Source organism: Lepidochelys kempii, chromosome 3 (genome assembly GCF_965140265.1).
Source record: "Lepidochelys kempii isolate rLepKem1 chromosome 3, rLepKem1.hap2, whole genome shotgun sequence".
NCBI classification, from domain to species: Eukaryota; Metazoa; Chordata; order Testudines; family Cheloniidae; genus Lepidochelys; species Lepidochelys kempii.
This window is the reverse complement of record NC_133258.1, coordinates 15,046,135-15,295,811: the sequence shown is the minus strand read 5'-3', so window position 1 is coordinate 15,295,811 and position 249,677 is coordinate 15,046,135. Positions and strand designations below refer to the sequence as shown.

At 43.2% G+C, this 249,677-nt stretch overlaps 4 protein-coding genes across 7 annotated transcripts; 3 read left to right on the top strand and 1 right to left on the bottom strand.

The window, feature by feature from the left end:
* Positions 1 to 22,539: 22,539 nt before the first annotated feature.
* Positions 22,540 to 193,040, top strand: RCAN2 (regulator of calcineurin 2). Of its 3 annotated transcripts, none has more exons than XM_073335794.1 (5): positions 22,540 to 22,652; positions 34,716 to 34,942; positions 148,623 to 148,796; positions 150,791 to 150,962; positions 185,262 to 193,040. In XM_073335794.1, the coding sequence occupies exons 2-5, from the start codon at positions 34,718 to 34,720 to the stop codon at positions 185,420 to 185,422; spliced, it is 732 nt and encodes a 243-aa protein (XP_073191895.1). In that variant the 5' UTR covers positions 22,540 to 22,652; positions 34,716 to 34,717; the 3' UTR covers positions 185,423 to 193,040. The 3 variants fall into 3 exon arrangements, with proteins under 3 accessions (XP_073191895.1, XP_073191893.1, XP_073191894.1); XM_073335792.1 differs by lacking the exons at positions 22,540 to 22,652; positions 34,716 to 34,942 and adding exons at positions 111,821 to 112,101; positions 117,401 to 117,452; XM_073335793.1 differs by lacking the exons at positions 22,540 to 22,652; positions 34,716 to 34,942 and adding an exon at positions 111,822 to 112,101.
* A 4,774-nt stretch (positions 193,041 to 197,814) lies between these two features.
* On the top strand, positions 197,815 to 227,824 carry ENPP5 (ectonucleotide pyrophosphatase/phosphodiesterase family member 5). The gene is made up of 4 exons (XM_073335789.1): positions 197,815 to 197,891; positions 205,006 to 205,874; positions 213,296 to 213,472; positions 217,323 to 227,824. Exons 2-4 carry the CDS (start codon positions 205,046 to 205,048, stop codon positions 217,706 to 217,708), a joined length of 1,392 nt encoding a protein of 463 aa, XP_073191890.1. The 5' UTR covers positions 197,815 to 197,891; positions 205,006 to 205,045; the 3' UTR covers positions 217,709 to 227,824.
* LOC140908118 (electron transfer flavoprotein-ubiquinone oxidoreductase, mitochondrial-like) lies at positions 198,830 to 201,105 on the top strand. Its single transcript, XM_073335085.1, is given in 2 exon segments — positions 198,830 to 199,934; positions 199,936 to 201,105. Coding segments are annotated over 2 exon segments (1,848 nt in total). The 5' UTR covers positions 198,830 to 199,161; the 3' UTR covers positions 201,011 to 201,105.
* ENPP4 (ectonucleotide pyrophosphatase/phosphodiesterase 4) lies at positions 221,256 to 233,384 on the bottom strand. 2 transcript variants are annotated; one of them, XR_012157900.1, is made up of 5 exons: positions 233,246 to 233,384; positions 227,299 to 228,169; positions 225,989 to 226,159; positions 224,677 to 224,778; positions 223,054 to 223,131 (listed from the first exon to the last, which is right to left on the bottom strand). XR_012157900.1 is itself a non-coding variant. In XM_073335790.1 (4 exons), the coding sequence occupies exons 2-4, from the start codon at positions 228,134 to 228,136 to the stop codon at positions 222,770 to 222,772; spliced, it is 1,371 nt and encodes a 456-aa protein (XP_073191891.1). In that variant the 5' UTR covers positions 228,137 to 228,169; positions 233,246 to 233,384; the 3' UTR covers positions 221,256 to 222,769. The 2 variants fall into 2 exon arrangements, 1 of the variants encoding a protein (XP_073191891.1); XM_073335790.1 differs by lacking the exon at positions 224,677 to 224,778 and having other exon boundaries at positions 221,256 to 223,131.
* Positions 233,385 to 249,677: the final 16,293 nt, after the last annotated feature.

Here is a 249,677-nt window from a genome sequence, read left to right as displayed (position 1 = left end):
AAACAAGTCTAATTTTTTCAATGTTTTCTAGACCTTTAGTCATTTGTGTTGCTCTTCTCTGAACTTTCTCCAATTTGTCGACATCTTTCCTGAAATGTGGCACCCAGAACTCAAGACAGTATTCCAGTTGAGGCCTAATCAGTGCAGAGTAGAGTGGAAGAAGTACTTCTCATGTCTTGCTTACAACACTCCTGCTAATACATCCCAGAATGATGTTCACTTTTTTTGCAACAATGTTACACTCTTGACTCATATTTAGCTTGTGGTCCACTATGACCCCCGGATCCCTTTCCGCAGTACTGCTTCCTAGGCAGTCATTTCCCATTTTCTATGTGTACAATTGATTGTTCCTTCCTAAGTGGAGTACTTTACATTTGTCCTTATTGAATTTCATCCTGTTTACTTCAGACCATTTCTCCAGTTTGTCCAGATAATTTTGAATTTTAATCCTATCCTCCAAAGCATTTGCAACCCCTCCCAGCTTGGTATCGTCCGCAAATCTTATAAGTGTACTCTCTATGCCATGATCTAAATCACTGATGAAAATAGTGAACAGAACTGGACCCAGAACTGATCCCTGCGGGACCCCACTCCTTATGCCCTTCCAGCATGACTGTGAACCACTGATAACTACTCTCTGGGAACGGTTTTCAAACCAGTTTTGTAACAACCTTATAGTAGCTCCATCTAGGTTGTATTTCCCTGGGTTGTTTATGAGAAGGTCAGGGACGACAGTATCAAAAGCTTTACTAAAGTCAAGATATACCACATCTACCGCTTCTCCCCTAGCCACAAGGCTTGTTACCCTGTCAAAGAAAGCTATCAGGTTGGTTTGACAGGATTTGTTCTTGACAAATCCATGCTGACTGTTACTTATCACCTTATTACCTTCTAGATGTCTGCAAATTGATTGCTTAATTATTCGCTCCATTTTACAAATGGTTGTGCCATATTCTTCATCATCTAATGATTTTTAAACCAAGATTGGATGGTCTTCTAAAAGCTGTGCTCTAGGAATTATTTTGGGGATGTTCTATGGACTGTGTCATAGAGGTGTCCCTCAATAGTTCCTTCTGGCCTTGGAATCCATGAAAACCAAGGGGCCAATATACATGGACTGATTATCTGCTGCCCAATAGGCCTGAAGGGAAGGCATCTGGGCTTATAAAAGGGGAGAGAAGTGGGTTCCTAAAGGGACCTGAGTTAGGAGTGGAAAGCAGAAGAAACTTAGAATGCTGAAGAGAAAACTGCTCCTTAGGGAGGCAGGACTAGGCCCAGCTGAAACTGGGATGAAGACTTTGTAAGTCTGTGTTTTCTTTTGGAAGTCTGCATGAAAAACAACAAACTGGACCCCAGAAGAGGGAATGTTTTTAATATCTAGCCTGTATGGACTTTGTAAGGAAACTGAGGCAGGCCTCTTCAGACCCACACTTGGCCAGAAAGGGGGGTGCTTTGGGGCAGGCCTCTGCCAGGTTGCTAATTACTATGAAACCTGGCTTCCCCATAGTCATTGCCCCATTTCTCAAAGACAGAGGCTGTTTTGTTTTGTTTTTTAATTTCAGGGCAATGCCTTCCTGTGTGTCCCATTTCCCCACAACTTACTACCCCAGAAGCCTTGCTTTTCCTTCATTCACCCCAGAGACAGAAAGGGAAAGTGGTATGGAGTCTGCCCAATTGTATGCCTGGATTGTGGGAAACAGGGAGACATAATATGACTATTCCATGCTTGTCATGAGTGTTAGGTCTGCTACACTTCACAGGACCCCTTGGAAACAGGGGAAAGCCCAGACTCTTAAAGATACTGTGTTATGGAGGGATGAGCCCTGACTACTAGGGGATTGAGACAAAGGAGTGTAGGAATCCACTTTGGATGAAGCAAAAGTGGGCCCCAGAGCGGTTTGGGGGACACACAGAGGAATTGCCCTGAAAAAAATCTCAAACTTTAGGAAGTAGGATTATCCATGTGGGGAAGCCAGGCTTCAGAGGATCTAGCAACCTTACTCTAGGCCTTATGGCAAAGAGAATACCTGCCCTGTAGTGCCCCCTTCTGCCCAAGTGTGGCTCTGCAGAGGCCTTCCTCAGTTTCCTCTTAAATCAGGCTCCCTTAAAAAGTCCACAAGCCAGATATTCGTAACCTTTCCCCTTGCTGGAGTCCAATTTATTAAGTCCTGAACCAAATCTTTCAAAAGAAAACTCAAACTTACAAAGTCTTCATCCCACTTGCAGCTTGGCCCAGTCCATTTTGCTGGGAATTTGGCCATCTCCACAGGCCTTCCCCCTGCTGACTCAGGAGCCTTCTTGCTCCTTGCAGGTATCTGCTAACAACCTGCAACTGTCTCTCCTCTTTTAAGGCCCAGCTACTTTCCCTTACAGTCTAGGGAGCAGCAAGCACAGTGGGAGCCTGCTCATGAATCTAAAGCTGGTTGGAAAAGAATTCTTGTTCTTGTGAAAAAAATTGGAAAAGTTTCTGCTTTCATTGAAGTTTTGGGATTTTGTTGAAGTAAAAGTGTTTCTGATGAAAACTCAGCCACTGCTGAGAAACCAAAAAACCAAAACAAAAAAAACCATGGAAAACAGATTTCTAGAGGAAATGTCTAACTTTTGATGAAATAGGTCCCTCTCACCCATGCTTGCCAGCCATGCATTCCCAGGGGGCAGAGAATGGGCTCTGTCTTTACTTTAGTCATGTTACTTAATCCCCTTTCTGCCCTTGGGTGGGGCATATACACAGAGTCAAAGAAACCAGAAGATTAGGTTTACCAGGTGGCTCCTGAAAGCAGGCTGCATCTGGGGACAAAAAGACATGTAGAAATGAACTAGTTTAAGCTAACAATGGCCACCTGTAACAGATCAAGCACTCACTGGCACAGCATCTCCTGCTGGTCAGTCTAGGAATTAGCTCTTTCCAGTCTCAGAGTGCCTCCAGCTGGCCAATGTGTCACCTGCCACAGGCCCCATGTCCCTCCCAGACCCCAGTGCCCCTTACCCTTGGGGTGCTGCCCTATACTCTGGGTTTCCCCTCACAGGGGAACCCCCTCCTCTTTTGTCCACCTTGCCTCAGTGGCTACTGCCAGTCATCATCTAGCCCCCTTTCTCTGGGGCAAACTGCAGTCTGTAATGGCCACTCATCACTGGCAAGGGGGTTGGACCAGCTGCCTCTGCCTATCCCCAGGCTGCACCTCTGCAGCCCCAGTACCTCCTTAGGCCTTTAATAAGGCCTCAACCTGGGGAGTTGCCAGGCTGGCACTCGCCAGCTCCTTTTACTCTTCCCCAGCACTGCTCTGCCCAAGGTACCCTGTCTCCTAAGCAGCTAGGTCCTTCCCACTCCCCAGGAGCCCTTCTTATACTACCCAGCCGGGTCCTGATTGGCTGCCTCAAGTCCGCTCATGATTGGTTCCCTGGGGTAGCCGTTTCCCAGGGCTGTTTTTAACCCAGAGTGGGGTGATCACCCTGCTACACTGCCTATAAAAAAAATATTGCCAAGGTCAGTGGTGTTAAGCACTGAGCCAAAGCGAAATGGACTTAGGCACCTATTTTACTTTCAGCACATGTGTTAAGTATCTTGACTCAGGGCCCAATTGCCTTAGAGAGCTAAATACAGGTAGACTTAGTATTTTCTGTATTCAACACATTTGTTATAGCAGTTTTATGGAAATACAAGGGATTGCTTGAGATACACCTCTACCCCGATAGAACGTGACCCGATATAACACAAATTTGGATACAATGCGGTAAAGCAGTGCTCTGGGGGGCGGGGCTGTGCGCTCCAGCGGATCAGCACATCAGGCTCTGACATGCTGCTCTGAGCGGCGTGTTAAGGGTGCCGGGCCGGGTCCGAGGGCTTGGATAAGGGGCAGAGGGTCTTGGGGGGCGGTCAGTGGATAGGGAGCGGGGGGGTTGGATGGTTTGGAGGTTCTGGGGGCAGGGCAGTCAGGGGACGGGGAATGGGGGCGTTGGATAGAGCGTGGGAGTCCCAGGGAGCCTGTCAGGGGTTGGGGGTGTGGATGGGGAGCAGGGGGGTTGGGCAGGGGGTGGGGTCCTGGGGGTGATTAGGGATGCGGGGGGGTCTCTGGAGGGAGCGGTCAGGGGACAAGGAGCAGGATAGGGGGTGGGGTCTTGGGGTGGTTAGGGGCAGGGGGTCTCTGGATGGGGTAGTCAGGGGACAAGGAGCGGGGGGGGTTGGATGGGTCGGGGGTTCTGAGGGGTCAGTCAGGGGACGGGAAGTCACTATTAATAACGGAAATGCTGAAGGCCAAAGCAAGTTCGATATAACGTGGTTTCACCTATAATGCGGTAAGATTTTTTTGGCTCCCGAGGACTGCATTATATTGGGGTAGAGGTGTACTGAAGTAGCTCTGTTGGTCTTTGATGCAGCTGCCCATAAATTACTTAACAGATTAGGGGATGGGCAAGTCCTTAATTCTGCTTGCTTGTTTCGGAGTTACAAACATTGTAAGTGGTGGGTGCAGAGGAGACCCGTGCCTGCAGATAGTGGGGTTGGGGAAGGGGGGGGGGAAACAGCAGTGTTACTGAGCATGCTCAGTACAAGCCAAGCAGCAACCCCACATGCCCGCTCCCCACTTGTCATCTTTGGGAGGATGCATCTTGAAAATCACCAAAAAATGTGTTACATAGTTTATGGGCAATCCCAATGAAACTACCAAAGGTTAAGAGGGCATCACTGGTTTAGCAAAGTAAAATTTTAAACCATCACATTATATTAAAAAAAAAAACATTTGGCTTTCTTGGCAGCAAGCATCTTTCTTGATGATTTGGTGCATTCTAAACATGTGGCTCATCACACGGCCAAAAATATTTCTTCTCCATTGGTATGCAGTGGAAGGGGAATTAGGCACAAGAAAGGCATTCAGGAGATAGCAAGAGTTTAATTGAAACGACCAAGGAGAAGCTTTCATCGTGTATCTATGCTGAACAACATTGGACGTGCCATTGATGGGCAGATAATTATTTATTTCTTCACTTTGATCATAAAATTACCAGGAAAGGCTTAATGGAGTTATAAATATCTTGTTTCCATGAGAGTCGTGGGAAGATAATTATAGTGCTGAAGTCTTTACAAAGATAATACCATTCTGTACATACGCTGCTTGAGAAGGCACAGACCCATGGATTACGTATGGAACTAAGAGTCTGGAAGCCTGGGTTCTGTTCCCAGTTCTGGGGCTGACTTTCTGTGTGCCTTTGGGCAAGTCACTTCATCTTTCTGTGGCTCAGTTTCTCCTCTGCAAAATGGGGATAATGATACTCACTATTGTGAAGCAATAGGCTATAGGTTAGAATTGCTAAGTATTGTCCTTATTTAGCAAGGCACTCAAGCATGTTCTTAACCTCTATTGAAATCTATAAGACTTCAGTATGTCCACATAGCTCGCAGCAGTGAGCCTCCCAGCCCGGGTGGATGGACCCGGGCTTGTGGGCAGAGCCGTCGCTAGGGTACAACGAATCGAGGCGACCGCCCTGGGCCCCGCCCGCGCTTCATGAGGAGGTGGGTGGGGAGGGGCCAGGAGGAGCCCCCCACCAACCTTCCCCTCCGTCCAGCACCTCCTATCCACCAGCAGGCCCCACCAATCAGCGCCTCCCCATCCTTCCCAGCGCCTACCGCTAATCAGCTTTTTCGTCTGGAGGCACTGCGGGGGAGGGAGGAGGAGCGAGAACGCAGCTTGCTCGGGGGAGGGGGCAGAACTGGGTAGGGAAGAGGTGGGGCGGGGGCAGGAAGAGACGGGGTGGGGCCTTGGGGGAAGGAGTGGAGTAAGGGCCTGGGAAGAGCCGGGGGGACCATCCCCCAGCAGATAGAAACGCGGCACCTATGTCCCGGGCCCTGCACCCCACTACGGACGGCCCTGCTTGCGGGGCTCACACTAGTGCTCTAAAACTAGCGGTATAGACATCATTTGAAGTTGCAGGTTGGACTGGAGTTCGGGCTCTGAAGCCTAAGGAGGGGTGGGTGTCAGAGCCCGAAGTGCAACTTCAAAGCATTGTCGACAGAGGTATTTTTAGAGCACTAGCAGGAGCCCTGCACACCAAAATCTGTCAGCCCAAACTGGGAGGTTCTTTGCTGCAGGCTGTGTAGACGTAAGTGCTTTGCAGAACAAGGGCCTATAGTATTTGTGTTACTCATATATTGTGTATAAAGCAACACAAATAGAGCTACAAGCACAAAATATTCACAAGAAAGATTTTAAAACTTTTGGTGCACACTTAAAGGAATGACACTGGTGGAATACACATTTTGCTATTTACAACCCCTTCGAAATATTTTGTGCATAATTTATGAGTTTGTATTGAAAAATGTATAAACAAGTTTAGTTTAGGACAAAACTACAATCCCCTTTTCAAACCAAACACGAGTAAAGAATGTTAGCTTGAAATTGTGCAACCTCTGTCTCTGCATGTTAATTTTGCAAAACAAATTTGGATCATGCTATTTTGCCAGTGTATTATTTCTATTTCACTACAGATTCGGTACAGCACCATTCTCAAGTATCAAACAGTGGCACATAACACAGTAACAAACTACAGAGCATCATGTATGAGTATAATGCAATTGTTATTACTAATTCCTGGGAAGCAGTGACTCTGAAAAGGACTTGGGGGTCATAGTGGATAATTAGTTGAACATGAGCTCTCAGTGTGATGCTGTGGCCAAAAGGACTAATGTGATCCTTGGATATATGAATGGGCATATCGAGTAGGAATAGGGAGGTTATAGTACATTTGTATTTGACACAGGTGTGACTGTTAATGGAACCCTGTGTCCAGTTCTGGTGTCCACAATTCAAGGATGTTTATAAATTGGAGAGGGTTCAGGGAATAGCCACCAGAATAAGTAAAGAAAGCCTTACAGTGAAAGAGTGAATCTATTAATCTTATCAAAGAGAAGATTAAGGGGTGATTTGATCACAGTTTATAAATACCTAAATGGTGAACAGAAATTTGATAATGGCCTCTTCTGTCTAGCAGATAAAGGTTTAACAAGATCTAATGGCTGGAAATAAGGCACAACTTTTCAATAGTGAGGGTAACTAACCATTGGGACAACTTACAAAGATATGTGGTGGATTCTCCATCACTGGAAATTTATAAATCAAGATGGGATGTTGTCCTAAAAGACAAGCTCTAGTTGAAATAGGAATTAATTCAGGGAAGTCCTATGGCCTACGTTATGCGGGAGAGCAGACTCGATGAACACGATGCACCCTTCTGGCCTTATAACTTATTAATACTATAAATCTTTTCTCAGGCCTAGATTCTTACACCCCTACTCATGCTGACGAGTATCTTACTCTGTAAGTAGTTCAACTGAAATCAATGTAATTAAGGGTGGCAGAATCTGTCCTTCAGTTTGTACTGTGCTTTTATACAGGCAAAACTCCCATTGACTTCAATGAACATTTGGCCCAAGTAAATGCTGAGTAAAGACCTTAGGATGTGGTTCATTGTCCCTTGGCACTTCTGTTTGCCTCTTGATATGCACATGGGCTCTTGACCTGGTGCAGTGTGTGCTAAACTGAAGAGATGCCTTCTGTCATCACATCTCATGTCAAAGGTCTGTGTTACAACCGCACTTGAGCCTATTGCATCTTAAGTTAATTAAGCACAAAAGCTTAGTAATAGAATCAACTGGGATTGTGTGTCTGGGGCTGTTTGAGCCTTTGTTCCCTGGATCATTCTTGATCATCTTTGATCAGCCTCAATCAGCCTTCTGATCACCCTCCCGCTGTGTGATTAATGAGGGGGTAGGGCTGACCTAGGAGAGAAGGCCTTAAAAGCCAGAGGCTGAGCGACCAACAGGAGCTAGTGAACAGGGGAGTTTGAGAGGGAGTCATAATATAGTCGCTATGGTTAGGAAGACCCACATCGCCAGTGCCAAGGCTGCTCTTGTCTCCTCCACCTGCGTCTGTATCCAGACAGATAACGTGACCGTGGAGGCCTCTACCCAGATCCCGGTGTGGACTTGCAGAGACTGTGGCCTGCATTTCCATGCACAGAAAGCCAGGATGGGGGGACCATCCAGTGTGAGAGGTGCCTGCTGGTGGAGTCTCTCAGGAAGCAGGTGGGAGAGCTACAGGAGGAGGTGGCTAGGCTGAGGAGCATCCATGCCCATGAGGAATTCCTAGAGAGTATTCACATGGAGACATCCAAGGCTGAAGAGGTTATCCAGCTACAGAGGACTGCTGTCACACCACCAGGGGAGGAGGATATGGCCCTGTCACAGGGAGGACACTGGTTGCTGTTTACTTCTGGCAGCAGGCAGTGCTCCACCCCTTCTCCCAACCCCCACACCAGGGTGATGGAAAACAGATATGCTGCCCTAGCAATGAGTGATGAGGAATCACCCCTAAAGGTGGAAGATGAGAAGCCATGTACCCCCAAGGCTGGGAGGATCACAGCCACCACTCTCAGGAGGAAACGTAGGACAGTGGTGGCCAATGACTCTCTTCTGAGGGGGATGAAGGCACTTATATGATACCCTGACATGGAATTCCGGGAGGTATGTTGTGTGCCAGGGGCCCGTATCTGACAGGTTACAAAGGGATTGTCGAGGGTCATCCAGCCCTCTGACTGCTACCCCATACTACTCATCCATGTGGGCACTAATGATACTGCGAGGTATGACCCTCAGCAGATCAGAAGTGACTACAGGGCTCTGGGAGTACAGGTGAGGGAGTTGGGAGCGCAGGTGGTGTTCTCTTCGATCCTTCTGGTCAAGGGTAGGGGCCCAGACAGGGAGAGATGCATCCTGGAGATGAATGCCTGGCTGCGAGGATGGTGTCACCAGGAGGGATTCGGCTTCCTTGACCACAGTATGCTGTTCCAGGAAGAAGGACTGCTAAGCAGAGATGGGGTCTGTGGTGGGTTCCCCCCCATCTTCAGGATCCCACCTGGGACTGGGGTATCGCTGAGCCTGCCTAACTCACCAGCCAGGGCTCCCTTTATACTGTATTGCTGAGGCAAGCCAGCCAAGCCCTCCCTCAGGCTTAAGACTGCACTTTACCAGCACACATACTCATAGGGACACACCCAGCTGCAGCTTTACACACAGATATTGAGATCAGCTCTGCATGGGAAGGCTCAGCTAAGGAACTGCCCAGTATTCAAGTGCACGCCCCTCCCCCCGAGAGGGTAGACCCAAAATTGTACCATCTTGAGCTGCACAGAAACTTGTACAGTGTAAGTTCATGAAATTTGCCCCCTCCCGCCCCAATGTGGAGAGAGATATGCAACAACTTTTTGCCCCCCAGTTATGAATTCCACACACTGGGTTTTAGACAAAAGATAAATAAGTTTATTAACTACAAAAGATAGATTATAAGTGATTATAAGGGATAGCAAACAGATCAAAGCCGCTTACCCAGCAAATAAACCAAAATGCAATCTAAGATTAATATTCTAAAGAAATTGGTTACAAATAGCAAATTCTTACTCTAAATGATGTTTTAGGCAGATTGCAGAGACTTGCTGGCAGCTTAAAACTCACTACAGATAGTCCTTTCACTGGCCAGACACCCTCTAGCCTGGGCTCAGCCCTCCTGCCCACCAACCTCAGTCTCTTTGTTCCGGAGGTGTTTCCAGCAGCCTTCTTTCTTGGGTGGGGAGTTAATGAAGAACAAACCATGATGCTGTCACTCTCTTGCCTTAAATAGCTTTTGCATATGGTGGGAATCCTTTGTCTCCCGGTTAGTGGGAAAATACTAGTATTATCATGGAATCCAGTACCAGGTGACTTGGTCACATGACCATGCAGCCAAAACTCAGAGGCTGTTTGTAGCATCTCCAGGAAGCATCCTCAAAGACCTATTGTTCTCCCTAATGGCTCTTCCCAGCTAGACATCTACACTGATTGTATTCTGCCAAATGAGCATTCCCCAGGTGTAAACACCTTTGTAATAGATGCATAGACAATATTCCTAACTTCAGATACAAAATGATACATGCATACAAATAGCACAGTCATATCCAATAAATCATAACCTTTTCAATGAACTCACAGGACCTATCTGATATAAAATACATCATAGTTATGCCATAATCATATCATAACAGTATCTCTAAGAAGAATATGGGGGCTTAGTGTCACAGGTTCCACCTATCGAGGAAGGGGAGGAGCATATTTGGATACAGACTGACTAACCTAGTGAAGAGGGCTTTAAACTAGATTCGAAGGGGGCAGGTGACCAAAGCCTACAGGTAAGTCAAAAACATGGAGACCTGGGAGAAGGGTTGGAATTTGGGGGAGGGGGGGGTGGAGGCACGAGGGCTGTTATAGCATGGATAAAGGAGTGACAAGACAGAACTGTGGGGGGAAAATCAAATTGGTATCTTAGATGTCTGTATACTAATGTGAGAAGTATAGGGAATAAGCAGGAAGAATTCTAAATACTAATAAATAAACACAACTATGATATAGTTGGCATCACAGAGATTTGGTGGGATGATACGCATGACTGGAATATTGGTAGAGAAGCATACAGCTTGCTCAGAAAGGACAGGCAGGGAAAAAAGGGAGGAGGTATTGCCTTATATATTAAAATGTATAAGATAATAAGGTGAAAAGTAACAGTCAGCATGGATTTGTCAAGAACAAATCATATCAAACCACCTGATAGCATTCTTTGACAGGTAACAAGACATGTGGATAGGAGGGAAGCGGTAGATATGGTATATCTTGACTTTAGTAAAGCTTTTGATACTGTCGTCCCTGACCTTCTCATAAACAAACTAGGGAAATGCAACCTACATAGAGCTATTATAAGGTGGGTGCATAACTGCTTGGAAAATCGTTCCCATAGAGTAGTTATCAGTGGTTCACAGTCATGCTGGAAGGGCATAAGGAGTGGGGTCCCACAGGGATTAGTTCTGGGTCTGGTTCTATTCAATATCTTCATCAGTGATTTAGATCATGGTATAGAGAGTACACTTCTAAAGTTTGCGGACAATACCAAGCTGGGAGGGGTTGCAAGTGATTTGGAGGATAGGATTAAAATTCAAAATTATCTGGACAAACTGGAGAAATGGTCTGAAGTAAATAGGATGAAATTCAATAAGGACAAATGCAAAGTACTCCACTTAGGAAGGAACAATCAGTTGTACACATACAAAATGGGAAATGACTGCCTAGGAAGCAGTACTGCAGAAAGGGATCTGGGGGTCATAGTGGACCACAAGCTAAATATGAGTCAAGAGTGTAACACTGTTGCAAAAAAAGCGAACATCATTCTGGGATGTATTAGCAGGAGTGTTGTAAGCAAGACATGAGAAGTACTTCTGCTCTACTCTGCACTGATTAGGCCTCAACTGGAATACTGTCTTGAGTTCGGGGCGCCACATTTCAGGAAAGATGTAGACAAATTGGAGAAAGTTCAGAGAAGAGCAACACAAATGACTAAAGGTCTAGAAAACATTGTGTTTGTTTAGTCTGGAAAAGAGAAGACTGAGAGGGGACATGATAACCGTTTTCAAGTACATAAAAGGTTGTTACAAGGAGGAGGGAGAAGAATTGTTCTTCTTAACCACTGAGGATAGGACAAGAACCAATGAGCTTAAATTGCAGGGAAATTTAGTTCGGACATTAGGAAAAACTTCCTAACTGTCAGGGTGGTTAAGTACTGGAATAAATTGCTTAGGGAGGTTGTGGAATCTCCATCACTGGAAATTCTTAAGAGCTGGTTAGACAAACACCTGTCAGGGATGGTCTAGATCAGGAATCAGCAACCTTTGACACGCGGCCCATCAGGTAAAGCCGCTGGCAGGCCACAACAGTTTGTTTACCTGCAGCATCTGTAGGTTTGGCCGATCGCAGCTCCCACTGGCCACAGTTTGCCATTCCAGGCTAATGGGGGCTGTGGGAAGCAGCGACCAGCACATCCCTCAGCCCATGCCGCTTCCCGCAGCCCTCATTGGCCTGGAAATGCAAACCGTGACCAGTGGCAGCTGCAATCGGCTGAACCTGTAGATGCTGTAGGTAAGCAAACGGTCCCTGCCTGACAGCAGATTTCCCTGATGGGCCACGTGCCAAAGGTTGCCAATCCCTGGACTAGATGACCTCTCAAGGTCCCTTCCAGACCTATGAGTCTACGATTCTATTATTCTAAAAAGCAAAAGAAGATTCACCATCACTTACCAAGTGTGAGGCACATGGGATCTGTGTGACGTTGCACTCCATATGTTTTATAGAAATATGCTTATGAGTGTGAATATGATGTAACTGGAATATGCTCTATGCAAAACGTCTCTTGTAAGGTATCATAACAAAGGTTATAAACTACTGAATATATTCATCCTATTTGTATGCATGTATCATTCTTGTAGCTGAAGATAGAAATATGAAGTATAACTCTGAGTTCCTATTGTAATTATGCAAAGTGTGGGCCATTAATGGTGGTTTAGAATCTTGATGGCTCTCATTGACTAGGACAATTGGTTGCAAATGGTTTATTTACCTGCAAGCCTTCCTGTGTACGTGTGGGCCAACCCAGGAAGAATGGAGACTAGGGTTCTTACAGTGACATGTAATCCTTGAACTTTTCCATTTAGGAGGAGGGGTGGGGACCCAGACAGACAAAAGATTCCCGCCTTGTGCCAAAGCTATAAAAGGGGGTGGAGCAGGACAAAAGGGGCCAGTCATGAGAAAACCCCTGCTTACCACCTGAGATGTCTGCTGGATCTAACAAAGACTGTACTAGGGAAAGGATTGGGTCCAGACTAGGAAGGACTCTAGTCTGTGAAAGAAGCTTATTGGAACATCTTTGAGGATAGGATATTACCTGTAATCAGTTTCTTAATGTATTAGGCTTAGACTGGGGTGTTTTGTTTTATTTTGCTTTGTGACTCACTTTGTCCTGGCTGTTACTACTTGAAACCACTTAAATCCTACTTTTTATACTTAATAAAATCACTTTTGTTTATTAATAAACTCAGAGTAAGTGATAAATACCTGGGGGAGCAAACAGCTGTGCATGTCTCTCTATCAGTGATATAGAGGGTGAACAATTTACAAATTTACTGTGTATAAGCTTTATACAGAGTAAAACAGAGTTATTTGGGGTTTGGATCCCATTGGGAGCTGGGTGTTTGGGTACTGGAGACAGGTAACCTGCTGAGCTGCTTTTAGTTAAAGTCTGCAGCGTTGGGGGTGTGGCCCAAACCCTGGGTTCTGGAGTACCAAGCTGGCAGTGAAAAATGGGCTCAGAGGTAATTTCAGCACATCAGGTGACAGTCCCAAGGAGGTCTCTGTGACTGAACTCAACACAACATGTTTTACATTTTCTGTGTTGTAAATATGGGTAGTAGGACGCTGGCTGGTAACTCAAAGATTTTGTATCCCCCAGCCAACTGACTCCTGACGTATTCAGAAGGGTTTGCAGCTCTAGTCTTTGTTACTGCTAATTCAGATCTGGGGTGTATTTAATGTATCTGGCCCAAGTTCAGGAAAGCATCCCAGTTCAGCAAAGCACTAAGCATGCGCTTAATGGACAATTGACTGCTTTCCTGAATTTATTTATATACAGTAGATACATGTGCTTTAAATTGGGACCTATATAGATAATATGACCTCTGCCTAAATGTCACATCCAGCTTAAACTTGATAGCTAGGTAATGCATGATAAAATGTAAAGTCCCATTGAGGCCACTGACCTTTATTCAGTAATACACTGTGGCTTGATATATTACTTATGAGAGCCTCTTCCACTGTCCAAATCTTGGTATTGTCATCTACTATTTTAAGCTTGCTTACAGAACTGGAATAAAACATGGATATAAAAAGGTGATTACAGCAGTGCAAGTCTGAGCTTTTAAGTTCCTTTTCCATGAAAACAAACCAAAGAATGTTTTATCCAAAAGGTAGACAGCTGGTTGTTGCTTGCCATGAACTTGAATCATGTACCACTTATTTAAGAGTCCAGTCTGATTTTCCTCTAAAAGCAAAACAAACCCTCCCCAAGAAGCTGGTCATGCTTTTCCTTCAGGTGTAAGTCCATATATTTAGATAGAGTCTGTGGGCCAAATTTTCAAAATGGCCCCAACCCGGCCTCTAAATTTGCAGCCAAGGTTTTGTGGGTGTGCACATTTTTGCATGTTCAAAAATATGGATTTGTGTGACTAGATCAAGTAGCAATTAACTTATTTGCCAGCACAAATTCAAGTGCCAGGACATGCAAAAATTTGCAGTCACTAAAGCCTCTACATCTCACTTCTTTGGGACATGGGCCCTGACCCTGAAAGGCATTTGGGTGCTTAGCTCCCATTGTAATCAAATACTTTTGAGGATCTGGTGCATAGTGTATGGACGGGCTGACCATCTCTTCTGAAGTTCTCTTGTACATGGCTGGGAGATTCTGTCCTGTGGTTTATGCAAAAAAGGAGAAGCTCCCCTTTTTTTCTTTTTTCACTTCACACTGGCACATCAGAGCAAGAGAGGCCAGGTTTGACCCCATACTGCTTAACAACAATTGTGCACCCATGGCGGGTCCTGCTCCCCCACCTCCACTGTTCACATTTCACTAGGGACTGCAGTCTATGTGCTATGGCGCCACCTCAGGGCCAACTTCAAGTTGATTCATTTATTATAGGTATTTATTCATTTATTATAGGTATTTCTAGTGGGGTTAGCATTGTAGTAATTAGCTTTAATAATTTTTTTCAAATCTAAGAGTTAGAAGCATGGGCTTTGCTAGTAAATTTGTAGCAATAAACCCAGTTTGAAGCAGACTGTATATGAGTCCCCATGTCTCTGTTAACTTCAGGGATACTGGTATAAAATGTGATTTTTGTTACTTGTCCGTTCATGCTGTTTATTTTCTATTGGCTGTACATATTTGTAGTGTCATATAAATGACTAATAAGTTAACCATAATAATTTAACATCCACACTGCTCTGCTTCTGAAAGCATAATTATTTCTATAGCAATCTCTTGGAAACAAAGGCATATTTAGGCTTGACAGAAGCCTGCTGTGGATATTAAGAGTTTCTTCAGATAACATTTAACCGCATAAGCATAAGTAAAACTGTGCGTGTGTAAGAAATTGTAGAGTAGTCATGTTTGTGAGGAAAAGAAAAGATAAAGTAGCTAAAAAGCTAGAAAAGACTGGTTTGAACTAACAATAAGCCTGTACTGACGGGGAAGAGGAATTAGTGGGGAAATGGGAGACTAAGATATAAGAAAAGAGAAAAAAATTATCAATAAGTTTGTGTAACAAAGGGAGGCTGAAGGTGTATTATCCAGTGATGGAGGTGACTGTGATGAGATCGCCCCAATGAGCTTCCCACTTGTGAGTAATTGATCCCTGCTTGCTCAGTGTTTTGCCTTAATAGAGATTTGTTAGACCCATCTGCTGAGTGAGTCTCAGTCCTACGCAACCCTCTGATGGTATCATCCTAATAATGAATGAAGATATCAGGAAAGAAAGAAACAGATACAAACTTAAAAGCACGGATCATCGTTTCACGCAATGAAACAGAGGCAGAGCAATTCAGAAAATGATCTCCCAGTGTAAGCCAAAATGTCTCTTAGGATGTTTTTCCAAAGGCTTCCAGTTCGGGTCAGTAGGTCCTGAAGCACTTTCACTGGCAAAGGCAACCATAAAGATATCCACATCATTCTGAACCAAACCTATCTTGCACAATGGGGTCCTGCTCAATGCCTGGGGCTCCTAAGTGTTATTGCAACACAAATAAGTAATAATAATAATAATTCATTGTAAATTCACACAGACCTTCACTTCTCAGACATGATCTGAACTTTGCAGCTTAGGCCTTTCCCTTGTTGTTGACCTACTAATGGGCATAAATGAAAAAACAATACTTGTACTACAAATGTCTTCTTAGTAGTTTTTATCTTTAATCAGATTGACCAAAAAATTCAAAATTTAGGCAACTAAATCTACACTTAGACACCATAATGATATTCTTTGTACCTGCAGGTTCTAGAGTTGCTTGGCACCTGTGGAAATCAGACATCAATGGGAGCAGAAATGCTTTTTGCTCATTCCTTTTAGACATAGATTACAACTCTGAGAGTCTGAGGTCAGGATCATTGTGCAGATGGTGTCTACATTTAGGGTAGGCACACAAGTCTGAAATGTTTGGATTGAGGTTACATTGCAGTGACCCATTGTGTTTGTAGGGCTTCTGATTTTTAGGTTTTAACCAATAAAACACCCCTGATAAAAAAAAAATGAAATTGGTGTTTATCTAAAAAACACTGGAAAAACACCGGAAATGGTTACTTGTCTCAAAGGGCTTGTCTACAAGGAGCAGTAATGTGGATTACAGGGGTATGATTTCTAAAGTGCACTAATGTGTTGTGCTTTAATTGGTCTGGATAGACCCTGCTGGTGTGCACTAAAGTTTCCCTAGTGCACTTTAATATACTGCTGTTTGAAAGGGTATGTTAAAGTGCGCTAGGGAACATCACAAAGAGATTACTCATTACAGTCTTACATTACTACACTAGGTAATATTTGTAATATACATTACTCATTATAGTATATACAAAAAGAAAGCCCTGAAAACACTGGACTTTTGAATATCTACATAAAATTTAAACATTGCTAAAAATAAATCCCGAAAAATAAAATTCATGGACCTTCCAAAACAGAAGCCCTATTCATATTGTATCTTTTGCTGCAGTTTGGGACATACTGGGCAAGTCACTCGTAATAAATCTCATTGTGAATATAAGAACCAGGAGTGGGCCTGGTTATGTATTAAGAGCTTACAATGTACACAGCACTGTACATGAGATGAAATAAATATAGTTCCTCCCCAAAGGATCTCCAGCCTGAAAGGAGCTGGAAATATGTGTACCAGAAAGGCAGGCAGGATGTTTAGAAACCACATGCTGGACAGACTGTATTCTTAGTTTGGGTTTGATTCAGCTGACATCTTTGATACTCCTCCACAAACTGTATGTGCTGTAGGCAGATATCAGATGGTTCCTTTGAATAACTGGCTGCTATTATATCCCATTCACCAATTTAGGGAGGAGGCAATAGATCAGCCTGGGAGATCATTTTGACAAGCCACTTGCTGTAGCTTCGCAACTAAACATTTGGTTGAGTTCAGCTGAGAACTCAAAGGCTGCTGCTTGTAAACACGCAGCAGCAACCACGGGCCATTCATGAGCAACCTGATCTAATGCCATTAGTGATGCTAGTGAGTGGTGCCTTCTGTTCTCATGAGGATGTGTATGCCATGGGGTGTCTCCACCCTTCCAGGAACACTTTCAGTATATAATGTAGCTCACACAGGACTGAAGGGGAGCACAAACCCCACACTAGACAGGAAGAGGTTAATTAACAGACAGCCTCAAATTGTCCTGCTCTGTAACACCTGTTGGTAGGTGTTAGGTTAAGCCTGGGAGGGGGGATTTAAAAGGAGGGTAGTCATGTAATGGCCTGATAGAGAGGGCACATAGGCTGCTCCTAGGTGGGGGTAAAAAGCCTGTTTGGCTAGGAGCTGTCTGGACACTGCATTATGCCTGAACCTGTCAGTAGAAGGGTAGACCTGAACCATATTGTTGGTGTGATTAAAGCCCAGGAACCTGATCTTAGGCCAAGACGTTGCAGCTGCAGGGGCCTACCTGCCAGGAAGAGGGCTGACAGCTGAGCTGGCTGGGATGAAGCTGTTTTTGTTTGGTGTATCTAGTGGATTTTGACTGAAGGGCTCAATTACCCTGGAAGGGGTGGAGCTTTCTGATGTGATTAGGCTGGAGGACTAAGCCACATCTGTAGTGGAAATGGTCTGACTAGCATGTGGGGAAACTGAGGCAAAGCTACTGCATTATACCATGAGATGGGGGTGCTGGGATGGCACCTCTATTATAAGGACTGTACGAGTTAACCAGTCAAGATAGAAGCAGTAAGAATTTGTTATGCAAGACACTGGGGGGGGGGTGGTGGTGGAGAGAGATTACTGGGAATAGGAACATAAAGCAGAAAAGGAAATACCTTATAGCAACCAGAAAATTGATTTTCTTTTTTTCTTATCCCTGCCTCCCCAGTCAGCAATCCCCCATGTCATACTGTGGGACCCTTTAGGTCTTGGTAAGGGATGCATTCACAGCTAACAATTCAGAGAACTCTTCTTTAATTTGGGCCTGGTGGTGACAGATAAGTTTGGCTAGAAGATGCAACCAGTAGATGGGGGCGGGGGGAAACAATCTTAAACCATAGCAGGAATTCAGACAAAAGAGAACCTCTCCAATTTTTCAACATCCTTTTTATACTATGGTCAACCAGAGCTGGGCACAGTAATCCACAGCCTTTCATTGAGATAATTGTTGTTATGCTTCAGGATGAACTTTGTTGTGGAACAAAGATTCTTTCTTTCCTTGCTAGCAATAGAGATTATTTTAAAAGTTGCTGGAATTCTTTGTTCCTCTTACTTTACCAAGCATCAAGGCTAACAAACATTTTTCTTAGTTAAAATCATTCCTCACTAGATATGCAGACACAGTAGTTCAGTTTTCTTCAAAACTGTGGGTTAACTGTAACACAAGTCTTTATTTTGGGGGGCTCTAAATTGGGTCAGGAATTCGACAATGTCAAAGAGAAAAGGATGTTTGGGGGACTCATGGACAGAACATGTTGACGCTGTGCCTCTTCTGTCAGTTGCCTTAGAACTTATTGTCACTTCTTGTTAGTGGCTTCTGCAGCGATAATCCTAGTGGCTGTGTTACCATATATATTTACTGACACATACTTGTTAAAGGACTGGAATTATACAGCTAATCCAGAGAGACAGACTTTCTGTATCGAAATTTAAATGAAACATTATTAATCGTTCCCACTCCTCCCATCGCGGGCAGGGTGCTTTGCAGACTAATAAAAGACACAGATAGCCCTTGCCTCCCCAGTTTTATTTTGCTGTCTTCATTGCATTCTGCAGAAGCCATCAGTAGATACTACATGCATAAAGAAGTCCCCCTAACCAGCTACAGGGAATATTCATGGGTAAGTTAATGTTGATCCAGTCAGCATTAATTTTACCCATGTTTCCCACTCTGCTCTCTGGACTCTTCCGTTAAGTAAGATTCCTAATTCAGCAGCCCATGAAGGAAGCTGGGGGCATTCAGAGGGGGCGGAGATGGATAAGAGCCAGTATGTAGGACAGGAACTTTGTAGATCTGCTTCATTAGGAGGACAGGGGTACAAACCCCTTTCTTCTTCTGAAAGGAGAAAACTCTGACCCTGAAGTATGTGCTAAGACTGCAGGATTGGGTCCTTGGTTGTATTTTGCTGGTGGTCACGTATTAACATGATGGGCCAAATTCTTTTCTTAGTTATATTGATGCAGCTCTGTTGAAGTCACTCAGATTGCACGAGTGTAACTTGGAGAACAGTTTGGCCCAGCAAATCAAATCCGGAGAGATGAAGTGTATTTGCCTTATCTGCAGTGCAAGTGGCAGGTTCTGAGCAGCTCAGGATTTGGTTCATTGGATCTAATCCTACATCCACTGGAGTCAATAGCAAAACTTTCATTGAGTTCTGGGTGAGCAGCACTGGGTCACTATAGATCTTATAAGGAGCTGCTGTTCTGTGGTTGGTTCAGGGATTCCTCCTCAACACTGAGATTCCCTGATACTCTACAGATACTTGGGCTGTGGGAAGATTCCCTGCAGCACTCTGATATGCACAGCCTGGCTACTCAGAGCAGACATAGTGTTTGAGTTCAAATTAGTAAATGGCAAGATTATCTCCGAAAGGCAGGTTTCATTAGCTACCAGGGAGCTCTTTTTTCTCAGAATTGCTTTTAAATATTTTAAAACATAATTGCCCTTTATTATGGAATTTTCCTAATGAGAATGTTTGAATACATACAGAGGGGGATATTCAGAACCCTGTCATTGTTTCTGCTCTCGTTAGTGCTTAATTTGAAAGACATTTGATAGTTTAAACACTGGAATCCTATGTTGGTCTCCCCAGTTGTCCCGATAATAATGTTGAAATGCTTGCAAAAGCATTTCCAAAGCTCAGGCTTAGATGTTCCCAATTTTCCTAATTATGGGCTAGCTCAGCCCCCTCTGTGGAGGTACCCGGGGGTAAGGGAAAAACCCTGCCTGGTGAACCTTGACTTTCTTCCAAGCATGAACTTCAACTGGAAGAGGCAGTAAAGAATGAATGGAGAAAATCGGGATTATTGACCTCAAAGAGGAGACGTGATACAGGGATATGGCATGTGAATGGTGCAGAGAAAGTAAATTGGGTGCACCCGTCCTCAGAATACAAAAACAAGGGGACATTCAATGAAACGGAAAGGCTATAGGTTTAAAACTGATAGAGAAAGAAAGAAATGCTGAGAGACCTTAGCAGAATTCAAAGAATATTGAACATGTCTATTTAGATTGTAAGCTCTTTAGGATGGGGACTTCTCTGGTTGTACAGTGCCTGGCACAATGGGGTCCTGGTTCATGACTTGGGCTCTGAAGTGCTATTGCAATACAAATAAATCATAATAATTAATCTATGGATTACAAGGATATCCACTCACAATAGTAAGAATTAAAAAATAGAAACAAAGAACCAAAACTTTGAAAGGAATCTAAAACCTCATGCTTCAGGACATATGACAGCATGTCCACATATCTATTCAGGGGAAACCATCATAGGGCCTGATCACATCAGCCACACTATCAGAGGCTCGTTCACCTGCACATCTACCAATGTGATATATGCCATCATGTGCCAGCAATACCCCTCTGCCATGTACATTGGTCAAATTGGACAGTCTCTACATAAAAGAATAAATGGACACAAATCAGATGTCAAAAACTATAACATTCAAAAACCAGTTGGAGAACACTTCAATCTCCCTGGTCACTTGATTACAGACCTAAAAGTCGCAATATTACAACAAAAAAACTTCAAAAACAGACTCCAAGGAGAGACTGCTGAATTGGAATTAACTTGCAAACGGGACACCATTAAATTAGGCTTGAATAAAGACTGGGAGTGGATGTTTCATTACACAAAGTAAAACTATTTCCCTTTGTTTATTTTTGCCCCCTACTGTTCCTCACACTTTCTTGTCAACTGCTGGAAATGACCCATCTTGATTATCACTATAAAAGGGTTTTTTTTTCCCTCTCTCTCTCTCTGCTGGTAATAGCTCACCTTACCTGATCACTCTCGTTATAGTGTGTATGATAACACCCATTGTTTCATGTTCTCTGTGTGTATATATATATATATATCTATATATCTATATATCTTCCTATTGTATTTTCCACTGCATGCATCAGGTGAAGTGGGTTTTAGCCCACGAAGGCTTATGCTCAAATAAGTTTGTTAGTTTCTAAGGTGCCACAAGTACTCTTGTTCTTTTTGTGGATACAGACTAACAGGGCTCCTACACTGAAACCTGTGTGACTGTTATCCTATAACTATCCACTGCAGGATTTCTTGCACCATCTTCTGGCACTGCTACTGGTCACTGTCTGAGATGGGACTCTGGTCTCATTCACCACAGCAAGTCTTAAGGGCCGTTAGTGGAAAGAGCTTGAGTGAATTGTAACCTTTCTATAGGATTTTTTAATATATTTACTTAACAGAGAATCTCGTTTCTGTAGATTTCTGTAGGATGTTTTAAAAAATTCTATGGGAATGATCTCATTCTGTTACATTTTATAGATTTTCACAGCCATTTCTGTAGAACCTTATTGATTTCATCCCCATAAAATTTTATAGGATTAAGGAGATACCACAGAAAACTTTAAGCTTTAGCAGCCTCAGACATGTAGATGGCAGAGAAAGGAGGAAGAGGAACAGTTCTTTTTCCAAGGAAGCAGAAGATCAAAATTCTTAAATGACTTTCTTTTTATAATAAGACCAAGGGTGGTCCTTTTCAGCTATAATGGATAGATATTTTCAGAAGTTTGTGTGTGCTCCCTGAAATTGACATTCACAGATAAAAGTCTAATACTCCCAAGCCTAGTTATTATGACACTGAACTAGGGGAACCCAACGGAGGAGAATGAGAGTTCTGGCATAGCAGAGATCTATATGCAATGCTTAATTTGTGCCAGGGCTTGCCAGGGCTCAGCCCTGGCACCGCTAGACTTGGCAGGTCATAGCCCCGGCACCTCTGGGCTTGCCACCTCATTTATGAAAATAAAATAATCTGTTTGAGCCCTGGCACCCCTTTCATTACAAATTAAGCTCTGTCTACACTCCAGTGCCCAGAGCCAGATGATGCCACAGAAACCTGAACTCGCCTCCACCTGGTGGGCAGAGTTTTCCCCTTGAACCCCCACACCCCTGCCTGTATGGAAGTGATTGGGAAGGGGGAAGAACCCTTGCGCAGGGAGGGGCAGGCAGAAACCTCCACCCACCTGCGGAGCGGCGCTGACCGATTCCCACCCCTCTCGCCCAGCCTGAAGCAGCAGCCGGCGTTGACACGAGCTCGGCGGGCGTGCTGGGGAGGGCGGAGAGCGGATTGGCTCGCGCAGCCTGGGAGGCTGAGCCGCGGGCGGGCTGATTGGGCCCGGCTGCCGCCCGCCCTCTGTGGCCAGCCCGCCTCCCCCGAGCCGCTTTGTCAGGGGGGCGGCAGCTCGGCGGAGCCGCCAGCCGAGCGGAGCAGCAGCCGAGGCGGTGCACGGGGGCTGCGGGGAGGGAAAAACGAGCCGCGGCAGGTAAGTTCAGGCGCAGGCTGCGCGGTGTCCTTGCAGCGTGGGGACCCCCTCCCCGGGGGGTAGCAATTGCCAGGAACCCCCCCCCCCTTCCCCCCGGACGGGCATGTCCCCCGCACCCCCCAGCCCGTTATATAACAGCCCCGAGGGATGCTGTCACGGGGAGGGGGACAGTTTCCTGCTCTTCCCGGGTGTGGGAGGAGAACGCGATCCCGCTTGTGCCCCCAGCGGAGGGGGTGCCGCTGCCTGGGGGAGCAAGACATGGATCGTGCCCAGCGCTTGGTGTCACGGCTTGGGGGGCTCAGCAGTTCTCCGCTCAGGGCTCCGGTAGGGGCTCCCTGCGTGCCCGCGGACCCCGGCCCCTTGCAGGGGCGTTCTGAGCCTTCCAGGCGCCTGGGGGTTTTCCCAGGCGCGTGTGGGGTGGGGGTGTCCTCATCCGGGAGCAGCGACTTTGGCAAGGTAGTAGGGAGCCCCTCGGGGACCCGGCTCAATTTTTTTCATTTTGTTTTGGCTGGGTCTGTGGCCGCCCCCGCGTGATTTCCCCCCTCCCGCTGCACACCCATCAAGCGCTACAGCCCCCACAGGACCAAGCCATGCTGCGCTGTCAGAAACGTGCTGGGGTGGATTGGGGGATCTTTGGGGGGCAGGTATTGTTGGGGGCGTGTGGAGTACTGCGTACAGCCTTGGTATGTTGCAAATAAAGGGAGGGGTGTTTGGATAATTCAGGGCGAAGGGGGCTTGCTGAGGGGTTTGGAGATAAGTTACTTCTTTGGGGTGGAGGGAATTTTGGTTAAATGGGGAATTGACAAATGAAGGAGTGTCTCATGTTGGGGTGTAGAGATGTACACAGGATTTGGATAAAACCAAATATGGGAGATGCTAAAGGGGGTTCTGCTGTGCTGAATTAAACCTTTCGGCTCACATAAAAATCAGTGGAAATTAAGTGACGACAAACCTGTTCTGACCGCTTTGTGTTGCTTCTGAGTGTGGAAGTACAATGAAACCTGTACCCCATGCCCCTCCCAAAGGGACTCTGCGGTTTTGAGAGGCCGCTATAAAGACAGCCCTAGGATTCCAGTACGGTTTTATCAGACCTCTAGTTAACTGTCATCTCAGCAAGCAGTTTTCTCCTGGATCCATGAGTAGTCATTTAAGAAAGTTTTCACTCCCCATCACCTTCTAAGTTTGTGTCCATAAATTCTTCATACATTTATTGTTTTCAGCAACTAGATTAAAAATAAAAGTGGCAGATTCTATAATGTTTGTATGGATTTGTTAGCATGGCTTATATTTCACATTTTAGATTTTCATAGTCTTCTGTAGCTATATATAGAAAAATAACTTGCTCCAGTTTTGTTTGTTCATAGAGGTTGCTCTGTGGAATAATTAAGCATTGTTCTTTTAAAATCATAGCATTACTCCCAAGCAACTCTGTTGCTTCAGTAAACATACAAAACCAGTAAGAATACAAAACCAGTACGCTTTCACAGTGAATACAACATCATCCTCTGAGAGTCTGAGGTCTAAGACCATTGTGTAGATGGGAAATTGTCACAGGAACTACAAACTAACCTTCTGTTTTGCTCAGTGGATGGTTACTAAGTGGGAAATATGTCCATACGTATTGTAAACTTGGCTCTGTGGTTTCTTCAGTGCAGTAAGAACCGAGGACAGGTGACCCCTCCCTTACCCCAGTTTGAGGAGGCTGGGGCCCATCTGTCTGATGTATTTGATTCTATCTTTTGCCAAACAATGTGCTTGGCTGGCTGGTTCTTGCTCACATGCTCATGGTCTAACTAATTGCCATGTGTGGGGTCAGGAAGGAATTTTCCCCCAGGTCAGATTGGCAATGACCTTGGAGGTTTTTTTGCCTTCCACTGCAGTATGGAATGTGAGTCACACCCAAATAATCCTGGCAAGTATCTCATGTAATAATTTCCCTGCTATTGCAGGGGCATTGGTGCATCTCAGTACCTCCTATTCTCTGCCTGTGGCACACAATAGCCTAGGCTCCTGTGGGCTGTAATACCATGGTCTAATTTTGGTTGTTGGGTTTAGTCTACAGGTCCTATTGGGAATCCAGGACGTGGGCGGGCAGAGCTCGTCCACTACAAAAGGATCCCCCCACAGCCTAAGGGGGAGATCCACAGGGCCTGGAGAACCAACTAATTACGGGGGACAACTAATGAAAACCAGGGACGGGAGTGCGGTCAAAGGGTCAAACGAAGGGAACCGGACGGGGACACCGAGCAGAGAACCCCGGACAGCGCCCACCGCTCCGCAAAGGCGTCAAGGGAGTCGGTGGACGCCGCCCAGAGGAACTCCGCTCAGAGGCGTGAACGGACAGAGGAGCGGAAATAGGCCCCGCAGTCGCAGGAGACTCCATCGGCCAACCTCCTCACCCTGGTTTTATAGATGGCCGCTTTAGCCAGGGCCAGGAGGAGGTTGACCAGGAGGTCCCGCGACTTAGTGGGGCCACGGACAGGGAGTGCATAGATGAGAAGGTGAGGAGAAAAGTGCAACCAAAACCGTAACAAAAGATTGGTGAGGAGCCGGAATAGGGGCTGCAACCTGGCGCACTCCAGATAAACGTGCGCCAGGGTTTCCCTCACGCCGCAAAAGGGGCAGGTGTCCGGAATGGAGGTGAACCGCGCCAAATACACGCCCGTGCTCACGGCCCCGTGAAGGAGCCGCCAACTGATATCCCCGGCGGGCCTCGGCACTAAGGTGGAATAGAGGCTGGCCCACCGGGGCTCCTCACCCTCTAGAGGTGGCAGGAGGTCCCGCCACTTTGTGTCAGGGCGGGACGCGAGGGTGAGGACATGAAGGGTGTGGAGCACGAGCGTGTAGAGGTGTCGTTTTGGCGCGGTCTGGAACCGGACCGGCTGCAGCTCACGCAGCCGGCTCACGGTGAAGGGGTGGGGGGGTCGGTCGGGTCCACGGGGCAAGGGCCCAATGAAAAGGTCCGGAGGGCCTGGGGTGGAGGGTGGGTGGGGCGCGCCCTCTCGCAGGACCCGGTCGAGGTAAACCCAAGCAGCGGGCGGCAAGGCGGCCCTCACCTCCTGAAGTACGCGCAGGGCAGTACGAGGTCTGGAGAGCCCCATGCGCTGAGCGAGCGTCAGGGGATCCAGCCAGTCTCCCCGGTCGTAGTCCAGGAGGTCTCCGACTCTGGTGACTTCCGCCAGGACCAACCTCTGGCGCACCGAGGGGGACTCCGCCGCCTGCACACGGAGCTGGGGGTTGTGTAGCAGGGGCTCCGCGAGGAGGTCTTCCCCCAGGGAGGCCGCCACGGACCTGGTCGCTGCGAACAGTTTCCAGGTCCGGAGGAGGTCCTGGTAGAAGACCGGCAGCCCGGAGAGGTCTCGCGGAAGACCCCTTGGGTGGAGATAAAGGAGCTGCCGGTCATATCGGAGCCCTCGGAGGCGGCGCAGGAAGGCGTGCGCCAATGCGCTCCACGCCGGACTACCTGCACCATAAAGGAGCCTCTGCAGGGCCTGGAGGCGGAAGACGTGGACCTGAGTGCGGAGACACTTCAGGCCCTGCCCTCCCTCCTCCAGGGGCAGATGGAGAACCCCTGCAGAGACCCAGTGCAGTCCTGACCAGAAGAACTCCAGAACCAATTTCTGGAGGTTGGCCAGGAAATCCATAGTCTACAGGTGCTGGGTAGTGTTGATGGCTTGTGATATACAGGAATCAGAGTAGATGAGTAGCTTCTGTTCCTAAAATTTATGGCTCTGATGTGGGCTCTGTTTGTATCCTGGGTTTTGGTTTGTCCCCAACTGTATTAAGAACACTGATGGCTACACTGATAACACCCATATGATGGTGCCTGGTTTGTAAACTTCTTCTATGTACCAGCCATGGCATCTATAAAGAGAGTATCTCCAAACTCTTATATTTTGAATGGCTTCAGTTTTTAATTTCCAAATTGTAATGAAAGTGTGATAGAAGACTGCCTGGATGGTTATCATTCTATAAGATTGTCTTGAATTTCTTTTCTTAAAGATATGATTTATTAGCCTTACTTTTTCACCATGTGTGTCCGTATCAATATTTTAAAAAGCAAAGCAAAACTACAGTCGTGATCCCACAATGTGATGTGCAGACCCTCACTTCATCGGATGTGATTTTAGACATTTTTATTGCCACTAGAGGGAGCAGTCATAAACCTGAGTGCAATACAGGCTATATTGCTTCTTTGTCTGCGGCAATCCGTTCCTGTTGTCACTTTGTGTCCAATTCGTCTGTCTCTGCTCTGGTGAAAGTTCCACTGAAGCCAACAGAAGTGTTGCCATGGTAGGGATTGTGGGACTGGGATTTTGGCGTAATAAGGAAACACAAAGGCAACTTCTCTAGTGTTGGTCTAACTCAGCTCCTATTGCAGTCAGTGGGAATTTGATTTAGGCCAGCGCTCACGTGTCTGGTAAAATGACTTTAATGAGAGCAGAGTTAGGCCAACGTTGAATGCATTTAAAATTCTCAGAGAGATTGCTAATGTGTCCAACCTGTCCTGGGACCAACCTGGCTACAACACTGCAAACAACGCTTTGAAAATCTCACACACGCTGCCTGAAGACAAAACTGCCATTGACTTCAGTAGGAGCAGAAATGGGCCCCCTGCTCTTCGCTCATTCCTTTTAGATACAAGACGGCAACTTTTGGTTTATTTTTGGTTTTTCTATTTTTCTCATTTTCTGTGGAATTAGTTTTCCCAGAAGGTTTGTATCTATTTAGTCACTTGCAATTTTGGTTATATTTAAACCTTCTTCATTAGTAGCATTTTGTTCCGTTATTCTATTTTTAGTTATGTAGTTTGTCATGGCTGGCAGCACTGGTCAAAAAAAAGAAAGAAATGCTTCCTAGCAGTTTCAAGAGATCCTTAGTTATAACTTGAATATGTCCCCAAGGGACCTTTTAAAAACTCTTTTAAGACAGAAAAGCAGTTTCTAAGAAAATACATTATTAATTTCCATAAATATAGTGTAGAAATGGATATGTAAATGGTGGTAATTGAGTCCCAATTCAGCAAAACATATACTTAAGTCCATCCAGCAAAGCATATAAGCATGTGCTTAACTTTAAGTGTGTGCTTAACTGCTTTACTTCAGGGTCTAATTTCATAATAATATATACTTAAATGTATTTTCAGTCTTTGACTCGCAAGTCATTCTCTGTTGTCCTGATGTCATAATGCCCTTAGTGGCAATTCCAGTAGAATGAATCAACTGGTATCTATTGATTCCTGCTGGCCTCTACTGATTTTGCTGGAGAGCCATTAGTTCCAGGAACCAGTATACTTTTTGAATGGTTAAATAGATCCACAACCTAGTTGCCAGAAAGAACCAGGAGAGAATTTTCAACTAGAATTTCAACGAGGGGTCAGGAAAGTGAGGATTTTGGGTGATATAATTCATCTTGATGCTGAGGGCCTTCACAAAGTCTCTGAACCCCTTCAGCTATGAGGAATCACTGAGCTAAGAGGGTGATAGGGGCTTTTGCACCACTTGAGCACCCAGATGGTAGGGTCTGGGTTGGCTTAGAATAGGTCAGAATGGAGCAGAGCATTGGGGTGCACACAAACATAGTGGCCAGGAAACTCCATATAAAGGACGTGGAAGGGCAGTGGCCACTTGTGTGGTCCATATGCTAACGGCGTAGTGGCAAGGGGCCTGTACTACCATTCTGTGGGTTAGGAATGTGTTTAACACACACATGGGTTTAATACACACACACACTCCACATAAATGCTCTGTTTATGTATGTTTGCAGTGTTGACCCTTTGAGTATTGTAGTTTAATACCCAGAATTAAAACCAAGGGCCAAACTCAGCAATGATGTTTAGGGGGATACAAATTGCATTGATTTAAAGGAGACTCACTTACATATCAAGAAGCCAGAAGAAGATGAAACTTGTATGAACTTGCACTCAGACTTGCCTCTGAATTTGACCTAACATTTCAGACTCAGATAGGCAAGGGTCCTGCAATGGGATGTGGGCCCTAATGCCCAAGCAAAGGCTCATTGACTTCAGCAAGATTCCAGGCAATAAGATTCAGTGGATTCTCTGATAAGGTCACAGCATGCTTGGATCATTAAATCTGAGGCTGTTTTTCAGAAAATTACTCCTATTGGAATTCTGAATAATTAATCAAGTATAATTTTTGTTATCTTAGGTGTTTCTAAAAGCTTGTTTATATAAAAGCTAAATTTGGGGCCAAATTTGAATTCAATGTTTGTTTGTTTTTTTTTAAATTATAATGGGTCTGATTCCCACTTACAGTAAGGCCCTGTAATAGGGTGGTCTGACCTTTTAAGGGCCGGGGTCCTGGAGTCACACAGTCTAGTTGGATGATCAGATGGCTGGGAAGGGGTCAGGTGTTTTATATAAAGGACTGAAAGAGTTCAGGTAGAAGGTAGCTGCAGGAAGGAGATGGGCTCCAAGCAGGGGAATTGAAAGGAAGAAACACTTTCTATTTGACAGTGAGAGCGGCAAGAGGAAAAGCCCCTGGGAACTGTGGCAGGCTGAAGAACAGCTTTGTTTTGGTGTGTTGCCTAAGTTTGGTGACTAAAGACTAAAAGGCTGGCCCAGAGGAAGATTCTAGGTGAGTCCTTCATGGGTTTGGGGAGACAGGCCAGCAGCCTTACAGGCCTTCTTTACATTTACAGAGCTGTGTGACGTGGTAGTAAATAACTTTTGACAGAAGCAATAGAATGGGGCCTTAGTGTAAATCAGAATGTGGCCCAGTTACTATATTATACCAATATACCTGCTTAAAAATAACCAGTTAGATGGACTTCAGTGATTTATAAGGAATTAATTCTCTTTTTTGTGGGGGGGAAGAGGTTTCTGATGACACCATGAGCTGTACATACTTGTGTGGTATTTATTATTAAATGCTTTGACAGAGTTATTGGCAAGAAATTGTTTCTGGCACAGGTTTGTTTGAGGTGATAAATATATTTAGTGGCTGAGTAAATACTAAAACAAAACAGATGTTTGATAACCACACAATCTTTTTGTTATGAACATAATCCAGCATTATGACATGATTCCTAGGGTTACATGGATGAGAAAATCTCGGCTTGTGAATGGCTGAGAAGTCATTGGAAGGGTTAGCAAATTCTTCTATTGTTTACGCAGAGGTCAAGAAAACTCAGATTTGGAACAAGGGCTGACAAATCAAATCACATATGCACATCTTAAATGGCTACAGCTGAATCCATATGTTAGCCAATCAGATGACATGCAAATCTGTGTTTCCTGAGGACTTTTATTTAGCCCTGATAATGCTTCAGAGACTTCCCAGTTGATATTCCAGAGAAGCCCCGACTTGTAATGCCGATAGACCCCGGTTGGCGGCAGCTGGGATCAAACCTGGGACCTCTTGAGCTTAACGCTTGAGCTGAAATATATTGGTGTGTTAGCCAGGGTTGTAGCACGCATCAGTCTCTAGCTGGCCTAGGCATCACTAGAGGGGGACAGAGTGCCATACCAAGCAGTTCTGGGTTACAGAGTTATCGAGGATATTAGATCGACAAGGTGGGTGAGGTAATTATTGGACCAGCTTCTGGTGTTGAGAAACACAGGCTTTCGAGCAGACACAGAGCTTTACAATAACATTGCATACAATTGTTAAGGGTGTGTGTGTGTGTGTGTGAAGACTGTGTATAGGTGCACTTCCCCGCATCCTGGACAGCGGATACTATTATCCCTCTGCCTAATGGCAGCTGATATCAGAGCCTTGCTGGCTGGTTTCTTAGTGGAGAAGAAATCAGTGGCTTGGAGTCTGGATATATTTTAAGTGTACCTTGTTTTATCTATAGCAGCAGTCCTGGAATGGAGGTGGTTACAAAATATGCAGGACAATCCCTTCTCAGGAATCTCAACTCAACACCGACCCAGAGACCAGCTCTGTCTTAAGAATTTACTCCAATTGGAGGTCAAGGCAGAGAGCAAGTGTAACCCACGCATCTCCTGGGTGTGGTGTTCTGTCCCATCTAGTGGCACAGAGACCACTTAAAGAGAGAGATAAAATGAGTCTGCTCTACAGCCTTAGCTAACAGCCAGTTGTAGCTACAGCCTTTTAGCTCATGCTGTAGAGGTTCATGCACTAAGTTCGAGAAGTCCCAGGTTCGATCCCGCCCACTGACAACCGGGGTCTGTCAGCGGAACACAAGTTCTCCTGCTGCTCATACAGCAACCTCTGGATAGAACCTTGCATAACAGAACCAACAACAGCACACGTCTTTCTAAGACGGATCATTGTCTCACAAACAGAGAAAAAGAACTTGGAAGACTGAGTAACATCATCACCTGGTGGTACCTGATATAACAATAATCCCCTTCAGGGGGTTTGCTTTTATTGCTAACTTAATTAACAAAAAAACCCCAAACATCTGCTTTCTCCCCAAGCTTGCCTGCCCTTTTGATTTCCTGTTCCTTCTGCTTGAGAGACCCTCCTAAATTCAAGCTAATTGGACATACCTGCTCTAACCTTAGCATGACTCAGAAAAAATATCTCTGCACATCCCTATGCACGGTTCAAATACCTGACATCAGGATGACTCAGTACAAGAGTGGCTTAAGATCTGACACCCTATATATCTGACACTGCTACAGTTACATTTGATTTCTTTGCTCCCTTACAGAGGCACCTCCCCTCACATAACATCCCCGTGGAAACCATAGCAATTGCTTGCATGGAACAGTAATACTAGGAAAGTATTTAATCTATTTTTAGCTGCCTTTTAATGTAATTTAGCACCTATAAACAAAGGAGAGCCAAGACCTTGTGACCAGCTAGCTCTCCACAGACTATTGGCAAAGGTTAGGTTGACTACTGGTGGTCAGTACACCAGGTTTTGGTACCACTGGGCACCGCTCCGTACAAACATCACAAAGTATGACTGTCTGACCCCAGTGTTCCTGAGCTGCCTGTGTCAATATCCAGTGGCCTGGTACAGTAATTAGCTTGGGCCCCTACAGTATTACCCTGAAGGTACATCTACACTGTATGCTTCTTTTGTGCATAGAGAACATATAATATCCCCTCCCCCCCCCCCGTAGCATGGGTACAAATAGCAGTATAGATGGTGAGGGACTGCTTAGGTAAGTAAAGACACTCCTGAACCCTGTGGGTATGTACCCTACACGCCTCTCTACTTACCCAAGCAGTGCCTCCCTTTCCACACTGCTATTTTTAGCAGTGTAACATCCTGTTGCTTCCCCACTCCTGGAGCCTCTTTCTGCTGCAGAGAAAGGGCCAGCAGCTCCCTGTGGCAAGAGTCTTTCTTTGAAGGAGGGAAAGTGAGACTTTTGGGGGCGACTTTAGATTCTTCTACATAAAGGCTTTCTCTTAGTCAGATGCGCCCACCAATAACCACTTTTGCTCTCTCTTTGATGTAAGATAATTGTATGTTGTGCAAGCCTGTGAAGCCAGTGGGGTTATACCAGGGGTATAGTCATGGCAGATTGGGCCTGAAGGGTTCATGTTACTTATTGAGATTGTTTTTTTTTATAGATATTAAAGTCAGAAGGGACCATTATGATCATCTAGTCTGACCTCCTGCACCCCGCAGGCCACAGAATCTCACCCACCCACTCCTGTGAAAAACCTCTTACCTATGTCTGAGCTATTGAAGTCCTCAAATCGTGGTTTAAAGACTTCAAGGAGCAGAGAATCCTCCAGCAAGTGACCCGTGCCCCATGCTACAGAGGAAGGCGAAAAACTTCCAGGGCCTCTTCCAATCTGCCCTGGAGAAAAATTCCTTCCTGACCCCAAATATGGCGATCAGCTAAGCCCTGAGCATATGTGCAAGATTCACCAGCCAGATACCCAGGAAAGAATTTTCTGTAGTAACTCAGATCCCACCCCATCTAACATCCCATCATACCATTGGCCATTGGGCCTATTTACCATGAATATTTAAAGATCAATTAATTACCAAAATCATGTTATCCCATCATACCATCTCTTCCATAAACTTATCGAGTTTAATCTTAAAGCCAGATAGGTCTTTTGCCCCCACTGCTTCCCTTGGAAGGCTATTGTTTCTAAATATCACAGTGGAGTTGTACATAGTATAATCCTGGGCAGAATTTAGCCCTAAGAGTTTTAGTTGCATCAGTAGTTACAAATGTTAACAAGGAACAGCAAGTAGTATGCAAGAGAACAAGGCAAATCGGAAACATCTGAACAAACTATGTAAATGTAGCCCTCTAACCACTTCCTTTCAGAAAAGATAATTTCTCCTACACCACTTGCATATAGTTAATTGTTTTAAGTAATCTGGATGTCTCCTCTTGGGTCCTGATCCAAAGCCATATTCTCAAGTCTATTTCCCCCCCCCTCCAATGTTTGTTAAAACTCCTTTAAAGAAAGTGTTAATGAGCTTAGAACAACAGGACATATATTCTACGGCAAACCTTAAATTCGGCTGCAAGTTTATTCTGTATGGAAATAGTAGAATAACAGGGTGTTGTCTTAGCTATATGTACTGCTCCTTTCAGCCTTTCGATAATATCATTTTTTTGAGGCGCTTTACCTTTTTTATTTTGATTTGAAATTTGGAACCATCCTTAAAGAACTTTTTTGCTTTTAAATCAATTTTGAAACTGTTGGTTGCAAACTTCTCTTTTTGAAGGGGGTGTGAGAGAGAGAGAGAGAGAGAGAGTGTGATTGACACACACACACACACACACTGTAATGAATTAGCGCACTGAAGTTTTGCTTCTGTCTAGCTGGAGTCCAGACTACAATGCACCATCATTGGGTTCCCTATCCCTTGACCCTGTGACTAGATCATTTGTTTTTGTGAAGTGGAGGGGGCCTTAACCATGTCTTTACTTTCAAGGCCCTTTGTGGCATAGCCTCACTCCAGTCTCTCATTCTGTATCGAGAGGTTGACTCCCACTTCTGATCCGCTGATGACTAGCTTCTGTCTCCAACTAGTTAAATTTTCAAACGAGCACCTTTGTGCATTCTCCCTTGTTGGCCCTCATGCTTTGGAGGAGTTCCTTGTAAACGTCTAGAAAGCTACATTTGTTCTGTGTTTGTACAATACCTAGCACCATGGGGTCCTGGTCTGTGACTAGGGCTGCCAAGTGCTATGATAATGAATATTATAAATAATATGCCAAACTTATGGATATGTCCTAGAATTTTATCATGTTTAATATACAGTTAGGCCTCTTGTAGGCTGCTAGTCAATATTTTCATTAATGGCTTGGATAATAGAGTGCAGAGTGTCTATAAACTTTGCAGATGACACCAAGCTGGGAGGAGTTGTAAGCTCTTTGGGGGACAGGGTTAGAACTGAAAATGATCTTGATAAATTGGAGAAGTGGGCATCACACTCCAGGAAGGATGTGGACTAATTGGAGAGAATCCAGAGGACGGCAACAAAAATAGCAAGTTTAGAAAACCTGACCTGTGAGTAAAGGTTAAACAGATTGGGCATGTTTAGTCTTGAGAACAGAAGATTGAGAGGGGGAACCTGGTAACAGTCTTCAAATATGTTAAGGACTGTTTATAAAGAGGACAGTGATTGATTGTTCTCCTTGTCCTACCTTCATTGGACATGAAGTAATGGGCTTAATCTGCAGCAAGGCAGATTTAGGTTAGATGTTAGAAAGATTTTCTTAACTACAAGGATTGTTAACCAATTCCAGCACTTAACTAGCGAAGCTGTGGAATCCCTATCAGTGGAGGTATTTAAGAATAGGTTAGACAAACACCTGTCAAAGATGGCCTAGGAATACTTGGTTCTGTCTCAGTGTGTGGGGATGGACTAGATGACCTCTTGAAGTCCCTTCTGGCCCTACACTTCTATGATTTTATAATGCAGACATGGTCCTAAAACTTTGGTTTGAATCTTATTGAAGTTGATGGTGGTGTCCTGGGTTTCCAGCTCAAGCTATTGCATTGCTGTCTAGTGAAAGTGACTTTCAGATTCAGCTTGATTTCAAGTCTCTCTTCTAGGACTAAGAATTAATTCCTGTAGAGACTTGTGTGTATGGTTTAAAAGCCTTATAGACTAACCATCATATTTTCTCCATGCCATTAGGAATGAGGGGAGAATCGTATTTTCTTGGAATGCGAGGCCCTGGTCACTATGGCTGTATTCTGGATGATGGGGGACTTTTCCTGCTCTACTCTATAGACAGAGACAAGGATATAAAGAGATGTTTTGAAGAGGAAGATTTTCATGAAATAACTGATTTCAATGATCTCCCAAACTCTCTCTTCGCTTGCAACGTCCACCAATCTGTGTTTGAAGGCGAGGACAGTAAGGTATGGTGTGACTTTTCCACTTACATGTGAAGTATGGAAAGTATTTGTTAACATTTCAATGGTGCAATGCTTGTTTTACTTATGTGGAAACAGGCAACAGCAGTCAGCCCCAATATTTGACTCCTTAAATAGAACTTGCCTGCTAACTATAGTGCATAAAAAGGTTTTGGGTTTTGTTAACATTTGTGCAAATCTCACCAAACATGTGGGCACATGTATCCTAGCAACTATCACTGCAGACATGGTGGAGGTGGCAAAGCTAAACACATGAAAGAATGTTTCTCCTGCTCACTGGTAACACATTACTGTGATGTCACTGCCTTTCCTGTATTGCTCACAAATGTTTTAAATTCTGATCTGAAGTAACTTCTCACCTGGGAAAGTGGAAAATGGTGGTGTGTATCCCCCCTCCCCCTCCCCCCCCCGGGTTTCATTTTTGCTGAACTTCAACTATGCTAGTTACGTGGAAATTTGAAAATATTTATAGTGCTATAATTATGCTTGTAAAAAACTGAACTGGAACCCTTTAAAATCCTCCAGAATCCTGATGGCTGAGCAGCAGGGTTTGTGGTTGAAAAAGGTTTGTGCAGGAGGTGTGGGATTCTTGTTTCTTAGGAAACACAGATTGGGGTATGGTTAGAGGGAGACTGGTTTTAAAACAAAATTGATATACTTCTATAATTATCTGGGATTAGGCTTGGCTGACTGTTGCAGGGATACCCAGCCTGGTAGTTAAGGTTACTGGGGTGGCGACACATAAATTCTCCCCCCCCCCGCCCCGGATGGAGAATCTCAGACAAGGTGACTCCAGTGAACATGGAAGTCATTTTCATTGGAATTGCCTGAAGGCCAGGAATAAAGTTTATTTAGGATGGAGAACAGAGTGTCCGTGTGGTGGGGGGAAGGTATGGCTTTAGGTTGAAGGACTCCCAGGTCAGAGCACCAACAAGTTGGCCTGTAACCCTTTGTGCTATTAAAGGTACTGGCCAGTGTTCTTGGTTGAGGTTCTGCAAGTGGAGTTAGTTTGTGTGTGTGTGTGTGTGTGTGTGTGTGTGTAGCTTTACTCATTTGTTTGGGGTGTTTTTTTACATCTTTCTTCAAGGTAAAGATGATGTCTTATGTACCCACTGTAAATAACATGGATTGGGGGGAATATTCCAAATCTCTGCGTCATAAAGAAAATGATCTGCTATGGGGTCCCAAACTCTGCTTACTGCTGGCAGCCAGATTGGCACGAAGGTGATCAGCAAACTTCTACAAACTCTTAATAATAATCTTAGAGAATTGTGCAATCATAGGTCCTAATACTGAGGTAACAGCACCACCAGCTACCCTACCATGCTCTGTTGATAGATGTTGCCAGTTGGTCTGCCACTGCTTATTGAATATTTGCAGCTGACCGGCATTGTTAGGGTGTTTCCCTATTTGCTGCCTTGAGATGCAGATGATGGGAGTTAGTTGCTCTTTGATTTAGGAGTGAAAATCCCATAGTGGGATTTTGGCTCCGGATTTCCTAAATCCTTTTTGGAAATGAAATGAAATGCTAAGAGCTGCAATGTCGCCTAAATACCTTAAAGAAATCTGGGTCTTGATTTCAATGGGAGTTAAGGGCACACAGTACATTGCAGGATTGGCATGTTCATTTACCTGGGTCTGGCAGTGTAAAAGGGCATTCATGTGGAAGCAAATGTGGATCTTTGGGTAGAATCTTTTCAGAAAGATTCATAAGTAAAATCTCCTGAAAGTTTCCTTTAGACACACTGTACACTGAGTTGCTCTATTTGAAGCTGGATTATTCCAGTGTTTAGCTGATGGCTTAGTTAATAAAGGAACTGGTGGTCACATAACTGAGAAAGGGACAGCAATCTGTGAAGATGTGCAAGAGTAGAGTTTGTCTTAAGATCAGTGACTCAGCTTTGGAGGTAGATGCTCCGATGCCATGTCCACATTAGTGAGATGGAGTGTGCCTCCATAGATAACAATGGATTATTAAGGAGTTCTGCTTACAGGTAAGTAGTGACTCTCCTTTTATTTCACAGTCTGTATGTTAGACTAGATAAAATTACACTATAGTTTCCAAGTAACACAAATGTGCACCAAGGGACCTGATTTCCCTAGAACGAATACTTGTGTTCCCAGCTGATTTGGTTTCATAATCCTTTCTGTTATTAACTACTACTGCAGGATAAGAACACACATGATTCTAATATAAAATCTTGTACGTTTACTAGGCTAAAGTAACTGTTGGTTGATTTTTGGTATTTTAATAAGTACCAAATAAGTGCTGATAATGGACTCCTATCCTACAATATTGCTTTTTAAATCCAGTCTATAGCAATGGCACAGTGGCGTGTTATGAAAACCACATTGATATAACTTATACCGACAATATATGCATTAAGTTTTACATGTATTATAGGCCGAGAGTAAGAACTTTTGCAGTATGTTTGTGTTTGTTGACTTTGCTCTTTGAAGCACATTTTTGGGGGGTAGGGGGGTCTGGTACAGATGGGTTTTTACAAAAGATAGAGCCAGAGGAGATTGCTAGTGTAAATTATTGTTTGATCTGGTGGGTGAGCTTGAATCCTAAATTTTAAATCTAAGTTCTAGGTGCACATGGCATATAACAATTTTAGCCTATTGGGGGTCACACTGACCATTTTTAAAAAACTTCATTTTTTACAACTGATGTTTTAATCCTGGAGCTGAAAGCACTTGAGACAAACTATACTTATAAGCACATGGTAGTTTGAAAGGTTCTTTGTTTCAAGTAAAACAAACTAAATAGAAGGATTAATTTACTTTCATTTGTCTGGGGATCTCTTTTCTGCAGCTTGTCACGTGGTGGTTGTGGGTGTCTAAATATGATAAGAGTTTCATATCTAAGTTGTGGCTACCAAAAACTCAAATACCTTTTCCCTACCTCAAAATTAAACTTTAATTTCTTATTTGCTTTCTCATATCTACCTCCTTAGATTTCATATGGTTCTTTCCTTTCTTCTGCATTTCTCCCGCCCTCTCTTTCTTAGGGCTGGGTCAATCAGAGAGAAATCCCTTCTGGTTTGGCTAAATGCGACCTAATTTTTTGGGTTATATCATGCTGCGGACTACAGACAAATGCTGCCTGGCTGCGAGAAGGATGGCTAAAGATGAAGCCGTGCTGGAGCCATTGGACTTGATCCCAATATCTGGTTACAGCCCCTTCATAGCAGTGTCTTTTTCTGAATACAGAATCACCGCTGCTTCTCCTGCTTTTGGCCCTCTTCATCTTATGAGGAAACCTTGTGGATGCCAGAGTAGAGGAGATCTTTCTGATCTGGAGGATCCACTTCAAGAAGTGACTGCTTGCTCAGTGGTGGCTAAGGAGAGGAAAATTGAGGCTATAAATGGACAAAGCTCTCCTCCATGATTGGCTGCACCACAGGAACTGAGAAGCCTTTGGCTCAAAACTGATTCCTTAGCCCAGAAAATACAGTTCAGAAAGCAAAGCAACGTTCATACTGGGCAAAAAACATTTGGCTGAGGACCACTTCCTGGTGGGTGGATAGGTGGAAAAGAAGAGCATGCAACATGCACATTCTGAGAATTTCCATGGACAACAACTTACCTGTAGATGTGCCTGGGTTAATGTCAAGGCTTTTCATATGAAATATAGACTAGTTAGTACCCAGTTTGCAATCTGATTAGAAAAGACAGAGTTTCGGAGGAGGAATAAAAGCACAGAGAGGTGAAATGGATTGCCCAAGGTCACCCAGCAGATCAGTTGCAAAGCTAAGAACAGAACCTAGGTCTTCTGACTCCCAGTCTATGCCCTACCCACTCGCCCTTTTTATTTTTAGATTACAAGCTCTTTGTAGCAGAGACTGTCTTTTATTCTGTGATTGTGTGCAATGACCAGCACAAAGAAGCCTTGGTTTTTGGTAGGGGCATAGGGCATTTTGCTACTGGAAAATTAATGAAAACCCTGGGAAACAGCACGCGATCCAAGTAATTGGTTTAAGTCACTACTCACTTGTGAGAAACTGATGGGATTACTTGTGAGTAAGATTTGGCAGAAGTGGGCCTCTTATTTTTGGCTCCTAGAGTAGCTGAATGAGAGGAGCTGCTCCTTGCCTGTCCCTGATAAGGAAGCTGTGTTGTGAAGCCAAAGGGCATGCCTTTGATAACAGTTTAAGGATGTGTGTATGTTGCTTTTAACTTAGCTAATTGCTCAGTGTAACCATAGATTTTTTTTTTCCTCTCTGATCTTTCTATTTTAGTATAACAACATTTCTCTGTACTGCGTGTATTAGTGTTTTCCTTGTAAACCCCTCCTTTGTGGGAGTTCTGTAACTTGACTCTAATTCCCTTCAGGCTGGAAATGGTAAATATACTGTAACTGAAGCACACATTTATTTTCTTTTAAGATGCTTTAGAGTTGTAGTTTAATAAGCTTCAGGATGTATTGATACTTAAATACCAACCTCAGAGGTGCCTAGAAATCAGAGAAGGGACAGACACTTGTCTCTTTGGTCAAGTCAGCTACTTCTTCTCTTGCTTGCTTCTGTGTAAATCAGGAGTAATGCTATCAAAAGAGATGGAGTTACTGATGGAAAAGCTAGTGTGAGAAGAGGATCAGGTTCTGTAGGTTTAGGTCATTATGGTGTAGCTGGTTGCAACACTATAGCGAAGGTCGCATTACAGATTTGCGTTTTCCAGCAATGGTAGCGAGAGAGAAGAGCGTATTTATCCCTGAATCAGTACTGAGATCCATGTAGGAACTAACAGGAGGTGATTTGTTAGTTTGGTGACTTTGGTCTGTGATTGTAGAGTATGTTCTGGGGAGGTAATTATTTAAACTTAAAATAAATCTCCAGAACTGTAATATATGTGCGGGGGGTTGGGGTAGAGAGAAGAGTGCAGCTGAACTGATGAAGCAGGATTGTAGCTTTCAATGGAATGTCTACAATGGGAGTGCAGGGAATAGCTAGTGATTTCATGTTACTTTTCCTGTTTAAGATTCTTCAGCTTTACTAATACGTTGGGCATGATCCTGCTTTCATTAAAGACAATGGAAGCTTGTTGCTGACTTCTATAGCAGCAGGATTGGGGTCATTCTCATCACAGCCTCTTGTCTCAGTCTATAGGATTGGCTGTAAGATCATGCCTTAAGCAAACTCTGTAGCCTGGTCAGGGTATTCACATATGTCCCTGATCCTTCAAAGATTTAAACACATGCTGTATGCACTGTAACTGAGTCCTATTGACTTCAGTGGTGGGTAAAGTTAAGCTTGTGGTTGTTTAGTAATAAATATTATTTTTCCTTGTGTACCTGAATTACTTTTGTTAACAAAATAAACCACTGCATCTACTGGCAACACTTAAGGTGCATTGCAATTCAGTGAACTTTCTACATTGCCTCTGTTTTGTATAAAAATCACAACGTTCATTCTGGAACTGAAATTGGTAGTTGTTTTACTTTTCTAAGCCAGGCAGGGAGGCAATGTGACTGGGCATCATGAGTGGAATGTGTTCCAGCTTCCATGTTCCAAAGGGCTGGTTCAGGAGGCACATGTTGGGATGCAGGTTTTGTTTGTTTGCAGGGAGATCTGCACTTTTTGCATTTTTAAAACAGTCTATGAAAACCCAGAACCTCTCTGGCCATATGACATCACTGGAGCCTCTAGGTGTTGAGTCATCATTATTTTTAGGAAGTGGCACACTTGTTTTGTTCTAATAATAGTATTCAGGCCTGGACTCTGTGGAAAGTCACCCCAGCAAAGATGAAGTCACTGCTCCAAGGCTGGAATGGAATGCAGACTCCATTCCTGGCTTCCTGGTACACTTATTGTTGCTTTATTTTACTTTCAATTTTTCTACCTTTTAAGGTTGTATGTTTATTGGTGTGATAATGCTATCTGAAACTGCCACTTGAAATGGTGGGATGTTTTGTGCTCGGGGATTTTTACCTAGTCTGTATATAGCAGAACATAATATGGTATGAATGTGTTAATCCATCACTTGGTAAAAACAAAACCTTCTGCACAGGATATGTACTATATAGGCAGCTATCTATAAAGAGTCTGAACAAAGGGATAATGGTGAAGCAGAATGGGGTCCTTTACCACGTTATGGCTCATAGCTTCATTATGAAATCTTAGGCTAGCGTCATTCCACCTTCTTCTCCATCTAGGCAAGAGTCTATAGACAACAGTGTACTATCATCCACTGTTATTTAGACCACAGTAGCACTTGTGTGCTAGACACTTAGTAAATACAGAAGACATTTCTTGTTCTGACAGTCATACAGTCCAATGAGAACCTTTATTTCCTATGGCTTTTTTATCCCACCATCATCATAGGCTCAAGTCCTTTTCCCTGCAGTCTATGCCAGTGCAATATTTGAAGTGCACAGCGGCAGAGTGGCCACAATTTTATTCAGCTCCCAGGAATTTTACCCTCTAGGAGTCTGAGTCTCACTTGCAGGTGGGATTTTAGTTCTTGGATCCTCTCATTCCTTCATTTCTACAGATGTCTGCCTTGTGCTTCACAAGTGTCACATTGCGCCCTGTCTATCACAGAGTGCTAGTCCTTGCTAAAGAATCAGCTCAGTACCCACTTTTGGAATTAGGGAATCGGCTGCGATGGGTCAGAAGCTTGCGAGACCATTGCGTCCTTGCTTTCTGCAACAACGGGGCAGCAGTCATGCACATGTAGGGGCTTGCCATTTATTTGAACCCCAACATACCATAGTTCTGGGACTATCAAACTCGAGCTGGTACTGCTATCCCCAGTATGTACAACTGTCTTGACAGCCCTACAACATATGAGTTTTGGGGTTCCCTGGCACATGATACGCTCTGGGATGCCACTACATGCTTAGCCCTAGAATGGAGGCAACAGCAGGGGGGAGAGAGAGGTTGGAAAGGTCAGTATGAGAATGTTAGTGGTGGAAAGATGCCAAACCACAAAAACGCTCCCTTTCTGGTTGAGAGATACGTTTCAGTGTCTACATTTTTGTAGACCCAGTCTGCCCCTTCACAATTGTAATGCATATGCCTGAGGAGGGATGTTAAATTTGTTGTAGGAAGTCTCACTGAGAAGTTCCTGACTTTACATTCCCTCTATTAACAAAGCCATTTGCAGAAGGTATTAACAGTGGATCAGGCCATTGTTCCCAAAGAGAACTAGGTTTTTATAGACCTAGCGCCTGATCCTGCTCTTGTCTGAATCAACTCTAAAATTCCCAGTGAATTCAAGTATCTTGTTGCAACCGGCATCCTATTTGCTAGATGGCCGACAGCCTGCTCTCTGTGTTCTTGTCATTCCTGTTCATAGCCAGGACCATCCAGGAAATGAGATGGGAGAAGGCCACACTAATTCTACTCTCGCTTTCTGGCCAAGTCAAATGACCAGCTTTCTGATCTGATAACCTTGTCAGAAGGCACTCCCATGTTCATCTCCCAAAGAAAAGACTTACTATCCTGGGGCCCACTGCTTACCACAATCTAGGCAGGTTGAATCTGGCTGACTTTTTAATGGCTACCCTCCAGGCATCCAAAAACTAATAAACAAATTTAAAATACTCCTCAATTTGGCAAACATTGTAAATAATTCTTAATTCTGAAAATATTTCTAAAAGTAAGTTTTTAATTCTGCATTTAGCACCTGGTTAGTACAGTGATAGGTGCTTGGTATATGCCTGAGACAATGTCTGAGTTTCAGACTCTGCCGCAGAGATTTATAGTATTTGAGGTTTATTTTCCTATCCACCTACAGTGCATTTAGGTGCATGAGTGCCTTCACGTTGATGGGAGAATGTCCCTGGGTCCAGATCAAGAGGATTAAAGGTAGACTTGCGATTTCTGCAGCTGAAGTTTGGACTGATGCTTCAAAGCATGCAGTTATAAGACAGCCATTGCTAATTTTATAAAGATGAACTTATGAACATTTTTCCCAGAACACATAAGACAACCCTCTTTAAATTTGGAAACTTACTTTTCTCTTATAAGCTTCTGTGGAAGCATTCTTCCTAGCATTGCTTTTGGCGGTCACGTCCTGCTCAGCTGCACGCAGAAAGTGCTCACCATGCCATGAACAAAGCACAAAGGGGATGCTTGCTTGGGAAAGAACCAACTAATCAATATAAATAACCATAATGACAACTAAGACACTCCTATGCATGTGGGTTGTATAAAGAGTATGCACTATTCTAAATAGTGTGGTGTGTTAGTGTAGTTGTTGGTGAGTCCATGCCAAGATTTAGGAAGACGCTATGTGGTGACATTAGCACAACCTTTGCATCCTAATCTATGAGCTAGGGAGAAGACCATATAGTTCTATGTGGCCTCAGTAAAGAATCCCCCTTATATTCATTACAGCCCAGTCCTGTTTCGTCTCTTTATCAGAAAGGACCCTACAGGATAAACAGTGGAGATGGGTCTGATCCAAATACTCCTGAACTTTAGGGAAATTTGTACTAATGTCCCAATTGGCTCCCTTCTATAGGAGGCTGATCCAAATCCCTGGATCTGAACATCCCTGATCTTTGAGGAAGTTGGGATCTGGACTGGAACTTTGAGGCTGGAGCATCCTTTCTATTTAACAGTGGTTGAGAGCAAGCACGTAGGCAGAGTACGGCAAAGAACTTGCTCTGAAAGGGAACATCTTTTGCTGGTTGTCTTGGTCTTCCTCAATAATTCTGCATGAATTTTTTTTTTTGAGAAGTTAGATGCACTTACAATGTCTTCACTGTGCTAGAACACAGCTGAGTCTGTCACAGGATAGTAGTATGATATATACACTTCTGGGAGCATAAAAAGCAAAACAAACCAAAAATACTGCTGTAATCTACCCATATAATTTTATGCCATTTTATTCCTAACCAGCTCAGAGAGTTTTGGATTAGAGTACTTTGTGTCAATATTTAACAGTGAAATATTTTGGTCAAGTTTACTAGCAACTGGTACTATTTACACCTCATGCCCTGCATTGTTTCTGCATTGTTGTCTCTCCAGTCCAGGCATCTGTGGAGTGGCATAGCTTTGCCTGACTTCAGTCAAACCCATGGGGAGGCCTGACCACAGACAGAATAAATAACAGCAATAAACTCAGACTTTCACACACTGATATACTTTTGCATCTAATTTAAATCCTAAAAATTTGGCCCAGTGCAGTGTTAAACTTAGAAGTAAACTCCTCTGAGTTCTGATGAAGGTAACAAGACTGCATCTTCTAAATGGAAAGAGGTTGCATGCGTGTCATTTGTAGCAAGGGTCTTGGTTCATTTCATCAGATGACTTTAATCTCCACTGAGAGCAATAATTTTTTTCTCATTCCTTTTTGCACTGCCTCTTTAGTAAACAAGACTCCAGGGAGTCCAATGGAAAGTCAACAAATATCAGTTTTTCTGGTTGATAATCATCAAAAGTGCAGTAAAGTCCTCCTAATGCAGCAGCTGTTCTCAATCTTAATACCATCATTGATATCAGGACTTGTGGCTGGATTAGGATCTGTTTTCTGGTCCAAGGAAAAGGTTTCCATATGAAGGTCAGCCTTTGCTACAAGTAGATGTGCACCATCTTTATGTAAATGCTACATTCTGGTTGAATAATGTTCAGTGCAATAGGCTTGTAATTATTTCTAAAGCAAATTGCAATTATAAGGGAGTTTTAGAATTAGTACAATACATCTTTTATTTTGCCTAGCATCAGTCAGTCAAACTATATCCATGCAGAATTAAATAGCAGTTACCAAGTGAAAAAATGAATAATAGCAGAGGGAGGAGAGAAATCAAGCAAGGGGGCAAAATTATTTTCAAAAGTTGAAAAGAAAGGAAGACTGTATAAAGCAGAGATACGGGAAGCTGTTCCATGTAGCAGCGGAGGAAAGAGGATGCAGAGGAAAGAAGGCCAACAGTATCAAGACTGGCAGTGACCGAGAAGGAGATGGTGCTAGACAGGCAAAGGAAGATAAGATGTCTAATTTAGAGATGAATCTAGGGGAAGAGAGTTCTCAGTTGGTGAAGTTAGATCATTGTGCATGTTAAAACAAATGACTCATCCTCTAAACTTCAGGTGAAACCCTGCCCCATTGAAGTCTGTGGGAGTTCTGCCATTGACTTCAGCGGGGCAAGGATTTATCCCATGGTTAGACTCCAGGGGCCAGATCTCCAGCTGGAATTAATTGCAATAGCTCTAGTGAGGTTAAACTATGCCATTCATACCTGCTGAGGATCTGGCTCTATCTCCGCATTTGGCCCAATGTCTTTGCTTATGAGCTTTTAGCAAATCTATGGAAGGTTTTAAAAAATGAAGAGCCTGATTCTCTACTGCCCTGCAACTAGTGTAGTCATTTATACATGTGTCAAGTTCGGTAGTGTTTTACATCCCCGTTATCCTCACTTTACACAAGGAGGGCACGTTGGAACTGAATCTTAAAATTAATGTGGAATTAGTGGAGTTGTATGAGAATGTAGATAGATTTCTCAACCATGCAAAGAAGTATAAAAGAATCCTTCAACCTGTGGTGTGCTGGATGGAGTCTAGAGAGCAGGAATTTAAGGAGATGTAGGGAAGAGTTACAGTATTCGAGGTGAGAGATGATCAAGGCATATATGAGGATAGGCAGTGTCCTGCATACTTTGATTGTTTTAATGTTCATTGCAAGTCAGCTGAATATAAAATGCATTAAGAGATTCTGTTCAACACTCACATTCTTAGCCATGTTAAAATTCATCCCTGGATGTTACTGGAACTGGTATTGCCAAGATGTCTGATCTCATTGCATCCTTAGCACTTAGTATGTTGGGTTGCCTTTTCTTCTAAACCACAGTCATATTGGCTGAAATTTTCAAAGAGTCCTATGGAAGTATGGCCCCCAACGCCTATTGCAATTCAGTGGCAGTTGAGAGCTTAGTTCATTTAGGCCTCTTCGAAACTCCCAGCTACTTTCTCCTTGTTGACTCTATGCCTGGTGTTTAATTCCAGTGACCCTTCCCCCTCCCACCCCCACCCCTTTTTTTTGTTCTTGATCACCAGCCACTCAATCACGGTCCAAAAGAACTAGCTGTTTATCAAAATGCCTCAAAGTTAAGAAGCTTTTTATGATTTAAAAAAAAACAAAAACGGCTTGAGCCAGAGATATCCTTGGCTAAAAATGACTGTATTCCAAGCTCAATGCAAAGGCAAGAACTAATTCCCACTGAAGTCAAGGGGGCTCTTTTTATTAGCTAAATTGCATAGCATCAAGCCACAGCCCTGACTGAAGTGATGTGGAGCTGCTCCACAGCTGGGGAGATCAGTGAGGCATGTGTCTTAGTAGGCACAATACTATTCCCTAACTCCCTAGCATAATGAGAGAGTGGACAAGCTGCAGTACCCCTTGGCCTGATGCGGACTGCTCCCTTGGGTGAACCCAGCCAGCTCCACTTATGGGAAAGTCCTACAGAATTAAGTAGAAAGCGGTGACCTCTGTACTATTCTACAGCAGGGATATTATTACATTCTCTAGGATTCTATAGGATGGTACAAAAAAACCCTATAGAATGGAGCTCATCCCCTGTTAAAAGCTAGAGAGTTTTAGAGTCATTCTACAAGCCCTATTATATCACCATAGATCATTACTGGTTCCATACCTATTAAATTCTTTCAGGCTTGTCCATAAAAGTTTGCAGGCTGATGTAGAGGAAGGGGGGGCATGAACCCTCTCCTCTTCACCCTCTCTGGGGGAGCCATCTTTGGGTAAACGAGGGAATGCAGAGGGAGCACTACCTTGTGCTCTTGTGGGTGGGGTTGCAAGGATCCTGGTACTTTTTCTGTTCACCACACACCCATCCTGATCTCCCCTGGCTCTTCTGGCCCATTCATTTGAATGGGGGTTTAATCAGGTAACAGATCCTAACCTTGCTGTCCGGAGCACTAACTCTGCTACGTGCTAGCACTGTAATTACAAAGCATACTAGGTAATTTTAATTATTCATCATGCATCCTGGCGGGAGCGCTCACCAGCCTAGGGAGCTGACCTTTCCAGATGAGCGCACTGTCAGTTTGGTGGATATGATCTAAGTTAAGTCATATGTTGCCTTATTTGACATAATTTTGTTTCTAATTATTTTTGGAGTCCTTTGGGTTGGCCACCTACACGTTAACGTGGATTGTTATTTTAATCTCCATCTCTGGATTTGAAGGGGTGGTTCTCATGTTATCTCAACTCTGTTTGGGAAATTCAGAAACATACGGTGTAATATACTAAGAATTGCTTTCTACAGTCAGTGTTCCTGCCATATGCTCCCTCTTACAGGTTTTTCACACCAACGCCACCAAGAGCCATTCTCTGTTTTGTAATCTGATCTTGTCCTGATTCGTTGTTAATTTACACCTCCTGTTAATTATTTACACCAGACAGATTTCTGTCTGCTAGAGCTTATCTTCCTGATGGATGGTGAGTGGATGCTGCATAGCAGCTCCTGGCTGTTTGTGACTCAAGGGCTTGATCCCGCATGGTGCTGAGCTCCCTCAATTCCCATTAACTTTGGTGAGAAAGAACTGAAGGAATTCAGCATCTTACAGGATGGTGCCTTTTAGTGTAATTTTTTTTTCCTTTCATAAAATCATAGAAGATAAGGGGTAGGAAGAGACCTCGGGAGGTCATCTAGTCCAACCCCCTGCTCAAAGCAGGACCAACCCCAACTAAATCTTCTCGGCTAGGGCTTTGTCAAGCCAGGCCTTAAAAACCCCTAAGGATGGAGATTCCACAACCTCCCTAGGTAACCCATTCCAGTGCTTCACCACCCTTCTAGTGAAATAGATTTTCCTAATCTCCAACCTAGACCTCCCCCACTGCAACTTGAGACCATTGTTCCTTGTTCTGTCTTTCCTCTCTTCTATAAATCAAATTCTCAGCATCTCTTGGCATCCACAGCTCACAAATAGCCCTCCTTGTTGCTGCTGACCGTTTCAAGCAGAGGCGCCGACTTTGTGATTTCCCTGGGGGTGCAGGACCCCCGTTCTGCCCCAGACCCCGCCCCTACTCCACCCCATCCACACCCAAGTTTCCACCCTGTCTCTTCCTGCCCTATTCCTCCTCCCCAGGACCTCCTGCACACCACTGAACAGCTGATGATGTTAGAAGAGCTGATCCTTAGGGCTGTCATTGGGTGCTGAGCACCCACTAGTTTTTTTCCATCTGAGTCGGTGCCTATGGTTGCAAGTATCTCTTTACCCTTTCTGTCCATGTTACGTTACCGAGTGTGTGTTCTTGTAGCCCTTTTAAAGTGAACACACCACCTTTTATCACACTTTCAGAGCAATTAGAGATGGAGAAATCCATCCCCCTGAAGGTGCAGGATTGTTCTTAGAAACAATCTCCAGTGCTTTGTCCATTCCAGTTTCAAATGTCTTAAATAACCGGGCTTATGCTACTTCTCTTGGGAGGCTGAGCCACAGACTTGCAGCTCTTGCCCTGAGGAGTTTTTTCCTAAAGAGCCTAAGTCTCACTTTCTTAATTTCATCCTCTGAGCTTGGATTACACCCATCTGTATTAATTTATGCAGCCCCACTCACACCGTGGTGTTTATGCCCTTCAAATAACTCCTCTGTCCAGTGGTTCTGATGGTGATCATATGTGTACTGCACATTTATTTAAATTTCTAGGAGCCTGCCTGTTTGTAGAGGCAGCTGTCACTTAGCAAGTCAGAGCTAAGGTAGCATGTTCCTGAGGAGATACAAGCAGTGCTCTCTCATGGAGAGTTTACTTCTATTCTCCTCCTTCCCCCACCCCTCTTTATTTTTTAATGAAAGTTGAGATTCTTTCATAATCACTTTATCTCCAGGGTCTGAAGCGATAAGCAAAACTTCAAATGTGAGACTCATGATATCATTGTGAGAAGTGGCAACACTGTGTTGCCAACTCTGGCTGAAGCTATTCCAGGAGATTTTTTTTCCCCCTCCCAACATGATGTAATGTCATTTTCTTAAAATATCCTATTAAAATCTCCCAGATTGCTTTCAATTGATAGTGATTCTGCGAGACTCCAGGCCAATCCCAGAGGGTTGGCAACCCTAGCCTCTAACCGGAGAAATACTTCCCCCCCTCCCCCCGGCCATATATCCCAGTGGAGTTAACATCATATGCCACAGAAGAATTTACTCAGACACTTTATACAGGGTCCTAACTCCTGCTGGCAGAGTAGGTTAACAAGAGAGCCCTGTACTGCTGTGCAGGCTTACAGATCTCTGTGGCAGTGACTATTAGAGGAGACTAGTCAAATGTTTTCAGGTAAGTAGGTGTTACAAGCCTCCAATAAGAAATAATTATGGAGTTAATCTCCCAGGAATCAACTCCCAATACTAGGATTGCTGCTAAGCAGATCCTGAGGCTCAGAATCAGTGAAAATTAGGTCTAGTAGCATCTTCCCTCTGAGATGGCAGTGACTGATCATACCTGTCTCTTAGACAAGTGCTATTGTTCCCCTCTTACAGATGGGGAACTGAGGCGGGCAGCTAAGTTACTTGTCCAAGCTCACAACAGGAAATCTGTGGTGATGCCTAGGACATGGAAAACCCAGGTTCCATTTCCTCCAAGTGCCTTAAGCGCTGAATCATCCTTCCTTTCTCAGTTGGAGAAAGTTCTATCTTCATTATTCAAGGCCCTATGTGAAAGATTATCAGATACAAAGAGAACGCATTAGGAAAAGCCAAGCGGCACCTAAGGGTATGTCTACACTGCAATTAAAAACCCGCAGCTGGCCCATGCCAGCTGACTCAGCCCAAGCCCTGTGAAACCAAGGGGCTGTGTAATTGTGGTATAGACATTCGGGCATGGGTTCTGGGATTCTGTGAAGTGGGAGGGTCCCAGAGATCTCTACGCCACAATCAAACAGCCCCTTAGCCCAAGTCCTACAAGCCAAAGTAAGCGGACATGGGCCAGCTGTGAGTGTCTAACTGCAATATAGACATACCCTAAAAGTTCTGATGGAAAATCCTAACAGATTTATTTGGGCACAAGCTTTCATGGGTAAAAAGCTCACTTCTTCTGAAGTTGGTTTTTACCCATGAAAGGTTATGCTCAAATAAATCTGTTAGCTTTTAAGGTGCCACTGGACTCCTCGTTTTTGTAGATAGTCTAACACGGCTACCCCTCTGATACCAGGAAATCCTAGGAACAGCTGTTTTTTTGGGGAGAAATTTTAAAATGATTTATTGTTGATCAATAAGGCCAAACCCCCGGGAGGAGGGTAATTCTGACTCTGTTTGCTGCCTGCTCAGTCACCCAAATAGGCTCATATACCATACGTACAGCAAGCACTACTTCTCCCCCCCCCCACCGCTCACCCCTGTGATGGTAATTTTAAGCTTCCTGGTGACATGGTCTGATCATGTTCCTCACCATACTAAGCCTCGGTGATATTCACCAGGTCTGGCTCCCCATAAGCAGACGTAGACTGTGACTCCCCATTTCTGATTGCTAACTTGCCAACTGTAACACTGAAATAAGAGAAAATGAAGTCCTTTCTTTTTCAGTCTAAATGACATGGTCATTCTTTCTGGACAATAGCTGACCGGATGGACACCAGACTCACCTTGCCAGTTACTGAAACCTTACATTCGCCCTTTGTCTCTAATACTAATTTACTCTAGTAAAGCCCTCTGGTCTATACATGTTTGATCCTTGTTTAAGTAGTTCTCTCTATATCTTATTGCTAGCACAAAGGGATTTGCTTTGCTCAGATGGAGCTAATCTATAGTGAATACAGTAGAACTTCAGAGTTAAACCACTCGGGAATGGAGGTTGTTTGTAACTTTGAAATGTTCATAATTCTGAACAAAACTTTATGGTGTTTTTTTTTCAAAAGTTTACAGCTGAACATTGACTTAATTCAGCTTTGAAACTTTACTATGCAGAAGAATTGCTTTTAACCATCTTAATTTAAATGAAACAAGCACAGAAACAGTTTCCTTACTTCGTCAAATCTTTTTTTTAAACTTTCCTTTTATTTAGTAGTTTAACACAGTGCTGTACTGTACAGTATTTTCTTTTTTTTAACTCTGTTTCCTGATTGTGAACTTAGAGCTCTAAATGAGATGTGTGGTTGACCGGTTAGTTTGTAATTCTGGTGTTGGTAACTCTGAGGTTCTATTGTAGTTTTCTCTTAATTCAGTAGAGGTCCTTGTTCCCTAAGAAACTAAAATGCTTCTGCCTCTTTTGTGCATTGAGACCTCTGACTAAAGCTTCTGTCGAGAACTGGCTAGCTAACTTCCTCTCTAATGCTAACTGAAAGCAAAAGATACTGGGTTGAATTCTTGTTTATGCTATAGGGGCATAGACAGCTCTTTTTTTTGTGGGGGGAAGGGGGAAGCGAAGAGGAGGAGGAGGAGGAGGAGGAGTAATAATAATTAATAATAAATACTTGTTGACTATCACTTTAAAGAGTAGTTTCGTACCATAACTCTATTTATCCATTTTACTAAAAGTGAGATAAAAGGGCTTCTGTTCCAAACTCAGTGTTCTCTTTAATTATTTATCCAATCCCAGTTTTTTGTAGAAGAGGTATAAAGCCCCTCATCTCCAACCCCCAATTGTGTACGCACGCACAAAGCCCACTCCCAACCACTTTGGCAATGTTTTAAAGGAGTCCTTAGAGTGCATGTAAATTATATTTACACCCACTTCGAGACCCTTTCCACTGCCAGAGTATATTGCTGTAGCTCCTTTGTGCACATAAGAATCAGGCTTGTGGTTAAAAGCAGTCACTAGAATACACTTGATTTGAAAAGTCGTCAGACAGTGAGCAAATGGTAGCAATGGCATACAAAAATCCCTGAAATCTTGTCTCCATTTCAGGATCTTTCCAAGTGATAGTGGTGCCATCTGCTGTCCCTCTCTTGTACAACAATACCATTTCCTTTCTTTTGGAGGAAGGATGAATGGCAACACCCTCATCTCTATTAAAGACTAAATGAAGAATATAGGTTTTAAAAATTACATTCCATGTCACTGGGACTATTACATGTCTCTCACTCTCTCATATATATTGAATTCTTAGTTGATTAGTTTTTATGCAGTTAGAATAACACACTGTTTGTGCTCCAAGTTTGTGTTACGAGAGAATATCTGCCTTGAAGTTTGACAGTTAAGAGTGTTCATGCCTTGCATTGTTCCGGTTGTAATATTTCAGTTGTGATGTTCCCAAGCCACAACTTTCAGATCCAGATTTTGAATACCCTGACATTTCTGGATGATTGGATCTGCAATGTGGAACTGGCCGAATGTCTAACTTGCAAACGTTTTAATGCTAGGCTGCCCTTCCTCATCCCATTTCCCACAATCTAATCTCATTAGTTTCCTGTATTTGGCCAGGGCATGCAACATCAAATAAACCATAGTTGTGTGGAACACCCTAGAAAAGTCTGCCCCAGTGTGAAATACCAGCAGCACTACTAAGTTTGGACACCAGACACTATGATTATAGTGTTACCAATATACGAATACCAGAGCACAGGCTGCAGGTTGTTACTGACTGAAGTTTGATCACACCATCAGCATGCAGTGGGTACTTGATGCAGGGGTAGTGTGGCGAAGTAGGGAAAAATCTCTCCACAGACACCTTTCCAGTGGACGGCACTGTTCTTACAAGGGGGCAAAATCCAAGCAAGCCTGGTTATGCATTCTGCACTGAGTGATATTGGTATAGATGCAGAGTAACTCCAAAAACACCAGTGAGATGCAAGCAGAATTTGTCCCTAGCGCAAGGGGCACCAACCCACAGGCCAAATTCTATGGGGTTATAAATGACAGTGTAAGCTACATGATGGGTATAAGTAAAATAGTGAAACTTGTACCAGTTTGGAACCCACTAACTTCCTAAGATGATAGTGAGGGTGCTCTGTCGGCCTCCAAATCTGCATGTGAGGAGGCAACAGACAGTGGGTTGGGCCAGCAGAGGTGCGGGTGAGTCTGGGTTGATGTCTGTCATTGACCCTCCCCACCAGCCCTTCCAAACTCAGGGTGGAAAACAGTACCACCCTGGAAGTCCAAGGAGCAGTGCTTAACTGCCAGAGCTTTATCAGGGATGTTCCACCAGGGCTGTGCTCTTGTTTGGGGCATTAAGGCACAAGAGTCAAGGAGCTGGTCTTGGCCTTCAACTGATACTTAGGAGCCATGTCTCCCAGCTCTGTCAGACAGTTTGAGAAGAAATCTCTGAAAAGAGATCCACCCCCTCTGCCCATAGATTTTTAAGGCTAGTGATCACCTAGTCTGACCTCCTGCATAACACAGGCCATAGGACTTCCAGGAATTAATTCCTGCTTGAACGAGACCATATCTCTCAGAAAAACAACTGATCTTGACTGAAATTTCCAGTGATGGCACCGCTGCTCAATCACCATGATGCTGAGCACCAGAAATAAGAGTCAGAGATGCAAAATCTTCAGACAGTTTGCAAACCCCTTCCCAAATGTCTGAGTGAACCACTGCTGGCTTTGTAAGTATTGGTTGAACTTGAACCAAAGCTGATCCATGATATGTATTAGGTTTGAATAGGTTTCAGAGTAGCAGCTATGTTAGTCTGTATTCGCAAAAAGAAAAGGAGTACTAGTGGCACCTTAGAGACTTAGTCTTTACTTTACTTTGTAGCTAGTCCAATTGAAGTCAGTGGGATGATTCCTGGAGTCAGGTGCTATTAAGCATGTATCAGGATCCCTGAATCTGCCCCATAGAGGAGACAGAAAACTAAAGTTAATGAACTATTTTTTTTTTAAAGTGGCTCATTTGAGGGACGGAAACAAACTGTAAGCCCTGCATATGATGGAAACCACTTCAAGCCAAGGGGTGCAGCAGCACTCCCAGTTCCACCACCTGTGTCCAGTTCCGATTCCAGATGTTGATAAATTGGAGAGGGTTTAGAGAAGTGCCATGAGAATGATTAAAGGATTAGAAAACATGCCTTTGAGTGATAGACTCAAAGAGCTCAATCTGTTTAGCTTGACAAAGAGAAGATCTACGATTCGAAGATTAAGGGGTAGCTTGATTAGGCTGTAAGCGTAGACCACGGGAACAAATATTTAATGATGCACTCATTCTTAGAGAGAGAGGTTTAACACGCTCAGTGTCTGAAAGTTGAAGCTCGACAAATTTATACTGGAAATAAGGCATACATTTTTAATAGTGAGATTAATTAACCATTAGAACAATTTATCCAGTCGTTGTGGATTCTCCCTCATTGACTGTTTTTAAGATTGGATGTTTTTGTAAAAGGTATGTTCTAGGAATGATTTTGGGGAAGTTCCATGGGCTGTGATATGCAGGTCTTGGGGATCTATGATATCAGTGGAGATATACTGACTTACACCAGCTGAGGATCTGGCCCAGAGTACATATTAGGCTGCATGAGGGTGAAGAACTGAGCAGTCATATTTTTTGTGCGTGAGTGTGTGTGAATACATATAAAATATTCTACAATTATGATCCAATTTATGTAGTTTATATTATGATACTGAAGAATACAGTGTTGTTGTTTTTAAATGAGTGATGGGACAGCAGTTATTTTCTGGTATGTAATGTTTGATGCAATGATGTCCATCACTTCAGCACACTGGGACATTAATCATCCAGACAGTTCAAATTAGTGTTTTTTGTCAAAATTTAATCTCCCTTTTTGCTGTTATCTGCACTTCCAGGGACAAATTCTAAATCAGTCACTTGGCAGAGGGAATGAAACAATACGACAGACAAAGCAGGAAGAGGGCTTACTTCCCCTTTCCCTGCGAAAGCCCTACTAAAACTTGCATAGCATACACCTTTTGTTCCATTTATTTTGCCCACTAACGTTGAAAAATGTAAACCAACTTCAGCAACTGTACAGAGAGGATGCATCCTTGCAATCAGTGATGTAGTAGCAGATATTTTAGCTGTGCATTCATACTGCTTTAGTTGGCTCAGCGAGTACTTCTTTAGAAGTTTTCAGTTCTAACTCAGAAATCAGGTGAAACTCTTTGGTCAGATGAGCAACTTGGCATACAAGTCCAGGAACAGTTTCCTTCTAATTTCTTAAAGGGGAAAAAAAAGAGAGAGAGGTTAAAACAGGGGGACTTTATTCTGTTTTCATGTATACGGGTGTAAATCAGGAGTGACACGACTGGAGTTGCAGCAGCATAAAACTGGTATAAAAGAGGAGGATCAGGTCCTGTGAGCATTGCTCATCTCCCTTTGTGCTGCTCCAAAAACCAACTGTGTTTGCCCAACTGGATGGAGAGTCTGCTGGCATGGCAGAGCCATCAGAAGCATAGAACTGGCATAGCTGACTTCTGCACTGTCCTCCTCACTGCTGCAGCTTTGGCATATGGGGCATGTTGTAGGCAGTGAGGGGACATGGCCACAAACTATTGCACTCCAGCTGTTCCCAGTTGGTAGACAGCCCCTTGGGGACTGTTGGCAGTTGAGTCTTTCCTTCCTCACGTCTCTTTGGGGAGCTGCTAGGGGTGGATCCTAATAGTTCCAAATGAACCTCCCTGTTGTATTTGCCCTTTCACTGGGGGACAGAGTCTGCTGCCCTCACTTGCATTAGTTAATGAGCAGCTCCATTTTCTCCATTGTGGCGTAAGATGCTGCTCAGCATAGAGGAGGGTGGCAGAAACCATCCCTTATTTAGTATCTAGGGTTATGCAATTTGTACAGTCATTTGCCTTCAGCTGGCCCATTGCTGCAGTAGGAGCAAAGTAAGAGCTATCAATATAGTCCTATTTTAACCTTGTGAGTTACTTTTTTAATAATATGGAATCTTTGTATGCGGGACCCAGAGTCCTCCGTGCCAAAATTTCTGGTGCAGCTTCACTGACTCTGTATACCCCTCCTGTGGTGAAAGCAAATGACACAGCATCTCCAGATGGTTGTATCTGAGATTCAGAAATACTTCATAGGCGCAAATGTGCATCTTCCTCCTTTCCCTCTGGTGCTGCTGTATTTTATTTCACTGGGTCACATACTGTGGTGCTACATGGGCATAAATGAGGGCAGAATTTGGACCTTTCATAATTTTTTTTTTTTTTTAACTGAAGGGCCACTGCTTGATACTTCCCCAGTCACCATCAGTGGCTGTTCTGCACGCTAGTGCCTGCTAACAGGTGTCGACACAAAGGGGTGCCCTCTGGTAGCAGTTACAAATATCTGCCAGGTTAACTGGATGGAAAGTAAATTGTAGGTGGCTGTAGCAGCCCTGAATGTTTAGGGGAGACTAGTATGATTAGTTAGCACCTGGGGGGCAGCCACAGAGAAGTTGGAAAAAGTGAAACCACTGTCATCACCTGTACCTGGTAGCACCGCTCGGAGCAAGTTCTGACAGGTGATAGAAATGCTGGTAGAAATTGTAAAAGGTAAATGATCCAGGAAAGAATACAATCAGAAAACCCTCCAGGGACACTTTGGAATCTGTCATGGAGAGGAAGGATAGCTGACTGGTTAGGGTGCTAGCCTGGGGGAGACCCATTTTCAATTCCCTGCTCCAACATAGGCTTCCTGTTTGACTTTGGGCACAGCTCTCTGGCTGTGTGTGTATTATCTGGGTTACTGATACTTCCCCCACAAAGTTGCTGTGAGGCTAAATATATTAAAGATTGTATAGTGCTCAGATACCAGGATAAGGGGGGACCATGTAAGTTTCTTAGATGTCTCCATGGGGACATCTTCCTAACTTTCAAAACATTGATTTTTGTTTGTTTGGACTCTGCAAATAGACTTGCTCACTGGGACCAGGACTCTTCCACCATCCTCTTTAGGCCTAGGCGAAAATGGACAATATTGATAATGCTATATTAAGGGTCAGATTCTGATACCCTTGCTCATATTGGATAGTTCCTTACTCCACAGACAGTCCCACTGAATTCTACGGAACTGCTTTGTAGAACAGGGTAATCCCTACTCTGAGTAGGGGATCAGAATCCGTTTCAGATATAGTAGCCAGGATGGCTTTTAATGTTTTCCATCACTAGCTTTTAGGCATGTTAGACAAAGGGGGAGGTGGTTTGCCTGAGATTACACCAGGCTTTGACTAAAATGGACAGGCCGGGCAGTTCTTCTGTCTGGTACACTGATGTAAGATCACGTCTTCAGTCCCTTGTGTTAGAGGTATTGTACAAACAGCCCCATATAGATCTCTTAACCACAAGACAAAGTGCCTCTGTTGACAGTAAACCTCAGGCCTGCTACATGGCTCTCTTATCCTTGAGCAGGGACAGGTTCTTGAAACATGCTTTTCCACTGATACAACTTGGGTACCAGGGCAAGAAAAATCACACCCCAAAAGTTGCTTTTCACTAAAAAGGTTTTTGTCTATATAATAAAAGTCCAGGATTGCCACTCCATGTGTCCGAATGTCTGTTAAGAACTAAGAATGGCCATACTGGCTCAGATCAGTGGGATCCACCTAGTCCAATATCTTGTCTCAGACGGTGGCTGAGATGCTTCAGAGGAAATGAACAGAACAGGGCAATTTTGAGTTATCCACCCACTATTGTCTAGTCCTAGCTTCTGGCTGTTGGAGATTTAGGGGCACCGAGAGCATGGCATTGCATCCCTGCCAATAGCCATTAATAGACCTATCCTCCAAGAACTTATTTAATTCTTTTTTGAACCCAGTTATATGTTGTAGCTGTTTCCATTACTTCACACTGATTCACACATGGATGGGAGTTCTTTTTGTTTAGACTATCATCCGGGTCAATCATGTCTGGGTTTCGTGGTCTTTCACTGTCCAGTTTTTAAGTTCTCTGCCATTTTGGGGCTTGTTTACACTTTACAAATGATGCCTGCAGCACAGCGTGGGCTTTCACTGAGGGTTGTGTTTTGGTTTTTTTTTATTTTATTTACTTTTACCTCATACCCACTGGTCCAGGATTTGTTGGATGCTTCTTCCCTCCATTTTGTTGACAGGACCAAAGAGTATTTGGAGCTGTACAGCCAGACTTCCAGGGTTTATTTCTTCCCCAGACAAATATATAACATGGACTTCTTCTATAGCACACTTTATCTGTGTATCTTATAAAGCATGAGTAAAATCTTCACATTATCCCTGTGAGGTAGATAACATGTTATAGACATTTTACTGATGGGGACACAGGAGCATTGACAGACTAAGTGGTTACATAGCAAGTCAGTGGGAATAGAACTGCCATCTCCTGTTTCCCAATCCCTACTCTAACCACTGTAACCTACTTTCCCCCAAACTACTTTCATCTTGTAAGTGAAACTCCGTTAACTTTCTGTGGGCCAGGTACTCAGCAGGTGTATATTGGCATAGCTCCATTGGCTTCAACAGAGCTATATTGATTGGCGCCAATTGAGTATGACCTTACAACTTTAATAGCAACTGTCATGCTGATGCTAATTCTGACTAATAAATTCATTTGGGACTATTATGGAAGAGTCATTCAGGATCAGGGATTGGCAGGGGGATAGACAACATAAAAAAACAAACCAAAAACCATTTCTGTGTATAAATGATGCCAGGTCCCCACTCCATTCTAGTTAGAAAAAAAATTAGTAAACGAAGACCTGATATGTTTTTTCTTTTTACCTTTTGAAAAAAGAATAGAACACAAATGTACTTGTAAGGGAAAAGGGTTGCATATTGCGCTCTCCTCCAAATGTGCGTGTGCACACAAATAAATAAATAAATCGTATTTTATCTGTGGGTTTTTTTTTTTTTTTTGCTAAAAGTTTTGCTGCACTTTGTAGTAAAAGCCATTTAGGTAAATTAATGCAATGAGAGGGATACATTTCCTTTGAATTGTTTAGACACATTTATCTAGCCCTCTTACTTTAAAAGTAGAGTAATGATGCCTGTTTCTTTTTGTGAGTGTATCTGCACGTTCAGTAAAGTAAAAGCTGACAGAAATATTGGCTCTAAATTGCCCAGAAATTCATACAGTTATAAGCATCCTGGGTTTCTGCTCAAAACCATTAGTGTCATAATGACCAAGTGATCCATGAGGACAGAGTGAAATGTCTTTTTGCTTTAATAAATACGCTTGAAGGCTAGTAAAAACGTAAATGAAGTAATAACTTAAAGACAGGTCTAACTCTGATGGAATTTTTCTCTTTTTATCCCACACCAATAAACTCAATTGGGAAAAAATTTAAATAAATGTAGGGCCTGTTTATTATTTTAAACCAATTTCCAATTTTGTGCCTGCATTTAATTGCATTGCAGGCACAAAGGATGATGATTAGATTCCTGACTGTCTGATTGTGTCCAGAAATCTGGTCGACAACTGAAGGCCTGGTCTACACTCAGTTGTACCAGCTTAACTAAAGGGGGGTGTGTGTGTGTGTGTGTGTGTGTGTGTGTGTGTGTGTAAAAAATACTGCTGCCTGATCCTTTTTAAAGGTTAATACCGTTTGTACTGATTGCCAATGATCAGGAGGTGATAAGGTTCTTTTCCCTGAAATCAGTCTACTCGGAACTAAAACCACTGAGTTCAGTATTTTGTAGGAACCATTGGGGGGTGTGGCAAGGCCATTCACATTAAGGGCAAAGCAAAGCCTTAGGGACTTCTGGAGCTTCTCTGTTTTTTGCATTGATTTTAATAAGACACATGAACAAATAAGAATAATACAGTATTGGGGATAGCTGTGGTAACATTCTTTGCATAAGCTCTGAGATTTGCATACTTTCACCTCTCCTTGAGGAGCTGGTGGTAAGAGACAAAGGACCAGCCCTGTCTCTGGCATGCCAAATGAGTCCGATGGTCCAGGTTCTTTAACTAAAATCCTGTAACTAACATGACCAACAACAATCCATAAAAGCATTAGCGGAAACTTTGAACTGAAATTAGACAAGTTTAAAAAAATCAAGCTATTGAATGTAGTTCAACCACCCACTCCAAACCTTATCAAAATGTCATTTGACATAAATAATTGTTTCTTGTAATTGAAGTAACATGAAAGACATTATTATTATTAATGGCTGCTTCATTGTGTTTCTTTTTAATACACTGTCTATAAACATAACATCCAGACATCATCTTTAATATTTTAGGCTTCCATATGCATTTATTTTTCTATAGAGTCTGGAAATATTTAAGCCTATTAACGCCTACAATAAAGGTGCACTAAAAGGAGACATTTGCATGTGGTATTTCAAACCCTTTTTAAAGAAGATGTTATGAGAACCAATAAAGTTTGGTCGGGGGAAATCTCAAAACTTATGGCTAATGGCCCTCCCTTCAACTTTTTTCTTTTTTTTCTCTCTTTTGTGTCATAGCGCAGAAAAGGTGAAGAGTAGGTTACAAGCCTAGAAAAGCAGTATTTACTGTACTTTAGAATCCAGCATCTTAATACACAAGGACATCCACCTGTAATGAACTCTGATGTTGCAGAACTGTATTCACAGGGTGGAATACAGAACTAGTACAAGATTTAAATCCTGTAAATAAGATTGCAGTGATGCACAGGGCTTGTGCTGGCCTTCTCCATGGGGGTGAATGTCACCCACAATAAAGTAGGTTGGATATCCCTATGTATGTCCCTACATTACACTGAACAAACTACAGTTCCAGAGATAGCGATCCTCATTATTTGAAAGGAAAAAATCTCTACTGTACAATGTGTGTGTGTCTAAATATATATTTTTAACTGATCTCTGACTAGATTTTGAGCCCCATATTCGTCAAGCTGGGTAGTGTTTTACTCCACAAATAGTCCCAGTGGATAAAATTCTAGGTCCGTTGAAGTCCATTAGAGTTTTGCCATTGATTTCAATGGAGTGAGGGTTTCACCCATTGACTTAGTACACGAATTCAGGTATTGCTCAACATGAGCAAAGGTCTCTGAATCCATTGCAAAGTAAACTAGGTAATAACTTAATATAGGGCAAAATGAGTGGGTTGGCTAGAGTGGTCTGTTTCCCCGCGAAATTAACATAGGGCAACTAGATGTGAAAATAAACCTTCACTAGTGAACCCCAAAGTCTGAGTTTAGTGATATGTTTTTTCCTCCTCCAATTTATCATAATTTAAACATCTAGCAGACACTAGCAAGTGAGAAATTAACTTGGCATCCTTCAAACTATACATGGGTTTTTATTGCTGTATTTGGGGATACATTCAGCTCTCCAAAGGATCAAGTGGGGCAGTAGGGATTGTAATCAAATTCCTTGGTGAACAAAGGAGCCATAATTTCAAATTCTAGGTGTAAGCCCATGGACTAGGGGCTCTGTAAGGCTCTTTGATGCTGAAATTCACTTTCCCATTTTGATCTGTTAGACTTGTCGGCATGCTGCAAAGTGGGAGTGTTATGGATAGTTGACAAAGGTGGGTTATTGTGTGTCTTGCTGGGATGGGGATTTTCTTTGGTGTTTGTTTATGAGAGCTAAGGGCCTGATCCGAATCCCAACAACTGGAAAGACTCCCATTAAAGCTTGAAGCAGAAAAAATGTGGGGGTTTGGGTGTCTATCACAATCTAGGAGTAGCAGCTTTGGTGACATACTAATCATAGAATATCAGGGTTGGAAGGGACCTCAGGAGGTCATCTAGTCCAACCCCCTGCTCAAAGCAGGACCAATCCCTAACTAAATCATCCCAGCCAGGGCTTTGTCAGGCCTGACCTTAAAAACCTCTAAGGAAGGAGATTCCACCACCTCTCTAGGTAACATATTCCAGTGCTTCACCACGCTTCTCGTGAAAGTTTTTCCTAATATCCAACCTAAACTTCCCCCACAGCAACTTGAGACCATTACTCCTCATTCTGTCATCTACTATCATAGAATCATAGAATATCAGGGTTGGAAGGGACCCCAGAAGGTCATCTAGTCCAACCCCCTGCTCAAAGCAGGACCAATTCCCAGTTAAATAATCCCAGCCAGGGCTTTGTCAAGCCTGACCTTAAAAACCTCTAAGGAAGGAGATTCTACCACCTCCCTAGGTAACGCATTCCAGTGTTTCACCACCCTCTTAGTGAAAAAGTTTTTCCTAATATCCAATCTAAACCTCCCCCACTGCAACTTGAGACCATTACTCCTCGTTCTGTCATCTGCTACCATTGAGAACAGTCTAGAGCCATCCTCTTTGGAACCCCCTTTCAGGTAGTTGAAAGCAGCTATCAAATCCCCCCTCATTCTTCTCTTCTGCAGGCTAAACAATCCCAGCTCCCTCAGCCTCTCCTCATAAGTCATGTGTTCCAGTCCCCTAATCATTTTTGTTGCCCTTCGCTGGACTCTCTCCAATTTATCCACATCCTTCTTGAAGTGTGGGGCCCAAAACTGGACACAGTACTCCAGATGAGGCCTCACCAATGTCGAATAGAGGGCGACGATCACGTCCCTCGATCTGCTCGCTATGCCCCTACTTATACATCCCAAAATGCCATTGGCCTTCTTGGCAACAAGGGCACACTGCTGACTCATATCCAGCTTCTCGTCCACTGTCACCCCTAGGTCCTTTTCTGCAGAACTGCTGCCTAGCCATTCGGTCCCTAGTCTGTAGCTGTGCATTGGGTTCTTTCGTCCTAAGTGCAGGACCCTGCACTTATCCTTATTGAACCTCATCAGATTCCTTTTGGCCCAATCTTCCAATTGGTCTAGGTCCTTCTGTATCCTATCCCTCCCCTCCAGCGTATCTACCACTCCTCCCAGTTTAGTATCATCCGCAAATTTGCTGAGAGTGCAATCCACACCATCCTCCAGATCATTTATGAAGATATTGAATAAAACCGGCCCCAGGACCGACCCTTGGGGCACTCCACTTGATACCGGCTGCCAACTAGACATGGAGCCATTGATCACTACCCGTTGAGCCCGACAATCTAGCCAGCTTTCTACCCACCTAGAACTGTCTAGATCCATCCTCTTTGGAACCCCCTTTCAGGTAGTTGAAAGCAGCTATCAAATCCCCCCTCATTCTTCTCTTCTGCAGACTAAACAATCCCAGTTCCCTCAGCCTCTCCTCAGAAGTCATGTGCTCCAGTCCTCTAATGATTTTTTTTATTGTCCTCTGCTGGACACTTTCCAATTTTTCCACATCCTTCTTATAGTGTGGGGCCCAAAACTGGACACAGTACTCCAGATGAGGCCTCACCAGTGTCAAAGAGAGGGGAATGACCATGACCCTCAATCTGCTGGCAGTGCCCCTACTTATACATCCCAAAATGCCGTTTGCCTTCTTGGCAACAAGGGCACACTGACTCATATCCAGCTTCTCGTCCACTGTAACCCCTCGGTCCTTTTCTGCCGAACTGCTGCCTAGCTGCTCAGTCTCTAGTCTTTAGCAGTGCATGGGATTCTTCCATCCTAAGTGCTCTGCACTTGTCCTTGTCGAACCTCATCAGATTTCTTTTGGCCCAATCCTCTAATTTGTCTAGGTCCCTCTGTATCTTATCCCTACCCTCCAGCGTATCTACATCTCTTCCCAGTTTAGTGTCCTCTGCAAACTTGCTGAGGGTGCAGCCCATGCCATCCTCCAGATCATTAATGAAGATATTGAACAAAACCGGCCCAAGGACCGACCCTTGGGGCACTCTGCTTGATACCGGCTGACAACTAGACATGGAGCCATTGATCGCTACCCATTGATCCCGACAATCTAGCCAGCTTTCTATCCACCTTATAGTCCATTCATCCAGCACCTACTTCTTTAACTTGCTGGCAAGAATACTGTGGGAGACTGTGTCAAAAGCTTTGCTAAAGTCAAGGAATAACACGTCCACTGGTTTCCCTTCATCCACAGAACCAGTTATCTCGTCATAAAAGGCAATTAGATTAGTCAGGCATGACTTGCCCTTGGTGAATCCATGCTGACTGTTCCTGATGGCTTTCCTCTCCTCTAAGTGCTTCAGAATTGATTCCTTGAGGACCTGCTCCATGATTTTTCCAGGGACTGAGGTGAGGCTGACTGGCCTGTAGTTCCCAGGATCCTCCTCCTTCCCTTTTCTTAAAGATGGGCACTACATTAGCCTTTTTCCAGTTGTCTGGGACCTCTCACGATTGCCATGAGTATTCAAAGATAAGGGCCAATGGCTCTGCAATCACAATCCGCCGACTCCTTTAGCACTCTCGGATGCAGCGCATCCGGCCCCATGGACTTGTGCTCATCCAGCTTTTCTAAATAGTCCCGAACCTCTTCTTTCTCCACAGAGGGCTGGTCACCTCCTCCCCATGCTGTGCTGCCCAGTGCAGCAGTTGGGAGCTGACCTTGTTCGTGAAGACGGAGGCAAAAAAGCATTGAGTACATTAGCTTTTTCCACATTCTCTGTCACTAGGTTGCCTCCCTCATTCAGTAAGGGGCCCACGCTTTCCTTGACTTTCTTCTTGTTGCTAACATACCTGAAGAAACCTTTCTTGTTCCTCTTAACATCTCTTGCTAGCTGCAACTCCCAAGTGTGATTTTTGGCCTTCCTGATTTCACTCCTGCATGCTCGAACAATATTTTTATATTCCTCCCTGGTCATTTGTCCAATCTTCCACTTCTTGTAAGCTTCTTTTTTGTGCTTAAGATCCACAAGGATGTCACTGTTAAGCCAAGCTGGTTGTGTGCCATATTTACTATTCTTTCTACACATCGGGATGGTTTGTTCCTGTAACCTCAATAAGGATTCTTTTAAAATACAGCCAGCTCTCCTGGACTCCTTTCCCACTCACGTTATTCTCCCAGGGCATCCTACCCATCAGTTCCTGGAGGGAGTCAAAGTCTGCTTTTCTGAAGTCCAGGGTCCATATTCTGCTGCTTTTCCTTTCTTCCTTGTATCAGGATCCTGAACTCGGCCATCTCATGGTCACTGCCTCTCAGGTTCCCATCCACTTTTGCTTCCCCTACTAATTCTTCCCAGTTTGTGAGCAGCAGGTCAAGAAGAGCTCTGCCCCAGTTGGTTCCTCCAGCACTTGCACCAGGAAATTGTCCCCTCACTTCCCAAAATCTTCCTGGATTGTCTGTACACTGCTGTATTGCTCACCCAGCAGATATCAGGGTGATTGAGGTCTCCCATAAGAACCAGGGTCTGCGATCTAGTAACTTCCATTAGTTGCTGGAAGAAAGCCTCGTTCACCTCATCCCCCTGGTCTGGTGGTCTATAGCAGACTCCCACCACGACATCACCCTCGTTGCTCACTCTTCTAAACTTAATCCAGAGATACTTAGATTTTTCTGCAATTTCATACCGGAGCTCTGAGCAGTCATACTGCTCTCTTACATACAATGCAACTCCCTCCCCTTTTCTGCCCTGCCTGTCCTTCCTGAACAGCTTATATCCGTCCATGACCGTACTCCAGTCATGTGATTTTTTCCCACCAAGTCTCAGTTATTCCAATCACATCATAATTCCAAGTGGAGTAATCAGTTGCACACTGCACACATACAAAATGGGAAATGACTGCCTACGAAGGAGTACTGCGGAAAGGGATCCGGGGGTCATAATGGATCAAAAGCTAAATATGAGTCAATAGTGTAACACTTTTTTTTTTTCTCCAGAAAAAGTAATCTTCACTCTGGGATGTATTAGCAGGAGTGTTGTAAGCAAGACAGGAGAAGTAATTCTTCCACTCCCCACTGTGACAAGATCTCAGCCGGAGTATTTTGTCCAGTTCCAGGTGCCACGTTTCAGGAAAGATGTGGACAAATTGGAGACAGTCCAGAGGAGAACAAAAATGATTAAGCAAAGTAAACTGTCATGGGATAAGAGGGAAGGTCCTCTCATGGATTGGTAACTGGTTAAAAGATAGGAAACAAAGGTATGATTAAATGGTCAATTTTCAGAATGGAGAGAGGTAACTAGTGGTGTCCCCCAGGGATCTGTACTGGGACCAGTCCTATTCAAAATATTCATAAATGATCTGAAAAAAGGGGTAAACAGTGAGGTGGCAACATTTGCAGATGATATAAAACTACTCAAGATAGTGAAGTCCCAAGCAGAACGAAGAGCTACAAAAGGATCTCTCAAAACTGGGTGACTGGGCAACAAAATGGAAGATGAAATTCAAAGTTGATAAATGCAAAGTAATGCACATGGGAAAACATCATCCCAACTGTACATATAAAATGATGGGGTCTAAATTAGCTGTTACCACTTAAGAAAGAGATCTTGGAGTCATTGTGGATAGTTCTCTGAAAACATCCACGCAATGTACAGTGGCAGTCAAAAAAGCTAACAGAATGTTGGGAATCATTAAGAAAGGGATAGATAAGACAGAAAATATCATATTGCCCGTATATAAATCCACGGTAGGCCCACATCTTGAACACTGCGTGCAGATGTGGTCGCCCCATCTCAAAAAAGATATATTGGAATTGTAAATGGTTCAGAAAAAGGCAACAAAAATGATTAGGGTTATGGAATGGCTTCTATATGAGGAGAGATTAATAAGACTGGGGCTTTTCAGCTTGGAAGAGAGACAGTTAAGGGGGGGCTATGATAGAGGTCTATAAAATCATGACTGGTGTGGAGAAAGTAAATAAGGAAGTGTTTCCTCCTTCTCATAACACAAGAACTAAGGGTCACCAAATGGAATTAATAGGCAGCAGGTTTAAAACAAACAAAAGGAGGTATTTTTTCATACAACACACAGTCAACCTGTGGAACTTCTTGCCAGAGGATGTTGTGAAGGTGTAGACTATAACAGGGTTCAAAAAAGCACTAGATAAATTCATGGAGGATAGGTCCATCAATGGCTTTTAGCCAGGATGGACAGGGATGATGTCCCTAGCCTCTGTTTGCCAGAAGCTGGGAGTGGGTGCCAGGGGATGGATCACTTGATGATTACCTGTTCTGTTCATTCTCTCTGGGGCACCTGGCATTGGCCATTGTCGGAAGACAGGATACTGGGCTAGATGGACCTTTGGTCTGACCCAGTATGTTCGTTTTTATGTTCTTATTAAAGATCTTGAAAACATAACCTATGAGGGAAGATGGGGGAAAATGGGTTTGTTTAGTCTGGAGGAGAGAAGACTGAGGGGGAGACATAACAGTTTTAAAGTATATAAAAGGTTGTTGCAAGGAAGAGGGGATAAACATTATCCTCTGAGGACAGGACAAGAAGCAATAGGCTTAAATTGCAGCAAGGGAGGTTTAGGTTGGACATTGGGAAAAACTTTCTAACAGTCATGGTTCAGCACTGGAACAAATTGCCAAGGGAGGTTGTGGAATCTTCATCATTGGAGGCTTTTAAGAACAGGTGAGACAAACACCTGTCAGGAATGGTCTAGTTATTATTTAGTCCTGCTTTGAGTGCAGGGGACTGGACTAGATGAGCTATTGAGGTCTTTTAAAGTCCTACACATCTATGATTCTATAATTAAATTTCACAATTTCATAGAAATTCCTGTAAAGCTGACCATATGAGTGATCATTCCAGAGTCTGTTTATAAATTAAAATAAAGACACAGTATGGATGCATTAAAATGCTGCTGTACAGTTCAGGTATCTGATTTTCAATTGCTAATTTCATAGTTTGAAGCAGTTTTTAAAATACTGAAATGGGATATGGACCTAGCCCATTTCTTAAATGAGGAAAGTGTCTTTTTTATAAGCAGCTTGAGGGAGGGCAAAAGAAGCAAAAAGAGGCAGGGAAGCACAGGATTTGAGGGTGCCTTGTTTTGTTGTAACCACCTATTGTCTGTCTGTCTTGCTCCTGTATTCCTTCCCTGTCCTCCTAATATTTCTGTTGACTGCATTGGATGGACTCCTGGACTGGGATGTATATGAATCTGGGAAAAATTCACTATGCTAATGCAAGACTGGCCATGGTGAAATGACATGTAGTTCAAAGTTTGTCTAAATGGAATAAATATTGTTGTCAACAATAATTAAACTGTAGTCAATTGATCATCCAGACAGAGGAGTAGGAGACAGGAGCCCTGGGTTCTCATCTGAACTCTCACAGTGCACTTTGCTTTAGTATTACTAGGTTACTCTGCAGTCTTTTTCTGTATCTTGGCATTTAAGTGGATGCAATTTAGATGCTTGAATCTAAAAGCATATAAGCTTTACTATTATAATTTATGTTGCTTACTAATGTAAGTAATCACCAAAAAGGCACTTTTGGGTGCTTAGGCAAGTCAAAACAATAACCGGGTAAATGATAAAGGGGATCAGCTAATAAACCTCCATGCACCTGACCGAAAAGATAGGGTGCTGTCTGTAGTAGCACTGGGTAGATACTAAGTAGCGCTTCACTACATCTGTTTCTCCACTGAATGTTTTTTCAGTAATGCTTAATTTTCCTGAATTGTGGGCTTCCTGAATTGGCATAATTGTGGTCCCACATTGGGCTCGGTTTCCCTGATTTGGGGAATTCTTAAGGGCATCCTCAGTTGGGGGAAGACTTGCATTGGGCTCCTGAACTGAAGGCACCCTTGTGTGATCATGCTATATTTGGTTCAAACACTTCTCTAAAGCATTTTCTATGTGAAAACTTTACTGGTGCTAGAATTTTTTGGCATAAGTGTCACCTTGCCCAGGACCATTCCAAAGCTGTTTCCTAGCGACAGTGTTAGAATAATAATCTAGCTGAAGAGAAATGTACAACATCATCAATGTGTCTGACACAAAAAGTACGGCTAGAAATATATTTTATAGACAGATACCAAAGATTTGTCTTTGGATGAGTCTTCAAAATCATTACACCTTAAAAAGCATGGGGACAAAGATGAAGTTTGTGTGGCTGCAGGTGGCTTCAAAGTTTCTTCTGAGCAAGGAGAGAGAGGATTTTTTATTGCAATCCAAGGTAATGACTGACCGGATCTCATGACTGCCTCCATATCAGCAGGGCATAGAAACTGGGGTTTTCAAAGGAGTTGAAGGAGTTTGCTACTCAAACTCTACTGAATGTCACTAGACTCCTAACTCCTTTGAAAGTCCCAGCCAAAACCTATTGTGAACTTTACTGCACATTCTATCCCAAAGGAAAGTAGTTAAGCCAAAATGTCCTATCCTTTTCCATATTGAGAGCTGGGTGGTGGGGGGGGGACAGGAATGGAAATAAATTCATGCCTTAAAAAGTATGGGACATGAAACAAAAACCTAATACCAAAATGCTGTGTGGGCATTGGACGTAATGCATGTTGACCTGATTATTCTCTCACCAGTTGTATATCAATATAACTTCACTGACTTCTTGGATTTATTCCTGAAGTACTCCTCCGTTTAAGTGAGAGAGGAACAAAACCCTGTATCGCTATTTAAATGTTACAAAACTAAGGCATTTGATTTAATGTCTGAAACTTTTATTTCAAACTTTAGCCTTAGCCTGGCATTGTGTATGTGTATAGGTTGGCAAACAAATAGTGATTCATGATAACTGATGCACTGTGTCTTCTGGGATGAAAGATTTTCACCAACTTAGCTATCAGATCACTGTGCAGAAAGAGAAAACAGTTTTATTGTTAAATAGCCTTGCTCTCCATGAAATTTCATTGCTGGGCCCCAGGTGATAGAGATTTATGATTCATACACTGATGCCACAGAAATGAAAACTTAACTTTTATCAACAAAATTGTCCTTTTGGAGTGCCAACAATCCAGATGAACGGGTACATCATCATTACACAGGAGATGCCAATCAGGTAGCACCGTTGACTGCCATAAAGCATTTTGTCACCAGTTGTCCCCTCCCTATTATGTCATTTTTCTCTAGTCTTCACTCTGCCTTTCTTTTAGGCAGTCTCTTTCAAGCAGCTTGGATACAGTCTGAAAATGGAAAAAGATACATGAAAGGATTACAGTAATGGGGTAGAGTATGTGGGTACCATAGGAGACAACATGATCTGGTGTGTAGGTACAGACATTGAAGTTGGAGGAGCTGGGTTCTATTCTGCCAGTGACTCACTGATGACCTTAGGCAAGTCACTCAACATCTCCATGCCTTGACTTCCCCATCTATAAGATGGTGTAATGATATTTAATTTCTTTTTGCAAAGCATTTAAGCTCTGCAGATGGAACATGGTATATAAGTGGTATATATTTGTTATACCTCAAATGCTCACTTTCGCAGCCCTTCCCACTCATCTATGCAGAAAAGATGGAAAACAATTAACTCCATACTGGCACGAAGTTGTTCATTTTTTGGGTCCACCAATTCTAATTTACTTTCTTCCATAACAAAGATGAAGTACTGTGCACTCTGCCAGATCTTCAAGTGAAAACGTACTTTACGTGAGATTAGCTGTGGACTAAAGTGCTTAAGTGAAAATCTTCAGGATTCCTCTAAAAGCTTAAAAGTGCTGAATGCAGTGCAGTTGTAGTTGTAGCTGTATCAATCCCAAGTTATTAGAGAGGCAAGGTCAGTGAATCAATATCTTTTATTGGACCAACTTCTCTTGGTGAGAGAGACAAGCCCATACAAAATGATGGGGTCTAACTAAGCTGTTACCACTCAAGAAAGATTTCTGCTGGTTTAGAATAGAATATAGAATGTCATAGAATATCAGGGTTGGAAGGGACCTCAGGAGGTCATCTAGTCCAACCCCCTGCTCAAAGCAGGGCCAATCCCGCAATTTTTGCCCCAGATCCTTAAATGGCCCTCTCAAGGATTGAACTCACAGCCCTGGGTTTAGCAGGCCAATGCTCAAACCACTGAGCTATCCCTCCCCCAACTGAGCTATCTTGGAGTCATTGTGGATAGTTTTCTGAAAACATCCGCTCAGTGTGCAGCAGCAGTCAAAAAAGATAACAATGTTAGGAACCACTAGGAAAGAGAGAAATAAAAAGACAGAAAATATAATGCTCTATATAAATCCATGGTATGCCCATGTCTTGAGTACTGTATGGAGTGCTGGTCACCCGATCTCAAAAAAGATATACTAGAAGTGGAAAAAGTACACAGAAGGGCAACAAAAATGATTAAGGGTATGGAACAGCTTATGTATGAAGAGAGATTAAAAGATTGGGACTTTTCAGCTTGGAAAAAAGATGATTAATAGGGGATATGATAGAGGTCTATAAAATCATAATTGGTATGGAGAATGTGAACTAGGAAGTGTTGTTTTTCTCCTTCATGTAATACATTGGTCACCCAATGAAATAGGCAGCAGGTTTACAACAAACAAAAGGAAGTACTTCTTCACATAGTCAACCTGTGGAATTCAGTGCTAGGGGATGTTGTGAAGGCAGTTGATTTGATATCTGAAAGTTTTTTATTTGAAAATTATAATGGGGTTCAAAAAAGACTGAGATAAATTCATGGAGGTTAGGCTCACCAATCAATGGCTATTAGCCTACGTGGTCAGAGATGCAAGCTGGGAGTGGATGACCAAGGATGGATCACTTGATTCCCTGTTCTGTTCATTCTCTCTGAGGCACCTGGCATTGGCCACTGTCAGAAGACAGTACACTGGGCTGGATCAGTGGTTTTCAACCTTTTTTCATTTGTAGACCCCTACAAAATTTCAAAAGGAGGTGCAAACACCTTTGGAAATCTTAGACATAGTCTGTGGACCACAGGTTGAAAATTACTGGGCTAGATGAACAATTGGTCTGAGCCAGTATGACCATTTTTATGTTCAAGCTGTTGAGCCACGCTGAGTTCTACCTTGAGTGGTCCCTTAGAATATGTGAAAACCACTAATGCTAAACAGTCTGTTCCACCATTCATTTAGCTGTGACACTCAGAGTACCATTCCCAGACCCGAAAGAGAGCTCTCTGTGGTTCAGAAGCGTGTCTCTCTCAAACAGATCTTGGTTGAACAAAAGATACCACCTCTCCCACGTTGTCTCCTAAATGTGCTGAAATCCAGATCTGCTCTTCTGCCTTGAGGATCCCCAAAACAGGATAGGTATAACTAAGACAGCTACAGAGAGAATGCCCAGAGGTATTTGATCAGCCTGATGCCTTAGTTATGCAAATTCTTCTATCCAAACACTGTTTAAGTGAAGTCTATTTTGTTGATGCAAATTACCCCACCCTAGATAATCCACTCAACAGCCTCCTCAGATGTGAAGCCAATAAGCATCTGACTGCCAACATGTTTGTGTAAAGAATGAACACGCTTAGCCTAATTTCAAACCCACTCTTATATAGTGAGTTTGGAAGTTCAACTCAAATATTATTGGATCCACTTCCCACTAGGGAAAGACTGAAAATGAAGCAGAAGAGAGGAAGAAAATCTTTAATGGAAAGCCCAAAGTTAACTCCTCTTTTTTTTTAAATTTTTTTTATTGTGGGATTCTTCTACCCCCTAACATATAGCCAAAACTTGTATTGAACTTTTCTAAGTGCTCAAGTCTGCAAACTCTTATTCATCCAAGGAGTTCTTTTGTCAGTGAGTAAGAGTTCTCAGGGTCAGGTCCTAGCTTCTGAATAAAGGACTGCAGGATTCGTCCAATCACCATGAATGAACAATCCTATGGCAGATGTTCTATGTATCATGACAGGTGTGAAGATTCATGTCATTCACATCATAAGTCCAGTGATGCTGGCAAACCAGGTGCCAGTTCGTGACAAAGCCCCAGGCCAATTTATTTGTGTATTAGTATAGATCAAAGTGATTTGTTAAATTTATAAGAATGTATTTGGTGTTTAAACTTTATGAAAACTGATGGGAAGTTACATGCATTGTTTTCACTTATCTGTATCCTGTTATGAAGTAATAGCAAACATTTACATTGTATATATCCTTGTAACTAGATATACTTCTTTCTCTCTGATGGGTTAATGCAAATGAAGAACTTTATCAGGAAAGTGCTAATTCTTGTGCATTTGAAGGCAAGTGGTCATTGTGTGTGATGAGCAGAGATCAAAGGCTCTAAATCCGAGGTGGGCAAACTACAGCCCGCGGGCCACATCCAGCCTGTGGGACTGTCCTGCCCAGCCCCTGAGCTCCCCGCCAGGGAGGCTAGCCCCCGGCCCCTCCCCTGCTGTCCCCTCTCCCCCGCAGCCTCAGCGTGCCGCCCCACCAGCGCTCTGGCCCACCGCTCCTGCCGGGCAGCGTGCGTGGAGTGGCTGGCTCCGGCTGGGCGGTGGGCTGCAAGCTCCTGCTGCTCTGAGCAGCATGGTAAGCGGGTGGTGATAAGGGGCAGGGGTTCCCGGTGGGCAGTCAGGGGACAGGGAACAGAGGGCGGTTGGATGGGGCGGAGGCAGTCAGGGGACAGGGAGCGGAGGGGTTGGATAGGGGGTGGAGTCCCCGGGGGCAGTTGGCGTGGGGGGTGTGGATAGGGGTCGGTGCAGTGAGGGGACAGGAAGCAGGGGGGGTTGGATGGGGGTGGTGTCCCAGGAGAGTTCTGAGGGGGGCAGTAAGGGGGCGGGAAGTGGGAGGGGGCAGATAGGAGGCGGGGGCCAGGCTGTTTTGGGGAGGCACAGCCTTCCCTACCCACCTGTTGCCGGCACCCAGTGCCGAGAGGCAAAACAACAGCAGGGGTTCGTTACCCGATGTGTTTCACTCAATAATCACAACGGGGTGGAGAAGCAGAAAAGTTTATTTGCAGCTGCAAACAAGGTACAGGGAGAATAGAATCTCAAATCCTGCACATCAGAGCAGGTCATTACACACACTTAATGCTACTGCACTACACATTAGCCAATTAAAACTTTACACAAATACTCTGCCTTCCTTATATGGGTTACAACAATGTTTATTTTCTGCAACCTCTAACAAGCAGTCCTAGCAACTTAACCAGCACATTTTGTCTGGCCTTGTAGTTGTTTCTTTTCTATTATTTTTAACTTGGCGTCAGCAAACCTTACACTATAAGGCATTATCTGCGGCTGCAACATTGTTTTAAAAGCAAAAGCATGTTGCATTCATATCATGAGTCCTCTTTCACTCTTTCTAAAAACTGTCTAGTTAACCTCAACTCATATCTTCAATAAGCTATGGGCATCCTCTTCAGGTTACTAGAGAACATGCAGTCTGGTAACAAAACATCTTATAAACCAAAGTTCTTGAAGCCTAATAAAGGTGGAATTTCACTAAAGGAATTTGATTGCTGTGCAACTAGGTATTAATAGATGACTGATTTATACTCCTCTCCAGAGAAGTGCGTGCCCGGTGCCCAAGACTGATTCATCCTAGCTAGGATTCAGAATTCCAATAAGACATGCACATGTGTTTTCATTTACACTGAGCTGGACTCTTGCGTGCATAGATGCAGAATTCTTTGGTTATTTTTGAACTAGTCCACCAGTGCCACAATATATGTGGAAACGTTCTTCGTTAGGTCAGACACCTTCATTGCACTCATATGGCAAAATATGCTTTTCATTGACATCTTTCCCTTCTGCTTTGCATGATCGTTTCTGTGTCTGTAATGCGAGAACATAAACACAAAGAGCCATGCCTTAAACTGCAAATAGAGAATTCCCAGGCCAGGAAGTCCTCTTGTTTATTAAGCCCCTACTGCAACATATCCTGAGCCTCTCTGGTAACTGTGGAGGACCAGGAACTCTAGAACCACTACTCAGTATCAAATCTATCCTGTGATAACCATACGGGTTTTGGGCCAGGTATGTTGTTCTGACCTATTGTATAGATGGAGAGAACTGGAGCAGTTCTTGTTTGTTCCTGGGATCAGGAGTTGGATTCTGCAACGACAGAAATTCCCTGAAAGCATCTCCCTAAATCTGTCTTTTCCCCCTGAGCTGTAGTCCATGCTGAGAACATCTACCACTCTGACTGCTGTTACTTCCTCTCTTGCTATCTGCTTCTCTCTGAGCTCCCTTCCAGTCCATCATACCGTTCCCCTCTTTTAACCCTTTCTCTGGCTTCTCCTCACCGTCAACACCAAATTCAAGCTTCTTATCCTCAACCACAGGCCCTGGATAACTCTTTACTTCTCTGCTCTCTCATTGCTTCCTACACCCTTATCTGCCCTCATTTTGCTTCTCTAAACTAAGCCTTCCCCCTTTGTACAGTATCTTCTTTCCACTCACCATCTTATCATTGATTTCATTAGATCTAAATAATAATTTAGAAGATGCTGTGGGCACCCTGACATTTAATGTTATAACAACATAATACCCATGTGATTTGCACTCCATATGTTTTATAGAAATATGCTAATGAGTGAATATGATGTAACTGGAATATGCTTCCAAAGGTCTCTTGTAAGGTATCATTACAAATCTTATCTGAGTGTGTTCATCCCATTTGTTGGCATGTATTATTTCTATGTCTGGAGTTAGGAGAATAAGATACAACCTTGCATCACTGATGTAAACATGCTAAGTGGAAGCCATGAAGGGTGCTTCAGAATCAATCACCTGGAACTGGCTCTGTTTACTCGCAAGCCTTCTTGCATTCCTGTGAGTCAGGCCCAGGAAGAATGGAGGCTGGGGTCTCACAGGACATGTGGCCATGTCAGCAGGTACTGGAACCCATCTTAAACCTGGGACTTTTCCATTTAGAAGGAGGGGTGGGGACCCAGAGAGACACAAGAGTCCCGCCTTGTGCCAAAGCTATAAAAAGGGGTGGAACAGAACAAAGGGGGCAGCCAGTCATGAGAAATCTCCGAGTTACCACCTGAGCTGGAGCTAACAAGGACTGTACCAGGGGAAAGGATTTGGCCCAGACTAGGAAGGAGTCCAGTCTGTGAAAGAAGCTTATTGGAACATCTCTGAGGGTGAGATTTACATGTATTCAGTTTCTTAATGTATTAGGCTTAGATTTGCATGTTTTGTTTCATTTTGCTTGGTAACTTACTTTGTTCTGTCTGTTATTACTTGAAACCATTTAAATCCTACTTTTTATACTTAGTAAAATCACTTTTTGTTTATTAATTAACCCAGAGTAAGTGAGTAATCCCTGGGGGAGCAAACAGCTGTGCATATCTCTCTATCCGCTTTATAGAGGGTGGACAATTTGAGTTTACCCTGTATAAGCTTTTATACAGAGTAAAATGGATTTATTTGGGGTTTGGATCCCATTGAGAGCTGGGTGTCTGGGTGCTGGAGACAGGAGTACTTGCTGAGCTGTTTTCAGTTAAGATTGCAGCTTTGGGGGCATGGTTCAGACCCTGGGTCTGTGTTGCAGCCGGCTAGTGTGTCTGGCTCAACAAGACAGGATTCTAGAGTCCCAAGCTGACAAAAGAAAACTGGCTCAGAGGTAGTTTCAGCACATCAGGTCCCAAGGGGGTCTCTGTGACCAAACCCGTCTCAACCTATAATAGCATTAAAACAAGCATTCAGAGGAACAAATAACTCAGCCAGCCAACTACCCATAAAAAGGGCTCCTTTCTGAACTTTGGCATTCCAGGAACACAACTTCAGCCCTATCCAAAACCCCTTCCACATAGATGCCTTTTGCAGCATGCCCAGAGAGTCACATAATCAGGGCTGTCCCTAGGGTACAACGAATAGGGACAACTGCCCCGGGCCCCGCACTTTGGGGGGCCCCACAGGTAGGGAGGTGAGGCGGACAGGCGAGCTGGATGAGGAGACGAATGGGGAGGAGAGTGGCGGGTGGGGGGGGTGACAAGGAGCCCCCCTACCAGAACCTCCCCCAGTCCTCCTGCCCCCTGGCAGGAGCCCAAATCAGCACCTCTCCCTCCCTCCAAGCGCCTACTGCCTGCTGCGGATCAGATCAGTTTTGTGGCGTCAGGAGGCACTGACGGGAGGAGCGAGGGTGCAGCACCCTTGGGAGAGGGGGTGGAACTGGGTGGGTAAGAGGTGGGGTGGGAAGAAACTGGGTGGGGGTGGGGTCTTGGGGGAAGGGGTGGAATGAGGCCGGGGTCGGGGTAGATAGGTGCTGGCAGATAGGTGCTGAGTTTCTAATGTCCTGGGCCCCACACCCACCCTAGGGATGGTCCTGCACATCATTTAGGTTATTTTGGACAAAGGATGTGGAAGTGAGTCCCCTCTTTCATGTTGTCTTCCCAGTTATCCCTTCTGATGCTTAGAAGTTTCTCTTCTCATGTGCGAAACCTCCCTCTCTTCAAATCGCAGAAGTAATTCTTCCATTCTGCTCCATGCTGATAAGGCCTCAGCTGGAGTATTGTGTCCAGTTCAGAGTGCCACAGTTCAGGAAAGATGTTGACAGATTGGAGAAAGTCTAGAGAGCAACGAAAATAATTAAAAGTTTAGAAAACATGACCTATGAGGAAAGATTGAAAAAACTGGGTTTGCTTAGTTTGGAGAAGAAGAGACTGATGGGGGACATAAGTTTTCAAGTTCATAAAAGACCGTTACAAAGAGTGTGAAAAAATTGTTCTCATTAACCTCTGAGGATAGGACAAGAAGCAATGGACTTAAATTGCAGCAAGGGAGGTTTAGATTGTACATTAGGAAAAACTTCCGAACTCTCAGGCTGGTTAAGCACTAGAATAAATTGCCTAGGGAGGTTGTGGAACCTCCATCATTGGAGATTTTTAAAAGCGGGTTAGACAAACACCTGTCAGGGATGGTCTAGTTATTACATAGTCCTGCCTTGAGTGCAGGAGGCTGGACTAGATTATCTATTGAGGTCCTTTCCAGTCCTACACTTCTGATTTTTCTGCACAGCCTCCTGGCCAGATTCTTAAATCACCTCAAGCTCATACTGTACTTGGTATGTCATGTGTATGAACTGTATTGTCTGTACTAGGTTGTAAGCTCCTTGGGGCAGGGACTTTGTACAGCATTGAGCATGAGATCTGAGCTCAACATGTAGTAATATGTTTTCATTTAGGTAGGACATTTAAATCTCTGCTTTAAATCATGAAACAGTTGCCAAAGCAGTATTTTACTTTAACTACAGGCAAGGCAAGGAATCAAATACAGATGTATACTTTTTAAATTTTCCATCAATTTTATGTGCCCTAGTACTTCAAAATGCAGTGTAATTGCAGGCATAAGTGGAAAAAAATAATTAGTGCTTTTCGTGGTTATTCGGTTTGTTTGCTTCAAGCAAATTTTTTTCTTCTAGGTTACAAACACAATACTCCTAGACATCTGTTTCTATGCAACTAGAAGCAACTTCTTGCTCTTTATTTCATTTTTAGCTTTTTAAGATAATTTAATTTCTTTTCCTCCCCAATCAGCTCTGGATCTTGGTGCATGCTGGTAAAAATGCAGCATGTTATCTGTGTGCACTGCCACCTAAAAATAAATAAATTACAAAATAAAAAGCTGCTTTCATCTTGCCTACTCAGCTTGAATAAAAGACTTAATTCCTGTTTTAGAAGTTTGTTTAGTAATAAATAGAAAATTAGCAAGAACAAATTATTCATGCTTACTCTAAGTGAAGGAGAAATTATTTGGTAAGAATATAAAATTTATCACAGTTGAGGAGCGCTTCAAAGAGATTAAAGAAAAAAGTGAAAGGATGGCTTTCATTCTTCGGGGGGGGGATTAATGGGTCACTGTAATTAAACAATCTGTCTAGATCTTGAACTGGCATTTAATTCCTCCTAACCAGTCAAGCCTTTGAAGATTCACCATGGCATTATTTTACACTTGATAAATACTGTGCCTTATAGAGAAGGCTTTGTAAATAGTTAATCTAAGAATATTTTCGAAAGCCCGTGGGGCATTTTCAAAATGCCAAGAGGGGTATTTAGTAGTTTTAGGGGCCAGATTCTGCCTGGACAAAGAGCTTCCTATCACTTCTCGTACCTCCCGCCTCTTTTCTAGCCTACCTGGGGGCCAATCAGAATGCCCATCCCTGGGCCCAGGAGAACTCGACAACGGCTCCCTTTACTCCCTGGGTGCTGCATGGCACAAAACGGGGAGGGGTCAGTGCATGACTCTACCTTCTTTCCCCCCGTCCTCCATGCACTGGCCATTACAGCTGGCTGGCCAAGTAGGGATTTAGTACAATACACCCTGTAAATCTGTTCTTTTGAGGGTTTTTTTTATACAACACCCATCACCAGGGTTGTGGTAGAACCCTGCAATGGTACCTGACTAAACGTTTCGGGTCCGGGCTGGGTGGGAAAGCAACTGGACGCCTTTGTGGTTCAGCTCTCCTCCTCCTTCCCTGCTCCTGTTGTCCTCTGCCGCCGCCTGCGCTGGGTGGTGCAGAGTGAGAGTGCTGAGCAGGAATGGCGCAGGAGCAGGCCACGTCGCCGTGCGAACACCACAAGCAGAAGGCGGTGGTGGTGCTGACTCAGATGCGGGGGCGAGGGGCAGAAAAGGACTTGACCCTGTCAGGGTCGGGTCAGGTCAAGCCAAGCAGCCTTAGATGTTGTTCAGGTCTGGGTTGGATTTAGCAATTAGGCCCAAGCAAACCTCTGGTTGTGGGCATGCTGGGAAGTCTCAGAGTGCTTCCCGCGGGCCAGTGCAACTCTGCATTGCTCCTTACTCTGGGGTGTAGCTTGATACAAAAATAATAGGCACAATTGTACCATTTGAGGGCAGATGTTCATACCTTTTCTTTTTCCTCTATGTCATCCCGTATGTGCCATTTGAAACATTGGAACTTTATCCCTCTACTCATGTAAAATACCAGCTAAATGGCACCCATCTGGAGCAGTGAAAGCTCTCTGTGTAAAAGATAAGTGCATTAGCATTTACCAAAAATTGTCTCCATGAAATAGTTGTCGGCTCAAAGTCCTCAATTAAGTTCTGTATGTCAGATAAATATAAAAGTGTTTGATCAGTGTTTGAACTGACTGATTTATGGTATGGGACTAAATCCTTGGTAGATCTCAGGGTATAGGCCATTTGGTGCCTTCTGAAGTCAGAAATGCTTTTTAGCAGTATCCTTATGAACTAGGAAAAGTCCTCTCCCACCTTTTTGTTTATCTTGTCTACTTAGGGCTTGAATCTGGTCCCATTCAGGTTAATGAAAAAGTCCCATTACACTCTTAAGTGTGGTGTCTTGGGGGGCAGGAATGGTCTCTCACTGGGCATGCATACAATGTTTTGCAAAATAGGGTCTTGCTCGCATTATGAGAGCATTCAAATGACAATATAATAAGATCTGGAGAGGAGGAACTCCAAGGGAAGCAAGAAAATCTTCCTTCCTTAATCTTCATTTGGGGGAATTCCTCACCACTGCACAATGCAGAATTAGTGTAGAATTAATGTTCTGAGCAGAATTTCATTTTTCGCTGCAGAATTGATGCTGCAGAAGCTGCTCACCACCACTAGGGACTGCTGGACCCACAGAGTCTGCCTCTCCAGCTCACAAATACAGGATACTGCCCAGGGGTAGGGGAAGCTGGGGGGTTCTGGCAGCTGCAGTTCCCAGCATGTCCTGAAAGGAGGAGGCAGCATGCAGGAAAATCTCTATAGGCCCAGGACGTAGCATCAGGCTCTTTCTCTCTCTGGATCCGTGGGCTGTGGGTGGTAGAGGGTGTGGGTTTCTGAGCTGTGGGGAGGCACCCCATGGCTGGGCTCTGGGAATGTGGGGGGTGCAGTGGGTGCCATGGGAGGTTGGGGGGTGTGGGCATCTGGGTTGGGGGGTGCCATGAGGCTGGGCTCTGGAAGGAGGAGGTGCGGGTGTCTGGGCTGTTAGGGCGCCCCACGGCTGGGCTCTCAGGGGCAGGGGGTGCTGGCATCTGAATTGGAGGGCATCCTGTGGCTGGGCTCTTGGGAGGAGGGGCTGCAGGTGTCTGGGCCAGGGTGTGTCCTGTGGCTGAGCTCTGGGGGTGAGGGTGTGTGGGTGTCTGAGACCAGAATGGCAGTGTTTTCCCCCAAGTTGTGCCCAGCTGGCACGTGACACACCCAGACTCGGGCACTTAACAAAAGCATAAAAGAGAAACAGGAACTGGGTTGTCAAGGGATTTCTTTAACTTGCTACTCCTGGGGGAAACTTTTTCGTTGTCTGTATTGTTTCAGACATATTTTCTGACAGGTATTTTGAAATAAAGAATTGAAACAGGTATGATTATATTGTATTACTTTGACAAATAAAATATGCAGAATTTTAAAATATTGTATGCAGAATTTTTAATTTTTTGGCATAGAATTCCCCCAGGAGTACAAAATTTAGAACACTGTGACTGAGAATATCCTGGTTTAAAAATGCAGTTTGTCATTACTGAAATTATTTGCAGAACTGATAAATTATATAGAAAACAGATGCACATTTTGATTCTCCTTTCAAGAATCATGAAATTGAATTGCCTTCCTATCAGCACTCAGTCCTGTTCACATTACAGTCACGCACACAGTAACACTGCAACACAAACAATAGCACCCTCTGCTCTAGTAAGATCTCATCTCATTAGCTGTTCATGGAGCATAATCAACGAGAGTAATAAACATCAGCACTGGAACACTGCTATGCAATTGCACGCAGTGGAGAGAGGAATGATTGTTTGAATAAGGCTCCCAGTTGGCTCCACCTCAGCTGTGCATTGTGCTCAAATTAGTGCTGTGGGATTGACTTTAATTTATGGAATTGCTTGACTTTTGAGCATTTTTGAGTGCTGCAGTAACCTAGTTTATGGCATTATTTATATTTTTGCATTCAATTAACCTGTTTTTTTTTTTTAATTAAAAAAAGGAGAGAAATGCAGAGCTACTTGACCCTTGGGGTGCTAATGGTAAAATAAACATCTGAACTTCTTCATTCAGTCTTATTTGGCTTGCAGGCTTTCCTTCCGGTCCTGCACCATGTGCATCCATTTACACCTGCACAAAAGGGGAGTCAAGTGTTACCAGACTTTTCTGAGAGCTTTGATCATAGGTCTAGGCTGGTCAGTGACAAAAGAGCCTTCCCTGTAGCGCTTACGATGATCAATTCAGTCCCCTGCCCTGGCTGCGCCACCACAGAGATGTCCTATTTCAGAGCAGCAGCCGTGTTAGTCTGTATCCGCAAAGAGAAAAGGAGGACTTGTGGCACCTGAGAGACTAACCAATTTATAAAGCTTATGCTCAAATAAATTCGTTAGTCTCTCAGGTGCCACAAGTCCTCCCTTTTTAGAGATGTCCTATGTAAATCTTCAATATTAATGTCTGGATTAAAATTAAATAAAAAGTTCTCTGAGGAAGGAACCCTGTTTTCTTATCAGTACTGAGAGATGCCAAGCATGCTTGTGTGTGCCACAAGATAATAATTGCCTTGTTGTTGTAAGTTTTTCATTTACCTCAAGGGCAAAATTCTAGACATGTCGCAGAGAAGACAATAAATTGTAGATACTGCTTAATCCTCTAGGCATTGTACAGACCTGCTCACCTCTTGAGTGTGTGTTCCCTTCTCCTCATTCTCTGTTTCCTGAACTTTTAGTCACTTTCTTCCTTTAGATAGAATTTTCAAAGCACAAATGGCTGAAGATCAGACTAACTGTATTTCCTTTTGAAGTTAAGAAGAGATTGCATTCATAAGCATATCTATTCCTTAATCACATCAAATGACCATATGATAAATTGATATTGCATTTCAGAAATTTGTGAAGCAAAACCACAGTGCAAATTTTGTAACAAAACACACAAAGGTAAACATTGGAGCTGGTTGAAAATTCATGAAAATGTTTGCAGTTTTCACCAAAATATGAAATGGGGGCAGAGGCCTTTGAAATTTAAAGTTCACTTTTTTTTTCAGTGTATCATAGAACTGGTTAAAAATTGGATGAAATTTTCATGCAAATTTCAGCCATTTTTCTTTGAAATTTGGATGAAAGCATTTGTCTAACTTTAAGAATTTTTTCATCCAGCTCTAGAACATAAGAGTGTCCATACTGGGTCAGACCAGTGGTACACCCAACCCAGTATCATGTCTTTTGACAGTGGCCAGTGCAAAATGCTTCAGAGAGAATGAACAGAACAGAGCAATTTATCAAGTGATCCGTGAACTTATCTAATTCTTTTTTTAACCCAGTTGTACTTTTGGCCTTCACAACATCCCCTGGCAATGAGTTCCACAGGTTGACTGTACATTGTGTGAAGAGGTGGTACTTATATTTGTTTGTTAACTTTGTTGGGTGACCCCTGGTTCTTGTGTCATGGAGTAATAACACTTACTTTCTCCACCTCAGTCATGATTTTATAGCTTCTATCATATCTGCCCCTTTGGGCATCTATTTTCTAAGCTGAACAGTCTGTCTTTCCTTATATGGAAGCTGTTCCACCCACCTAATCATTTTTGTTGCCCTTGACTGTACTTTTTCCAGTTCTAATATAACTTTTTTTTTGAGAGGGGGCGACCAGAACTGCATGTAGTATGCAATGTGTGGACATACCATGGATTTATATAGTGGCATTATGAGATTTTCTGTATCATTATCTATCCCTTTTCTAATGGTTCCTATCATTGTTAAATTTTTTTGATGGCCACTGCACGCTGAGCAGATGTTTTCAGAGAACTATCCACAATGACTTCAGTATCTCTCTCTTGGGTGATGACAGCTAATTTAGATCCCATCATGTTGTATAGCTGGGATTATGTTTTCCAATGTGCATTACTTTGTGTTTATCAACATTGAATTTAATCGGCCAATTTGTTGCCCAGCCACCCAGTTTTGTGAGACCCCTTTTTAACTCTTCACAGTCAACTTTGGACTTAATTATCTTGAGTCATTTGGTATTGTCTGCAAACTTTGCCACCTCACTTGTTACAAATTTTCCCAGATCATTTATGAATATATTGAACAGCACTGATTTTGGTGTCTTTTGATAGTTACCCTTTTTATCCTGCCTAATTATAATTCACTTCCCAGAGTTTGTTCCTTATGATTTTCCTCGATAGGATTTGACTTCCAATTTTTAACATGTCTTTTTGACTCTAGCTGCTTCTTGTACTCTGCTGTTTAGCCCTGGAACCACTTTTTGGTCCTCTGACTGTTTTGTTTATACATACAGTTTGAGTCTCTATTATAGCCAATACTATTATAAACACTACTCAGTGCACAGCATTCAGAACGGTTTTTCTAAGAAGCCTACATCTGAACCAGCAGTGTTATCCACTGAGTAGAAGTCTTAATTTCCAGAGCAGTTGAGAGAGACCTAGTGTGTCCTGAGAATCAAAAACTCATCAGTTCTAATTCAACACTTAACCTCTCTGTACTTCAGTTTCCCCATCTGTAAAGTGCGGATTGTAGCTACTTCACAGGGATGTTGTGAGGATGAATTAGCTAATGTTAGAAAATGAGAAGTGTTGTATATTATTACAGGGCTAATTTAAAGCTCAGTGTTGGTGCTAGCTCAGGGTTGATCTCAGAAAAGCTGGTGTCCCAGGCCATTTGATGCATAGGTTCCAACGGTGTCTATTTCATGGGAAACCTATGCACCCTCTTTCATGCCACGAACTAAGCTTATAAACAAATGGTGTTAAAAGAGATATTAAACACCTCATTGTGCCTGTTCCAGACACTCCTTGTCAAGAGTGGACCTGTTTGTTTCAGCATGATGATGATTTGTATTACAGTGGAGTGTAGAGCCTCCAGGTGAGACTGGGGATCTATTGTGGTGGGCCCTGTACATCTGCACATAAGAGACAATCCCTGCTTCCACTTTAAATAGACATGAGGGACGAAGGAGGTGGTATCCTTATTGCACAGATGGAAACCTGAAACCAAGAGAGAAAGTGACTTGCCCAAGGTCACCGAGAAAGTCTGTGGCAGAGCCAGGGGGTTGAACCTAGATCTCCAAAGTCACATAAGACCACTCTTCCTTTCTAAAGCTGATGTATCAATACATCATCAAAAAACTTTAAAATTCTTTCTGTCCAGCATGCGATTCCTGCACCACAAAGAGAAATCTGTAATAATACAATAATAATAAAGAATTCTTGGGTTCTATTTTTTTTTTTAAAAAGAGGGGAGGGCAGAGACACTGTCATCCTACAGGACAGGTATAATTTTAAGGCTCCAGAATTGTAGTGTATAGACTCGTCCTATGCAAACCCCTTCATTGGATATATTCTGTGTTTCCTGATTGCCAAAATAAAGGGAATGGCCTTGCGGATCCATAACTCAAGCCAAGTATCTCAAGTCTGCATGGGCCAGATTCTGCCCTCGGATAAAATACATGGGAGATGTACTTTCCTAGCTGAGGACAATATTTAGTGCCCAGATGCCACAGTGAAGGGTGTAGTATATTAGTGCATTATCCAGTCCTGTGGTAACATGAATGTATTCTGACATCCAATACACACCTTTAACAAGTAGAAAGTTACAGCATTCAATATGTGATGGGTAAAGCAAAGAGAGGCACGAAAAAGTTTTATAGCAAATTACAGCAGAGTTTCTTTGAAAATAGAAGTAGTAATATTTGTCTCAAAATAAGACCTCGTTATTCAACAGTGATTGTTCACATGCATGTGCATGAGAAGTGGGATCCACTCCAGGCATGCAAGATCAGATTCTTTGGCAGGCAATGTCAGTTGGGACTGTGTCTGTGCCCTGTGTGTCCTCACACCCCAGTCACCTGAAGGCATAAAAGGTGAAATGGGCCCAACCATCCCTTAGTTCCTTCTTATTGCCTGTGGCAGCTAAATGGAATCTTTGCAGTAGCAGCTTATTCTACACACTTTGCGATTACTTAGGCCTGGTCTACACTAGGGGGCGATTGATCTAAGATACGCAACTTCAGCTATGAGAATAGCATAGCTGAAGTAGACATATCTTAGATCGACTTAGAATCACTTACTTCGCGTCCTCGTGCCACGGGATCGACGGCCGCCGCTCCCCTGTTGACTCCGCTTCTGCCTCTCACCGTGGTAGAGTTCTGGAGTTGACGGCAGAGCGATCAGGGATCGATTTATCGCATCTACACTAGACACGATAAATCGATCCCGATAGATCGATCACTACCCGCCGATCCGGTGGGTAGTGTAGACATGGCCTTTGTTATTTATGCTAGTTAGTACAGTTCATTAATAAGTGGAGTTAGGGAATAATTCTTTTTGTTAAGCCCATTGGCCAAAAATAAACAAATGAATAAATTGCAGTGGATGTCTATTAGCAATTTCTTGGTTCCTGGCAAAAATGTGCCATTATTGGAAAGGTGCCAATAAGTGATAGGCCCCCATTTTTAAGTGCACATTATATGTGTACCAGTATGGAACAAGAATAGACTTGTAGTTAAAGAAGCATGGCATTGAAATACATTTGTGTATTAATTTTTGTTTAATACAATGTTAAAAAATTAACATACATACAATAGGTTTCAGAGTAGCAGCCATATTAGTCTGTATCCACAAAAACAACAGGAGTACTTTTGGCACCTTAGAGACTAACAAATTTATTAGAGCATTAGCTTTCGTGGGCTACAGCCAACTTCATTGGATGCATAGAGTGGAACATATAGTAAGAAGATATATACACCCACACACGTACAGAGAAGTTGGAATTGCCATACAAACTGTAAGAGGCTAATTAGTTAAGATGAGCTATTATCAGCAGGAGAAAAAAACTTTTGTAGTGATAATCAAGATGTCCCATTTAGTAAATCTTTTACTGAGTGGCCAGAGAGGTTGAAATGTTCTCTGACCGATTTTTGAATGTTATGATTCCTGATGTCAGATTTGTGTCCATTTATTCTTTTGTGTAGAGACTGTCCGGTTTGGCCAGCATACATGACAGAGGGGCATTGCTGGCACATGATGTCATATATCACATTGGTAGAGGTGCAGGTGAAGGAGCCCCTGATGATGTGGCTAATGTGATTAGATCCTATGATGGTGTCACTTGAATAAATATGTAGACATTTAAGGGTGGCAATTTTGCAACAGAAAAGCTTCAAAAACAGACTCCAACGAAAAACTGCTGAGCTTGAATCAATATGCAAACTAGATACCATTAACTTGGGTTTGAATAGAGACTGGGAGTTTGGCTGGGTCATTACACATATTGAATCTATTTCCATAAGCTAAGTATCCTCACACCTTCCTGTCAACTGTCTAAATGGGCCATCTTGATTATCACTACAAAAGTTTTTTTTTTCCTGCTGATAATAGCTCATCTTAACTAATTAGCCTCTTACAGTTTGTATGGCAACTTCCAACTTCTGTGTGTGTGTGTGTGTGTATATATATTTATATAATCTTCTTACTATATGTTCCATTCTATGCATCCGATGAAGTGGGCTGTAGCCCACGAAAGCTTATGCTCTAATAAATTGGTTAGTCTCTAAGGTGCTACAAGTACTCCTTTTCTTTTTCCAAACACACAATAGTTTCCTTGAATACTGTAAACTTACACTGCATAGGCTGCTGAAATAAAATGGTATTTTCTTCATATTCAGATACTAACATCACTCCCTGCCAGCCATTTACATGACATGTATGTAGAACAAAAAAAGGTGTGTGTGTGTACACGTACACACTATAGTACTACAATTATACAACATCATACTACAATTGTCCTTACAAGAAGTAAATGTAGGTAAAAAAATATTGGTATACTTACAAGCAATTCTCCAGGTGTGTCACACAAAGTAAATGAACACATAATTTTAAAAACACAATTTGTCCAACGTTGTCTGCTTTTTATTATTCACCATCTCCAAATCCCTCTCAATTTTGTGCTCAGCTTCATATCCAAGTTCAAAGCCACGATTCTGGCATATCCTTTGGAAAATGTCCACAGCATGAACTCTTGGGGTTCCTTGTCTGATGCATTAACTTCTTGTAGTTCTTCAATCTGTGGGTGCTTAGAAACTGTGACTGTCTCAAGAAGGTCCTCATCAGTGAGCTCACCTGCCATTTACACACGACTGGCAAACTTGACAGTGACCTCAAATTCATTTGCTGTCAGATTATCAAGAACAGCAATGTTGCCCATCAGTGTCCACCAGCCCAATGTTTTCTGTGATATATACAAACTCTATCTTTCTGTCTGAGAACAGCAGCCCAAGGCTCCTTAGTGAGATGAAGTGCATCAATTAGTGTTGTGGTTTTTTGTAATATCCAGTGCTTGAAGTTTTGGGTCAGTAGTGAGAGAGGCAATGACTCTCACATTCAGATGAGCACAGTAGTGGTGGCCTTTGACATTTTTAATGACACCCATGTCCATCAGCTGTAAGCCTGAGGTTGAGTTGGAAGACAAAGATTTCAGCATAATGTACAACAGACCTACATTGACTGAATGAGCTGGACAATTGTCTATCAACAGGCACTCATGAAGGCTTTGTAGGTGCAGCTCCCTGTTCCAATTCTTCAGCCACTTTTGAAACAATGAACTAGACATCCAAGCATTAGCAGTGTTCCTGCAGATGTCAGAGAGCCTTGAATGATCGTTAGGGATCTTCAGAGAGGGCTTTAGCTCTTTCCAATTACCATAAGTGGCCATTTTCCCATGCTGTCCGTGTTTGTCCACAACAACAATGTAATACAATCCATAGCTTTTTGCCTCCTGCGGTCTCTTTCCACAGCATACCAAGGCCTCTTGTCCAGAAAGCCCTGGTAGAAGCGAGCAGTCTCATCACCACTGAAGATGTCATGTGGCTGGAACTCATCCACAATGCTGGCTGGGGTGCTCACCTTCCATTCAGCAGCTGCCAGGAGGTCAGCATCTTGTCTCTGAGCCATGCGGTGTTGGGTTTTCCAAAAAATACGCCCACCTGTTGAAAGGTTGAACCCCCTTTCCCTGCTCTGCTGCCAGCCGACTCATTTTCTATTTCAGCAATGGCCCAGAGAGTCGAGCACCCTGGTCAAACCTCTGTGGAAATCAGAGCCATTGGGCTTCACCAGTGTCTGCCTTCCAGCCCTCACGGTGACACTGGTGGTCTTGGTTTGTGCTGATCTCATGCTCCTTCAAAATGTCATTGCTATACTTAAGAATGTGCGAAACAGATTTTGAGACACCAAACTTCTCAGCTACTTGCAGTTGCTTAGTGCTGGGCTCACATAGGGCCTCCAGAGTCTGGTGAGAAGCCATGGGACACAACAGAAAGGCACAGCTGCACTGTGCAGTCTTCAATGTGCTATGAATGCTGCATAAAGCATGTGTATAAAGCATGCACAGCTGTAGTTTGTGTACACTGTGGTCCTGGAGACATGCATTTGCTTCCTTCCTCAGACATGAAGCCAGCAAATTCATTACTAAGTGGAAACTATTTGAATAAAGTTGCCCGTGGGTGACATGACTGTTGCCAATATCCGAATTCCGTTAACGTTAAAGTCAATGGGACGAGACTGGTTCTCAGGAAAATGTTGCTAATAACTGAACGTTGCCTTTATCAGGATTGCTACTAAGTGGCATCCACTGTATATATAAAAACATAGATTAGGTTAGTACTGAGTACTGGTATTGAACCGCGATGGCTGAGACGAAATCCCTCGGATTTATAACTTGTCCCTCTTGTGAGGCTGTTGCATCATTCAATGATGGGCACTCCAGGTGCCTCTAGTACCCGGGTGAGCACCATAAGCTTGATAAGTGTTTAGTCTGCTGCTTCTTTCCCAAGAGGGTGCAGAAAGCTGGGGAATCCTGTCTCAAGCTTTTCTTCTAGAGTGCTCAGTGAGGGCCTCTTCAGTGCCTGAGGCTAAAAATCCTGCTAAGCCTTCTCAGTCCCTTTTGACAAGCGGCTTGATGAGCCGTGGCTCCACTCTGAGCTCCTGGGCACAGTCTTCATCTAAGAGATCTGGCAGAGCAGATGAACTCCTCCATCTAGCTGTCATATGAGAGAGGTAGGAAGGAGCCATTACTGCAGGGATGAACACAGGCAGGACTTACTCTACCCAATAAAATGCTATGGCTTGCAGACTCATATAATTACAGTATGCAATGTTGCCTCCCTGAGATATGCAGCCTCTTTCTCCTGCGTCTTCCTCTCCTACAAGCACCTTAGATCTGCTCTACAGGTCAGGTAATGCAGTCCCACAGTCTGCAACAGCCAGAACGTGACCGTGAGGAAGAACAGGAGATGGAAGATCAGTTGTTCTCAACAGCAGTTTTTTCCTTCAGATGAGGCAGTTGCTCCTGCTATTCTTAGCCAGCCAGATGACTTCATGTCCTTGCAAGAACTTGGAAGGTATATGGTGTGATGCTGGCTGACCAGGTCATGCTAGAGTTTTAGTCAGGTAAATTCACTTGTGTATTACATCAAAGCAATTGTAAATGTACAAGTGTTTTGGGATGTTTAAACTTCATAAAACTAATGGGATGTTACTTGTATTGTTTTCACTTATCTATTCCTGTCATAATGCAATCGTGAACTTTTACATGGTAAATACCCTTGCAACTAAGTTACCCATCAAAGAAATCTTGTGAAATGCTAATGAAGACTGAAGAATTGTAACAGATAATGCTAATTTCAAGCAAGTGACCATTTGGAGGTCAAAAGTTTAAGTGCATTCCTCACCCAGTGGGTAGAGAGACAGTTAGTGTGTCTTCTGTGAGAAGATATAAATATGGACACAAGGAAAGATCCTTCATCTCTAAACTGTTTGGATTCTAACAGGGCAGAATAACTGGTTGAGAAGATAGAGATCCCCAGAATTATCTGGAAAAGACTTTTGGGAAACTGGCAGTCTGTTACATCACTGCTGCTATTTGGAGTTATAAGCTGTGATTTAACTGTTATATTTAACCAGCTTTAACCTCTCAATAACTCTCATTCTTTTTGCTTAGCTAATAAACCTATAGTAGTTTACTAAGAATTGGCTGCCAGTGTTGTCTTTGCTGTGAGATCTGGAGTATCAATTGATCTGGGATAAGTGACTGGTCTCTTGGGACTGGGAGATATCTGGTGTGGTGTGATATTTTTTGGTTTTAATAACCTTTTATCACAAAGTTCAGTTTGTCTGGGTGGCAAGGTAGACTGGAGAGGCTTAGAGGGGGACTGTTTGTGACTTCATGGTAAGTGATCCAGGAATTCACATTTGTTACTGGCTTGGTGAAATCTAATTATAGAACATACCACCAGCATGGAATGTCTGCCCTTGTTTTCTGAGAGTCTGGCCCAAGATTGGCACTCATAGTTGTGAGTCACTCCAAACAGCGTGACACATGGTAGATACTCTAGAAATTCCACTGGAGGGGATACAAAAAAAGTCATACAAATTACAAGATACCTCACTTTGGCCTCCCATGTCCATTAATGAAGGCTTGTTAGAACTGGCTAAGGACTTGTGGCAGACTTTAACATTAGTGGCACCTACTTCCAAAGGAGCCAGCTAGCAATATCCAGTTCCCTCTAACATAATTGAATATATTTACACTCATCCATCCCTAGGTCACTAGTGGTGGCAGTTGTACATGAAAGATTTAAACAACAGGGATATCCAAAGCTGACTCATAGAAGCTTGATTTAGTCAGCAGTAAGATCTACTCCTTAACTAATCTCCAGATGTCCCAATTCATTGAGAAGCTTCCACAAGATCAGAAGGAGGAACTAAGATCTCTAGTGTCTGAGGGGCAGTTAGTGGCCCAAACATCCCTGCAGTCTATTCTATATGCACCTGATATGGCCGTGTGTTCAGTGTCCACTTCTATTGCAATGCACAGGGCTTCATGGCTCCAGTCTTCAGGAATACACTGGTCCAAACTATCATTGAGGACCTCCTGTTTGAAAGTTGTGAGCTATTTCATGCTTGGACAGATGAAGTTCTCCATTTATTCTTTAAAGGATTCGGAGCCATGCTCTGCTCTTTGAGCATTTATACACCAGTCGCAAGGAGAAAGCAAACCAGATCCCAGAGCTTCTGCAGAGACGAGACCCTAATGACCTGTTCTTTATATAACCAGTCTATGAAGAGCACGCTTTTCGGAGCCATATTATCCACTGAGAGAGTTGTGGAAATTCAAGCCCTCATGGTGGTTCCACCTTCCATTGTGTTCCATAAAGACTGATTCACCTGCCAGTTTTCTTCCCCAAGCCCTGCTCAAACCAGGGGAAAGCCAAACTGCACATCCTAGATGGAGGGTCAGGGCTCTTTCATGCTATTTGGACTGGACAAGGCCCTTCAGGAGCTCTCCCAGAGTATTTGTAACATTTGCACATAAGACTAAGGGTCAGACCGTATCCATTCAAAGTCTGTCTAAATGGGTATTTAATTAGATTATCTCCATCTATATAGGTTAGAGCTCATTCTAAGAAGTATCCCTATTTTAGAAATTTGCAAGGCGGCTACATGGGAATCAGCCCACATTTTTACCCAGCACTATTCCAAGTTGAGGCTACAAGATCTGGAGTCTGTTTTGGCAGAGCTGTCCTGCAATCCTTGTTTAAATAGGACTCTGAGCATCCACCTCCTGAGTCTGAGGTCCCTACTTGCTAGTCACAAGAAGTGGAATCCATGTGATGATCACACAAAGCAGAATGGTTGCTTTACAGTAACTGTGATTCTTTGAGATGTGTTGTCCATGTGGATTAATTGACCCACCTTCCTTCTCTGCATCTGCAGAGTTATATTGATGAAAGAACTGAGAGATGGTTGGGCCCACTCTGACCTTTATGCCCTTTGGGGTGAGGGGGGAAAGGGGTGTGAAAACACCTGGGAGCACAGGGAAGGCCCAAAAAAATCCAATTTCTCATGCATGGGGCATATGCGCACCATAAGTGAAATCTATATGGACAGCTCATCCCAAAGTTACTGTAGGGTAATTAATTTCTGCTGGGGCTGAAACATCATTGTTCATCACAGTAATTCTTTTCCCTGGCCTTGCTTTCCCTTCTGGGAGCAGGGTTCTGAGTTTTGGCAAAGCCATGTCAAGTCACATAGTGACAAAGCACTATAAAAAGCTAGCATTACATCACTGAAGAGAAGCATCATGTTACAACTGCATACACCAAAGGCAGTGAAAGATGACTAATATTCTGCAAACTGGATTTTCAGCAATGTGAAATTCTTTACCTACTGTGGTGTCCTCATAGACCTGCCTTTGAGCTCAGTTGAATAACTTATCTGAGATTAATGTACCAGCCACAAATCAGATCAGAGGAAAACATTGTTATTTTCTGGTTTGCAGTAAGAAAGGGTGGTCCTCTGTTCTTGTATTTTTCCACACAACTCTGAATGCTGGTAATGAATGTTCTATTTCTTGACCTGAATTGTGTAGTGGTGTTAAGCAGAATACAAAGAATCTATGCTATAGAATAAAGCTGTATTTTTTTCACTTCATTGTACAGTACAAAGGACAATTTCTTTTCTAATCTTAATGTCGCTCAGGTCTATTTTGCCAAAGATCATGGATTAAATTTAAGACTTGCGTTCATGCTCAAAATGCTAATAAAACATTAAGATTGCAGACTTAAAAGTACTCAGAATCAGGAAATGCAGAAGTTAATTTCAGCAGCAATGTTACCATTTCTATACAAATGTGAAGTACGCATCATATTTTCTATTCTTGCTTTGGTTTTGATTAAATGTGGTGTTTAGTGTATGGGGCACACTAAAGGCTGTCAATAAAAGGTAATGATAAATGATAGGGATGACATCATGGATCAAGAGGGGCTAATAGAGCCCCTTTATACAGCTCTGTTGGAGCTGTCTGGAATATTGCATTGAATTGTGGGCACCATATTACCAGACAGAAACTGACAAATTGGAGTTCATTCGGAAAAGATCAACAAAAATGCTCTCAGTGCTGGAGTAATTGACTCCAGGAAAGCTGAAAAGAGCTAAATATGTATAGCTTGAGTAAGAGATGACTAATGTGAGATAAGTTTGTAACACTGAGGATAGAAAATAGTTGTTTAGGGGTGGTACAAGGGAGTATAACAAGGAAATGTTTAAGTGAATACTACAAAAAAGCTTTTCCTGTTAAGATCTATTAGGCCGTAGAATAATCTCGAGAAAGAAGTGGCAGAAGTCCCATCATTTGGGCATTTAAAATTAGTTTGGGCAAAACACCAGAAAAGGTACTATACTTATAAAGAACAATTCTGCACTGACATACTAGTCCTTTGTCATTTCTGACTTGCAGAAGTTTTTGATATGTGATGGACAATGTGACTGAATTAATGATTTTAAGGAATTTTAACTTTGCATTGTCTGACTTTAGTGATTTTTTTCTCCACTGTGCAATCTTAATGTTGCATTAACACACGTTCTTTTTACATTTAATATAACAAGTCCACTAGTTCTTCATACAATCTCCACCTTTACTGCTACAATCTGGCTAGTGATCTGAACAAACGCTCCCCAGGAGTATCAATCTATCATAGGCTCAACTTCAGGCAGTGGCATCACTTATGAGGCTTAGAGGTCTTCAACAATCAAAACTTTTAACTGCTGGCACTCTCCAGAAAACAAACAACTCCGCAGGACAGATCCTGCCAAAAATACAAAGTACCCAAAAGACCAGCATTACCAGATTCATCATTCCCCAAGGCAGAACACATACCAGCAGCTTAGTAAAGCATGTTGTGAACAAGTTGCAAAAATCTTTAAAGACTAAAAACACCTGCAGCTATAATTAAAGAGGCCTCTTACTAAGCTAAAAATAGACTTGTCCATTTAAACTTAACAAAGCTTGAAAGTTAAAGCAACTAAATTAAGAACCGCTGCAGGCCAGCCAGAGCCACAATCATGGCATTTCAGCTATTGCCTTGAAGAAGGTGCTGCCACTCAGCCTTCTTTATGTGATTAATGCGCTGTGCAGAGTAAGATAGCAGGGGATAGAGTGGACGATAGCTAAGGTCTTGTCCACACTGGCGATTTGCTTCGGTTGCCGCCTGGGTTGTACTGTGAACTCCTAAAGGAGACTGGTAAAGCCCCAATTTCAAGCAGGGATAAGTTATACTCCCATAAACAGTGTTCTTACTCTCTAGGGTTACACTGGTGCAGCAGCTACACTGATGCCTGTAATTGGGGCAGATAAGGTCTAAAACAGGGGCAGGGATTGGGAACCTATGGCCCACGGGCCAGATCCGACCCGTTGCTTAATTTCAGCTGACCCGCGACAAACATCAGTGCCCCCGTGGCCCTGGAGCCATGAGTGCCGGCTCACCCTGCCGCGTGGGGGGAAGTCCCAAGCCTCTGCACCCCTGCGGGTGGGTGAGTTGAACATTTTATATTTCTCTCTTTCTTAAAAAAAACAAACCCCTAAATTAAGTTCCTTGTGTGTGGCCTGTGATTGATTTTTTTTCTGTGGGTCAATGGCCAGTGATAGAAAAAATGTTCCCCACCCCTGGTCTAAAACCTTAAAGTTTCTGGGGATCTTGATGACCCAACACAACAATCTTTAGATTTTCTAAAGAGCTTCAAAACCAAAACTGATGCAGGCCTTTCTCAAACTTCTCCCAACCCCGAGCAGTACTTAAATAACAAACAAACAAAAAAAAATTAGGTCAGTTTATCTAAGGTTAACTATACTGCTCTTAGCATAAGGTGCTAACTGATATAGCAGGAAACTCTACAGGCTTATACCCAAGAACTTTTTTTTTAATACTTTAGTCATTTTACCACGAGACAAAACTTCTGATACTGGAATCCCCTTGCTGACAGTTTAAACAAATTGATTTAAAAATCACTGGAAAAAAAAAGAAAAGTTAAGACACTACTTAACATACCAACATGTTCTGGGGGTCTGTGAAAGTGCTCAACACTGGATTAATGCAATTCTGGGATAAGCAGCGATAGGTTTATCTGCAATCTTTTGTGTTTTGTTTTGTTTTTTAAAGTGTCCAGTGACTGGAATTTAACAATCTTGGTCCCATTTTCTTTTTACTTTCTAGAAGTTTACAGCAAACTCCCTGGTAGATGTGCCCCATCTACATTTCTGACTGGTTTGTACTTATAAAAAGTATAACCAAGTTTAAGTAGCCACAGATATGTTGCCTTAGCATGAAGAAACGCATTTGTTCGCTGTTTTTGGACACTTTTCTTGAAGGGGACACTGCTTTTATCAGTCAAAGTCTAAGGCCCACATTCACAAAGGGATGTGAGTGTTGTGATGCTGAGTGCCACAATACTCTGTCACTGCCTGCCTTTTAACTTTGCTGCTTTGGTTCAGTGCTCTGACACCAGTAGCCAGCCTACAAGCATAAGGTCCCACCCTGGCTCCTACCAGCCTAGTTACTACTTGCAGGATGACCTCAACAATCCCTTCTGGTCCTGAGTTGCCCCAAATCTGTGTCCCTAAGTTTTAACAGTCAGACTTTTCCCTTCTGGTTCATCACCCCTGAAGGGATGAAACCTGCTTCCAATTATCAGTTCACTCTGGCATGCACGCTCCATTCACTTTGGACCACAGAGACCTGCCTGAGGTAAAAATAAACAAAAAGTTTATTTAATAAAAATATCATAGATTCAAAGATGAAATCATAAGCAAAAGTAAACACATACGAGTTACACAGAAATTAAGCGCAGAGACGCAATCTCAGGCTTTGCATTTTGATATTTGCTAAATCCCCTTCTCTAACACAAGTTACCTATTGTCGCTGAGCAGTTTCCCGGCAAGCCCTCTGACTAGAGGGGATCCAGTGCTTCACAGACAGCACCTTACTTAGATGCTGGCCCTCAGTTTCTGAATAGCCTGCACTTCAAACTTCTTCCCTTTTAATAGGATTTGCAGGATTTTTTCCTCCATTTTCTCAGACTATGGTAATTCATGATTACACAGAGCAGGATTTTTCCCCCAGATTGAGGTTTTCTTTTCCATTTCAGGGGTTATCTGTACTTGAACCGCTGCAGCATCTATAGCTTCAGTGTAGACATTCCCTACGCCAAGGGGAGGGGTTCTCCTGTCAGTTTAGGTAATCCACTTTCCCAAGAGGCAGTACCTAGGTTGATGGAAGAATTCTTCAATCGATATAGCACTGTCTACACAGGGAGTTAAGTCAGTTTTACTATATTGATCAGGGGTGTGGATTTTTCTGACCTAATTTTCTAATGTAGACTAGCTCTCAAGTTGTTTCAGTGTTTTCCCATTAACTTTAATGGTCCATCATTGTCTCTTCTTTGCTGGGCAATGCTAGGTGCTTGGAGCCAGTTTAGCGTAAACATCTAGCCTTGGAGGTGCCCTCCCTTCCCGGTTGCCTCACCACACTGCTGGGAGGTGATGCTGTAGTTGCACTGTAGTTACAATTGCAATTTTCTACACACATACCCATGCATAATCCATAACCATAATCTCTATACATAGTTCATAATGACCATCAAACTCAGGACATTGTAAATTTTCGTAAAAGACCTTTACTTGACATATTTTTCTACACAATAATATTGTCTACAACCAGTTGATTCAATTGCTTGTTTGTTGGGGTTCAGAGCCTCTGTCCTTCCTTTGGGGTGTCTGGACCCTGATTGTCTCAGGTGCCTAGAAAAATCATTGGAACAACAATAGAATCCATAAAGCCTGAGTTAGGTGACTTGGCTCCCTGTACAATGAATGGGGGGAGAGATGCTTCTTAAGGTCTGTCTACACTGCAATTAAAAAATCACAGCTGGCCCATGCCAGCTGGCTCAGGCTAAGAGGCTGTTTAATGTTGTCTAGATGTTTGGGCTCAGGTTGCAGCCCGAGTTCTGGGACCCTCCCAGCTTGCAGGGTTCTAGATCCTGGGCTCCAGCCCAAGCCTGAATGTCCTACACTGCAATTAAGCAGTCCCGTAGCCTGAGCCCTGTGAGCCTGAATCAGCTGGCACAGACCAGCCACTGGTTTTTAATTGCAATATAGCCATACCCTTCAACTGAGACCCACAAAACCCAGCATAGTAGGCACAGAGCTGCCTGTGCTAGCCAATGGCAGATGCCGATGAGAGGCATGTGTCCAATGCTCTACCCCTCTTACCAAGTTCGGGGAATGTGTCTGGGATGCAGCGAGGCACCTCTCTCTGCCTGTGATCCACACCTGGGAACCACTCTCCTGGAGTCGGGTGGCTTAGATGCCTAAGTCATGTCCGGCAAGAATGCACTAGGCACCTGCCTCACTCCAGACAAAATGACTGGGAGGAGGACAACAACCTCCATCATAGCCTTTAGCCAAGTGGTTAGGGTTCTCATCTGGACTGTGGGAGGCTCCCCGGGGTTCAGATCTGCCCTCTGACTGATGAGAAGTATTTGAACAGGGATCTGTTCCTTCTCAGGTGAGTGCCCTAACCACCGGACTGTGGAATATTCTGATGTGGGTCTCTCTCCATCTCGCCTATTGAAGTTGTTCTGCTTTAACTGTATAACTGAATAATCAAGTATGAACTAGGCCAGAGAGAGCAAGAATCACTGTGCAGTCCAGTGCACTCGGTTGAGAGGTGACAGATCCCTGTTTATATCCCTCCTCCGCAAGCAGACGGGGGACTTGAACTGGGGGTCTCCCATATCCTGAGTACCCTCACCATTGGGCTCAAGGCGCGCTCTCCTCCTCCGTTTTGTGTGGCATTAGTCAACCCCTGAGCATGTCAACTAGACTGAGTTGTACAGGCAATCTAAGTGTTCCTCTGCCTATCTTCCCCAGTTCATGGATCATTCAGGGGGGAAGGAGTGAGATGGGCCTCTGGATGCTTCACACGAGGCAGCAGTGCATATGGCCAGCAGCAGAAACATAAGCTCTGAGGGAACTTTTACTGCAAAAGCTTTGCTGCAGAGTGAGTTTGGGCACCTACCGGGTTAGACAGCAGCTGAGCAGGAGTTTTGTGGATTGTAATGATGCCTAAAACTGGACTTACGTTCCTAAATCCCAGAGTTAGGCACCTAAATACCTTTTTGGATCTGCGCCTACCTCCTTATATGGCCCCCATAGCCATAGTAACTGATTGTTTCATAGATGTTAATCAGTTTATCCTTGCAACACCCCAGTGACATAGAGAAGTCTGGTGTTTGCTACAGGATTGCAAGGGGATAATTTCACCCAGGGGTTACTGGCACAAATTCAGAAAAGGGGACCATCATTTCAGATAGCCCAATTACCAGTACTTAAAGGACACTGCATGTGTTGATTGCCTTGAACTTTTACCTCTGACCAGGCTGAGTTCTTCAGCAGGGCTTAGCACAGGGAGTGGGGAGTCCAGGCAGGAAACTGGAACAAAAACTTTCTGGGGTTGGATGAAAAAATAGTCCTTGAAGACCAGGAAGAGAGAAGCAGAGACTGCTGGGGGGCAGAATGAGGCCAAGTCTACACTATGGATCTATATTGGTATAACCACATTGCTCAGGGGTGTGAAAAATCCTCACTTCTGAACTACACAGTTATACCAACCTAACCCTTGGTGTTGACAGCACAGTGTTGACGAGAGAGCGGCATAGCGACTGCCTCCTGGGGCGGTGGATTAACACCACCCTCGGTATAGGAGCATCTTCACTTAAGCGTTATAGCGGCACAGCTGCACCGGTGCAGCGTTTTAAGTCTTGACCTGCCCTGGCTCTGAGTCTGCAGAGACTGGGGTGTCTGAGATAAAACAGATAAGCGTGCAGATTAGAATCCCTTTTCTTTTGTTATAATTTTTTTTTTCTCTGTTGAGAATAAACAACACTTTGTTTGGCTAAGGCTGTTTTGGGTCAGTGTATTCGCCACCGGTCACTGCTCCTGAAGGGAAGATTTGCAGCTGAGCAATCATGCTTGGCACACAGGGTGTGGTAGCCTCAACCCTAAGAGTGGGAGACGTGCTGTATTCCATCCCAGAACAACTGGAGCCAAGAGGCCGAAAATCTGAGGAGTATGAACTCAGAGATCAGGACAGGAGACACAGGTGCAGCCAGCCTTGCACCTGCTTCGTCCTTGGCCTCTCCTATTAGATCTGTACTTAGGCTTCTGTAAGGCATTTGATTTGGTACCTCACAACACCTTGATTTAAAAAAAAAAAATAGAAAGATATCAAATCAACGTGGCATACCTTAAATGGATTAAAAGTGCCTACCTGCTAGGTCTCAAAATGCAATTGTAGATGGGGAACTGTCACTGAGAGGGTGTGTTTCCAGGGGGCCCATGAGGATTGGTTCTTGGCCCTGTGCTCGTTAACATTCTTATCAATGACCTGGAAGAAAAGACAAAAGCATCACTGATAAAGTTTGCAGATGACAAAAATTGGGGGAGTGGTAAATAATGAAGACAACAGGTCATAGATTCAGAACTATCTGATCACTTGGCAAGCTGGGTGAAAGCTAAATTAATATGGCAAAAAATTTATTAATCTAGGAACAAAGAATGTAGGGCATACTTACGGGGGGGACTTACGTATATGGAGGACTCTGTCCTGGGAAGCAGTAGCACTCAAAACAAATTTGGTGGTTGTGGTGGATAATCAGCTGAACATGAGCTCCCAGAGTGATGCTGTGGTGAAAAGAGCTAATGTGATGCTAGGATGCATAAATAGGGGAATCTTGAGTATTTTACCTCTATATTTGGCAGTGGTGCAACTGCTGCTGGAATATTGTGTCCAGTTGTAGTAACAATTCAAGAAGGATGCTGATAAATTGGAGAAGATTCAGAGAAGATGGGATGTATAAGTAGGGGCATAGTGAGCAGATCGAGGGACGTGATCGTCCCCCTCTATTCGACATTGGTGAGCCCTCATCTGGAGTACTGTGTTCAGTTTTGGGCCCCACACTACAAGAAGGATGTGGATAAATTGGAGAGAGTCCAGCGAAGGGCAACAAAAACGATTAGGGGTCTGGAACACATGACTTATGAGGAGAGGCTGAGGGAACTGGGATTGTTTAGTCTGCAGAAGAGAAGAATGAGGGGGGATTTGATAGCTGCTTTCAACTACCTGAGAGGTGGTTCCAGAAAGGATGGTTCTAGACTATTCTCAGTGGTAGCAGATGACAGAACGAGGAGTAATGGTCTCAAGTTGCAGTGGGGGAGGTTTAGATTGGATATTAGGAAAAACTTTTTCACTAGGAGGGTGGTGAAACACTGGAATGCATTACCTAGGGAGGTGGTAGAATCTCCTTCCTTAGAAGTTTTTAAGGTCAGGCTTGACAAAGCCCTGGCTGGGATGATTTAATTGGGGATTGGTCCTGCTTTGAGCAGGGGGTTGGACTAGATGACCTCCTGAGGTCCCTTCCAACCCTGATATTCTATGATTCTATGATCCACAAGAATGATTAAAGAATTAGAGAATGGCCTTATAGTGATAGATTCAAAGAGCTCAGTCTATTTATTTTAAAAAAGAGAAGGTTAAGGGGTGACTTCATTACAGTCTGTAAGTATCTACAGGGGGAACAAATATTTAATAATGGGCTCTTCAATCCAGCAGAGAAAGGTATAACACTATTCAATGGCTGGAAGTTGAAGCAAGACAAATTCAGACTGGAAAATAAGGCATATGATTTTAATGGTGAATAATTTAACCATTAGAATTTTCCAAGGGTTGTGGTGGATTCTTCATCACTGACCATTTTTAAATCAAGATGGGATGTTTTTCTAAAAGATCTGCTCTGGAAAATGAATTTGGGGAAGTTCTATGGCCTGTGTTGTACAGAAGGTCAGACTAGATGACCACAATGGTCCCTTCTGACCTTGGAATCTTTGAGACTGCCAATAACACTGCTATTTAGTGTCATTCAGGTAGCAGTTTGTGAATAACAAGGGAGACCTTGTATGTGAATACTTCTCCACTTAGAACTGGGGTGAAAGCTCAAACCCCATTTTGGAGCCATTGGGAGAGCTTTATATTCCATTACACATTCCCAAGTCATCTAAAATCCCTTTGTTCTCTGAACACTAATCTAGAACCTCTGCTGTTATATCTGTAAGGGCTTGGCTACACTTACATTTTATAGCGCTCTAACTTGCTGGCTCAGGGGTGTGAAAAATCACCCTCCTGACTGCTACAAGTCAGAGTGCTTTAAAGTGCTATTGTAAACAGGCTCCAAGCGCTGGGAGCTAATCCCCTCTTGGAGGTGGATTACCATGAGCACTGGGAGAGCTCTCGCCCAACAATCATGCGGGACCACACTCACGCTTCAAAGCGCTGCCACGGGAACGCTCCCACAACAGCGCTTTGAAGTTTCCAGTGTAGCCATGCCCTAATCCTCTAACTGGGCAGATATTTCTCTCTGCCTTGAATGGAGGTGAGGGTGGATAGCTGATGGTGCTAAATGTAAAGTGGGAACAATTTGTTTTTCATGAATGCAATGCGAGAAGTGAACATCTGCATTTAAGAATGCTTGAAACTAAATAAATCCCTCATCTCCCCCTTCCCCTTTAAAATATTCGGGCAATGACCGAATGACTGCATGAAGCATCATATTTAATGTTTCACTGATTCATTAGGTGGTGTTTGCTGTCCTGTTTGATAGTTTATCTTTTTCCCTTGAGCTGGCTTGATTTTGCTGGCTTGTCAGTAAGCACTGTTTTCTCTCAGAAGGGCCATTAAATCTCTCACCTGTATATCCTGTGCAGAGCTGCAGTTAGTAGATAAGGTCTCTCACAGCTGAGAGCATTGGTATTCCAACCTCTGTCAAGGGCATTCTACCTTGGGAAAGCATCTCAAATGACAATGAAAATAAAAAGACATGTTAAATAAATATCCTTAATGGGTAGGGCTGACACAAAGCCACAAGTAAATGGAAGTGATTTTAAATTAATATTTTAAAAAAATTAGACCCCCAATCATTAACAGAATTCATCAATACATTTGAATTTGACAAATATATATAAAATTACAGCAACGTCTGCCCCGAAGAGCTTATAATCGAAACAGACAAGACAAAGGATTCAGGAAAGGTGTGCTGACCTCCTGTTGAATATCTTGGCCTGCATAATTTGCCCAAAGGTCATGTAGGATGTTTATGGCATAGCCAAGACTTGAAACCAAGCCTCTTGAGTCCCAGTCCTGTGCCTTAACCAAAACCATCCTCCCAAAGTGAACTGAAGTAATTTTTTACCTACCATGACTCCTAGTTTATATCCTTAGGGTTTTGGACAGCTCCTGTAGCTGTTGATGGTCCTAGTGACATCTCAAGTGCAGTTAAAACCTGCACATCCTGTGCTGTTTCAGTCATTATTTTTAACTGTATTGGGGTAAAACAAAAACTCTGAACTGGAGTACTGGAAGGTAAGAGGCAGAGGGGCTGTTTGTAGGTAGAGATCAGCCTAAGCTGTAACATTCACATCTGGATTTTGAGCACTCAGGGTTCTAGGCATTCACACCCATGGCTTGTAGTAACCGTAGTTTTTAGGAACATAACCAGTTTAATTTCTTTTCATGATTTCACTAAGGGCTGGCTCTAGCCTTGGAGACCATGTGTGTTTTGGGAGACCTTGCTTTTAAACAACCTCTCCCGCCATCAACCCAGAACCTTTCCATTCTGCTGGCCTGCTGCAGACTCCTAGCTCTCCAGCCTTACCAGATTAATTGAAAAGGCTCATTTCCACCACTGTCCCCATTCCTGAAGCCCATTTGACCACCCTTTCACACAAAATCCTTCAAACTCTGTTGCTGTTACAAGCACCTTTATACCTCCCCCACCCCCGATTTGTAAACCATTCTCACAGTCCTCTGACGGTGAGAGCATCTGCCGGAGGTGCTACGTATCGTATGTGGCACAGTTGCCCATAAAACCAAGGTCTAGCCTTGATTTCACTTCATTTTTAGGCAGCCCTCAGTTTTGGTATTGCGGAGTGAACTTGTACATAACACATGCTCAACAGGTTGAGCTAATAACTGCGCTTTGATTTCCTTTCTTTTGAATCGTTGTGTAAAAATGAAAAGAAACAGCCTTCTAATCTACTGGGCTAATATGTACATCTGGGAGGTAGGGAAGTATTATCCTCCCTGTGTTCCAGATGGGGAAACTGAGGCACAGAGCGGCAAAATGACTTGCCCAAAGTCCAGAAGTCAGTGAGATTACTTGTGTGTAAAGATAAATAGGAGTGTAATCTGCAGGATTGGGGCCTTGCAGTATAAGCCATTTTGTATAAAGACTGTGTGTTCTGTAGTTGCAGTCCCTAACACAATGTGACACTGATCCCATGTGCTACTACAGTACAAATAACTAACGAAAATAATTGCACAGCTCTGCCTCAGAGCTGAAAACTAATTGTATTCCTAAATGAGACTGCAGAATCAGTGGTCCTAGGGACATTGCCATTTATTTAAGCACCAAAGTGCTTTTTGACCTTGGCTAGATTGTATTTTCTGATTGTTGCTCATCTGTTTTATGGAGGACCTCTTTTCCGTGTGTGTATGTGTGTGTATAATCTTGGACTACCAGATTCCTTTTTCCCTCTCCTCTTGCTCCCCACTCATCTTAAAAGTAGGTTTGGAGAGCTAGAGATGCTCTCATAAGAGAAATTTCCTGAGCTGCAAAAGAGCTAAACATTTCTTACCGTAAATAAAGGTTCCCTTTCCAAAATTCAATGACAGCCAAGGTACCCTGTAGCTAAGGATTTTGCGAGCTCTAATGTTCCTGCAGCCAAAAGCTTGTCAATTTCAGGAGATCATTTTAGCATTGACTAAGCTTTTTTTTTTCCTAGTCAAAATTCTATAACCTGTTGTGAATCTCAAAACCTAATGATTAGAAATACCAAGTATTTCTAGCTGAAACACTCAAAAAGCCTCATGATTATTTGTTTAAAATGGAGGTGGAGCAGAGAGGGGCTTTTTTCAGTGTTCTCGTCAAGCCACAATTCAATGGAACTTTGGATGGAGGGACAGTTGCAGCTAGCAAAGATTGATGGTATTGTAGGTGCTGGAAACACAGCTGCTGCTTGCTTACCATGAAATTCCAGTTAATATATTCTGGCCTGAGAAGATTTGGATTTGACGTACAATTTATCTAGTTAGCATCATTGAAAAAATTCAAAGATGCTTTATTTGATGTCTTTTTTATTGATGGTCTTCCTTTAAAGTATCTCGCCTCTGGAAATTTGTTCAAGCTTGATAATACTTCAAAACTTAGAGCAAAAGTAGTCCCATACAGATGGTTTTTTCCAGGGCCTAATTTATTATGGTTTTAGCCATTTACTACATTCCTGGAAAATTGACTAATGGGCTTGGATCTGAAGCTTTTTGGCCTAGGAAAAGGTCATATCCCAGCAGAGTTAGAATCCACATGTAGCAATATAAAAAGAGACTTCATTGAATAATTCAGTATGGAACGTTCATTGACCATTGTGCTTGGGAATATGGGTGGGGCAGGGCCTATGGGCTGGTGTTTTAGCCAACAGTGAACCCATCCTTTCAGTATGGGGAGGCTCAAGAGTGGTTCAGAGGTGTGTTTATGGATGCCAAGAAGATACTGTCCCCACATCCTGATCCTAAAGAATGCAGCCGACTTTGAAGAAGAATCAGTTAAATGTCCTTGCCCACAACAAGAAAAGAATTGCGCAAAAAAGAAAAGTAATGAAATTGAGAGCAAAATTCACCATTGCTCACCAATAAACAGTACATCTGTCAAGGCTGATTCCCCACTGTGGCACTTGGAGTGCAGAAGGTGGGGGCCTGCAAGGACTTTAAAAATTAATACTTGCCACTCCAGGCTTGTATTAAACTCCCAAGGTTACAGCTTTTCTCTGACCTTGGATTTGTAGATGCTGCAACCACCCAAGTGCAAAACCCCTTTGAGAACCCAGGAAGGCTCACTTGAGAATTCCTTCTTGTGGGATACCCTCAAGCCCTTTCCACCCCCCACTCCCCCAGGGAAGAGCTGAGAAGAAAAACAAAGGAAACCAGCTGTTGCCACCAGCTAATTAAACAACATGAGCACAAACCTCTTAGGACACAAAAATCCAATCCTGTTCTTAAAAAAAAAAGAAAAAAAGGGTAAATTTTATTTAAAAAAATCAAAAGGAAGATAATACATCTGGTAACTTAGGCTACTGCTAGATTTAAAAAGAGCAACTACAAGAATTAAAAAGAAAAGGAGTACTTGTGGCACCTTAGAGACTAACCAATTTATTTGAGCATGAGCTTTCGTGAGCTACAGCTCACTTCATCCGATGCATTTGTGCTGGACATGGCCCACCTTGATTACCATGTGCGTTGTGGGGAGAGTGGTCACTTTGGATGGGCTATTGCCAGCAGGAGAGTGAGTTTGTGTGTGTATGGGGGTGGGGGGGGTGGGAAGACCTGGATTTGTGCTGGAAATGGCCCACCTTGATTATCATGCACATTGTAGGGAGAGTGGTCACTTTGGATGAGCTATTGCCAGCAGGATAGTGAGTTTGTGTGTGTGGTTTTTGGAGGGGGGTGAGAGAACCTGGATTTGTGCTGGAAATGGCCCAACTTGATGATCACTTTAGATAAGCTATTACCAGCAGGACAGTGGGGTGGGAGGAGGTATTGTTTCATGATCTCTGTGTGTATATAAAGTCTGCTGCAGTTTCCACGGTATGCATCCGATGAAGTGAGCTATAGCTCACGAAAGCTCATGCTCAAATAAATTTGTTAGTCTCTAAGGTGCCACAAGTACTCCTTTTCTTTTTGCGAATACAGACTAACACGGCTGCTACTCTGAAACCTACAAGAATTAAGCATCAGGAATAGTTTTTTGAGGTCCAGCTTAAAGGTTACAAGCAAAACAAAAGCACCTGGGTTTAGCGCAGAGAAGTCCACAAGCCATAAAGAGGAATAAAAGGGATTAAACCTAATCACGTCTTTCTAGATATTTCCTGATTTACTTACTTTTCTGGGGTTTTAGAGGAGTAGTTTCTAGGTATGATACTGATGATTTTTCATACCTGGCCCCAAGCTTCTTACAGTTTAACTGCTCCCTGTCTGCCTCTCCCCGAGAACAACAGACAGACAAAAAGGGAGTCTTGTTTCAATTTTAAAAAGTTCTAGCCTTCCCATTGACTCTTTTGGCCAGGTGCCCACTCAATTCCTTTTACCTATGCATCACAGTAAGACTTTTTAACCCTTTACAAGTAGAGCAATTAGAGAACAGCTACTAAAAGGGATTTTATAGCTACTGGCTGGCTGGGTGTGAATAAAAGGGAGCTATTTCCCCCCCCTTCATTTATCACAACATCAGTAAACAAATTATTACAAGATGGGGCCAGTTCAGTGTTTCGATATTTATAACGCACACAGTGCCTTTTTATATCTACTATCTATTTTATCTAGATAAAGCCGGAGTATTTTTAATATTTATGATGATTGGACTTTTGGGGGGAAAGCAACAGGTCATTTATAAAAGTCTATTCCTATGTGCAGGAAAGCCAGGGAGCTTGATGAACTTCTGCTCTCCCCTCACGTCCCTTGCAATGAGTGAGTGGTAGTCGGAGGGAGAAAAAATCCTTAATTGTGTGCTCTGCCACACACCTGAAAGACTCCATGGTCCATTTGTGCGATTCCGTTCAAAACCCAGATGGACAGCTGGGGCAAGGACCATTTTATTGTTTTGTGTTTGAGGAGTGCCTAGCAAATGGGATCCTGGTCCAGGACTGTGGGCTTCTAGGCATTACCATAGTATTACCACCATTCGTAATAATGTGCACAATTCTCACATCCTGAGAGACACTGTTGCACCTGTTCATGAATGATCAACTGCAGATATTTCCAGTTCCCAGGTATTGTGAATCTGATACTGGTACTGAGAACTGGATATGATAAGATACAGATACCTCCTCAGAGATGCTGAGTGCCTTCTGTTCCCATAGGGACAAATCGGGGCAGTTTGTTTGAGGACCTCAGGATTTGACCCATTTACTTCAATAAGAGTTGCGGGCACTAAACACTTTTCGGTCTCAGGTCTTAAGCTCTCTAGGCACTGCTTAGGTTTATCAACTTATGTTTTAATTGCAACTGTGATCATTTTTTCATATTATTAATTATTTGTATAGCAATAGTGCTTAAGAGCCCCAGTCATGGACAAAGGCCTGAAAGATGGTCTCTGTCCCACAGAGCTGATCTTCCATTGTTTCTTGTTGTCTGAGCTCTTCTGTCTGAAGGCTTGGCCATGATTCTTCTCTCACTCTGGTGTAAATCAGGAATGGCTCCATTAGTGTCAGTGGAATCACACTGGTGTATGTGTGTTGGGGGGGGGGGGGGGAATTGGGCTCCTAGAGTTTTGGTGTTCAGCAATACTGCAAGTTTTAAACCCCATTTGATGATTTCATAAGGGCATTCATAAAAACATAAATCTTTTGACTGCCCTTACCCAGACCAGTTTCATAGGAGGTCTCATTTTCTTTTAATTTCCATCTCTGAAGCATCCACACACGGTGCCCATCTACATCAGTGCACAATTTTTATGATGGGCAAAGCAAGAAATATTTATGGGAAACTTCAAGTGACTAATCAAAATATGTTGGGAAGGAACTAGGAGAAATGACAGAGGGACTCATTCAGCATCTGGTAAGAGGGTGCAACTCCATTGACTTCATTTCATTGGCTGTCTCATGGTTTCCAGATGGAGTTCAAGATGTTGCACTGTAAAGCCTTCAGTGGCGAGGGACAAGCCAACTTGAGAAATGCCTCTATCCCCTTGTGTTACTACCACCATTCCGAACATTAGAAGTGTGATATCTGGAGAGTTTATGGGTTAAATGAGTAGGGGCTGAAATCTTATGATGTCTGTTACCTGGCCATAGTTGGTTGTGGGAGTTTGGCCGTGGAAGTTTTTTATTCTTATACAAACTGAAGTAAATACATTAATGATCTGGCATTAATTATGACCAGACAAGACTGTAAGGAGAATTTCAGAGAGGCCTAACAAAGCTTGGATAAATGCGGGGCATGATGGAAGATGAAAATTAGTTTTAACAGATGCAAGGTGATGCACATTGGAAGAAGTAAGTTGAATTACTCATAAACCCTGCTGGGTTTTATATTAATGTAATCACTTGGCCAAAAAAAAAAGCTGGGTGATGCTGTAGACAGCTCAGTAAAAGCATTTTAATATGTGGTGGTGTTCAAAAAGCATACAAGATGTTTGATTGTGTTAGGAATATGTTGGGAATAGGCAAGAAGAGACAGGAACCTAAAATAGTTAGAGGCACAGAAAGCTGCCCTTGTGTGGAGGACTGTTCAATTTAGAGACAAAATGTATAATAGGGGTATGATAGAAGTACAAAAATAAATAACAGGATAGAGGTGGTCAGTTGGAGCTCCTATTTACTGATTTTTCATAATAGAAGGACAAGGGGACATTCTATGGAATTGAAAGGGAACAAATTTAAAACTTTTAAGAGTAAGTAATTTATTACACAACACATAACCTGTGGAACTCATTTCCATAGGATCTTGCCCCTTCACCTTTCTTGATCACTGTGGCCAATACACTGTCCTTCCTGTCACTCAGGTCCATAACCTGGGCATCATCTTTGACTTGGCCCACTCTCTAGATCCTCACATCCAGGCTAAATCTTGCCTATTTTTTCTGCATAATCTCTCTAGAAGTCTCTCATATATATTTTCTATCCATCCACACATCTGAAACTCTTCTCCAGGCTGTCTCATTTCATATCTCAATTACTGCAACATCCTTTTTCTCTAGCCTTGACAAATCCAATCTTGCCCTGCTCATATCCATTCAATATGCTGCTGTAAAGATCTTATTCATAGCCTGTCGCTTTGACTATGTCACCACTCTTTGCCCCTCTCCACTAGCTCTCCTTTTTCCACCACATCAAACATAAGGTAGTTGTGTTCACTTACAAGGCCCTCCATGGCTTATCCCTATTCTGCCTATCATCTCTCATTTGCTATCAAAATGCTAACTCTCTCCTGGGATCAGCCAATGATGCCAGCCTTCAACGAGCATCTTCGTGCTTTCTGCCATGCTGCCCCTCATACCTGGGAGGAGCTCCCTGTAAACGTCCGGATAGCCACCCTGTTGTCCCTCCATTCTTAAAAATCTCTTTAGTCATGATTCCTACAAAAAAACCTCAACAACAGTTAAACTGCTGGTGTGCTGAGACTGCTGCCAATCATACTAACATTCTCATTCATTTCCTTCAGCTCCCCAATCTGTCTGTCTGTATCTACCCATTTTCTCTTGCCTTATACAGTAGTTGGATTGCAGGTTCTTTGTCATAGGGACAGTCTTTTTGTTCTGTGTTTGTTTGGCATCTAACACAATGGGGTCCTTTTCCATGACTGGGGCTCCCAAGCACTATCACAGTACAAATAAGAAAGGATAATTAATGATGAGGACAATTCAGAAAAGGAGTAGATAACTGTAGTAGTAGGGACATCCTCCTTATATTAGATAGGGTACATTTTTAGAAGGTTATATTAGTTTATGTCCTGATGTAGAAAAATTAACCACAAACTATGGAGGTCAGGAAGAAACTTCATCTATGATCAGGTTGCTCTATAATTAACTACTGTGGGATTTCTTGCACAGTATCTGGTGCTGGTCCTGTAAGGGAGAAGATACTGGACTGGATGGATTTGGTGTGACAGTTTGTTGCAGGTATTCAAATCCAGCATTTTGGTACAGAACTATTTATTTTCCCCAAAATGTGTTTTAATTTGGAATTTCATTGTCTTTCTGTCTGTGAACCTGATTTATCCTGGAATCTTGCCTTTAGGCTTAAAACAAAACTGTTTCAATTGAGCAGATATGCCAGCAGTGGCCGTTATTTATGGATCAACACAGATACGAAATGTTACCTGCCCTTTAATATAAAAACCTCAGGAACAAAAAATCAATTTGAAATATTGCCACAAACTATGGGATTAGTTATCATTTATATTTTACATCAACAAGGTGATAAAAAGAAAAGAAGTACTTGTGGCACCTTAGAGACTAACCAATTTATTTGAGCATAAGCTTTCGTGAGCTACAACTCACTTCACGAAAGCTTATGCTCAAATAAATTGGTTAGTCTCTAAGGTGCCACAAGTACTCCTTTTCTTTTTGCGAATACAGACTAACACGGCTGCTACTCTGAAACCTGTCAAGGTGATAAAGTCTGTTTTTGTTACTGGGTCATCTAGGAGCTCTAATCATGGACCCCATTGAGCTAGATATTCTGCAGGTGTCTGATGGGGCGTATGCTGAGAGTTAGAGAATAACTCTGGGCCCCGAAGGCCCTACCCAGCCACTCCCATTGGCCATGTTCATCCTGGAGGCACAGCTCCAAAAGGTGCAGCTCAGTTCAGTCTGGGCAGACAGAACAGGGGAGCAGCTGTGCACTGCCAGCTCCTGCAAAGAAGCCATCAGGGCTCCACAAAGCTGAGACCAGTCCCCACTGCCAAGCCACCATAGGCCCGTCACCCCACAGACATTGGGAATAACAGGGCATGGTTGATAGAGGAAGTTTCTCTGGAGTGGGATCAGAGAGAACTCCAGGAGGAATCCCGAAACAGATCAGTGTCACTGACTGAGGAACCAAAGCCAGGGTAGGAAGTGGCCCAGGGAACAGGCATAAGGGCACCAGCACCTAGATCACATATTTGAGCTATTATTCACATGGTCCTAGGCTGGAACCTGGAGGAGCAGGGAGGGCCTGGGTTCCCCTACCCCTGGCTGTTAACTCTCACCACGGGGTGTTACAGCCCAGACCACCACCACTAGTGCTGCCAGGTTTGGACTTCAACCCCCCGACAAGGGGTAAATCAGCTTTCCTTCACTGAACTCAAAGCGGTTAAACTGACTTACACCAGGTGACGATCTGCCCCTGTATGTTCATTAAGGAACAACTGTAAGGGTGGGTAAGATAATGGTGGTCCAGTGAAGAGTCCTCGTTTGAAGAGTGTGTTTCTCCTTCCAGTCATTTTTTGAGAAGGGTGCCAAATTCCTGTTTGCCCACAGCCAGCCCTTACAACTACCTGGTTTTAGTTATTGCTATCTGTGTGTACAGATACAGGATCCAGTCTTGCAATGTGCAAATCACCTCTTGCAAGGTGGCTGGACCACCTTCCACTCCAAGGGGTTGTATTCTGTAGCTTTTCCAATACAAAGATGCAGCTGTTAAAAAACAAAACAAAACAAAAATCTACATTAGAATATTAGCATAAGCCGTACAATAACAAACACACACCTTGGCATCCTCATTTCCCTCCTCCGCCCCCTTTTTATTTTTAAGGTAGAATAAATAAAATCTTCCGTCCCCATGTTCAACTGCTTTAAATGCTGAATTAATTTACACCCAGAGTGGAGCTTTCAGTGTCAGGAGATCTTTTTTTGCCAGCATAAGCACTCAGCTGAAACAACAGCTATGACTCAGTTGCCAGCGAATTCTGCCTGAATTGATTCAGTCCGAGTTCAGACTTAACACATAATCATGTTCAATTTGATCCACTGCGCTGCCTGGAGATAAAAGGGTTGAAAAAAAATAGATTTAGCTTGTGTCAGTCTTTGTGGTGATGTCATTGCCAGGAGAGATGGAATAGTGCTGTTACTAGGCTGTGCCTGCTCAGTTGGTGGGTGCACTAGGCAGAAGCAAGGAGCGACTCAGCTCCGTGCAAAGAGTCTGCTTCAGAGGCTTACGGCTGTCGTCAGCCCCGAAAGCAGAATTTCGGACTGTTCAATAGCCGTACTGAATCAGGCTTTCTCATCATTCATAACTCTGAGGCCGCCTAACTCTTTGTGTACAAGAGGGGGGGATGCCAGCCCGTAGCATGGACTGTGATGTCTCCACTCTGGTTGCCTGTGTGGTGGATGTGGAGATTTTTACCAATCAAGAGGTTAAGGTATGCACCTGCAATCTGTTTGTTACAGATCCTTCTTGTGAGAGCCTTGAGAGTAATAGGAGTTGGTGTAGAGCAGTTTAAAAGAAGTAGGCAGATGAAATTCTAGTAAAAACACATGCCGTGCATGGATATCTTAATTACAGCAAATGAGAGAGACTGATGATTGCTTTTCATTAGGTTTTGATACGCTAACTGAACAGCCTTCTGTTTACCATTTAATGATACAGGAAAGATGTTGCATAACTGAAGCCTGCATGTTTCGTCTTGGTAACAAAAATGACTCATTTTTAATTTCTCAGAGGTATTTTTAATCCAGTATCACTTTCCTAGCTCTTAGCTGTCATAAATACCAATTTCTGCTTGACAATTCAGATATGGAAACAGTGCATTGGTTTGTGTCTTAGCTTTAAATGGCTCATTTTTTTTCCACACAATTGAGTAGCAGCAATTTATTGTGGTCTTCATGATTCCTTTTTTAGAGTCCAATCAAGTAGTACCTTTTATTAAAGGGTTAAAATGTGTAGTGAGTCTTTCTGGTGCATCCGCAATGTAGCTATATGTAAAAAGCTGGGCAACACATGTATAATATGAATGACCTGAAACCAATGCTTGATTCTAAGGCTTAATATGCTATACTCGTCATCCTTGATTTTCTGCAGTAGTTGTCAAATAGTCATGGGTAATTGCTCCCTGATTAAACTAATTATCTTTTTCATTTATTCTTATATTACCAAAATAGAATCCCAATAAATTAAGTTTTGAAAGAGGAATTGTAAGTGTGACTTTCACAAATCATCTCACAGAGCTCAGAGGTAAAATGCAGTGAGATGTAGCATCTTATTTAGAGGACACAGGTACAAACAACTGAATACAGTGCACTAGCCTTCCGGTTTTGGAAGGTGAAGGAGGACAAAGGGAGGGTGTGTGCTAATTTAGGGCAAGAATTTGAACCCATTCTTCTAATTACCCACATGAGTAGTCCCACAGAAGTAAATGGGACATACTTGTGTGAGTAACTGCACACCAGTGTGAGTAAAGGATTGAGAATTTGGCCAGTCGTCATTTTCCAGCAGACTGTACTCTTTATTTAACATTGTATTGCTCTGTTACTGTGCGGTCAGGTGGTACTATGAGCACTTTGCACAGCTCCTCATGTGTTACCAGCATGAGGCTGTTTAATTCAAGAGGCTGTCCTCTTTTTTTTTTTTTTTTTTTAAAATGCAATGGCTTTGCTACAGTTAGCGAACAGATTCAGAAAGTCCAGTTGCTGATGCGTATTTCGGAGTGCTTGACAACACTCATGCCAGCGCTGACATGTTTCCTGTAGTTGAAGTGGTGCAGTGCATACGGACATGTTTGATTGTGCTTATGCTTGTTCATCTAAAAACATCATAGATCTGAAGTTTGGAATTTTAAGAAGTATTCACAGGGACTCACAAGAGAGTGAACTGTGCCTTTTAACACCTTATAGAATTTTATGCTGAATACAGATTATGCAATAAAATTATGGTGCTATTTTTAGAGCCTGTTTGTACTACAATAATGACAGCACCCAATCCAGCTCTTATAAAAGTCAACAGAAAGACTACTATTGACTTCAGTAGCAGTTGGATTAGACTCAGCATGAGTAGTATCATGCAGGAAGAATGGTTGAGGAATGTGGGGTGAAAGAGAGCAAACTGGTTAAGGATATGTTGAAGGAATTGGCACATGGATCCACAATTCAGCAATTGAGAGGGGAAGGGATTATGTATCAGACTGTTTAGATGCACGGTTTTTTCTTTGCTTTTGTTGAAAACTTCTTTGACTCAAACATCTGAACAAAATGCAGGGAGAAAAGACTCTTCGTTAAAAAATTAACATTCCTGACACTTAAAAGGTGGAGAAAGCTACTGCTGCTGCTGTTTGGTCCTCCAAGGAAACTTCCAGCAAAAACAGGGGAGACTGGTCTCTGAGTTCTGCTAGGGTCTCCGGTATTGCCTTTGATTTTTACATGGAAGGATCTAAGACACTATGGTGATGGGCATCAGCATAAAACTTGACAGATAGATAGATAGGACTTGACATTGCAGTATTTCTGTGGTTAAAAATCATTTTTGGGGCACATGGGTAGCGTGATTCGGGGGTGGGGAAGCAAACACTGGCACAATACCTTTTTTCCAATGCCATTAATGCCTTAAAGTTGACTTGCAAAGGGGGAAACTGAAATTCTGTGTTCCTGTGGTTTAAGCTATTGCACTGCAAGATTGCCTGCTATTGTATTTGTAGTGCCCCCTCTCCACCTGGTTACCTCCTTTAATGCCAATCCGCTTACAGGTTTTGATGGACAGGTCTGGGTTCTTTTGGATCCCGCCACTCACTCAGCAGGGTGTATCTTCTTTATTTTATTCCTATGAAATTATTTGGCGGTGCCTCCACCCCCCTTGCTCCTTCCTGGCAGGGTCACCAGGGCAGCTTGGGCGGAAAATTCTAACCACAGAGTAATCCCCACTTACTTGCCAGATAGTTGGAGACTTCCAAGAAATAACACAAACACATAAAATATATTCAACACAATAATTATATTAAACAGGAGACAAATACAACATAACAGGGTAAAACACTATTTTTAGGGTCACCGGTGCCCACACTGCAAATACCTGTGACTTGATGTAGCAAATGTAAAATTAGTGTCCTGTTGGTATGCATACTTTGCTGGGCCCTTGATGACCTATGACCACAAAATTCTTCTCTGCAGTGGTTTAGCAGTGTGGCTGACTGGGTTCAGTACAGCCCAAAGGACTCACAAGTGGGAGAAGGTGGTAAATCCATCCACAGGTGTAATATGCAGCAGGTTATAAAATCCTCAAACCCTTAATCCCTGGCTTGAGGACACAGTTCAGGGAGTAGGGGGTCCCCAGAACAAATTCCCTGACTAACAAACTAAACGATGGTGCATTCACAAACTCCATGAATGATCCTCAGGTTCGAAGATGACTCTGGACTCAGACACTGCAGAGGGGCTGCTCTCTGCTGGCAGGGGTCCTCCTCAGGCAGGAATCCGGCTGCGTCGGTCCCAGGATTTCCCCTCACCACAAAGGGGTGCAGGGCTCAAGGTGTAGGTTACACAACTACACTAACATCCAAACGGTAGCCTCCTAGCCCAGCCTCCAGTCACACACTCAGCAGGCAGCTTCCCTGGACTAGCAGACGGAGCAGAGCTGACCATGTGGTGACTGGTCTCACCTAGGGAGCTGGAGGGTGAACTCAACCTGGCTGGGAAGTTTCCCAGCAAATGCTACAAATTGGGAATCATCAGTGGGGAAGGAAAAAACCCAGCTGAGGGATCCGCTGTCAGGTCCCTAGAGGCCTGTTCTCAGGAGGAACCCTACATGCTGGCCTAGGACTCACCAGCTTCCCCACACAGCCAGTCCTGCCCTTTTCCTGGCTGGCTCCAGCCTGACTACCAAATGGCTTCTCCCTGGGAGGGCCTCTCCCTCCCTACTGGTTGCTGAGCGGACTCTGCTGGCTCTCCCTCCCTACCGGGGCAGCGTGCCTCTCCCTGAGTTGCTAGCAGACAGAGTCCCAGGAATCTATATAATCTCCTTGGGAGTTACATATTGCTGTTTACTTGAAACCTGGACTGTAGGGAGCTATCTCTCTCCGAAAAGGCATGTTATCTCAATAATAACTTGAACATATAGTGGATGACACTTTTCTTATAAGGTATGTGGTAGTTCATTAGGTTTTGCAATATGGGCGAGCAGTCATTTAGGAGTCAATCTTCCACAGCCGCGAGGAAAGTTTTAGCAATAAGACTCCTGTTACATTCAATGGACATTGGGTGGTGTCAACTTAGCCCATCTCATTTAATTAAACCCACAGTTATAGAGTTGAATTGAGGCCCAGAGAGCCATGGTGAATAGACTAAGCTGTCCAATCATAGGTTTAAATCCCCTGTCCCCTTTGTTTCGTATAAATTGGCCCTCTGAATAATAAATATGACATTTCAGAGAGCAGATTAGGCTAATGCAGATGTTACCATTTTCCTGATGCAAAATTAATGGTGCTTAGATATCAAAGAGAAACACCCAAGATTGTTTTTTAGACAGATAAAATAGGTAAATACAAATACTAGTGATGGAAACGTCAAATGCATTTCTACTCATGAAGTTACATAGGTCAGTTATATAATGAGAATTCTACTTTATTTTAATGCCTTCAGGTTGTCATTTTATTGTAGAGACATTTTTACAAAAGCAAGAAATACATTTATTAATGAAAATCTTGTTTATTTTTGGAAGAGAGATTTCAGAAATCAGTGAACAAGGAAAAGAGAGAGTAGTATAAAAATGAAGGATTTTTTTTAAAGTTAAAATTGAGAGATTCTTAGACTGACCTCTTCTGGGCTGGGAATCTCTTCATTCCATCTATGTACAGCACCTTGCATAATGGGGCCCGATCCCTGGTTGAAGTCTCTAGGCACCACACAATCCAAATAATAATAAATATTAATGGATTAATATAAAGGATTATGAACCTACTGTGTGCACCACAGCTATGGTACAGTGTGAAATATGGAAGGTATCTCAATGATAGGAGAAAGCTTTGCTGTATATGCAGAACGGCCATTGTTTTGTATTTAACCCATAGTGTGCACTTACAGGAAGCAAAGAGGGACTAGTCTGACTGGCTCTGGGGACTTTGGGCTAATGCACATTGGAGCCAGGTGTGCTATCTGCATTTAGACAGGGTACAGTGTGCATATTCCTATCCCAGCTCATTATTGGATGTAAGCATGGAGGGGTTCTGGCCATAGTTCTGCCCTTCCCTTGCTGCTCTCCCTTTGGAAAGTCTAGCAGTCTGACACCACTTCTAGACTTGGGACATTCAGGGAGTGCAAGGACAGTAATAACAGTTCTCCTCTGAGACTGATCTGTTTGGCAGCCTTGAGCAGGTCACTTCATTTCTCTGTTTCTCACTTTTTCCAGTCATGAAACTGGCTAAGTCATAGAGATGCTGGGAGATTTAATGTTTTTAAAGAGCTTTGAGATAGCCAAGGGAAAGGCATTCTAGAAGGGCAGAGTATTACTGCTCATTTTCATATTGTCAACCCCATGCACTGAAAAAATCATGAGTCAGGCTCTCAAACACTATGAGGTGGTCTTAAAAATCGTGAGATTATTATATAATAATACATTTTGAGTCTTTATTTGTCTTCTGGTTCTTGAGCCTTTAGAGTTCATGTTTTCAGATTTTGCTCCACAATCGTGGGGACTGTGTTTTTGTAAGCATATCTGAGATGTTCACATAATTTCAGGTCTCCAGGAGATGGCGTTTTAAGAAAAATACCAAATAACATGAGAATTGAGGTAATGTTTTATAATTTCTCTTTAGAGTGCTTTTATGTCTGATAGCTGTTTTCTCATTGGCAGAATTGTTAGAAATCAAGCAGAAATATAATTACTACATTGAAACCATCTCTGAATTGAACACAAGTGTAATAGCTCAGCTTGAGGAAACGTGTACATGCGTGTTATCTATTCTTATGTAGTACTTGATTAAGTAGAATAAATAACAAAGGTGTGGGGGGAGGCCTCTCTCTTTTGACCTGGAAAGCAATCTGTGTCAGTATCAGTTCATGTTTGAAAAGCAGGATCACTTTGGTTTTGGGGAGAGAGGATGTGGAGAAGATTACATTTGAACATACAAGCAAGATGCTAGAGTTCAATTTAAAATAAGAGAGTTGTAAAGGTAAATATTTTACATATGTTTCTAGGCTGGGTCATCTGGGCTCTGGTTCTCAGTATAAAATCCCAGTTGCCTGCTGATTATAGGTCATAAACATAAAGAGGCACAAAATCAACACGGATGCTCAACCTCTAAATAATCAGCTGCTTTCTGCGTGTGGGAAAGATCGTGTAAATGAAAAGCGACTGATAGCCCAGAACTTTGTGCATGTTTCTCTGGAGCCACAGGAACAGCAGGGCTACTACCAGTGTTTCGGGCTCTGTTACTTCAGTTCCTGTGGTAAGCCAGACTCTTAGCCAGTGACGTGACCGTATGGGTTGGGGTGCCTGTTGCTAGCGCAGAATGAAGCACTGAGAGGCACCTGTGATGTAGCTTGTTTGGATGCTGCATGTTTCCCTTTCCAGCACTGTCCTTCCCCAGATGACCATTGTGGTGAAGGCTGCAGAACTCCATGGTAAAGAGCCTCCAAAGAAGGAATGGGTTCAGTCACAATGTTAAGTTATTTGGAATAATGATGTAACAAGACTCTCTCTAAGTTTACTTTCAGTAGGTTTTAAGACATACAGAATCACTTGCATGTGTTTACACTGTGCCTGGCTTGGAGGAAATGAGCATTCACTGTAGTAGTTGAAGTCAATGAGAGCTGCAGGTGAACATCAGGTGCATTATGCTTAGCACTGTTAAGCCATTCTATTAGTGTTTCTCAGCTGTGTTATAGAAACTATGGAACAAATGTGAAGTTAAGAACAAGACCTAGAGTTTTATATTCTCCCCCAATCCGCCTTTCCATTAAAGGTCACACAGGAGTATTCTCTTTTAAGAGTGGTAATTAGACAATGGGCAATTTATAGTCAGAGTAAAGAAGATCAATAGGATGCTAGAATGTGTTGCTAGAAAATACAGTGTGAAGGGTTCAGTCACAGAGACCCCCTTGGAACTGCCACCTGATGTGCTGAAATTATCTCTGAGCCCATTTTCCCTGCCACCTTGGGACTCCAGAACCCTGCCTTGTTGAGCCAGACAGGCGAGCTTGCTGCAACACAGACCCAGAGTCTGGGCCATGCCCCCAAAGCTGCAGACTTTAACTAAAAATGGCTCAGCAGGTTACCTGTCTCCAGCATCCAGAAACCCAGTTTCCAATGGGATCCAAACCCCAAATAAATCCATTTTACTCTAAATAAAGCTTATACAGGGTAAATTTATAAATTGTTTGCCCTCTATATCACTGATAGAGAGATACGCAAAGCTGTTTGTTCCCCCAGGTATTAATCACTTACTCTGGGTTTATTAATAAACAAAAGTGATTTTAAGTATAAAAAGTAGGATTTAAGTTGTTTCAAGTAATAACAGACAGAACAAAGTAAATCACCAAGCAAAATAAGCAAAAACACACAAGTCTAAGCCTAATACATTACAAAACTGATTACAGGTAATATCTCACCCTTGGAGATGTTCCAGTAAGCTTCTTTCACAGACTAGAGTCCTTCCTAGTCTGGGCCCAATCCTTTCCCCTGGTACAGTTCTTGTTAGTTCCAGCAGACATCTCAGGTGGTAAGCAGGGGTTTTCTCATGACTGACCCCTTTTGTCCTGCTCCCCCCCTTTTATAGCTTTGGCACAAGGCGGGAATCTTTTGTCTGTCTCGGTCCCCACCCTTCCTCCTAAATGGAAAAGTACCAGATTTAAGATGGATTTCATTATTATGTGACATGGTCACATGTCACTGTAAGACCCCTAGTCTCCATTCTTCCTGAGTTAGCCCACACGTACACAGGAAGTCGTGCAGGTAAATAAACCATTTACAACCAATTGTCCTAGTCAATGGAAGCCATCAAGATTCTAAACCACCATTAATGGCCCACACTGCATAATTACAATAGAAACTCAGAGTTATACTTCATATTTCTAGCTTCAGATACAAGAATGATACATGCATACAAATAGGAGGAATATATTCAGTAGGTTATAACCTTTGTTATGATACCTTACAAGAGACATTTTGCATAAAGCATATTCCAGTTACATCATATTCACACTCATAAGCATATTTCCATAAAACATATGGAGTGCAACATCACACCAAGCAATGAATGTTTTCTTTTTGGGACAGAAATAGGTGGACATAGACATGGAGTACTTTTATCCTTGTCTGTTTGCAGTATTCATACATAAGAATAGAGATATAGTTAGATAGTAAAATCATAGCACAGCTTCTAACTCAGTTGCCCAGCACACAGGTCATGGAGCTCCAAGAACCAACCCTGTTTAAGCGTTCAGTCATTCTCTCTGTGCCCAGCTGCTAGGCAGTGTGCGTTTTCCCTCAACAAAAAAAAAAACCCATTGTCATGACTATGTGCTTGGGCTGTTACTCAAAATTGCCCTCACTCATTTGGTTGACATGTTTGTCAAAACAACGCTTCAGCGAATGGAATTTTCCAAAGGGAGACTTTTGAGACTTTTATAGGGTGTCCGTTCTAATTCCTCTGTAAAAATGTAATACTGTCCGGATTCCCACTCTTGGGTCTCAGCTCCCTGATATGAGACACCATGGACTCCCCCTTTGGCCCTTTGATGCACAGGCAGCTCAGCTGCCTTCTGAGACCAGTTGCCCTACAAAAGATTCTATATTCCACATTTTTTCCTCTGGCTCAGCTAATGAACTTGTCTTCCCTTCCCTGCTCCCTTGCATTAATAATGCAGCTGTGAGGGTGATTTCCAGCTGCTGCTGCTCCTTCAGACTTCAGATTGAGTTTGGTCAGCATTTCTGTGTCCTCTGACCCTGCTCCCCTGGGTTTCCTTGGGCCACAGAGCAACTTCTCATAGCACCAGTGTCATTCTGGTGCATTTAACTGCATATCTGCATTGTCTTTGAGGTGTTGGTGACTCTTGGAAGCACGGAAGGTTTTTCAGCTGCAGCAGTTTGTGGTGATGATTCTGGTTTGCTGAAGATAATTCTATCTATGTAGATATATGTCCCCTTCTCTGTAGTAGCTAAGCACTTTCCAAATATTTATGGATTTATATTCACAACTTCTCTGTGAGGTAGGGAGATATCATTAGTCTTATTGTACAGTTGGGTACTGAAGCATGGAGAAATTGATTGTCTTGCTCCAGGCCACAGAACAGTCTGTGGAAGAGTCATTAGACACCAGATCTTCTGCATCCCAGTCTACTGTCTTAACCACAAGAAAATCTTTCCTTGTTTCCATCTCATTATCCTGGAGACATTATCCCAAGCTCTGTAAGAGAGAGAAGAGTGTCTCAGAACTTAATGAGTTTTCATGAGAATTTTGTGAGTCAAAACCATTCTGGGCTTGGAGTGCTTCAAAGAAGCACTGCCTAGCCCAGCTTTTGAAATAAGTGTGGCCTTGCAACTCTACCAGCAGAGAGACACTTCAGTGCAGGAAACTCCCAAGGTCCTGGATATCAGGGCAGAACTGTCCCTTGAAACTGTAGTTCTCAGGCTGTTACAAAGCAGCTCTTTGATGTGAACATGTTGAGGCCCTGGAGCTTAAGGTAAATGGTATTAGCACAGAATCACACCACAAAGCTGAAGTGCCAATGAGTCCAGTTGGCATGTTATTGCATCAATGCATTTCATATGATAGAGCTGTGATACTTCAGAGGTCAAAAATGGAGGCCTTGGAATACAGTCACGTAGTTCAGAGGAAACATTGATGTGCTATGTCCTCTTTGTAGGAATCAGTGTAGAGCTTATCCTTCAAGCCACCAAATGTTCTGTCATAAGTCTCATTCCACCTAACTTCTCCATTTTTCTCTCCCCCAAATCAGATGTATGAGGGGTGTAGCAAGTTTGGAGTAGGTATGGCTGAAGAACCAATAATACCCCATTTATCTCCCAAATTATTAATCTCCCTTTTGGGGAAGAATGGGCACTTCATTAATTGTCTCTGTCTTAGCCACTTCTGGTTTTACCTTATCTACATAGTCAAAGTACTTAGTTTCTCGTTGGGCTATTATCACACTTGCCTACTCTTATGGTTAATTCAGACTGGGCTATTTTTGTCTCCACTCTTTTTAGCTGAACTAGGTGGCTAGAGTAATCAGGGCTATAAATACTCTCATCTGCCAATTAAGGAGCTCTATACTGCATTTGAATACTCAGTGGGCATGTTTCACTACTGCATTGTTCCTGTTATTGTAACTCTATTGAAACCACCCCCTGGGTGCCAGCTCTTTTAGCTAGTGCTGGTCAAAAAACGGGGAAAAGATTTTGCAATCAGAATTGAAATTTTGACATTTCCATTTTGCAGGGTCTGGAACAGAACTTTAAAAAAATTAAAATTTTCAGATTCTTGAATGTTCAGGCCCCTTCCCTTTTTTCACCTTTCCCCCCCTTTTACTACTCTAACTTTTCATGACTATGGCACTGGCTCCATTTCGGGGGACTATAGATATGATGCAGGACCTGAGTCACCACTCTGCTACTTCAGCTTTATGCTGGTATAACCCAATAGATTTCAGTTACATTGCTTGCAACTTTGTTGGGTACAAGAGAAGTCAATCTATAGCTGAAAGGAGGTGGACATTTTTTGTTTGAAATTTTATTCTATGAAAAATTGCCTCATTCCAGCACTGAAATCTTTCATAAAAACTCCCCCCAAATTTTTGTTTATTTTATTTTATTATTTTGTTTTGCTATAGAAGACAATACAATGAATGATGTAACTTGAAGTCTTTAAATTGTGATTTGAGGACTTCAGTAACTCAGCCAGAAGTTACGGGTCTATTACAGGAGTGGGTGGGTGAGGTTCTGTGGCCTGCAATGTGCAGGAGGTCAGACTAGATGATAATGATTAAGGATACAATTCTGTCATGGAGGTCACAGATTCTGTGACTTTCCGGGACCTCCATGCCTTCTTCAGCTTCAGCCAGACACAGTGGCAGGGCTGGAGCAGCTATAAGCCCCAGGAACAGCAGTGGGACTGGAGCAGAGCAGCAGGCCAGTAGTTAGCCCCCACCGCCGGAACAGCAGCCCTGGGGCTGCGTCAGCCTCTGGGGCTTGAGCAGTGGCTGTCAGGCCCTACCACAGGAGCAGGGGTGGGGCGGGGTGGGATCAGCTGCCAGAGGTCAGCCCCCAGCAGGACTCTGACTGTTCATCCCCCCACAGGGTATTTTTAGTAAAAGTCATGGACGGGTCTCGGGCTTCCATGAATTTTTATTTATGACAAAATCTTAACCCTCATCATGATGGTCCCTTCTGGTCTTAAAGTCTAGGAGTCCAAGTTTGTGTATTTTTTCTCACTTTCAATTTCAGTTTCTTTTTTTAAGTTTTCCAAAAAACTCTGTAACTTTTCAAAACATCCTTAGCTTTGGAACACTTACATAGTGGCAGAAGGAACAATGAAACTCTGTAACTCTGCCACTCTGGACTCCAGTCCTCTTAGCAGGCACAATTGCAGTATGTTCAGCTGAATGTCTGCTATTTCAGCTGCACACTGTCTTCTGTACCCCGCAAGGTCCTTCCATGAGACAAGGAGTCAGCTGTTTTGCTCAAATAGCAGCATCTCAAGAGACATTGCAATCTGCAATGAGCATCACATCACCCTGAAAAATGCTTGAAGTAGCAGAGGATTCATAGTGTGTTTAGTTGAGAGCGGTCAAAACAAGCGATTTTCAGAATCCCACTGCACTAAAGGGTTAGGGGGAGACATGACTCCACAGCTCTCTAATTGACTTGGAGTCTCTATGTGACTGCAGGATTAAGTGTAGCTTCATACCAAAGCTCTTCCACAATTTTTTTTTCAATGTGGGTGCACAATTATCCTGCCAGACCTCGTTTGGCCACAGCGTCGCACTAGGAGCTCATATTCAGCTGATTTTCCATCCTGACCACCAAACCTTTGTCGGAGTCACTGCTTTCCAGGATAGAGATCCCCATCCTGTAAGTATGGCCTACATTCTTCCTAGGTGTATACACTTAGCCATATTAAAATATTCTAGATTGTGAACTCTTAAGGGCAGGAACTTCCCAGATGTATGAACATTGTTTACGACATTTGGGGGCATTACTTTCACACTAATAATAACTTAATCTAGCTATGTCAGTACACTTACTTCTAAATGGAGCGGATAATGTTTTCCTACCAAACCTGGATGCTGTGAGGCCAGTTCAGTTAATATTTGTTTAGTGTGCAGAGTTCCTCTAAGGTGTGCTATGCAAGTGCAAATAATTGATAATAATAATTGATAATAATAATACTTGATAAAATTTCACAACTCGCATGACATAAGTCAATATTATCCCCCTTTTATTGATGTGGAAATTGTGGCACAGAAAAGTTTAGGCCCTGTTTTTCAAAGTGGCGACTGATTTGGGTGACCAACTTGATTTTAGAACTGCTGAGCACCTGCAATTCCCAGGTGAAGACAACGAATTTCTGAACGTTCAACATCTCTGAAAAGCAAGTGTGAGATATCTCAAATTGAATACCAAAAGAGGCACTTCTGAAAATGTGGACCTTAGTGATTTTTCCAAAGTAGCACAGTCAAGTGTTTGGCTGTATTGGGAATAAAATCCAGATCTGATACCTCATCTTAGTTTTTAACCACTAACAAGGAAACCACTAACTTTTTCATAGTATAGACTCCATCTTAAAAGAGTGACTTGCCTGGACCTACCTCCTCCTATCCGCCACTGCAAGGGCCACTTCCCTTCTCATATGGTATCACATAGCAACTCTGTGACAACAACAACACTTACTTCCTTGGAAAAGTGAAATCAGACAAATATTTAGTGTATTTTAGTTGTCTTTTTAAAGCAATTTAAGAACTGAAAACAAGGAGGAAAGCCAGGATAATGTGACCAGTCAGTTTTCTGCAGACCACCACTGGTCATGAATCATAGTCTGAGAATCAGTGGACTAGACCTACTAATAATGAGCACTGGAAATCAAGCCAAATGGTGGTTATCCACAACAGCATTATATCTGCTATTCATAGTAGTGAGACAGAAAAAAGTTACTGATCTCTTTATACAACTCTAGAGAGAGAACATGTTTTCTTAACCTGCATATTAAAGAATTAAAAGTTCAGGTGCATTAAGCAATCTCTCTTGCATTAGCAATAAATAACTAGACTAATACATTTCATCAACGGCAATGATTTAAGCTACATGCACATAGTCTGCTAGTTCCCAAATTACTTGTGTTTCTCAGGAGAAAGATTGTGGCGTCACTGAGCACACTTGAATGAAGATTTCTGCTCAATGTGCAGCATCAGTTATAAAAACAAATAAGAGGCTTGGCTGCATTAGGCATAGGATCGGGAATAATATGGAAAATATTGTAATGCCATTATGGACATTCACAATACATTCTCTACTTAAATGGTGTGTGCACTTTTGGTTCATGGTTCATTCAGTTTCAAAGGCAGAGTAGAAGGGCACAAATGATTATCACAGATAGGAGGATTTAATACAGAGAAGCTTTCGAAAGACTAAGAGTATTTACTCTGGGAACGGGAAGAGCGTTGACTGGTATAGGCATGGAGAATCTAAAGAGGTAGGGGTGTGTGTTTGTATTTTATTTACACATGCACGTACACGCAGATTGTACATGCACGTATACAGTATGTAGCTACTAATGGTTACAGACTGGTACTCATCTGTTGCTTTGAAATCCTAGGAACTACAGATATTTTATCTTGAGCTCAAGAATGAGGTCTTCCTTGTCTGTAAGAAGCATAGCATATGGTGGTCTGGCTTACTTTTCGCTGGAATCTATCATACCTAGTTATGATGTAGTTGTATATATCAGTTTCCTCTTCTGGCTACGCTAAACAAGTTGCATCCAAAAATCTACAATCTGCCCAAATTGTTATTTTTGGCTTGACAGACCATAGGTTACTATATCTTTTACAAATCATTATTGAATACTAAAATGGCACCTGTCTTCTGTTTTTCTGCTAAAATGTTAGTTTTACCGTTGCCCCATCCTCCCACCCCATTTCACCCTATTTGTCTGTTTTTGTCCACCTCTTATGTCCTGTGTGACTTGTAGATTGTGAGTAACCTGGGGCAGAGATATCCTTTTTGGTACTTGTTTGTTTATACAGAGCTTTGATACTGATCCTTGATTGGGGTTCTTACATACTATCATAATATAAATAATACATTTTAATAAAACAATCCGTGGCATGGATGACATTAATGTTAATACCACTGTTCAGATTATAAAATGTTATATGAGCTGACTATCAACATTTAGCAATGGGCATTTAATTGTTTAAAATTACATTATAACCAAAAAGACCAAGATAATTTAGTTGTTATTCCTGCTACCTGACACTGTAATTACAGTTTCTGTGAAAGAGCAAAGAACTTTACAAGCGGTAATTCCAGATGAGTAGCTAGGTATTATCCCTGTTTTACAGATGGGAAAAAGCTGAAGCACAGGGAGCAAATGGCCTGTTTCCGCAAACCCTTAATTTCATGAATAATCCTTAGCATGGTCTGATCCAAAGCCCATTGAAGTAAAAGGAAGTGGTTCCATTCACTTTCATATCACTCTAGTCCTGCAAAATTGTACTCACATGAGTAGTGCCATTGATTTCAGTGGGATTATTCACACGGAGTAAAATGTTGCAGAACTGGACTTTTAAGAGATGTGTTTACAAAGGTGCATAGCTACCTAAAGATGCAAATAGGCACCTACTGGCATTTACAAAAAGTATCTATGCGGATTAAGCACCTAGCTTTTACCATTAGGCAACACTGACTTTCAGTGGTAGTGAGGTGTCTGGTGGGATTTACAAAGGTGCCTAAGTGAGTTAGGAGCCTATCTGCATCTTTGGATGCCTACGTATCTTTGTAAATGTGGCCGTAAGTGACATGAAAGGTCACACAGTGAGTAATTCATGCACAGGAACAAAGCCCAATGTTGTGGTCACCCAATCCCTTCTCCAACAATGAGACATCCCTGCCTCCCTATCAGTGATTTCTCTAGTAGCATTAGATGCAAGCTCTACTAAGGGTGCATTGTACTAAATAGGTCCAATCCAATAACATAATTTTAATTGTGATTTGCTAATGATTGATACTTTTTCCCCGCATTAGTAAATGAAAAAGATGTTGAGAAAAACGGTAAGGTTTTTAGCTATAAAACAGAATTATTGTTCTTTCCCATTCTTGTGTTTCAAAAACAAAATCTTTGCCAAATGGAAATTAGCCATTTGTCTTAGAAATGGCACATGTGTTGTTTATGAACTATAGCTTTCTTCAGAGATGTACCACTGCTTGCCAAATTGAAGAAGAAGAAAAGTTTGGGGATTTCTCCCCCTCCCCTATCTATCTAATCTAGAAATTTTGGAATTGCCAAATTGGATCAGACCCATGGTCCATCTAGTTCAATGTCCTGTTGAGAGGAAGGTGCCAGAATTGCCTTTTATAGGCAACTCTTGGCCTACACAGGCCCTGCTCTCACTCTGCAGGTTAGCAGTCGGGCACGCAGCAACCACCTAGCCCTCCAAGTATCCCCTGAAGTATGTAACCCAGCTCCAGTGGACATTTGCAGTATTCACTGATCCACCACTTCCAAAGAAGCAAGACGCCTAGCTTACCAGTTCCATCTCAGCTCACTGCTCCGCTTACCTCACGGCACTTAGATTTGTTGGTAGTGAAATCAAGTAGAAGTTTATTTAAAAACACACAGAGATTCAAGTAGGAGTACTGGCAATAAATGGTTACATATAAAATCATAACACACAGTGTAGACTTAATTAATGAGATACTCTTGTGTCTAATAAAGTATTGCACATCCAAAATCCTTGCAGCGCTTTACAGCCAGGCAGGCCATGACCCTTCTTTCATGAGACAGGCACACTGTCAGTTTGCCTCCTAGGTGAAAGATTCAGTGTGTCTCTTTGCTATGCTAGACCAGTCCTTTGCCTTTATTCATAAACTGGACACCCACTGCTGTATGTTTCTTCCTCTTGTTGATTTCACAATCTCTCCATTCGCCCCGGCTCAGTATGTAAACAGGCCTGCAGTGTGAGGCAGACAATACGTAAAGGCCTGACAGGGAAATAGGTGGTCTGTTACCTCAGAGATGTTCCCCTCAGGCATGAGGTGTGTCACCTCCTAGTGACCTACCTTAACTCCAAGACCTCAAAAGCATAATTTTCAGTATAGATACAGAGCTCCTTAAATATTCTCCATAAAGACATTTCACAATGATTATGATGACCAGTGGGCTACTGGCTCTCAATAGAGACCTCACACACTGCCCTTTGGTGAACTATTAGGCAAATATCTGACCCAGGAGATCCCTGTGTAACTCTGTGCACCCCCTGTGCCCTCTGCCAGTTGGCACCAAGGACACCTTGAGTCAGACACATCACTTCTGAATGTGACCCACTGAGTACTGGTTTGTTTTGATAGGGAAAGAGGTTGAGGTAAATTAATCCCACCTTAATCTCCACTTCTTTTCTTGTTCTAAACAAACCCTATAAAGGAGTCTGTGTTAGTGTAATTCACACACACAGAGAGCGGAAGAGAGAAGTACAGCAACAAAAGCAACCAACAAGAGGGTTCAGTAATATGTAAGTTAAACTAGGCCACCCCAAACTTTAACTTACATCTGCCTTGCATCTTCTAGCTAGCTTCTTGACATGTAACATACATCACTTTACACTGGCATATCAATAACGGGCAGTCAGTAGGTCTACGGGGGACTTCAGTATAAGGGAGTCTGTTATTTCGCTTCATGTATCACTTCCAGTCTTTGTCTCTTTAGCTATATTTCACACCCACTTTCAAGCTGTTCCTTGAACTTTGCTCTCCTTTTCCATATTCCATTTTTCCCATTTGTAGCACTCTTTTTTAATGTAGAAAAAAAGTGTAGTCTAGAAAAAGCTTAAAACATTTAATAAAACAATGGAAAATTGTGCTTGCTGAACGCATCATGTGTAATTGTCCTCTAAAACGCTATCAAATTACAGAAGTATAAGTTACGTTGTCATGGGTGTAGCTCTCACAAATGGTTGGATCCCAATATCCTTATTAAATCCCTTCTTAGGCAAAACTTCTATTGAATTTAATATGGCATCCATTCAGCAAAGCACTTAAGCATCTGCTTAACTTTAAGCATGAGCAGTTCCATTGACTTCAAATCTTCAACCACTTCCCATATACTTAAATACTTTGTTGGATTAGGGTCTGAATGTAAATTCTGCCAAGGTGAGGAGGAAGATAGGGGAGTGTCACAGGGTACACTCACCGCTAATGGGCCTCCTCCTGGTTGCTCTGGCAATTAGCTCTTTCTAGGTCCAACACCCCCTTCTGCTGGTTGTTGCACACCATGTTGCAGCCTCTCTCACTCTCTGCGATTCTGGGTGCTCTCCCTTCATGGCTTGGTCCTCCAGCCAGGTCACTATGTGCTTTGCCCCTTCCAGGGTATCAAAGTGTTTCTGTACAAACTGTCTCCAGCAGTCTTCCCATTCACTCCCCAGTTGGTGCCACTTCCCTAGTGGCTGGCAGGGGAACCCAAGTCCATCCTCTATTCCAGATTCCAAGAGCTGAGGGACCCTCTGATTAGCAGCCACGGTCTGCACGCTCCTAAACCTTGCTGCCATTCCCTCGAGCCTTTCTCTACAACCTCACTCCTAGATTTCCTTCTTTCCCTCTCTAATGTCTAGCAGCTCCCTCACTGCAGCCCCTTTCTGCTGACAGCTTCCTGGCTTCATCCTAGTCGGGCCTATTCCTTCTCAGCTGGGCTCCATCATTTGGGGGATTACTTAAACCACCTAATTCTGCTTAGCTGTGGCCTATCCAGTTAATTGGTCCCTTCTCAGGTTCATTAACCCCTTCTAGGCTAGTGTGGGATAAACACTCCCTCACAGGGAGCTAATTCTAATCTTGCAGTTGTGTTGCATTGCTATAATCCAATTGATTTGCATGGAGTTATCCAGGATCTACACCTAATTGATGTGAGAGGAGAAACAGGCCCAAGGATGTAAGGAATGGGCCCTAAAAAGAGCTCTGTATCTCATAAGAGTTACCAGCAGAGCAAGAGCAATTGAGCTATTCAATAGCTATTGAGCAATTGAAAAGGATGGAATTCTTTTCTACCCGTCCATTGCCCCTTCCCAGTATGTGTGTTTTGATCAGGGATGCCTTAGCCTAACCATCCCGATGTGTCGAAAGAATAGTAAATATGGCAGGCGACCAGTTTGGCTTAACGGTGAAATCCTAGCGGATCTTAAACATAAAAAAGAAGCTTACAAGAAGTGGAAGGCTGGACAAATGACCAGGGAAGAGTATAAAAATATTGCTTGGGCATGTAGGAATGAAATCAGGAGGGCCAAATCGCACCTGGAGCTGCAGCTAGCGAGAGATTTCAAGAGTAACAAGAAGGGTTTCTTCAGGTATGTTGGCAACAAGAAGAAAGCCAAGGAAAGTGTGGGCCCCTTAATGAATGAGGGAGGCAACCTAGTGACAGAGGATGTGGAAAAAGCTAATGTACTCAATGCTTTTTTTGCCTCTGTCTTCACGAACAAGGTCAGCTCCCAGACTGCTGCGCTGGGCATCACAACGTGGGGAATAGATGGCCAGCCCTCTGTGGAGAAAGAGGTGGTTAGGGACTATTTAGAAAATCTGGACGTGCACAAGTCCATGGAGCTGGACGAGTTGCATCTGAGAGTGCTAAAGGAATTGGCGGCTGTGATTGCGGAGCCATTGGCCATTATCTTTGAAAACTCGTGGCGAACGGGGGAAGTCCCAGATGACTGGAAAAAGGCTAATGTAGTGCCAATCTTTAAAAAAGGGAAGAAGGAGGATCCTGGGAACTACAGGAAATGTCTGAACCACCAAGGACACCCTGAGTCAGACACATCACTTCTGAATGTGTTTTAAAGAGGGAACTGACAGTCACCTCAGTCCCCGGAAAAATCATGGAGCAGGTCCTCAAAGAATCAATCCTGAAGCACTTACATGAGAGGAAAGTGATCAGGAACAGTCAGCATGGATTCACCAAGGGAAGGTCATGCCTGACTAATCTAATCGCCTTCTATGATGAGATTACTGGTTCTGTGGATGAAGGGAAAGCAGTGGATGTATTGTTTCTTGACTTTAGCAAAGCTTTTGACACGGTCTCCCACAGTATTCTTGTCAGCAAGTTAAAGTATGGGCTGGATGAATGCACTATAAGGTGGGTAGAAAGTTGGCTAGATTGTCGGGCTCAACGGGTAGTGATCAATGGCTCCATGTCTAGTTGGCAGCCGGTGTCAAGTGGAGTGCCCCAAGGGTCGGTCCTGGGGCCGGTTTTGTTCAATATCTTCATAAATGATCTGGAGGATGGTGTGGATTGCACTCTCAGCAAATTTGTGGATGATACTAAACTGGGAGGAGTGGTAGATACGCTGGAGGGCAGGGATAGGATACAGAGGGACCTAGACAAATTGGAGGATTGGGCCAAAAGAAATCTGATGAGGTTCAATAAGGATAAGTGCAGGGTCCTGCACTTAGGACGGAAGAACCCAATGCACAGCTACAGACTAGGGACCGAATGGCTAGGCAGCAGTTCTGCAGAAAAGGACCTAGGGGTGACAGTGGACGAGAAGCTGTATATGAGTCAGCAGTGTGCCCTTGTTGCCAAGAAGGCCAATGGCATTTTGGGATGTATAAGTAGGGGCATAGCGAGCAGATCGAGGGACGTGATCGTCCTCCTCTATTCGACATTGGTGAGGCCTCATCTGGAGTACTGTGTCCAGTTTTGCGCCCCACACTACAAGAAGGATGTGGATAAATTGGAGAGAGTCCAGCGAAGGGCAACAAAAATGATTAGGGGTCTGGAACACACGACTTATGAGGAGAGGCTGAGGGAACTGGGATTGTTTAGTCTGCAGAAAAGAAGAATGAGGGGGGATTTGATAGCTGCTTACAACTACCTGAGAGGTGGTTCCAGAGAGGATGGTTCTAGACTATTCTCAGTGGTAGAAGAGGACAGGACAAGGAGTAATGGTCTCAAGTAGCAGTGGGGGAGGTTTAGGTTGGATATTAGGAAAAACTTTTTCACTAGGAGGGTGGTGAAACACTGGAATGGGTTACCTAGGGAGGTGGTAGAGTCTCCTTCCTTAGAAGTTTTTAAGGTCAGGCTTGAGAAAGCCCTGGCTGGGATGATTTAATTGGGGATGGGTCCTGCTTTGAGCAGGGGGTTGGACTAGATGACCTCCTGAGGTCCCTTCCAACCCTGATATTCTATGATATGTGAAATTAGTTTATCCTGTTTCCAGTTTTGTTTAGAATGTACTTGCAATGTTTGACCTTCCTAGGTAGGTATGTTATAATAAATCACATTCACCTACTCACCTTCTCTGGAGAGTTCCACATTATTATTATTAGTGTATTTATTTGATTATGATGATTTATTTATATTGCATCTCGGGGCCCCAATTATAGAACCCATTGTGTTAAGTGTTGTACACACACAGAACAAAAGACAGTCCCTGCCCTGAGGAGCTTGCAATCTAAGCATAAGAGGAGATAACATAAAAAATGGATACAGTCTGGGGAGCATAAAGAAACCATGAGAGAATAATGGTCACAGCACACCAAGTGCCTAACCATTATCTAGCCTTTTGTAGGTATCATGACAAAGGAGAGTTTTAAAGAGGGAACTGACAGTCACCTCAGTGTCCTCTATGTCTGTTTATGAGAAGCTCTTTTGCTGTGATTGAATTGTAAGTGCTGGGGGAAACAAAGTGACACTCTTAGCCTGGGCAGTACTATTTGTACCTCCGCTAATCCGACTGTGGCTCCCAAAGAGTCTGAAACCTTGCTTCTCGTCGGCCTCAGTTCTCTTTGTATTTGAGGCTAGACTTCAGCAGTCTCTCTCTCTCTCTCATCCTAGCATGTCTTGTGAGAACAACAATGACAGGTAAGGTGTTCTCTTTTACCTACCTCAGTGGAGCATTTGTGAGGATTAATTAATGTGTGTAAAGTATTGCAGGATTCAGCTAGTAAAAGAGCTATAATAGTAAATAGTTATCAGTATAACACAGCAGACCAATTCCGTCCACTGTCTGACTTTGCAGAGGGTAACTTTCAGTGTGTTTTGGGTTTGGCCTTTCAAAATTCAGGCAGGTAGGCAGTATCTTTTTTTAATTCTGCTGGTGCAGTTATTTGCAGTTGTACAGTTGAACTTCCCCCATGACTGTGATGGGAAAAACGGCTGAAATGCTACAAATGTTGATCACATCAGGTAGTACAGTAAATCAGGAATGAGCAAGCCAAGCTTTTCTTTTTAAATTGTTCCATGTTTTTTCACAGTTTATCTTTCTTGTCTAAATGGAGTGACAAAGCTTCAAAATGAATAGCATGTATTTATGGTGATTTTATAACATTACAGCTCCTAGTGAGGTTATAAAATAGCAGTGCAGCCACAAAACAACATTCTTCTGCTTGCAGTTTCCTTTTGATCGTGTTTCCTTCTTGTATATATCATTTCATTTGCATGGGCCTGATCCTGAATTACTGACATCAATAAGGACACTGCAAGGGGGGAAGGACCCAGAGCTAGGGCTCCAGCCTGGGCCCAAACATCTACACCACAGTTAAACAGCCCTGTAGCCCAAGTCCAGAAAGCCCGAGTCAGCTGTCACTGGCCAGCCACAGGTGTTTAACTGCAGTGTAGACGCATCCTTATTGTTGAGAGCTCCATTTTGTCAGAGGAGCATAATTGTCGATCATGGTTGTTGTCCCAGAGCTTTAGGTGACCTTTTAGTTATCCTTGGCCCAAGCGATAGAGTGCTTTAAAGATCAGGACCAAGACCTTGAACTTGGTTCACAGGGGAGCTGTGAAGCTAAATTTAAGTTTTGTGAAGCTCGCTGACATGAACAGCACAATAGAAGTACAAAATATTATTGTTCTAGTTCTTCTCCCAGGCTTTAGCATTATGAATCTGAAGATCTTTTATATGGTTTCTCATAATAGATAGGATTGTGTTCAATAACTCTGGTTTCTTACCTAAGGTTGTCTCAGGAATCTTCCTCCACCTATTACTTTTCCTAGCCTTCTTATTCCAGAGGAAGCCAACTATTGCTGTTTTGATCAAGTGAGATCCTGTTGGCTAAGAAGCCAGTTTGTTTGTTTCTTAACTGTTTGTTGATTAGGATAATAGCGGTCTTTCGATTTCTCATCTCAAAACAGGATGTGTACGTGGAGAGCAATACTTCCTTGTGTTACAAGTTGTTTGACAAGCCTTTATTAATTGGATTCACATTCTTCCAGCAGAAGAGCTGGATCCGCAGTCAGTGCTTTAATAGGTATGTTGTTGGATGAGGATAGGGAGATATGTTGAAATGCAACTCAGCGTTTTCTGCACACATTATCTAGCCATTATGGTTTGGACTTACACCAGAATGGATGCTTCTTCCACAAGGGCAGCCCTCGAGCACTTTTTCTCCTGCCTTGATGCTCAGCTTAATTTTTCAAGGTATTACTTCACAATTGTAACCGATGGAGGACTCCCCAAGGCAAAAAACAAGGTTAATAACCTTGAATTCTGAGGGTGCATTAGCTCCACCACAGACTCACACTCACCTTTCCCCTGGTCAGTGTAAGGGATCTTATAGTAGAACCAAGGAATGCAATGCAACACAGTATTCAGGCAGAAAGGCTGATGCAGCTTCCTGGAGAGCCACGAACGCCAGATACACAGAACACTTCATGTTTCCTAGTGCTAGCAGCAGGTCTAACAAGCCTGTTCCAGGTACTATGCGCTTGGCCTGGTAGTTTGCCACTCTTGAAATAATGTTATGAAGGTTCCAGTACTCTGTACAGTGTCTGGAATCTTGGAATGCTTCAGACATGAAAGTTCTTCTGCTTTTCTACTGTATCAGCTCGTACTCTTGTAAAGAAGAAAGCTAAGCCACAATGGGTTTGTTAGGTTGGGGAGGAGGGTTAGTACAATCATAGGGGTGTGAAATTGAATTGAGAACTCTCCAAACTGTATTAAATCACCCCCTTGGCACTGCCACAGGAACAATTTATTTTATCTTGAAGGAGCCTTTAGTTTCCAGATGAGCAGAGCTGAGCAGCAGGAACGTGCGTCATTTTGTGAGGTAAACAGTGATGTGAGCTGGTTAAAAACAGAGAAGGCAATGCAGCAGCGTTCTCTGCCCCTGACACTTGTCGGCCTCTCCTGAAACGCAAATAGGAGTTTCATTACGCACTTGGGCAGATAGTATCTTGGGCCCTTTTGTTGGCCTGCTATATTGGAAGCTGAACACAAAGGCATGCTGGAGCCTAGGCAGTCTGGCATTCTTTTCAGCAGGCTGATTTCAGAGCTATCCTGAAATCATTCCTTGGCGAGCTGCCCTGTGCAAATCGATTGGGGGTTCTGCTGCTTCACCAGGGCACTTCACCCTCACCTCACACTGGTACCTCATTTGTATGTGGCTTTGTCACAACCAAAACCATGTATGTGAGTAGCCACAGCCAGAGCTCATGGGCTGCAGAAGCTGCCAAGGAGCAGCTGCCCTGCACCCACCCCCAGGTGGGAGGGGAGAAGGATTCCATCCTATATCCTATTGCAAATTCCCTTTTACAAAGGGTCTACAGAGTCTTTACTCCAGCAAAACAGCTGGTTATGGGATTGTGACGTGACAATGTGTGCTTTCACCCTAAAGGAATAAGGAGATGGATGCCGAACACGTTATTAATTATTTATATGCATTATCGTAGTGCCTAGGAGCCCCAGTCATGGACCAGAACTGCTTTGTGATAGGTGTGGTACAAACACAAAATGCAAAGACCCCGAGGAGCTTTACAATCTAACTTAAGCAACATGAAGATACCCAGAAGCACCCAAAAAACTATTAAGTACTAGGTCATGAAATAAAACATTAAAATAAAATGAAAAAAAATAAAGGATTATTTTCAACTACCTGCCTTGCTCATTGCTAGTCTGAGCCCTGATATCCCAAATCTGTTGACCTGGGCTTGGATACTCACTCCAAAATGCTGTTTAGACATGCCCACTGCCTCCCTTGATGTGACATCCAGAATTTCTCACACACAAAGGTGATTGTAGACTAAAGTGTATATGTCACTGGTGCAGGAAACATGCTGATGGACATATTTCTCCATTCCAACGCTCACGGCAGCTCTCAACTCTGATATTGACATATGTCTGTAATGTACTATATGAGGACTCCCCTTTTAAGTTAGTGGGAATACTGTGTGCAGAGACCCAGTCTAAGGTCCCTTGAGTTGAGTTCTAGTGACCAGTCAGCATGCTACCCTTCACTATGGATAGGGTGGGCATGGAGCAGACGTGGAGCCGCTCCACAACTGTAGCTGTTAAGCAGGAAGCTTTTGATACAGAGAAAGATCAAACATAAATTCAGAACTCTCAAAGACCCATGCTTAGACCTGATCTCTCTCTCTCTGTAGTTCATAGACTCACTATCCAGGATTCAGAGTAGAAGCCGTGTTAGTCTGTATTCGCAAAAAGAAAAGGAGTACTTGTGGCACCTTAGAGACTAACAAATTTATTTGAGCATAAGCTTTCGTGAGCTACAGCTCACTTCATCCGATGCATTCAGTGGAAAATACAGTGGGGAGTGAGTGACTGTGTACCTCCTTTATGCTTCCTTTTAACTTCACAGCCACCATCCTCCCCTCACCCCCACCTCACATCTTGAAGAATTGAGAGTAAGGTCCTGTGAATCTCTTAAGTACCATCTTAATAAGCTAGTTTAAAATACTGTTACCACACCTAGGGCTTCATGAGGGAGTCAGTAATGGCTCTCCCTCTGTGTATTGTGAAATACGATAGGATACAGCAGTGGTCCTCAGACGTAGGCCGCTGCTTGTTCAAGGAAAGCCCCTGGCGGGCCGAGCCGGTTTGTTTACCTGCCGCATCCACAGGTTCAGCCAATTGCGGCTACCACTGGCCACAGTTCACCGCTCCAGGCCAATGGGGGCTGCGGGAAGCAGCGCAGGCCGAGGGATGTGCTGGACTCCTTTCCTGCAGCCCCCATTGGCCTGGAACCAGTGGGAGCTGCGATCGGCCGATCCTGCAGATGCGGCAGGTAAACAAACTGGTCCGGCCTGCCAGGGGCTTTCCCTGCACAAGCGACGGCCCTAGTTTGAGAACCACTGGGATAGAGGACTTCCTTCTTAGAACCAGAAAGGCTAATGATAGTCAGTTAGACCTTTGTCTACCTTGGCTATTCTCAGAAGCTGCAGTCATTTAAGGCATTTCCACACTTTACTTGAATATATCCCGACTCATTGCTCATCTCCCTGTTTGAAGCTCTTGATATATGCTTAACTTTTGAAACCAGTTATACTGATAGTTAAAAATTATCTGGACTGATAATTAAAAATCCACCTTTTCTTAGGAACTGGCTTGTTGTCATGGGAAAAATTTATACTGAAAGTAAGAGAGAATATTTCAGGGGATAACATATCATCTGACAATAATCATAAATTTTACGTCTTGGCTCGGAACATTCCCTTATGTATGCGTTATTAAAAATCCAAATAACTAATTACATACAAAAATGAAAAATCAAAGCAGACAATAGATGCTTTGAACATTCACTTTGATCGTATTCAAAAGTCTAGGAAAAGGAATAGATTAAAGTTTTAAACGTCAGCTCTTCCATAAGTCACAATGTGAAACAAGGGTGGTAATGGGCGTAAACATGCCAAATAATAAGCTCACTGAAGTCAGTGGATTGATTCCATTGATTTCAATAGGCGTTAGCTCTGCTTCTAAATGAATAAAATACCAGTAAAGCTGTCCATGAAAGAAACAGGGTAGAAATTAATAGTATTTTGGCATGTAGTGTGCTCTTTGGGACAGGGGCTGTTATCTTCTATATATTGTACGATGCCTAGCCATGGTGGTAACAAATGTATAATCTTTGTAAGACCTTTCTTCCTTCCTTCTCTAATATTGCTCTTATTGTCCTCCACTATCACCCTTATCTGTGTGCTGGTAGCTACTTATGCATACAATTATTTGTTCACTATTGTTTGGCTCCCATTGTTAACTGTTGGTTTGGACTAATCTCAGGGTGGTGTAGTGCTTTACTTTGCGGATAATTTAACAGTTGTCAAATTACAATGGAACATTGATAAACCTATGAAATATGCACCCTCAATTGAAATAATTATGGGTGGCCCAAAGCCACAAATTTGCTAAAACTGTCACTCTCCCTCTGAGCAGTAGTAGTTTTCTGGGCCTCCACAGAGCAGTTTCTCACTGAAGAAGAAATTAATATGATGAAGCCAACAAACCTCACGCCGGCACGGAAAGAGTTAGTGTCTATGGGATCCACTAGCCCTGCCAATGCTAGGCCTGGAAGAGGGAGAAGAAAAGGAGAGAACCTAGCTTAGTTCAGGGCTAACTGGCAAAGAGGCAGGAACTAGCTGCCTCCCTATCGGAGTGGAGCATCACGAGGAGCCTGACAGCTGGGACAGCCACTGTGTAAGAAGCACTGTTTCCCTGACTGAGGGAGGCTGCTGAGGAGACCAAGGAGCACCCTTCAGCTGAGTGAATTGCGGTACTGAACTGTAGAGATACTGTGGGTTTAGACCCTGCCAAACTTACAGCTGCCCCATCTGGAGGAACCTGAGGCTGCAGCAGGACACTGCTCCAAGTCCGCAAGGAAGCATTACTTGAGTTAAGCCACTATGAACTGTTTGGACTATAGGAGCATGTCCCAGACTTAAAGGACAACAGTAGGAAGTAGCCCAGGGCAGTGAACTTAGACTGTCTGCTGGGAGGTCCTTGTTTGGTGGTTGCTTCACACTGGGCTCTGGGTTACGACCTGATGGAGCGGGAGGGCCCGGATCCTTCTACCACATTGCCTTAAGGGCTGAGGCACCTCGGCCAGGGAAGCAAGGGGTTGGAAGTCAGGTGTGCCAACCACTAGGCTATTCAGCCCTTCAAGCACCCTATTACAGGATATTTTCTCATAATCACTTGTTTGTTTACATTGTGTACACCAGTCCTTGAACAGAGGCGATAACAAACAGCACACAATCTCCCATTTTTTGGATTCTCAGCCCAAACACCAGTTCCCAGGAAGCAATACTGAACCAAGAATTGAGTCTAGTTAAGAGAGATGGAGGCAGAGAGCAAAACTGTTGCTATTCATCACAGATTCCTCCAAATAAACTGCATCACAAAAAGCTAACTACCACACGGTATTTTTTCCAGTGCTGTACGCAGCTTGCGTGCTCAGAAAAAGAACTTGTAAGACTCTGAGTTACAATGCCATCTGGGACTCCCACCATACCAATACTCTTTTCCTGCCATTTTGGGGGAGAAAGATACAAATGTGGGAATTAGGGTATGGATCTCACAGTTGCAAGTGTTACGAATCTCATGATTCCTTTGAGAGTCCCGTAATTTGGGCTAGTGTCATGATGCCACAAGAAGTTCCAGCCCTGTCTTGAATTTCAGCCCTGGCCTGGGGGAAAACTGCCTTTGACTGGCTGCCTTCTCCACCTGCCCATCTCCTGGGGAAGATCAGCCAATCAGAGCTGCTGCAGGCAGCCAGCAGAGCTCTGCCCCTCTCCGCCTCCACTAAGGAGCCAACATCATTCTCCCAGGAGAGGAGGGAACAGAAAGAGCCTGGTTGCTCAAGGTTGTTCTGCTCTCTCCTCCCTTCCTTTGAACAATGAGTCAGCTCTGCTCTGCTCTTACTCCCCTCCGCTCCCCTCCCCTCTCCATTTCTGCAACACCAGGCCTGAGAAGGAGGACACCACAGCAGTTGTCCCCCAGGCCTGGGAGATGGGTGTGAAAAACCCCCGGAGCTGCAGGCAGGGTGGGGTTGGGGGTGGAGGCAGATCTGATGAGGGAGCTGGGGGACAGAATTAATTGCTGGGCAGGGGATGAATGGACATGTGAGGTTGAGGGGACACACAATTAATTAAAATTTTGGGGATGGGGAGAAGCTGGAAGCTCTGTACCATCTGGCAGTCCATGAGAGTTCCTGCAATAGGCGCCAAAATCACTTTACTCAACAAATCTGGGAGATTTGGCAATGCTAATTAATTTTTTCTCATTCTCTCCTAGGGGTGTGCGGGGGAGGAGAGGATTTCAAAAATCAAGATAGACCAAAACACACAATATAATCTTAAAAAAACAACCAACCCTCAATCTCATAATTTATTGGGGTCTGACTCATGATTCTCAACTTTTGGGATTGGCAATACTGTTAAAATAGAAAGCATCTTCACTGTTGTTTTTGAGCGTATTTTGCAATCCAAAATTTTAAAAATATTATGTACAAAAATTAAAAAGGCAACCCGAGTCGGTTAAAAATCTTGTCTTATTTACCCAAGAAACTTGAAGGGGAACTTGCATCAAAGGGAGCGAGAGAATTTATATATCTCTTCACAATGCATACAATGTACTTTTCATAGATCAGAATGGCCCTAAAGGAGTTTTAATATTCTATTAGTGAAATACGTACATTTGGCATATATTAAAAGTCAGAGACAATAACGATCGAGGCATAAGGCATTTCCTGAAGATTAATGACTAGCTGGGAGGAGTTTGATGGGTCATGATGCAGCTGAGGACTGTTTACTTCCAGGTGATGACTAATGCACTCTGCTGAGGTCATTGTTGTTCTCAGCTGAAAATGAAGAAAACCCTAGATGTATAGATTTTCTTTTTAATAGGTGCTGCAGTTCAGTTGGTACAGTACATACAGGGCACTTGTGCGGAATGAATGCCCTGTATTTACCCAAATAGGGGGTCTGATTCTGCTCTGACTTACACAAGTGTAAATCAGAACTGGCTCCATAAAGCTGACAAGTGTAAAATGCTAAATATTCAGAATAAGGCCCAACGTGTTTTCATGATCTCTCAATATTACATTCAACTTCCAGTATTAATCAATCAGCCTTTTTGTAGCCATTCCAGTCTGTGTCTTTCAATGCCTGATGAGAATGTGTACCACTAGTACACAGAAATGTGTGCAGAATATCTTTACATTTACTGTGCATGTAATCATTGTAACATTTTTATCTTCTCCATTATTTATTTATATTACAGCACCAACCAGTGGCCCTAATCAGGATCAGGATTCCATTACCAACTGTGCTGTATAAACATAAAACAAGACATTTTCTTCTCCATAGCTGAGTAATGGTGATGGAGATTCTACTAGGACAATGGTTTTTAGATTTCCAAAGGGGTCCACCAGCTCCGTATGAGATTTTTTTTAGTGGTCTGCAAATGAAAAAAGGTTGAAATGCACTGTACTAGGAGGTTTAAATTACAGGTTTCTCTTTCTTTGTCATTGCTGGGTTATTGTTGTTACTAGGTCTATGTAAAGGACTGCACGCAAGTAGCCATTTGCAATGCTAAGGAAAAGTTTCACAGGTCCTACAAAACCCAGGAATTATGCTACATATTCTTGAGCACCATACTGTGGCAGCAGAATCTGTGTGTGGTATGACAGGGACACTGAACTGGGCTGCTGCCCATGCCATCTGTTGATGTATTGCTCAAGTCTAGTATCATTGTTCATGGGTCTTCATTATCTCAGTAAGCCTTCTTGGCAATCTTTACAGTTGCTTCTGCTTTGATGTGGAGAAGATGTATGCTCAAATTCTGATAATGCTGCAACCTATGCAAATTCCCAACAGGCAAACTGAGGTCCAGCATCTCTGGAATTCTATGTCGGGCAAGCTGAGCTTGCAGCTTAAAATGAAAGAGGCAACTGTTGTATGTAAGGGATTGATTTCCCAATAATTCACATAGTAATAAACTATCATGAGCAATACTTGATTTCCACTAGACATAATTCTATACTTAACTTGCTCCCTGGTTGATCAGTTATTTCTTGCACCATGAGTGGTTCCCGTTGTTGATTCACAAGAAATTTGTTGCAGACATTGCACTGATTTATGAGGTCTTTTACATCCCTGCTCTTGTTTGTTCATTACAGAACTTCTCTCATAATGTTGTGATCCGGGTGTAGGCAAGGGAGTTTGTTTACTTAAATGTGTATTTTTAAAGCTGTTGATGTGGGAGCCAACAGCCTGGGATGCATGCCTTTTTTGTTGTACAAGTCAATATGAAGAGCTGGACTCAGGAAGCCATTTGCAGTGCATAACAACAATCATATTGAACCTACTAACTTGGGAGTTGTAAATAATGCTCCATATTCTTGAGCCAGTAGATTACACACTTTATATTATCCCTCTCTCTTTGTATATGTGTATGACACACACACAAACTATGTTACAATAACACTATTAAGGTTGCAAAATCAAAATTTAGGCAATCCCAGAATTAAGGTTGCCTGTGTATCTCTTGTTATGCAGTATGATACAATCTTTAATTTTATCATCATATACTGTTTTTTCCACAGGACACCAGCTTCATTCATTGCATATGTGCAAGAGGGTTGCACAGGCAACCTTAATTCTGGCATTTCTTAACTTTAGAGTGTTTGCCTTTGCAGCCTTTGTAATGTTTTTAGCATATTTTGTGTGTGAGTGTGTGTGTGTTTCCAGTTTGCTTTTTTACCAGCCCCATCATGTGGCATCGTATGACACTCCCCTGGGTCACCATAGGTTGAAACCTTCAGATCCACCACAAAGGCCTCTGTCACTTGCGCTAACTCAACAGGTGATAGCAATAGTAGGTTGTGGTTATAGTTACAGGGCTAGCTGCGCCTCTGTCTGGTCTCTCTGAATGCGCCCCTGCAGCCGTCAGACCTCGTGTCTTTACCTATGTCAGGGTGGAATGTCACCATTTTCTCACTGAGATTGTGTATCCACTCTTTACCCTGCTGATCTGACTGAGTTCAGGTACCTGCAGTTCTTCTTTAATAAGGTCTGTGACCCATGATATATAGAGTGATCAGACAGCCTTCTTAAACCAATACATCGTTAGTTTTAACAGTAGGCACAAAACTTTAGAGGAAAAAGGGATTTTAAAACAACAGTCTACAGGCATGTCTATCTTATGATGGTAACATAGGCAGGCCTTGCTTCTTCAGATGCACCTTCAGGGTCTTGTGCCTCAGTCTGGTTCCCCTGAACAACTACTGTTGTCATCGTCTATGTGGACCATCTCTAGGGGGAGATGAGACACTTTGCCAGTGCATTTCACAGAGGTTTGCTGACTGCAGAGGAAAAGTGAGACTCGGGAATCTTGGGTTCCGTTCCAGGTTCTGGAGGGGAGTGTGCTCTTATGGTCACAGACTTTTCTCTCTCCCCCCACTCCAACTTCCAGTCCCTGTTTCCCTCTCTGCACCTCCCCCGCCAGCCTCCAGTCCCAGTTGTCTCTACCCACTCCAGGATCCTGGTGCCAGTCTACTCCCTCCCCCAGATCCTACTCATGTCCCCTCTTCATTCAGATCTGGCAGCTTTCTCTTCCCTGTTGCCTGCATGCCAGCAGCAGGATCAATGAGAGCACAGAAAAAAGAGGCTCCCTACTCTCAGTTCCTGTGCAGGGTCCACAACCATTCAGAGCTGCAATTGCAGGAAAAGTCCTGCTTGGCCGCCTGCAACCTTGGGCGATAGCATGCTCAGTGTGAACAGAATCTGTGGGGAATTTAGCTGCAAAGCTCTAGCAAGTCTGTGGAGTATATGCAAAATGAATTTTTATAGGCTTATAATGTGCACAAATCTGGCCAGATTTTCACAGGGATGGCAAAAGAGACACATGCCACCCCCTTGCCAAATTTCAAGTCTCTGCTCCAAAGCATGGGGTTTTGAGAACTTCCCAAAGAAAAGGTTTCCAGTATTTTGTTAAACAATGTGTTTTTCACTAGCTTCACTCTTGGAAATGGCTGAATTGCTAGAAGGTTTAAAAAAAACCAAAAAACAGCCTGAGACAGACATCTGGTATTGATGATTTCAGCGCAAACAGTTTAAAGTTTTGAGACATTTATAAGCAACTTAAAACAATTGAAAACTTAAGAGGAAGTGATGGGCAACCTTAATAATAGGTGGTGCTACCAGCATCTTTATACAATATTCCCATAAGCCAGCAGGTCTTAGGTCTGTCTCAAACCACACACCCATCTCCTTCCTTCCCGCACACCCTGGAGTATCTCCTATGGGTAAAGGTAGGAACTGGCATTTAGGCAGTGAGGATGTATTAGCAGCTGAGCAGGATGGAGCAAAGAAGCCAATAGTGGAATATAAACGATGGGGAGAAGGGCCACTGAGGTGGAAATGGAGGAAAGAGGCAGGCAGGGATGCAGGTAATTCAAATGCGTGTGTGCCAGGAAGGCCTCATAACCCTCACTGGGACAGTAGTTTTGGGTTTAATAATTAACCCTTTAAGAGGCATATTGTTTTGACAGTGGGGACTCTAGCAATGCTAGCATCTCCTTCTGATGCTTATGTGCTATATCTGTTGTGAAAAAGGTTGTTCTGAAAAGTGCTCCACTCCCCACTCTGCCTGTATTATGAACAGATCAGGATTGGAGTATTGATTAGATTTAGATTACATCCGTTGAATTTTTCATATCTTCTTCTGCAGCCTTTCCCAGTTATCTTCTCTAAGGGGTCAGGAATTGTTTTGCCCCTTTAGAGCTAAAGAAGATGAATCTCAGGACATGAAATAAATTTCTAATTTAAACTGGAGATAATTCAGATGTATCAAGGCCAAAATTGGACTATAGCAATAATAATACATTTTCCACCTGCAATGAGTAGCCCTGGGTTTAAATCAGATATACAGAAATAGAGTGGAAGAATCCAAATGGGCCTGTTTTCTTCTTGGCACCATGACTTTTAGGAGACACAGTAGTCTGGACAGTTACTTCAGTGACCAACCCACCAGATGCAAACGCTCCTGAACTTCAGGGACAACAGGATCCATATGTCTTCACGGCTGGTGTCTGATATCTGAGCTATACCAAAATCCTGATCCAAAAAACTCTCTCAATCTTACTTGGGAGAACCAGATCCAAACTTTACAGCACTGGACCAGCTCTTAACAAAACTGCCTTTATGCACCATCAATGTGCTTTTCCTCTGCACAATGCAATACAATCACTCTGCTCTTACCCCTTTTAGAAGGAGTCACCTTTTAAGTAAGCAGCACTTGGGCAAGGTACATTCTGCTTCTAAGAAAGAGTGGGAAGTTCCTTCTCTCTTCAATGCCTAATGAGAGAGGGTTTTTTGTTTTGTTTTGTTTAAATGACATCCTAAGTGATTCACTTTGCAAACACAAACTACTTTGTGACACCACGAGTTTGCTCTTCTTGTGCAAACTAAATTTGTAGGGTCGGCTTGCCCTCTGCCTACCAAACCAGAACAGTTGTGTTTTTCACTCACTTTGGATAAGTGTAAAAGACTGTACAAGGTGCATCTTATTAGAATCTACTTCTTGTGGGGCTGAAGGATATGTGAGAAGCCTGCATTTGCAAGAGAACCCAGACAACTCTAGTGTTTAGCCGAGGCTGAGAGCTTGGCCTTGAATAGTCTTGTGATGTCGAATAATTTCTGTTTAGCTCTTTGTTTTGGCAAAGACAAAGGGCATGAGAAGTGGTGGTTAGTCTCATGTTATGCCCAGTGTATTGTAAATCTACACCTGGCTACAGTTTCTCTTCACATATCTGGCCAGATCCTCAGCTGGTGTATCTTGGAGCCAGTGGAGCTATGCCAGGTTACACCAGTTGAAGATCTGCCCCATAGAATCTAGCTATAGAAGAAACCTGTTAGGTCACCCAATCCAGTTCCCAACCAATACATCGCTATTCCTCATGGTACAATTTTAGTGTTTCCACTTGCATCTGGAATCCTGTAGAGACTTATTTAGGATTCCATTAAACTATAGTGTTTTGTGAATTGCACTAAATTTCGTGTCTGCAGTGTACTTGTAGCTGTGTTGGTCCCAGGATATTAGAGAGACAAGGTGGGTGAGATATCGTTTTATTGGACCAATTTCTGTTGAGAGAGACAAGCTTTCAAGCCACACAGTGCTCTTCTTCAGATCTGAGAAAGGTACTTTGAGCCTCACCACTAAATGCAAAGTGGAAAGATCATAGAATATCAGGGTTGGAAGGGACCTCAGGAGGTCATCTAGTCCCACCCCCTCCTCAAAGCAGGACCTAATCCCCAACTAAATCATCCCAGCCAGGGCTTTGTCAAACCTGACCTTAAAAACCTCTAAGGAAGGAGATTCTACCACCTCCCTAGGTAACCCAGTCCAGTGCTTCACCACCCTCTTAGTGAAAAAGTTTTTCCTAATATCCAACCTAAACCTCCTCCACTGCAACTTGAGACCATTACTCCTCGTTCTGTCATCTGGTACCACTGAGAACAGTCTAGATCCATCCTCTTTGGAACCCCCTTTCAGGTAGTTGAAAGCAGCTATCAAATCCCCCCTCATTCTTCTCTTCTGCAGACTAAATAAGCCCAGTTCCCTCAGCCTCTCCTCATAAGTCATGTGCTCCAGCCCCCTAATCATTTTTGTTGCCCTCCGCTGGACTCTTTCCAATTTTTCCACATCTTTCCTGTGGTGTGGGGCCCAAAACTGGACCCACTACTCCAGATGAGGCCTCACCAATGCCGAATACAGGGGAATGATCACGTCCCTCAATATGCTGACAATGCTCCTACTTGTACAGCCCAAAATGCCATTAGCCTTCTTGGCAACAAGGGCACACTGTTGACTCATACCCAGCTTCTCATCCACCATAACCCCTAGATCCTTTTCTGCAGAACTGCTGCATAGCCACTTAGTCCCTAGTCTGTAGCAATCCATGGGATTCTTCCTTTCTAAGTGCAGGACTGTCCTTCTTCTTGTTGACAAGATGGTTTAGCATAAGTAGGTAGCACATATTCTAAGGGACCATTCAAGGAAGAGAGTGGCCTGTTAACTTTCTCCCCCCCCCGCCATTTTGTCTTATGACTGCAAAGGTGTTAAGTGGGTTACAGATTGTTGTAATAAGCCATAAATCCAGTGTCTCTGTTCAGTCCATGATTTTTAGTGTCTAGCAGTTATGAATTTAAGCTCCCAGGCTCGTCTTTTGAAAGTGTTGTGCAGGTTTCCTTTGAGAAGGAGGACTGATAGGTCAGACGTAGTGATGGCTTTGTGAAAAGTGTTCACCCACAGGTGACAGGGTGTTTTTATCTTTTATCATTTTCCTCTGAGAGTTCAATCGAGAGCGTAGTGATTGTCTGATTTCACCCACATAGTTGTTGTTGGGGCATTTAGTGCACTGGAAGAGGTACCCTCACATGTTGTGAAGGCATGTGTAGGGTCCTGAACAGAGTGTTGTGGGGGGTGGAGCTTGTTCCTGCCATTGCCTCCATTAATCTCTCTCTCTGTTTCATACCAACTTGTTTTGGGCAATATGGATTGTACTAGCAATAAAATATTAGAGGTGGCAAAATTTGCTCTGACCTGGGCAAAATAAAGGCCCAGCAGAATTACAGACATGATCGTAGCAATCAGTAAATTACTTCCATGTCCAAGACGCTGTAAATGCACCCAATTTTTCTAAAAGTCTACTGTGCATAGCAGGCTAACTTCACCCCTGGCATAACTCTGTTGATTTCACTTTGCTGCACATCATTTTGTGTTATGTTAAAGTGGACTATTCAAAAACCCAACTTTTATATGGAGTTACAGAGAATACATTTCTTTTCTGTTAAATTGGTGATTAATTTAAAGTGTTACCATGAAATTGATGGTTACTGTTCTGATGATCAGTGTGGATGGTTCACTATCTTTTTTGTGTCTGATTTTTTAATTGATTTTATTTGAAAAAGCAAGCAATAAAAAGTACAAAAAGGCAAATAACTTACAGCTTGTATGTTTCCAAATACCACATGTTTCTCGGGCTCTCCAACTAAGTTAGGCAATTATGCAATTTTTACAATTCATCAAAGCTGCAAGACCAGACAATTAAAAAAACAAAACAGGCAATAATACTACATAGACACAACACATTTATAGTAGGATAGGAAGACAAGACATACATAAATAGGGGGGGGTGGAAAAAGGAACGAAAATCAGTGGACTCTATTAACTTTAGGATAGACCCTAAATGCCAATAATAGAGACCATGATTTGCATCTAGGTGGAATAGTTCTTATTTCGTAGCACAATACCCAGGGTTTATCATTTTGGGATTGATGCAGGTGAGTGGCGGAGTGGATATGATGGGTAACAGCGGAACAAATAAAGAGAGCAAGTGGCAAAGTTATGTTCAACACAGAGCTGGGAGGGAAACGAATAGTGGAGCTCAATATCTGCTCCGGACACACACACAGAACCAGGCCACTGGAGTCTGGATCAGAGCTTAGTTCCCTAAGAGGCTGTGAATTTTTCCTTCCCATGATCTGCAGTGAAAAGGACTACAAACACAAACACACAAACATCAACCAACCCACCCTGGGGAGATGTAGTCAGTTGACAAGAGGAGGCATTCTGCATGTTCCAAATTTTCAAAATATCCCGTTCTTGTTAATTGTACAAAAACTGGAGAAACAAAAATCATTTTGTATTCAAAATGATGCCTAGTCTTTTCAATAAAGTTACCGGGGGCCTAATTTACCTCTCTTATACTAGTATGATCCCATTGGAATTACTACTGGTTTACACCTCATGTAAATGAGGTCACAGTCATGTCCTGTATTTGCGTGTCATTTGTTGTTTACACCCTGACTTCTAAGAACGACCGTGACTGTCACATGGGGGCTCGGTGATCATCCATGTAAACAGTTAATCGCACCAGTCTCGGTTTTTGTCATCTGATTTCAGATTTGGCAGGACGGAATGCAAACAAAGTTAGCCCTTAACATGACCAAGGTCTTTTCATTTACAGGAGAAGTTTGAGGGCTTGTTCCGTGCCTATGATGACTGTGTGACATTCCAGTTGTTTAAAAGCTTCAGACGTGTGCGGATAAATTTCAGCAGTCCTAAATCAGCTGCTCGGGCCAGAATAGAGCTGCATGAAACACAGTTCAGAGGGAAGAAATTAAAACTATACTTCGCACAGGTAAGAACCTTTTGACATGAAAGCCTTTCTCTCCTTACTTCTTAATGGGTGACTGCTCTATGATCTTGTGTTACCAAAGAAACGCTGTTTAATAAAATCAGATAAAAATAATAGCTATGTTTGGCTATTTTGAAGTGAATGGGCTAAATGTTGCTCTTAGTTACGACTGTGTAAATCTGGATCAGCGCCTCTAGAGTCTGTAGCATTACTTTGGATTTACACTGGTACACATGAGAGCAGAATTTGACCCTGTGTTTTTTAGCGCTCATAAAAGGCTCTGATAACGTGGTTGAGTTTCGTCAGCTCCAGACTAAAGCTGTGCACTTTTTGTAGAGTTCAAATGTAATTCCCTGGCATTCTGATTTATTAACAAAAAGAGAGTTCCAAAGTAATACTACATGTGCCCTTCCCCCTTCTCCTCAGGACCCACCCGTCCCAGGCCCTCACTCTCTCTTCCAGAAGGTTACCCCGACCTTCCTTGTAATAAATAGTGAGTTTAAGCCACACCTGCCCCAGTGAGTACACAGTAAACCTGAAGTTCCCTGCCGGGTTCTGAAACCTGCTAACAGGATGGGCCCAGAGGAGAACACCCTCCATTCTATTACAGTACCTCCAGGGGGAGAAGATTTCTGGTTGAACAAAGCTGTGTAATCTAGCAGCCAAAGGCATAAAGAGATTTGTCTTCCACTCACTTGAACTAGATGAATTCAGACAAGAAATAAGATACAGATTTTTTTCTTTACAGTGAGGATAATTAGCCATTGGAACACTTTGCCTAGGAACATAGTGGATTCTTCATTACTTGAAGCCTTTCAATCATGATTAGATGTCTTTCTAAAAGATAAACTCTGGCTTAACCCAAAGTTATGGGTTTGATGCAGGAATTATTGGGTTAAATTCTATGGCCTGTGTGATGCAAAAAGTCAGACTAGATCAGAGGTGGTCAAACTACGGCCCGCGGACCACGTCCGGGCCGGCCCTTGAGCTCCCTGGTGGGGGAGGCTAGCCCCTACCCCCTCCCCTGCTGCCACACCACTGTGCGGGCAGCGCTCTGGGTAGTGGGGCTGCGCGCTCCTGCAGGGCAGCGCAGCAGCGTGTTTGGCACCAGCCGGGTGGGAGGCTGCCAGACATGCTGCTTTGAGCGGCATGGTAAGGGAGCGGGGTGGCGGGGGTGGATAAGGGTCAGGGAGTTCCGGGGGGCAGTCAGGGGACAGGGAGCAGGGTGGGGTTGGATAGGCGTGGGAGTCCCTGGGGGCCGGTTAGGGGCAGGAGTGTGGATAGGGGTTGGGGCAGTCAGTGAGCGGGGGGGTTGAATGGGGGTGGGGTCCTGGAGGTCAGTTGGGGCGGGGGGCCCGGAAGGGGACAGTCAGGGGACAAGGAGCAGGGCGAGATTGGATGCGTTGGGGAGTTCTGAGGGGGGGCAGTCAGGGGGCGGGAAGTGGGTGGGGATGGATAGGAGGCGGGCGCCAGACTGTTTGGGGAAGCACAGCCTTCCCTACCGGCCCTCAATACAGTTTTGCAACCCCAGTGTGGCCCTTGGGCCAAAAAATTTGCCCACCCCTGGACTGGATGGTCACAGTAGTTCCTTTCTGGGCTTAAAATCTATTCAGGAACAGCTCTGCGGGTTGAAGCCCTGCATTTATCTGCAGAGTAGGAACATTATGGACAGAGGCACTCCAGACTTGCTCATGCAGCCACACCCAGTGTACCTGCCTTGGAGGAACCATCTCTAGCAGGGATGAGATGATGATTCTGTTTCCAGGCCCATGCAGTCCTTGGCCTCTCTGCCAAGACTGCCAACAAGAGTGCTGGTTGTGGCAGTGGCCTTTGTGATTTGACAACTGTGCACAGGAAAGTTGACTGAGACTCACGAACTCATTTCACAGATGCTACCGAACAGCAGTATCTGCTCTTTGAAGTTTGTGACTGTCTAATCTTTGTTCCATTTGCCTGCCCTACACTAAAATAATCTGTGTTTCTAATACATTTGAAAGGTTCAGACCTCCGAGACAGACGGGGACAAGCTTCATTTGGCTCCACCACAGCCTGCAAAACAGTTTCTCATCTCGCCTCCAGCCTCCCCTCCTGTAGGGTGGCAGCCAATAGATGATGCAACACCCGTCATCAACTACGACCTCCTTTATGCAGTTTCTAAACTAGGACCAGGTAAGCTTTGCGGCCCTCCTGTATGGGAATGGGTCAGCTTAAGCAGATTGGAAACAGAGTGAAGATAAATAACTAAGAATGCAATTCACCTCTGTGCAGAGAGCACCGCAAGGCTTATATACTGCTTAAATTCAAGGGTCCACGTAGGGTTCAAGTAATGCGTAGGCCTGGCACCAGCTTTCTGCTTGGGATGGATTTTACCTATGTGCATAATTATTATTTCTTAACTTGAGTTAGTGCTTGGTGCTGTACAAGACACAGAGATATGGGTCCTGCTCCTAGGAGTTTACTCTAAAATTCAGACTGGCATCAGAGGAGAATGCACTGACAGACCCAGAGGATGATCACACCGAATGTTTCCATTGCACTGGTTTACTTTTAATCTAGGTAGGAGAGTTGGGGTTGTAGAAGGGCAGGAATAAATGCTGTTGAGCGAGTTCTAAGAGTTCCTCACAACAAATACAATCGGGCCCAGTCCTGCAAGATGATGTATGCCTTCTGGGAGGTCCGAGCTCAGTGAGGACCCCAGGGACTAGCCCCAACCAGGATCAGGTCCATTTTGAGATAGCAAAACACATCAGAATTCTGAGTGTGACTCTGTGTGGATTGTTCGTTAAGAGAATTAACCAATGATCAGTTACAGTGGGGAGACTAGCTTCTTCGCACTTATTTCTACTAGGTAAGTGGAGTCAGTTGTGGCCCCCAGGGAAGTGGAAGGCAGATTGACGATCTATAACCTGGTATAATGCAGGCAGGTCACCCCACTTCATGGTTAGGTTTAGAGCTGGTTGGGAATTTTTTCACACATTTTTCATTGGAAAATATCTGGTTTTCTATAAGCTGTTCATGGAGAGAGTCAGTTCAGACTAATTTCTCATTTTGGGGCGGGAATCAAAATTGTCAAAACGGCCCATTTCCACATTTTAGAAATGAAAAAGTTCTGTTTTTTCAGGCCCAAATGACTTTTCGTTTAGAAATACAAGTTAATTGATGGTAAAACAATATATGAGAAAATATAAAAAAGTCTACATCAAAACCAAACATTTAAATCAAACCAATTGTACATTTTTTTTCCAGATTTTTGGTTCAGGAAAATTTTCAAGATTTAGATTTTTCATCCTCTTTGGGATGGGAAATTTTTAAAAAAACTTAAAAATTAGCACAGGACAGGAAAACCATTTCCTGCCCAGCTCTAATGTGGATGCCCCTTTACTGTTCTGGGAACAGCTACCACTTAAAGAAGCCCTGTCAGTGGGACTCCATTGAATCTGCCCTGCCAAACAGGAGTCCATGGGGGTACGGGGCTGTCTCTACCTTTTCCATCTCCCCCAAGGACCATGAGAATTGTGGGACTACCCCACATCTTTTACCAGTGGGGACCCATACACCTAGCCTCCCTTGATGGAACAAAGGAAAGAAATCTGCAGGAGGGGAATCTCCAAGACATTTCCTCCCTCTTAGTCCTCTCATATGCGTTTTTCCTGCACATGGGGATTATCAATCCATATATTACAGTCCATTATTCCCAGCATCAATGCTTTATGCTTCTAAACTGCTGAATAAAAGGAAAACAAAGAATCCTCCTTTCCCCTTGCTGCAGCGACATTATAAATGGAAACATGTAAATGAATCCTCTAGCTAGCTGGGTAATAAATCAATTCCTGTTCTGGAGCAGTGAAATGTGAAATATCACTCATTATTCTGCACTCTGGGACAGTGCTCCACGAAGGTCATATTCACTCTCATTTAAGGAGCCTGCAGGGAGCAATATGAAAAGTCATTGTCTGCTCTTCCCCCTCCCCGCCTGCTTTTCTATTTTTAGCACTCGTTAGGGAGATCAATTTTAGTTAACTGCAGAGGAGATCTTAAAACAGTACTGCAGTCCTCAGTTGTGCTCTTGCTATATTTAGTATTTCATTTTAAAAAACCACACAATCCTCTGCAGCCCATCTCCTTTGAAACATGCTGTGTTGCCATTGCTAGCATCTTATGCTCATTGTATCCAACAGGTCTCAATCCTTTTTAAAAATCTTAATCGTGGTTTATTTATTCCCCAAAGGAAGGAGTATTTAACAGTGTGGTTTTAAATAGCTAACAATGTAAGGGCATGGATCCCACAACCCTTCCTCACCTAAGTATTCTGATTGGGTGCCATTCACACCTGTGTAGAAATTCAGGACAAAGCCCATGCTCCACTTAAGTCGCACTTACAGTTTCATGCTAAGTGTGAAAGTATGAAAGCTTACATGGGAGCTGTCAAGGTTCCTCCCCCACTCTGAACGCTAGGGTACAGATGTGGGGACCTGCATGAAAACCTCCTAAGCTTATCTTTACCAGCTTAGGTCAAAACTTCCCCAAGGTACAAAATATTCCACCCTTTATCCTTGGATTGGCCGCTACCACCACCAAACAAATACTGGTTACTGGGGAAGAGCTGTTTGGAAACGTCTTTCCCCCCAAATACTTCCCAAAACCTTGCACTCCACTTCCTAGACAAGGTTTGGTAAAAAGCCTCACCAATTTGCCTAGGTGACTACAAGCCCAGACCCTTGGATCTTAAGAACAATGAACAATCCTCCCAACACTTGCACCCTCCCTTTCCTGGGAAATGTTGAATAAAAAGCCTCACCAATTTGCATAGGTGACCATAGACCCAAACCCTTGGATCTGAGAACAATGAAAAAGCATTCAGTTTTCTTACAAGAAGACTTTTAATAGAAATAGGAGTAAATAGAAGTAAAGAAATCCCCTCTGTAAAATCAGGATGGTAGATACCTTACAGGGTAATTAGATTCAAAACATAGAGAACCCCTCTAGGCAAAACCTTAAGTTACAAAAAAGATACACAGACAGAAATAGTTATTCTATTCAGCACAATTCTTTTCTCAGCCATTTAAAGAAATCATAATCTAACACGTAGCTAGCTAGATTACTTACTAAAAGTTCTAAGACTCCATTCCTGGTCTATCCCTGACAAAAGCAGCATATAGACAGACAGAGACCCTTTGTTTCTCTCCCTCCTCCCAGCTTTTGAAAGTATCTTGTCTCCTCGTTGGTCATTTTGGTCAGGTGCCAGGGAGGTTACCTTTAGCTTCTTAACCCTTTACAGGTGAGAGGAGTTTTCCTCTGGCCAGGAGGGATTTTAAAGGGGTTTACCCTTCCCTTTATATTTAGGACAGGAGCTTGGTAGAATTTGATTTTTATTTTTATATTTTTGTAGTATAATGTTGACCGATAACATCCATGTTTCTTTTAAAGCATTTTTTAGATTTTTCTCTATTTAAATTTTCACAGTTTACAAGAAATTACGGAGAGTTCGGACAATTATTTAATGACATATGCTGAGATTCAAAAAGCTAAAGCTTTACAAACTATTAAAACACAAATTGTCGACATCGCAGGTCAAAATATACCAAGTAAATGTCCTTAAACCAACAAATCAGACCTATTTTTACTTTCATTCACTAATCATTTGTAACCAGCCGAATTCAAAAGTCTACATCACTGGATTTTGACTCCTAAGTTCTCAAGCAGCATTTTGCTTGCTTTGCCAATTGTAAATTTTGATTATCGCTGGAAATATTTGCCATCAGTTTGTGTGTGCCTAGTGAAATCAATGTTTATGGACATTTACAGATAAAAATCTAATCCTTCCAAGCCTAGATTTCAATGGTGCATAGCGCTTGTGCTGGCCCTCTGTACAGGGGGGGAGTTTCACCCACTGATTTCACTGTTAGTCAAGTCCCAACACTGGACCTAGACAATTTTTAATCCAAATAAAGTGAATAAGCTGCAGAATATCAGTAGTAATTATAGGTATTTAAGGGCAAATTCAGCCCCTGCCTTCACAGAAGCTCCCTTGCAGCAGAACCAGTGAAGTTCCTCTGTGCAATGGGAGGGGCTGGATTCAAGGGGCCACATATGGGATGTTCCCCAACTTTGTGGAAGCTCCATAACTTTGTGGAAGGGGGTAGAGGTGAATCCAAGGATCTGCTACTGTGTGGATCCTCCTATCTTCTTTCCCCTGCCCAGGGATGGAGACAGCTAGGATTGCAGATGAACTGGATTTAGGCCTTAGAACATAAAGGGTTTAAGCAAGGCCCCCTGCAGTGGGGTGAATTTCATCCTTAGCTAGTACCTTCCAACTGGAGATCTCTGAGCGCTTTACAACCTTTAATTAGTTCACCCTCACACACCCTGGAATGATAGGTGAGCAGTATCCCTGTATTACAAATGTCAAGACTGAGCTGCAGTCACTTGAGTAAAGCCATGCAGTAAACCAGTGACAGAGCCAGGAACAGAACCCAGGAATCCTGATTCCCTGTCCCCTCTAACCACTAGACCACAATCCCTCCTATCTGAATGACACTCCCATGTCTGTAACATGTATCTGTATACCAACACCAGTGAAAAACAGACTTTGCTGTAGTTAAAAGTGCCAGAGAAAATATGAAATCCCTGCCCTGAAGTATTATAAAAGGAATGCATTATAACTTGAACACAGTCATTAACATGGGGGTCTGTTTCCTCCATTGGATGCACATGCATATTCCCCACTAATGCCACATTCACTTGGGGTGAAAGTTATCCCTGTGCAAAAGGTCAGCACAAAGGCCTATGTGCTCACTTAAGTCCTACTTCACCCCTGTTTTGAGGATGTGAGTGGGGCCCATAAGGAGTCACCTTAGGAGTAAAAGCTGCTGGCATTAAAAACTATGTCAAAACTCCTATTGCCATCAGTGGTATACCATCAGCACTTTAGATTAGAAGGCTATTGTTTGCCTGGTTTTTTGTGGGTTTTTTAAAATGCTGACACTGTTTGAAGGAAAAAAAATTCCTGTGTGTAACGTGGCTGTCCATGAAAATCTCTACATTTGGTCTGACCCTCTTTGAGCTGTCTATATTTGGGGCTTTCCTACTCCTGTTTAAACACTGTATCACAAAGGGGAAAGCATCACATTTCTGTGGAGTATTGCTGTTGCCCGGCATGTTTATTGATTTAGTCTTCGTTTAGTCCAGTCTTACGAGATTGTCAATGTATGAACCCAGGTACAAACACTATATAGCCACCCCAGCAATGATCATAACAAAGGGAAGATTTACCCACCAAAAAGAAGTGATGATTCGAAAGAATAAGTTGACTTTTGCTAGGCTGATGTAATCCCAGTGACCTGCCACGTGTAACTGGGGTGCCCCAGGATATATTGTGCCACTGAGTCACAATTTCTTCCATGGTTCCTCCAACCACTATTCTGCTACGGTTGAAAATACATAATCTAGCCCTGAGTAAGGGCTGCAGGATCGGGCCCTAAAACCGATGCATGTTTAATATCATTCACATTATAGATAAACAAACCTATTTTTAACTCTTGAATGAAACTGCAGTTATGATTTTTAAGAAAGTAAAAAATGACTGATTTAATAAACATGAAAAGAACTAGAAATGCCAGTGCCTTTCAAACCACAAAACAGTGCAGGAAACTCAGGAGGCATCAGTGGAAAAATTCTGAGCAATGGGCAACTGTGAGCAGAATTCTGCAAGAGTAAATGTTAGCAGGATTTAGTCTCTCAGCCCCTATGCTTCCCGCTAACTGGACAACTTTAGCCCACAGTTTCCAACCTTCTGGGCTGGTCTTCAAGTCCTCCTCTAGTCTCCACATCATTTAAACTATCTGATGGCAAGTTTAATACCTCTCCCTTGTGCACCTTCAAAGCTCTTATTAGAACAATTTCCCCTCCCCTAAACCCTAAAACAAAAATCTTTCCTGGTAAGTCAGAAGAAGGCTTTGTAGGAAATCCCTGGAAATAGGAGATTGAGGGTCATGCCATGGCACTGGAAGAGAAGATCCGTCGGCACCGCTCAATGCAACATGGCGTGGCATTCTTCTAGTACACACTGCAGCCTGGTGATTGTGAGGACCAGATTCACCGTCAATTTAAATACTGCGAGAAGATCCTGAATAATCGGCTGATTATATCCATATTATCCTGGATTATGTAGGCCATGATTACCTACAAAAATAAAGATCTCAGCTCTTCAGCTGAGGTAAATCTGCACGGCTACACTGACTTCGGTAGTGCCAGGCTGGTTTACCGTGACTGAGGATCCAGCTTGTTGCCTTTGAAAGGGAACGCCTTTTGATGCACCTTGAGAAAGGAAGTTGTGGTTTATGTTGGATTCTTACGTATGTTTCAAACGACTATGACTTCACAATAGGCCCCAATGGTGGTGACTAATTTCAGGACAAATCAATAGCCCTGTGGCTAAAATATGTTTTTGGTCATCTACCGTCTTCACTTGAGGATAATGGATACACTGGATTCCTGCCACACCTAAACCATCTGCTGAGACGGGAATCTGACAGCAGAAACAACATTTGTGTACATCTAAATATATCCACAGATCTTTTTTAAAAGGCAAATGGTAATTCTAGTTGGTCAACTGATATCACCGGCATGTTTCAGAAATGGTATCTTACGTGGAGAAAGAGACGTGGTATCTATAACGACAACAAGAAGAGCTACTAGAGTTACTGGTGCAGGAAGTAAAACCAGATATTCTAGGGATAAAAGAAACAGGGTGGAATAGTCGTCATGACTGGACTACAGCTATTGAGGGGTATGTGCTGTTTAGGCAAGACAGAAATAAAGGTAAAGGTGGTGGAGTAGCGTTGTATCTCAATGATGAGGTAGAATGTAAAGAAATAAGAAGCGATGGAATGGATAAGACAGAGTCCGTCTGGGAAAAAAATCACATTTGGGAAGAAAACTACTAGACCTCCCTTGTGATAGTGCTTGGGGTGTGCTATAGACCGCCGGGATCTAATTTGGATATGAATAGAGCCCTCTTTAATGTTTTTAATGAAGTAAATACTAATGGAAACTGTGTGATCATGGGAGACTTTAACTTCCCAGATATAGACTGGAGGAAGAGTGCTAGTAATAATAATAGGGCTCAGATTTTCCTAGATGCGATAGCTGATGGATTCCTTCAGCAAGTAGTTGCTGAACTGACTAGAGAGGATGCCATTTTAGATTTGGTTTTGGTGAGTAGTGAGGACCTCATAGAAGAAGTGGTTGTAGGGGACAATCTTGGTTCAAGTGATCATGAGCTAATTCAGGTCAAACTGACCGGAAGGATTAACAAAAATAAATCTGCAACTAGGGTTTTTGATTTCAAAAGGGCTGACTTTCAAAAATTAAGGAAATTAGTTAGGGAAGTGGATTGGACTGAAGAATTTATGGCTCTAGAGGCAGAGGATGCCTGGGATTACTTTAAGTTAAAGCTGCAGAAGCTATCGGAAGCCTGCATCCCAAGAAAGGGGAAAAAATTCATAGGCAGGAGTTGTAGACCAAGCTGAATGAGCAAGCATCTCAGAGAGGTGATTAAGAAAAAGCAGAAAGCATATAGGGAGTGGAAGATGGGAGCGATCAGCAAGGAAAGCTACCTTATTGAGGTCAGAACATGTAGGGATAAAGTGAGACAGGCTAAAAGTCAAGTAGGGTTGGACCTTGCAAAGGGAATTAAAACCAATAGTAAAAGGTTCTATAGCCATATAAATACGAAGAAAACAAAGAGAGAAGAAGTGGGACCGCTAAACACTGACGATGGAGTGGAGGTTAAGGATAATCTAGGCATGGCCCAATATCTAAACATATACTTTGCCTCAGTCTTTAATAAGGCTAATGAGGATCTTAGGGATAATGGTAGCATGACAAATGGAAATGAGGATATGGAGGTAGATATTACCATATCTGAGGTAGAAGCGAAACTCAAACAGCTTAATGGGACTAAATCAGGGGGGCCAGATAATCTTCATCCAAGAATATTAAAGGAATTGGCACATGAAATTGCAAGCCCATTAGCAAGAATTTTTAATGAATCTGTAAACTCAGGGGTTGTACCGTATGATAGGAGAATTGCTAACATAGTTCCTATCTTTAAGAAAGGGAAAAAAAGTGATCCGGGTAACTACAGGCTTGTTAGTTTGACATCTGTAGTATGCAAGGTCTTGGAAAAAATTTTGAAGGAAAAAGTAGTTAAGGCCATTGAGGTCAATGGTAAATGGGACAAAATACAACATGGTTTTACAAAAGGCAGATCGTGCCAAACCAACCTGTTCTCTTTCTTTGATAAAGTAACAGATTTTTTAGACAAAGGAAACGCAGTGGATCTAATTTACCTGGATTTCAGGAAGGCGTTTGATACAGTGCCACATGGGGAATTATTAGTTAAACTGGAAAAGATGGGGATCAATATGAAAATCGAAAGGTGGATAAGGAATTGGTTAAAAGGGAGACTACAGCGGGTCCTACTGAAAGGTGAACTGTCAGGCTGGAGGGAGGTTACCAGTGGAGTTCCTCAGGGATCGGTTTTGGGACCAATCTTATTTAATCTTTGTTACTGACCTCAGCACAAAAAGTGGGAGTGTGCTAATAAAATTTGCAGATGATACAATGCTGGGAGGTGTTGCCAATTTAGAGAGAGACCAGGATATCATACAGGAAGATCTGGATGACCTTGTAAACTGGAGTAATAGTAATAGGATGAAATTTAATAGTGAGAAGTGTAAGGTCATGCATTTAGGGATTAATAACAAGAATTTTAGTTATAAGCTGGGGCTGCATCAATTAGAAGTAATGGAGGAGGAGAAGGACCTTGGAATAGTGGTTGATCACAGGATGACTATGAGCCACTAATGTGATATGGCCGTGAAAAAAGCTAATGCGGTCTTGGGATGCATCAGGAGAGGTATTTCCAGTAGAGATAAGGAGGTTCTGGTCTCCCATGTTTAAGAAGGATGAATTCAAACTGGAACAGGTACAGAGAAGGGCTACTAGGATGATCTGAGGAATGGAAAACCTGTCTTATGAAAGGATACTCAAGGAACTTAGCTTGTTTAGCCTAACCAAAAGAAGGTTGAGGAGAGATATGATTGCTCTCTATAAATACATCAGAGGGATGAATACCAGAGAGGGAGAGAAATTATTTAAGCTCAGTACCAGTGTGGACACAAGAGCAAACTGGTCTTTGGGAAGTTTAGACTTGAAATTAGATGACGGTTTCTAACCATCAGAGGAGTAAAGTTCCAGAACAGCCTTCCAAGGGAAGCAGTGGGAGCAAAAGACCTATCTGGCTTTAAGATTAAACTCGATAAGTTTATGGAGGAGATGGTATGATGGGATAATATGATTTTGGCAATTAACTGATCTTTAACTATTCATGGTAAATAGGCCCAATGGCCTGTGATGGGGATGTTAGATGGGGTAGGATCTGAGTTACTGCAGAGAATTCTTTCCTGGGTATCTGGCTGGTGAATCTTGCCCATATGCTCAGGGTTCGGCTGATTGCCATATTTGGGGTCGGGAAGGAATTTTCCTCCAGGGCAGATTAGAAGAGGCCCTGGAGGTTTTTCACCTTCCTCTGTAGCATGGGGCATGGGTCACTTGCTGGAGGATTCTCTGCTCCTTGAAGTCTTTAAACCATGATTTGAGGACTTCAATAGCTCAGACATAGGTGAGAGGTTTATCTCAGGAGTGGGTGGGTGAGATTCTGTGGCCTGCATTGTGCAGGAGGTCAGACTAGATGATCATAATGGTCCTTTCTAACCTTAATATCTATGAATGTATGAAAAAAAAAAAACAAGAGGGTCCAAAGCCATGATAAGAAGCTGAGTGGTTCAGATTGCCTCTTGCAGCAGTGTAAATCAGGACTGCTCCACAGAAGTCCAGACTGTGTAAGAGCAGTGTTGGTGAGATGGATTCAGAACAGTGTTCTTACAGACAGCTCTTCATGTCTTCACTTGCTGTCGTGGCAGGAAATGAGACTTCGTCACAGGGTGAGCTGGCCCTTTAAGGGCCTGTTGATGGTGCAGCTGGAAGTGAGCCTGCCAGCCCGGGTAGACAGACTTGTGCTATCAGAGCTTGAGCTAGCATGCTAAAAATAGTAGTGTGGACACTGTGGCTCCAGCAGAGCCTCTGGCTGGCCACCAGTGCTCAGAATCACCCAGCGCGCTAGGTTTGAGCTTGGGTGGCTAGCTGAAGTCTCTGCCAGAGCTGCAGTGCTCCCACTGCTATGTTTAGCATGCGAGCTCAAGTTGCACAGTGCAAGTCCATCTACCCAAGCTGAGAAGCTTGCGCCCAGCTGCAGTGTAGACAGACCCTAAGAGGGCTGGGACTCAGCCTCACCTGTGCCAGGTGTAGCCCGTCTCCTCGGATGAAGGGCATAAATCCATTGGTGACATCATGGGAGCATGTTGCTCAGAAGCAGGCCTGCTGGGAGATATAAAGGATTGCCTGAGGCCAGTGAGGTACAGTTCAGAGACATTCAGAGGAGCCAGGGGGTCTGCTCTGTGCAGCACGGCTCTTCTTAGCTCCCAGGCTTTCACTCTTCAGACCTGTTGTATTGGTGCTTGCACAGAACGACCCAAAGGTGGCTGCATTTCAGTGAGGGGTGAAGTGGTTCCTGCATATATAGGGACAGATCCTGCTGTTAAGATGCAGGCCTAGGCTGGAAGTGGTGCAGGTAGCCCTGCTCTGAGAGGCATTGTGCCTGCTTCACTGTCCATTAGAGGGATGCTTCCTGCTCTGGAAGTGTCTAGCTCTGCTGGCCAACGTGGGTGGTGGAGGCTGTGGCCTGTCTCTTTGGCACGAGCAGGGAGCAATTCCTGCCTCTCACCTGTGGATGCTCTGGTGTTGGAGGTGCAGTACGGGATTAGCTCCATATGCCTCTTCTCCTACCTTCTGCCCCCACGCACAGGCCAGACCCAACCTGACCTGTACAGTTTGTAAAGGCTGTAAATGTAAGATGTTCTTATGATACTAATGACACATTTAACATGGAGCAGACTGCTCTGGACCTATTAACATTTGATTATGATTCAGAACAGAGGACAAGGGAGCTGCAAAATACCACTACTCTGCCTTGAGAACTAATTAATCAACTACATATATTACATCCATTGCCAGACAATAAAAGCTTCATAGTTCAAGAGGAGCCCATCCATGAAAGGCCATGATACTGCCTCATAAAGCAATATAAAACCATGTGCTATTAATTTTTTATGATTTTTTTTAAATTCTCAAACATTACCAGACTGTTCCTGTGCTGCTATTGCTGTGTGTTCAATTATCAAAGGTCACCCATCCTTTCATGTTAATGTTGCTGAAGCAAATGGTCCCTATTCCCATCTAAGTAGTTAGGTTCATTGTGTAACGATTTATTAGGTTCATTGAGATTTAAGTCCCCTCATGCTGTTTTTCTTTTTTGCCAACTAAATACAGTAGAGGAAAATGTAAGGTATTTCTAGAGGGCTAGGAGTTCATTAGAAGCATTTTCTGGTGTTTTAAGGGGACACCACAACTTAATTATTTTGTGCATCCTTCCCCCGAGGCAGATTAGAGCTAACAGAATTTATTTGGCGAATTGGGATATTTTGCTGGATAAGATGGCATGTATTTCCCTAATTCATTCTTTTTAGAAAACTTGCTAGATAATCTATTAATGTAGATAAATGATTGCACAATTTGCAAATCACCTAACACAAGGAAATAAAGAATAAGAGGAGGGCGCCAAGGACATTTAAGGGGAGAAGGACCAACCAAAGGAGATGCTGAAGGAATCACCCAAGAGGCAGGAGGAAGATATGGACAGGGCACAGTCATGGAAGTCAGAGCAAGACACGATATTTAAAAGGAAGTTATGATCGACAGTGTCACAAGCAACTGAAGTCCAAGGGGATGAAGATGGAGGAAAGACCCTGAGATTGACCAGGAAAAGACTGTTGGACACCTCGGTGATTATGGTTCAGTGGAGTGGAGAAGGCAGATCCTGACTGGCGAGGATCCTGAGTGCAGCTGGAGGAAAAGAACTTGAGGTAGCTTTTGTGAACAGCACGTTCAGGGAGTTTGAGAGTGAAAGGAAGAGAAGAAATAGGGCAGTGATCGAAGAGGAAGGTGGAGTTAAGGATTGGCTTTCTCAGGGTGGTAGTGATCAGAGCATGCTTGAATTGTGAGGGGAAGGAGACAGAGGAAAGGTTGAGGAGAAAAGAAAGGGAGGTTGAGGATGGGGATTAGGAGGCAGGAGAGAATGAGATCAATAGGGCAAAAAGACGGGTTTCAGGAGGAATGTGGATAGGAAACCTGGATATCAGTGATGGGGTGAGGGAGACAGCGATGGGGAGTGGGGAGGTTGTAGCATACCTTGTCTGTCTGTACTTAAAAGAGGCCAGCAAGATCCTGTGCAGGGAGGGAGAAGGGTTTATCTAGGGAGTCAAATGTTACAGGTAAATGACCGCTTTAATGTGGGCACCTGATACAATGACACTGTCTCACTGCACAACTGTTTAACAAACACCAGAGCTGTGCAAATAACTGATTTTTTGGTTCCCTGACCATACTGAAAAATTGGGAAGGGGGACTATTTTGGGTCATACAAAACGTTTCATTCAATCCAAAATGAAACATTTAATGAAAAGTTGTTTCAAATTGAAAAATCAAAACATTTTTTGTTAGGGCTGTCAATTAATCGCAGTTAACTCACACGATTAACTCAAAAAAATTAATCGTGATTAATTGCAGTTTTAATTGCACTGTTAAACAATAGAATACTAATTGAAATTTATTAAATATTTTGGATGTTTTTCTACATTTTCAAATATATTATATTCTGTGTTGTAATTGAAATCAAATTGTATATTTTTATTACAAATATTTGCACTGTAAAAATGATAAACTAAAGAAATGGTATTTTTCAATTCACCTCATACAAGTACTGTACTGCAACCTTTGTCGTGAAAGCACAACTTACAAATGTAGATTTTTTTTGTTACATGACTGCACTCAAAAACAAAACAATGTAAAACTTCAGAGCTTACAAGTCTACTCAGTCCTACTTCTTGTTCAGCCAATCGCTAAGACAAACAAGTTTGTTTACATTTACAGAAGACAATGCTGCCCTCCTCTTATTTACAATGTCACCAGAAAGTGAGAACAGGCATTTGCATGGCACTTTTGTAGCAGGTATTGCAAGGTATTTATGTGCCAGATTTGCTAAACATTCGTATGCCCCTTCATGCTTCTGCCACCATTCCAGAGGACATGCTTCCATGCTGCTGATGCTCATTAAAAAAAATAAGTGTTAATTAAATTTCTGACTGAACACCTTGAGGGAGAATTGTATGTGCCCCGCTATTTTACCTGCATTCTGCCATATATTTCATGTTATAGCAGTCTCGGATGATGACCCAGCACATGTTCTTGATTTTAAGAACACTTTCACCAAAGATTTCACAAAACACAAAGAAGGTACCAGTGTGAGATTTCGAAAGATAGCTACAGCACTTGACCCAAGGTTTAAGAATCTGAAGTGCCTTCGAAAATCTGAGAGGGACGAGGTGTGGAGTTTGCTTTCAGAAGTCTTAAAAGAGCAATACTCCGATGCGGAAACCACAGAGTCTGAACCAGCAAAAAATGATGAAAATGAACACGCACTGCTTTGGATTGTTATTGAGCAGAACCCATCATCAGCATGGACGCATGTGCCCTGGAATGGCAGTTGAAGCATGAAGGGACACATGAATCTTTAGCGCATCTGGCTCGTAAATATTTTGCAACGCCAGCTACAACAGTGCCATGAGAACACCTGTTCTCACTTTTAGGTGACATTGTAAACAATAAACAGGCAGCATTATCTCCTGCAAATGTAAACAACTTTGTTTGTCTGAGCAATTGGGTGAACAAGAAGTAGGGTTGAATGGACTTGCAGGCTCTAAAATTTTACATAGTTTTATTTTTGAATGCAGGTTTCTTTGTACATAATTCTACGTTTGTAAATTCAACTTTCCTGATAAAGAGATTGCAGTACTTGTATGAGGTGAATTGAAAAATACTATTTCTTTTCTTTTTTTACAGTGCAAATAGTTGTAATCAAAAATAAATATAAAGTGAGCACTGTACACTTTGTATTCTGTGTTGTAATTGAAATCAATATATTTAAAAATGTAGGAAGCATCCAAAAATATTTAAATAAATGGTATTCTATTGTTTATCAGTGTGATTAATTGTGATAAATTTTTTTAATCGTGCGATTAATTAATTTATTTTAATTGCTTGACAGCCCTACTTTTTGTTTTTAAAATGTCAATATGAATTTTTTTAAATTTTGTGACTGAAACAATTCAGCTAAGTCGATCCAAATCACGAAATGTTTTGGTCGACCCAAATATACATTCTTTGGACAAAAAAATAGTTTTTGCAGAATTTTCCCCCACTCTAATAGATAAATCAGTTAAACTCATCTTTTCACAAAACAACATAAAATTCTATTCAGGAGGGAACATGCTGTGTGCTCTTACCTTTACTTTGGGTGCGTATGAAGTGTTTGTTAAAACTGACAGGTTTGGCTGGAAGAATTCGTAAGTAAATGAATGGCCCTTCCAAAACCACAGGATCTGCAAGCATAGAGGTCTCATTAACTCTTCTAGTGCTTAAGGCTGATTAGACTGGCCTGCCTCCTGTACTATATTTAAAGTATTTGGGCTAGTCTAATTCCTGCCTTCTAAAAATAACTAACTCAGATTAAAGTTGAAACAACAACTCTAATCCAGCCAGGGCTGGATTAAGACCTTTAGAGGCCCTAAGGACTGAAAAGATTATGGTGCTCCCCGATACGTAATTCAAAATAAAAACAATACTATACCGTAAAATAAAATTTTATTTTTCGAAATTACACAAAATTTACATGTATGCTGAAATTAAAATAGGCTCTTTTTAGATTTTCTGATTGCAAAATTCTGGATAAATTCATTGAAGCTGACTCGATGAAGTATGTCCACTTCCATTCAACAATAGGGAAAGTGAATCAAGTCTGTCTGGACACATTCTTGTTCTTGAAGGTTTTTTATTCTTTTCAGCTGAGAAAAAGAGCATTCTGCGGAGCAGTTAGTAATCATCAATGTTAGAAAAATACGTAGTGTGATCTCTACATTTGGAAATACACATTGTATTCTGTCTTTCAATATTTTGTCATGAAGATCAATGTGACTGAATTTCATTTTTCCTATTTCATTAAACGTTGTGCGCATATAACAGTGGAACTGCCATACTTCTCCACAGAGATTCATGTTCAAGTCAACAGGGTATGAGTCAACTAGCTTTTGGGAACCTTGTGAATATTTCCTCTTCATATGAGCTTCAAGTGTATCAATTAGAGCGTAGTAAGTAGATACGCGAAATTTGTCTCTAGGATTCAGTGCGGTTTCTGTTGCACTGCTATCATTTGCTTGTTTTTTCCTGATTCACTTGTGGGACTGGGCTTCTTTGTAGTTCGTATCAGGCAAGATATCTTTTGATATGTCTTCAAGTCTTTCAAAATCATTCCTCAAAGTGTGTAAGTTGTCTGCTAATGATTGACAGAGGTCTGCATATGTTTTCGAATCCAATTCTTTTTCTTGGGGAGCTTGACTTGTGTGGTAAAAGTGTTGTAAAATTTCATTCCACATGGTCAACATGAATACAAACTCCAGTTCTTGCATCTTGTTTTCAGTGTTTCTGCCTCTCGTATAGTTTCTCCCTTTTGTGATTGGTCTTCAGCTATACTTTCTAATGCATCCACAATCTTTGAGTAGGACTCCAGAATTGCACTTGTTGCCACTGCATGTGCCTCCCAGCGAGTATTAGAAAGAGATTTCAACACACGATCATTGCCCAAATATGTTTTAAGAACTGCCCATCGGTGTGTTGAGGCAGAGAAAAATGTATAAAGTAACTGGACTGTTGAGAAAAAACGTACTGCCACCGGACAACAATCAACAGCTCTGCGGCCAACAAGATTGAGAGAGTGCGCAGCACATGGTGCGAATATGGCATATTTGTTCTGTTCTAAAAGCTTCTTCTGCATTCCTTGATAACGCCCTGACATGTTGGCAGCATTGTCATAAAATTGACCTCGGCACTTCGAGAAATCTATTTTGCAAACTTGGCACGGATAATGCAGTACTTGATGTGCCATTTCTTCACCAGTGTGGCTTTTCAAATTGAGGAATGTTATAAATCGTTCAACTGGTTTTCCATCTGTGGGAGATGCATATCTTAGTACAATACTCAATTGATCAAACTGTGAAAGCTCAGGTGAAGAGATGACAGATAAACTGAAGTACCCAGCAGTAATGATTTCATCCACAATAGTTGAACAAACTTTGTCACTCATTAGACCATGACTGATTAAGAGAGCTTTAAACTAGGAATTTGGGGGAGATGGTTGGGAGATGTCCAGGTAATCTCCATGCCGGATTTTAGAATTGAGAGGAAAGAAAACGAAGTAAGAAAGGATACAGCCATGGGTAGGAGGAAGGGCAGTGTAGATACCAGTCTAATAGGTTATACTGGCTGTAGAATGACCATGCCTAATAGGGTACATAATGTGAGTGAGGCCAAACAGCAAAAATTAAGATGTTTGTACACTAATTTGAGGAGCCTAGGTAACAAAATGGAGGAACTAGAGCTACTCGTGCAGGAAGTAAAACCAGATATTATAGGGATAACAGAAACATGGTGGAATAGTAGTCATGACTGGACTACTCATATTAAGGGGTATGTGCTGTTTAGGAAAGTTCAAAATAAAGGTAAAGGTGGTGGAGTAACATTGTATATCAGTGATGAGGTAGAATGTAAAGAAATAAGAAGCAATGAAATGGATATGACTGAGTCCGTCTGGGCAAAAATTACATTGGGGAAGAAAACTATTAGAGCCTCGCCTGGGATAGTGCTTGGGGTGTGCTATAGACTGCTGGGATGTAATTTGGATATGGATAGAGCCCTTTTTAATGTTTTCAGTAAAGTAAATACTAATGGAAACTGTGTGATCATGGGAGACTTTAACTTCCCAGATATAGACTGGAGGAAGAGTGCTAGTAATAATAATAGGGCTCAGATTTTCCTAGATGTGATAGCTGATGGATTCCTTCAGCAAGTAGTTGCTGAACCGACTAGAGAGGATGCCATTTTAGATTTGGTTTTGGTGAGTAGTGAGGACCTCATAGAAGAAATGGTTGTAGGGGATAGTCTTGGCTCAAGTGATCATAAGCTAATTCAGTTCAAACTGACCGGAAGGATTAACAAAAATAAATCTGCAACTAGGGTTTTTGATTTCAAAAGGGCTGACTTTCAAAAATTAAGGAAATTAGTTAGGGAAGTGGATTGGACTGAAGAATTTATAGATCTAAAGATAGAGGAGGCCTGGGATTATTTTAAACCAAAGCTGCAGAAGCTATCGGAAGCCTGCATCCCAAGAAAGGGGAAAAAATTCATAGGCAGGAGTTGTAGACCAAGCTGAATGAGCAAGCATCTCAGAGAGGTGATTAAGAAAAAGCAGAAAGCATACAGGGAGTGGAAGAAGGGAGGGATCAGCAAGGAAAGCTACCTTATTGAGGTCAGAACATGTAGGGATAAAGTGAGACAGGCTAAAAGTCAAGTAGGGTTGGACCTTGCAAAGGGAATTAAAACCAATAGTAAAAGGTTCTATAGTCATATAAATACGAAGAAAACAAAGAAAGAAGAAGTGCGACCGCTAAACACTGAGGATGGAGTGGAGGTCAAGAATAATCTAGGCATGGCCCAATATCTAAACAAATACTTTGAAACTCAAACAGCTTAGTGGGACTAAATCGGGGGGCCCAGATAATCTTCATCCAAGAATATTAAAGGAATTGGCACATGAAATTGCAAGCCCATTAGCAAGAATTTTTAATGAATCTGTAAACTCAGGGGTTGTACCGTATGATTGGAGAATTGCTAACGTAGTTCCTATTTTTAAGAAAGGGAAAAAAAGTGATCAGGGTAATTATAGGCCTGTTAGTTTGACATCTGTAGAATGCAAGGTCTTAGAAAAAATTTTGAAGGAGAAGGTAGTTAAGGACATTGAAATCAATGGTAAATGGGACAAAATACAACATGGTTTTACAAAAGGTAGATCGTGCCAACCAACCTGATCTCCTTCTTTGAGAAAGTAACAGATTTTTTTAGACAAAGGAAATGCACTGGATCTAATTTACCTAGATTTTAGTAAGGCGTTTGATACCGTGCCACATGGGGAATTATTAGTTAAACTGGAAAAGATGGGGATCAATATGAAAATTGAAAGGTGGATAAGGAACTGGTTAAAGGGGAGACTACAGTGGGTCCTACTGAAAGGTGAACTGTCAGGCTGGAGGGAGGTTACCAGTGGAGTTCCTCAAGGATCGGTTTTGGGACAAATCTTATTTGATCTTTTTATTACTGACCTCAGCACAAAAAGTGGGAGTGTGCTAATAAAGTTTGCAGATGATACAAAGCTGGGAGGTATTGCCAATTTAGAGAAGGACAGGGATATCCTATAGGAGGATCTGGATGACCTTGTAAACTGGAGTAATAGTAATAGGATGAAATTTAATAGTGAGAAGTGTAACGTCATGCATTTAGGGATTAATAACAAGAATTTTAGTTATAAGCTAGGGACGCATCAATTAGAAGTAACGGAGGAGGAAAAGGACCTTGGACTATTGGTTGATCGTAGGATGACCATGAGCTGCCAATGTGATATGGCCGTGAAAAAAGCTAATGCGATTTTGGGATGCATCAGGAGAGGTATTTCCAGTAGGGATAAGGAGGTTTTAGTACCGTTATAAAAGGCACTGGTGAGACCTCATCTGGAATACTGTGTGCAGTTCTGGTCTCCCATGTTTAAGAAGGATGAATTCAAACTAGAACAGGTACAGAGAAGGGCTAGTAGGATGATCCGAGGAATGGAAAACCTGTCTTATGAAAGGAGACTCAAGGAGCTTGGCTTCTTTAGCCTAACTAAAAGAAGGTTGAGGGGAGATATGATTGCTCTCTATAAATAGATCAGAGGGATAAATACCGGAGAGGGAGAGGAATTATTTAAGCTCAGTACCAATGTGGACACAAGAACAAATGGATATAAACTGGTCACCAGGAAATTTAGACTAGAAATTAGACGAAGGTTTCTAACCATCAGAGGAGTGAAGTTTTGGAATAGCCTTCCAAGGGAAGCAGTGGGGGCAAAAGGATCTATCTGGCTTTAAGATGAAACTCAATAAGTTTATGGAGGAGATGGTCTGATGGGATAACATGGTTTTGGTAATTAAATATTCATGGTAAATAGGCCCAATGGCCTGTGATGGGATATTAGATGGGGGGGGATCCGAGTTACCCAGGAAAGAATTTTCTGTAGTATCTGGCTGATGAATCTTGCCCATATGCTCAGGGTTTAGCTGATCGCCATATTTGGGGTCGGGAAGGAATTTTCCTCCAGGGCAGATTGGAAGAGGCCCTGGAGGTTTTTCGCCTTCCTCTGTAGCATGGGCCACGGGTCACTTGCTGGAGGATTCTCTGCTCCTTGAAGTCTTTAAACTACGATTTGAGGACTTCAATAGCACAGATATAGGTGTGAGGTTTTTTTGCAGGAGTGGTGGGTGAAATTCTGTGGCCTGCGTTGTGCAGGAGGTCAGACTAGATGATCATAATGGTCCCTTCTGACCTAAATATCTATGAATCTATGAATGAGTTCATCACATATTGTCTTGGAGAAGTATGATGGGTTACCTTTGCCAGCATTCCCATATTTTGAGATATGGCCTGCTAAAAATGTGTCAAACTGAGCCACAAGCTCCAACAATCCCAAGAAATTTCCATTCTGCAATGATCCAAATGTGTCATTTGATCCCCAGAAAGGCAGACCACATTCAGCTAATGTTTGAACAACAGCTATAACTCTGCAAGACATGTTGCCAGTATTCATGCTCCCCTTTAATTTGTTCTTCCAATTTTTGTGTCAATCCAAAGCCCTGCTTCGATTTAAATATGTCAACATTGAATCTCTGTGAATAGTGCTATTTTCATGTTGTTCAATTAAAACAGTATTCCGCCAGTCACTAAATCCATCTACAGCAAACCGGGATGTTGAAGGTTTATATGCAAAAAGTTTGCAAACAAAACAGTACACAGACCCTGCTGATGGTGAATACAGTAGCCATTCTTGAGTGTATTTCTCACCATTCCCTTTCATGCCAAAAAATATTTTTTGTGGACAATATCTTGTTTGTTTGCCATTGGTAAAAGTCCGATGTGATATTGCAAAATACATGACAGGATCTGATTTCCTTGCATTATTTCAATCTACGTGAGTAGGACGCCCCCCTGGTTTAGGTGGGGATAAGTAATAAAAAGAGAACAGAAAAATGGGTGAAGAGTGTGTAGTGGAGTGTAAGGAAGTCTCACAAAGTTCTGATTTTTCCCATTATGACTACTTTGATGCTTTTTTTGAAATATCAAATATCAATTTTTTTAAAAAAAAATATTTTTTTTCGTGCCCCCTGCTTTGCTGGTGCCCTAAGCACATCCGTAGTCTGCCTATTGGGTAATCCATCCCTTGGGTAAGCGGGTGCAGATCTGTTGCAGTCCATGGAGTTGCTCCCACTTGCACTGGGGCTGAATTTAGATTCATAGATTCATAGATATTTAGGTCAGAAGGGACCATTTGGTCCAGTATGTTTTAATAAAGATTTAAAGCATAATCCCCACTTTGAGGATTTAGAAGAGAGTTTTTGAAACTAAAAACACATTTCTTCCAAATGAATCAGGGTCGCAGGCTGTGTTGTTGTCAGTTTCCCCTTACATCTGAGTACTAAGTAATGTACTTAATGGGGCAGATTTATAATAGTCAGCTTTCTTAGTGATTGTTTCAGTCCTTCACTCCAAACATACCTGTTAACTGAATCTCCTTTGGTTAACCTTCAGGTCCTCTTCAGTCCTCTTGCATAGATGCATAGGAAGGCAGGAGGAAAAGGAAAATGCCTTTGGGAAGTTAGACTTCAGCACCTGAAATGAGTGGGTGAACGTCAACCTGGGGAGATTCCTATTTCTCATTCTGATCAGATTAATTTATTTTGTTTCCTTAGAACAAAGGCTAAATATTGAGGTAGAGACCTTGCTGACTGCCATTGTGTTTTTCTGCTGAGTCATCACACTATCTGACAGTGCCTTTATATTTATAATTGTAGATCCTAATTAAAACTTCTCCTCTGTGTTTGGAGAGTGCCTAGCATATTTTGCCACTGCCACAATCTAAATAAATCAGCAAGTGTCAATTGGTGTAGCTCCCATTTCGTTAGGCCTGTATCCTAATTTGGACTCAGATTTTATCACCAAAACACCGATCACTTAAATGGAGACTCATCAGTTTATACCTGTTGGGGATTTGGCCCGTGATTTTTTGCCTTACGGTGTCACTTTAAAAAGTGGGAAGATCTATCTTTTTCATCCTGTCATTATTACCTTGGTATCTGAGCTACTAATAGCACTTTAGTAGTAGTATTTTTAAAGACCTGAACAACCATTAAAATGTAGCACCGGATTCTATTTTTATAAAAACCCTATGGATTGTACATGACTATGTTCTAATACATTAGTAACATTGGCCTCATTTTCAGTCCAGCCTTAACAAGGCTTCCATATTTTGATCCACGATTTCGTAGGCGTTAATAATCGTGAATACAAAATTGTATCCACATTTTTTGGGTGGGTATAACTGAGGTTCTTCTCTGAGTTTGTGTCAGCATGGGTCCCACTCCAGGCGTGCATGAACTACATGCATGCAACACTGGATTTTTCTGGGCTAGCAGTGTCCATCAGGGCTGTGCATGCACTCTGTGCTTCATTTCCCCCTTACTGCCCATGGCCAGGTGTCAGCCCCCTAGTTCTTAACTCAGGCTAAACTCTGAAAACTTATGAATATCTTCAGACCCACTTCTGAGCTTTGATTTTTGACTTCAGTGAACTGAGTAATCATTGGACAATACTGTTCAGAGGTGCTCCGATTGACTCCAGATCAGCAAGAGCTTACCTACCAGAGGACAGGTTCTTATCCCTTCACTCAGTGGTGCTTAACCTACAAGTGAAACCAACAATGACAGTGTGTATATGTCCAGGGCTATTAGGCCATATGTCAGTGTGCATATGTGAGATGCCACTTGCCAGACTTCTCCTATAACCTTTATACTTGTGGCTGAGATCTGTGTATGCCCCATCCAGACATCATATGAGCAAATGCAATAAAGACCCATCTCAAGTATTGCAAAAGCTGGCTTGGTGGCTAGACATGAACATGAGGAGAAAGGTGACATTTTTGGTTCCCCCTCCCCCAGACAATGTTTATCATGGACACACCAGGGACAGGCTGAGGGGCCCACCTGAAACACCTCCAGGCACATGGGCTCAGGACAATTTGAAGCTACACATGAACGTCATGGAATTAAGGATCATCAGGCTAGCCCTTTATAACATTCTTGCCCATTCTGCAGAATTCCAAGGTACAGATTCTAACAGACAACATGTTGGCAATTCGCTATGTAAACAAGTAAGGTGGTGAGTGATTATCCCCTCTGCCTGGAAGCCATTAAGTTTGGTGTCATCAGCATGAGGTGACCCCACAAGCTCTAAATCTTCCAGAGACCAGCAATTACCTAGCAGACTTCCTGAGCAGAATCGTGCTAACCAAACAGAAGCATTTACTACAGAAATCCATCCTAGACCTGATATTCCATTAGTGGTGGACTCCCATCAGATTTGTTCACCACAGAGGATACCACCAAGTGCTCCTGTATGCATTCCCACCGATTCCTCTGATTCCCAGAATAATATCCAAGGTCATATAGGATAAGGCCTGAGTCGTCATGATAATCCCATACTGGCCAAAATAGTTTTGATTATTAGATCTGCTGCAGATGTCTCGGCAGCATCCTATACACCTTCCAACTTGCCTGACATAGTACCCCAGAACCATAATCAGATATTTCACCCAGGCCCACAGTCACTGCATCTGATGGTTGGATGTTGGCTAGCTGAGCAACACTGACAGAGACTGCTCCCTACCAGGTCAGAAAATTCTTATGCAGAGCAACAAATGTTCCACCAGGAAAACTTAATCCTCCAAATGGATAAGATTATCCATGTGCGCAACTCAGAATAATATTGAGCCAGTGGAGTCCCTGATACCAAAGATCTTAGACCATATCCTGCTCCAGAAACACATGGGACAAGTGTTTAACTCTCGTAAAGTCTACCTTTCTACAATATTGGCATGTTAAGCTCCAGTAAGGTCGCACTCAGTCTTCTCACATCCTATGGTATTCAGGGGCTTTCTTCATGCTTGCTCTCCAGTCAGAGACCTAACTCCATTATGGGCCTCAGTGTCATCCTTCTAAAGCTTATGAAGACTTTTATTGAACTGCTATGGGAGTACTCAACATATTTGTCAAGCTGTCAGGAGTGGCTCGAAAGCATGAGTACCAACCTCAGGGCAGACTGTTAAGAAGCAGGGCACACCCACAAATCTGGTTGTGAATTCTAGACTTTGAATTCCCCAACCTAGCATCCAGTGTGACCTCCTCAGCACTGTAACAGCCCAACCATGAAGTCCCATATAGTCATCTTGGGTACTCAAGCTTTTAGGTGGCAAGACAAACTGAACTTTGTGATAGATGGTCTCATACACCAAAAATCACGATAATATTCCAGTTACTCTCAGTCCCAAAGGACCAGTCACTTTCCCAGGTCAGTTGCACTTTAGATCTTACAAAGACAACGCTTGTAGCCAGTCCTATAATAAACTAGCTAAAGGAAATGAGAGTTATTTATAAAGTTAAAGGAGGTAAACATACACATACAAACCTCTGTTCAGTGGCAGCTTTGCAAGCATCAATGATCCCGACATACATTTGATGAAAATACTCTTTGGGGTCACTGTAGGTGTGAGAACGGCTTCCGCGGTCGAGCCATCTCCGTGGCTTGCGTTTTCTTGGGAGTGTAGGATCATCCAAATAAAGATTTCTTGCCTTCTCTACTCTACCACGGTGTCGGTGAGCTGAGCTGAGTGCACTGCACGCTTGCCGTGGTCTGGCATCTGCACGAAGAAAAGGCATGAAACGATTGTCTGCCGTTGCTTGCACGGAGGGAGGGGCGACTGATGACATGTACACAAAACCACCTGCGACAATGTTTTTGCCCCATCAAGCATTGGGAGCTTAACCCAGAATTCCAGTGGGCAGCAGAGACTGCGGGAACTGTGGAATAGCTACCGATAGTGCACCGATCTGTAAGTCGATGCTAACCAGGATAGTGAGGATGCACGCCGCCGACTTAATGTGCTTAGTGTGGACATACGCAATCGACTGTATAAAATCGACTTCTAAAAATCAATTTCTAAAATATCGACCTAATTTCGTAGTGTAGACATACTCTGAGAATGTTTCTCCATCAATTGATATAGAAATTCACGCGCGCTGCACATCAGAAGTTTCACATGATAGAGAAGAAAACTCAATTTTTGTTTTTACCCCTCTAATTGGAAGAAAATAGCTCACGAGAACAGGGAATAGCTTTTGGTCCTTTTGGTTTGATGCATCCATGCTAAGCGTGATAAACGAGCACTTCTCTACATCACACTGCAGTTCTTCTGTTGATAATGGAGCTAATACATTGCAGATTATTCCCTCAGATTTTGTATGCGCAGACGAAAACTTGGGTTGGTAAAGTTTTTTAATCAATTGTGAGATACAATCACTAGATCTGAAACTGTGTCCTTGGTGCACAGAATGGTAAGTAAACAGTCCCTCACTTGCATGTATTTGATCAGCTTCTGTGTTTTGCTTAACAAAAAATTCGGAAACACTTGAGTTGCACTTAGTTCGTTCGGCGCCCGAGTGTTTTTTTGTTTGGAGATGCTGAGTAATGTCATTACGGCTACCGTGAGCAATGGAAAACTCGTCTCCGCATGTCTGACCTATAACCTGACTGTTGTCAGCTACTGAAGTCTTTATTTCAAAGACATGAATTGTTTTTGTAGGTCATCAGTAAAAGAACATACACACTTCTCTGACATTTCTGGAGTAAAGATCGAACTAACTTCCCATGGCTGCAGTCTAGCCCTGTTTCAGGTTGCTCAGAGCAATTGCCACCACCGCTCCCTGTCGTAAATTTGACTGCAGAAGAATGTTCTTGTGAGCACAGTAAGATTTTGTAGTGTACATGGGTTACAAAATCTTAATCTACCCCATGTTTACCTTTAGTTTTGTTTCAGAAAGAGAAGTCATTTGGAGAGGCAGGGGGGCACCGAGGGGCTGTGTGCGGGCAGGGGGTAGCTCAGGGTGCAGGCAGGGGGGCACCGAGGGGCTGTGTGCGGGCAGGGGGTAGCTCAGGGTGCAGGGAGAGGGGTCGCTAGGGGCTGTGTGCCAGGAGGGCTCTCCTGTGGTCCCTGTTCCCTGAGGGCTCTGCCAGCCCTGGAGCCGGGTCCCCCAACCCGGCAGCTCTTACCGGCTGCTTGAGCAAAGGGGCTGGGAGCTAGGAGCACCACGGCTGCCTGCTCCATGGCTCCAGCCAGAGGAGCAGCTACCCTGCATGCACAGCCTGGCACCAGCTTCTTGCCTCTGATCTGGTGGGTGGGGGGAGAGAAGGAGCAGTGTGTGTGTGTGCGGGGGGGTGGAGCTGCCCCCTGGACTTCCCTGCACTTGCAGTGCAGCTTGGGGGGTGAGCAATTCTGCCTGGGGGAGCACCAGGGATCCAAGATTTAGCCCTGGCTCTTGGCTTCAAGTCCCACCGCTCATGGCTTGGGTGGGGGCAAGGATCAGGGTTTCAGCCCCGGAATCTGGGCTTCAGCCGGTGGTGGGGGTGCTAGGGATGGGGATTCAGCCGGGGAGGCAGCTCTGGGCCTTCAACCCTGCAGCAGGCTGCAGGGATGGAGACTTCAACCTGAGGGGGTAGGGTTAGGAAAAACGTTTTCACTAGGAGGGTGGTGAAACACTGGAATGCGTTACCTAGGGAGGTGGTGGAATCTCCTTCCTTAGAAGTTTTTTTAAGGTCAGGCTTGACAAAGCCCTGGCTGGGATGATTTAGTTGGGGATTGGTCCTGCTTCGAGCAGGGGGTTGGACTAGATGACCTCCTGAGGTCCCTTCCAATCCTGATATTCTATGACTCTATGAGTTAATGATCTGGAGGATGGTGTGGACTGCACCCTTAGCAAGTTTTCAGACGACACTAAACTGGGAGGAGTGGTAGATATGCTGGAGGGTGGGGATAGGATACAGAGGGACCTAGACAAATTAGAGGACTCGGCCAAAAGAAATCTGATGAGGTTCAACAAGGACAAGTGCATTTAGGGTGGAAGAATCCCATGCATTGCTACAGACTAGGGACCAAGTGGCTAGGCAGCAGTTCTGCAGAAAAGGACCTAGGGGTTACAGTGGACGAGAAGCTGGATATGAGTCAACAGTGTGCCCTTGTTGCCAAGAAGGCTAACAGCATTTTGGGCTGTATAAGTAGGAGCATTGCCAGCATATCGAGGGATATGATCATTCCCCTGTATTCGGCATTGGTGAGGCCTCATCTGGAGTACTGTGTCCAGTTTTGGGCCCCACACTACAAGAAGGATGTGGAAAAATTGGAAAGAGTCCAGCGGAGGGCATCAAAAATGATTACGGGACTGGAACACATGAGTTATGAGGAGAGGCTGAGGGAACTGGGGATGTTTAGTCTATGGAAGAGAAGAATGAGGGGGGATTTGATAGCTGCTTTCAACTGCCTGAAAGGGGGTTCCAAAGAGGATGGATCTAGACTGTTCTCAGTGGTAGCAGATGACAGAACAAGGAGTAATGGTCTCAAGTTGCAGTGGGGGCGGTTTAGGTTGGATATTAGGAAAAACGTTTTCACTAGGAGGGTGATGAAGCACTGGAATGGGTTACCTAGGGAGGTGGTGGAATCCCCTTCCTTAGATGTTTTTAAGGTCAGGCTTGCAAAAGCCCTGTCTGGGATGATTTAGTTGGGGATTGGTCCTGCTTTGAGCAGGGAGTTGGACTAGATGACCTCCTGAGGTCCCTTCCAACCCTGATATTCTATGAGTTACAGTCTTAGGTTCCAAAAGCTGATAGAAGCTTCTATAATAAGTGTAAGGGGACTGTTGTCCCCTTACTAACCTTCAGTGGGGGTGTTTTAGTTGCTAGCTTGCAGTACTAAAAGGGGGAAGGGTTGATGGGGAGTCAGGACCCTGAGACTGACAGTCCCTAGGTAAAATGGGGAGAGGCCAATGCTCCAAGTCAGCCTGAATGACAGGGCGGGCAGGCTAATCAGGGAGTCAGGAGTCCAGGGAGGTCCTGTTTTCCGTGTGAGCTGGAATTGCCTGGGTCAGACAGAGTGGGGCCCAGCTAAGGAGAAAGCAGGGGCCCAAGCTGAGCTGGGATCAGAGCTGCAGCCCCAAAGCCAGAGGCACAGCCCAGAGAGAGCAGACTTGCCCTGCGAGGACAACTGCGGCAACCAGACCTAGAGGGGCCAGAAAAGCAGCCCCACGAAGCAGGTCAGTGCTGGGAGTAGAGTCGCAGAAGCAGCCTGCAGAGCAGACCTGTCCTGGGAGGAGAGCTGCAGCAACCAGACCTAGAGGGGCCAGAGAAGCAGTGCAGGGAGCTGGAGGCAGAGCAGCAGCCCTGCTGAGGCAGAGTGGAGCTGGGGCTGGAGCAGTCCGGAGCCGGGTGTCGTAAGCAGCTGGGGAGAGTGAGGGGGGACCCTGGGCAGCGGGGCCAGCACAGGGAGACACCTCAGCCAGGAGGCTCTGCAGGCCAGACTCGGAGAGGGATTGGTAACCCTGACAGGGTGGGGGCAACGCTGAGAAGAAGGGTCCTGCCACCTAGAGCCTGAGAGCGTGCACCAAAGAGAGTGTCCAACCCACAGCATCCCTGCAGCACAGCCAGGGCCTGAGAAGGAGGCCTGGGACTTACAAGGAACAGACTGTGAACTGCCCTAACATTCCAGAGACACTGTTTGTGATGTTCCCTGCCACAGAGTGGGGTGATGTTTCCTTTAACTTTTCCCATTTTCCCTTATTCCTTTTAAAATTAATTGTTGATTAAATAACATTCATTTGCTTCAAATTGTATGTAATGATCAGTGGGTCAGAGAAGTGCCCAGTGCAGAGAGAGTACCCTGGAGTGGGGACACCCTAGCCCCGTCCTAGGTGACCACAGCAGGGTTGCGGGTCGAGCCCCCCAGGAATCCTGGGCCCAGCCTTGTTGGGGTTACGAGGACTCTGCCAGACAGGAGAGTGGAAAGGGAGTCCTCAAGGGTAGGGAGGCCACTGGGTAAAGGAAGTGAGAGCGAGTACTCAGATCCTTTCGCTAGCCCACTTCACTGGGGTAGTGCAGAAGCCAGGAAAGTTTCCCACAATAACGGGACTATTCCCCTGCTTACATAATCTTTATATGTCCTTTAGGGCTACCCCATCTTAGCACTGTGGAGCTTTTGCTCATGCTTAGTAATCCTTGCCCCTCAGAGTCCAAGCAGCATAAAGATAGTTTCTTCTTGTCAGGGATTTTTATTCCCTTCCCCCAGAGTTCAAGCTGATGGGAAGAGTCCACCGGCATGTCTCCTCTTCATTGGTGTGGAGGGGTGCAATTAACAAATCTTTTGTCCTCTGATGTTCTGCAATGGTTTGTCTGGGGTCTATGGGTCTTCTTTTATTGGGCAGGAGATACACCTGTGGCAAACCACTATTTCATACTTGTTAATGCTTCTCTCCTCCAGTTTATAGTTTGAGTGAACTCTTAAATATTACCATATACCGTGATACAGATATGATAAATGAGACTGATGCATGCAGCAATTCATAAAAGCATTTCATAAAGTCCAAAACACTAAATACATTTTATAAACCTAATACCTAGTTTAACAATACTCACACACAGGTGAGCCAGACTGGTTTCCAGCTATGCATTTGTCAGTGTTCAGTTGAAGCCTAAGGGCCTTGGCATGAGCTGGTACCTGGTCTGCCAGCATCACAATACCGCCTTATCATCAAGACAGATATTCTCATGGCCATTATGTCAGCATGGACAATCAGCAAGTTCCAAGCTTTTATGTCCGGATTGTTTTACACACCCTTCCAAAGGGACAGGATGGTGGTGAAACTGTACCCCAAAGTCATCCCTAAGGTGGAGTTGGAATTTCGCCTGAACCAATCCATTACCCTATCAGTCATCTTCTTGAAACTGCACTCAATGCCGGGAGAAAAGAAGCTCCATATTCTGTATGACTCCAGAGCCTTTCTATATTACCTCAGCAGGACTAAACAGTTTGGGTTCTCGCCTCACCTCTTCTCGGCTATATCTGGTGCCTTGAAAGGCTATCTTGTCACAGAGAATCCTTGAAGTGGATCATGTAATGTATTTCGACCTGCTTCAGCTGGCTGGCGAGCCTCTCCCTCCAAATGTCAAAGCACTTTCCACCAGGGCACAGGTACCATCTTCCACCCACTTCAGAAACATGCTGATCTCTCAGGTCTACAAGGCAGCAATGCAGTGTCACCTGCTAACTTCTGTTCAGCATTATGTATTTGACCTGGCAGCCAAATCAGAGGCCATGTTCAGGGCAGCAGTACTTTAATCTCCGTTTGATGCAGCTGAACTTCAGGGGTAGGGACACTGATTGATTGCCTGTCCCCTACACTGGGATCCACACTGACAAATACTTGAAGAAGAAAAGTAATCTTCCCTCACTGTTTTTGAGATGGTGTAGGCAGTTTGCATCCCACAACCAGCCCTCCATTCCCGCTTTTCGGAGTCCTCAGCCACATAGGCTTTGAACTGGCAGGGACCTGCGGGAGGACTACAGCAGCCCCCTGCCCTTTATGGCCTTGTGCAAGAGCACAGGAACTGGCAGCCTGAATGGCCCTGATGGACACTGCTAATTAAGAAAACTCCCGTGTCATGTGCATGAGGTGCTTGTGTTCCTACTGTAGGCTCCACGCTGCCTACAGCATCTCAAAGAATCTGTTATTGTCGGGCAAGTAACTGTTCTTCACTTGGCCACCTTCAGGACCGATTTATGGGAGCACTGAATACTGATTCGTTCAAATGACATTAATTGCTGCTGCAGTTGCTTGTGCCAGAGGCTTGGGAATGTTTGTCCCAGTGTCTGTAGTTATTTCAACTTCTCTTTTCCAGTGGAAAGACATCTTTGGGAAAGAATTTGAGCATAAAAACGAATGTGGCATCTGAACTGGGATTATCACCTTTTAAGAGGACAGTGAATGTGAGTTACTGTACGTGGTGTGATAAGAAATGGCCCAGCTTTGTTTGTGCACTGCACCACAGAGCTGTTTGCATCTGACAGTGACCAATGTGCCCCTCAGTGGTGGTTGGCAGCATTGACGTCAGACCATAGCTGAGAAATTAGCTGCAGCCTGCAGGGAAAATAGGCAGTGCAAAACCACATACAGCATGACCAAGAGTGGTTTCTCTTTTTACATTTTAGCTTCTCAGCAAGCCCCATAATGCTTTACTCAATCTGGATCCAGGAAAAAGATTTCCAAAAATAGAGAAGTTTAATGTCAGCATTAATGGGATCACAGCAATAAAATATCTCTTGCAGCAAGAAGCCTAATTTATAATAGTTATTCACTGTCTTGATTGTACAGTTGCCTCCCACCTTCAGATAAAAATGCACCCTGTCCTCTAATCCCAAGCCTTTAAGCCTCACTCAGATGAACAGCAAACCAGCACAAACACCATGCTTGCCTTGTAGCAGGTGCAGAGTTACCTGGAATGACAGGGGCCCGATCCTGCAATCTTTTATTCAAAAAGGTGTGTGTAAAGAATCATGTGAATGAAGATTTTTGGGATCAGGCTCAGTAACTTATAAAACCTGGCAGGGCATCTTTTAGTTCTGTATTTATATAGCCCCTAGTACAAGGAGGTCCTGGTTCATGACTAGGGCTACTAGGCACTACCATACTACAAATAAGTAGTAGTAACAATTTATTCTATGGCAAATAGGATTTTGGGGTTCCATCTTACCTAGTTATATGGTGCCTTGCTCTCCTCCTAGAGTATTTACTGTAAATTTGCATTGGCCGCTCTTAACTCAAAGCAGTCATATAAAGCAGAGATTGTCAAAGACATAGTAGTGTTTGTCAGTAGCTAATCATGGTGTTTGTCAGAGTCTTAATAAGGCAATTTGTCAAACTTAAATAAAGTGTACTGGTGCTTGCCGGCATAAAAGACAGAAACGACCTATTCCAATAGGTCATCTACTCTGCCCCTGCCAGGCCAGGATTGTTCCCCACAACACATTTTCTAGTGCTTTCTCTAGTTGAGTTTTAACCGCCAAGCTATGAGACTTCCCCTGCTTCCTTGGGGAGATCAGGTCAGTGTCTCACAGATCTCACGATCTGAAATTTTTCCTGTTATTTTTCTTAAATTTACTTTTTCTTAATTCCATCCCATTATTCTTAGCTACAGCCCCATGTACCACACTGAACAGAGGCAGCATTGTTTAGGAGATGGTGCACAGGACTTAGAGCTGGGAATTACTGAGTTCTGAGCCTGGCTCTTACTCTGAGAGCGTGCGGCACAAGCTGTCAGCATAGTCTGTGTGGTATGTAGATTGTTATGGATTTTTTACCTTCAGTCCTTTTGGTACGATGTCCATCTGCTTGCATTTGGAAAGGAAGATGATGTCTGTCTGTATCTGTACAAGTTTTTTCATGCAGTTGATAGATTTCCACTCCATACGGCTAAATGCAGTGCCTTGCATAATGACAGGTTTCAGAGTAACAGCCGTGTTAGTCTGTATTCGCAAAAAGAAAAGGAGGACTTGTGGCACCTTAGAGACTAACCAATTTATTTGAGCATGAGCTTTCAAATAAATTGAACTGTAGGTCATGAAAGCTTATGCTCAAATAAATTGGTTAGTCTCTAAGGTGCCACAAGTACTCCTTTTCTTTTTGCGAATACAGACTAACACGGCTGCTACTCTGAAATCTGGCTCTTACGCTGGGGCTGTGGCAAGTCATTTCACTTCCCTGCCCCATTTCCACCTCCACAACACTGACCTACTTCACAGGGAAAATTGGAGGGTTAAGTAATGAATGTGCACAGAGCACTTGGAAAATCCAAAGTGCTGCATAAGTGTGTAACCCATTGCTGAGTGTGTTACAGGTCCCACTCCATGATCTGCAGAGGATATGAGTGTGTTCCATCTACTGCTAAAGAGCACTGGCTCAGGCTATAGCCGCTCATGCTTTTAGCTCTAGAGGTCTCTGGTTCAGTCCCCTGTGTGTCGGCCAAGATGATGATTGTCATAAGTGCTAAGTAGATGCTGTGCCTACTTCAATGGTGAAGGGTATTTAGAGATGTTTATAGCTGGAACTGTTATCAGTGATAAACAAATCCTCTCCCTCACAGCCTACAGCTACAGCAGCTAGAGAAATTAGAGATGGAACCAAGCTGCAGTGTGTTTAACTGGATCTGAATGATCCCAGAGTCTAAGGAAGTTTGGGCCTGGGGTACTGAGGTTTGGCCCATTTTAGATACAAGGGGCAGCCATGAAATTTGAATCCAGTGCTGAACTCCCTGTGGATAGAGGGTTTAGGAGGTGTGGTTTTGAGCTGGGCCCATTTCCATGGCACTCAGCTACCTTATCTCTCCCCTCCTTACATATACATTTAAGCCTTGTCTACTCTGTGATTTCAGTGTGGCTGCATGAGTGGAAAATCCTAGCATAGGCACTAGTGCAGTTTGTTTTTAACTAGTCCAGATTATCCTGGATTCTACCCTTAGGCCTCGTCTACACTTGGGAATAGCCTTTGCATTCAGAAACAGTCGCCAGCTTTCGGTGTAGTTGCAGGGGTGCTGACCCCTGGCGAGTTGTATGGGCCTGTGGTGCCCGGGCTCCAGCAATATTCAGGGCCCGGGGGCCCAGCTCCACCAATGTCTGGGGCTGGGTCTCTCCCCCAGCCCCACCTGCTGCTCCTGCGCGCTTCCCCGAGTGTCCCCCGGCCCCCACTTGCTGCCCCCGTGCGCCTCCCACAGGCCCCAGCTCCGGGCTGCCTCCGCTCTGCTGGCTCCCAGCATCAGCTGCCACGGAGGGTCCTAGTGCCCCCCATCCCCTAGTGCCAGGGCAGGCTGCCCTTACCCTGCCCTTCCACCTCAGACCCTTACATTTTCCAGCAGGACCCTCCACCAGCACAGGGCTGACCCTCCACCCGCAGTCACCGCTCCTTCCCCACGCTGGGCCAGGGGCAGCCCCATCCCTCACTCCCCGTAAGGCTACAGTGAGGGGCAGCAGCAGGGGAGGAGGCACACGTGATAGCAGCACCCCGCCCCCGCCCCCACCACAGGCGAGGCGAGGGGGCTTCCTGGACCTGAGAGGGGCCCTAGGAGTAAGTGCAGTGACAGTGATGGGGGTGAGTGTGCTCCTGGGGAGGAGAGGGCGGGCTCCTCCCCCAGAGCTCACTGCTGCTGGCAGGGAGAGGACTGGATGGGGAGTCCTCTCTGGCCCCAGCCCCGGGGCAGCCTGCCTGCACCCCAAACTCCTCATCCCTAGCCCTGCCCCACCCCAGAGCCCTCACCCGCAGCCAGAGTCCTCTGCCCTAATCCTGAGCCTCTCCAACACCCCAAACCCCTCATCCCCAGCCAGAGCCCTCACCCCCCCGCACCTGTACCCTCTGCCCTAGTCTTGAGCCCCTCCCACACCCCAGAGCCCTTATCCCCCGTCACCCTAACCCTCTGCCTCAGCCCTGAGCCGCCTCCTGCATCATGAACCCCCCCCAGCCCTAGCCCTGAGCCCCCTCACAAACCCCTGATCCCCACCCCACAGCCCTCACCCCTGCACCCCCTCGCTCCGCACACCCTCCAACCGCCAAACTCCCTCCCAGAGCCTACAGCCCCACCCCCAGCCCAGCCTGCACCTAAGCTCGGTCCAAGCCTGCACCCCCACCCCCTTCCCGCACACCCTCTCCTGCCCCCCAAACTCCCTCCCAGAGCCTTCACCCCAGCCCTCTGCACTCCCTCCCAGAGCCTGCACCCCAGACCCCCACACACACCCAAACTTCCTCTCAGAGCCCAACCTCTCACCCCTTTTGCACCCAAACTCCCTCCCGGAGCCTGCACCCCAATCCCCTGCCCCAGCCCAGGGCCTGCACCCCAGAACTCCTCCCCCACCCAAACTGCCTCCCAGAGCCTTAGGCAGGTGGGGGGGGTGGAGTTTTGGGGGGGGCGGGTTCTGGGCACCACCAAAATTTCTACAATGATGCCACCCCTGAAAGCAAACCCCTGTGTGTCTTTGTCTAAGCTTAAGGCTCAGCCATGGTGCAGCTACACTGATTGCTGAATCAGGGCTATTCGTGGAGACAGACAAGGCCAAAGTCAATGTTTGGCGCTCTCATTCTGGTGACCTTTGACCTAACCACTTATGTCTGCTTCCAGGGGAGAAGTACGAGCTGCATGCAGGGACAGAGTCCACCCCGAGCGTGGTGGTGCATGTCTGCGACAGCGACACAGAGGAAGAAGAGGACCCAAAGAATTCTCCAAAGCCAAAAATTATTCAAACCCGGCGCCCTGGCCTGCCTCCTCCTGTGTCTAACTGAGCCTCTCCAGCCGGAGTAGCACTTCTCTCCTCCAGCATGGCTCTTTGTTTTCTGTTTGCTATGTTTTGTTGAAGGGCAGCCATTGCCTGTTGGGTAATGGGACATCTAGCTCATTGAAATCCCTTCTCTGTACTCAAGCCTGTCTAACACAAGGGCTAGGAAAAAGTTCTTTGTACATGTAACCATATCACTTGCCATCGAGTGTAATAGATCTTGTGAAAGGGGCTAGAATAGGGGTGGGGTTCAGTCTGAGGGTTTTTCATAGCATTGCACATTGTAATGGTAGCAAAACCAGAAGCATTGCTTAGTAAACTAGTGATGGGCAAATAGGCTGAGGGTGGGATTAACGTTCAGACAAGCAGAACATCATTCTCTGCTCCCCTTCCCACAGGATCCCACTCCCCACCCTCCACTACTCCCCAGCAGACCTGGGTCTCCCTCTTGTCCCTTATTCTTACCTGGTGTCATCTTGTGAGGTAGCAGCTCAGTGGCCTTTAACCCCTTCGCCTCCACTTACTGAGCATTTATCTTGTGGGGGGGCAACCCAGAGGCCTTTCACTCCCCCTGGCAATGTCATCAGGGGACATGTTCTCTGCATGTTTCAGTTACAGCCAGGGGACTGAAACACTCCTGTCACCTGACTGCTGCTGAATACACTGGCCCTTTAAATCTGGGGCTGACACCCTAGAGTGCATTGGGCTGAAGGGGGAGGCAGGATTTTGTGAAGGGGGAGGTGTCCTTCAATCCTTGGCCCTCCAATGAGAGGGAGCCAGGCTGCTAGCAGTGGGGGAAATCCTCACATTCCCTCCCAGCAGGAGGGCAAGGGTGTTAACTTCTCTTTTCCTGCACCCCTGAGGTTAGGATGGAGAAGCTAACTTCCCATTATGCTGGGATTCATTGCTGTCTCATGGTAGCAGCAAACAGCAGTGATGGGCAGAGGTTTCCAGTGGTATGCTGGATAGCCCTGATACTCCAGCTATTTGCAAATATTTGCTCATCCCTAATAATCAGCACTCCCCCTCCCCCTTTGCTTGATGTGTTTTAAAATCCATATTTAGCTGTATGCAGTGTTCTCCCGCCCCCAGGCCAAATAAAACAGGACCACACTTAAACTTGAACTTAGACTGCATGGAATTTACTCTCCTGTCTCACTCACTCCTACATGTCCCTGCCACTCATAAAATGCACAGGATTACTGACATTTTTGTGCTTTCAGTGTGAGTGGTAGCAGAGAGTACTTAGATATTTGGATTTTCTACCTGGGCAGATCATCTCTGTTAATTATTCTCATGCACGCTCACCGTTTCGAGAAAGTGCTTTCTAGAGCTTTAAGCCTTGCTCTTACAAAGGCACGTGAGCTTAACTTGACACACGTGAGTAGTTCCATTGAAATGAATGTTATGAAACTTAAGCGTATGCATATGGCTTTGCAGGATTGGGGCATAAGCAAATGAGCTGCAGTTCTACCCTTACCCGCTTGAAAAAGACTCTGTAGAGATGGCACTGAGGGGTTCCATGTTTAAAGTCTCAATGCCTTTCCTCTCTAGTTTGCTCCATTTACAAGTAAAAAGAAAGTTTTTCTATTTCTCAACCCTGCAAGATCAACTTGGGATCTGAAAGTCAAGCTAGGTTCTGTAATAAAACCTTGTTGGGAAGTTTCTGAAAATTACAGTGGCAGAATCTTAATTAACCATAAGGATACATATGCTTCAATGGACTCTAGCTCATTTTCCCATTGCTGTATTGACTCAGCAATACCGACAGAAAGAAAAACATGTAATTTCTTCACTAAAATCAGCAGAGAATTCTCAATGCCCACAGGGAGAACAGAGCTGTGGGTGTAAAAATGAGCCATTTTTACAGAGTTCCTTTTCTGACCATCACCATTCTTTAATATTCCCACTGAGAACTAGAGCCTTGCTTATGCATAACCCTTATGGCGATGATTCTCATTGCAGTATGGACACCACCTAGCATACATTCACACTTAGGTTAAACGAGCATGTTCAGTCTAGCAGAGACCTAACCTAAATGAGACTTGACTTTAACAGTTTTATGGGATCTAGACAGATGACCGTCTTTAAAAAAAAAAAAAAAAAAAAGCTTTTCCGCTAATTCACATTATTACTTTTTGGCAATGCTTTCAGAATTGATTTAAAGAATGATATTCTTCTTATTTTAAATCACCTTCCACCCTGGGACTATAATATGACCATTCCTGCTGAAAATGGTACATCAGGCAAGCTATAGTATTTAAGGAGAACAAATCCCCTCCTATTTCATGTGTTACTGCGTAGATAAAATGCTATTTTGATGTCAAGATCCCTTGGCTTTAGACAGTTAATTATGAATAGTATTTTTATGTGAGATTTAAATGTAACATTTCCTGAATAAAACCGTCACTTTGAGATGGCAGAGATTTGGGGGCCAGATCCTCAGCTGCTGTAAATCTGTGTAGCTCCATTTACCTGTTTACACCAGCTGAGGATCTGATCTTTTATGTACAAAAATCAAACAATGAATAAGGAACCCAAACCTAGTCCCCACATTGAAGCAAAATCAGACTTTCGGGGGTTTGGATCCGGGTCCAAACTATGCAACTTGGGCCCAACTCAGATTAAAAAATCTATTGTGACTGAAGCATCAGTTTTAGTTTAATATTCACGTCTGTCTTATTGTCTCAAAGTGCATTATGGGACATGCACACAAGGGATACTTAAAGACAGGCATAGTTAATTGACTATGGTAGGTCCTAAAAGAGTGGAGCTGTAGGGTACTATGCAGGAGGGTGTAGGAAATAGCTTCACTGTCCAAACCACAGAAAGAAAAACACAGCTGAAAGATTGAGATAACCCACGGGAATCCTGATATGGCTGCAATCAGGGTTTATAAATCACTATGTGAAAGAACAATACTTCTGATATTATAGATTAACCTCTCTAGTATGAAAATAACATTTGAGAACCTGGCAAGCCATCTTTGTATCTCACCAGCAGCCTAATCCTGACTAGTAATAGAAAACAGGCTTCCTCAAAAAGGGCTGACCGCTTTGAAAAGCAAATTTTCTACATAAATTCAGTAGTCCAGATCCTGTGGCCCTGCTGACTTCAATGGGAGTTTTGTCTATGTAAGGTCTGCAAACTCAGCTACTATGACTTTCACTTGCAACACCAAAAGTAGATTCTGCTTTATAAGAGCACTGTAAATCAGGACTAGTTTCACTGGAGTTACTCCTGATTCACACCAGTGTAAGTGAGAGCAGAATTTGGCCCTGATTCTTTAAACTTGCTTTCAAATGGGTTCTGAGATACTACTGAAATGGTTTTCTAGAGGTGAAATGGTACCCTCTAGTGGATGTACATTACTCACTCCTCTGGTTAGAAATGGAGTAGAGAAAATGAAGGTTACAATTGCTATTACTGGTGTCCCATCTACCCCACTTGTCCTCCCCCTTCTTCTCTGAACTCAGACTCTTTCATACTCTGCAAACGGTGACTTCTTTTGTAAACGTATTTGTGCATTTAACTTCCCTAAACTCAAAGCAGGGTGCTCAAACATTTCAAAAATAAATAGTAGTCAATGTCAAAAGTCTCAGTGTTGTAATGGGACCCACATGTCCTTGTGGGGACCCACTGTCATCACTAGAACATCATACTAGCTGATCCCATGGCAGAATTGCCACCCCCAAAAAACCTTGCTATAATATCTGAGCTACATGGATCAGTACTTTTTTAAAAAATCTTGAACAGGTTAAAAAGGTGTCCTGTGGGTAAACTACAACCCTACATTTCCACATTTATTTTCTCCCAAATTGGCTAGTTCTCTTTTCATGCAGTGACAGTGAAAAGGGCCTTTCTTGAGACAAAGGGAATGTCTTTTGTATAGAATGATACTCAGCTAAATAGTCTTGTAAGACTTTACAGTGGTACATCCTAGCACTTTGAGAGTTAGTTATGTGTCAGCATTTCCATTATACTGTACACATCTTTTAATTCTATTTAGTTATATTTTATAGGAGTATTAAAAAAGGCTATTGGCTAATGAATCACTTTTGCACTTGTATATCTCAGAGCTTAGTTTTAAAAAATAAATATGGCAAATGATGATTTGTCCATGTGTTCTGCTTGCTTTTAGCATTTTGGAAAGCAATCCTCAAGAAAGGCTAAAACAGTCTAGTGAACTGGCTAGTGTGAATGTGCACTACTGCTCACTACTGGATGGAGTCAGGACTGCTTAAATGTGCGTCACAGGTCACATGCTGCTGACTGGAGATTATCCTTTAGTTCAAGTGGGCCTGTGTTTCTGGAGCAGGAGGATAAAGGAAATATAAGTGTGATATATGCAAGCTTTCACTTCAGTCACTATTGTTCTCTGTACAAATTATGACAATTTGTGGCAAGATATGATGGTAAAAATCAAATCTAATTTAAGTAGTTGCAATTCCACTGACTTTCATAAACTTACACTGCTTATACCGTATCTGAACTTGCTTGGGAGTGTGTAAAAATAGCACACTGCATCACTTCAGAAGAGCAAATATGTGTCTCTACCAACTGAAATGACTCCACAGAGGCTGTTCGATATGGGTAAACATGATACATATGCATATTTAAATAGGTAACTTGGCACTGAGAAAATGCCTAATCTTAAAATGAAAATAACAATACTAATCCTGATTACCACAAAATACCAGTGATGGATTATGGTCTACCATGTCGATTCATATAGGGTATTTTTCCTCTTCTTCTAGGATAGTCCTGAAGGATTATTTTGTGTTTAAGGCAAAGGACTGGAGACAGAAGATTTGGGTTCTCTACCCAGCTCCACCATAGATTTCTTGTGTGTGACCTTGTGCAAGTCCTTTAGATCTAATTTTCATAAGTGACTAATGATTTTGGTGCCCAATACAAGGCATCTTAAAGGGGCCTGATTTTCAGAGATGGTGCTCGGAACTTGGTGAAAATCAGGACCCTTTAATGTCTCAGCTTGCCATCCAAAAATTGAAGCACACAAAAATCATTGGTCTCTTGACAATGTAGACCTTATTCTTTCTGTCTGTAGGGATGGGATCCAGGAGTAAAATGATCTGTATAACTCCTAATTATTCTCTATTGCTAGGCAGCATGTGAGCTTACCCCAGATACAATGAGAAAAGCTTCTTTGGCTGATTTGTACTGAAACGTGAAAATTGTCAAAGTTCTATTTGTGTTTGAATAGGGCATAAAAGGGAAAAACCACATTGCCTGGAAATAAGCCCAATGATTGCCAAAGTGAACATTGCGGGCCATGTTTCTAGACAGGCCTCACCTGGACTCTGCATGGGCAAATGTAATAACTGACGTTATATGCACAAAATCCCATTAAGCACTTAATCTGAACACACAAATGGGCTGTTACACTTCTGTAGTAGGCATTTGCACACAAGTGAGAGTGTGCAATCAGGGCCTGATCCTGCAAGATGCCGAGCATCTCTGGGGAGTCAGAATTGAAGGCATGTCTCACCTCCAGTTGTTCAGCACCTAACTGGTTCATGCTCTGATTACTTGCACAACTGACTGCACGCCAAAGTTGTGCATGTATTTTGTTACCGGTGATGTGCTTAGGGCTGTGCAAGACACAAATTGATAATCACCACCCCAAAGAGTTTACAACCTAAATAGGACATACATTAGAGCAGACAGGATGCACTGGGAATCCCAAAGCAGGCAACAACTAGAATGATCATTGCTGACTCACTTTTTGCACAGAGGCCCTGTTTTCAAAGGGGACTTAACACGTTACAGGATTGGGCTTGTAGTTAGTTACTGCCTGATAATAGACAGTCTGCAAATTATTTGTTAGAATTACTCCTAGACTCATCAGAATGATTTATCGGAGGTGATAACAGTCCTACAGTACTTTGTCATAGATCGGGGGGAGGGGGGACGGGGACGGGGACGGCACTGTTTTTTCCTGGAAGAGGGATGTTGGGCTGGTTATTATGAATAATCCTGATTAGTGCAACTGCTATTCGTTTTGGTTTTGGTTCAGCAATTTCCTGCTAACCATTGAAACTCAAAATCACAGTAGGTTTCCTCCTCCTCCTCCTCCATTCAAGATTCTTTAATAAACTAAATTTGCAAGAAGGTTTTTTTTTTAAGTACTGCAATTACTTATCCACTGTGTTAACATATAAGAAAATAAAGCAATGTCTCATCTTGAAGCTTTTGCGTTCTCCTCAAGGAAGCCACTTTACAATAATAGTTACCAAAATATACAAGGATTGCTGGCTAAAAAAGATTAAGGTACTGGACAGGTCCTGGCCAAGATTAATCCCTGGTGTAACAACACTGAAATTAATAGTTAAGCTGGTGAGGAATATGGCACCTTTTATTCAAGAACCTCATACAGGGCAAAGTTCAGCAACCCACACTGTACCATGTTCACTGGCTTTGCAGTTGGAGTTACGGAGGCTTTGAGCAACACCATATGGGGCAGATTGTGCTGCGCCCCGTGCAGATGTGTAAGGATGGGGGTAGCCCAAGAGATCTGTTACCTCACATGTCTAGGTGAGGGTTGGCCATGGTTCCACTGTTTGTGCTCAGAAGAGTGCAAGGACAGTGAAGAGCAAGTGCCACTACCTACCCCAACGAGGTTGAGGCACCTGCAAACCGGCCAGGGCAGATGCTTTGGCTTGGAGAGGAGTACAGGCAGAACAGCACTTGCTACGCTGCATTCTTACCAGGGGAGTGAAACCCTCTCCTGCCTCTAGAGCAGGGATGTTCAGAAGGCATAATAAGGTTTATCAACCCCTTTAACAGATGCTCACTCCCAGATGGGTAAAGATCACCACCCAGGCACTCTCTGAATACCAGTATTCCAACAGTGCAGTATCTGCAGGCCCTAGCGTCCAGGATTTCTTTGTCTAGGGAACCTTGCTCAAGTAAGCACTAGGAACCTGATGCTGCACCTGAAGGGCTGATCATCCTCTGAGTCAATGGGAATTAAAAGCATTCAGCACCTGAATAAAGACTCCAGGATTTAATCCCCTGTAATTCATATCCATGAAATAGGGGGCTCAATCTTGCTCTTGCTGAAGTTAACAGAGGTTTTCCCATTGACTTCCTGAGAATAGGATCAGGCCAGCAGGAGTAAACTGGTCTATCTTCTGTACATCAGAAAATCAGCCTTGTTTAATAAACCACTGAAAGTGATAGATCATTAATCTAGTACAGGACCGTCATTGTGTCAACATTAGTGTCCTGAAGACATGTTCTCTTCACTATCAATTTAGAAAAAAAAAAGTATAAATGTTTTGAATCCATTTTAGAGCAGACTGCTTCTCATTCAGAGATTTCTGAAAGGAATGTGTCATCCATATTGACTGATTCATCCTTACTGTTGATTTAGCAAGTTGTCCTATTGTGATTAGCTGCAGAAGCCTTTCATGTATGTTATTGTGGATCTGAGACCATTAACCATGTTCTCCTTATTCAAGTGTCTGGATTGCTGACAAAGATGTGACATATCTGTACATATTATAAATCAATACTATTTTTAATCATATATTTTGTACAAATACATTAGCTCTGTACTTCAGTGGAAATCTAATATGGTATTAAACATTTTGGTGGAATTACTGAACTTCTTGCCTATTCTTAATTTCCTTTGATTATCATTAATCACCACAATATATTAATTTCAAGCAGCCAAAGCATTTCCCATGGCCAAGAAAACATTACCCCCTTTCCAGCTATTTGTAACAACAGATAAATGCAGCATGCTGGCTTAATGTGCGCCAATGGCTCCCTCTAGTGGACAGTCCTGACAACTATAAGCTTGCCAGGTACCACTTTAGTCCAGGAGGAGGAGGCTTCATTTTGTTGCTGAAGGATGAATATTCACTGACCACCACCAAGGTGTGTTTATCAACCTACTACCTTCATAGTTTAATAGCTATGAATCGGTGGTACCACCATAGGCTTAAGAGTCACAATATTTAACAAGACAGAAAAACACAGTTGCCTAAAGGCACCTAAGTAGGTTTTGTTAACCACATGCTTGTGTACAGTTTTATCCCACATCGGTGTAATGCAAGGTTTCTTGCACCTTCCTCTGACACATCTGTTGCTGGCCACTGTCAGAGACAGTATACTGGACTAGATGGACCCTGGGTCTGAGCCAATCTGTCAATTTCTAGGTACTGATGTCACATTTTATACAAATCAGATCAATAAAACACATTTCCAAGATACATTCAAGTTGTGCACTAATGTTGGACCCATAGTTTTTCATTTGTCAATCTGTGCTTTAATAATTCAGAATATCAAATAAGGCACAGACTCTACAAAAATGAATGTTTAAAACAACAGCCATGTCTTATATTATAATCCCCAGCACTGAATGTGTTCAGATATCAACAGAACACCAGTCCTCCATGTTTACAGAAACATAGGTAAAATGGCAGAGGACCATATTCTCCCACTGTCCCTCAGCTGCGTGGTGCGTTACTGCATGAGTAGATCATTGAAATAAACCTCACAGAGTAAGGCATCCCCCCACGCAAGGGAACAGAATCTGGCCTTGAATGGATGATGTACAATCCTTTCCTCCTGCCATTGCAAATTACTAGTAACTAGGCAGAAGTGTAAGTGTGAAATATACAACTAATAACTTATTAATAAATAATTAAACTCCATGAGCATGCGCCAGATAGGAACAGCTTGCTTTCATTGTAGTGGGCAAAACCCTGGCCACACAATTGTTTGTTTTTGTTTCTGATTCTGCCATAATGTTTATATAGATAGATGTTTGTGTGCCAATGGAAGGGTCACAGGGAGTGAGCCTGCTGTGTAAAAGGACAAGAGATGACACAACCCTATGTGCTAAGGGGAGTTTAGTGATGCATCTCTGACTCACCATTGAGGTGGGGAAATTTGGTTATGCTGGGGGCATATAAAGGGCGCGTTCATTCAGTCTGTGCATAGTACAGACTCTCGTAATCTCATGCTTGGATGAAGAAGAGAGTTCTAGGTTGTTCCAGCTATTCTCCCAGCTACAGTTCAGTTTCCAGTGGGGCTGGCCCTGGCATGAAATCAGGTCACCCCTTCCAACATACACTGTTTTCCAGAACACAACTTTTACTTAAGCTTTGCTCAGGGTCCAGGGTTTGGCTCAATATGCAATAGCTTATCGTCTGCAATTTTTACCACTGACCATTCTCAAATGGTGGTGCCGAGGGCTTTGCACAGAAAATAGTGCCCCAAAAGTGACTGAAAAAAAGAATCAGTAGCCACTTGCATTTCCTTGACAGCCTTGGAGTACTCATGAACAAAAAAACTAAGATGTTTGGAACAAAATCCACTGCTCTCTGTGTTTGAAATCACCGCATACAGAAACTCATAAATGGGCAGTGACACTTTGCTTCCTCACAGGGATTCATGTTTGTGTAAAAGGTTTCGAGCTCTTCAGGAAAACTCTCCCTCCCCCCTGAAATTCTGAAGACTTTAGAGGAATTTGTAATTGTCAGATTTCATCCAAATCAATTTATATAATTCTGTCCATTTTAGGGTTTGTCCTGCCTGCTACCCGTCATAGTAATATCTGCAGCCCAGATCCTCAAAGGGATTTCTATGGGAAATAGGTGCCTATATATTGTTGAGGTCTGGACCTGAGCACCTTCTACTTAAAATAGACTGACAATAGCAACGTTCCGAGTGGAGTCTATTGATCCTCTGGTTCTCTTCCCATGCCAAGTTGTAGGCAGCTCTGCTTGGGTTTGGGGAAGAGAGAAGGGCAGAGGCAAAAGTGTGTGTGGGGAGGAAAGGGGGACAAGTTCCTGTTTTAAATGCCATTGGCAGCATTTCCTACAGGTCACACTGCATTCACCAGTGCTCCTCTGGAAGTCTAGACCTCTTAACTGAGAATATCCTAGTCCTGCCTCAGCTGCCTTCAGAAGAACATATGTCACGGTTCAGGACGACTGCACATGTAGTTCCGTTCAGTGGTCCAGCAAGGGCACTCACCCTCAGGTTTCCGACTACTTTGGCTGTCACTTCTCTTGGGTGGAGACCAATCCTCTGGTCTCTTTCCCTTCTGACTAGGGTATCTCCAGAGTGAACAGTTCCCTGCCTATACAGGTATGTGACAATTCTCTGAAAAGTTGCCATATTTTTGGAGTTCAATCTGCCTACCCTACACACACCCACATCTTATATCGTTTGAACGCTTATTTTATATATGTTCAGGTGTGGTATGATGTGGAGCTGTCCAATGGTGCCGTAAACCTGCAGGTGAGGTGAAAATATAGTACCCAAAATGAGAGAGTCATTTTTTGCACGGTTCCAGAAACACTGCAACATGACTATGACCAGAAGTTTTTACTGTTTAAGTTCATTTCAACTTCTTAATGCCTTACACACACAGTGTTCCATACTGCAGGCAGGTCCGACTATGCCATATGGATATCAGTCTACATTCTTGGTATGTTAAATCTCCTTGAGGAAGTACATGATGCCTCTGAGTCAGGGGAATGTATGTCAGACACCTGGTTCTTTCAGTGGCATTTGGAGTGATGCAGGAACAGTAGGGTGACCAGATGGCAACTGTGAAAAAGTGGGATGGGGGTGGGGGGTAATAGGTGCCTATATCAGAAAAAGTCCCAAAAAACAGGACTGTCCCTATAAAAACGGGACATCTGGCCACCCTAGGGAACAAAGAAAACTGTCTTCAAAGACTCAAAGGGCAGAAGTGGGATTGTAGGACTGACAAAAAAGAATCCAGCCCTTGTTAGATGGACCCCCACAAGACATGTCCTGAGTAAATATGCAAAAGCTATGAGAAAGAAGTCACCTAACAAGAAGTAGTGAAGACACAGTCCACAAACAAGTCCTTGCCTCTGCATTGAAGAGGGATGAAAAGCAGGTTACAGCTCTTGCCAATCATGTCATCAACAATAAGATAAACTCATTGGACCCCGAATCACATCCAGGGGTGCTTATCAACATATCTACTGGACTGCATGTAACATCTGATGTTACAAGAGTCTCTGCTGAAAATAGCAGATGTTGGTGAAGAACAAATGGAGAGAATTGTGAGACGTGCACTTGATTCTTAGGGGGCATGTAGCTTCTTCAGGCCAGTCAAGATATCTGGCACCCCTGCTACGGCCAAGACGACCGTATTTAAGTCTGGCAAGGGAGGACCAATCACAGCACCTATCGTACCTGTGCATGCAATTTGTGACACACTCACTTCTGACTTCTGCAAGATACTTCCTGCTGTACATGCCTTAACTGGATGTGATTCTGCATCACCCCATCTGCTATTTGGAAAAAAAATCTGTCTTTAGACTCAGCAAATCAAATGGAGTCTACCATTTGAGACATCTTGCTAATTTGGCACAGAGTGACAGAGAAGCTGCAATTTCTGCAGCAAGGAAGTCCACAGCACTGCTGTGTGAGCAGAGTGAGAAAGAAAAGGAGACCACTTCATACCTACGGTGCTAAAGCGTTCTTTGATGTTCCTACCATTGCCCCAAGGTTTACATGTATGGCACACCGGGGGGGATGTGTCCAAGCTCCTGCTAGTGCAGGCAACCTAAGGTGACCAGATGTCCTTGTTTTATAGGGACAGTCCTGATATTTGGGGCTTTTTCTTATATAGGCTCCTATTACCTCCCACCCCAGTCCTGATTTTTCACGCTTGCTGTGGGGTCACCCGAAGGCAACCCCGCCCTATCTTTATCAAGCTGTCTGTTAAAAGGAGTTAGGTGCGTAGCCCTGCCCTGGGGCAGTGGAGTTGGGGGGCCCATGCTGCTGGAGGGGGCTGCTCTGGGCATGGCTGTGAGGAGCTGGTTCGGCCAGTGGCGGACTAGCCACTGGGCCAGCCGGGCCCCTGCCCAGGCACCCTGACCTGCTCCGCCTGGCGCCCCACTGGCTCTGGCCCAGGACCCCCCAAAACTGTAACTCGCCTCTGGGTTCGGCTGGAAACGACTCAGCCGCAGGGCCAGAGCCGCGCCCACCCTTTGACAGCGTCCCGCTTGGCCTCCAGCCCCAGGCTGAGGCGATGCCCCGGGCCCCAGGCTAGCCCCTGCCCCCCAACGAGCTCACAGGCCGTGCGCGGGGGGGGGGGGGGGCACAGGTCGGCTGCCGGCCAGGGCTAGGAGCAGGCAGGGCTCAGGCCGGGGAGGGTGGCTGCGAGCCTGAAGAGCCCAGCTGCCCGCGGCACCATGGCAACACCCGGCCCGCGCCCGTCACCTGCTCTCCCGACTGCGCACGCGTCCCTCTCCGCCCCGCTTCCCCAACCCCTGACGGACAGCGTCGCTGGCCATTGGGGGCAGGGAGCGGGGCACAGGAAGTGCCCGAACAATAGGCGGGAGGAGGCGGGGCTTATCCGGGAAGGGGCGGGGTCTGGGAGGGGCGCGGAGCAGCGGCTCGGCGCGGTACCGCTTGTGAGCGGGCCGCCAGGAGCGTGTGACTGAGGCGCTGAGGTACGTGCCCCCTCTGCCCCCCTCCCCCGTGAGTGGCTGGGCCCGCGCTCGCCCCTCCCCCTCCTGGGATACCGACCTATCGCGGTGCCGGCTCCCCACTCGGGCCCCCTCCCGGGATACCGATCTCTGGGGGGCGTTGCCGGCTCTTCCCTCTGGCCCCGTGGGATGCCGTTCTGTGGAGGGGTGGTGCTGGCTCCCCTGTGGATACCGACATGTTGTCCTAGGGGGTTGTCAGCTCCCCCTTCTAGACCCATGTATCGGGTGTGCCCAGACAAGGACATGGGGGGTGGGGTGGCTGCCCCTGAGACTTGCTTCTCTAGATTGGGGGCAGGTTGTGTGGGTGCCTGTCTCCCCCAGCTAGGGATCAGGAGGCCAGCTGGAGGATGAGGCTGGGTGGGGTTTGCTAAACCTCTATTTTACTAAAAAAGAAAAGGAGGACTCGTGGCACCTTAGAGACTAACCAATTTATTTGAGCATAAGCTTTCCTGAGCTACAGCTCACTTCATCGGATGTAGCTCACGAAAGCTCATGCTCAAATAAATTGGTTAGTGTCTAAGGTGCCACAAGTCCTCCTTTTCTTTTTGCGAATACAGACTAACACGGCTGCTACTCTGAAATCTATTTTACTATTGATTTCCCTGACTAATTTCAGATGTGCAGGTTGGTGGGAAGGAGAAGATAACCTCTCCACCCCTCCCACCCCCAAAAAGCCACACAGGCTCACATCTCCCTCTGTCCTGCTTGATCCAAATGCTCCGTGCTGATCCCCTCTGCATTTCTACACTGAACTGTGCTTTTGAGACATTTTGCTTGGATTGCAATCTAAATTATTGTCTGTTATAAGCCCATCACCCTAGTGTATCTGAATGCCCAGGGCTCCTCTCAGTAATTTTATCAAGGCAAGGTGCATGTGGCAGGTTAAAACCAAACTTCCCACTGTCATCTTAGGGAAACAAGACCTATGCAACAGCCCTGGTCAGGTCTCCCGGCAGGTAGCCTGGTGCGCAGGCGCAGTGGGGCGGGGACGGGGTGGCGAGAGCTGCGGGTGTGTGCTGTGTGGGGTGAATGCCATTGGCCGGGGCTGTGTGTGGGCTCGCGGCGGCAGGCTGACCCGGAGCTTCAGAGCCCGGGTGCTCGGGGAAGGCAGAGCGGGGGACCCCCGGGCGCTTTGGGGGGCAGGCTGTGCATAGCGGGCAGTGGCAGCGTTCGCCCCCTGTCCCGGCTCTGAGGGGAGGCTGCCCCGTCCCCAGGGGGCGACCAGGCAGGCACCATGCCACTGCCGCTCTGCACGCTCTCCAGCCAAGCACATCATTGTTTGCATGCTTTAAAGTCAGTAAAGGAAGACATTCTACCGCCTTTGTGTATTGCAAGATGGGCTTCTACTTCCTCTGTGCCTCGAATCACTACACACTATACTATTCATTCTCGGAACAAAGACAAACGATGGGAAGGGGTGAACATGGAAAGATTTGCAGAAGAAGCTGATGTTGTTATAGTTGGAGCAGGCCCTGCGGGTCTTTCTGCAGCTATTTGACTTAAACAGTTAGCCAATGAGTATGGCAAAGAAGTTCGTGTTTGCTTGGTGGAGAAGGCTGCTCAGATCGGTGCACATATACTTTCTGGTGCTTGTCTTGAGCCACGAGCTTTGGAAGAACTCTTACCGGTCTGGAAGGAGCGAGGGGCTCCACTTCAGACTCCAGTAACTGAAGACAAATTTGGGATTTTAACAAAGAATTCCAGAATTCCAGTGCCAATTCTTCTAGGCCTTCCAATGACTAATCATGGGAATTATATAGTGCGCCTGGAGCACTTTGTGAATTGGCTGGGTGAGCAAGCAGAAGCTTTGGGTGTTGAGGTGTATCCAGGCTATGCAGCAGCTGAGGTTCTTTTTCATGAAGATGGCGGTGTGAAAGGGATTGCCACTAATGATGTAGGCATTCAAAAGGATGGAGCACCTAAAGCTATCTTTGAAAGAGGTTTGGAGCTACATGCCAAAGTCACGTTCTTTGCAGAAGGTTGTCATGGACATCTTGCCAAACAATTACAATCTAAGGGACAAATGTCAACCCCAGAGCTATGGTATCGGACTGAAAGAGTTGTGGCTTATTGATGAAAAGAAATGGAAACCAGGAAGAGTGGAACACACTGTGGGCTGGCCCTTGGACAGACATACATATGGAGGATCATTTCTTTATCATTCAAATGAAGGTGAACCATTGGTAGCTCTTGGGTTTGTGGTTGGTTTAGATTATCAAAATCCCTATTTGAGCCCATTTAAAGAGTTCCAGAGATGGAAGCATCATCCCAGTGTGGAGCCCACTTTTGAGGGTGGAAAAAGGATTGGCTATGGTGCTAGAGCCTTGAATGAAGGTGGTTTCCAGTCTATACCCAAACTCACTTTCCCTGGTGGAGTATTAATTGGTTGCAGTCTTCGTTTCATGAATGTTCCTAAAATCAAAGGTACACACACTGCAATGAAAAGTGGCATGTTGGCTTCAGAAGCTGTTTTCAACCAACTAACTAATGAGAACCTCCAATCGAAGACAATAGGACTTGATGTGCCTGAATATGAAGAAAACTTGAAGAAATCCCGGGTGTGGAAAGAGCTCTATTCTGTTAGGAATATCGGACCTTCCTGCCATGGAGTACTGGGTGTCTATGGAGGAATGATTTATACTGGTATATTTTATTGGATACTGAGAGGAATGGAACTATGGACATTAAAACATCCAGGGCCAGACTCTGATCAGCTAAAGCCAGCCAAAGATTGTACTCCTATTGAATATCCAAAGCCTGATGGAAAAATCAGTTTTGATCTCCTGTCCTCTGTGGCTCTAAGTGGGACAAATCATGAACATGACCAGCCTCCTCATTTGACTCTGAAGGATGACAGTGTCCCTGTGAACAAAAATTTAGCTATATACAATGGGCCAGAACAGAGATTCTGTCCTGCAGGTGTTTATGAATATGTTTCCCTGGAAACAGGAGAAGGGTTACGGTTGCAGATAAATGCTCAGAATTGTGTCCACTGTAAAACATGTGATATTAAAGACCCAAGCCAGAATATTAACTGGGTAGTACCTGAAGGGGGAGGAGGGCCAGCTTATAATGGAATGTAAATTTGATCAAAACTATCCAGTGTACTTCCCGGACACGTTGTAACCTCACACAAATATATGCTATGGTGTAACTAAGCCTAAAAAAAACAGCCCTGGTCAGCTTGAAATAACAGGCGTGAACACTGTCAGGGGCGAAAAAGGGGTTCTAGTGGAAGATCCCTGTAATGTCTTGATCCCTATTGATCTCCTCCAGTATGTCATCCCTTTTATGTCAAACTTCAGTGAATGTGTTTAATAGATTCTTAAGGCAAGAAGAGATGATTAGATGATGGTCACAGACCCAGTATCTGTGCTGCACCCCAGTTTTTAAATAGTTCCTTGGAGGAGCCTCTTCTGCGTACCAGATCCCCCATGGATCCCACTCTTCCTTAAAGATAGGTCACTGGACCTCAATGCCTCTGAGACTGAGCCTCTGGGCTCCGGTACACCTGTTTCACATTGTGAACTCTGCCCAGTGAGTCCAACTGAGATAGATCATGACTTTTACACTTCTCAGGGACCAGTGCACCTCAGCCAGGCAGCCCTACTCAAAAGAGAGTAGGATCTATTTGGAAGTTCTTAGGTTAGCAAGCACCATAGAGAAGCAAAGGTTAAGACGTAGTCCATTCTGGCCAAGCCAGTGCGCCACCCAGCAAAGTTGTCATAGAATCCATTTGTTGTCTCTCTGCTGTTTCTTTGTCAGGCTACGGTCCAATCTCCACTATAGAGTTAGGGCAACTTAAGGGAGCTTACATTGATCTAGTTATGTCAGTGTGTACGCTAAAGCTTGCTCCTGCCAGTGTAAGTGCCCTACTACACCGACCTAATAATTCCACCTCCAGGAGAGGCATAGGGCTTATTTCAGTGTAGTTAGGGTGCTACAGTAACTGTGTAGACACTATCTTACTTACCTTGGCTGTTGGCTGTCATTCTTGTCAATTTCATGGCTAGGCACTGGAGCTGTGAAATTGACAAGAAAAGCTCCTTGCTGTGAACCCTGCAGGGCTCACAGCTGGGCTGTCACCCCAGGACTTGGGGCGGGGCTCCAGCTGGAACCCATCTGCTGCCTGGGCTCCACACCAGGCTCCCAGTTCCCCACTGTATTAAAGAGGTCTTTAGTACCTGCTATTTTCTAATTCATTCTTTTCTGTAATCTTCCTTGTTAACTGTAAAAATGATTCTGCAATAGAACAAGTTATCAAGTTTTTCTGTAATGTAACCTTCACTTTTTCCCAGCTCTGTCTTAAACCCATTACTATTTGGTGATTTGTGATAGAAATTGGTCCCTCCATGTATTTGAAGACTATAATGTTGTTTTCTTCACATGTCCACATCTCACATCCTTTTGCTTAGGTCTACTCCTCTGTCACTTTTGTTGCTATGCTTTCAAACATTATATTGTGAAGCAGAAATTGTAAAAACCATGAAGAATGGTGATCTTGAGATTAAAACACTGAATTGGGACCAGGAGATCCAGGTTCAATTCTTGGCTATGTTATTGACCATATGTATAATGAAGATAATAGTTTCCTCCCTTAGAGAAACAACAAGGAGTCTGGTGGCACCTTAAAGACTAACAGATTTATTTGGGCATAAGCTTTTGTGGGTAAAAAACCACAGTTGGATCTGAAGAAGTGTTTTTTACCCACGAAAGCTTATGCCCAAATAAATCTTTTAGTCTTTAAGGTGTCACCAGACTCCTTGTTGTTTTTGTGGATACAAACTAACACGCTACCCCGATACTGGATACCTCAGAGAAGTGTTTTGAGGATAAATCCATTAATATTTGTGAGGTGTTCATATATGAGGGCCATTTGAGTGCCTATATAGGTAGTTCAGATTGATTGATAGAAGTATTATAGGAGAGAGCTGAGCTGGGGCAGGGTTTGGGATCCAGGCTATAAGCTGATGGGAAGGAGAAAAAATTGCCAAAGGTTGTGGAGATTAACACTGAGGCAGTCTTTGGCTCACAAGTACTTGGTTGATTTCCACAGATAGATAAAACAAGAGTTCTGCCTTCATTTTGTTCTTCAACCTTGTCTTTTAAGGAAAGTTCAGCTTGAGAGATCAGATGCACAAGGATAATCAATCATAAGCCTTGTGGATGTGGTCTACTTGATATTCACTGTAAAACTAGTACTGATTTCAGTGGAAGGCTGTATATTGTTGATTTCAAAAGTCATTAAAATAATGAATGTATTGGATAAAGAGTGAAAGGCAGATCTGCATGATGTGCCTCACTGTTGCTGTTATGTGGCAATGGACCCATCAGTCTGCTAGAACTGGTTAAAATAACAACAGAACGAGGAAACAGCCATATGCAGCAAGCCTGTAACAAATAGAGGAATAATCCTCTTGGCAGGACAAACAGGCATTTTTAATGGGTTTTTGGGACACGAGCTGTTGCATGTAAACCTGTTTTCAAGGCTTTACAGGAATATATGCCTGCCTTGAATTGGAATAATTAATGAGTCTTGATTAGAAGTATATGGGAAGGATAAAACTAAAGCCTTCAGTGAATAAGTAGCATCACAAGAGAGGATGACTTCATTTTGTATGAGCTCTGCACCTGCTGTTATATATAGATAACTCCTTTCAGGGTGTCTGCTGGCAGCTGATTTCTTAATGAATCGGCTGATCAGACACAGCTAATTATTTTCATGGCTATCTAGGAAGAAAACATTTTCTGCATGCAACCCATAACAATCACTGGTTTTAGTTTACAGTGGTCAGATTAGATATAAGAATTTTCTCATTTTAGCAAAGAATTTCTCATTTCATGCTTTCTGTATTAAGTATATTCAGAAGTCAGTGACTGTTGATTTAAAAGGACAAAACAATTTTTATGCTTAGCACTGGACTGATTAGAAAGTGTAGTTGTGAATCATCTGAGATGCTAGTTAATCTTTCTCCTTTTCTGCCTTTTTCCTTCATAAATCAAGAGACTTTTGGTAGCAGATAGATTTAAAGTCTTTGTATGTGAGGGGAAATTAGATGGCTGAGAGTTGTATGGAGTATTTCACCTCTAAATCTCTAGTTTCAATATGAGCCAGATTGATAGTAGTTTAAAATTGATAGTGCCTTTATGATCAAAGTAGCACGACATGAGAAGTAATTCTTCTATTCTACTGAACATATGATATTCCAGTATCAAAATACACTTAGGGAGTGTTAATGAAATTTTAACTGTAGCCTCCCTGTGATGACTTGCTTCCCCTCTGCTGAACAGCTAACATATACTTGGTGACTCTTTATTTGGTACCTTTGCTGCCACAATCTGGTATTAACTCCTTGTCTCTTTTAGAGTTAAAAGCTTTTAGTCTTTTTTTCCCCCAAGAACTTGAAACCCAGGGTTGCACTTAGCACCTGATAATTACTTTGAGTAGCATCACTTCAAGAAGCTGGTGTCTAAATAATTTAGTTGCCTATATCAGGCTTAGTCTTGGAGTTAGTGAAAATATAGTATCTTATTTATTACTTGAAGAACAAACCTAACAAGGAACTGGAAGCTTTAAAGAAATAGTTTTATACACAGAAACCTCTTTCCCCTCCCCCCTTGTAAGTTTATCTTGAGTGTGTGTATGTATGTACATATATACACATACACTCAAGATAGATTTACATGGGTGTGTGTGTGTGTGTATATATATATATATATAGTGTCTCAAATGTTGGCAAATTTGTCAGGGTGGACGAGGAAGAATGTTTTTTTTTGTTCAAAGCACTGGCTGTACCACAGACTCCTGTGTAACGTTGGGTAAATCATTAAATCTTTCTGTGCCTCAGTTATTCATCTGTAAAATGGGGATAATACTATTTCCTTACCTAGCAGGGGTGTTGTGAGGGGAAATCCACTAATGTTTGTGAGGCGTTCCACAGTGATGGGAGCCACATGATTACCTCTTGACAGGGATTACTCACTGACTTGTTCAGATTCACTTATACTGTAGTAAAGATAAGTATTCAAGATAATTAACTTGCTGAAGTGGTAACCGAATTTTGCCTTTGTATTCTAGAGATACGAACTTTGTGCCTGAGTGAAAAAGCTTTTCCAGGATGGCTTTGAATTGCTACTGGGGAGTCTTGGCAGTCTGTATGATGACTTTTCCAAGCACACTTTGTTTCCAGCAGGACCAGTCCAGAATGTTACTATTATCTTTTGATGGATTTCGATGGGATTATATTTATAAAGTCCCAACGCCTAACTTTCATTATATCATGAAGAATGGTGGTCATGTTAAACAGGTTACTAATGTATTTATTACAAAAACTTATCCTAATCATTATACAATGGTGACAGGTCTCTATGCAGAGAGCCATGGCATGGTTGCTAATGAAATGTATGATCCTGTCCTGAACAAAACTTTCTCCCTGAACAGCATGAACATCTATAATTCAAAGTTCTGGGAAGAGGCCTGTCCAATATGGGTCACCAATCAAATGGAAGGACATAGAACCGGAGCTGCTATGTGGCCTGGAACAGATGTAAAAATACATGGAGTCTTTCCTACACACTATATGTTTTACAATGAGTCTGTTTCATTCGAAGATCGAGTTAACAAACTTATTGATTGGTTTACCTCAGAAGAACCCATAAATTTTGGTCTTCTGTATTGGGAGCAGCCTGATGCGATGGGGCATGTTTTAGGCCCAGAAAATCCACGTATGGGCGCAGTCATTAGTGAGATTGATGACAAGCTGGGATATCTTGTGTCAGAACTGAAGAAAGCAAAGTTGTGGGACACACTGAATATCATAATCACAAGTGACCATGGAATGACACAGTCTTCTTCAGAAAGGCTCATAGAGCTTGATCGATATGTGGCTAGAGAGCTGTATACAATGGTTGACCATTCTCCTGTGGTAGCGATTTTGCCAAAAGAAGGTAGGAACTATGGCATTAAAATGACAGGGTAACAAGCCTTGTGGATGGGGGGAGGGGGAGCAGTGGTAGATGTGGCATATCTTGACTTTAGTAAGGCTTTTGATACTATCTCACATGATCTTCTCATAAATAAACTAGGGAAATACAACCTTGATGGAGCTACTGTAAGGTGTTTGAATACCTGGTTGGAAAACCATTCCCAGAGAGGAGAAATCAGTGGTTCACAGTCAAGCTGGAAGGACATAACAAGTGGGGTCCCGCAGGGATCAGTTCTGGGTCCAATTCTATTCAATATCTTCACCAATCATTTAGATAATGGCATAGAGAGTGCACTTCTATAGTTTGCAAATAATACCAAGATGGGAGGGGTTACAAGTGCTTTGGAGGATAGGATTAAAATTCAAAATGATCTGGAGAAATGGTCTGAAGTAAATAGGATAACAGTCAATAAGGACAAATGCTAAGTACTCCACTTAGGAAAGAACAATCAGTTGCACACATATAAAAGTGGGAAATGACAGCCTAGGAAGGAGCACTGCAGAAAGTGATTTGGGGGTCATAGTGGATCACAAGCTAAATATGAGTCAGCAGTGCAACAGTGTTCTAAAACAAAGCAAACATTCTGGGCTGTATTAGCAGAAGTGTTGCAAACAAGACAAGAGAAGTAATTCTTCCACTCTACTCTGCGCTGATTAGGCCTCAACTGGAATCTTGAGTCCTGTTCCGGGGGGCAACATTTCAGGAAAGATTTGGACAAACTGGAGAAAGGACCCTGCAGCACTTTAAGGTCCCTGCCCCTTTTGCCTCCCCTCGGCTGCTGATGGGTGTGGGGGGCAAAGGGAGCAGCTGCCCCGGTGCTGGCGATTTAAAAGGCGTTTGTTTAGTCCAGAGAAGAGAAGACTGAGAGGGGACATAACAGTTTTCAAGTATAATAAAGGTTGATACAAGGAGAGAGAAAAAATGTTCTCCTTAACCTCCAAGGATAGGACAAGACGTTAAAGCACTGCAAGGTCCTTTGCCACGGCAGCGCTTTAAGGTCCCTGTCCCTTTTGCCCCCCCTCGGCTGCTGACGGGTGGGGGGGGGGCAAAGGGAGCAGCTGCCCCAGTGCTGGCGATTTAAAAGGGCCCGGGGCTCCGGACGCCGCTACTGCAGCAGCAGCTTCCGGAGCTCTGGGCCCTTTAAATCACCATGGGAACCTTGGGTGGCACAGACCAGGCGGCCTGGAAGGGCTGGCTGGGGGGTGCTGAACCTAGCCCCGCCCCTACCCCATACCGCTAAGTGTTCTGAGTTACTTTCAGCCCTGTGTAGTAGTAGTAACGTTTTTATTAGATTACACATTTGAATTTATATTCTTGCAAAGCGCCTTTAACAGATAGGCCTGCAGTATTTGGGACACTGTGAATACGTATGTAATCCTAGATAATTGTGTGTGTGTGTGTATATATGTATGTATGTATATAGATATCTTAAGATACTTCAGCATCGCCCTCTTAACCCGCTGTCCATTAACATGCAGTCGTGATGGCTTGACTCCTGACATCCGCGTGTAAACGGGTCTGTACTGTATAACCATTAGGCACCTATCATGTTGATATCTCATTGCCAAATATGATGTTGAGGAGTATCCAATAGGGTTTTCTCCATACTCATACTTGACTTGAATCACCAAGGGCCTCATGCTGGTTTCACTTATTTACCTTCATTGACTTCAACATGGTTACCCCTGATTCTCACCAGCATGTAAACAAAATTAGATCACAACTCTCCAGCAGTAACAACTAGTGTATTCGTCTGTGACCATTTCTTTTGGTTCTGTGGTGGTTATATAACAGAGAAGAAGAAAATAGTGGCACAGAATTTTAAAATTGAATGCAGAGGGCCTTCTTCCTTGGAAATATTTGCAATATATTTATCATAAACTTGTATTTCTAACTTAATTCCTACCTATTTTTGTAATTCCTCTCCATGAAATATAAACATGCATTGAAAGGTGATCAAGGTCCCAAATCTAGATTGAATTTAAAATAAATACAATTTTACAGGAGCTGATTTTAATAAAAATGTATTCAGGTTTTAAAAAGATTTATATTGTGGCTTTAAACACTTCTCTGCAGCATTTGCAGCATTGTACTAGTGTATGAAAACAAAGTGAAGCTCACAAGGGTATTTGCTGTCCAAGCTGAGTGAACTGTGAAATGGAAGCAGATGTTGAAAATAAACATAGATTTTTTTTAAACCTCTTCAGTTTAATTTCTAAAACATTAATTGACAGGATTTTTTTAAATGATTTGCAGCGTGTCCCTTTAATAGGAGTGGCATCTTACTTTGTTATCTCATTGCTGCATAATGTACTTTTTTTTCTATCCATTCGGAGGTCACTGCTTTAAATAGCATCTTGTGCTTGAAGATGCTGATTTTTCATGTTTTGTTTCAGTTCTTTAGTTTGCTGATAATATAAAACTAGTCTTTCATAGGCATAGCTAAAATTACTTTCTTTTTCCCAATAGGCTTTAACTCTTTTTGAATTGTCCAACAATTAACTACTTCTTACTGAGTCACTAGCCATAGCTAGAGGTTTTATTTTCAATTTTTGTGTGGAATTATGTTTTAAGAAATCAAATAAGAAAGTAAATTCTTATAGCTAATTTAGCCACTATTATCATGTTTAATGTGTTTAGGCCCCAAAGGTCAGTACAGCACTAGTGCCCGTCTTCAGCAAGGAGAGGAAAAACTTGTTCTAAAAAGTTTGGAGTGCAGATTATTTCTGATAGGGCAAACCCATGCTTCATTGTATCTTCTTACTTATAGTTGACTGGTTGAAGCCAGTGACATCTATCAAAAGTAGAAGCTGAGATGTTTTTAATGTTTGCTAGGAGGGATCTGATATACCAACCTCTTATCAGAATATACTGCTCTTTTTCCTCTTCCTCTGCGTGTCCCCTACCCTCTCCAAAAAAATCAGACTTGGCCTTTCTCAGCTTGGGCAACCCCAGTGATATACTTAAGGGGTATTTGAACCTTTCTGAGAGAAGTACATCATCCTACATGCTGAACATTGCAGACCAAATTCTGCCCTTAGTTTACATACAAATGTGACTAACTTTAATTTGAGGCTAAGGTTGTATGTCCAGGAAGAGGTTACTATCTTCTCTCAATCTAGGTGTGAGAAAAGAGACTTTAATGCTTTGTAAAGGGGAGCAGGGTTGCAGGAAGTGGGTGGACATGTACAACCACATTGCCTTCAGTCAGAATGTATTGGTGTAACTGAAGACAGAACTTGGTCTAGCAGTCAGAGGAGAGAGAGGATCCACTTATAAGAAGCATGCTGTGACCTTTTTACTAAATAAGGTCATAGTTTTAGCCCCAAAGACAAATAAGAAACATTTGGTGACCGTTAAAACCACACTTCCGACCCTTCAGTTCTTTCTAGGCTGCAAAGAGACCACTTGTCGGGGTCTGGCGTGCTGCCTGTTTTGAAATGTGGATGCATGAAACACAAAAAGAACATAGCAGCTTTATTTCTAAATATCAGCTAGTGCTGCAGAAACGTCCTGCTCAGCTAAAGTGACAAAATTCTGACTTGCATAGCGCATGTGACGCAGTCCTAAATTATATTGTAAATAGATTCAGCATGCTCAGGCTTATTACTATTAAAACAGGGAAGGCATGATAGCAAGGAAAAGCAAACTGCAAAGCTTTAATACTCAAAACCCAGCACATATAGGAGCAAGCTTAGGAACCAAATTATATCCGTTTTCAAACCCCCTTCCTCGTCTACGTAACCTATCAAGTCTTGGATTCAGAGTTTCTTCTCTGAAACTTCATGGTATCACCTCTATCTAAACAAGACCAGGAAGGCTATTTTAGATGATTGCTCTACAATAGCAGATGCCATCAATCGTCCAAAATAGCCTTCCGTGTTCTGTGTAAGGGGTAGTAGTGTCACCAAGGCCCCAGTCCTGCTCTCACTGTAGCTGGGGGCAGAACTGCCATTGATTTCAGTGGGAGCAGGATGGGGCCTTGTGAGGCCAAGGGAAGCTGGAACCGCAAGCACAGAACTTGCCAAGAAAGGAATTGAGGACAGTGATATTCGGTTACCTTTATCTTCTAAAGATGGAATATATTGTATAGATGGATCTGAGAGCATGACCTAAAGAGAAGGTTGCATGACACTTTCAACTACAAGACCCACAAGTTTATAACTTGCCAGATTTTAATCACTGGAGGTGACATTTTCCATGCCAACGATCTACCTCAGGTTGACTTTTTAAAAGTTTCTGCTAAAACAGTTCTGTTATTTCAGAGAATAAACTTAAGGGGAAATACGTTGCTGCCTATGTTTTAAAAAAATTACAACCATTTCATTGCTTCCATGCTTTGGCACAGGGACTTGAAATTTGTCAGGGGGTTTCTCTGGGTTTGTCTACACTACAGTAAAACACCTGTGGCTGGCCTTGTGGTAGCTGACTCAGGCCCATGGGGCTAGCGCTGGAGGCTATAAAATTCCAGTGTAGACACTGGGACTCGGGCTGGAGCCCAGGCTCTGGGACCCCACAAGGGGTTGGGGCAGAAGAGTCTCAGAGCCTGTGCTCCAGTCTGAGCCCAATCATCTGTACTGCAATTTTATAGCCCCTTAGCTCAAGCCAGCTGCAACAGGCCAGCCACGGGTGTTTGTTGCAGTCTAGCCATACCCTCTGGTAAAAACAACAAGGAGTACTTGTGGCACCTTAGAGACTAACAAATTTATTTGGGCCTAAGCTTTCCTGAGTAAATCACAGGAGAACAGTGTTAAAAGCCAGGGATGAAGACAAGGGCAAGATCCCTGGCATCAGACAATATTTCTTCAAAAAGCAGCACCTTTGACTCCTCCAGTTTCCATTTGTGGAGTCTCTGACATTTTACTGATACTTTTTTTTCCCTTCACCATGCTTCCTGGACCCTACTATTTACTGCTTCTTAGCCCTACTCCATGTCTATACGCTTTGCACTGCTCCTCCCCTACTACTCTCCCCTCATCTTCCTCCACTTCCCATTCCATAGCTGCCTTTGCAACAAACTTTAGAGAAAACAGAAATAGGTAAATGATAAAAGTAGTACAGAAATAGATCTCTAGAAGAAGAGAGAAATTGATGCAGATAGTAAAGTTTTTGAGGCAGAGAATCTCTTTGCTCTGTGTTTGTACAGTGACTAGCACAATGGGGTCCTAGTTCATGACAGGCTCTGAGGCGCTACAATACAAATAATAGACAATGATGAACAAAAATTTGTAGATTAAAATATATTTGAACCTTTACATGTTTCTACTGTTCTTTTAAACCTCCCATCTATTTCTATAGTTTCCCTAAATTTTTAATCTGGTGTGAATATTCAAGTTGTGCATGCCCTTAGACTATGTAACTGTCTAATCTTATGATTTACTTTCATCTTCCTTCCCATTCCACCTTATTGCTTGTTTCTTGCTTGTTGTCTTGAAATAAGTTGTAAACTCCTTGGGCAGGAACCAGTTTTTGTACCGTACCTAGCGCAGTAATGGCCTAATCTGGATTTGGACCTCTGAGCATTACAGGAACATTAACAATAAGAAGTAAAGAATTTCCAAAGACAGAATATATCATTAGGATCATATAATACAGATGACACTAAACTGGGAGGAGAGGTAGATACGTTGGAGGGTAGGGATAGGATACAGAGGGCCCTAGACAAATTAGAGGATTGGGCCAAAAGAAATCTGATGAGGTTCGACAAGGACAAGTGCAGAGTCCTGCACTTAGGACAGAAGAATCCCATGCACCGCTACAGACTAGGGACCGAATAGCTCGGCAGCAGTTCGGCAGAAAAGGACCTAGGGGTTACAGTGGACGAGAAGCTGGATATGAGTCAACAGTGTGCCCTTGTTGGCAAGAAGGCCAATGGCATTTTGGGATGTATACGTAGGGGCATTGACAGCAGATCGAGGGACGTGATCGTTCCCCTCTATTCGACACTGGTGAGGCCTCATCTGGAGTACTGTGTCCAGTTTTGGGCCCCACACTACAAGAAGGATGTGGAAAAATTGGAAAGAGTCCAGCGGAGGGCAACAAAAATGATTAGGGACAGGAGCACATGACTTCTGAGGAGAGGCTGAGGGAACTGGGATTTTTTAGTCTGCGGAAGAGAAGAATGAGGGGGGATTTGATAGCTGCTTTCAACTACCTAAAAGGGGGTTCCAAAGAGGATGGCTCTAGACTGTTCTCAGTGGTAGCTGATGACAGAACAAGAAGTAATGGTCTCAAGTTGCAGTGGGGGAGGTTTAGGTTGGATATTAGGAAAAACTTTTTCACTCAGAGGGTGGTGAAACACTGGAATGGGTTACTTAGGGAGGTGGTGGAATCTCCTTCCTTAGATATTTTTAAGGTCAGGCTTGACAAAGCCCTGTCTGGGATGATTTAGTTGGGGATTGGTCCTGCTTTGAGCAGGGGGTTGGACTAGATGACCTCCTGAGGTCCCTTCCAACCCTGATATTCTATGAATACAGAGTTGGACTCCCCCCCCTAAAACCATGAATTGATTGCTTAGCTGCATAGTTGGGACCTAACCACCATTTGAAGAAAATTGCCACACCTATAATTTGAAATGGTGAGATAAAGAGGAGACAAAGTCAATTAGGGCCAGATACCAAAATGGGGACTGAAATTCTCTCAAGTAAATACTGTGGACTTAAATTGAAGATTGTTGGCTTCCTCCTAAGTAAAAGTTATGCTTTCGAGGCTGCCATGGAGAAATCAACAGCTCCCAATGCAGCTTTTTAAAGTAAGATAAACTCTAAAGCAACCCAACTGCCACTGAGGTGCTACTGAGCACCATAGATGGTTTCTGGGGAAATGTGGCAATCCCCTTTGAAGCTCTGCTCCTTGAGAAATCTGTGTGCTCTGAACAGAACACGAGAGAAAGTGTCACTTCCCAGCTCTCAAGCTTTATATGTAACTGGGAAGAATCCATTTATCCACAAAGGGGCTTACCTAAATTCCTTCTAACTGAAGTAAATAAGTCCAACTCATACTGCTGTGCACAATGATACTACAAAAAGTAGACCATTTTACTCTTGTGTTAAATAAAAAGAAAAGCATAACATAAGAGAACTGTTGTAATTTTATATTGAGGGACATGACCATAAGAGCACGTTCCAATAAGTTATGTGATTTCACCAAACCTTTCTGGTGACTAATATGACCATCCAAAACTCTTAATAAAATTATCACAGCCTGTGTGTCTATAACTTCCTTTATGGCTAAATTCTGCTCATCAGTATAACAATTATTTTCATCCTTCATACCTACTGCTGAAATAGATCATTTAAGCTGTTGCTAGCATGTATACTAAGTGACTCATCATCGCTACTTGTGTTTTGTCACTATTAAGTTCTTGTTTTATTTGGTCTAAGGCAAACTTGATGAAGTGTATGAAGCCTTGGTCAATGCTCATCCCAACATGACTGTTTATAAAAAGGAGGAGATTCCGAATAGATTACATTACAAACACAACAGTAAAATTCAACCAATCTTAGCAATGGCTGATAAAGGATGGGAAATCTTACAAAACAAGTCTGATCAACTTCTCTGTAAGTATATTTTTCTTCATTCTGTTTCAGTGCTATAAATTCTTTTCTATTCAAACTAGCACAATAAAAAGTTATTAAATGCTGTGACCCCCTCTCCAGCCCCCAAAGCCCATACCTGGCTTTAAAAGGGTTAAGAGGTCTTCAAACGTATGGGTGGAATTTTCAGAACCCCCAAAGGGACTGAGATGTACCATCACATTGAAAGTTAGTGGGACTTGTGCTCCCAACAACTTGTAGGAGCTTTTGAAAATCCAGTCCTAAAGTGGCTTCAGAAAACTTAGCTGATCACAAATATAACTTTAAAAAATAAGCAGCTTCCTTTTGCAAGACCTGTATCTTGGAACTTCTTAAGAACCTAGAGCACAATTCTGTAAAGTATGGCATTGTGGTATGAAGAACTGCCAATTCAGCCTGTTGATCTGAGGGGGGATTAGTCTGTAGTGCAGAATACATAGACATTGCTTTGGAAGGGACTTCTGAGATGGATGAGAAAAACTGGTCTGCTGATTCAGAAATTGGAGAACACTTTTGTTAAACAGGCAAAGAAAATACTAGCCCAGGGGTGGGCAAACGTTTTGGAATGAGGGCTCCATCTGGATATGGAAATTGTATGGCGGGCCATGAATGCTCATGAAATTAACAATTCGTGTTCAAACAGGGACAACACAAGTTTGTTTCAAAATCAATGCTATTAAAATAGTTCTGTTGAACAATGTGCTGTTAGAAAATTACATTACTGAGCTGTTTGTTGATTTTACCACACAATTTTGCTCCTGTCCGAACACAGATTGTATGTTAGCTAAAACTTTTCAGTGTACTGCACTACGTAAAAGTTTGGTAGTTTTTCACATTTATTGCTGACTTCTTTTCAATCTGTAATTAGCTTTGTTGAATCATCAGTGTATCTCCATTTGATCGTGGCAATAACCAAAATATATTCAAACTTTTAAACCATAATTAAGGAATGTTGTTGATGTTCAGTTTAACTCTGAAGAAGAGAGATTCAAATAAACTTTATTTAATAAAGATTATATTTTGGTGGAAATAAACATAAAACCTTACTTACTATTATAAGTATACCACCATAACATATTACAGTAATTAAACTAAACTTACCCCCTTTGATTAATGTGAACCTGCAGCTGGTCACCCTTCTTTACAATGGCATCAAAATCCAGTGCCATTATCATTGTGGAAATCCGCAATACCAAGCTGAGATGTTGGTCAGTTAACTGGGATCTGTAGCGAGATTAGTTGTAATTCAGCAGGGAAAATTGTTTGTTCGCAAACATAGGTGGACCTGAACAAAATAAGGATTTTCTGTGCTACCTTGCAGATATTTGGGAACTTTGTTTCACTCAAGGAGGCATAAAACTCGTCCAGTTTTTCTGAATTGTATTCTGAATTGTATACATGGCAAGTAACAGTTCTTCGTAACAAACTGTTTGTTTCGGTATTCTGGTCACAGCATGCCAGCAACATCAACAATGCATTCTTTCAAAAACTCCCCTTCAGCAAAAGGCTTATTTTGTTTAGCAATTTTAAACGCCAGAGCATAAGTTGCCTTTGTAATGGCTTCCTTGACTGTAGCTTGTCGCACATAAATATTTTGCTTAACTTTTAAGTTCATGGCGAGTTCCTCAGCTTTTCTTGCCCTTTCCTCAGTTGTTAAATTGCTGCCATAATTAGGATGTTTTGTTGAAAAATGGTGATTCAAATTGCACTCCTTGAACACTGCGATGCTCTCCTGACAAATCAGGAATACAGCCTTCGGGTTCATGTTTGTGAAAAAACATTTTGCATTCCTTTCTCTGTTAAAAACCCAACACTTACTGTCCACTTCTTGTTTTCTTTTTTTTTTTCTTAGCTTTTAGCACTCATTTTTGAAAGGGAAAAGAAAATCTGAACTGTTGCCGTTACGTCAAACTGGTGCTTTACAAGATTGCATGCACTACATGCAGGGCCTCATTTTCAAAAGAGCTGCAATGGCAACGTGTTTTTTTAAAATCAGAAAAGACACACTGTGCTGGGGTGTAGCCATGGGTGGGCCATGGCCCATCCCCTTATCCAGGTCCACCTCATCACTTTCCCCACTCCGGAGCTCCAGCCGGGGAGTGGGTTCAGGGGCTTGCCCTGCTCCCCCTGCCCACCTGGCGCTCCTGCCGGGGAGTGGGATCAGGCCTTGAGCGCTTGTAAGCCTTTAGCTCCCCTCCCTGGCAGGCGCACCGGAGTGGGGCAAACCCCCAACGGACATCGAGGTCTGGATTAAAAGGTCTGACTGGCTGGACGCAGCCCGCGGGCCGTAGTTTGCCCACTCCTGGCCTAGCCGCACATTGTTCCTCTCACCCAAATGCCTGATGTAAGAGTTACTGCATTTGTAAGTATATCAGGATATTCTAATTAGGATGTCCATGCGGCTTTATGTGGTCATCATCTTTCCTTCTGTTTATTTTTTAGGGCATGATCCTCGAGAGTTTTGGGTGTAAATTTTCAAAAGTGACTGCTGCCATTTTTCTGTGCCCAGCTTGAGACACTTTAAAGGGGCCTGATAGTCAGAAGACATGTATTTTAGCACTTCTTGAAAAAAATATAGGCCTTCGACCTTCTTCCACTTGTCAGTGCATCCTGTTCCAAGATGGGCACTATTTTCATTCCATCACCTACTTACTTTGTCTGTTGGGAAGAATGATGTGATAACAAAGTATGTTCATGGTGGTCTTTGAAAGATGGTATAAAGTGGTATGATACAGATGGTTATGACCCCTGCCACTTTCATGGAAAAACTAGAAAGCAATGCTGTGTACAAATTTAAACAAAATAGTGAGGCGGAGGTATCCATGGAGGAGAGCCAGGTTTGGGATTTCATCGGAGGCTTTTCATTACTGGGTTAATATGGGATGCTCATCTTAGAGGTGATACTCTCAGTAAGTTTAAATGCTGATTCTGTCTTATGCTGCTAATCTTGTCAGTTCTAGGAACACTTAAAAGCAAACTTTCCAACTGGTGAAAAGCTGATGTCAAAGTACTCTTCATAGTTTACCAGATATTTTCACTGTTCATATTAATCCAACTATTTCCTCACTTTTTTCCTGCATGATGCATGTATTCATGTGCACACATTTCTCCTGGTGTAGGGCTACCTATGAGCTGTGAGACTGTGGCTCTTTTCAAGAAAACTGAATTGAAGCACTAGTTGTGAGACCTTTCCATGCTTCTGTCGCCATAACTTTTCCATATCATTGACAGGCATGTGGGGTAGAGGATGAGTCAGGGTCTCGCACTACCTCTGAGTTCCAGAAGGCTGGACATTGGCCAGTAGTCAAGCAGAGGTTGAGAAAAAAGCTTCCATTTGGTATAGAGCCGCCAGCCCAGTTGTTGAGTAGAATTCTCTCCTTTAAGCAGGCTTCGGTGCATGATGCCTGTGACTGCACGCCAAACTCTAACACCTTCTGAGCTTACCCTTCATAGGCCTCTCCTGTCTCTGATGGCTCTTGAATCAACTCCTCTAGCCTCCCTGCCAATACAGAAGCCTCCTGCAGTAAATTCTTGAATGCTTTAAGTGACTCCCTTGATGGTTTATGTGAAATGAATGCTAACCGTTTAGGCATTGATTCACAATGTCTAGTATTATGACTGTTAGCTACTACTTAAAGTTTGTGTGCTTGTTCAGAAATGTAGTTAAATCTTTGCTACAATAAATTAGGCTGTTTGTTTTTCCTTTTGAATTGAGGATTTTCTGGGAAAAGGTCCAAAGATTCAATATTTCCTACTTTTAGTGAGCAATGGAAGTGTTTTAACAACTTGAAGGTGTCAAGAGTTTTTGATAACTCTCTTTTTCTTTTCTTTCCAGTGGGTAATCATGGATACGACAACGTCCTACCAGAAATGCACCCAATCTTCTTGGCCTATGGTCCTGCCTTTAGAAAGAATACCACCAAAGAAGCCATGAGTCTCACAGATCTGTATCCCTTGTTGTGCCATCTGCTTAGTATCAGTCCATTGCCAAACAATGGGTCACTCAGCAATATGGAAGATATGCTTCTTATGGAAGTTCCAAGAGACCTGAATCCTAGATATTATGCACCGGAGTCCTATGCCTATTTTATAGGAGTTTTTCTTGGTAGCATTCTTGTTGTTGTTTTTCTTTTAGTTTTTATTAAACACTTAATCCACAGCCACCTACCTAGCATGCAGGTGCAACACTCTGAAATTTCCCAGCCATTACTACAAGGGTAATATTACTTTCCAGTGAAGGCACTTTAATAAAAACAATGAAAAGTTATTCTAGCTATTCTGAGCTTAAAAGTTTTCCTAGAAATTAGGTAAGTAGATCTGCGAAAATTAATACATGTGGTGCACTGGAGTAAATGTGTAACAGATGCATACAGGGAGAGCTTGTTTCTGTTGCTCTATATAACCACTTGATTTTTCAGGGTTGAAAACCCTCTAGATAACACTGGAAGGATATGTATGTAGAGATTTAGTAACTTTAAACTCTTGGATACTTCATTTTGGGCTAATATTAGGGAAATAGAAATCATTTTTAGATTCACTAAGCTCTTGGTCTTCTGAATTTAAACAAATCATGGATTTAAACAAAAATCTGTTTAGGTTAAGAAAAGAGTGTAAGGCATCCACAGTGGAAGGATGGGCAGATTAAATGTATACTATCCAAAATGCTCTGATTTTGTGCATTCAACATAAATATCACTAGGATAGTGTTTGTACAAGTTGCAAGTTGCATTTTGGTCTTTAATTGTAGCAGGCAGGGTTGTGCATTTCTAAATTGAGTTATATGACCCACAGAAGGCTGGTGTTTCATGGGCTATATCTTATTGTTAAAGTGGGATGGGCAAGAATACTGAAACTGAGTTGGTAGTCACAGAATTCAGTTTCAAAACTCGGCATGGTATATAACTTAATCTGACTCATGTCTGAAATTCTGTTGTAATTGTCCTGGGGAGCATGTGCTATTGCTCCACCTCCATCTTGGTTTAGGTAGTCAAGGAAAATCACCCTGTGGCCATAGTGCCAATAATGTAAAGCTGCCTGTTGCTGGAGTAGCCCACAACCTGTTTTTAGTGAGTCAGGTGATAACAAAAGTAGACTTGTCAGTAGTTTATCAGACAAATAATTCTTCTAAAACAGATGAAAATGGTGTTCACAGTAGTGGCTAAGACCTTGAAGTTCAGAGCAGATGAACCTAGATTAAAATCGGGCTACCAGTAAACTTTATTCACAGGAAGGTCAGGATCCACTGCAATTTTTACTTTGGCAGTCTTGTCCTCAGGAATTGGTGGAAAGTATCTTGGTTGGACGGTAAGGGGAGACATTTTGATGTATAAAATCTCTACCTTTTCTGATCTTAGTAACTTATATGCAATAATTCTTGCAGATCAATAGAATAAATATTCACATACAAAACTGAGACCTACAGTCTGACAGCACTTCCTTGCAGAAGCCTAGATAATCTCCCCTTACTGTCTGTTTCCAGTAGCTTCTTCACTCAAGCTCTGTCCCCTCTTCCCAATGACCTTGGTATTAAAATTTTCATACAAGATAGACAATGTGATCTTTCTTTGCATCATTGAATAGTTATTCTTTCTCTCAACGTGGCAGGGGTGTTAATGTGGCTTTTTAGAAAACTCCACAGTGAGCAAGTAAATTATATCCTCAAGGGTGTAGTAAGCACTTGCAATTTTTTTTTTTAAATCAGCTTAAAAGTGGTGTAATTCAATCTGTTAGGCAATTTACTAATTTAGGGGGGAAAGTTCAGTACATCTGTCAACAATAACATTTGTGCCCAGAATTCCCATACCCAAACATACAGTTTAGTGAAGAGCAATGTGTTCTAAGAGAAACTTTTGTATGTGTGAGCCAATACCCCCAGGAAAAAGGGATTTTGCTAGTCACAAAACCTGTTTAAGTTGAAACATGCACTGTACTGTAAAAATAACTGACAGGTTTTGAAGTGGGGGAGTTGCGTGTTCAGCTATTTTGATTTGTATATCCCTACAAACTAAAAATGGTCTTTGTTTTCATGTTTTGTTTTAGTGTAAATAAAATAAACTTTAATGTCTATTGTTTAGGAATAGCTGCAGGGCACCTATCTAATATTGGTTACGTTTACAAGTGCACAATCCTAAACCTGTAAGCACAGGAAATGATACCACTGGAGAAATATAATGAATGCTCCAGCCCATGCTCTTTGAAATGGCACAGGATGGGATGTGTGTGCTTTTTTGAGTACTTTAAGATTGCATGTGACTGAGTTAGTGAAAGCTGGGGTTAAAATATATTGCAACTGTGAATTTAGGAAATAAGAAAGCTTGTGCTGTTCAAAAAACCACTTACTAAAATATGGCATGCTTTGACTCTAGTCAAGAATGTTCTTTCCTATTTGTACTTGTAAACTCACTTTTATCACTGCAAGTAGTATTCAAGTCATAACTAAGATTGTTAAAAAACCCTCTGAAATTTGTAACAGTTTTATGAAAAGATTTAATAGGTGTCTGTTTTAATTACTGTTATAATTATTTCTGGTAAATAGTAAAGAGACAGGGGAGAGTTCTGGTTTCATAAATGGAATGTGAGTGAACCAAGGGTCTGGGATATGAAATTGTAAGGCCTCATGTGTATTCATCTTATTTTGATATATGCAACTTAACCATCTTCATAAAGGTATTTTCTGGGCTGAGTTAACAATTAAGCTAGCAAAGACAGGAATAGGAGTAAGTAAATAACTTTGGAGAGAAGGTTGATAAGGCAATATCCCTTATTGGACCAACTTCTGTGAGTGAAAGAAGTTTCATGTATGTCAAAGGAAATCACTGTCTTAGTTGAAGCACTAGAAGCCACAAACAATGACTGTTTAATTCTTCCTTTATTCTGCTTCGTATAGGGTATCCCCAGTTCTATCCCTTCCCCTAATATTCAAGATTTTAAGCATAATTCAGATGCATCAGATTTCCAGTTAATACTCAAGCTTAGAGGTCATGATCATCTCAAATCCCATTGTGAAATATACTCTTCAATGCTTAGTACAAAAAGATGTGGTTTTATAGCATCTAGTGCTAGAAGTGAAACTAATTCCAGAAACAGGATGTCTGATGGAGAAGGTGCTACCACAGCACACCCCTGCCCCCCCAGGTGTGGGAAGGTAGCTTTAGTTTTAGACATCTCTACTGGTCTTATCTATGGCATAGGGGCTGGGGCAAGAAGCTATTCTCTAGGTAACCAGATCCCACAGCACTCAAGGGCAACTCTATCCAATCCTACTGTGCCAAAAGAAGCTGACATTTTAAAAAAAGTTTAATGCAGTTTTTACCCCAAACCCATGTCTAAAACCAATTAATGAGGATCTAGGAAGTGTGAGGACTCAAATAGCCAGCTTAGATCTGCTGCAACCTTCTCAAATATGGGATCTTCTATACACATTACTGGCTAAAACTGGCATCAGCTGCTTCTTTAAGGACAGTGGAGAACCCTGCCTTCTCTAGCAGTAGGGATGCATTGATGGCTACTCAGTACCTGGGCTCTTCAAGCTCACACCCACCCTCACCAGCCTGAGCCCTTCCTGTTCCTAGGCCAGACCAGCATCTGATGTGTGCCTCTTCTCCCTGCACATCCATTTGCAGTTTGGATTTTTTTTGGATGTATTAGCCTCTTTTGGTGATAAAGATCATAGTCTGCACTAACTGTGAAATGCTATCATATGCCCTAACAGCAAAAGCTCTCAGTTCCAAAGAGATGAACAATATGCCATGTTTTTTGCTTAGAAAAAAAGTTCAAGAAAAATTAAGACACTAAAATTTATTTTACATATGCAAAATGTTTTCACAGAAACTAAAGCCATACAATCAAAATATAAATATTTCATTAAGTTAAGGCACTAGCCATTTAAAAATAGTCTGATCTTAAGCACATTACACACACACACAAAGATGACTGATTCCCTTTATTTTCCATTCTTTCTACCCCTTGGAAAACTTGATGCAGCTCCCTTTAGAGCTACCGATGCCACTCTTGAAGGGTGCCTTGCTGATACTCAAGAGCAACATGCAGTACTTTGAGCTCTTTCTTCAAACACTGACCAGTAGCCTGGGAGTAAAGTGGCATATAGCAAGTCATACCGCATCACTAATAGTTTCAGGGGTTTTCAGATAATTCCGTTGTAAACCAACGGTACTTTAAAAGTTGTTAATAGATTTAGATCCCAAAAGGTACCATCCTCCTAAGATAAAGTTAAGATAAAGTCCATTGTTTTTTCATATCCTTACCTAAGCACTAAATTAAGTTTTTCTTCATGTGTTATTACAATCATGTTTTAACCAGAGAAAGCTTTGAACCCTGAAGTGAGGGGCCCATTTAAAGAAAAAATCCCACATTTTTTTTCAAGTGTATATGAAAGAGTGCATGTAGGTAAGTAGGGGTGTATCTGAGAAATGTTTCATATTCTTCTTTAATAGTACTTTGTACTTCAAGACCTCCACCTGAGAATTGCAAAAACATTTCACAAACAAACTCATTCTTAAGTCATTTCTGCAAGGTAACTAAGTGTTATGCCAGTTCTATAGCTGAGGAAACTATGGTAGAGAAGTCAACTGACTTGCACAAGGCCATGCAGAAAGTCAGTCAGAAGTAGGACAAGAACTTAGATATCCATCAACCCATTCCTGTACTTTAGACTACACCACCTCCTAGTTAAACTAGGAACATTGTACAACTTGCCTTATAATAGTTGCAGGGGAGAACTGCCACTAGTGTGGAATTTCTACTGCTGGTTTATTTAGCTACAAGAAATTGGAATCCCTGTTTCTGAGAACAATCACTCTACACCAGCCAGAGAACCACTGGTCTTAAAGTTTAAGACCCAGGACAGAGTTTTCCAACTGATACATGAGTGCAAGAATTGTAAAGAAATCACTGCTATTAATTTTAATACAAAATGCAGTATGTTTCATTTACAAGTGTTAGAGATCAGACTCCTAGCCTAGCTAGTTTATAATTTTACAAGTGTGTAAATGCCCAAATGCAAAACATCTTTGTCTTGTTAAATGCCTTTTGCAGTAGGCAACAGGATCCTTTCAGTGTAGATTTTTGTAAATCTTGTGCTATTGAATTGTTAGTCAAGGTGCAGAGGCAAACAGTTCAACAGATTTTTGTCTGTACATCTTAGGCAATTTTAAATGGAGTACTGTTTAAAGTGCATCATAGAACGATCAGCCAGATCATTCATACTATACATAGATATTAGGGTCTGGAAGTAAGTAGTGAGGTTAGGACTTCCTACATCTGCTATCCAATTAAGGGATCGTCATCCTCTTGTAGCTGAAGTCGGGAGAATGGACGGGGAGAGGACACTCTATTCTTCATGATTATTATAAGGCAGGTCAGAGTAGTTAACACAAGGAGGACACCAACAACTATTCCAATTGCTTCGGGGAGATTTATGCACCACTGGTCAACTAACAAGCACTTGGTGTTGCTGAAGGTTCCATTATTGGGCTGAGGTTTTAGTCTGAGGATGTGACACATCATTGGGTAGATATCAACATTATTAATTGTGTTCTGCTTGTAGCCTTTGTGAAAAGCAGGACCATGAGCAGCCAGGAACGGATGCATGCTTGGGAGAGCATTGTCATAGCCGTGGTCACCTACTAAAGGAGAAATGCAAAGTTAATAAACAAATATAAAATTAATGTTGTAAACTAACAGAAATTAAGTTGCTTACAGACTTTGTTAGCTATGATATTAACACGTCTATTCCTAAAAAAAGGGAGGAATAATAAAGTAATGCAACACTTCTACTAATGCTTGAAAGCCACAAGAATTTTTAAGTAGGAAACTTTGCTATTAAAATATTAACAGGGCACTTTGCTGAAGTTTCTTTTTATTAGAGCATAACCTCCATATTCCCCCCAGAAATGTGAATCCAAGCAAGAGATCTGGATTATGAAAGTATTTATCATCGTGGTCTAGGATAGGATAGGTTTGTAGCCAGATTTGTTTTAAAAGAGTGGTCAAGGTACGTAATGTACTAATTCACAGTGATACAGCAGAAGTTTTAACAGGCGCTTTAACCTCTAGTTCATATACAGAACATGCAGCAAATTTGTGGTTTTTAAAAACCAATCATTGCAGCAAAAAAATCCATTTAAGACAAATATTGTAGATCTAACTTTTAGGATTCTAGCAGTGTGAAACTGCAGTAGGGTAAGGGATTTTTGGTTAACAGTAAACAATCTTGTTTGTTTCTCTAGCATAAACAAACTCCAGAATAGGACATTTAGAATGCAAACAGGTCTCCTATAAAAGAAACTTGTTGCTAAGTGCTCTGGAAACCAAACATCTTCCCTGTGTACAGCTATACTTTACTGGGTCACTCATGCAGTTGGTTCATGGACTGAACTCTTCAGGACCAACAGCAGGCCTCTTTTGTGCACCTGGAACCCCTCTCTAGTAGTCTGCCAGGCTCAGAATTTGAAGAGTTTCAGGATGCAGAGTAGAAGCACTCTTCAATTTGGCCTTTATCTGCTGATCACTCTAGCAGCAAGGAATAGTAGGGGGGGGTTTATAGCAACTATTCTAGAGCCACTTTTGTATTTGCTTTAAACTTGTATAAGATGCCAACACAAAGGTTACTGTTTTCACATTAACTACATTGTTTCTTTCCATGGTCATAGCTCGCTTGTTCTAACCCAAACAGTTAGAACAAGTTATTGGGATTCTCTAGAGGGCAATTTAAAAATTGTTTGTTCAGCCACTTCTAGCTTCTTCTCTAGAAGACACTCCTGACGAGTTTGTCTTCCTAAGCCCCTTATAAATTATAGGAACAACATTGATTGTTGAATACTTAGGGCAATGGTCTTCAACCTGTGGACTGTCTTAAGATGTACGTGAAAGACTGACTGAAAACTGAACAGAATTCAGCTATAGAGACACATTTCCAAAGAGGTCTGTGCCTCCATTTGAAAATTTCCAAAAGGGGTCCACAAAATGAAAAAAAGACAGAACCACTGACTTAAGAAAAGTCTTTAGAATATTCTTTTATGACTGACCATTCAAAAGACTAGATATATAGAAAGAGTTCGAAATAGCACTAACACTGAAACCTATGGGATAGGTCAGCAAAACAGATCACAAAACATATGGGGTTTCTTCTCATATTATACATGTATGGATATAAAAAAAAAAAACTTAGCTGCTTATTGTGACTGGTCAGTTCTAAAAGTTTGCAGCACATTATCTTTGATAGATTCAGTTCCGGTACACACTAGAGTCCTCATCCAAGGTTTCTTCATGATCTGAGTAACTCAACAAATCACACATCAGACAGGGCCTTTGCAAATATCCTGTATATATCCAACTCTCGGTGGCAGGTTTGTCCAAAGTGCATTTTTGACAGCATCAAAATCAATTAATTCAGGATTTTGATATGGGATTTTGTAATTTACATGCTCTCACGATCCAGTGAGTCTCTCCAGTAAGATGATTTTGTTTAGCAGTTTTATGTCAGTGTTGGAATAAATCATAAGTTACTTGCTACTGTTTAAGCTAAACTTATCTTTTGCTTCTATGCACTCATTTGTTCTGCAGGAAAAGGCCCCTTCAAAGTTCCCTCACTATATTGCTAGAAACTGGAATGGTGGTAGTGGTATTAGTAGAAAAACCAAGCAACATTAGAAAAATTTGAGACTATCCGTTCACTGCTCCATTAAGCTGCTAATTGTGTACTTGAAGGTATACATGGTAAAACATTCATATCTACTGTAGTTAAGTGCATAGTTTTTGGCTGTCTGGTGAGCCAGACACCCTCTTTCCTAGACTCAGTCAGCTCTGAGCTGTTGGGTTCCCCTTTAGAAGGGATTCACACCTTTTACTGATAATATACTGTCACCTCCAACATGAAAGAGTACAGGACAGCTTTATATCCTATGCAACAATATGGATGAAACTGGGAATGTGGTGGCAGTGCAGATGACCAATTTTAAGTTAAGTTATTCTCTACAACCACTTGTTACAGTCAGATTCATCAAGGAGATAGGTGGTGGTGGTGGCGGCAAAGTTCCAGAGCACTAAGTATTATCATGAAATGTACTACATATGACTTAAGACAGAACTTTTTGCAGCAGCAGCAAGCTTATATTTTCTTTTTTTTTTTTTGGTTACTCAAATATACAGAACACAGACACTTTGCTTTCACTACATCTGACTTTACTGCTCAACATACTGGTCTAAATTCTTTATTGTAACTCATGGCTACTGTGACCATTGTTATTGCTGATTTATGCATACAAACTTGGTGGTGGTATAACTTTGTACTCCTAAACCCTTCCTATTTGTTTTATTTGCCTGTCATTTTGGGTAACCCATTGCTTATGGGTTTTTGTAATATGCATGGGTTCTCTATTTTACTCATCACTGATAGTAGTACCTGAGGATCCCAACAATAGAAATAAAAAAAAGAGTTCAACAATATAAGCCACCAGGAGCATGAAGGATGAAAATACTTACATTTTCTAAATGACCCACTTTGTACAATTGTCCAGCCCTCATCTGCAACCAGAATTATGGGTTGAATGCGCTTATTGTGATGGTAATGAAATCTGTCTGGAATCTCTTCTTTAAGATACACCTTCATGGAAGTGCTGCAGTTTTTCAGTAAGTTATATACATATGTTTTGTCTGCAAAGAAAACAGACAGCATATGAAACAGCAACTATTCAGTTATCTATGTAGTTTTGTCCATTTACTGTTATCCATAAGCACACTTAATACAACTTTTAAATAATTTTTTTAAAGCTACATGAGAGGGGGTGTCACTTAGGTACCCGATTGGTTACTGAGGTAATCAGTGTTGGCGTCATCATTTGTTTCTGCTGTAACTGTTCTCCTTCAAAGCTCTAATGGCTTCTCAGATTTTGTTGTGGAGAGAATGAAAGTTGAGATACAAATATAATTTCTTCTTTAACATTCAATAATCACAGAGGAAAAAAAAAATCCAGTTTCTTAGAATATAAAGTGAACCCTGCATTAAAGTCAGTCAGGTTTTTCTGATCATTTTTCATCAGCCACATCAGTTCCGGCCTAATTTTGATAGTCAACAATAAGTGCTTATCTGCAGTCATGACCCTAAAATGACATTGGGGAGGGATTCCAGCTTTCATATAGCATTGGTTTTAGCTCTATCAGTTTAAGACTTGACCCATGAAATCAGGTTGTAATTGAAGTGGGATGAAAGAGGCAAAATATAATAAATATAAAACAAGTTCTAAAGACCTAAAATTCAGATCAGTATAATTTTCAATCCCCAGTGAAGTTATCCCACGGTGTTCGTTATTGTGATATAACTGAGTAACTGACAGGGTGAGCAAAAGGAGGAAAGGCATGAAGGGATTCCAAGGCCAGAAGAGACCATTGATCACCTAGTCTGATCTCCCCTATAACACAGGCCATAGAACTTCCCCAAAGTAATTCTGAGAGCATACCTTGATTTAAAATTTTTCAGTGATGGAGAATCCACCACAACTACTTTAGAATAAACCACTCCAGAGCACTCATTAACATCCAAAAGTACACAGCATGCAGGGTAAATATTAGCTATTCAACATGTGCTCTTCATTACCAGAGCCCAGTTATTTTTAAGTAACTAGATACCCCTAATTTAATGTATTCATTCATCCATTATTTTCTGTCTAAATAATGCAACATGAACTGGATTGTCTTCCCAACTCCTGTGAATAATACACAATGGGAAATTTCCAGCAAGAAAGGAGACAAAGTTTAACACTTTCTCAGTATACAACTGAAAAAAATATACATACTATTTCTTGGTAGTATTGCAGCAACTGGCGTCTTGTCTACCAGAGTGTAGTTACCACGGCCAATGCAGTTGTCCAGTCTAATCAGCTTGTCCGGGAAACACTGAGTCATTCCATGATCACTTGTAATTATGACATTAATGTTCTCCCACAATCCCAATGCCTTGAGTTTATAAATAAGTGAACCAATGTGGTTATCCACTTGTTCTAACACTCTTCTCATGTTTTCTTTATCTCCTGGTCCATATACATGCCCACTTGCATCTGGTTCTTCCCAATAGAGTGTAGCAAAAGTAACTGGTGGGTTAGAGTTGTTCAGCCACATAGTAATGTTCTCCATTCTCTCTTCAAATGTTACTGAATTATTATACTTCATAAAAAAATGAGGTATTGTGTTGTTAATTTTTACATCAGTACCAGGCCACATTGCAGCAGCACTTCTTCTATTCTCTTGCTGCTGATTTGTCACCCAAATAGGAGTTGCCTCATTCCACCAGAAAGGATCTGTATCATTAAACTCCGAAAATGTCTTCTTTGTATCTTCTTCATACATTGTGTTAGCCACAATGCCATGGCTTTCTTCATATAAGCCTGTCACTATGCTGTAATGGTTTGGGAAAGTTTTTGTGATAAAAGCATTTGTAACATGTTCTACCAACACACCATCCTCAATAAACTCTTGGAGATGAGGAAGTCTATAGTTTTGCAGATAGTCAGCCCTGAAACCATCAAAGGACACCAGGAGTAACTTGTGTATTGAATTATCGTTAGCATTTCCACCATAACAGGCTACAATTCCAGAAAGAAAGAGTGTTAATATTAATTTCATTGCAGACAACATTTCAAAGTGTTCCCAGCAGCCAATCGGATGTACCTGAAAAATTAAAAAGGTTTTATTATACATGCAATCTAAAATATGTGTTACACTGGAGATGGCTTAGATAGCTATGTTAAATATTTAAAATTTTTCACATATCCTTCCAGAGAGGGTTTTAACTGTGAAATCACTATTGGCCCAATCTTGGATTCACTGAAGTCAATGGTAAAATTTCCATTGACATCAATAGCAGCAGAACTGGGCCCTAGTTGTTTAGGTAAACACATGAGCAATTTAACTTTTCACTTCATAAATTCTATTAATTATAGACTAGTCATCCTAACTTTGACACTTGTAAAGATAGTGGAACATGTTATTAAACAATCATTTTGTAACCATCTAGAGGATGATACAGCAATGGATTTGTCGATAACAAAAATCATGCCAAACCAACCTAATTTCCTTCTTTGACATGGTTACTGGCCTAGTGAATATGGATAAGCAGTAGATGTGATATATCTTGATTTTAGTAAGGCTTTGACTTTCTCCTCTCACATTCTCATAACCAAACTCTGGAAACGTGGTCTACTAATGAAGTTACTATATTGTGGGTGCACAACTCATTGAAAGACTGTACTCAAAGCGTCATTATCAATGACTCATTGTCAAAATGGGAGAATATATCTAGTGGGGTTCTGCAGGCATCCATTCTGGGTCCATTACTATTCAATATCATTAGTGACCTGGATAATGGAACGGAGAGTGTGGTTTTAAAATGTGCAGACACCACCAAGTTGGGAGGGGTTGCTAGCACTTTGGAGGACAGAATTAGACTCCAAAAGGACCTTGACAAATTAGAAAATTTGTCTCAAATCGACAAGTACTACAATTATTAACAAAAGTAAAATGCAGAAACACACAATGGGGAATAACAGGCTACGCAGTAGTACTGCAAGGATCTGGGGGTTATAGTGGATCACAAATTGAGTATGAGCCAACAATTTGAGGCACTTGAGAAATAGGCCAATATCGTTCTGGGGTGTATTAACAGGAGTATCATATGCATGACAAGTAAAGTAGGACAATTACTTCACTCGGCACTTGAGGCCTCCATTGGAGTAGTACCGTGTCCAGCTTTGGGCATTGCAAAAACTGCAGAGAGTCAAAAGAGCAATGTAACTGATAAAAGGTTTAGAAAAGGAGACCTATGGGGAAAGGTAAAAAACTGGGAATATTTAGTTTTGAGAAAAGAAGGCTGAGGGGGAACTTCCTGAGAAACAGACATTTAATTTGTGGCAAGATGGGGTGTCAATCTATGGACTGTCTGTGTGAACCCCGCTGATGTCCACTAACAGTTTACTAATGCACTTTGATCTAGTCCCCTTTGAAAACAGGGCCAGATCAAAGCACATTAACGAATTGTTAATACACATCAGTAGGGTTCACAGACAGTTAGTCTGCAGCAGGCTAGCGCTAGGTAGATTTGAACGCCAGCTTGCCGAAAACTAATTTGTGGACAAGTCCTTGACTGCTGCACAGCTAACACTGCCAAACTGACCAGGAGTTCTTTGTTTGTCAAAGCTAGCACTTGGACTGCTACCCACTACTATACCAGACCGAAAGTATGTTCTTTACAAGTCAGTTTTTTCAAAAAGAGAATTTAGAGTAGTAACTTCATGCTGTAGCTATCATCATTGGCGGACCATTCATTAATCTAGAAAACAGGAATGCAAATTCTGAAAGCATGTTTTATAAAGTTACCTAACAGGCAGAGATTGGCCTGGAGCAGAGAGGATGTGCTGCAATTTAGCATGAGGACTGTGAAGGAATGACTAAGATTGCCTAATAAATTGCTAAAAAACATGATGTGAAGTTCCAGGTTGCACAAATCCTCCTAGAATATCATCAGAGGACATAATCCTGAAGCGCAGGCAAGTCGAGCAATATTGCTTGAAGATTCATTTCAACAGCATGTGTGTGACAAACTCTACTGTACATGTGCAAGAGACAGTTTTCCTATGTTTTGTAGTTTAGCCAAATCAGGGGCAGCAAATGGTACCTCCTTCACAATTGAACTATTTCCCCTGCCAAGTTTCAAGTATCCATTTCAAACCCTAGGGAACCAGTGCTCTTAAAATTCTAAGAGATGGCTTAACTTTGTTAAAGCGGCCTGTTTTCCCCTTAGTTTAAAGATCTTTGTTGAAGCTTTTTTTTTTTTGGTAAAAAATTAATTCAGCCTGAGGCAGAGATCAAGCATGAAAAATTTCAGCCCAAACAGTTTGCCAAAAGGAATAAGCAATTGAAGACAGGGGGTTATAATGGAAAGTGTTTAGCCACCTATATAATAGGTGTTGCTACTATACAGACAGAAACATAAGCCTTGAAAACTGACATTCCCCCCCCCCCCTTTTAGTTTAATAATTCATGAATTGTGTGTAGTGTAATGAAAGGTGGGTGCACTAATTATCACAGTGGACTATATATATGTTGACATTTAAGGAGCCATAATTTCAATCCAAATCCTTGACCGAAAGTGGGTTCTGTCTGAACAAGAAGTTTGACAAAACTATATTTTTATTGTGACAGGGTCAGGCCAGATGGCTACAAGAGTGGTCGAAGGTAGATACACTAGTTCCAAGTTAAGCAGGTCCCTTTCCCCTGGGTAAGATAACAGGGACTATTCCAGAACACTCAGGAACTTTCTAGAGCTAATTAAGACAGGCAGGCTAATTAGGACACCCGTAGCCAGTTGGGAAGCTGCCAGAATTAAGACTAATCAGGACACCTGGTTTACAAAGGCTGTCACTCTAGTTAGTGAGGTGTGTGCGTAAGGAGCTGGGAGTGAGAGGATGTGATGTTTGGAGGACTGAGGAATACAAGCGTTAACAGACATAAGGAGGAAGGTCCTGTGGTGAGGACAAAGAAGGTGTTGGGAGGAGGCTAAGGGGAAGTAGCCCAGGGAATTGTAGCTGTTGTGTAGCTGTTCTAGAAGGCACTCTAGACAGCTGCAGTCCACAGGGCCCTGGGCTGGAACCTGGGGTAGCGGGTGGGCCCGGGTTTCCCCCAGACCTCTCAACTCCTGACCTAACACAGGAGCTTCCACCAGAGGTGAAGGTCTCTAAGCTGGTCCCTGACCCACATGGTGGATCAGCAGACACTGCGGGGATTGGGTTCCCCCCCATGCTGGCCAGTGAGGAGGTTCTCTGAGTGAACAGCAGATTTGAGCCATGAAAGTGGCCAAACTGAGGGCTGCCACGAATATTTGAGGCAAGCAAAATCTGCCAATAAGTGCAGGACCCACCAAGGTAGAGGAGGAACTCTGTGTATAATATATATAAAATATATAGTGACACACCCACCCCTTCACAGAGTCCCAAAACTAAAGCTCTTGCAACCCCTGATTAAAAAAAAAGTCTACAGCTGGTGCATCCAAGAGTAGAATTTCAGCCTGTCTTCATAAATTCTTTATGGCAACAGCCTTTGCTAGCAGATCAAGGCCAATAGCTTGTCTAGATGGGAGGTTATGGACTACTATAGTTACCTTGGTGCAAAAATTCCTAATACAAAAATCCTTAGATACCATGGTAAGAGTCACCTTAAAAATGCCACAGGCAGATTTTCTAAAACCTTTCTTAGGCTTTTGGTCTACATTTGACCTTTTACTTCTAATTATTATAAGAGATAAGTATTTGATAAATATTTCAATTCACATTGTGGCTATGTATACCTAGGGTGACCAGATGTCCCAACTTTTCACCCTTGCTATCTGGTCACCCTAGGTATACCTGTTATAACCTGGTTTTCCATTCAGCGGTCATTTCACAGGAATAGGCTACAAAGTGTTGACTATTCTTTAAATAAGCAGTTTAGAACTGTAGTTAAATTTTAGAGTCCAAATGTTTAGGATTGCCTTTACAGAGAATATGGGTGTTAAAACAATTCCCCCTACCTCAGTTAATAAGGTCAAGTGGTGGCATTTGTGATGCTGGAATCCATGAAAATCTAATTTACTTTTCACTATATTTTCATTGTGTGTGTTATGCAATTTGGAAAAATGACGCTAGACTGGCCAGTTTAACTTCCTGGTTAACATCCATTCATACAATGTATTGCATTTGAAGTCACAATACTACAGAGGAATGTTTTAAATCCAACACCATGCTCATTGAAACATCAAAATAGTTTTGCATTTAAAAAAAATCTAAAATTGGGATCTAAACTAACTGACAGGCATAAGAATGCTGTTTCCTCTGGTATATAAGGATAAGGGAAGCTACTTGTGATTCACCACTCCAAAAAAAAAAAAAAATCCTAGTACTCCTCTCACTTTGCCACCTTATTTCATAATACTTTCTCAATCTAATTTCAGAATCTATAAATCTTGCACACTACTCAGCTGTCATAGGCAAAGAAACAAAACTACAGGGAGAGGGGGAAAGTATCAGCGTCTGGTTTGCACCACCATGTGACATCCGCTGACAAAAGCATCAGCGGGAATACATTGATTGCATCCGCAACGTCTCACGCAGGTGGCCACGCTACGCTTCCCTTTTCTATACCCAACATATTTCCTTAGCGGAAAATAAAGCCGGACCCCATCGTCTCCAGCCACTTTTGCCGGAGACACGGCATTTATTTGACACCCTTCATTCTCAAGGGTCCCAGAGCGGCGCCCCCCGCCCCCCATACACACCGCAGTGAACAGGGACCACTTTATCGTCCACCACAACGCAGCTCCCTGCCAGCGGGTTGAAACTGAACCCCTGTCAGAGGTGTCCTGCCCCGCCCAGCGACACTCCGGGACCCAGTGAAGGGCGCTGCCTACACCTGGCACCGCAGGCAAGGAAGGGCGGGCGCGGGGGGGAGGGGGAGGAACAAGGTAAGTGCACCTCACTCGCCAGGTACTCGGGGTGGGCGCTGGGCTTCTTGGAGAGGGCGACACTCCCCCACCAGGTATCCATGAGGTGGGGGCTCGCCCGGCAGGCGGGGCGGGCACAGCACATGGGATGGGGGGAAATCCAACCCGACTGTCAAAAGACGGGAGGGGGAAACCCCGCTGCATACACCGCCCCGGGGGCGGGGGCGCAGTCTCCCCCCAGCTCGCCCCTACCTCAGCCGGGAGCCTCAACTTACCCCCTCCGAGTCCCCAGGCAGCGCCGGAAGATCGCTCGCTGCGGCGCGGTTTCCTCACAGGGCGAGAAACGGACGCAGCATTCGCGCCTGCGCACTGAAACCACTTCTCCTCCTGCAACGGCAGCCCCAACTGCCAAACCCGAACCGCAGCACTGGAGGCTAACGGCGAGGGGGAGGGGGGGATTATTGAGAGCCGGGGGCTCTCTGGTTGGTCAGAGCGCCCTCGGCCTGTGATCTGATTGGCCTGCTGGGTTCTGGAGCGGAAAGACAATGTAATGAGCGGTTTGGGTCCTAGAGAGGGTGCAGGTGCGAGAGAGGGAGCTGCGCTGTGCGGGCGGGCGCGTGCAGAGCGCTGGGGCGAGGGGGAGAGGAGTAGGCAAGTGGGGGCGCGGGTCGGGCTGTGGGGAGAAGGACAAGCCTTGTGCGCTCAGTGGGAGGGGCGGATGCAGCGAGCTGCGGTGGAGTAGGTGCAGTGGGGGTTTCAATAGGAAACTAGGGCAGGGCAAGTGATGCCAGGAGGGGTTCAACGGGAGGCTATGGCAGGGTATAAGTGAGAGCTGTGGTGCCAGGAGGGGTTCAGTGGGAAGCTATGGCAGGGTATAAGTGAGGGCTATGATGCCAGGGTTTTGTGTGTGTGTTGTGTTTCCTCGCTTGTCTGCTGTTACATGAGACACAATATACCTGATTTATTGCTGTTGCAAAGTGAAATGGGCCTTGTCAGCAGAGTGAGCTCTAGGCTAGTGGGTTCCTGCAGGTCAAGGCACGATTGGGTACCTCCTTGTCCCAATGGCTTCTCTCTCTGCCACCTATGCATCCAGCTTGGCAAGCCATCCTTCCTCCGTCTTCCTTTTTTCTTACACTGAAAGGAAAGGATGGGGCCCTGTTTCTGCTCAGTTGCTTGCTTCCAGCACAAATGCACCCCAACATCCTTTGCTACATCTCTTCATAGAAGCTGCTAAGGACACGGGGGAGTGTTTTTGAATCTTCAGACCAGGGGGCTAGGTGCTGGGACTCCTGGGTTCTATTTCTAGCTGTGAATAATAGCCAGAATAGCGAACTGGGAGTCAAGACTTCAAGGTTCTATTTCTTGCTCTGCCACAGGCTTGCTGTGTGATTTGGGACAAGAAGTTGCGCTTCTCTGTACCTCAGGTTCTAGGCCTATATAAGAAGGGCTAATAAAGGTTAGTATTTCTACTGAAGTCAGTGGAGTTACTCTGGATTTACACTGGTGTGTGCAAGGATAGAATCAGACCAACAGAACGTATAAACAGTGAAAATTGAAATGTACCTTAGCAGTTTATTGTGGGAATAAACTGGTAATTTATTGAAGCTTCAGTAGTCTTATTTTAATGTGATATTTAATCATGGAAAATAGAGAAACAGAGCCACATCTATCTTCGGCCTAACTACTGTTCTTCAGCAGAGGTAAACAGCTAGGTTTAGTTTCTTTAGATTATACATGCCTCTGGTAAATTCGCAATGAATCTTGTGTGAATTCAAACCTTGTTTCCTTTTCCTTTATGAGCTTTATGCATACACTGCGGATGGTGGGTTATGTTGACCTGCCTCTCTGTCAAAGAGTTATTTTGAAATGTAGATCGGGTATACTGCTACTATACAGGAAAGCTATGAGAAAATCTGTAAAGGAAGTAGCACAACTCTGATTCACCCTTTTTCTTGGAATGCATAGAAGAATAGCCATAGTGGGTCTGTCCAATGAATCATAGAATCATAGAAGATTTGGATTGGAAGAGACCTCAGGACGTCATCTAGTCCAATCCCCTGCTCAAAGCAGGACCAACCCCAACTAAATCATCCCAGCCAGGGCTTTCTCAAGCCGGGCTTTAAAAACCTCTAAGGATAGAGATTCCACCATCTCCCTAGGTAACCCAGTCCAGTACTTCACCACCCTCCTAGTGAAATAGTTTTTCCTAATATCCAACCTAGACCTCTCCCACTGCAACTTGAGACCATTACTCCTTGTTCTGTCATCTGCCACCACTGAAAAGAGCCTAGCTCCATCCTCTTTGGAATCCCACTTCAGGTAGTTGAAGGCTGCTATCAAATCCTTCCTCGCGCCTCTCTTCTGCAGACTAAATAAGCCCTGTTCCCTCAGCCTCTACTCATAAGTCACGTGCCCCAGCTTCCCTAATCATTTTTGTTGCCCTCCACTGGACTCTCTCCAATTTGTCCACATCCTTTCTGTAGTGGGGGGCCCAAAACTGGATGCAGTACTCCAGATGTGGCCTTACCAGTGCCTAATAGAGGGGAATAATCACTCCCTCAATTTGCTGGCAATGCTCCTACTAATGCAGCCCACTATGCCGTTAGCCTTCTTGGCAACAAGGGCAAACTGTTGACTCATATCCAGCTTCTTGTCCTCTGTAATCCCCAGGTCCTTTTCTGCAAAACTACCGCTTAGCCAGTCGGTCCCCAGCCTGTAGCAGTGCATGGGATTCTTCTGCCCTAAGTGCAGGACTCTGCACTTGTCCTTGTTGAACCTCATCCGATTTCTTTTGGCTCAATACAATTTGTCTAAGTCACTCTGGAACCTATCCCTACTCTCCAGCATACCTACCTCTTCCCCCCAGCTTCGTGTCTTCTGCGAATTTCCTGAGGGTGCAATCCATCCAATCATCCAGATCGTTAATGAAGATGTTGAACAAAACCGACCCCTGGGGCACACTGCTTGATACCGGCTGCCAACTAGACAGCGAGCTGTTGATCGCTACCTGTTGAGCCCAACGATCTCGCCAGCTTTCTCTCCACCTTACAGTCCATTCATCCAATCCATACTTCTTTAACTTGCTGGCAAGCATACTGTGGGAGACTGTATCAAAAGCTTTGCTAAAGTCAAGATCTATCGTGTCCACCACTTTCCCTTTATCCACAGAGCCAGTTATCTCATCATAGAAGGCAATCAGGTTGGTCAGGCGTGACTTGCCCTTAGTGAATCCATGTTGACTGTTCCTGATCACCATCCTCTCCTCCAAGTGCTTCAAAATGGATTCCTTGAGGACATGCTCCATGATTTTTCCAGGGACTGAGGTGAGGCTGACCGGTCTGTAGTTCCCCAGATTCTCCTTCTTCCCTTTTTTAAAGATGGGCACTTTATTTGCCTTTTTCATCTGGGATCTCCCCCGATCACCATGAGTTTTCAAAGATAATGGCCAATGGCTCTGCAATTACATCAGCCAAATCCCTCAGCACCCTTGGATGCATTGCATCCAGCCTCATGGACTTGTGTATGTCCAGCTTTTCTAAATAGTCCTTAACCTGTTCTTTCACCACTGAGGGCTGCTCACCTCATCCCCGTACTGTATTGCCCCGTGCAGTAGTCCGGGAGCTGACCTTGTCTGTGAAGATCAAGGCAAAAAAAGCATTGAGTACTTCAGTTTTTTCCACATCCTCTGTCGGTAGGTTGCCTCCCCCATTCAGTAAGAGTCCCACACTTTCCCTTACCACCACCTTGTTGTTAACGTACCTGTAGAAACCCTTTTTGTTAACCTTCACATCCCTTGCTAGCTGCATCTCCAATTGTCCTTTGGCCTTCCTGATTACACCCCTTCATGCTCAAGCAATATTTTTATACTTCCTAGTCATGTCTCCAAGTTTCCACTTCTTGTAAGCTTCCTTTTTGTGTTTAAGCTCACCGAAGTTTTCTCTGTTAAGTGAAGCTGGTCACCTGCCATATTTGCTCTTCTTTCTGCACATCGGGATGATTTGTTCCTGTGCCCTCAATATCGCTTCTTTAAAATACAGCCAGCTCTCCTGGACTCCTTTTCCCCATCATATTAGCCTCACAAGGGATCCTGCCCATCAGTTCCCTGAGGGAGTCAAAGTCTGCTTTTCTGAAGTCGAGGGTTTATATTCTGCTGCTCTCCTTTGTTCCTTTTGTCAGGATCCTGAACTCAACCATCTCATGGTCACTGCTGCCCAGGTTGCCACCCACGTCTACTTCCCCTACCAATTTTTCCCTTTTTGTGATCAGCAGGTCAAGAAGATGATACTGCCAATGATACTGCCAAGAATGACCTTGAGTGGATCACTGCGGACTACGTGGCTCTGGGAAGAAGGATAAAGGAGTTTGAGGCACAGGTGGTGTTCTCGTCCAACCTCCCCATGGAAGGAAAAGGCCTGGGTAGGGACTGTCGAATAGTGGAAGTCAATGAATGGCTACGCAGGTGGTGTCGGAGAGAAGGCTTTGGATTCTTTGACCATGGGATGGTGTTCCATGAAGGAGGAGTGCTGGGCAGAGACGGGCTCCACCTTACGAAGAGAGGGAAGAGCATCTTTGCAAGCAGGCTGGCTAACCTAGTGAGGAGGGCTTTAAACTAGGTTCACCGGGGGAAGGAGACCAAAGCCCTGAGGTAAGTGGGAAAGCGGGATACCGGGAGGAAGCACAGGCAGGAATGTCTGTGAGGGGAGAGCTCCTGCCTCATACTGAGAATGAGGGGCAATCAGCAGGTTATCTCAAGTGCTTATATACAAATGCACAAAGCCTTGGAAACAAGCAGGGAGAACTGGAGGTCCTGGTGATGTCAAGGAATTATGACGTGATTGGAATAACAGAGACTTGGTGGGATAACTCGCATGACTGGAGCACTGTCATGGATGGTTATAAACTGTTCAGGAAGGACAGGCAGGGCAGAAAAGGTGGGGGAGTAGCACTGTATGTAAGGGAGCAGTATGACTGCTCAGAGCTCCGGTACGATACTGCAGAAAAACCTGAGTGTCTCTGGATTAAGTTTAGAAGTGTGAGCAACAGGAGTGATGTAGTGGTGGGAGTCTGCTATAGACCACCGGACCAGGGGGATGAGGTGGATGAGGCTTTCTTCCGGCAGCTCGTGGAAGCTACTAGATCGCATGCCCTGGTTCTCATGGGTGACTTTAATTTTCCTGATATCTGCTGGGAGAGCAGTACAGCAGTGCATAGACAATCCAGGAAGTTTTTGGAAAGCGTAGGGGACAATTTTCTGGTGCAAGTGCTAGAGGAGCCAACTAGGGGGGGAGCTTTTCTTGACCTGCTGCTCACAAACCGGGAAGAATTAGTAGGGGAAGCAAAAGTGGATGGGAATCTGGGAGGCAGTGACCATGAGTTGGTTGAGTTCAGGATCCTGACACAGGGAACAAAGGTAAGCAGCAGGATACGGACCCTGGACTTCAGGAAAGCAGACTTCGACTCCCTCAGAGAACGGATGGGTAGGATCCCCTGGGGGACTAACATGAAGGGGAAAGGAGTCCAGGAGAGCTGGCTGTATTTCAAGGAATCCCTGTTGAGGTTACAGGGACAAACCATCCCGATGTGTAGAAAGAATAGTAAGTATGGCAGGTGACCAGCTTGGCTTAACGGTGAAATCCTAGCAGATCTTAAGCATAAAAAAGAAGCTTACAAGAAGTGGAAGGTTGGACATATGACCAGGGAAGAGTATAAAAATATTGCTCGGGCATGTAGGAATGAAATCAGGAGGGTCAAATCGCACCTGGAGCTGCAGCTAGCGAGAGATGTTAAGAGTAACAAGAAGGGTTTCTTCAGGTATGTTGGCAACAAGAAGAAAGCCAAGGAAAGTGTGGGCCCCTTACTGAATGAGGGAGGCAACCTAGTGACAGAGGATGTGGAAAAAGCTAATGTACTCAATGCTTTTTTTGCCTCTGTCTTCACGAACAGGGTCAGCTCCCAGACTGCTGTGCTGGGCATCACAACATGGGGAATAGATGGCCAGCCCTCTGTGGAGAAAGAGGTGGTTAGGGACTATTTAGAAAAACTGGACGTGCACAAGTCCATGGGGCCGGACAAGTTGCACCCGAGAGTGCTAAAGGAACTGGCGGCTGTGATTGCAGAGCCATTGGCCATTATCTTTGAAAACTCATGGCGAACGGGGGAAGTCCCAGATGACTGGAAAAAGGCTAATGTAGTGCCAATCTTTAAAAAAGGGAAGAAGGAGGATCCTGGGAACTACAGGCCAGTCAGCCTCACCTCAGTCCCTGGAAAAATCATGGAGCAGGTCCTCAAAGAATCAATCCTGAAGCACTTACATGAGAGGAAAGTGATCAGGAACAGCCAGCATGGATTCACCAAGGGAAGGTCATGCCTGACTAATCTAATCGCCTTCTATGATGAGATTACTGGTTCTGTGGATGAAGGGAAAGCAGTGGATGTATTGTATCTTGACTTTAGCAAAGCTTTTGACACGGTCTCCCACAGTATTCTTGTCAGCAAGTTAAGGAAGTATGGGCTGGATGAATGCACGATAAGGTGGGTAGAAAGTTGGCTAGATTGTCGGGCTCAACGGGTAGTGATCAATGGCTCCATGTCTAGTTGGCAGCCGGTGTCAAGTGGAGTGCCCCAGGCGTTGGTCCTGGGGCCGGTTTTGTTCAATATCTTCATAAATGATCTGGAGGATGGTGTGGATTGCACTCTCAGCAAATTTGCGGATGATACTAAACTGGGAGGAGTGGTAGATACGCTGGAGGGCAGGGATAGGATACAGAGGGACCTAGACAAATTGGAGGATTGGGCCAAAAGAAATCTGATGAGGTTCAATAAGGATAAGTGCAGGGTCCTGCACTTAGGACGGAAGAACCCAATGCACAGCTACAGACTAGGGACCGAATGGCTAGGCAGCAGTTCTGCGGAAAAGGACCTAGGGCTGACAGTGGACGAGAAGCTGGATATGAGTCAGCAGTGTGCCCTGGTTGCCAAGAAGGCCAATGGCATTTTGGGATGTATAAGTAGGGGCATAGCGAGCAGATCGAGGGACGTGATCATCCCCCTCTATTCAACATTGGTGAGGCCTCATCTGGAGTACTGTGTCCAGTTTTGGGCCCCACACTACAAGAAGGATGTGGATAAATTGGAGAGAGTCCAGCAAAGGGCAACAAAAATGATTAGGGGTCTGGAACACATGAGTTATGAGGAGAGGCTGAGGGAACTGGGACTGTTTAGTCTGCAGAAGAGAAGAATGAAGGGGGGATTTGATAGCTGCTTTCAACTACCTGAGAGGTGGTTCCAGAGAGGATGGTTCTAGACTATTCTCAGTGGTGGAAGAGGACAGGACAAGGAGTAATGGTCTCAAGTTGCAGTGGGGGAGGTTTAGGTTGGATATTAGGAAAAACTTTTTCACTAGGAGGGTGGTGAAACACTGGAATGCGTTGCCTAGGGAGGTGGTGGAATCTCCTTCCTTAGAAGTTTTTAAGGTCAGGCTTGACAAAGCCCTGGCTGAGATGATTTAATTGGGTATGGGTCCTGCTTTTGAGCAGGGGGTTGGACTAGATGACCTCCTGAGGTCCCTTCCAACCCTGATATTCTATGATTCTAAGAGCATGGTCCCCAGCTGGTTTGTCCAACACTTGCACCAGGAAGTTGTCCCCAACACTCTCCAAAAACTTCCTGGGTTGTCTGTGCACTGCTGTATTGCTCTCCCAGCAGATGTCAGACCCCCAGGAGAACTAGGGCCTGTGATCTGGAAACTTCTGTTAGTTGTCCAAAGAAAGCTTCGTCTACGTCATCCTCCTGGTCTGGTGGTCTATAGCAGATGCTCACCACGACATCACCCTTGTTGCTCTCGCCTCTAAACTTAACCCAAAGACACTCAACAGGCTTTTCTCCAGTTTAATACTGGAGCTCTGAGCAATCCTACTGCTCTCTTACATACAGTGCAACTCTTCCACCTTTTCTTCCCGGCCTGTCCTTCCTGAACAGTTTATACCTATCCATGACCATTCTTCAATCACGTGAGTACGACATGGTCCATCTGGCTCGGTATCCTGTCTTCTGACAGCAGCCAGTGCCAGATGCTTCAGAAGAAATGAACAGAACAGGGAAATTAATGAATGATCCATCCCCTGTTGTCCAGTCCCAGCTTCTGGCAGTTAGAAGTTTAGGAATACCCGGAGCACTGGGTTGTGTCCCTGATCACCTTGGCTAATTGCCATTGATGGACCTATCCTCCCTGAACATACCTAATTCTTTTTTTAACCCAGTTACACTTTTGGCCTTCATATCTCCTGGCAACAAGTACCACAGGTTGATGGTTGTTGTTTGAAGTACTTGTGTTTATTGTAAACTTGCTGCCTATTAGTTTCATTGGGTGATCTTAATTCTTGTGTTATGTGAAGGGGTAAATAACACTTTCTTCTTTTTCTCCACACAATTAATGGTTTTATAAACCTTTACCATATCTCCCCTTAGTCATCTCTTTTGTAAGATGAATAGTCCCAGTCCTCATATGGAAGCTGTTCCATACCCCTAATAATTTTTGTTGCCCTTCTCTATACCTTTTCCAAGTCTAATATATCTTTTTGAGATGGAGTGGCCAGCACTCCACGCAGTATTCAAGGTGTGGTAAACCACAGAAGTGTATAAATCATCCCAGGTGAATTCAGATACAAATGATAAATAGGTTGAATGTTGGCAGCTGCTCAGACTTTAAAAAAACACGCAAAAATCTTGATTTGAATCTGACATAGTGATAAGTATTTATGTACATGAATTACTGCATGCCCATTTTTCAGTAGAAAAAGAATATGTCCCTTATAAGTGACTTTACTATATTCTCATAAAAAGATATTTGCCATTTTATAGCATAGAAATTTAAGGGAGTGGGAGAGTATGCAGAAACAAGAGGAGGGAGCTCCCAGCCCTTTAACCTGTTTAATCTTTGTATACATTTTCCTATTTTTCATACAAACCAGGCATTTTACCAGCCTCTAGCATACTCCTTAAAGTAGAAGCATTCTATTTATACAATGTTTCAGAGTTAAAAGGATATTCCTATTGGCTTTAATTCCACAAAGCACTTACTCATGTGCTTAATCTTAAATGTGAGTAATCACATCCCTGTTCACCAAAACATTTAAGCATGTGCTTAACTTCCAATAACTTGAATAGGATTTAAGTCCACTTTACTTGCCCAGTTTAACCCCTATGAAAGGCAGCATGCCTTGACTATATATACTTGTAAAATGTCTTAGCACTTGAACATCAAACCTTAAATACTGGTCTAGACAAGACCTTTAAGACCCATTTATACCACAATGACTTCAAAAATGAGTCAACAATAATATTTATTTTGTTTTTATTTATAAAAACAAGGAACTAGCAAGCCGTGTCCCTTTTGTCACCAAGACCACTTTGCTTGTATGTTGTGTTCACCTGTTTAGATTGCAAGGGCTTTCAAGAAAGGACTGTCTTTTTCTAAATCTGTAGAGCACCTAACATATATTTTAGTGCCACTGCAATAAAAATAATAATACTTTTGTCTCAAAAAGCTCCGTATAAGGGTCCTGGTGTTACAGGTGCTTTACTTCATCCATTTGCAAAAGATATGTTGGTTACAAAATACCTCAGTGCTTGGCTAGACATATTAAGAAAATAGGAGGGACTGCAGGCTGGGAACCACACTCCATTAATGAAAAACAATTCCTAACTAACTTTTGATTTTGGTTCAAATAAAAACAAAATGTGAAATTTTACCAGCTCAGACAACTGCATTAAATTTGTTCTTAAATTTCAGGGAATACCATCTCCTTAAAATCACACATTTCCTTACTACTATTCTGTTACTAGTAATAATTAGATTGCTATAACTGAACTTACAGAAAAATATGTTTTCCTCTACATTTTTTCAGTTTATTTTATGCATTGGGCAGAGCTTTGTGTATAGTTATTTCTATATTTCCCCCCCTAAATAGTCTATTAGTCAGTTTACCCTGGTGTTTGTGTGGATCTTGCACACAGCTGAGGGGAGAGAAAACACAAAAGTATTAGAAAATGTGATTTATGAAACCATAAAGTGGCAGGTGTAGGACCTGCAACTATTTTTAATTTAATTAAATTGATTAGATTTCAAGTTGAAAGTGTCCCTTTAATCTGAAGAAATAAATGTAAAAGGAGAGGAACTCTACCCGCACAGGTCCTCCCACTCCCTATAAAATGGTATTCCTAAGGTCACATGTGTATGGCTGTCCGTGATATTTTACAATGACATAATGATATCTCCTGTGTTCTCTTGTGGCTGTATAGTCCGATCTGCAAGAAGCAAGGTCATGAGTAAATGTCACACAAGAATGTGGAGACTCCTGCTGAACACTTGGCATGCATGATGTTTGGCTCTTTTTTCAATCCATTTTTGGCATTTGTGGGGCCAGGGATGAGGGGTTTGGGGTGCAGGCTGCCCCGAGGTTGCAACGGGGAGAGAGAACTCCCCCCAAACTCTCCCTTCCCACCGCAGCACCTGGGGTGGGAGGGAGGGGTGCCTCTCCCCGCCACGGCAAGTCCAGGCTGGGGCTGATTTGGTGCCACAGGAGAAGCACCTCTCCCACGACTGCCACACGGCTGAGGCTGGGTTGGGGCCAGGGGAGGGGTGCCTCTCACCCAACTGTGGCACGTCCGTGACTGGGGTGGGTTGAGGCTAGGGCGTGTGGGAGGGTTGGGGCTAGGGCTCTCCCCCCACAGCCCTGAGCGCTTGCACGGTGCTTAATAGGTTGCTGCGTGGCTGAGCAGCTTAGAGGGAACTTAGGTTGGAACCTACTCCTGCATCCCAACCCCCTACTCCAGCTCTTCACCCCCTCCTGCACCATAACTTCCTCCCAGAGCCTGCACCTCTGCCCTGAGCCTCCTTCCATAGCCTGCAGCCCACACCTCCTCCTTCACCCCAGCCCTGAGCCCCCTCCTGCATTCCAAACCCCTCATCCTGGCCCCACCCCAGAGCCCACATCCCAGCTGGAGCCCACATCCCCTCCCAAACCCCAAACTCCTGCCCCAGCTGTGAGCCTGTCATAACCATACAGCTAAGGGTAGCCTAGAATTCCTTCTTACCTGTAAGGGGTTAAGAAGCTCAAATAATCTGGTTGGCACGTGACCAAAAGGACCAATGGGGAAAGAAGATACTTTCAAATCTGGGGATGGGGGGGAAGGCTTTGTTTGTACTCTTTGTGTGTGTGTTCTCTTGGGAAGCAGAGAAGCACCAGGTCAGAAAACTACTCCTCCTATAAACCATCCTAAAGTGAGTCTCAATATTGCAAAAAGAGTAAGTAAATAAGGCAGGGCGCATTAGATTACCTTTTGTTTTCAACTTGTGAATTTTCCCTGTGCTAAGAGGGAGGTTTATCCTGTTTTTTGTAACTTCAAAGTTTTGCCTAGAGGGGAATCCTCTGTGTTTTGAATCTGATTACTCTGTAAAGTTACCTTCCATCCTGATTTTACAGAAGTGCTTCTTTTACTTTTTTTTCTTTGTAATAAAGTTCAGTTTTTTAAGAATCTGGTTTACCTATTTGGTTGGTATGTTATTCTCAAGCCTTCCCAGGAATGGGGTGTAGGGCTTGGGGGGGATATTTTGGGGGAATAGGGATGCCTCTCCCCACCACGGCAAGTGGTCCTTTCCCTGATTTTTGTCTAAATCACTTGGTGGTGGCAGCATACCATCCAAAGGACAAAGGATTTGTGCCTTGGGGAAGTTTTTAACCTAAGCTGGTAGAAATAAGCTTAGGGGGCTTTCATACAGGTCCCCACATCTGTACTCTAGAGTTCAGAGTGGGGAAGGAACCCTGAGAGAGCCTCTTGGCTCCAGCCTGGAGCCCCCTCCTGCACCTCCAATCCCTCATCGCCAGCCCCACCCCAGAGCCCACACCCTCAGCTGGAGCCTTCACCCCCTCCTGCACCCCAACTCCCTGCCCCAGTTTGGAGCTCCCTCTGGCATCCTGAACCCCTAATTTCTGGCCCCACCCTGGAGCCCACACCCCCAGATGGAGCCCTCACCCCCTCCCACACTCCAACCCCCTGCCCCAACCCAGTGAAAGTGAGTGAGGGTGGGGGGAGAGCGAGCAAAAGCGAGAGGGGGGATGGCATGAGTGGGGTGTGGGGCCTCTGAGAAGGGTCAAGTCGGAGCCTCTGAGAAGGGATGGAGCCTCAGGGAAGCAGTGTTGCAGGAGTGTTCGGTTTTGTGTGATTAGAAAGTTGGCAACCCTAGGCAGGATGCACAGGCCATCCTGAGCTGTAACACTCTCTCAGCCAGAAATTGCTCATCTATCACACACCGTCCAAAAAAGAAGCCTTCTCAGGACTTGTGGATGCTCTGGATCTCTGAAAGTCAGAACACTTATTTTGGTGCTTAAGTTTAGACATCCATATTTGAACAGTTTGGCTACATTATATAGTATTTGAGCGGGTGGCAGGGCAGGGTGTGAGGGCATGGCATTTTTAATCTTTGTGGAAGTGGACAGTGGAGAGACAAGAGAAGAAAAATATCTTACAGTAAGCAGAACTTGGTGCTGCTGGTTATGCTTCCTGTCTCATGGGAGGTTACAGTGATGGACAAAGATCCTGGTCTTCATGTGATGTTTAATGCAAGGTCAGTAGTGAATAAAACCTCAGCCATTCACAATTTGATAAGAGATGAGGCACTAACCTTTTATGTACAACCAAGACCTGGCTGGATGATACTGCAGAATCCATTTACGTGATATTGTTGTCAGCCAGGCATCTGGTGCAGTGTGAATCAAAGCAGGATCATCAAGGAGTCAGTATGGCTGTAGTGTTGACATCCAGCCTAACAGGTAGGGAGATAAATATAACATTATTGAATTAAGTTTAAATATTTTAGGAGTTGATTGTATTAAACATGCAAATGTTTATTATTGTAGCTTTGTATGGAACTTCTTCGGGAGGAATACAGGATTAATGTAATCTCTGGGAAGTATTGTGGGTTTCAAAAGACTGTGTTGAACAACGTAGCAGACATGAATGATCTCTTGGGACAATATATGTGAAGTGGAATTCCTAGGCAGTTCTTGGGAGGACGGGGTTGCAAATTCCCACCTAGAGACTTAGTCTTTGAAGCTTCACCCTGAAGGGGGAACTTTTGTCTTCGGATCACCTGTTACATGAGGCTCTTCAAAGATAAACTGTATAAAGGAGTAAATGTACTCCTGAGGTGCTTGTTCTGAGTTGAAGCTGTGATGGATTTGTGACCACAGGAAAAACCCCTGTGTGCAATTTGAAGTACTAATCACTAACCAAAGCCCTTGTTGGTGTGAGAGGGTGATCTCTGGTAAGCTTATTAGCATGCGTCTAGGTTCTTCTATTTTTTTAAAATGTTTTCTTTTTAATGCTTTTACCTTAAGAATAAATGTGCTTGCTTAGAAAGAGCTGCATGGTAGCTTAACTGTGGCAATTATACTGTGTACCATTTCTGAGTAAAGCAGGCTGACTTAGGCAGGCTGACTTCCTTGGAGGGTCACAGTATAGGTAGGGAACTGTGTAGTCTGGAAATACCCTGGTCAGGAAGGATAGAGACATGGATAATCACCCAAGACTGATGACAATGGGGAAGTCAGGAGCCTAGAATGGGTGCCCTTCCTGAACCAAGGAGGGAGGATATAGGTGCAGGCCCCCTGAATTATGACAGTAATGAGTCCCCAAATTAGGTCTAACAGAATGTCAGAGTAAAAAGACTGTCCTTGTCTCAGAGAATTCGTAGTCTAGGTTCTGACAAGATGCAACAAGTTTCTGTTATCAAGAACCTAACATATTATTCTTATTTCACTTCCACTGCATGTAGAGCCAGAATCTTCATGGAACTGTTTGCAAAGATTCCTAGATCTTTTTCTGGAAAAGTTTCAAAACTCAAATAGAAAAACTATGGAGTATCAGGTGAGTATTAAGAAAAATAAATTCACTGCAGATTTCCAAAGGCTTGGAGAAATTTGAGCTTTCATATAATACTTTGTAAACTAGACAGTCTAAATAGCCATCAAATGTCACAATTCCACTAGTGATGGCTGTGTCGAATGCAAATTAGGTGTCCAATCCTGTGAGGTGCTGAGATCCTCCAACAATTACTGCAATATGTGATCACTGAGCATGTTCAGCATCTTCCAGTTACAGGCTCCAGTTTTCACTGAATGTTTCCAAAAATGTTGTTTGCCTCATTTTAATCATTCATTTTCCCAGACCTCTCCATTTTCAGTTCTGACTTTTGCTACTATTACCTTTTTAAAATGTTGGGCTAGATCATTTACTGATGTAAAGCTCCATTGACTTCACCAGCTAAGGATGTGGCCCTTTACTTTTACTTTAGTAAGTTCCTCCTAATGCATGAAAGTCTGTCCATTGTAGTGCAAGGGAAAAAAAAATTAAGGGCTGCAACAGAGTTAAAATTATAGTTACCCCCCGAGTGACCTTACAAAAATACACCCTAAGTAGCTTCTCTCTTTGTACATATGAAAGGGCAGATCCTCAGCTAGTTTAAGTCAGAGTAACTCAGTTGATTCCTGTCTCTGATTTTCTTGTCTTTATCTAGTTAGTAATGTGGGCTGCTTCATTATTTCACATTGATTTTTTTGTATATGAATAATAGGGCATTTAAAATAACTAATTTAGCATTTCAGTTATATTCCACAGACTGTTCATAGAACACTAGAGTAAGTGAGAGCGTTATCAAGCCCCTTTGTTGAACACTCTGTGGGCCAGATTCTGATCTCAGTGATAGTGCTGTAAGGTGAAACTCTGTGTCCAGTGGATTACAGTGGGATCAGAATCAAAGGGAGGGTGAAGACAGTGCAAAGAGGAGCCACAAAAAATATTCAAGGACTGGGAAAAATGCCTCAGAGCGATAAACTGAAGGAGCTCCATCTGTTTAGTTTATCAAAAAGTATCTTGATTACAGCATATCTTTTATAGAGAGAAAATGCTGGTAGTGATGGGCTCTTTAATACAACAGGCACAATGGGAACCACTGTCTGGAAGTTTAAAGGCAGACAAATTCAAATCAGAAAAAAGCACACCTTTTTAACAGCAAGGTTGATTGACTATTGGAACAAACTACCAAAGGAAGTGGTGGATTTTCCATCTCTTGAAGTCTTCAAGAAGATACACTTTAATTAAACACACATTATTGGCTCAATACGGGGATAACTGGGTGAAATTCTATAGCCTATGTTATACAATAAGTCAGACTATATGATCGAAAGGTCTGCTCTGGTCTAAAAAATCTGTAAATCTATGAAAAAATACAGTACCAGGCTTGTTGAGTCTGGATGCAAAACAAGCAACTTAGCCTGCCTAACGTATATTATCTCAAAGAAAGAGAATGAATTAAGAAAAGAAAAATACTTTTTTACCCATTGAAAATTTTACCCATTGATGATGATTTCGTTTTACGCATACTAACTGCAAAATCATAGTCAGAATCATTTTAGTTAATTTGACTTTTCAGTGTATTGGAACACAAAAGTTTGTAGTGAGGATAAAGCCGTAAGGTGAAACAGGAGTCTGTTTTTCATTTCCCAGATTTATTTTGAATAAATACTTTCTTAGATGCAGAGAGGGCCAGATTCTTCACTGCTTTGCACCTTATGTAATCCTTTACACTGTGCAAAGTAGATATAAAATGCTATCAGATCAGAATAGCATTCTACACCCATTTTGCACACACTTTGCATGGGTATAAATTGTACACCAATTTTTGATAGTGAGCTTTTGGAGGGCAGGAACTCTCATTTATTATATTTGTACAGGTCCTGGCACACTGAGGCCCATCTTGGTTGTGACCAATATAAATGTTAAAAAATAATAATGAATAAAAAGCATAAATAACTAAATGAAGTGCAAAACAGTGGAGTCAAGTCCAGCTCTTCCAGAGGAATGAAGCTGTGTTCTGTGCAAGCACCGGGGTGGGGAAAGAGAAGTGGTAAAAGTGATTTTATTATTGAAAAGTATGAAACACCAAGTTTCAAACTGTTGCATAATATTTGTATTTTACCTGCCTTCTTGTTCATTTTCAGCAGGTGCTGCTACTTGCTGCAATTGCTTTCTCTGCAAAAAACTGATCGTGGTGATTTAGGTCTCTGGAAGCTGCATGTTGGTTCTCCTCTAAAGCAGTCATCAGTGGTGATGATAGATTTTCTTTTTTCCCTTCTCAGTGATTTTTAAGACTGGGTGGCAGCAGGGAGAGAACAAGAGAAGCATTTTGATGGCCTTAGAGGATCTGATCCTGCAAGCATATGGTATCTCTTGAAATCAATGGGAGTTATGCCCAGAGAGCGCTTACAGCATGAAGTCCTTCATCAGAGAAGTCTTTGAACAGCACAGGTTAGACAGCAAAGTGAATCTATGTTCTTGAAAAGCTTGAAAACACACAAAGCATTTTCTTAAAAGCAAGAAATTTGCAAACCAAATAAAAATGTCATACAAAACCAGTGGGCTCAGCTCCTTCCCATCCCTCCCAGGTTCTTTGGGCTGTATATAATAGAATAACAAACAAACAAACAAGCTCTAACAAAGGTCCAAAAAGTCAAGAAGGCATATTAAAGAGAGCGTAAGTTTGGAGAAGGCTGGACTGAGGCAGCTGTTGTAGGGCAACACATTTCACTCCACAAGATGAATATGGAAAAAGATGCTTCTCCTGCAAAGCCTTTTAAAAATGTTACTGTT

What these genes read in the sequence shown, in the direction of transcription:
- RCAN2 (XM_073335794.1), top strand. Translation starts at nt 34,718, where the DNA reads ATGAGGGGAGAATCGTATTTTCTTGGAATGCGAGGCCCTGGTCACTAT. An exon ending in TTGAAGGCGAGGACAGTAAG is followed by an intron (nt 34,943 to 148,622) that starts GTATGGTGTGAC and finishes TTTCATTTACAG; the next exon opens with GAGAAGTTTGAGGGCTTGTT. An exon ending in TAAAACTATACTTCGCACAG is followed by an intron (nt 148,797 to 150,790) that starts GTAAGAACCTTT and finishes TACATTTGAAAG; the next exon opens with GTTCAGACCTCCGAGACAGA.
- ENPP5 (XM_073335789.1), top strand. Translation starts at nt 205,046, where the DNA reads ATGGCTTTGAATTGCTACTGGGGAGTCTTGGCAGTCTGTATGATGACT. An exon ending in AGCGATTTTGCCAAAAGAAG is followed by an intron (nt 205,875 to 213,295) that starts GTAGGAACTATG and finishes ATTTGGTCTAAG; the next exon opens with GCAAACTTGATGAAGTGTAT. An exon ending in CAAGTCTGATCAACTTCTCT is followed by an intron (nt 213,473 to 217,322) that starts GTAAGTATATTT and finishes TTTTCTTTCCAG; the next exon opens with TGGGTAATCATGGATACGAC.
- ENPP4 (XM_073335790.1), bottom strand. Translation starts at nt 228,136, where the DNA reads ATGTTGTCTGCAATGAAATTAATATTAACACTCTTTCTTTCTGGAATT. An exon ending in TGCAATACTACCAAGAAATA is followed by an intron (nt 226,160 to 227,298) that starts GTATGTATATTT and finishes TTTTCTTTGCAG; the next exon opens with ACAAAACATATGTATATAAC. An exon ending in AAGTGGGTCATTTAGAAAAT is followed by an intron (nt 223,132 to 225,988) that starts GTAAGTATTTTC and finishes TTTCTCCTTTAG; the next exon opens with TAGGTGACCACGGCTATGAC.